This window comes from Myxocyprinus asiaticus, chromosome 44 (genome assembly GCF_019703515.2).
Source record: "Myxocyprinus asiaticus isolate MX2 ecotype Aquarium Trade chromosome 44, UBuf_Myxa_2, whole genome shotgun sequence".
Classification (NCBI taxonomy): Eukaryota; Metazoa; Chordata; class Actinopteri; order Cypriniformes; family Catostomidae; genus Myxocyprinus; species Myxocyprinus asiaticus.
Window position 1 is genome coordinate 22054124 of NC_059387.1, and position 288358 is coordinate 22342481.

A 288358-nucleotide genomic window follows, 5' to 3' on the forward strand; every position below is an offset into this window, starting at 1 on the left:
GGCAAAGGTGGAGATTTATAGTAAAACAGGATTTAAATATTCTATTTCTCACCCACATCTAACATATTTCTTCTGAAGACATGGATTTAACCACTGAAGTCGAATGGATTACTTTTATGCTGCCTTTATGTGCTTTTTGGATATTCAAAGTTCTGGCCACCATTCACTTGCATTGTATGGGCCTACAGAGTTGAGATATTCTTACAAGTCATACACATCATCTGGGATGGCATGAGGCTGAGTACATGATGAGAGAATTTTCATTTTTGGGTGAACTATTCCTTTAATAATAAATTTTGTGTATCGAGCTTTTCTATAATTGTAACTATAAATGTAAGTCGTCTGTTGCTGTTGTTGTTGTTGTTGTTGTTCCTTTTTTTCTTTTCTTTTTTTCTCGTGATCTGAGTCAGATCATCTGACTGACATCTCCAAACAAGTTACTGCTTGGTTGCGCACACGTTGCAAACACATCTTAAACTAACGTCGTGTTTCACCCTCCATGATAATTCGTTATACCGAACATCTCGTTTTTATTTAAGAACGAGGGCTTTAGTTTAATGATCCGAGAAAGGGTGTGCTTAATGGCAGGTAAGCTTGGTTAAAGCCAAAGACTGTCAACACTTTGGGGTTGTGTATGTGTGTGTGTGTGTGCCAATGGTCGTTGCTGTCACTGGCAGTGTCCATAGATCCTACTGTACGTAAAAGGAGTTAAATGGACCTGTTAATGTGTACATTTTAGAGGCCCCTACATGCACTTGTTAGTTTTGCAGTTATGGCAAGCCTGTTTAGCTGTAATTGTATTTACTAGTAATATCTCAATTAGAGAGCGCTACAATTTATTTTCTATTAGTAAGAATTCCAATTACGCTCTCTTGTTTTATTTTTTACAAGTAAGAATGCAACTGCAGAGCTCTACAATTGAATTACTGAGCTCTGCAATTGCATTTTTACAAGTAAAAACTCCAATTAAATTTACAGATGATTTTCCACTAGTATGAATTATAATTACAGAGCTCTGCAATTGCATTTTTTAATAGTAAAAAATAAAATATAGAGCTCTAAGTGGAATTATACCAGTAAAAATTCAACTATGAAGAGTAACGCGGGAACATTTAAAGATAATTTAGCCTTTCATATGCTGTGACATCCAGTCTCTACCTGGTTCCAAGACAACCATAACGTAGACAGATACGTTTATGTTGCCTTGGATAAGTGACAATCGATCCCGTCTCTCCTTCATGGGATGTTGATGAGATAATTTGGGCCCCTTACAAAGTAAAACTGGTGATAACTGTTTATTTTCAAGAACTTTCCCACGGCATCTATTTTTCTTCTCGGTTTAGTGTTGACTGAAAACTGGCCTTCTGTGCGAAGAAAAAAGTTACAGTCGCAGATTCTGCGATTCAGCTGTCTTTGCATTAGGCTATATCACAACTGCAGGTGTAGCACACAGTCGCAAACAGAAAATGTTTGCCAAGGGCATTGATTTTGAGCCTGGTCAGTTCTGTTCAATTATTGTCAAAACGTGGAGCAGTCGAAAGGAAACACCAACATAATCTACTGCCAGTTGTCAGCTTTGTGTAAACAGTGAAACCAATGGTGCAGCAGGGTCACATGGTCACGGTGGCACACCTATGAGGCCCTAGAACGGCGCCAGTCGCTCAGACTGCAGGTAGAGCAGAGGTCCTGATCAGAGGCAGGGCGCTGGCACATGTGTTCTTTTACGGCACGGTGTCCCCGGTCTGTGGCAATCATGAATCGGGAAGAGCATTATTACCCACCTAACCATCTGTACAAGGAGCCTTGTGCCTTCCAGAGACACCAGAACGAAGACTACAGCCAAAACCCTCCGCCTTGTCTGTATATGAGCAGACAGACTCAGTCTGTCTACGCGTCACCTTCTTTGGGCGCAGAGGACCAACCAAATCTTACCGACGTTACTTCTTATAGCATGTCCACCCGGGATGATCTGGCAGTGCCTCATCTCCACCTGCCCCAGACTCCACAGCCACTTCTACAGACAGTCGGTGGTTATGGAGAGTCTCTCGACCCGTGCGGGGATCGGAACAGATACCACCTCCCTTTCCCGTGGATGAAGTCAACTAAATCTCATACGCACTCATGGAAAGGACAGTGGACAGGTAACTCTCGTACTTTGGCCATAAATCAAGCTCACCTAATAACTTTTTATAAAAGCAGGCCCAAAACTCTAAAGTGCTTTCAGAATCCTCATGTGACAAGATCTCCATTTGGATTTATTAATTCAAAGATAATCGAATCTAGATTTTAAATAAGCAAGCTTTATTTTAGGAAAGAAAAAAAAAAAAAATGAAAAAAACCCGAAATGTTTTAATAGGTTTTCACTTTCGCTAATTCCAAACGTGGACAACGACAGCACCAAAATGTCAAACGAAACTTCAGGGCCAAAATTCTGACAGTCTGAAAATTTTTATTGTACTGAAAACAATTTTAGAAAAAGAAAATGATTTTGGGTAAACTATTTCCTTTCTTTGGCCCATCAGTTTCTCTAAAATTGAAAGACCAAGAGAATTGTATAGTCTATAATGTTTTGAATTTGAATCGTTTCTTACACATTACACAGTAGCATATGGTTAAAGTTGACGATTTCCGCTTTTAATTTATTTTTTATTATTATTTTTTATTATGTTGTTGATTTTTTTGTTCTTGATGATGTACATTTAGACGGGGCTAAACAGTGTAGACTGTAGAGAACAAAATTTGACCTTTTTATAAAAATGAATTAAATAGAAAAAAATAAAATTAAGTGACATTGACACAATAAAAACATTGAAAATTATTCCCATTCAGTATCTACATCCAATTATGTAAAATTATTCTCATAAAACACCAAATGGCTCTGAGAGAATCATTCAAATGTTGCTTGACAATAATTAAGGTCTCCCAGACCAAATGAGTAGAAAAACGGTTTTCAGAATTTTCAGAGTTTGGTTTTATTTTACTACAATAAATGCCCAGTTTAATTCCCAATAAATGTAATTCCAAAATGAGCATTTGGTATAACGAAAGATAAACGTTTGCGCGTAAAATATTTCTGGAGATCATGAGACACAGCTCCTCTGATGTAATAGGCTACAAACATTCTAGGATTGGGTTCACGTGAGATTTCCACAGATTATGGATTATCAATTCAAGTCATTTTTATTTGTCAATAAAATGTTATATGATCAAATGAGAATGATCCCTGAGAATAATTAGGCTATTTCACCTTATCTATAACATCACCTTCCCATGAGATTGTTTTGATGTTATAGGCTATTTTTGTTATGTTATTTCTTTAGAAACGAGTTTAATGATTTTACTTAAATAATATATATATATATATATATATATATATATATATATATATATATATATATATATATATATATATATATATATATCTTTTTTATAATAATTAAAAAAAATAAAACACTTATTTCAAATAATTCGTGTCACATCTATTCCATCATCATCTTGAAGCTTTTTCGTTTTAAGGCCTAATTTAGCAGCGACTAATGGACACACGACAATACTTCGTCCCCACACATGTTGAGGAAACCAGAAAGTGTCCAAAACATAATGAGCCTCTTTATTGACCATTAGTGGAAGACATGTTCATTAAAGTTTCCCCACATGTATTCTGTTGTTGGAATTCAAGTTCTCTGAGCACTCTCCCAAGTGTGCACTCAAAATTTCATCCAATTAAATGGAGTAATCTTTTAGAAAATTAAATTAATACAAATATAATTTAGTTAAAAATTGCTCAATTCAATATGATGGTATTTTGTTAGCCTATAAAATTGAAATGCGTAAATCTTAAAAATAGGCTAAAATATTTTTTGTGTGTAATATAGGCTACCTGGAAGGTGGGGGGGGGGGGTGTTTATTATGAGCTTACTACAATTTCCCGCATATGATTTTTGTTTTAGGCTCTTACATGGTAGAGGCCGAGGAAAACAAGCGCACGCGGACAGCTTACACCAGAGCGCAGCTGCTCGAGCTCGAGAAGGAGTTCCTCTTCAACAAGTACATCTCGCGCCCACGCCGCGTGGAGCTCGCGCTCACCCTCAGCCTCACCGAGAGACACATCAAAATCTGGTTCCAAAACCGACGCATGAAATGGAAAAAGGAGGAGGACAAGAGGAGAGCCAGAGGAGTGGATCCCGAACAAGACTCCTCGATCACATCCGGGGATCTGAAAGATGAGTCGTGTCTCGCCCCGGGAACTCTAGCGGGACCCCCCTCACCCCTTCACGCTCATGTACCTCCAGCTCCACGAGACTCTGCGTAAAACGCAACTGACCAAAAGAGACATCTGAGATTGTGCCATCAACACAATCTATTGGCTCCTGCAATATGAGTGGAACTACTTAAGTGTGCACATCAGTAAGATATTGTCCCATTCTCACAATGACAACAGGTGTGGTCACATCTTCTCTGTATACTTTAGACTGGCAGTAAAGAGCAATCCCAGTTTAAATGTTTAACATGCATTTTATTTGGATGTAAGAGAGGTTGGATGCAAGCTTCTGTGGAGTCAATTTCGTGGGAGGTGTTTTTGTGTAGGCCTAATCAAAACTCAGCACTTCATTTAGCTAAATATGAAAACACCAACCAGCTCTATGAGGACATTGCCCAAAAAAAAAAAAAAAAAAAAAAAATGATAATAATAATTTATTCATATTTATAGATAAGCAATGGATAGTTTTGTTCCTTAATTTTAGAATGTCATGCATTTTCACAAATCTATAAATGGGTAAATAATGTATATCTCCAGTAACATGCTTTCAATAACATTCAGAATATTTATGATACAACGGGGCTAAAAGGATACCTTTAGGAAAATATGCTTTTTTTCTGGTCACAATATGTATCAAGATTGATTTTTTATTATTATTATTATTATTAAATATTGATGGAGAATCATCATTTGTGTGATAAGAAATAATAACAGAAAGTTGTTTTGATTAAAATTCATTAAATTAAAAAGTTGCATGGCGAGGGGGCATTTTACCCCACACTTGGGATAAAAGGCCACCATGGGGTTTATAATGATAAATATAGGGGCAATAGTTATAGAGCAAAATTTGTCAACTTAGCAAATAGAGACAGCATGCTTTTTGGGGTAATAAATTAAGATCATTCTTATTCAATATACCTGTTCATTTCAGTCACATTTGGCATTTCATAACATCTTAAGTATTCTATAAACAAATGAATCTACATTGTGACTGGATCAGTCAATGCGACCCCACTTTGAACATTCTTCATAATAAATCTTTTCTCCCCACAAAAGGAATTAAACAACGTGTTTAATGGGGGCCTTCTTTAGCCCCTACTATAGGGGGGCTTTTTACCCCCAAAAAACATCCTTTCACTTATTGAACAGTTATTAAAAACGTACGATTTAATCACCTTTACTAAAACTGAAAATGACAAATAAGTATTTTGCTTCAAAAGAAATGTGATATTTTCAGGGATTCTCATTAGCTATTGGGGGTTGGGGGCTTTAGCCCCGTTGTACCCTATGCATAGAAATGAAATGGCGTCCTGTCATCTGTTTTTAATTTGTTGCATACAGGAAGACAAGTACAATTAAGTAACAAACAAAAATTAATAATTAATCATTTTACTGCTCCCATATGACCCAAAGTTTATTAGCCGACCCGACAAAACAAAACGTCTCCTTAAAGCACACTGTCATTTATTGGCCTGTTTCACTGACTGCAGTTTTAATACCTTTTAATGATATTTAGGGACACTGAGATTGTTATCACATTGTCAATTGTTGAATTATAAACTTGGTAGGCTATGCATGGTATAATGAATCATTTTATTTGAGTAGCCTACTTGTTTATTTGTGTTTACTTACTTTAAAACTGACACATTACAACAATATACAATCAAAAACAGTGGGGACGTTTGTTACTTGCACTCTTGTAACAGCTGGGGTTACAGTTTGGTTTGAATGTCAGAAAGGACAATATTGTGCAACCTGAGGCTACAGATTTTTTTAACCTCTTCGATGGCTTGTTCTCTCTCCAGTGCGCGCTCATTCTGGAGGCGGTCAGACAGCTGGCGCAGAATATCCGCTTTCTTGTTCATACGGGCGCAGATGACAAAAGGGAATCCAAAGCGCTCCTTGTACTGCGAGTTCAGACGATACATGCGCAGAATCTCCGCGGAATCCAGTGTGGTCAGTCCGGCCTGACTTTGCTCTTCTTGCGACTCGTGTGTTAACGTGCCGCTCTGGAGATCCCTGCCCGCTAAATCAGGATGACACCGCAAGATGCCCTCTTTACCTGCACACATTTGATGCAATGATAATGCACTGTTATTTATTTTTATTATTATTATTGAGGTTAAAACTTCAGGAGAACATTCCTATGTCAAAGTGTCAAAAGTCCATGATACATTTTAGTGTAAAGCAGCCAAATATGATATGGCTATATATACATTTAGGGATTATTGTCATATGTATGATTTGAGATTCCATAGACCTACATTGAAGAGCGTTTTTAAATTGAAGCACAATAGCATACCTGAGTCGGGTAGACTGTCAATGAATTCCGTTATGTGAGTCTCGATGTCCGCAAGGTCTTTGAATGGCCGATGTGACCATATTGCAGCCGAGATGAGCGGGCATTTCTCAACCACATTACCGAATATTTTCACGAAATCGTCGTATGTGAGAGCATTTACAACGCTTATGTCCATGACTCGAGCGTGTCCTTTACAAACTGTAGTGGAAACGGCAAAAGCCAATATTGGACAAGGTCAATGTCCTTTGGGGCAAGCCAGTCACCAAAAACTCTTCCCAGTTATAACCTACAGCGCAGCAGTCATGCACGTTTTCTGCTGTAATTATAAAGTGTCAAATAAAACCTTTTTACAATAGACTATTGTAGGATATTTTACGTGATGATAAACGTCTAAGCAGATTTGCTTCATCACATAAAACCACAAAGCTTATGAGGCCAGTTTTTTATCACACTGTTCAGAAGTCTGACACAGGGGCTCTATAGCGCCACCATCTGTGGGCCTGCGTTCTACAAATGTAATGAGCCATTGTCCTCACAGGGGTTTTCTGTAATTAACAATTTTATTAATTCATATATACACCACAAAGAAATACCCAACACATATACAACGAATCAACATTTGACATTCAAACCCCACTAATATCCCTCCCCATTCATCCTATACAATCTAGACTCACAGGGGTTTTCAAACTTTTTGGCGTCAAGGACCCCTAAATATGATGATTGCATTGCGAAGGACGCACTTTCTAAAATAGTAAACCAGCTATTCATTTAAATTTCCCCAATTTGTTACTGTGTGAGAAAATAGTAAACAGGTACTATAAACTCATGTTGTTTTGAAAATTAAATACTTGCTCTTAATATTGTTATTGTACTAAAGACAAAAATAAATTAGTAAAGTATAATCTTATTAAAATATCTATAACATTTGTATTAAGTTGACAGCGTATGTTTACACAATCTTAGAGTAAAGTTACATGTAAAAACCTGAAGAGAAACATTTTCAATTAAAATCAAATGCATTTTTATTGCAGTTTTCACAATAAATATTGTTTCAAATCAGCTTTACAGAAAACACTGCTTTACAACCTCCAGTAAGCAAGCTAAAGGTGACTAAAGGTACTAGTATAATCTATTCTCAAAAGCATGAATTATTATTATTATTATTATTATTATTATTATTATTTTACAAAAATACAAGTCTATTTGTTTTATTTATCAATGTTCAAATCTATGGCTGTCAAAAGAATAAAGTAATCATGTATAACCGTATGATTTTCGACCAGTCTTTAGAAAGCAGAAGGAACCATTAATTTGATCAAATGTTCTTTTTTTAAATAAATAATTTAAAAAAATGTTTTAATTATTATTTTAATTATTATTTTTTTAGAATTTTTGTTGCCCTATTTTTCCTTTAAAAATTTTACGGACTCCCTAGCACCCCCTTGAGGCCCCCTGGGGTCCCTGGACCCAGGTTGAAAACCCTATAACACTCTGAAATGACAAAGAATTATAACAATGAACTTGTTTTAACTTTTTATTTGGTTTTGGCATCTTTAGAGTTACCATTGTAATTGATAGGTTTGGAATGATAAAAAGGTTTGTGTGAGCCAATGCCCAAAAATCAAGGATTCATCAGATTTGTTTCAAGGAAAATCAGCCATTTATTACTTTGCCATCACTATTTTATTCCGTTATCAATTCATAGGCAGTGAACTGGAAAAAGTTAAGAATGTTTAATGTTAACAGCAGGCTAAGAGGGTGTGAACATTTTTCCTTTGCTGATTTTTGCAGTCGTACAATGTTAGAATGACAGAATGCACTGGATGTTATGGAACTCATCGTTGTGCAAATTAGCAATATTAAATTTCTGTTACAATCAAACTGTAGGCATAACAAAGCATACTATAAAAATATCCTTGTTGATAATTGATACATTGATATATAATGAGTCAGAAGTAATGATTTAACAATAAAGTCAAAGGACAATTGAATAAATACATTGAAAAATACACAGAGTAAAAAAGATAGCAACATCAAGCAATTTCATAATGCAAGACACAGCCAAACATCCATCTTTTAAAAACATATTCATATTGTCCAAACTCTTACTTTTAGAATTTACCAATTTCTAAAATATATATATTTTGTTTTTAATATTGGTTTAAGTTCATGAAGAAAGATCATTATCTCAGCACTTACAGGAAAGCAGTTTGATGCACAAAACTACATATAATTCTTTTTTTACTGATTAATTACAGCATTTACACTCACACACTTCTGAAGAGCTCACTGTACATACAAGTTAATAATTGAAAAACTTCAGAATACTTATTCATTATTAGTCCTAAAAACATCCACCTGAATTACTCATTGCAATACCAACAATAATGTATCTCAGATGTGAAATAAGTTGTTATTTATGGAAGCATGTGCTGAAAAAAACTTTTTTTTTCCCGGCGCCAGACTTAATTGCATACTCCTGGCCTGAACTCCTAATCTTCAAATGAGAGGTTCTGTTATTACCGATCCGAAATCCTCCATGGCTTTGCCTTCATCTGAATTCTCTGTGTTGGAGGATGAGTTCACCGGCGATGTCTGACAGACATCTCCTCTTTCTTCCAGCAATGTAGGGCCAGGGGTTACTGGTGCATTCTGATATATTAAGTCATTGTGGCAGTATCCTCCAGTATTGTAATAGAGCTGCAGACAGATATCACAGTAAATGTGCAATAGTAGGGTTTATTTACTATCATGCGGCAATGTTAAAACTTTTGTAATATTTTTCACATAATAAGTCACCCTCTCTTCAAAAGCAGCCAACTCCTTTTGCATGAAGGCCACAAGCTTGGAGAAACAGGGTCGGTCTACTGGATCTAGTGACCAGCAGTGACACATCACATTGTATCTAACAGTGAAACAAACAAAAGTCAAGTTGTTGTGAATGTATCATATAAACAGCAGAGCAAGTTCAAAATGTGCACAATTATAGCCAGAATAAAAAGGGTATATTTTAATCTTTTTATCAACAATAATGGCACTCACACAGATTCTAATGCATAATAGGGCTGCTCCATGTGATAACCACTTTCAATCATAGTGTAGAAAGTGTTATTTACAGTTATACCAGGATATGGGGTGACTCCTGAAAGAGATTAATATCAAGCGAGTACAAAATATCAAACAAAATGTATTTATGTGCTTTGATTTGTTGAATCAGGGATTTTCTGGGTTCAAAACAAGTCAAGCTCTGTCAACAGCATCTTGTAAAAGTTTTAGAAACATTTTTTTGTGAAAACAATGTGAAATTATGCTTATAGTATTGCACTTACGATGAAAGTCTATGTGTCAAGGCATTCCAGAGGGATTAAAAGCAGAAATAAGCAGGTTATGTTTTTCATAAAGCACTTTCATAAAGTAATTATTCTGTACAATTATTTTTATTTGAGCTGTTGTCTATATCATCATTTTAACAGTGTAACTACTGTTCTAAGCAGATATACCTATGTGTTATTTCAGGTATGTACATTTCTGGTATCCTTGTGTGTATCATGCAAAAGTTAAAGGGTTTACTGGCTTTACATTTTCATGTCAGGAGTTGAAATATTGGATATAACTTTGCACAGACAAGGTTAGTAAACAATTTTATCAAACATAGTTTTTTACTAACATGTCTAATGTTTAATTTTTTGACAATATTTTGGAAACAGCGTGCATTTTAACATTTCTCCTTGTGCTTTGCTCCATAGACTTCCTTTTTAAGTGCATTACTGGAATTGTAATTGTTTTTGTTGTTTTTTTACAAACTGAGGGACAAGATGTTGTCCACACACTTTAACCTGTCTTTAGACCCTTTAATTTAATGATTAACTTTAAAGATTGACGGATGAGAGAAAGTCAGAAAGATACCAAGAGAAAAGATTTCCCACAGTAGAATGCCATAGGCCCAGACATCACTTTGCATTGTGTACACCCCTTTGAAAATACTCTCAGGAGCCATCCACTTCACAGGCAAGCGCACCTGCAAAATGTAAACAATTACGAATAATGAACATCTTATGAAGGCCATACTTATTAGTCATATCAAGGCAATTCTATCACATACTGTATGCACACAAAAATACCTACATTTCCTTTTACAACATAGTTGGAGTCATTTTCAATGTCTCTTGCGAGGCCAAAATCACCGATCTTCACCTGTCTGCCATGTGTCACCAAAACATTTCTGGCTGCCAAGTCCCTATGGATACACTGTAGAAATTTGTTCACTGAAAGCATTTTTACATTGACCATATATGACACAATGGGAATGCACATCAAGAAATGACGCATGAGAAAAACATTCACAGTGTATATTTATCTTTAAATCTAAAACATTCTAAAAAATAAATAAATGTGTAGATAAGTGTAAAAAAAAAAGAGGGAAACGTGTTATTCTGGGTTGAAACGTGTTATTCTGGGTTGTGACATGCTCTAGATAGCATGATAAAATATAAAGGAAGCGTTTAAGAATAAGGCTGCTGCTTTTATCTAGTATTTTTATCTAGAAGTAGAAATTCTTTCATGATCAGAAAGAAAGACTTACATTTTTAGCAGAAAGAAAGTCCATGCCCTTTGCGACTTGAAAAGAGAAACTCAGCAGGTCATCATAGGTGAGACTCTGAAGTTCTTCTTCTTGAAGTTCATAATCACATTCAAGCATTTCTTCACAGACTAAAAACAAAAAAATTCAGTCCACTTACTAAGGACAAAGGGACGTTTCTATTTCACATGCAGTATTTTCCTTATGAAATTTTCAAATAAAAACATGAAAAATAATTTGATATATGAAATATATGGATGTTTTGTGGTCTAATACATGAAACCAAAATGAACCAAAAATTAAAATGAAGTCCCAGAATCCCAGAATCATCTCTATAGCCACGGCAACAATTCGTTTTTGTTTGAAAAATTATTTTCTGTTTCCTAACTTTATCGTTTTTCAAAGTATGTGGGACTAGAGAGTGTTTTCGAAAGTCTCCATTTTCGGTAGGGTAAAAAGCCGTTCCAGCAGACTGAACTGTGAATTCAGTAGGACTAAAGTTCTGCGGCTGAAATTTGTCTGTGTTTACCGAAATTCAAACTACTGCCCCCAGTGGCCGAAGTGTTTTTGAATGTATGGTCACAGGCGCGCCAAAAGTGAATTTTACAGTGAGCTGTATTTAGTTGTAAACGATGCAATCAGAGGTTGTGCTAGAAAAAATCTTTATCTGTCACTCTGATGGACTGAGTTGTAAAATTTCCATCATGGTCAATTTTTATCCTTCATACTCAGATTCATTTCAAGTACTTGGGCTACATTCAGGGTGAAAGTTCTACCTGTCAATCAACTGCTGCACTAAAACAAATGTAAAAAAGCACATACATACATATGCAAGTTCACTGAACTTTTTCATTGCGCCTGATATCAACATAAAGATGAGAAGCACACACATCTGTAGCTCAATAGAATTCTGCTCTAAAGATCATGTTTGTGCCTAGATTACTTGCAAGTATAATTGGCAGTTGGATGCACCACTGTTTTCGTGTTTTCTATATTTCCAGGGATGGCAGTGGTGTCTATCCACTAGTCGGGTCATCTGAGACGCATCTTTAATACCAGGCAATAAACAGGGCGCAAACACATAGCAGGTTAAAATGGTTTTCTCGTTTCTTTTTTATCTGTCAAAATGACAGACAGCATTTGGAATTATCCATCAATGCTTCAAAAAAATCTGTAAATGATATTTGGTATAGTCAACAAAAATGCATATTTTATTAACACTATGCCCTAACCCAAACCCTGAATGTAAACCTAACCACAAGTGGGGTAAAAATGTAATCATAGAGGGAAAATGGAACCTCCTTCTCAATTAGGAGAAAGTGAAGACTAATGCTCAGTAGGCTGTGTCTATTGCCTACATAGAAAATGTATCTGCCAGGGGGCACTACCAACATGGCCGGCGAGTTAACTGACTTGCGTTAAACGGTCTTTGGTTGCATTCTCTGTATATTCTACTTTCTCCACCTACCCTCAATAGTAGACACTGAGCTGACGCTAGATTGGAGCAGTGCCTCATTCTCCTGTCCTTTGAATACAGGAGTTGTGTTGTGCAGACACGGGTCGTCACTAGGTTCAACACACTCACTGTGTAGGTACATGAAGGAGAGAGGAACAGTCTTTAACAGTAACTGGATGACAGGTTATTAATTTGCTTACACCTTCAGAGTTACAGTTCCCTTTATGTACAATATATTAATTTCCCTCTGTTTCACATGGGTTTTTCTCTAAAAGGCCAGTAATAAATGTAATTCACTTCTTCCTGGACACTTATTCAAACCTGCAGTTTCTCTTCTGCTGAAAGTTGTGGTAGAGGCCTCTGAATCTGTCCCTGTTGAAAGCATCAGTCAGATATTTGTGAAAACACTCTCTGTTGCTTTTCAGGTAGTTCAGGAGATCTCCATTACAGCAGTACTGGAAGATCAGGTATATGGGACCTGTGAAATTTCAAAAAACAATGGAATACATTTTGAAATCATTATTATCCTGCCTTACATAATCTTCATGTAAGAAATTCAGATTTGGAATAACATGAGGGTGAGTAAATGTCGACCGAATTTTCATTTCTGTGTGAAATATCACTTTAAAAAAAGTGGCTTTGGCAAACAGAAATGATTCAGAAACCTGTGAGTTCTCTAAATCTTACCTGAGCCTGTGCAAGCTCCGAGCAAGTTGACAATGTTTTCATGCTGTCCAATATGAGTCAACATTTTCAGTTCAGACATCAGAGCCTCCTTATCCACTGCCTGGTGCTTCTCTGTTTGATTTGAACATTAATATTACAAAGCTCTCCGTTTACTATCATATTCCAAAATGCCAATGACATACACAATTGATTTAGTTATTTTAGAGAGCTATTCATAGTATTTATTTAATTACTTACCCTTTAACATTTTTACTGCTACCTGAATAGAAACTCCTGGCTTGCTGATTCCATACGCTGTCGCCTGCAAAACCATCCCAAAAGCGCCAGACCCCAGTTCTATTCCTTTGGGAACACAGGCATATAATTCATAACACCGAATAAGCTGTTTACAGCATGTTCGTAAAAAGTAAAAGAAGAAAAAAGTTCCTCGTGGTCTCTACCAAGCTCCAGATTCTCTCGTGGAAATTCCCATTTGGGGTCATACTTAAAGTCCCTGAAGTCGATGTATATGTAGTCATTGTTGTTGGGTCCGACCATCTGAATCATCTGGATTTGACTCTGGTACATAGGCTTTTGTGAAACAAACAAAGGAAAGTGTGAGTTTCAGGAGGTAAGGAATATGTGCATTCAACCTGACAGGCAGGCACAGGTTTACCTTTATTCTGATGAAGATGATTAAGGCAAAGATGACCACAAGTAGTACAACAATGAGCACAAAGCAAATTACATAATCAATGTAGGAGTCTGTAGGAAAACAGAGAGGCAATTTATGATTAACTGTACTGGTTAGTGTGCTAAACAGTCTAACTAGATAATTTTATAGCATATTGTATATTCTACGCTTGCATTTGGGAACAAAATGAGTTAAAATTATTCAACAGTTGCAACCATTTTTGAACATAAAATCAGGTTTCTTTAATGAGCTAACATTCACAGTGAAATGTATTTATTGCAAAGGCTTAAACATGCTCTTGAATCCTGAATTGGCTAATAATTGAAAACGCAGGGCTAGCTTTGTCACATGTGTCAAACGCTGGTCTGGATGGATTATTTCACCTATCTCTTTTCAAAGCAAGACTTGCTCAGTTGACGACATGCGCATTATTAGTGCTGCAACCAGTATTCACACAATTATGTTACTTTTTAAAAGTATTTTTATATACAGTAACAACTCCAGGATTGTTCATTTAGGGGGTTTAGACTTACTCGTTTGCAGTAGTATTGGGTCACTGCAGTGAGTCCCATCTATGTTAGTTATGCAGCATTTAATAAGATGGTCCTCTCTGTAAGAGCGTGGTCTGGCAAAGACAATCTTCTTTTGACAGAACTGATCAGAGTCTGGGAATTCAGTGGGGGCAACGGGCATCTCTTTCCAGTCTTCAGGATCAATACATCTGTGAAAATATATATAGAACTCGGCATCATCTGGTAACTGTGGCATCATCTACTGTATAAGCATGCAAAGATAAGATCATGCATTTCTTGTATAAACAAGATTATATCTTTGCCTTTGGCTAGCTTTTCACCTCAAAGTCAATCACTTACTTAGCATGTGATGGGCAGATTTTCCAAGATAGAGCCACAGGTGTGGAGCTTTGAGTCTTGCAAGTGGTGAAGCTCAGATCTTTAAGTATTTTAATTCTAGGAATGTCTGCAATGTAATAAATGTTTCTCGTTGTTAATCTCTGTTTATTGTTCTCTGGCATATTCATCTCTCCAATATCAAAATATTTTTATCACTCACCTGATATGCAAAGAGACATATTCCTTATGACACTATGTTCTTGAGTCTCTAGTTTAATTTGATATTGGCCTGATTTGGGATTACACAGCTTAAAAGTACTATAAAGAGAAAGAACAATGTAAGTAAACACAACAAATCACTCTATCGTTTGCAGTCAAAATGGATTGCAGGATGAAAATACCTGTTATGATGATGGTAATGAGTCTCTCTGCACTTGATTTTGGTTTGATTTGGTATAATCCAGTGGCACTGGGCTTTTGGGTAGGAGAACACCAGAGCCTGGAAGCAGAAGCTTGCCTTATTTTGTGCTAGAATGCTGTTGTTCGCATTCAGCTGCAATATGTCGATTTTGTCATTTTCTGTCAAGGGAGCATCGCCATCAAAACAGAGGGAAAAATATAACTTTAATTACTATTTCCACAAGAAATCATTGTCTCTATTTTGATGTTATGAACATGAACAAATATTCCTGTAACAAGATTCTTAGTTAGGGGAAAGGAGGAAGCGGGAGACGGCGAATGCCACTCAAACAGTATGTTTATTTTTAAATAAAAAAACCACGCTTTTCAGCAGCAACACTCAAAAACACGCTTTTCAGCGGACACAGTTCAGTACAATCCCTTTGGATTGTGCGTCATAACTCTCTCTCCCTTACTGGTGTCCGGCTCGCTCTAAATGCCCTTCTCCACTCTCACTGCAATGACAAACAGCTGTTAGAGACAATCATTGCCAGGTGATGATCCTAACTGTTCTCATCTCCTGATTTCGCTCTCCATTCACAAGTCACTTAACCACACCCCCACCACCACATACCCCCATCACCCGACTCAGGCCAGGGAGCCTTCTGGCCTGCCCAGTACTCCCCCGCCCCATTTCTAGAGAGAAAGTCCACAAAAGCCATCTGTGCCCCTGGCGTGTGGACCACCTCGAACTTAAAAGGTTGAAGAGCCAGATTCCAACGAGTGATCCGTGCGTTGGTATCCTTCATGCGATGGAGCCACAGGAGCGAGGCATGGTCCGAACAGAGGGTGAAAGCCAGTCCCAGGAGGTAGTACCAAAGGGTGAGGACCGCCCACTTGATGGCCAGACACTCCTTCTCAACGGTGCTGTACCTCGCCTCTCTTGTCGAAAGCTTCTGGCTGATGTACAGCACTGGGTGCTCCTCTCCCTCCACCACCTGAGACAACACGGCTCCCAACCCTCTGTCCGAAGCGTTGGTCTGTACAACAAAAGGGAGAGAAAATTCATGAGCATGTAACAATGGCCCACCACAAAGCGCAGCTTTCACCAGCATAAAAGCCTGTTGGCACGGCTTCAACCACTGGACCGGGTCTGGGGCTCCCTTTTTAGTGAGAATGGTCGGCGGGCTGGTGACAACCAAATAATTAGGCACAAACCTCCTATAATAGCCAGCAAGCCCCAGGAACTATCTCACCTCCTATTTGGTCTTGGATCTCAGGCAGGCTGCAATCGTTGTGGTCTTATCAATTTGGGGGTGCACCTTCCTGTGACAAAGTGGAACCCCAGATACCGTACCTCCACCAGTCCAGTTGTGCACTTCATGGGGTTTGCTGTGAGTCCCGCCCATTGCAGCGACCTCAGAATGCTGCATATGCTGCTGCCAATCATTACTGTACATAGGCAGCGGCATACGCAGAGTGCAGTCTGAGGTCATAAGGCGCTGAAATGTAGCCGGGGTCCCAAACAAACCAAACGGAGGGGTCACAAATTGGTGTAAGCCAAACGGTGTGAAGAAGGCCATTTTCTAACGGGACATTGGTGTTAAGGGGATCTGCCAATAACCCTTCGTTAAATCCAGTGTCGAATATAAGCATGCCACGCCCAACCGATCAAGCAGTTCATCAATACGAGGCATTGGATATGCATCAAATTTAGACACCGCATTGACCTTTCTATAATCCACACAGAACCGGACCGAGCCGTCGCTCTTCGGAACCAGCACCACCTGGCTCGCCCAGTCACTGTGGGATTCTTCTATTACCCCGATAATGAGCATGGCCTTTAATTCTTCTCAAACCACTTTTTTTTGTGCTCGGGTAATCGGTAGGGATGACTGCGTACCACTACCCCTAGGGTTGTTTCGATATGGTGTTTTATGAGGTTCGTACAACCAGAAAGGGGTGAGAACACATCTGAGAATTCTCTTTTCAACCGGGCCACATCCATGATTTGCGACAGTGAAAGATGGTCTCCGCAAGTGACCGGGGTGCCGCGACTGGCTTTTAAGTTCACCTCCGGCCAGAACTCCTCCCTCTCCGGTACCACCATCGCCAAAGCCACGGGGACCACCTCCCTCCACGGTTTTAAAAGGTTGAGGTGGTAAATCTGATGTGCTCCACCCCTATCCGTGCATTTAACCTCATAATCTACTTCTCCGACTCACCGTGTGATCTCAAAGGGCCCTTGCTACTTTGCGAGTAGTTTAGAGCTTGATGTGGGAGTAAAGGACTTTATCTCCCTGTGTAAATTCCCGTAGCCGAGCTCCCCTGTTATACAGCCGGGTCTGACGTTCTTGAACCTGTAGCAAATCCTCCTGTGAAAGTTGCCCCAATATGTGGAGTTTTGCTCTCAGGTCAAGAACATATTGAATTTTGTTTTTGCTGTTTGAAGGTCCTCACAATTTTCCCTCACGACATCTAAGACTCTGCGAGGCTTACGCCCATACAATAATTCAAATGGGGAGAACCCCGTGAAGGCTTGCGGGACCTCTCGAACTGTGAATAACTGGGGTTCAAGCCACTTATCACAATTCTGAGCATCTTTGTGTGCAAACTTATCAACCATGTTTTTCAGGGTTTTATTAAATCGTTCGACCAAGCCGTCTGTTTGTGGGTGGTACACGCTTGTCCTAATCGATTTAATACCAAATAATTCATACAGCTCACGTAGTGTATGTGACATAAAAGTAGTGCCTTGATCAGTGAGGATTTCTTTCAGAATCCCCACTCGAAAGATAATTCTGAAGAGTGCCTCCGCAACACTATGTGCTGAGATGCTACGCAAAGGCACTGCTTCGGGGTATCACATTGCGCAGTCCAGCAGAGCCAACAAAAAGCAATGACCGTGTGCCGTCCGCTCTAATGTCCCGACGAAGTCCATACCAATTCTTTCGAAGAGGACCTCAATCAAAGGAAGCGGGCGCAAAGGCGCTCTTGGGGTGGCTCGCGGATTCATGAGCGTGGACCAGTTCTGAACCAGGCATTGATGGATGGAGGTTTGGCTGCATTCCAAATCCACCAAGGCCTGGTATGTAACTCCCTTAATACTCACGGGTATGCGGTACATCCCAGCTCGATTGGGGGCAGCCTGTGGCGCGTCAGGGACCCGAACCAATGTCCCCACCTCCATTACTGGGCATTGGTCCCTGAAATGCCAGGGCTCCCTGCAGCTCCAACAGACCAGCCCAGGCTCCATGCCCACACCCGTGACATCAGGTCCACCACCCTGGGGGTGAGAGCGGAGAGGGGCAGGGGAACTGGCGGGTAGTGCAATCCCCCAAGCCAAGAAGCCAGTTTGGGAGGGGCTCCTCCCCGTTTCCGGGAGGAGGAACAGAACGGAAAGCAGGGGGAGGAGGGGAGACAAAAGAATGAGAGAGAGAAGGATCTCGGGGCTCACCGGCTCCTGAATATGCTGCCATGTGGTCCTCTGCCAGCTGGATGGACATTTGGAGCAACGTCAGGTGGTGACACTGGACCAACTCTGCCGTCCCTCTCGGAAGTCGAGCGATAAACTGCACCAGTACCACCAGATCGATGACAGCTCCGACGTCGTGTTGCTCAGCCAGCAACCACCTCCGGCAGGCGTCCCGGAGCTGTGGCAAACGGGTGGCCATGCTCGTCAATGATCATCGAGCAAAAGTGTTGGTGCTGCTGCTCGGATGTTCGGCTGACCCCTTGCAAGATGACTTTCCTCAAGTCGGCATACACCAGGAGGTTCTCCACTGGTAACTGCTATGCTGCAAGTTGGGTTTCCCTGGGCAACAGTGGAATTAACCGGACCGCCCACTGGGTGCTCGGCCATCTGCATGCCCCTACCGTCTGCTCAAAGAGGGTCCGGGGTCGTGGTAGCAGACTCTCCTGGTGTAGCAAGCTCTAAAGGTATGTACTCAAACGGTATGTTTATTTTAAACTCAAAAATCACGCTTTTCAGCGGCAACACTCAACAACATGCTTTTCAGCGGACACAGTTCAGCACTGTTTCTTCGGCTTGTGCGTCATAACTCTCTGTTCCTCACTGGCGTCCGGCTTGCTCTTAAAGCCCGTATCCACTCTCACTGCAATGACAAACTGCTGTTAGAGACAATCATTGCCAGGTGATGATCCTTTCCATTCTCATCTCCTGATCTTGCTCTCATTCACAAGCCGGTGCTCAACCACGCCCCCACCACCACAATTACACATTGGTAATTTTGGAGACATCCATGCAATTGCTTTAAATTCATTGCTCATTGTGTAGTTATGTGCGAGGTGTCTAGCACAGACATCTTTGCATGTAAAAAAATATTTTTAACAGAAAAGGCAATGGCTTTTCTTACCAAAGACCTTGACATAGGTGGACACAGTGTGGTTGTATTTAGATTTGCAGATGTACTCTCCACTATGCATCACATTAACTGATTCAACAGAGAGGAGCTCCATCCAATAATAATAATATAGCGAAGTGACTCCACTGACCTGAATCAAGGGCAGAAAATACAAACACAAACTAGCATTAATAAAAAAGTCAGGAATAATTAAAATAATTACTTACTGCTATTAAATGTCTTACCAAAGAGTTGTTGAAGTACCATCTCAATTCAGGACTTCTTCTTCTTGTTTCCAGTATGCATCGGAGTAGCAAAGACTGACCAGATTTCAGGAAAATTTGAGACTTTTGCCCATCCACCTTCGTCTCCAGATCTGCAACAGACATAATGCCCATTGATTTTTATACTAAAGAAAAACTTTTATCAATCCATTGCAATAACCTACATCCTACAGTACTTTTGCTACTTTTTTGGTTCCTGTAGGTTCAGGGTTAGGGTTAGGTGTGGGCATATGGGGGTCCCACTTGGTGTTTTTCATTGCCCATGAGGCCTGCTGTCGTTTTTAGCGTTCCCTTTTGGCCTGCTGTTGTGTGCCCCCTCTCACCCCGGGCCCTCCCTGTAGTTATGCCACTGGGTCAAAATATCCTTAATTATGTCATTATTGTAATAATAAATAAAAAAAAATAATTACATACCATAATGATAGACCTCAGAACATTCTTCCCCCAGCAAATTACTGGCACAGCACTTTGGACAATCAGGGCTACTAATCAAACTGCTCTCTGTCCTATTCCACCTATTTTCCCTGACTTCCTCTGGATTTCCGCTAATTGGAAACAAGCAATCAGATCACAGACAGTTATGACAGCAATTTATGCAAATAATTCACCACAACTATATGGTTATAAACTTATCCTATCTGAAGAAGTAACATAGTTTAGAAGACATATAATGGACTATAACTTTATATTACTTGTTGCCATTCCACTTGATGGTTGGTTTAGGATTCCCCTCAGAAATACAAACTATATCAGCAATATTTTTTTGTCCTGCTCTTGCAATAGCTTTGAGCACTGGGACTGATGGCCTCCCTAGAGATAACAAAGAAACTTAATGCAACAGAACTTTTGGAGGGTGAAATGATTGGTTAGGTCATATGTCTGTGTTATTTTCTGTGATTTTTAGCTACTAGACTCAGTTGAGATGTATTGCCTCCCTTTTATGAGAGGGGGTGTTTTGCTTACTTTGTGGTGACTGCACAACTGTAAGGCTGCGATTGCCACAGAGTAAAGTGTATGTTCCATTTTCAACTCTCTCAGAGTGCTGTAACAGATGCATAGTGGAATTTACCCTGTAGGCAGCACATAAAGCAATTCAAAGGTATCAGTTCCCATAGTAATCAATTATCAATTCAGAGATGTCAATTCAGATAATCAGTGTGTAAACTGCTCAATTAAAACATCAGTAACATCCTGAATATCAACTATAAGAAGATGTATTAGAGCATCTTTATTCATTTAACCATTAAACAATCATCATCCCTCCAACACGTATAATGGCCGTATAATGGCTGACCCTGCACTCTGGCCCCAGCTTAGCTGGGATATGTGAAAAAAAGAATTTCACTGTATATGTGCAAATGTATAATGTGTGAAAAATAAATATAATTATATTATAATTATTATTATTACACATAGACAAACCTTTGGTAGCAGAGACATTTAAACTGCTCTGAGCTGTTTTGTCGACATGCTGTGTAAATGTCCACTGTCTGTCCCTCATTGACACCCAGTTTAATAGGGTCAGAATTGAGCAGGTCTCTCTCTTGCAATGTGCATCTTACCTTCTGAAATACATGTGTGCAGAGTTTGTCAATTAAGGATTAGTACCTACAAACAAAGATCATGTCATAAACTTCAACAGTTTCATCAGATTCACCATTAATGCTGATAACTGAACAGAAAATAATTAGTCCAACAGTTCCGTAAAATTCAAAGTTCTGCTTCAGTTTCAGTAAAACCATTAGTTCTGCTTTTATTTATAGATGCCATTTTTAATGCTAAGTAATAAGTAATTACGAATAAATTGCACAGAAGACGAGCTGACACTGACATTTTATACAAAAACAAAATATTCCATTCAACTGAATGTAAGGTCAACTGGTTAAGTAGTTAAATGTGTTTTTGTAATATAATGTAAAGTAGAACACAATATGGACCACAATATATACTGTATGTCTAACCTCAGCCTTGCGTGGAGGTAAAATACAAGCTTGAAAAGAAACACTAGCCTACTGTCAAAAAGCTGCAGTGAGCTACTGAAGGGCTGATCAGAAGAGTATTTTACCGATCCATCAGTGACACAGTGGGGATGTGTGTCTGTTGCGCTGTCTCTCATTGCGCCGAGGCTTCGAGCGCTCCACTGCAGCAAGAGCAGCACTTCGGTGCAAAACAAAAATAGAAGTGTGTGAAAAGCCAACTAAACTGAAAGCCGATAAACTTAAAATAATGGAATAAATACATAACCTACCAATCAGATATATTAAAGCACTGTAACTACTTCCTCTACGCAATAAAATGGTAAACCAGGCTAAACAAAAACGACCAATAATGCGTTATAATAAATTAACTTCATCCTTAATTGTTGAATAATTAAATTACCGAATGTTTTTCTGACTTACCCACCAAAAGCCTTTTTCCTAAATGCATCGCTTGAATGCATAACAGTGTGTTCCTCGACCTTGTCTGATCATTTATTAGGATGGACAGTGAACAGACGCTCATAAACTTCCACAATGAATGACGCGACGCATCACTTCTTAATAAGGTGCATAAGACTTTCACTGCAACTCATGACACAAAACATCGCTTCTATTGACGTTCAACATCTTCTTCAAATGCATCAGGTTGGCCATCACCCTGTCAACAACATAAAGAAAGTACGCCTCTATTTCACATCCAACACATGAAAAGCGTTGGTGTGCACGGTAAACACTGAAAGTGTATTTGAGTTTAGAGTAGAAAAAAGTCAGGGGAAAAAATACAAGGTAACTATTAATTAATAAATAAATCAAAGTCTGAGTTTTTCTTTGTACTTTAAAACCATCACCAGTGAGGCAAACACTTGAAAAATCACAAACTGGTGCACACCAGTTATTGCACAGAAACATTTACATTTATTAACCGTGCTTCCAGTATTCTGATGACTGTTGGATTGCTAACATAAGGAGTTGATATCTTTCTTTAAACTTTTTGGATTTCTTTCTCATTGTCTTTTTGTAGGTTGGAACAAATATGGTGGTGTATATTGCTACATCCTACACTCAGCAAAACGGGCCTGCACATAGATCATTTTGAATTCTTGTTTTAATTTAATTAATTTTATGGATTTAATTCATTCCTTTCAGAAATATCTTTTTAATAACAGACACTAGAATTTTAAGTAACATTTAAAGGGATAGTTCACCCCAAAATGAAAAATCTCTCATAATTTACTCACCCTCATGCCATCCCAGATGTGTATGACTTTCTTTCTTCTGCAGAACACAAATGAAGATTTTTAGAAGAATATCTCATCTCTGTAGGTCCATACAATGCAACTGAATGGTGACAAAAACTTTTAAGCTCCAAACAGCACATAAATGCAGCATAAAAGTAATCAATATGACTCCAGTGGTTAAATGACTGTGAAAGTGAGAAAAAGTGAGAAACAGATCAATGTTTAAATTATGTTTGTTTGTTTTTTTACTATAAATCTTCACTTTCACATATAAAAATCACACGTGGCACCTGTTTAGTTTTTCTTTCAGATGTGAAAGTGGAGATTTAGATTAAGAAAGGACTTAAATATTGATCTGTTTCTCACCCACATCTATCATATCACTCCCGAAGACATAGATTTAACGACTAAAGTCTTATGGATTACTTTCATGCTGCCCTTATGTACTTTTTGGAGCTTCAAAGTTCTATTCTATTCACTTGCATAGAATGGACCAAACAGAGCTGGGGTATTCAGAACAAAAACAAATAATTTTAGATGCAGAAGAAAGGTATACACATCTGGGATGAGCAGTAGCGGTTTCAACCACCACGCAAACCATGCAATTGGGTGGGGCCCCGGTCGTTGAGAGGGCCCCCACCCCGGTAGGAAAGCTCAGCAAAAACCGCTTGAAGTGACATGTTGTTCTGTGTACACGCGCTCTCAGAGCGGTTCACGTTAGAAGCTGCCATGTTCAGGTCAGTAGGACTTTGGGTTTGTAATTTATGAAAAAATATATAGGCCTTCCGAACTTGTTTCACTCACACGCTCAGATACACTCGAACGGATGAGTTAGGGGCCGTTCACACCAAACGTGTTTTTGTGTGCGTCTTTTCTGTATTTCATTGTTTTCCTATGTAAACGCGCTGGACGAACGGCTGCTGCACCGCGTCTCGCTGTTTCTTCAGTATCTCACGCAGTGTCCGGTACATTTTTAGACACTGTTTGAAGTTAATAAGAACTTCAGGTTTCAAAAACACATGTCGAGACACTTGCGTTGCGCTGCGTCTAGACTGTTTTTAGGGCATGTGTCACAAAGATTTAACGTTCAGGTTGCAAAGAGGTGACTGTTACAATGTTTAACATTGCAAAGTTCCAGCTGTTGATAAACGGCAATGTTTTCCCCCTTCTCTAGTGTACTGAGGGGCCGCCGTGCTTGTGGGTTTACTGTTAATGTTATGAATGTTGCCTACGATGCTAACATAAAAAATACAGCCTTTTGCAACATGGTGAACAATACACTGCAGCGACAGAATATAAGCTCTAGGTGAAAGTAAATAAGACAGGAATATAATACTAATGTATAAATCCTCAAAGTAATAATAATAATACTGTATCATGTTATAATGACAACCTGGACAACAATAAATACTGTAATTGATGGGTTATAATATTAATAAATACCAACTAAATTCCAAAATGTTACTGGGTGAAGTAGTAGGTTTTTGCACACCCTGTTCACAAAGAAAAAAAAAAAGAGTTTTGTAAAAATATATGTAGGTAAATATTGCTTTTTTACCTGTGGAAAAACTGGAAAACATGCATTCATTACAGTTAACTAGATTTTTATTTCATTAAACATTTGGAAAGTACTTGGCTACAACAGCTGATAGGCTGAATTTAAAATTATGATTTAAAATCAATTTTGTGTAATTTTTTAAGCAAACATTTTCAAAATGGGGCTGGTCAGTTGCTTGGGGCCTCAGAAATCGTAAACCCGCCCCTGGGGATGAGGGTGAGTAAATGAGAGATTTTTCATTTTTGGGAGAACTATCCTTTTAATAATGGGTGTTTAATGTTTTTAATGCCTAGTGTATTTAACATTAATTATAAATTATTCTACATGCTGTTTATTAAAACGTTTGTAAAATAGTTTAAATGTACTTATTGCATTTATTTTTGTTTATCCAATAATAAAGGAGCTACCATGTTTACACATTTGTTTATGGTGTGGTTTATTTTACAACATTTTAAGTCTAAAACAATCTGACAGTACTAACCTACTTATGAGATCAAATTATCCCAGCATTCCTGTAAAAATGAACCAGCATTTGGGTTGAATAAATAACCCATTTGCTGGGTTAAAATGAACAACCCAACATGCTGGGTTAGTTTAGCCCAACGTGTGTTCTGTCCACTGATTGTATAGAGCGGTTATCTGTTGACTTTGTCAGTTCTAACCAGTCTGGCCCTTCTCTGTTGACCTCTCTCATCAACAAGGCATTTTTGTCCACAGAACTGCCACTCACTGGATGTTTTTTGTTTTTGACACCATTCAGAGTAAATTCTAGAGTCTGTTGTGCATGAAAATCCCAGGAGATCAGCAGTTACAGAAATACTCAAACCAGCCCATCTGGCACCAACAATCATGCCATGGTCCAAATCACTGAGATCACATTTTTTCCCCATTCTGATGGTTGATGTGAACATTAACTGAAGCTCCTGACCCGTATCTGCATGATTTTATGCACTGCACTGCTGCCGTATGATTGGCTGATTAGATAATTGCATGGATGATTGTTGATGCCAGACGGGCTAGTTTGAGTATTTCTGGAACTGCTGATCTCCTGGGATTTTCATGCACAACAGACTTTAAAATTTACTCCGAATGGTGCCAAAAACATCCAGTGAGTGGCAGTTCTGTGGACGGAAATGCAGAGAATAGTGAATGAAGAATATCCTCTCAGAATGCTATTCTGAGATGTGGGTTGGCACTGTTTTGGCAGCACGAGGGGGACCTACACAATATTAGGCAGGTGGTTTTAATGTTGTGGCTGATCAGTGTATTTCACTGACACTTTTGTCGACTTGGTTAACAAGTCCGCTAACTTTTGAGAAAACTTCACACATTAAATACTGAAATGAGTTGGGTTAAGTTCACTCTCTGTTTAGGCTAGTTTTAAGCATATTTTCTACTTCTATAGCTAATGGCTTTTTATGGTTTAATATTTAAAGTCTGGGTCTGGGAAAAGGTTAAAATACTAAAATCTTCCCATAAAAGACATTTGAAGGCATTTATTTATTATTATTATAATATAAGTCAGTTTTAATGTAGGCCTAACCATTGTTTTACAAAAAATAAGATGAAATCTCTCAATAATAATAATAATAATAATAATAAAAACCCTAGCACATACAATTGCTTGAAGATAAGGAAGCACCCATATAACTTCCAAGCAAACGAGAAGTCACCGTGCACAGACCAATGGCGTAGGCTAATATCATGCTTTATTTGTGCATAAATGTCTCTATATAGTTTCAACCATTGTAGCGATTACGCTTTAAATGAATTCCCTATCGACTCCACATGGGAACTGCAGCAGAGCTCGGGTCGTACCCAGCATGCACAGTAGAGCTATTAGCGCTTAGCTGAACAGAAGACAACAACAGCATGATCCATACTGACGGGATAGTAGGCCAGCTATGGACCCCGATAACAAGTATCAATGCGTGGCAACAAACGCGTGGATCTTGCTGACTTGATGAAGATACCGATTTTATTGCTAAACGTACAGTAAGGTGCTCACTGTTTCTCAAGTGCTTTGAAAAACACACCGCTGCTGAGTTCTCGACTCGAGAATCTCTATGTGCGAGCGTCTTCCGGCGGGAGCAGCAGAAGCAGAGGTGCCATGAACAGTGGACTCCCCGCTTCAGCTGCTCCGCTCGGGGGTGTCGGTATACCCGGTGTGAAGGTGAAATTCTGCCGCTACTATGCGAAAGACAAGACTTGTTTTTACGGAGATGAATGCCAGTTTCTGCACGAGGACCCGTCCATGGCGAGCCTTTCTCTACTCGGCGGTGGAGTTGGTGCTGGTGGAAGCCCCGTCTCTTTATCTCTGACCGGAGGAGCAATGACGGCGGCGGGTTACGCGCTCGGAGGCAGCGCGGCCAGCAGCTCTCCGGCGAACGTTCCCAAAAAGAGTGATTCTCTCGGTCCCGCAGGAACGGCTTTGGAGGGTCAGCTGTTGTCCAGTGAGTTTGCTCTGAGGCCTAACGCATCCTCTCTCCGGTTGCTGTTGTTGTCGAGTCGCACGGCGGCTTTTGTGTAAATCGAGGCCGTGGATTTAGCGCGGCCTATCTCTCGCCACCAAAACAACACGGGGAAGCAACATGTCACTCCATAGTAACAAAGAACGAAAATACTAGAACAATGTAAGGGAAAACGTCCAGTTAATACACTATTTGTTTTCTTAACGCGTTAAGTTTTTGAGCGCTAGAAATGACCTGTTATTGTTCAGTGTGGAAACGGAAACCTCATTGTAAACTAATATAATAGCAAACATCTCGTTAGCCAGTGTTTTGATGACGCTTTATTTGCTGTACATTATGAGTCTGAGTGCATTTGGAACATAGGTTGCGAAAATGGATCTAGTGTGTGCAACAATGCATCTAGAAATGTTACAAGGTACATTGTTACTCAGAATCGTTCTAAATACATTTATAAACATACGCCCACAAATATAGGCTAAAAATATGCATTTAATCACAATGTCAGTGCATCGCTTCAAAGGAACACTTTCAAAGATTGTCGCATTTAAATCGTGAAAGTGCGTTTAGCGCGTCGACTGACAAAATGTTGACGTCTTCCACACGCTGCTTTCTGATTGGCTGTTGAGTTATCAATCTGGCTCTCTGCTGCGTTCAGCTCCCAAGACCTTATTGGAGTTTTCAGGGGAAATTCTATGGAAAGCTTGTCACTTGCTTTCAGGAGAGCATATTAATCTTTTAAAACATACTACAACAGCCTTTTATCAGAGCAGTGCATTATTTTAATTATGATATGTTTAGTTAAAAAAGGACTTGCATAGGACTTAATATTTTGTAAACACAAAGTAGTTGTATGTTTGCTTGCTTTATTACAGTCCCTGGAATGGATGGAGGTGCTCTGACTGATACCAGTCTGACCAACTCGTACTTCAGCTGCACCTTTATTGGGGTAAATGGGTTTGGAGGTCCAGCAGAGTCCAAGTATTCAATGATGCAGGTAACTAACAGCATAAGTGTCCATGTATGCTGATACACTAGAAAAGAATGGGAGCAACTGGATCAGACCAAATGAGCACAGACAGTGACAGTTAATTTGTCCATGATAATGTTTGCTCATGTTTTCAGAGGATGACGAGCAGCAGCAGCTCTCCAAGTCTGCTAAACGATGGAGCCAAGAGCTATAGCCACGGCACTCATGGTGAGTTAAGAATTGTTTGAAAGTTTTTGTAGTAGCTATAAAACCATACTAGTAGGATGTAAAGACCTTCTGTTCTGTGACCTCCTGTTTAGATCCAGTCAATTCCCCAACGTCATCTCTCTTCAGTGATTTTGGTGCTTTGAGCATATCACAAAGGAGAAAGGTGAGTGACTTATACACTAATAGACCCTTTTTTGTCACTCACACCCTATTGTGGTAAGAAATTTGCTGGGTTTGTGGGGCCTGGGTAGCTTAGTGAGTATTGATGGTGATTACCACCCCTGGAGTCGCGAATTCGAATCTAGGGTGTGTTGAGTGACTCCAGCCAGGTCTCCTATGCAACCAAAATTGGCCCGGAGGGTAGAGTCACATGTGGTAACATCCTTGTGGTCACGATTAGTGGTTCTCATTCTCAATGGGGCGCATGGTAAGTTGTGCATGGATCGCAGAGAGTAGCATGAGCCTCCACATGGTGGGAGTCTCCGTGGTGTCATGCACAGAGAGCCACGTGATAAGATGCGTGGATTGACGGTCTCAGAAGCGGAGGCAACTGAGACTTGTCCTCCGCCACCCGGATTGAGGTGAGTAGCCGTGCCACCACGAGGACCTACTAAGCAGTGGGAATTGGGCATTCCAAATTGGGAAGAAAAGGGGATAAAAAAGAAATGGCTGGGTTTTTTGTTGACTGAGAAGGATTGCCTATATTTCTGACAGCTTTCAAAGAGACTTGAGGAAAAACAATCGTAATTTCATGCTGCTTAGTTTGCTTAGACTTTTTGAAGGTGAAGAGTAAAAGCTTTATTGTTCCATTTATGAGTGTGGCTGTCTTGTGGTTCATTTGCAGGCTCCTAACCCCGCAGCCAGTGAATTTGTCCCTAAAGGGGCTCCACGAATGGCCTCCATGTCTCAGACGACTGTGCCAACCTTCGCCTCCCCCATGTTCCCTCATCATGGTCTGGGCAACTCCACTGTGGCTGCTCTTGCACCTGGTCAGTGATTCACGGCAACAGAAAAAAATATCACCAAGGGATTTGCCATTTTATCTTTTTCTCTGTTTTTCTTGAACTCACTCTTAAAGTCCCTTTTAAGGCAAGTCCGATCACTCTGCGGCCTTCTTGGTAAAGCTCAACGATGTGATTTTTGATTGGGCTATAATATGCCTTTTTTTGGGATAGGTATGTCCCTCTCGGCTGGGTCATCTCCTCTCCATTCCCCCAAAATCACTCCTCACACTTCCCCAGCCCCGCGACGACGCAGCCACACGCCCAACCCTAACCCAGCCAATTACATGGTGCCCACCACTGTGTCTGACAAGGGGGGTGGAGCCCACATAATTCAGAAGGAGACTGTGGGCGGGACTACCTACTTCTATACTGATAACACCCCTGCTCCCTTGGCCGGAATGGTATGGTCCATATTAATCAGGGTTTACAATGAGTTGTTATTACCTTTACCTGATTAAAATGATTGATGTGCCGATCATCACATTTTCAGGTGTTCCCAACGTATCACATGTATCCCCAAACGGCACCTCATGTGGCGTACATGCAGCCGAAAGCCAATGCGCCATCTTTCTTTATGGCTGATGAACTCCGACAGGTGATCTACCATTTCCACCCCTCATCTGCCTGTATTGTGAGACAGTGTTTTGATTTTTCTAACAAAAAACCTATTTTTATGTGTGACACTCATTTATGTCTCTTTTTGTAGGAGCTGATTAACAGGCATTTGATAACAATGGCACAGATAGATCAGTCTGAGAACCCTGGTAAGGATGTGGTTTGTCTTGTGTCAGTGTGGTATGTCAACATTGTTCTTGTTGTTTTTATTGGACAATGTGGCTTCTAACTGTTCAGTTATAATGTCTTCTTTGTGGTCAGTGCATCTGGATTTACCTGGTGTCTGAAAAGAAAACCACATCCTTTGTCTCAGTCTTTTTTAATAGTTTTGAAGTGTGCATGGGCTAAAAAATTATTTGTATTGACATCCATGGATGTAATGCAACCACATTCTTTGTAAAATTCACATTCTTTGTAAAATTTCTTTGCATTGTGTTTTAAAAAAAAAAAAAAGTTTATTTTTTTATATGTGAATGTATTGCTGTTTGTGGAGACTATTTGTGTTTTAATTTTGGCACAAGTGTGTGAGAAAAGGTATGTTGTATGCTTGAGGTCAGGTGTTTTATATCTCCTCCAGGAGTGCCGTCTGAGGTAGACAGTTACCACAGCCTCTTTCCCCTGGAACCCCTCCCCCCACCCAACCGCCTTCAGAAAACCAGCAACTTCAGTTACATTACTTCCTGTTACAAGGCAGTCAACAGCAAAGATGACCTGCCTTACTGCCTCAGGAGGATACATGGTGAGGCGTGAAGTAATTGCATCTGCCGTAATTCCTGTGGACAAAGAAATTTTGCACACTTGCACTTTTTTCGAAATGTCATTTTATTCACATTCCATAGATTTTTTCCTCCCATAGAAATTGAGTAGAACATGCACCATTATTCTAAGGGGAAACAAAATTCCTTATAAAATATTTAAATTAGAGGCCAAAAATGAAAGGTGACAAGACATATTTGGGTTTTGTCCTTCATTAGTGTCAATTTAGAAATATGCCCATCAGAAGTAAATTGGGTCTTTGTGCATTTTTAGTTTTTTTATTTCTTATATTTATCACAAAATGTTTTAAAAATGACGCTAAAAAAGAGCTAAAATAAGAAATACAAATTAAGATCTTTATCTTGGCAGCACAAGGGACACCTTTTGTCTTGTGAAATCCAGTTCAGTTTACTAACCATATTTATAACTGTGGAAAAATGTGTGTGTGTTTACATGAGCAGGCTTCAGGTTGGTGAACACCAAGTGTATGATGCTGGTAGACATGTGGAAGAAGATTCAGCACTCCAATACTGTGACCCTTCGGGAGGTTTTCACCACCAAAGCTTTTGGAGACCACTGTAAGTATTGGTGTATTTTTGTGTGGACATGCACAAATTTTTGTCCAGCATAATTTTGTTCTACTTTGCTATGATGCATTTGGTTGTCGTTACTGTCTGCATGTATCAGTGTTCCCAGTGTCATGAAAAATTTCATAAATCGTAAATTCCAGGCCTGGAATGGTATCGGAATAAACAAAATCCAAAAAAAGTCATGCAGATCTCTAATAGTGACTCTCTTCTCTAAATATCTAAAAGTTTTTCAAGTTATGCTTCTCACTAAAATATTTCAGCGTTAGAAATTGCTGTTTGTGAGTGTGACGTCGGTTAGATGATTTTAAAAAAATAATTTTCCAGTAATCAAGAATGACTGGGGAAAGTCCGGAAAAAATCATGGAAACTTAATGGTCAAAATGTGTTGGAACCCTGAGAATGATCATGTCTTTCCAGCATTGGTATTCTCCTATGACTTCCATGCGGGGGCCGAGACAATGTTCAGCAGGCACTTCAACGATCCGTCAGCAGATTCTTACTTCACGAAAAGAAAGTGGGGTGAGTTGTTCTCTCTTGGCTCCAGTCGTTTGCATGAGTGCATGTGTGTAAAGATATAGGCGTTAGTTGCTAAGTGTGTGGTGGCAATTGCGTCTTGGTGACTGTGAAGCGAGGAAAGCGGAAGGAGTGGTTGGAACCGATCCTGCTTCAGGTGGGTTCAGTACATGCAAGCTCAGTACTTTCAGAGGAAGCAAAACCCAGGGGAGGCGTTTGGCTATAAATAGCTGCAGCACATACAACTGTGTTAACCACAGTGCAGCCCCAAACCATAAATTATTCTCTTAAGTAAGAGTTTGTTGTCAGGACATTTGAAAATAAAACATGTAAAAGTGTTTTAGGGCAGTGACATAAGCAATTTAACATGCTATACTCCAACCAAAACTATTTTGACAGCATTTTTCTTATTTATAGAGTCTCATTATATTAATGTAAATTACTGTGCATTCAGAAAGAATTCAGACCCCTTAATTTTTTTCACATATTGTTATGTTGCAGCCTTATGCTAAAATGCTTTAAATTATTTTTGTTTCACATCTATCTACACTCCGTACCCCATAATGACAAAGCAAAAACCAGATTTTTGATAACTTTGCAAATGTATTAAAAAGAAAAAACTGATATCACATTGACATAAGTATTCAGACCCTTAAACCAGTACTTAGTTGAAGATTAGATTTGGGGATATTCTGCCTTTCTTCTCTGCAGATCCTCTCAAGCTCTGTCAGGTTGGATGGGGACCGTCGGTGGACAGCCATTTTCAGGTCTCTCCAGAGATGTTCGATTGGGTTCAAGTCTGGGCTCTGGCTGGGCCACTCAAGGATGTTCACAGAATTGTCCCTAAGCCACTCTTGCGTTGTCTTGGCTGTGTGCTTATTGTCATTGTCCTGTTGAAAGGTGAACTGTCGGCCCAGTCTGTCCTGAGCGCTCTGGACCAGGTTTTCATTAAGAATATTAATGAAAATTATTAATTAAAAAATATAAATTTAGCTGCGTTCAGCTTTCCTTCAACCCTGACCAGTCCCCCTGTCCCTGCCGCTGAAAAACACCCCCATAGCATGATGCTACCACCACCATGCTTCACTGTTGGTGAGCGGTGCCTGGTTTCCTCCAGACATGACGCTTGGAATTGAGGCCAAACAGTTCAATCTTCATTTCGTCAGACCAGAGAATCTTTTTTTCTCACAGTCTGAGAGTCCTTTAGGTGTTCTTTTGCTAATTCCAAGCAGGCTTTCATGTGTCGTGCACTTAGGAGATGCTTCCGCCTGGCTACTCTGCCATAAAGCCCAGATCGGTGGAGGGCTGCAGTGATGGTTGTCCTTCTGCAAGTTTCTCCCACCTCCACACATGATCTCTGGAGCTCAAACAGAGTGATGATCGAGTTCTTGATCACCTCTCTTTCCAAGGCCCTTCTCCCCCAATTGCTCAGTTTGGACGGGCGGCCAGCACTAAGAGTCCTGGTTGTTCCAAACCTCTTCCATTTTAGAATTATGGAGGCCACTGTGCTCTTGGGAACCTTCAATGCAGCCAAAAAATGTTTGTAGCCTTCCCCAGATCTGTGCCTGGACACAATCCTGTCTCTGAGCTCTGCAGGCAGTTCCTTTGACCTCATGGCTTTGAGCTGATATAGACAGGTGTGTGCCTTTCCAAATCATGTCCAATCAATTGAATTTGCCACAGGTGGACTCCAATCAAAGTGTAGAAACATCTCAAAGATGATCCAGAGAAATGGGATGCACCTGAGCTAAATTTCAAGTGTCATAGAAGAGGGTCTGAATACTTATGCCAATGTGATATTTCAGTTTTTTCTTTTTAATACATATGCAAAGTTATCAAAAATCTGTTTTTTTCTTTGTCATTATGGGGTATGGAGTGTAGATTGATGTTAGAAAAATCAATAATTTAAAGCATTTTAACATAAGTATGCAACATAACAAAATGTGAAAAAAATGAAGGAATCTGAATACTTTCTGAATGCACGGTACATCGATTGATATATATATATATATATATATATTTATTAATTAATTGACTTATTAATTATGCCTCTTTATGGAAATGGGATATTTGTAAATTCATGCACACTGCAGGAGATTAAAGCAGTGATTAAAAAATGGTGGAAAAACTTGGTGGAAATGATGACCACATCCCATACAGCATCCAGAAATGTACATTTTCCATTATACATTAGGGCTGGACGATATGCAAATAATATGTTTACAATATTTATTTATTTTTTTCTCCCCAATTTGGAATGCCCAATTCCCAATGCTCTCTAAATCCTCATGGTGGCGTAGTGACTAGTCTCAATCCGGGTGGCGGAGGACGAATCTCAGTTGCCTCCGTGTCTGAGACCATCAATCCGTGCATCTTATCACATGGCTTGTTGAGCGCGTTACCGCGGAGACCTAGCACGTGTGGAGGCTTCACGCTGTTCTCCGTGGCATCCATGCACAACTCACCATGTGCCCCACCGAGAGCAAGAACCACATTATGCGACCACAAGGAGGTTAACCCACCCTAGCAACCAGGCCAATTGGTTGCTTAGGAAGCCTCACTGGAGTCATTCAGCATGCCCTGGATTCTAACTTGCAACTTCAAGTGTGGTAGTCAGCATCTTTACTTGCTGAGCTACCCAGGCCCCCCACGATATTTTTATTAAAAATATTGTAATATCTGATTAAATCGTCAACCCCCTGGCCGAGGGATCTGTGAATATTCTTGCTTTAAAACTTACATTTATTTATTGAAATATGAAAAACTTAAACCAAAGATATTTCTAAATTCAAATTACACAAAGCAATTAAAATAGCGAAGTGGTAAAAAAAAAATCATATATAACCACCCTACCGTTCGCCGTCTCACAAGTATCCGTCAACAACGGGTGGAAAATTACTAATACAAATTAAGATCTAAAGAAAATTATAAATGTAACCATGATGATGATGATGTTAATAATAAATGTATAAATCAATTTTAGGTTCAAGATGAACTTGTTTAGGTTGTATTCCCTCATACATTTACAGTATGTAGGCCTACATGTATATATCCATGTATAGGCTATAAAGTGAACCTGCAGAGTTGAGTTCACAATGCATATTAAGCACGAACCGCTCCATGGACATAAAGCTAAATAAACTGAGCACCTCCTGAGATGGTCTGCGGTCAGTTGCAGCATTCTCATAGACGACATTATTCTTGCAAACAGTTTTCAGATGACTGAAACAAAGAGTGAGAATTCTTTACATGCGTTTGTTTCACGAAACACGCTCCCGCTGCATGCCTCTAAACAAACAGCACTTCAGACACGTGTGTCGACAGCTTTTATGTCGTCTGTTCTTCAAAATATAATAAAGTGTGTTTCTTCAAGTGCGTATCTTTGTGTCTTACAGAATTTCTTGTCATGTGTCATTCTGAAACATCTTACAGTTAGCCCACTACAGTGCCAGATAGATGAGCGAAGTTACCCGCCTTGTGTATGATATAAGCTTCCTGCATTTGGCGGCTGCTAATTTCAGACCCTGTGCTGATATTTTATATGTTTGGTGACTTCCCAACTCCATGGTTTGTAATTTTCAGATATTGTCGATCATAGTGTGTCAATGAGTGTCGCCATTGGCATTGGGATATTTTACAGATATTGTCGATATCCGATTACATCGTCCTATTGCCCAGCCCTAATATATATATTCTTTTAGATTTTAACGTAAAATCTTGTTGTGAAAGAAAGTTAATGTCTGTGTTAATTGTTAACAATCCAAATGTATTTTAAGTAATTGACAGTAGACATTTTTTACATCGTGTTAATTTTTTGATTTGAGAAATCAGCCTCAGTGTTGTTCCATCAGGGCAGCATGAGCTCCCTCCTCCACGGCAACACGTGGGTCTGTTACCAGAGTCTCTGATCTGGGCCTACATCGTCCAGCTGAGCTCAGCACTGCGCACCATTCACACAGCTGGCCTGGCCTGCAGGGTCATGGACCCCAGCAAGATCCTCATCACTGGAAAAACACGGTACACAACACACTACACATCTAACACAAAGCTACATTCATGTTACTGCGTGAGTGGAAAACAATGGAATATCTGATAAATAATTAACAAATGGTTAAGCAGAGACTAGAATCATCTTGATGGCCATAGTTCAACAAACATGTCAAACAGAGATGGGACCGTGTTCTGTGAAGCCATTCAGAACAAGGCCAGTGATTATGTTCGCTAGCCAGAAATGGTGAATGTTTTTAGTTTGTTTTTATCTTCCTTTATTACACACACTTCCTGTTTATCTGTTCTTCTCAGCAGCATTTGGACAAAAAACTGCACATGCAAACAAAGACACTGCTAAATGTCTGTTGTTTTTTCATAGGTTACGAGTCAACTGTGTTGGAATGTTTGATGTCTTAACATTTGACAATAGTCAGACCAACCACCTGGCGCTTATGCCCCAGTACCAGGTACTGAACGTCTCCTTTACACCCAAACACAGTCCGTTACTGCTATCACATAAAGTATTATGTCTTGCATGTTTACACTTTCAGCATATCTGCATGTAATCATATTATACAGTTGAAGTCAGAAGTTTACATACACTTAGGTTCAAGTAATTAAAACCAATTTTTAACCACTCCACAGATTTAATACTGCAAACTATAGTTTTGGCAATTCGTTTAGGACATTTACTTTGTGCACGACACAAGTCATTTTTCCAACAGTTGTTTACAGACAGATTATTTCACTTTTAATTGACTATCACAATTCCAGTGGGTCACATAAACTAAGTTTATATAAACTAAGTTAACTGTGCCTTTTAAACAGCTTGGAAAATTCCAGAAAATGATGTCAAGCCTTTAGACATTTAGCCAATTATGTTCTGATAGGAGGTGCACCTGTGGATATATTAAGGCTTACAGTGCATCCGGAAAGTATTCACAGCGCTTCACTTTTTCCACATTTTGTTATGTTACAGCCTTATTCCAAAATGGATTAAATTCATTATTTTCCTCAAAATTCTACAAACAATACCCTATAATGACAATGTGAAAGAAGTTTGTTTGAAATCTTTGCAAGTTTATTAAAAATAAAAAATGAAAAAAATCACATGTACATAAGTATTCACAGCCTTTGCTCAATACTTTGTGGAAGCACCTTTGGCACCAATTACAGCCTCAAGTCTTTTTGAGTATGATGCTACAAGCTTGGCACACCTATTTTTGGGCAGTTTCTCCCATTCTTCTTTGCAGGACCTCTCAAGCTCCATCAGGTTGGATGGGGAACGTCGGTGCACAGCCATTTTCAGATCTCTCCAGAGATGTTCAGTCGGGTTCAAGTCTGGGCTCTGGCTGGGCCACTCAAGGATCAGTTGTCCTGGAGCCACTCCTTTGTTATCTTGGCTGTGTGCTTAGGGTCGTTGTCCTGTTGGAAGATGAACCTTCACCCCAGTCTGAGGTCCAGAGCGCTCTGGAGCAGGTTTTCATCAAGGATGTCTCTGTACATTGCTGCATTTATCTTTCCCTCGATCCTGACTAGTCTCCCAGTTCCTGCCGCTGAAAAGCATCCCCACAGCATGATGTTGCCACCACCATGCTTCACTGTAGGGATGGTATTGGCCAGGTGATGAGTGGTGCCTGGTTTCCTCCAGACATGACGCTTGCCATTCAGGCCAAAGAGTTCAATCTTTGTTTCTCATGGTCTGAGAGTCCTTCAGGTGCCTTTTGGCAAACTCCAGGCGGGCTGTCATGTGCCTTTTACTGAGGAGTGGCTTCCGTCTGGCCACTCTACCATACAGGCCTGATTGGTGGAGTGCTGCAGAGATGGTTGTTCTTCTGGAAGGTTCTCCTCTCTCCACAGAGAAATGCTGGAGCTCTGTCAGAGTGACCATTGGGTTCTTGGTCACCTCCCTGACTAAGGCCCTTCTCCCCCGATCGCTCAGTTTGGCCAGGCGGCCAGCTCTAGGAAGAGTCCTGGTGGTTCCAAACTTCTTCCATTTACGGATGATGGAGGCCATTGTGCTCATTGGGACCTTCAATGCTGCAGAAAGTTTTCTGTACCCTTCCCCAGATCTGTGCCTCGATACAATCCTGTCTCGGAGGTCTACAGACAATTCCTTGGACTTCATGGCTTGGTTTGTGCTCTGACATGCACTGTTAACTGTGGGACCTTATATAGACAGGTGTGTGCCTTTCCAAATCATGTCCAATCAACTGAATTTACCACAGGTGGACTCCAATCAAGTTGTAGAAACATCTCAAGGATGATCAGTGGAAACAGGATGCACCTGAGCTCAATTTTGAGTGTCATGACAAAGGCTGTGAATACTTATGTACTTATGTGATTTTTTTCGTTTTTATTTTTAATAAATTTGCAAAGATTTCAAACAAACTTCTTTCATGTTGTCATTATGGGTTATTGTTTGTAGAATTTTGAGGAAAATAATGAATATAATCCATTTTGGAATAAGGCTGTAACATAACAAAATGTGGAAAAAGTGAAGCGCTGTGAATACTTTCCAGATGCACTGTACCTTAAAACTCAGTGCCTCATTGCTTGCCATCATGGGAAAATCAAAAGAAATCAGCCAAGACCTCAGAAAATAATTGTGGACCTCCACAAGTCTGGTTCATCCTTGGTAGCAATTTCCAAACACCTGAAGGTACCACGTTCATTTGTACAAACAATAGTACGCAAGTATAAACACCTTGAGACCATGCAGCCATCATACAGCTCAGGAAGGAGACGCATTCTGTCTCATAGAGATGAATGTAGTTTGGTGTGAAAAGTGCAAATCAATCCCAGAACAACAGCAAAGGACCTTGTGAAGATGCTGGAGGAAACAGGTAGACAAGTATCTATTTCCACAGTAAAACGAGTCCTATATCAACATAACCTGAAAGGCTGCTCAGCAAGGAAGTAGCCAATGCTCCAAAACCGCCATAAAAAAAAAAACAGACTACAGTTTGTAAGTGCATATGGAGACAAAGATCTTACTTTTTGGAGAAATGTCCTCTAGTCTGATGAAACAAAAATTGAACTTTTTGGCCATAATGACCAACGTTATGTTTGGTGGAAAAAGGATGAGGCTTGCAAGCCGAAGAACACCATCCAAACCATGAAGCATGGGGCTGGCAGCATCATGTTGTGGGGGTGCTTTGCTGCAGGAGGAACTGGTGCACTTCACAAAATAGATGGCATCATAAGGAAGGAAAATTATGTGGATATTTTGAAGCAACATCAAGACATCAGCCATGAAGTTAAAGCTCGGTCACAAATGGGTCTTCCAAATGGACAATGACCCCAAGCATACCTCCAAAGTTGTGGCTAAATTGCTTGAGGACAACAAAGTCCAGGTAATGGAGTGGCCATCACAAAGCCCTGACCTCAGTCTGATAGAAAATTTGTGGGCAGAACTAAAAAAGGGTGTGCGAGCAAGGAGGCCTACAAACCTGACTCGGTTACACCAGTTCTGTCTGGAGGAATGGGCCAAAATACCAGCAACTTATTGTGAGATGCTTGTGGAAGGCTACCCAAAACGTTTGATCCAAGTTAAACAAAGGCAATGCTACCAAATACCATCAAATTGTATGTAAACTTCTTACCCAGTGGGAATGTGATGAAAGAAATATAAGCCGAAATAAATAATTCTCTCTACTATTATTCTGACATTTCACATTCTTAAAATAAAGTAGTGATCCTAACTGACATAAGACAGGGAATATTTTCTATGATTACATGTCAGGAATTGTGAAAAACTGAGTTTAAATGTATTTGGCCAAGGTGTATGTAAACTTCTGTCTTCAACTGTATGTTGTGGAATAGGGCTGTACAGTTCTGAGTTTTGTGATTGAGTAATCACTATATTGTGATTTAATCCTCTGAGATTGTGATCAAGGTGATGCACTACAAAAACTAGTCTAGTACTACATTTTATCACTGCTTCTTTTATATCTTGGAAAATAATATCTTTATACTGTTCCTGCCCACTTGCTCACATTTAATAATGCGTTGTGATGCATCATAAGACTGTATGTTATGTATTGTGAGACATACTACTACATGGCAACTGTGCACTTGTCAGTTTTATGTGACACGTTATATTGGATAGTGTTTATTTTACTTTTAAGTCATTTGCAGTCATTTTAGGAATTATGTTGAGAGTCATGATTTGTGTTGGTTGTTACACTTTGGGTCTAAATGCATTGGTTTCAGAAGATGTTTGTCTTTGTGTCTGCTCTCCATCAGCAAGCAGATCTTATCTCCTTGGGGAAGGTGGTGTTGGCTCTGGCGTGTAACTCTCTAGCTGGCATTCAGAGAGAGAATCTGCAGAAAGCCATGGAGCTGGTGTCCATCAACTACTCATCTGACCTCAAGAACCTCATACTGTGGGCAATTTATCTCTCTTTCACTTGCATACACATTTTTACAGCTTAAATGACCTCAAAGTTGTCAACCACAAATGGCAGATTGTGGTTCTGCATTTGCCTCAAGGCTGGTTAATGTGTGCATACAGTCATACAGTGGGGGAGGGGTTCAAAGCTCTGAGTTTGCACTGAAATTGTAGGATTCAAAAAGTTATTTAAAGCTTAAGTGTGTTTTTTCTGTGCTAAAACACTTTTTCGTAGTTCTGCTTAATGTATAGAGACAACTATAAGTAAATCATTTGTATGTTAATTTTCTCAAACTGTAAACACTGGCTATATAAAATCCACTCTGTTTGAGCAACCCGTCCAGTCCGACACAAGAACATTGACTTAACCAATGCCGTGAGTTTGGGGTTGGACCAGGGGTTGTGTTATCAAAAATTCTCCATTTACCGATTAAAAAAACAAAAAAAAAACATTGACTGCTAATTTCAAATGCTGTCCGTCATTTTGACTGAAAAAAACAAAACAAAAACTTTTTTTAACCAAGTGCAGCAGTTTTGACTGTACTGTCTCTCACACACACTCCAACTGTGTGTGTGTGTGTGTGTGTGTGTGTGTGTCCCTTGTTTATTGCCTGGTAGTATTAAGATTTGTTTTAACAGGCACCATCACCATTAACACCTGGTAATATGTGTCTCTTTTGACCGGTTGCGTTCGGATTTCAAAGAGAGGGTCTCTGAATTAATGACTGCATGCATCAGTCATTGTTAGTGTGTTAATGCATGATTAGTTTGTTAGTTTATTATCATAAAGCACAGAAAAGAACAATAATAAAATGGAAGTGCAAAAAAGAAAAAAGCGGTGCATCATTTCTGCCAATTACTTGCATTTAATCTAAGCACAAACATTACTTTTAGAGCAGAATTGTCCGTTATTTTAAAGGAGTACCTGTGTTAGAGCTTCAGAGATGTGTGTGCTTCTCATCTGTTACACTTTATTGTGATATCAGGCACACTGAAAAAGTTCTGTAAAATTGTTCACGTGTGTGTGCTCATTTTCATATATTCTGATCGGACGTTTATTTCCTTTTAAAAGCTGCATGCAACCAGTAAAGTTTTAAAATCTTGTTTTAGTGCAGCGATTGATTGACAGGTAGAACTTTCACCCAAGAACTCCTTGCTTTCACTAGACTTGTGCTTGGGGAATCAAAAAATATATCATTTAAGCCTATCCATTGTCATGTACAGTAAATGCCATTATAATATATGCTACACCCCTGAATGTAGGACGTATACAATTAAAACAGATAAAAATAGACCATGATGGAAATTTTACAACTCAGTCCGTCAGAGTGATGGGTAAAGATTTTTTTCTAGGGCAACCTCTGGGTGGGACTATCTTTTGGTTTGATCAAAAGCACACTGAGGACTTAATGTTCTGATGCAAAAATTAATTTGATCTGCATTATTTCTAGGTCAGTAATTTAATAAGCAAATTTGTGACATTGACCATGTGAACTACAGTACTTTTTACAAACGGTCAGATTTCCTTGCTTTCGTTAAAGCTCTTTGAAACATTCTTCAGTCATGCTGGGATAGCGTGGATTATCAGGTTCTGCACAAGCTTGTGGAGTCCATGCCAGCATGACTACATGCTGTCATTAAAGCAAAAGCATTTTTGCATTATAAAGCATGTCATTAAAGGAATTCTAAAACTCATCTCAAATTTCAATGCAACTTTTCACTGAAATTATAGTGATAATATCATTTGTAATGAAACATTTTTAAATTAGAAAAATACCAAATTTCCTGTAGTGGTCTCTGTTATGCTCATGTTTGTAGCCCCACTTCCACACTTATACACACATTTGCGCATTGTTTTTGTTTGTTGCCGATCCTCTTTCAGGTACCTGCTCTCAGAACAGAGCCGTCTGCGCAGCGTCAATGACATCATGCCCATGATTGGAGCACGGTTTTACACTCAACTTGATGCCTCGCAAATGAGGAATGATGTAATTGAGGAGGACTTGGCCAAGGTACTTCAGCGCATACACAACCTTGAGGACCCTGCTATGCGGTTAAAGGGATAATAAATGACAAAATTTTCATGTTGTTCCAACTCGTATGACTTCTGTGCATCACAAAAGGAAATGTCAGAGAATGTTAGCTTTAGTGATTCACTTTCATTGCATGGAAAATAGATGCAATGAAAGTGAATGATGACTGAGGCTAACATTCTGCTTAACGTCTTTTGTGTTCCATGGAAGAAATTCATACAGGTTTGGAGCAACATTAGGGGGAGTAAATTATGACAGAATTAAACTTTTGGTGAACTATCCTTAAGTTCAACAGTAATGACGATCAGTTGATAATTTGTCTTATTTTAGTGCACTTAAGTCAGCTAGAACGGTGGGGGAGGTGTGAATTTAGTAGATATTTTGTGGTTGTTTCCCCTGTTCTCTCTTCTGTTTCTTCCTTTTGACCTCACATCAGATGTGTGAGCCACTTCAGCACCACCCTCCTATATGAACAAACACATGTTTTTGCATCTAACTCCTGTGTTTCATCATGAGGACAGCCTAGAGCTCTTAAAACATAGCCATGTCTCTCTTATACCTGTGCCACATCAGATATAAAAGAGGTTTAAATATAACCTGGTTTCTTTTTAAGTTCCTCATTTCATAATCGGTGCAAAGGAGCCATATTTATGCAAACTTCAGTTACATTCAGTTTGTAACTTTGTGAATTTTCTCAGGTGGGCTTGGATATTAAAGACTCCATAAAATCAAAATCAGAGTTTTGTCAGTGTTAGTTTATGGGTGTTTGCTTAGAGGCCATCTAAATGCTAGTGTACTCCTAAAAGTTGGCAAAATATACATGGTCGGAGTTTAAATGAATGAGACTGTCACACTGAGCTGCACCCAGAGCTGCTCCTGAAGAGTTTCTTTTTGACATGCAAAGTGTTTCATTGCATCTTTACAGGAGGTTCAAAATGGGCGATTGTTTCGCATACTGGCAAAACTGGGAACCATTAATGAGAGACCAGAGTAAGTGTGATATTACAACGAAAATAGTGAGCTCCCCGGATATGACTTCTCTCAATTGATTCTGTACCTATTTATAGGACACTTTAAACCACTGACCTCTGCATTTTTTTTGTTTTGCTTCTTGTAGGTTCCAGAAGGACCCAACATGGTCTGAGACTGGTGATCGTTATCTGCTGAAGCTCTTCAGGGATCACCTGTTTCACCAGGTAACTGAGGCAGGCACGCCCTGGATCGACCTCAGCCACATTGTATCCTGTCTCAATAAGGTGAGCTTGGTTACCTTTACATAACTGTGTGTATATGTGCATTTATGTACGCATATCTATATGTGTATTAATTGCTAGGGCCTTGCTTGATGGTTGCTGTAAAAAAAAAAAAAAACACTCCCAAGTATGCATGTGACGGTATTCGGTTATACGTTATATCACGGTAAATAGCATGGATAATATTGTTATCGTGGGCACTTCAAAATACCGTAAATAATTCTAGATAACCTTTTGGCCAATTGTTTTGTCTTTTCTGATCGCACAGTTTTTTTTTTTTCCCATCAACGAATCAAGATTCACAACACTGCGTGTACGCGGCACAAATGACACATGCACACTCTCATGTAAACAAACCAGTGTGGAAGAGAAACGTGGCTAAAGGAGGAACGCTGCCGACCCTTTATCTACATTCTAATAGGGTTAAGTTGGTAGAGTGGAAGTATTTTGGGTTCCATAAAAATGCAGAGGGGATAGTTGTTTAGAGATGGTTTCCATTTGAGTAAAACTGTGGGAGAAAAGTGGCAGCGAAACTGCCAGGGATGGGACTGGGTATCACCAGCCACTTCACGATGCGATACGTATTGTGATACACGTCACGATTCGATATATTGCGATACATCACGATATCATTGTTCGATTTTGCTTTTAATTTCAGTTAATTTTAAATTAGTTACAGTATATAGTTCAGTTATAATATCCATTTGCATGCATACATGATGAAAGAAATTCTATTCATTATACATTCTAACTTGTTAAATATGTACATATAAATTTTACAAATTTTATTTTATCATTTGTTTTTCATCATTTTAGCTTTTTGTTTTAAATGTAGTTCATCAATAAATATGGTGTATTGAAATTGCATATATTTTATATATATATATACACACACAGTATATTGTTACATGTTTGTTGTTTTCATGCCTAATTTGTACTATTTACAATTATGTATTTGGATGTGTAGAACAAGTGCTAAAATGGTACTGTCTCTTTAAGACCTGTGGCAGGGACTTTGACAGTAGTGTTTGTTTGGTCGAATGACTTCTTTGCAGCATCCATGCTATGTGTGATTAGAATTAAATGTTTCTTTTGTTATTGATAAATAACTGACTGTAGAGAACAGAAAGGATATTAAAATAGATATTATTAAACAACAAATGGTTTGCTTGGATCTAGTCTTTGGAGTCCAAACCTTTACTCTCAGCACGCTGTTAAAAGATTTTGGGAGTGAAATCTCAAAATATTACCAGCCAGTGGCTAATCAGACATTTTTTGTAGCAAATGGGAAGTATTTACGCACATCTTATTGTTGGGGATTGCTGATAGAATGAGAGCGTTGTCTGCATTATAAGAATTGACATTGGAATTGTACAAATGAAGATTTAGAACAAATCAATATAAACTCAGCAAAAAAAGAAACATCCTCTCACTTTCAACTGCTTTTATTTTCAGCAAACTTAACGTGTAAATATTTGTATGAACATAAAAAGATTCAACAACTAAGACTGAGCAAGTTTCACAGACATGTGACTAACAGAAATGGAATAATGTGTCCCTGAACAAAGGAGGGGTCAAAATCAAAAATAACAGTCAGTATCTGGTGTGGCCACCAGCTGCATTAAGTACTGCAGTGCATCTCCTCCTCATGGACTGCACCAGATTTGCCAGTTCTTGCTGTGAGATGTTACCCCACTCTTCCACCAAGGCACTTGCAAGTTCCCGGACATTTCTGGGGGGAATGGCCCTAGCCCTCACCCTCCGATCCACCAGGTCCCAGACGTGCTCAATGGAATTGAGATCTGGGCTCTTTGCTGGCCATGGCAAAACACTGACATTCCTGTCTTGCAGGAAATCACGCACAGAATGAGCAGTATGTCAGGATGAGCCTGCAGGAAGGGTATCACATGAGGGAGGAGGATGTCTTCCCTGTAACACACAGCATTGAGATTGCCTGCAATGACAACAAGCTCAGTCCGATGATGCTGTGACACACCGCCCCAGACCATGACGGACCCTCCACCTCCAAGTCGATCCCGCTCCAGTGTACAGGCCTCAGTGTAACACTCATTAATTTGACGATAAACGCGAGTCCGACCATCACCCCATGTGAGACAAAACCGCTACTCATCAGTGAAGAGCACTTTTTGCCAGTCCTGTCTGGTCCAGCGATGGTGGGTTTGTGCCCATAGTCGACGTTGTTGCTGGTGATGTCTGATTAGGACCTGCCTTACAACAGGCCTACAAGCCCTCAGTCCAGCCTGTCTCAGCCTGTTGCGGACAGTCTGAGCACTGATGGAGGGATTGTGCATTCCTGGTGTAACTCGGGCAGTTGTTGTTGCCATCCTGTACCTGTCCCGCAGGTGTGATATTCAGATGTACCGATCCTGTGCAGGTGTTGTTACACGTGGTCTGCCACTGCGAGGACGATCAGCTGTCCTTCCTGTCTCCCCGTAGCGCTGTCTTAGGCGTCTCACAGTATGGACATTGCAATCTATTGCCCTGGCCACATCTGCAGCCCTCATGCCTCCATGCAGCATGCCTAAGGCATGTTCACGCAGATGAGCAGGGACCCTGGGCATCTTTCTTTTGGTGTTTTTCAGAGTCAGTAGTAAGGTCTCTTTAGTGTCCTATGTTTTTATAACTGTAACCTTAATTGCCCACTGTCTGTAAGCTGTTAGTGTCTTAACCATTCTACAGGTGCATGTTCATTAATTGTTTATGGTTCATTGAACAAGCATGGAAAACATTGATTAAATCTTTTACAATAAAGACCTGTAAAGTTATTTGGATTTTTACAAAATTATCTTTAAAATACAGTGTCCTGAAAAAGGGCCGTTTCTTTTTTTTTGCTGAGTTTATTTGCCCGACCCTAGATCCAAACGCGTGAGAGAGGTCCAGCATATCCGTGAAAGAAACCGTGATTCCTGCAGGATCAGTTTGTCTCCTTCATGCCTCATTATAACATATCTGACTGCAATGTAAATATCACGATATATCACGATACAAAGATCTAAGTATCGATACCTTTTCTCACGATATTGTATTGCAATATATCGATATTTGATTGTATCGACACAGCCCTAGCCGCTCATCCACGGGACAATCATTGCATTCAATTCAGCAAGATAAAGGTAAGTTGTGACAGTTCTGCTCGTTTTTCCAAACTGTTTTTGAAAACTGAGAGACAACACTCTAAGAGACAACTAGCTATGACAACTAAGATGAGAAAGTGAACACTTGTTGCCGTTTGCAGATAATGTGTAGCTTGCTTTCTAGTGACCAGAGAGTAGTTCGCTGAAACTCCGCTAGCTGCACAGTAACGTTTGCATCTCGTAGTAACAACTAAAATACAGTTGGAATCCAGATAATATTAAGTCCTGTAATTAATAATGGCAATGTGACACAACAATGATTTCAATATTAATTTCAAGTTGGAACGCCAGGCAATCGTACGTTGCCATACAGTAAGAGTGAACTTGCGGTTATTAAAGTTGTAGCTAGCACCCTGCTATATATTAGCAACTGGCTTGCTATGAAGGAAAAAAAAAAAAAAACATGCTTACTATTATTGTATCCTAATAGCTGGCTTGAAAAATGGTCTAGCCTCAACAAGACAAGGTCTATCCTGATCTGTAATGATCGGTGGCCCCGTGGCGTATTGTCCATTTAAATTTTAAGACATCAACTAAATGTTATATTTGGCTATGTATCTATAGTGTTGATGGTAGTTTTTTTTAAACATTCAGGGTTCTTTTCAAAGTTCTTCGTTATCTAGTAATTTAAAGGTCAGTTTGGTATTTAAATGTAATTAAACTTTTTATTAAGAGAACAACAATAAAGTTTGTTTATCGTTCAACCCGTTTTGTAATATAATTCACTACTGCGATAATACCATAGACCTTGATAAAAGCTTCAGCAATTATAGTGACATGAAAAGTTTATACTGTCTCATGCCTACTCCCAAGTCTCTATGATATTCTGGTCCCTAGATATGGTTTGAGTCCCTCTTTCAACGTAAGTCTGTGCGATGATATTTTTTTTCCCCCACCTGTTTTGCTGTCCGCCAGGGGAAAATTATAGGTCCGACCACTTAGAAAGGTAAATGCACACTTTCCTCAAGCCGCACAGTGAGGTGTCATTCATGTCCTTAGCACAAATGAAAGGGGAAGAGTTATGTGCTGAAATGTAATACTAAGGGGGTAGGAGTTTGTTCAAATGACCCCAAGTATGAGTTCTTGTAATAGCCATGTCTTATGCCATACTGTACTTCAGGACCTTCAGTCTCACCTTTACCTGTCTCACCTGTCTTTATTTTTCATCTTAGCTGGATGCTGGAGTACCAGAGAAGATCAGCCTGGTGTCACGGGATGAGAAGAGCGTGCTTGTGGTGACCTACTCAGACCTGAAGCGTTGCTTTGAGAGCACCTTTCAGGAACTGCTTGCCGCCGCTAACAGTCCGCTGTAGCAACCACCCGTCCCCACAGTAGTGGGCTGAAACTGCCTGAAACAGAGCACATTGCACTACAGCCTGGAACAATAGGTGCAGAATGATGATCTCACAACCAGGGCGGAGCCAGCTGGTTTCTCACCTTCAGTCAGATACACTGTTCTGTCCAGAGAAGTCTTTTTTTCTAAAGCATATTTTTTTAGTTTTCACAACACTGCAGCTGCAGAATTATGAACTGAACTGGAAGCTGTGATATTTTTTTTTAGACTCAGGAACAATGTCAGAAATAAGAGACTTCCTGCTTTTATTTTTAAAAAAATTATTTGGAGGATGCACAACATTTTTTAGGTTCCTTTTTAAGTGATTGTGTGTGCGTGTCCCACAGGGTGCATTGTGGACTGAGGCCTCACACATGAAAAGGAAGAACTAGAATTAAACTAGAAAAACAGATCTTCGTTTTTTTACACCATCTCCTCACCCATTTTTATCGAGGTTCTACTAGATGGAACAGACCACTGGTCGTTTGTGGGGTTCCTTGCCCAAATCACTTTTTGCCTCAATTCTCACTTAGATGGGACAAACCACTGGGCTTGTTAATGAGGGGTGGGCAAATCAATTATAGTGACAATTATAGTGACCACTTATGAATGTGTGGCATGAGTTGTAGTGTGCCCCCTTCCCTCCCCGTAATGACTGCCATCTCGGAGGTGGTGGGGGGGGCATTTAGGGTGGGGGGTGTAATTTCACATCATTTGCTGGCGCTGACAAAGGGGTGCTCTCTCCTCTTGCTATGTAAAATTATGGCATTAATTTCAGAGTTTTGCAACATCCTTATTCATTTTACAGATGCTTTTGAAATGTAATTCAAAATCGGAATTTGAGAGAGTGGATTTATTTTGTCTTTTTAGTCAGGCTCTCAAGATAGGAACCAAGTAACTGGACCATGCTAGCTTGAGAAACCAGTTCTGGTGCATTGTAGAATGTCCTCCTTATGCCTCTGTTGTGGAGCATCCAAACTTTCTGTCCATTTCTCCTTTGCACTCTTTCTTTTCCCCTGCCATGCTTACTCCTCTATTCTTTTCCATACCTCTGTCTCTACCGCCCCTCTCTGGGTCTTCACACTAGTGTTGGTTTGGATATAGTGAATCTCAGTAGAGCTCTCTCGTGTTGTTACTGTCATTCCATTTCTGCTCCAAACTGTTGTATAGAGATGCATGATGGGATGTTTGCGATCTCACCTCACTAGAGTGCTCTCTGTGGACCAATCTCATCAGGATGAAAGGGGGGTTGGGCTAGTTGGGATTGTATTTGGTTTTCTTTCTTTTCATTGTTTTTTTTTTTTTTTGTTTTTTTTTACAATTATTTGACCCACAAATTATGTGATGGAAATGTGCTTTAACTGAACCTGGTTCGCTTAGGATGATCCCTGAAAGGAAAAAGCCAATGACTGAATGTGTCTGACCTGTCATTGGTGACTTGCCCAGTCCTTGAGTCAAGCTGTGGTGGAACGGACAGAGAAGGGTACAGGATACAGCAGGCAGAGCTGCAGTGAGGTGCTGCGAGTTGAATAATGTACTATTGCTCCTTTTTTGTATCTTCTTTTTAGTATAAAGATCAGTCAGTAAGAAACTTGGTGAACATTGTGCCAAGCCCTTATTCCACTTGAAGTGACATTACAAACACAGACACGCATAAATACACATCAGTTACATTCAAAGCCAGCACTGGCAAATCTCATATCATGAACCCAGTTTCCTATGGAATGCACTCCTGTTATAGACACACACACGCATACAATGCACTCGTACATTAAGTCCTTCACCATCCCAGTACATTTTATGCCCTTGTGTTTATAGTCACATTTTTTGCAATATTTGTGTGTACAACAGTATTTTAATAAAGAGTAATAAAATATAACATTCATCTGTGTGTTTTTAATTCCTAGAATGACAGCATATGACAAACTACGGCAACAAAAACAAAGCTCACTGACAAGTATAAAGGACACTTTCACAAAAATACTGCCCCCCCAAATCACCGCAGCATTGTGTTTTTAATGTTAAAGAGTTCATGGTAGGGCAATTCAGAAACCGTACATATGGGCAGCTATTTTGTGGGAGACATTAGGTCAGATGATCTCTCTGCACATAATATCCAATGTATGTTAACCTGTGCATGGTGCAGGTGCAACCATGTGCAGGTGCAAATGCATGTTCAAGGGATAGTTCACCCCAAAATGATAAATCTAATTTCCTAATCCTGATGTCATCTCAAACTCGTATGATCATGAGAAACTCATTCACGCATGTGCTTGCATGTTCACGCGAGAACTGACACATGCCCAATACTACCGGAAGTTCTCGCATGAACTCATGAACGTTCAAAGGAGAGCTGGACAGAAGTGAAGCTTTTTGGTGATTATAGACTGTATTTTTGTTTTTTTCCCCTCACCCAAAACTATTCTATCACTTCAGAAGACATGGATTAAATCACTGAAGTAGTATGGATTACCTTTATGTCCTTTTTGGAGCTTGAAAGTTTTTGACTCCATTGACTATGGACAGAAACACCTCATACAATACATCTTTCAAAAAAATCGTTATTAAAGTCGTAGAGTTTGAGACAGCATGAGGGTGTCAAATAAGAGATAATTATCTTTTTTGGATGAACTGTTCCTTTAAGATTTTCCTGTATACACATTGCCAAACAACTTCGTTTCATCACTCAAACTTTTTATTCTGCAAGAATAGTGCAATACTTCTCTACACACAGAAGAATGTGCATTGCAGGAAGAATGTAAAAATATTTTTTAGGCATTTTGGCCTCTCCATTTGTGTTCTCCTTAGAATAAAAATGTTTCCTACAAAAAAAGCCAAGTCATTTTTATTTGTGTAGCGCATTTCACAACACGCATTGTTTCGAAGCAGCTTTAAAGAAAATCATGCTTTAACAGAAAATAAAACTGTAATATCTATAAAGTCTTAGAGTGATCATTGTGTAGTTTTATGAAAATATAATTGTAAATTGTGTATAAAAATAAATAATAATTGTATTTAGAATCCCTGTGAGCAAGCCGAAGGCGACTGTGGCAAGGAACACAAAACTCCATAAGATGTTGGTTAACGGAGCAAAATAACCTTGGGAGAAACCAGGCTCACTTTGGGGGCCAGTTCCCCTCTGGCTAAACAGCATGAATATAATGCCAATATTAATTGTCATGCAAATCATGGTTTAAAATTAGTAAACTAAGTAAGTGTTAAGGGCCAGTGTTTATACAAAGTTTGAACTGTACAATTAATGACTAATGTCTGAAGTCCATCCTGCATTAACAGCAGAAGTTTACATAGGTGCATTGTCCTTTGTTAGTTGGCTGAAAAAGTTTTTCTTGACATTGTAAAAAAAAAACTACTGTAATTTTGCTTTGCTCCTAAATCCAAGATTATACGAAACCAGTGATCTTAAAGTTTAATCAGCATTTAAATACACCATAGATACTGTAGTATTTTTTAAAGGTTATTTCTTAGTGTAAAAAATGTAAATAAATACAGTTTATGGTGAATTTCTCCAGCATATGGCTTTTGCAGCACAAAAACTGATGCTCTGCAGTTAAATATTTGGTACCTACAAGCAGTGATTGTAATAAATGCATTTCATTAGTTCATGAATAAATAGTTAGCTGTTCTCTGACTATTAAACTGAAATACCAAATTTAAGAGGTATAGATTATTTGTGGTTGCAGAGAGAATATATAGACATTAAAGTACAGGAATTTAACATTTTGAGATGAAATGCTGATCATTAATTAGAAGTGACGATAAAAAATGCTTTTTAAAAAGCAGACAAAGGTTCACATAAAAGTCAAGAGAGAGTGAAGAATAAAAGAATGCATTCAGAAATACTGGGTTGACAGGTCTTATCTAGCACAAGCAGCACCCAAAAGCAAAATGGTCCAGATAAGCTGTTAAGAATGGTATTGGATGTTAGATGGTGTTTACAGACAGGTTGGCTGATGTGGGTTTGCTAGAAACGGGTAAAGCAGAGCAGCTTCATAGTCTGGTGGTTGAGAGCAGTACCACTCTGAGTAACAGACATGAGGAAATGCATTAGAAACTACCACTTGTTGGACGTTTCTAATGGGGGTGATATTCATACAAGGCAGCATCCCATACTGGTTTTGATCTTTGGCGAAGAGCCTGCAACATAAATGCCAGTGAAATAATTTTAAGTAACAGCCCAAAAGATGTCACAAGGAAAACATAATGCTTGCAGTTCTTATTTTAATTTAAAGGCCAATCCAATGACACTTACTTGGTGATGGCACTGGTTTTGAAACTGTCCATCCATTTCACCTGAAATAACTCTTCAGATGGAAGAACCATTCCACTGTCAGACTGGTTGTCCTAAATTAGAATACCAAAGACATTATTATCCAGGTAATTTAAAGGAACAGCTCACCCAAAAATGAAAATTCTCTCATCATTTACTCACCCATATGCCATTCCAGATGTGTATGACTTTCTTCTGCTAAACACAATGAAGAATCTCAACAATGCAAGTGAATGGGTACCAAAAATTTGAAGCTCTAAAAGCACATAAAGGCATCATAAAAGTAATCCATGCAACTCCAGTGGTTAAATCCATATCTTCAGAAGTTATATGATAGGTGTGGGTGAGAAACAGATCAATATATAAGTCCTTTTTTTACTATAAATTCTCCACCCTGCCCAGTAGGTGGCGATATGCACAAAGAAGAATGTGAAAGTGGAAATTGATAGTAAAAAAGGATTTAAATATTGATCTGTTTCTCACCCACACCCATCATATCGCTTCTGAAGACACTGGAGCTGTATAGATTACTTTTATGCTACCTTTGTGAGATTTTGGAGCTTCACAATTTTGGTACCCTTTCACTTGCATTGTGAGGACAAACAGAGCTCTAAAATTCTTCTAAAAAATCTTTGTGTTCTGCAGAAGAAAGTCATACACATTTGGGATGGCATGAGAGTGCCTTTAAAAACTTACATCATAGATTTCTTTGTGTAGGCCCTCCTCAAAAGTGCTAATGGCTTTCATTTGCCCAGAGTTGAGGTAGCTGTAATATACAAGGAAATTAATATTATTCCCTCCATTTTCCCATTGATTGATCATGTTCTGTCAATATTTTGAAGATATGTGTACCTTGAAGTCCCAAGGGTTTTCTTGCTTTTGTTGCTTTTTCTTGCAAGAAAAGTGTTTAGTGGAATATATTCCTTCCCATCCTATTTAAAAAAAAATTAAAAAAAAAATTAAAAAGTATTCTAAAAAATCTCGAGTTTAGAAGTGCAGGTGATACAAAGAATTGCGTGAACAAAATTATCCCCAAAAGTGAGCTAAATCACAATCAGGGACATCCTTAATTGGAAAATCAAATCATAAGGTAAATACTGTTTTTCATTATTAGTTTATTTTAATTTTATTTTTGTTAGGTTTGGGTTACAGTTATTCTTTAGCATTTAGAATTACCTTTATATAAAAACAATAGAAGTATATGGCATATCCCAATTTGAAGGAGAGATGTAAGCCAACACAGTCTGATGCAAACCCACCTGTTGGACACATGTCTGCAGAAGGTCTCCCAGTATTTCCACTAGGGTGGTGAAAGAGGGTCTGTCCTCAGGGTTATTCTCCCAGCATGCCATCATGATGCTGTAACTGTCATACAAATACCACAATCTCAGTACTGCAATTTATATACACTACCGTTCAAAAGTTTAGGGTCACTTATTCTTTATTTATATATATATTTTTTTCTTTACATTTTAGAATAATAGTAAATTCATCACAACTATGGAATAATGGAAATGGAAATGCGGGAATTAAGTTTTAATCCAAAATAAATCAAAACTGTGTCATATTTTAGCATCTTCAGAGTAGTCACACTTTGCTTAGATTTTGCAGACATGTACTCTTGACATTTTCTCAACCAACTTCTTGAGGTATCACACTGGGATACTTTTTAAACAGTATTGAAGTTCCCATCTATATGCTGGGCAATTATTGGCTGCTTTTCTTAATTATTCGGTGCAAGTCATCCATTTAAAAAAAAAATTGTAAATGTTTTTTTTTAATAAAATTGTAGCTTTGTAATTAAATTAATATGGTGGCACAATTATATTTTTGACTACAAACCTAATTTCAAACATTTAAACATACGCCTTCAGATCAAAAGATTTTTAAGATCATGAGAAACATTTCAGTCAAGTGTTTCAGAACTTTTGACTGGTAGTGTATATATATATATATATATATATATATATAAATTAAGTTGCATTTAGCTATATTCTAGACATGATTCTATAATTCTAATTCCTAGGGTTAGGATGGAGATGAGATGGCCGGTGGACTTCAGGGCGCCCACTTGTTTGTGCGGGCACCCTGTATCACCCATGGCAAGATGCCGCCCATGCCTAAATCCACCCCGACACTGTTTACAGGGTTCGTACAAGGTCCTTAAAGTGCTTGAACTGGGGGCCTGGGTAGCTCAGCAAGCAAAGACGCTGACTACCATGCCTGGAGTTTGCGAGTTCGAATCCAGGGCGTGCCAAGTGTCTTTCAGCCAGGTCTCTTAAGCAACCAAATTGGCCCAGTTGCTAGGGAGGGTAGAGTCACATGGGGTAACCTCCTCCTGGTCGCTATAATGTGGTTCGCTCTCTGTGGGTTGCGTGGTGAGTTGTGCGTGGATGCTGCAGAAAATAGCGTGGGTCTCCGCGGTAACGCGCTCGACAAGCCACGTGATAATATGCGCAGTTTGACGGTTTCAGACACGAAGGCAACTGAGATTCGTCCTCCGCCACCCGGATTGAGGCTAGTCATTGCGCCACCACGAGGACTTAGAGTGCATTGGGAATTGGGCATTCCAAAAAGGGGAGGAAAATATGAATTTAACTCTTAGTAATTTAAGTACTGGAATACCTGGAAAATTGCAGTGTTTTGTTGAAAAGTGCTTAAGATTAAAACGAACCATTTCTTCCGTGTAATATGTGTCCGAAGATGAAATCCTGCACTCCACTTTCATTGAATAATGTGACTTTTAATATCCTTTCTGTTCTTTACAGGCAGTTAAAAAAGTACAAATAAATATTAGTTTTGATCACAAATAGCACGGATGCGCTACAAAACCGAGACTTCTCTCTCTAGTTAATAAATGAACTGCAACACCTGTGCAAGTCTGTGGGATGCGAGTTAAACTCTTAAAGTGACAGTACCATTTAGCGCTTGTGTAAACTTATTGTAAATGTAAACTTAATGTTATAACTTGTAATTTGTCCACATTATTTCAAACATTGACAGCTCATATCATTATTATATATACATTTTCAAGAAATAATATTCATTGATAGAAAGTAGAATTTTATATGTTAAAAAAGTTAAAATGACATTATAATAATCAAGACAAACAAATTATTAAAAAAATAAATGTACACATTCACAGACTTTTCAGGACAGGTTCTGTGCAGTTCTATTGCTTGTTTTGCACCTGATCAGCCTGAATGTAGTACACTATTTTTGAAGGCTTATTTGTTTGAGAGCTTTTCTTATAGTGAAAGGTATATAAGAAACTCTTATTAGTTAAACTTTGAAGATTTATATTGTGAATTAAAGAACTTTATTTTGATGAGAAATTATAATGTGCATTTTGTGGAAACATTTAAAAAAATAAACACAATTTTCTGCCATACTTTGTCATTTAAGTGTTCATATCATACTGAATCGAGAAAATATTGAATTGTAAACCTCATATTGTATATCGAACCGAATCGTGAGATAACCATATCGTCCCATCCCTACAAATGCCCCATGAACACTTTTAAATGATGGTTGTTCAGGTGTGACAACTTACATCTCAGGGGTGCTGTACTCAGGAGGACACATCCGTGTTCCCTGTTTCAGTCTGTGGCAAAACTCCTCATCAATGCTCAGTCCTGGGTATGGAGATGCTCCTGTTGACCACAAACCAAAAATATAACGTTCAGATTTGGGATACAGTTGGGTATAACTGTATGGTAGGTTCCATTAAATGCTGGTCTGTTCTCAGGTCATTTACAGAAAGGCTAGAGTGTAACATCACATTCTATTGTTTCTGTATTGTTTTTTGTTTTGTTGGGAAAATATATTCCATTCTTTATTAATAACAAAAACAGCCTCACAAAGAGAACTCCTTATAACATTTTTAAAAAGTGCATTAAACATTACATGAATGAAATAAACATTAAATCTAACAGCAATGACAGTGCATGGCCAAACGTTTATAATTCAAAACACTGAGACATCAAGTTCATTTTAAGTGCATAAAACAATAGCAACATTATGAACATTAATGACCATAAAAATGCAACAGCAATGACTTTGCTAGGTCAAAGCTTTCATCTAAAAACACTGAAACACTTTTAACACTTAAAGGTGCTTACTGATAGTCCATCACATATTCCAAAGCTGAGGTGCAAGATATTATCTTTTGAACAGCAAAACTATTCTAAAAAGAGCAGAATATTTTAAAACAGCAGAGTTCCACCGAGTCACAAAAGGAACAGTTGTGTCAAGTTTTATGTCAGATTTCGTACAATGGACTCAACTGCATCAGCAGCAACAGTAGTGCGATGGGCTTTGTTTTGAATCTCATGGGTTATGCACATTTTGCAAAATAACTGCACATTTTGCAGTTGAACTATTGTGTACCCTGTAGGCAGGACCCTTAGAGATGGCATCCACTAGATCCTTTGAAGCAATTATGTTCAATGTGTGAGCTGCACACCATTGGTGTAATTTCATTCCTAAAAAATGAAATTATCTCTAGAGATCCTGTGGTTTAATGCTGAGACAGACCGCTCCTTCTTCACCTGGCTGGCTAGTAGCGAGTATCAATTCTGAGTGCAATACAGACAACCCTCCCTTTCTCTTCCGAAAACACTCGAAGTCTTACCGAACGTATATCAGTGTTGTGCTGATTTAGAATGAAAAATGTAAAGACTGAAAAAAGAGAATGATTATGATGATCAATAAATTATTAACAATTTACTGCCATTGCCTTGTTAATATGTAATCTTGTAATATATAAAAAAGTAACTGTAGTCAGATTACGAGTATTTTACAATGTAATTTAATCTGATTACAAGTACTTAATTTTTTGTAATCCAGATGACATGTAATCCATTACTGCCCGACGCTGGATTTACGTTATGAAACAATGAAACATGCCATGTGACATGCTTGAAGTAGCTGATGTATGGAAAGAGTACTGACATTACCAAGTGAGAAGATCTCCCAGAGAAGAACTCCATATGACCACACGTCACTCTGAGTGGTGAAAACTTTATCAAAGATTGATTCAGGGGCCATCCATTTCAGTGGTAACCGTGCCTATATGGCAAGATACAACACGGCACATTAATTAAAAGGTCTTTTATGATTCATAATTTTTCATTATGCTGCTGACCATACCCGGGTTTATTAAGGGAAGCATAAATTACGCTTACATCTCCCTTGCGCACATAGTCAGGATTTTTGAAGACATCTCGGGCCAGGCCAAAATCACAGATCTTGACCACATTATTATTGGTCAGCAAGATGTTTCTGGCAGCAAGATCACGATGAATGCACTGCAAACAAGACACAACCAAATCCACAAATCAATCTCATAAACCAGCTACAAAGTTACAGCCACATAAAGAGGAAGCTACTTTACCTTGCGAGAGAAGAGAAACTCCATACCTCTGGCCACCTGAAAGCTGTAGGAAATCAGGTCTTCAAGGAGCAAAGGGCTGTTTGGTTCTGGAAGAGAACCTTGAACAGACAAAGTGTTCAAAAGTTCAAAAAAAGTTTATTCACCTTATTTTTGTATATTGTTCATTTCTGTACTCTTTGTTACTTTTTGTATTCTTTGGCAATATTGTAAATATTAACAAACATACCGATAAAGCTATGTTGACTCTGAATCTTTGAGTAAGACATAAATCTCTCTTGAAAGAACGGATCTAAAAATGTGCAATTTTAATATCAACATGTTATGTCTTTTTGCATCAGTGTTGATGGTTTATTCTTCATTTTTAGATTACTGGTGGAATTAAAGTTACAATCCTGACTCCTGTTCATCAAGTTTCATTATTTGCATAGTCAAACTTTAAGGGTGTTTTCACACTAGCATTTTTGATGTGTACCCGAGTTCAAATGACGTCAAAGTTCGGTTCGTTTGGGTGGAGTGAATGCAGTTTTCCAAACTCAGGTGCGCACTCGCAAACCGCACCTGAGTCCACTTGAAAAGGTGGTCTGGAGTGCGGTTCGCCGCTAATATGAATGCAATTGTACCAAATCGCGGAAGTGAACCGCTACTGATGACGTATGATTAGCGTCTCTGCAGGCTCCCGATCTCAATTACTATGGTTTAATGAATTTCTCATACCAGCTTGTGTCCAAATAAATCACCTTCAGAGAACAGCTCAAATGCTAATATTCATCACATCATTGCACATTCAATGCATCTGCGGGAGACAAACATAATTGTCATTTGTGCATGTAAAGTTTTGGTGGTAAATCCAAAGAGATGAAAACTTTAATAACACAGCAAAGCTGATGTCTTCTTGAGTTGTTGCCTAGTTACAGTGGTAGACAGCTGCTGCATGTACTCATGTTGATGCAAAATCGGACTGCGGTTCGGACCAAAAAAAACAGAGACCAGCAGGGGAAGGGGAAGGAAACAAACTCGGGTTTGGTCCAAGCAATCAAACCAAGTGTGAAAGCACCCTAAGTATAACATGTAGGCCTATGTGATGGTATCTTACCACTGTCCTCGTCTGAGCTCTCTCCTCTCTCCTCACTAAACCCTGAAATGGCGCTGCTCTGGCTGCTGGACACGCTGGGCAGTCGTCCCTTACATCCCTCCTTTATTCTTCCCTCCTCTTCTCTATTCATCTGCTTCAGATACAATGGACATGAGAAATAAGCAGCCATCCATATCAATACAGTGTGAGAAATAACCAGCTTTTACTGAAGTTGGGTGAAAATTGAAAACACATCTAGCGAATTATCCACATATCATCATGAGTCAAATACAAGGACTGCAATGACTGCATACTATTTCATCATCATCTTCAAATGTTAATATACAGTACATGTGACAGAGTGTTTAAAAACAAAAACGTTACAAAAAATGCCACAACACACTGTTGATTGTTAAGCTTCTGAAGAGGCCCCCCAATGAGGTAAGTAGCTTTAGAGATAAGGTCAAACAGAGGGAAGTAAGACATTGTTGTCTTGGTAAACACTGGTCTGTTCATTTCACAAGGAAACGAAAGAAGGGCATACATTTGACAGCGGACACATTTAGGTCACAATAACACAAACCACAAGTTTAAGCTTAACACAATGTGACACTCAGTAAATCTCTTTTTACAGCCATTCTGTAAAAATATATTTTAGACATTAGACAGGATTGACGATAGATAGATACGTACATACAGTACATTTGTTTGTTTTTTTGTGTAACTTTTATAACTTTTATGTTTAGGGCCAAAATGATCCCACACATTTTAAAATATGATTAATTACTCAAATGTTATTTGCTTTCATGTCATGACTGTCACCCTTCTGACCAATATTTTATACAACATATTAGGAGAAAACATTATTAGGAGAAAACAAAACATTTCTTATTTATAATGCATGTCTGGTCTGCATAGGAAAATCATTTATTACACCAGCAAAATCACAATTGCATTCAAAACTAACAAACAATACTTTCTGCTGTTTTTAGGCTCAGTGTTGCATTAAGTAATATTTGTTTTGTCCAAAGAATTCACTGTGTATTTAGGAAAATTATACCAGATAGACAGACAGACAGACAAACTAACCTTATTTAATAGGAAAACATCTCGTTTGCTCTTAAGGTATGCAGACAGGTTGCCGAACTTGCAGTATTCCACTATGACCAAGAGAGGCCCTAAAATTAGACAGCAGACAAAGTATAATACATAAATACATATAGAAAAATAGCCTTAATAGAATATTGTACTATTAGAATAGTACGTCCCTCTCTGAACTGTGAGTAATTCAGTTTAGTAACATTTACTTACATATTTTCTTATAGATTAATTCTGGCAAAAGACTTTGTTTTAACTAGATATTTAAGTTAAAATTGCCCCATTGAGCAATAATTAATGTGCAATACACAGCTTAGTCTATTTATATTTATCCAACATACCATACCTCTTCTGCCATTACATTCCCTTGCTTCTGTATATAACAGATTTGTATTTGTATATTGTACATACACACACACACACACACACACACACATATATATATATATATATATATATATATATATATATATATATATATATATATATATATATATTGTCCTATTGTGTATTTCTATATATACTTTATTTTCTATTCACATTTATTTTTATTCTATTTGTTTTTTTGTTTTTTTTTTTATATTATCTCTGTCTTATTGCTGTATTGTTTGTGCACTGGAAGCTCCTGTCACCAAGACAAATTCCTTGTATGTGTAAGCATACTTGGCAATAAAGCTCATTCTGATATTTACAACTGGCACATAAATACCCAAACATTGAGGTTTTCAGAGTGTAATGTAACAGAACGATGGTAACATGCACACACCTCCTGGTTTGGTGCATGCACCGAGAAGATTGACCACATTTAGGTGATGACCAATATGATTGAGGATCTTGAGTTCCATCATCAGAGCCTTGTGTTCACTGGGTGTAGCGCCATCTGCAGGGACAGACATAACACATAAGAGTGTGATCTTTCACCAGAGTGATGTATACTCACTAAATAACTTTCATAGGCTAATACTTGTATTTTTCAGCAAGCTAATTTATTTAACAGGTTTTAGAATATACCTTTAAGCATTTTGACTGCCACTGTGGTGGTGCAGCTGGCTGAATTGCGAATGCCGAAAGCTGAAGCCTGCATCACTCGCCCAAATGCCCCTCGCCCCAGGGGCTTTTCTGTAATGGGACAACAAGTCCAATATCAGTATACAGCACAGCAGCACCAATACGAAATTAACTTAAAAAGCACACAAACTAACAAAAATACATACAACAATTTACCCAGTTTAAGGTGGTCTCGAGGAAACTCCCATTGGGCGGGGTCATACTGTAACCTATTGCAGTGCTCAACCAGAGGCTCCACCCCTGGGTGCAGGATGATTGGCATGTACTCTGCTCTGCCTTGAATGTTTGGCTGAGAAGGACACACACAAAGGGTTAAAGATCTCTAGGTCTATATTTTTAAAAATAGCTTCAAATTTCTCATAAACACAAAACTATTGTAAAATGAGTGGGACGGTACGTTGAAGCATCATTACCACATCAATCATTCTTCCAAATCAAATAGAGAAGTTTTTATTGGTGTATATATTTTGGAAGGGACGTTTAGATTGGCTCTAACCTGTTTAAGTTTACGAATCAGCAGAGTGAGAAGCAACCAGAAGAGAGTGGCCACCACACAAGTACATGCCAGAGCTGGGATCTCCAGAGAAAGGGATTCAGATGAACCTATAGAATACACAAGTGTTGTCATCCATACTTACAGAATATACATATTTAAAGAGAGAACATGTCAGCATAAAAAGGTTGTTTAGGTTGCTCTAAATTTAGCTGTTAAGGCCTCTAGTCTATGGCTGTGTCTCGTTTCGAAGGCTGCGTGCTAGGTAGGACGTGTCCTTTGAAGGCTGCAGTATACCGAGTGTCCTCCTTTAAACAAGCCTCGTTTAAAGGAGATGGTCTTCGTAGGACAAACGGAAACGGAACGTAACATGGTTGCTATGACAGCACGCCACTCTTTAACAAGCACGAGCGCTTCGAGTGAGAAGTGAACAAAGTCCCTTTGGAAGGGAATGTATGAGGTACATTTTAGGAGAGTTATAATGATGTAAAGAGAAAAGAAAATAGATTTTACAGGTGTACTTTTAGTCTAATACTTTATTTGAATTATATATTAATATAATTATACATATTATATACTCTGCACCCATCTACTGAGGTACTTCAGCTTGGGAATTAACATTCCTTGCGTTTGAATGTCTTATTTACGGGCAAATTGTCGTCATTTTTTTTTTTTTTTTAGACATTTCCGTTGAAGCAAAGTAGTGTGGGTTGTGAGTGCCCACGAAGGATACACCTCATGCAACCTCCGAATTCCCGTGAAAGAAGGTCGCATTCGAAGGCTGCATTCGGAGTGTCCTACTCGCTTTTCTGAAAGGAGACAGCCTTGATGATGTATGCGGCCGACAAATGCGACCTCCGGAGGACGCAGCCTTCCAAACGAGACACAGCCTATATTGTTGTCTCCATCTAAGAGTCACACACCATGTCTGTAAGGAGCATATGGTCAAACTAGTCAAACACATACTAAAGGCGTCTTTACACAGCCGAGTTAATCCTGCTCTGTGCCTGCTTAAAATTCTGTGTAAAGACGCAATGCAGCATAAAAGCCAGTCTAAATTAAGCCTGCTCTAACCCAGCTCAGAGCAGCCTTAAACTTTGTTTTTGTCATGATAGAGCTTTTATTTCATAATTTAGTTTCATATTTAAGAGATCATTTCATATTTTCATTCATTTCATATTTCTGAATTCAAAATTATATTTTTAAAACATTAATCTCATATTATGTATTCAATTGTAATTTCTGTGTTTGACAGGTGGAGGGCGTGGCCGGGCCGTGAGGGTGCAGGCCTGGCGCTGAGTTGCCCTAATCAGAGGGAGAGAGAGATAAAGAGGAGCCGGGACGCCAGGGAGAGAGACATGCGGAGCTGTGTTTGTGTGTCAGTGGTCTGCTGAAAAGCGAAGTTTTATGTTGTGTTTAAGTTGAACGTTAAAGTCTACATGTATTGTTCAAGCTGGTCCCAGCTTCCTCCTTCCCACACAACAATGAACCTTGTTACACTGTGTAAATGCCTGCTCTGAGCAGCATTAAACAGTCTGTGTAAATGCATATAAATGCCTGTTTAATTTTAATTTAAATTTAATTTTATTCATTTATTTGTCAGGGACCATGCACAAAAAACATTAATCTCACAAGAGAAGAGATGCTTTGCACCAGATTTAGCTACTTGCTAATTTCCATCTGCAGTCCCTGATTTCCATTTGCAGTCCCTGCGCCACATTGGCAGTGTAAATATGGCTTAATTAATCTTTTTTCACACACACTCTGTCTCCTCCCCTTTGTTAATGCATAGAAATAGCTAAACATTTAAGGGTTGAAAACTAGAGGCCATCTGTGGGAAATGAAAAAGGGAGACAGTTTCCTTCCTGACCTATCGGAACAAAACAGCATGAACGTCTCCTCTCAACACTGAGTTTAGAAGCATCCGATCAGAGAGAATGACGGAGAAAGAGAAAAAGAGGTAGGGTGAGAAAAGAATAGAGAGGGGCACAGAGAGCTATTTCAACAACTGACAAATTAATATAAATAAATATTCCAGGTGAAATATACCTAAAGCACTATTAAGTAATTTTCCATTACTGTAAATGCATATTTGTTTTTTGCTTTTTTTTAAAAACTGAGGGACAATTCAAATAATTTTCTATGTAATCAACAGAATACCAAAGATGCTGCTTGAGAATTTTTATTTTTAACTGGGAGGTGAATAACCAATTAAGACAGACAGTTTTTCCAAATAAAATTTAACTCTCACTAAAAAGTGTGATATGAAAGAAAAACATTAATGTTAGAAATATACAGGTGCATCTCAATAAATTAGAATGTCGTGGAAAAGTTCATTTATTTCAGTAATTCAACTCAAATTGTGAAACTCGTGTATTAAATAAATTCAATGCACACAGACTGATGTAGTTAAGTCTTTGGTTCTTTTAATTGTGATGATTTTGGCTCACATTTAACAAAAACCCACCAATTCACTATCTCAACAGATTAGAATACATCATAAGACCAATAAAAAAAAAACATTTTTAGTGAATTGTTGGCCTTCTGGAAAGTATGTTCATTTACTGTATATGTACTCAATACTTGGTAAGGGCTCCTTTTGCTTTAATTACTGCCTCAATTCGGCGTGGCATGGAGGTGATCAGTTTGTGGCACTGCTGAGGTGGTATGGAAGCCCAGGTTTCTTTGACAGTGGCCTTCAGCTCATCTGCATTTTTTGGTCTCTTGTTTCTCATTTTCCTCTTGACAATACCCCACAGATTCTCTATGGGGTTCAGGTCTGGTGAGTTTGCTGGCCAGTCAAGCACACCAACACCATGGTCATTTAACCAACTTTTGGTGCTTTTGACAGTGTGGGCAGGTGCCAAATCCTGCTGGAAAATGAAATCAGCATCTTTAAAAAGCTGGTCAGCAGAAGGAAGCCTGAAGTGCTCCAACATTTCTTGGTAAACGGGTGCAGTGACTTTGGTTTTCAAAAAACACAATGGACCAACACCAGCAGATGACATTGCACCCCAAATCATCACAGACTGTGGAAACTTAACACTGGACTTCAAGCAACTTGGGCTATGAGCTTTTCCGCCCTTCCTCCAGACTCTAGGACCTTGGTTTCCAAATGAAATACAAAACTTGCTCTCATCTGAAAAGAGGACTTTGGACCACTGGGCAACAGTCCAGTTCTTCTTCTCCTTAGCCCAGGTAAGAGGCCTCTGACGTTGTCTGTGGATCAGGAGTGGCTTGACAAGAGGAATATGACAACTGTAGCCAAATTCCTTGACATGTCTGTGTGTGGTGGCTCTTGATGCCTTGACCCCAGCCTCAGTCCATTCCTTGTGAAGTTCACCCAAATTCTTGAATCGATTTTGCTTGACAATCATAAGGCTGCGGTTCTCTCGGTTGGTTGTGCATCTTTTTCTTCCACACTTTTTCCTTCCACTCAACTTTCTGTTAACATGCTTGGATACAGCACTCTGTGAACAGCCAGCTTCTTTGGCAATGAATGTTTGTGGCTCCTTGTGAAGGGTGTCAATGATTGTCTTCTGGACAACTGTCAGATCAGCAGTCTTCCCCATGATTGTTTAGCCTAGTGAACCAAACTGAGAGACCATTTTGAAGGCTCAGGAAACCTTTGCAGGTGTTTTGAGTTGATTAGCTGATTGGCATGTCACCATATTCAAATTTTTTGAGATAGTGTATTGGTGGGTTTTTGTTAAATGTGAGCCAAAATCATGACAATTAAAAGAACCAAAGACTTAAACTACTTCAGTCTGTGTGCATTGAATTTATTTAATACACGAGTTTCACAATTTGAGTTGAATTACTGAAATAAATGAACTTTTCCACAACATTCTAATTTATTGAGATGCACCTGTATATTTTTAATTTATCCTCATTACTGTTAAAGCAATAGTTCACCCAAAAATCTCATCATTTACTCACCCTCATGCTATCACAGATGTATATGACTATCTTTCTTCTGCAGAACACATACAATTATAAAAGTAAGCATAAAAGTAATTCATACGATTCCAGTGGTTTAATCCATGGCTTCAGAATTGATATGATAGGTGTGGGTGAGAAACTATTGAAGTCCTTTTTTTATTTTTTATTTTACTATAAAATCTCCACCTTTGACCAGTCCCAACCAGTAGGTGGCAATATGAATAAAGAATGCAAATCATCAAAAAAAAAAAAAAAAAAAAAAAAAAAAAAAAAAAAGAAGAATGTGGAAGTGAAAGTGGAGATTTAAGATAAAAAAAAGGACTTAAATATTGATCTGTTGCTCACCCACTCCTATTATATCACTTCTAAAGACATGGATTTAACCACTGGAGTCTTATAGATTACTTTCATGCTACCTTTATGTGCTTTTTGGATCTTCAAAGTTTTGGTCACCATTTGTTTGTGTTCTGCTGAAGAAAGTCATACACATCTGGGATGGCATGAGGGTGAGTAAATGATGAGAGAATTTTCATTTTTGGGTGAACTGTTCCTTTAAGGTTGCTTACTGCGAACCCAAATGTGGGCGGAGCTTTCCACAGATCCCCTCTCATTAGTGGCCTTGCAGGTGTAAAATCCCTCATCTTCAGATGTAATTCGGTCAATATGAAGAGTACCTTCCTCTGGGAATAGCATAATTCCTGTCGATAAAAAACGAAAACATATATATTTAATTCATAAACAGGACAGTTGTTCCTGCTCTTGCATATTATTCTGCTCAGAAATAATTTTGTTATCTTTTTACATGCAGTTTAAGTATATTTATGTTTCAACAGTGTTTTCAAACAACGAATAAGTAAAAAAAAAAAAAAAAAAAAAAAATTTGATTACACCTTAGAAAAAATGTGCTGAAAAGATGCTCACGAACAAAAGTCGTGTGAGGAGGTAACTATACAGTTTGCTACTGGAGCACTTTCCAGGGTCAGTATCGGACGGAGCATCGACCAAATTTAAGTACTTTCATTATGTATCACTTTATTATACATGTACACATCACAAAAACTTAAAGCTGCACTACGTAACTTTGTGCTCTCAAGCGACATCTGTGGTTGAAACTTAAAATTGCAAGCAATTTGCGGAAGAATACATTACGTCAGTCGTGTTCTGGCACTGCTCTTCTGGTGGATGAATCTCATGATTTAAGCTTACCTGGACAATGCCTGTGTACTATCATGACTGGAGCCGGAGTCATAAGTGCTATTTTCATGTTGATATTATGTAATACTATTAAACCTTTGAAACTGAAATATTACTTGCTTTGATGAAGACAAACTACACTCTTATTTACATATTTGAATGAATTTTACACTTGAATCGCTTTTCTGACACTACACTCAAACCACTTTTAAATAGAGAACAGAGGACTCTCCTCACCACCAGTGAATCTTAATATGATTATTCAAGTGTTTTATCTACTACTGATGTTTGAATTGTACTACAATTTTCAATTTAAGAGGTTAAACTTGTGATATGGCTGATACGAGTTCAATAGAAGACTATTGTTTTTATACTATTTTGTCCAGCCTCAATTATTACAATAGCATGTCTATGCAATGCACACAATAACACCTTAAACTAAAAACATAAAACGAGGATTCAATAATGATGGGGATAAAATATACTTTATTAAATGTAAAATATGCTTAAATATGCAATATACATCTGGAATGTACAAGAAGTCAATTTAAGAAGTCATGCATATTAAACATGTCACAGTAACTTCACCGGACAACATAGATACATTGCAATCGGTTAATACATTAGTAATGTTCGATTCATAAAAGCATGACAAACAATATAAGCTTCAACAATCTTACCAGAAAACATATCCAAGCATTACAGCAGGTAAACAACTTCGCCAAATGGGTAACAGATAAACATCTATCTAGACTGCAACGATGCTGTCCTGAACTATGTGAGTGTTACTAAACTGAGCTGAACAGCGTAGTTCGTTTCTCCATCCAGAACATGAAACAGCCGGCACTTCTTTCCTGTGTGTGCGGACATGACGTAATGACGCAAGGATGAACGTCATATACAGCGATTTCGTGCCAAATCGAACCCAACAGCTCAAAATACAAATCATTTTTATAGGCTTACCATAGGAAAGGACATTGTTTTGAACACTGACTGTTTATATACTCAATCAATAATGGCAATTTATTAACCAAAATGTCTTACATAGTGCAGCTTTAAGTGATATGTTTAAAGCGTATTTAATATCGATGACGGCTAGCTAATGGCGCTAGAGGTGCCAAAAGACAATTTGCGCGAGACAGATTGTGCCGCGAAAATCACTGACATAAACTCCTTTTAAAAGTCAACCCCTGAAAGTCACTGGGTAATTCGCACACTCATTATGGTTGCATTTTATTGAAATAAGTTCCCAAATACGTTGTGCAGACTGGCAGTCTTACCTGACACCTGGTGGAGCTTTCTTTGGTCTTTATACCACGTGATATGGGGATGTGGAACTCCCTGAGTGGGACAATGGAGAGTGACCGAGTTGCTAACGTTAACACTGTGATCACTCAGATTTTGTAGCAGCACTGGAGCCTGCAGATCTACAGAAGGAGACAAAGAGGCCTCAGGGCAAGGGTCAACAAATATTTTGTCACTTACATAAAATGACCATGGTATTTACATGATGTTTTGGAAATGGTACCATTGCAATACTTTGATTTATTTGTGCCATGGCAATACCATTTTCATGTACCTTGGTAATGGTATTTTTTAAAGTACTCGGAGTACAACGCAAATACCATGGTAAATGAATGTGTCGTGGTAATGATTTAGTATAGTATCAAAGTCACATGCCTTTACCTTTAGATACCATCCCTAATCATATCATAGTACCGTCACAGTACTTTTTGGCAAGGGGTTCCATGTCCACCAATTCAGTTAAATAAAAAAAATCTAAATCTCTTGGGAAACTGACGGAAACCAATAAACGTCACATGTGGCACTTAGCAATTTGAGTAACCGCCTTATAAAGTAACTGAGTGATTTATGAAGGACACATGTCCGCTATTGTTACAGAAGTGTGAATAGACTGCGAGTTGAATTTCTTTCACTACAGATTGAAGTCTGGAATGTTTGAAATGCAGCCATTGGATTTGTGCCATTCAGCAAATTCCTTCTGTTTTGTTTTAATGACACATTCAGCAACTCATGAACTTGACCAATATTTCCGGGTTAGCTGGCCAAGTATGCCTGCTATTGCTTTGGCAGTGGATAGGCTAGGCTTACACTTTTCAGAGATATACATATGCATAGTATCAGATCTGTAGAGATTAGTAGAAATTAACTTAATTTGCATAAATGTTTTTGCACTAAAAGTTTTGTATCGAGCTGACTTTTGCTTCAGATTTTTTCCACCTGAACACAATTGATTATTGTCTCTTTCCTTATTCTGTGACAGTGGCTGATTGGCTGATTGTTCTTTGGCCATGTGAAGCAGCCTTTAAATGTGGCATAGTGGGAAGTGCCATTGTGAACACTTCCTCCTTACTAGATCTCATTTCCACACAAAAGAGGTTCTGCTTAACACAGCCTTGGAGAAAGGGGCTGCAGGAAGCTCCAGGATCCAGTTCCCAAGGACCCATTTTGCTTTCAGTCTCTCTCTCTCTCTCTCTCTCTCTTTCCGCCTCTGTCTCTAAATGTGTGGGTGCCTGCAAGCACATTCTTACGTGACTCAAAGTCAGTATCTAAGAGAAGTCTGATGTTTTGCGTGTGTGGTATGCATCACTTTTTATAAGGAGAACTGTAAAAAAAAAAAAAAAGTCACAGTGATTGCTTTAGTGTCAATTATCTGGCCCGTATGCAAGTTTTGTATTTACACTGATAGTACAGTTGAAGTAACAGTTCACTCAAAAATAAAAATTATTTCATCTTTTCATAATTTACTCACCCTTACACAAAGCTATCATATGGCTTCAGAAGACTTGGATGCATGGATGTAACATATGAACTACATATATGGCAAATTTTTGTTATTTAAGGAGCTTGACAGATCCTGTTCCCAACTTCCCATTCACTTTTATTGTATGGAAAGGAGCAGCCAAGACATTCTGTTAAAAATCTAATTTTGTGCTTAAAGTAGGGTTGGGTATTGATACAGATTTCCTGATTTGATTTGATTTCGATTCACAAGTTCTCGATTTGATTACGATTAAATTCTGATTGATTTGGCTAGGCCTATATTTCAATTATAATGTCCATTTTGCTTACATATGAAATAACTTCTTTCTCAGCTAATGTTGTTTGTTATACAGGGGACCTTTAGCGTGGTACATTACATAAATATAAATTCTACAATTTTATCATTCGTTTTTCATAATTTTGGTCACATCTTTTTAAAAATGTACACAAATTTACACTGACTTGAAGAACAAGTGCTAAAACAGTTGCAGTTCACTGGGGTCTGCAGAAGTGTTTTGGTTGAGCGCATATTAACGAGTGAAGTCGCATGACTTCTAAAGGACATCTGTGCTATGTGTGATTAGAATTAAATGTTTTTATTTTTGTTGTTTTTAAACAGAAAGGATATTAAAAGAACAGAAAGGATATTAAAAGAGACATATTCAATGACAAATGGATTGCACAGATCTTGTCTTTGGACACACATTACACCAATCAAATCAAACCAAACCTTTTCTCTCAGCAAGCATTGAAAGGATCTTGGTGCTTTACTTCTTCACAGACATTTTTAGTTGCATAGCGCAAAATTTGGTCGCATATGCAAGTGCTTTACTCACACCATTCTTGGGATTTAAGAATCAATATGGGGATTGTTCAAATGAAAATCGCTATGCATGCATCCCTAGTTCAGTGGACGAAAGGAAGTCATACAGGTTTTAATTGAAGTTGAGTAAATGATGACAGACCTTACATTTATGGGTGCCCTGTGCCTTTAAGGAGAGCATGTGTGTGGGTGTATGTTTAGCACAATGACTCTTGGAGACACACCTGTTACCTCCACTTGTGTATCTAGATGTGTGCGTTCTCTTGTAAGCAGGTGTTTGGCAGCACAGCGGTATGTTCCTGAATCCTGTGAGGTCACATTCTTCAGTAGGAGGTGCAGGGTGAGGGAGAACTCCCCCTCCGTAAGCTCCCCTCCAAGAACTGAATTTCCTTCTGATGCTGTGGTGTGATTCGTCATTCTATACCACAACATATCTGAATAGAGGTGCTTATTTGCCATACAGACCAGGCGAAGGTCCCCGCCCTCTCTGGGCTCTTCCTCTAAAGATGCGATGAAGCCTCCTTTGACATCTGTGGTGGTGGACAAAAGAAGTTTCAGCTTTCAGTTCCTATGCAATCTATAAATGCCCTATACAGTGTGACAGAATGCATGCAGACATACTGGCAACAAGTAACCTTAGCTGAGGCCATTAAACTAAGAATAGTACAGAGAAACCACTTTGTGTTTTTGTGAGTGTTATTAACAAAATAACTAACTAAAATTATTTTCGTTGAAATTATTGGAAAAAACTAATACTAAACTAAAATACTTTTTCATAACTCCAAAACTAACTAAAATAAAATAAAAATGATCTCGAATTCATTTTAGTGTTAGTTTTTGACATAATATGGTGAATTTGGGCAAAGTGGGACAATTCTGGACATTTTTCTTTTCTTGACATGTTGAATTATGATCCAAACGACACATAACCTAATTGTACCTTTGAAGAAAGCTTAGGATGTCTTCTACCTTAGTCAAAAGCAAAAGTTAAGAAATATTCAATACTGGGAAGTAGAACCTTTGAAGATCCTCTTTTGACCAAATCCCAGATGTGTTTGACTTTCTGTCTTCAGCTGAATACAAACAAAGATTTTTAGAATAATATTTCAGCTCTGTAGGTCCATACAATGCAAGTGAATGGGGTCTATAACTTTGAAGCTCTAAAAAGCACATAAATGCAGCATACAAGTCATCCATAAGACTCCAGTGGTTTAATCCATGTCTTCTGAAGTGATCTAATCTGTTTTTGGTGAGAACAAATCAAAATGTAACTCCTTTTTCACTGTACATCTTGCAATTGCAGTCTACAGGAACGATCATGATTTCAAGCTCAATTACACTTCCTAGTACAGTTTGCAGAGTGCTAGATGTCGATGGGAAATATAATCAAGCTTGAAATCAAGATTGCCAAGGAGACTGCTGATGTCAAGATTTACAGTAAAAAGGGACTTAAATATTGATCTGTTTCTCACTCACTCCTATCATATTGCTTCAAAAGACATGGATTTAACCACTGGAGTTGTATGCATAACTTCAGTGCTGCCTTTATTGTTCTGGCCACCATTCACATTCACTATGGACCTACAGAGCTAAGATATACTTCTATAAATCTTCATTTGTGTTCAGCAGAAGAAAGTAAGTCATATACATCTGGGATGACATGAGGTTGAGTAAATGAGTAAATGATTAGAGAACTTTGATTTTTTTGGGTGAACTATCCCTTTAATTGTATACTCCCCATAGATAAATTTAGTAATGATTTATAATAATTTTATGAAATATATATGGATACAATGTGGATCAAGCTTAAATGTCTTTTCTCACCTTGCCCATATTCGCCCTATATTATAAATTTTGCAACATTAACAATCCACATTAAACATGAAAATACCACTAGTTAGATGTAACACAAGACTGCCCAGAGAAATGTAATGATGTTAGACTTTTTAAATTACACCAGTAAACACTTGGCAGCCATAAAAAATACTAAAACTAAAATAAAAACTAATAACCTGAAACTAAAAAACACTGAGAAAATGAAAACTAAACTAAAACTAACAGACAAACTGTGAAAACTAATGAAAACTGAACTCAGTTGTAATGACAAATTGAATCTAAAATAGAAATAAAAACGAAACTGAAAATCCAAAACTATAACACTGGACCGAGCAGCATTATTCTGTAACCTTTGATGACAATGTTTAAAAAGCCATTGTCAGTACAAGTAGCAATAAGAGTCTAGTGTAAAGGCTCCCTATTTACTTGAGCTATTTTAAATTTCCAGTGGAAACCGCTTAAGGGTTTCCTGATGGATGATAATGTTTATCTTTCTCGATCACTACCAGCGTTCTCCAAATAATGCGCCACATGAGGAGGCAGTTTGATAAGAGCCACAGGTTCCTGTTCACTTCTCCACCCTGTCACTATGACAACAGCCCCCTCCACCAAGATGGGCTGCATCCACTGTGTCCAAATTTAGCACTGCTTTAAAGCAAACCCTCGAAAACAAGGGGATGGAGGGAGGGAGGGATAAGGGGAAGAATGAGAAGGAGAGAGAGGTAGTGGGAGAATAGGAGAGAAGGACAGGATTGGAGATATTAACTTTTGGTGTTAGTAAGCAGTTCAGCCACTTAAATGCTAAAAATACCTGTGACATAGAAAAGAATGTCTAGTTCATCTCTGCCAATGAGGTTGGATGCAACACAGCGATAAATTCCAGATATCAATGCTTCAGCAACTGTCAGAACTCCTACAGTCTGTGGAAACACACACACACACACACACAAACACACACACACACACACACACACACATGTTGGTGCAGCTATCCTTATGAGGACTCTCCATAGACATAATGATTTTTATACTGTATGAACTATAGATTCTATCCCCTTACCCTACCCCTAAACCTAACCCTCACAAAAAACGTTCTGCATTTTTACATTTCCCAAAAAACATAATTTAGTTTGTTTTTTAAGCGATTTGAATTATGGGGACACTAGAAATGTCCTCATAAACCACATTTATAGCATTATACTCTTGTAATTACCAGTCTGTAACCTAAAAAATAGTCCTAGTAAATCACCCAAACCCGCCCACACACACATGTTGGGTTTTCATGTTTTATGAGGACTCTCCATAGACAAAATGATTTTTATACTGTAAAAACTTTATATTCTATCCCCTAACCATAACCCTACCCCTAAACCTAACCCTCACAGAAAACTTTCTACATTTTTACATTTTCAAAAAACAAAATTTAATATGATTTATAAGCTGTTTTCCTCATGGGGACTGACTGATTGTCCCCACAACGTAAAAAATGTCAGGCTTTACTGTCCTTGTGGGGACATTTGGTCCCCACAATGTAGGGAATGCCTGGTCACACACACACACACACATACACAAACCAATTGTTGCATGCAAGCGAAACAGAAAGTTTAACTTCCCTGAATATACACTCCCTCCCCGAGGGTAAGGACATGAGTGTAATACAAGTTCAATAAAATTTGCATAATGTGATTTACCCAAATGGAACAACATTTCCATCAGGTATAGCCCTAACCTACCCTGAAATCAGAGGAAAAAGATACACTATAAAATGTGGTAACATGTATAATCAATTTCTACTTGATCTAACCCTTAAAATTCCGACTGATCTCATTGTGAATTCGGTGGGTCGAAAGTTCTTCAGCGGAAATCTGTGCTTACTGGAATTCGAAGTGCTGCCCCAGTGGCGGAAGCTGGAAATGTTGTTGAACAAATGGTTATGTGTGAGCTCCAGTTTCCAGGTGAAATATGCACAGACTGGTTTGAAAAGCGAGTTGCTTTTAGTTTTAAATAATTTAATACAGTGAACAGGAATGCATATTTTATTAACCAAACACCCTAACCCAAACTGTTAATTGAGTAAAAATGTAATCTTAGAAGAAAAATGCAACCTACGTCTCGTGCTCATCAGTGATTATGAGAACACGATTACTTCCTGGTTTTCATGGGACTAGAGCCCATGTTTCTGAGGATGCTCATACAATGCTCTATCAGTATTGCCACAGGAAAAGATAAACACTTTTGCATTGATGCTTAGAGGTGACACAGTGATCAGGGCTGTCCCAAGCAAAGGAGGGGCCCATGGCGAGGTTGAATGTGGTGCCTCTCGCCGTCTGGGGGTCCCTCGATAGTGATCGCCTTCCAACGGGTGGTAGTGGTGGGGGAGTACACCACAAGGATGGCCCTGACTGTTGTCATATTGTTATATCATAAAATTACTTTTGTTGGTGTGACCTGATGTGCTCAGATTGAATTAGTTAAATAATATCATTTGTATTAAACCATAACCCCTAACCCAAGCCCAACCCCATTCCTAAAATCTGATTTGTTAATAGAAATGTTGAACAAAGACCCAGGAACATGGCATAAATTGTGTAGGATCAGATTGCTAACAAGGTTAAATAATTAGGTTAGGGTTTTTTCAGATCCCCAAGTATGAAGAATAATATTAGTGATGTTTTGCCTCATTTAATCATTTCATGTTATTCCAGTTATCAGACAGGATTCTCACTTGTCAAACCACTACAGGAATTTCTACAAAACTAAACTGGCACCTAATGTTATACTATAGACAATTTGGTAGACCACTTCAGAATTCTATTGAAATAGAACAGATAAACTTGTGTTGCTTAAGTGGATCCCAGGGAGTACTGCTTTTATATTCTCATGTACCCTCTTGCGTATTCATTTTATTTGTTGCCTATGAACAGTCCACCCACTAGAGCACTCACCTTATCCTTTCCTTGTAACACTTCCTGTCTGTAGCTGATGGTCAGAATGGGATTGTGGGTGGACGTGACTTCTGTCCTTTCGCTGACTATAGTCCAAGAGGAAGGAGAAGGCTTCTCACAACTTAGAGAGTAAGAGAGAGGAAGACAAAGGACAAGGGAAAGAGGAAGAGAAAATGACAGCGCTCTGAGTTCACAAGTGTTGATGTAGGCCTAGTGGTGTCACAAGACAAATATGTGGCGCAGCTGCGCTTCAAAGGGGAAGACTTCCGATCACTGGTCTCTTGGGAATTCATTTTTCACCATAGTCATTTTACGCAGAATCTCATGGAATTGTTTTCTTTGGAATTTCTTGTGGATTGTTTTTCCCTCAGTGCGTGGATGTGTCATCCCTATCAGGATACAGTGATACTTGTTGGAGTGTTCCATAATTAGCAGTGTAGGGCTTGGATGAGTTCCCTTTCCTGTCTCATCCCCACCATATTTCCAAAATTCTAACCTCTCATCCACTTTATATACTAAATTCTAAGCATTTATCCCAATATCTTATCCATGGCCATTCTTTAAGGTCCCTAATTTTTGGAGCATGGTTCTAGTGGCCTATCGTGATGGGTATTTTTCCGTGACTGTGTGCCCACCGCCCTGTACCCCTCCCTGGCTTAGGTGACTTTCTCTGATTGCTTTTCCTATTTGGCTGAGACAGTGTTCTGTCCTCGTACGTCCCACCCTGATCATGACAACAGCACTTCTCAAACACACACACACACACTCCATTCTCCCATGGCTCTCCGGGAAGAGTCGCTCGCTTTCTCTCACACACAAATGCACACGCACAAACACACACACACACACACACACACACACACACACACACACACACACACACACAAACACACACACACAGACACACACACACAAACACACACACACAGACACACACACACAGACACACACACACAGACTTCAAAGTCTTTTGTTTTACCACAGACATCCTTACAAAGACACGCTCATTCTTGATTCACACCAACACACACATTAACACACATCCATGTACCCTGTGTGCCTGCGTACATTATTACGAACTCATCATGTGAAAGGGACTTAGAGAACTGAAGTGGGTCATTATAAAATCTATGCTGTTCTGTTTTCTTGAAATCCATGCTTGTCGAAGTTGTCAATGAAGAAAATGTTTATTATAGACTGCCAATATTTCAACTACACCTTTGTGATCAGTGAGAACTTCACATTTACAATTTTGAGAACCAAACAGACCATACTGTACAAATGATTTTAAGCAAATTTTATGTAAAAACAAATACATTTGATATGAACACATACATTAGATATTACAAAATACATTTTATCAGTGTTCTTACACATTTTTACAAGTATTTAGATTTACCATAAGTAAGTTAGTTGTATAAAATTATTAAATATTAGAATCATATATTACTCATAGACAATCTGTTTAAAATGGGACAAATCACTTTGGGAAAGACCCGTAGAGTGGAAACCACACACAAAGTCAAATGACCATTCTCTCACACACACTCACACATGCACACACAAGCATACAAACAAGCAGGTTCTTTTCAGCTCAAAATAAAGCAACTGTAATACACAGCATTACCATGAAATGGAAGAGTTTGACATAAGATAGACATCATTTGACATAGGATGACACAGAACTGTTGTCATTTATTTCTGACCCATTGAAACTCCTACACAGCAGGCATTCTGGGCTGAGTCTAGTCTGCAAAAAATATTAGAATTCCAAATAGTGAGCCTTGGTTTCTCTGCCCTCCTTGGCTCACGTTGAGATGTAGATTAAGAATATTTAATCATGTACAATCTGAACTCACAGCTTTTGTGGATGTTAGAACTATAACATATGGTTTGGGATTGCAGATGGAGGCGTGGTTCATACATCCTTTATAGTACCACTCAAGAACACAAAAAGCAAAGCAGCACCAGGCAGTGTTAGTAGTGTATGGATGGGGATTGCACTCCTATTGCATAAAATGTGTGAAGGAACATTGAAGACAAAACATGATATCCAAATGAAGAAAGAGAAATAAATTAGAATGTAGTTCCAGGGGTATAGAGATATCAACCTCTCATTCCAGTGTGAGCTCAGCTGTTCTGGTTCCTAAGCCCCTGTGTGCTGGGGGTAGTGTACTAGCATGCGCTGCTGGGGGGTACAAGAGTTCACCTGCTTTTAGCCACGTCTGTGGGGTGGCTGCCATAGAAACCATCCTGGCTGGATAAGGAAGGAGGCACACGCCTTCTGAGGGGCACTGGCAGTTGTTGGGATGGGGAAAGGGTTGGTGGTTAATCCATAACAGGGAAGGGTGTCTACGAGGCAGGACAGATGAGTGGCTGGTTAAGGGATAGCGGGAATGGGGGGATTGGTAAAGTGGGGCGTAGGGTGGGTGGATCAGGGACTCTCAAGAATAGATCAAGCTCCTGAGGAAGCGGACTGTGCCACGTTTGAAGACGGAGGGACAATCACGCTGCTGGGAAGCTGTCTCGCGTCGGGGGGGAAGCCAAACAACGAGAGGAAAAGCGCTCTGATTTTTCGCACAGGAAGCCCATCTGCGCCTCCTGCCTGGCTGAGATAAGAGTGCTGCTGTTCCCATGGCCGAGCTCAAGCCCATCCAGCCGCTATCAGGCCGGCACGGCCCACAACTCCACTCTCCCTGGGCCTCCTCCACCACAGTGTCAGGCCAGCCGTGCTGGGCCACTATAAAGAATAAGGGCCTGAGTCAGGATCCAGCCAGTCAAGACCTCTCAACAGAACGTACATACAATACCTTTCAATTATGAAATCTTAAACAGTTCTTTATCTTTTAGATGATCTCTTACAGACTAGACTATTAAAATACTTTCATTGTTACAATGACGTGTGTCTAATCAATAGTACAAATGATCAGGGATATGTACTCCTTTATAACTTAATATAAATCATATAAAATGAAATGAAAATGAGATCAGATAGGACACCAAAGCATTTCTTAAGAAGGAATGCGTGATGGCTGGCACATTATTCCAGCTTATGAGACTTTTCCTCTGAGAGATATTTCATTTTCAGTTCTTTTAGGAAGTACATCTGTGTACTCCAAGAATGGGCCGAGCAAATGTCACCAACCTAACTTGTCATGATGGCAATACAATAAAGGGAAGTATGATCTAAAAATTTACATATTTTTAGTAGAAAAGAGGCTGTATCATACTGTGGCTTAAAACTTTGAATTTCATAAACTTTCATAAAAAAAAGAAATTGACCTGTATGTGTCTATGTCAGTGTGTATCTGTCTATGCATGAGTATGTTGGAGGAATGTATGTGAATGGGTGTTTCTTGGGATGTTCTCCTATGAGTAATGCTTGCTAAATTTTTCTCATGAGAACGGTGGATATGTGGTCTGTCAGACATTGAAGAAGGCATGGCAGGATGCGTCTGAGCAATCACAATAATAAACAGCCAGCATTCTGCACAGGAAATTCATTAAATCATAGTGTTTGATTTAGAAACGAACAAGTCGTGCTTGTAAGCACGGAACTGCCTTCTTTTGAAGTGCTTTTTTATGCACTTTCAACTCTGAGTTAAATTCAGTTCTGTGACTGTACCAGGCACACACTCACACAAATACAAATACATACACACAAGTGTCTGCATCCACACAAAAATGAATAGAGACACACATGAAAGGGATTCTCAAGCATCTGTTCTACAGGCTAAGAGGAAACTCTGTCTGAACACATGCTGAAATAGACAAAACAGGTCTCTATTCACAAACACACACACACACACACACACACACACACACACACACACACACACACACACACACACACACAGTCATACACACATACAGTACACAGACATGTATATGTGTGTATATATAGACACATGTCTCCAGTCATATGTACATTCATAAAAAAAAATAAAAAAAAACCCCACATCAAACGCTGTGACCAGGTACAGGACAGGTGTGAAATAGCTGTTTACGGTTGACATAAAAATGGTTTCAGGACATTATGCAATGATGGAGAGGATATCTAACTTGGGCTAGTGTGGGAAATCCAAACCTAGCAAAATTACATTGTCTCGCATTTGTTTTTTCACTTAGATCAACTTCTAAATTAAAAGCGAATGTATTTTTGGCCCTCACCCAGTATTCTTTAGTGTATCCCTTTCCACTGTGACTAAAGGGCTACGAGGACAAACCAATAATGAAGGAAACAATTTCAAATTTAGAAAGTTCACTGTAATGCTTTCACTTTTACAGTAAAACACGATGGAGGGAAATGAAACTATATTTTAGAGAGCTTGGAGAGGCCTGATTAAAACAAGGTAACGCTATAACCTTCCTAAAATAAGTTCTTTGTTGAGCATTACCATTTTTTATATGAAAGGCAACTTATATATTGCCTACTCGCTCCCTCTAATAAGATTATGCATTTGATCAGCACTTATTTGACTTTAGGTGAATGAGAAGTCCAAATATAAGAGTAACATAAACGGTAAGTATTATGATATATCCTTTCCATATGTACTGATCACAGCCTTTCTTCCTATGTGATAAGAATCGACTGTGTGCTTATGTCTGTATGATTAACTTACAGGCCTTTAGGAGGGCACGGATGCCAGAGCCATTGTATTTGAGGTGGTGGAACACCATGAGAGGTGCAGTGCAGGGCTTGTCTGCTGCCTCGCTGGACAGTCCCAGGCTGCTTTGAGGACACTGTCTTCTCTCCAATCTGTGGCTTCACTGTGAACAGAGACAAGCACTGAGTCTACAGGTCTCATTGTCACACTATCACTCAGTTATTGGGTTACATTTAAAAATATGCTTTAATAACACTTTTTAATCTCACCATTTACCACCAATGTGACTGTGAGGTTCTGGAAAAGTCCATACTGCTGGATACCAGTGAGGATGGTGTAGATTCCTGCATCCTCTTCAGCAACATCCCGAATGACCAGAGAAAATCCGTCAACATGGTAACGAGAACAACGCTCGGCCGCTACCATGTCATCCTTGAACCTAAGCAATGGATTCAGGTGTTGAAGTTATGTTGAAGCAACATGATCACATGGGCTGGTTAAAGAGGTGTGTGTTCACTTAAGGGCAGATATGTTGTTTCTGTTCATGGTATTTACTTGAGCTTTTGCAAACATCAGATTACATCTCTCAAGTAATCTAATTATCTAATCATCTGAAATCTTACCAGGTGATTTCAGGTGCAGGGAAAGCCCTTAGTTTTGGTGTGAGGCGGAAAGATTTTTGTCCTGCAAAAGCCTGAACCACAGGACCATCTCTGTTCTTGAGTCGAATGAAAGGTTGATCTGCAAAAAGGACCATCAGAAACATACATGTGGAGTACTGAGAGATACACCTATGTACAGCTACAAGCTGTTAAACAGAGGTGAACAGAATCCATTAGAAGTGGAAAAAAGGAATTCTAACTGGGGAAAACAGACAAACATGGGGACAGTTTTATATGGTCTGTAAAGTATGAAATATATATCTGAAATTACCTCTGTGGGAAACCATGAGAAACACCAAGAACTGTCTCAAAAACTCACCATAGACAATAACTGTGGTATTAGTCTCTCGCTTGGATGGACCACTTGTCACATGACATTTGTAGAGTCCTTTGTCTGCTTTGCTTAGTCTGGGGATGGTGAGAACACTATAAAACAGCACATTGGTTCTGCTTCTTGATATGCGTCTGCTGATAGTAGCAGAGCCATTAGCCTGCAGTAAAAACAAGCAGAGCAAATTGTCACAATCATCCATTTTGTTAAGTCGAGAAAAATATAAACAATGCATTTTTCCCAAGAAAATAAGGGCTAGAGAATTGCAATCCACATCAGAAATGCACCATCATTCATTGCAATTTTAAAGACTTAAAAAAAAAAAGAATAAAAGCTCATTTTTATAAAGCAATGCCTTCTTATCGCACAAACTGGTGTATCTTTAAAAAACTGGAGAAAAACTGTGCTGGCTATGTGTATTTGTTGCGGAGCTAATAAATTAATAGTATTGCACCAAAGGACTTTTTTTCACCTGCTTTGTACCTACAGAAATATATTGTTCATGTGTTGGGCTCATGTTACTATAATTCTTAGTACAAAAAGAGCATAGGTTCCGATTACAACAACTGGACAATCTCGTTTTTCAATTTAACAGCATAATACCAATAATTTATGAACCACAAATCTGTATTGGGTTATCAAATCCATACCTTTCCTGGGTAGGCCCAGCTAATGGACACCCTGGAGTTCCATTCGGCTGTAACAGTACAATTCAGTGCTAACATCTCCCCCTGTAATGTGTGGACCAAATCCGTGCTGTTCAAATACACACTCAGGATCTTATTCACTGTGAAAAGAGGAAAATTGATACAACATTTGATCAATCCAAGAAGATCCATAGTAAACTTCACAAGGACCCAACTCATGATCCACCTATTACAGTGGTGGCCAAAAATATTGGCACCCTTGGTAAATATGAGCAAAGAAGTCTGTGAAAAATATGTCTTTATTGTTTATCCTTTTGATATTTCATTTAAAATATTCACAAAAATATATCCTCTAACGGATATCAAACAACTGCAAACTTATTATCAAAAAACAAATATTTTTGTCAAATATATGTGTGGCACAGTTATTGGCACCTTTTTATTCAATACTTTGTGCAACCTCCCTTTGCCGAGATAACAACTCTGAGTCTTCTCCTATAATGCATAATGAGGTTGGAGAACACCTGGCAAGGGATCTGAGACCATTCCTCCATACAGAATCTCTCCAGATCCTTCAACTTCTGAGGTCCACATGGTGGACTCTCCTCTTCAGTTAATCCCACAGGTTTTCTATGGGGTTCAGGTCAGGAGACTGGGATGGCCATGGCAGAACCTTGATTTTGGGGTCAGTGAACCATTTTTGTGTTGATTTTGATGTGTGTTTTGGATCATTGTCTTGCCGGAAGATCCAACCAAGGCCCATTTTAAGCTTTCTGGCTGAGGCAGTCAGGTTTTGATTTTTTTATCTGTTGGCATTTGTAAGAGTCCATGATGTCATGTATCCGAACATTGCATCCTTTGGCATAAAAACAGCCCCACAACATTAAAGATCCACCACCATATTAAACCGTGGCCATGAGGTACTTTTCCATATGGCTACCTCTCTGTGTGCGCCAAACCCATCTCTGGTGTTTGCTGCCAAAAAGCTCTATTTTTGTTTTATCTGACCATAGAACCCAGTCCCATTTGAAGTTCTATCAGGACCACTCGCAGAATTGAGTTAAATTTAAGATGACATTTATTTGATGAATATAAAACAGAAATGTAATGTTTCTCTTTGGCGTAAGCCCCGTCTGGCGGTCTGAAGAAATTGTACTCGGAACCGTCATATCCTGCCGGAGATAGGAGGCAGGGGTGAGGAGCCTACCCCCGTGCAGGACGGGACTCAACTGGTGGTGGTGGGGTGGTGGAGGTTGCCGTGTTAGCACACTGAAACAGCAATGTGATAGATTGTGAGCAGACTTATAAAGCAATGGCTTACTTGTGATTGGCTAGGAGTTACCTAGCTAATAGTGCGATGATGTACAGCTGCTAGTCTTCCCGCTAGAACTATGCTGCGCTTACATTTCCAGTAATGTCTGGCAAACTGAAGATGCTTGAATTTGGTGTCGTATGAGAGCAGAGGCTTTTTTCTTGAAACCCTCCTAAACAAATTGTTGTGATGTAGGTGATGTCTGATTGAAGTTTTGGAGACTTTCTGACCCTACTAATTTTTGCAATTCCCCAGCTGTGATCCTTGGAGAATTTTTGGCCACTCGAACCATCCTCCTCACTGTGCTTGGAGACAATATAGACACGCGTCCTCTTCCAGGTCAGTTCTTTTTTTTTCTTTTTTTATATAAATATTTTTCAATAATCAAAATATTGATTCAAATAGTTGATAAAGAAAAACAAAACAAATATACAGGTGCATCTCAATAAATTAGAATGTCGTGGAAAAGTTCATTTATTTCAGTAATTCAACTCAAATTGTGAAACTCGTGTATTAAATAAATTCAATGCACACAGACTGAAGTAGTTTAAGTCTTTGGTTCTTTTAATTGTCATGATTTTGGCTCACATTTAACAAAAACCCACCAATTCACTATCTCAACAAATTAGAATACATCATAAGACCAATAAAAAAAAACATTTTTAGTGAATTGTTGGCCTTCTGGAAAGTATGTTCATTTACTGTATATGTACTCAATACTTGGTAGGGGCTCCTTTTGCTTTAATTACTGCCTCAATTCGGCGTGGCATGGAGGTGATCAGTTTGTGGCACTGCTGAGGTGGTATGGAAGCCCAGGTTTCTTTGACAGTGGCCTTCAGCTCATCTGCATTTTTTGGTCTCTTGTTTCTCATTTTCCTCTTGACAATACCCCACAGATTCTTTATGGGGTTCAGGTCTGGTGAGTTTGCTGGCCAGTCAAGCACACCAACACCATGGTCATTTAACCAACTTTTGGTGCTTTTGGCAGTGTGGGCAGGTGCCAAATCCTGCTGGAAAATGAAATCAGCATCTTTAAAAAGCTGGTCAGCAGAAGGAAGCATGAAGTGCTCCAAAATTTCTTGGTAAACGGGTGCAGTGACTTTGGTTTTCAAAAAACACAATGGACCAACACCAGCAGATGACATTGCACCCCAAATCATCACAGACTGTGGAAACTTAACACTGGACTTCAAGCAACTTAGGCTATGAGCTTTTCCGCCCTTCCTCCAGACTCTAGGACCTTGGTTTCCAAATGAAATACAAAACTTGCTCTCATCTGAAAAGAGGACTTTGGACCACTGGGCAACAGTCCAGTTCTTCTTCTCCTTAGCCCAGGTAAGACGCCTCTGACATTGTCTGTGGTTCAGGAGTGGCTTAACAAGAGGAATATGACAACTGTAGCCAAATTCCTTGACACGTCTGTGTGTGGTGGCTCTTGATGCCTTGACCCCAGCCTCAGTCCATTCCTTGTGAAGTTCACCCAAATTCTTGAATCAATTTTGCTTGAAAATCCTCATAAGGCTGCGGTTCTCTCAGTTGGTTGTGCATCTTTTTCTTCCACACTTTTTCCTTCCACTCAACTTTCTGTTAACATGCTTGGATACAGCACTCTGTGAACAGCCAGCTTCTTTGGCAATGAATGTTTGTGGCTTACCCTCCTTGTGAAGGGTGTCAATGATTGTCTTCTGGACAACTGTCAGATCAGCAGTCTTCCCCATGATTGTGTAGCCTAGTGAACCAAACTGAGAGACCATTCTGAAGGCTCAGGAAACCTTTGCAGGTGTTTTGAGTTGATTAGCTGATTGGCATGTCACCATATTCTAATTTGTTGAGATAGTGAATTGGTGGGTTTTTGTTAAATGTGAGCCAAAATCATGACAATTAAAAGAACCAAAGACTTAAACTACTTCAGTCTGTGTGCATTGAATTTATTTAATACACGAGTTTCACAATTTGAGTTGAATTACTGAAATAAATGAACTTTTCCACGACATTCTAATTTATTGAGATGCACCTGTACATTGAAATATACATTAACATTTAACTCCCTCTTTCCAGGTCGATTCTTAACATCTTAATTTTTGCCCTGATGGTAGAAATGGGTATTTTCAATGCTTTAGCTATTTTCTCATAGTAATTTTCCATTTTGTGAAGCTCAACAACCTTTTGCCGCACATCACAACTTTATTCTTTGGTCTTACCCATTGTGATAGATGACTAAGGGAATTTGGCTTGTGTGTTACTTCATATTTATACCCCTCTGAAACAGGAAGTCATGGCTGAACAATTTCATGTTCCTAGTCACCCAGGTGTACTAAAAAAAGGTAAAATATGAATGGGAATATACTTCAGATATATTTTACTCACAGGGTTGGGGAGTAACTAAATACATGTAATGGGAATACATATTTAAAATACAAAATATAAGTAACTGTATTCCACTACAGTTACAATATAAATAATTGGTATTTAGAATACAGTTACATTCAAAAAGTGTTTTGATTACTGAAGAGATTGTTTTGCATTTTATTGTCATTTGTTTCATTTAATATTTAGTTCTTCATCTTTACGCTAAGCTAAAATGCTATTTCTAGCAATTTTACATGCACGTTACCAGACATGATCATATTTTTTTATCAAGAAAATTCACGTTGGATCATAATTAATTTTTTTCTAGTAAGACCTTTGATATTAGGGCAAAAGTCATATTCTTGATAATAATTTTTGTATTGTTTTCCTGTAAAAATATCTAAAAATCCTTAAAACAAGATTAATTTGATTTATCTTGTTTAAGTAACAACACTGCATAATATATTTAGGTTTTTCAGAGAATGTATTTTTAACATGTGTATTTTGTCATACTGTACTGGCAGAGTTTTTATAGTCAAAACAAGTGAAAAAATCTACCAGTGCTGAAGAAGTAATCCAAAGTATTTAGAATATGTTACTGACTTTGAGTAATCTAATGGAATACGTTACAAATGACATTTTACAGCATGTATTCTGTAATATGTAGTGGAATACATTTCAAAAGTAACCCTCCCAACCCTGACTACACAAAAGAATTTCTAGGGGTGCCAATAATTGTGCCACACATATATTTGACAAAAATATTTGTTTTTTGATAAAACTTGTGTTGCGTTTGCAATTGCTTGATATCCATTACAGGATATATTTTTGTGAATGAAAGATAAAAAGGATAAACAATAAAGACATATTTTTCCACAGTCTTCTTTGCTCATATTTACCAAGGGTGCCAATATTTTTGGCCACCACAGTAACTAATCAATGAAATTAACCTTAAGGACTTACCTGGCCTGTGAGTCAAGAAATTGTTGGTGTATTTGACTCCATTGACGATAGTCTCACAGAAGAAAAGTCCGATGTAGAAGAATGTAGGGCTACGGATAATGAAACCTTGCCTACTGTTCCAGATGATGTTCCTATGATCAGGCGCTAACCGGTGGTCAGGAAACTGAACAGAATCAGAAGAAAAATGATTATTAAACAAAACTGCACAGCTACAGGATTAGCTATTGCATACTTTTAGGTAGGATAGAGGGTGATACAGAGATTTTTGCTTTCACTTCATGAAGCTCTAAAAGATTTGTATTGGTGTGGATTTTAAAAACAAGCATGAACTTTCAGTTTAAACCTGATTTGGCCGGCACGCAATCTTGGATAATGGGTTCAATAGTGCACCATCTTTCAGAAATTCTTGGAGAGCTCCGTTATGATTTTGCATACCTCCATGTTCAATGGAGGAAATGTTTACAGACTTAGATGTGACACTGTGGAAGTGTCCTGCCCTTCCTCAGGGGATCAGGTGAACGCTTTCCTCCCAGTGTGAGCTGGTCAACTCTCCTTGTTCCTTGAAAGCACTACTTCATTAGGTAAGCCCTTTAGCTGGGGGCGTAGCAACCATAAAAACTGTACTTTTAGAAATGTCTACGTTCATACTCCCCATGTTTTAGGAGATGATTATTATATTCTAAGAGTTTAGTTTGGCTTAGCTACAGTGTAAAGAAAAAATTGGTTGTTGGATGCGTAAAACGATAAACTTTAGACCAAGCAGCTAGTGTTTGTAGTGGACTAAACGAACACACAAGCTGTAAGTGATAATCCTACTATGGCAAGCAACTACACACTACATACATACATACATAATGTCTAGGCCTAAGCAAATCTGATAAGTTTTATATTGTGTTCCCCCACTTTTAACATCGTTCCTACGCCCCACCACCTAAACCCATCCAAGTCTTATGTAGTCATCCTCTCCAAAGCTAACATCTTTCATTCTTAAGATGGCAGCCCTCCCTCTGTACAGAGCCTAAGAGGATGTGGGAACCTGACTTCAGTCCATCCCCTCACATCCTGTTACTACAGGATATAGACATTGCGGCTAGGCCCTCAGGTCAGCTTCTGGAAGGGCCCCACTGGCTACTTTCACAGCTTTAGTGAGAGCACGGCCGCCTGGGTATTGTTCCCTATGCGAGAGGTGCAAGATTAAAGATACACAGCCAAGTGCAAAATCCTCTCAGGGAAAAAACACTCTACCACTGTGTGACAGTTCAACTTTGAGTAGGGTGGAGGGAGTTTGTATTTTTAGAATGATTACCTTTTTTATCTCTGTGCACAGGGTTGGACAGGACATAAACAAAGCAAACAGAAATTAAATGTGGTGCTTTTTTGAGCTGGAGGGAGGATAGGGATGTCATATCACTAGCATATCCTAAAACAGTTTCCATCCTGCATGCGAGGAGCCAAAGGCAGTGCGAAGGAAACTGGTCAACTTGTTCTTTTCCGTTTCCCTGTCTCATCTGAAATTCATCCTGAAATGCTTCAGGCCATTTTTAAACTCTCTTGAGAGAGTTGTTACCATATTTGAACCAAACCTATTTCTCCAGAGGATTTGTTGTGTATTTTCTTATTTTATAAAACATACAGCATGGTGCAGTGTATAGTGCTAAGTGCTTATGACATGTAAGAGCTGTTGGCTCATGGAAACCTAGGTTCAAGTCTGGCTTGGGTCATGTCCCAATCCTATTCACCTTCTCTCTCTTAGCTTTTTTCTTGACTGTGTCCATGCCACCAGCTGTGGAAGACATTAGCCAGTGTGAGGTGGTGGGGGCACTTTGGACCCGGCATGATCTCCTGGCATGCATGCAGTGCCAACAGTACAAAGGAAGCTGGGGGCGCCGCTCACTCTGAGTATCGGCTTACACTATCTATGTCATGCTGAGCCAGAAAGACATTTGTACACCCCTGCCCCATGCACACACAAACACACACGCATCCGAACTGGCACAAAATGATGCATGCCCTTATAACCTGGAGTGATGGTAAGATAAGGAAAGGGGGAGGACTAATTTGTAAATGAGATTTCAACTAGAAGATAAACTCCTTGTATGGTAAAGGAAGCTGCAATTGTTTCAGTAGCTTGACTGGCATTATACAGCATGGTGCAAGTAAAGCCAAGAACTTGGGTTCGACTCCCAGGGGTATGTATGGACTGATAAAATGTACTTTATAGGTTGAATTTACTGTAAAGCACTACAAGTCACTTTGTGTGAAAGCGAATGCGAAATGTGTAAATGTAATGTAAATGGGTGCTGTGAGAAAGTCATGAGAAATCTGTGATTATGTACTACGAGATGTCTGATTGGAAAATGTTGAGAAGATAAAATTAGATCTGAGAAAGCCATTGTAATGAAACACATGTAATGATTATGACAGGTATGGTAATGTTTAATGTTGTAAATTATGCTGCTATTGTTTTATGGTGTGAGAAACCTCTACAAATGATTCAGACTCTGCAGAAGGCAAATAACTGATTTCAAGTGAATCATGAACCAATTCATTTGCGAAGCAGTCATCGCTATAGTTTTGATTCTGAACAGGTGACAGAAAAGATTTTAAAAAGATTTTTGTCAGTCAACTATCCGTCTTTATGAAATAACATCTTACTGAGTGACAATAACCAACATTTACTCAATAACTTCCACTCCAGTTCCACTCAAAAAAGTTTCAAACAGAAAACATTCGGGGCTATACTAAAATCGTTCTTGAGAATTTTGCCCTTGCGACGGCCATGGTGAAAAATTTGATGTTTAGTTTAAGTTTTCCCAGATTGCACTGTGCAGTGTTTATTCTTGTGTTCATAGAGTGTAAGGTAGAGAAACCAATATACAGTACAAAGGTAAGGCTGATGTGTCTAATGAAACACTGAGCGACTGAAGTCTGTTTGATTTACAGCTGGGACACTCACCTTGACCAATGAGACTTTGGCATTAGGATTTGTGACCCTGCAGGGGAAGATCAAGGGCTTTCTTTCCTTCATGTACACCACATCTGGGGTCTTAGACTGCAGCTTCACAAACGGCCGCTGGCTATCTGAAACACCAATACTGAGGTCAGGAACAAACAGACACACACATGCACAGCAAAACAGTAAACATGAACAACAGTCTAGAGTCAGTAACAAATGATTGCTATCAAACAATCTCTCTCTCTCTCTTTCTCTTGTTTTCCAGCTTGATTGCACTTTTGCTGTAGTTGCAATATTCTTGTGGCAATGAAAGACTTTGGGTGTTGCTCACCCCATTGTTTGGTGCTCTGGTGTTATTAAAGGAAAGGAAAAAACTCTCTGAACATTTTAACAGAAGTACCCCAAGGACTCCTGTATGCTTCCTTGTCGTGCTTTGATTCAATATAAAGGACGAAGGGTGAGGCTAAATGGACATGGCCACAGGAGTGATTGATGGTCCTCAGGGGCCTTGTTGGCTAACCGGGGGCTGCACCTAGTGACCTGGGGCACCTCTGTTCCATGTCTAGACTTCCTCAATGCAGGCACTGACCAGGGAGGAGCCCACCAGTCAAAGAGCCTCTTCTGTCTGTTCATGCCCTCAGGGTGCCCACTCCCATGCATAGACACGTATTCCAACAAACATACATACACCCCTTCTGCCAAGAAGACACTGCATCCTCTATCCTTGTCTCCAAGTTGCCCCTCCCCCCAAGAGCAGCACAGGATGCAGACAGCCAGGCTGAGGGAGATAGATAAGGCCGGGTACCCTGGGAAAGGCTGCCCAAGAGCTGAGCCTTTCAACATCTGGTGCTATTTCTGTCCCCTTGAGGTAGCACGTAAATGAAAGTTATAGTCAGACTACTATGCAAGCAAAAACAAAAAAATGCCAATGTGCAGCTGTGCCAAACACTCACTTAGTGGGATATGTGGCTCAAAAGAAAATGGTGTTTAGATATTATTGGCTTTCCAAGACTTCCTGTTTAGCTTTAAGAAACAGAAATGGTCAGTGTGATGGTCAGCTACTGAATGGAGGACAGAGGAAGAGGGTTTAAGGGTTTGCATGATTGAGTGAATGAGTGTTCACCTGAAGCTTCTTACCTGTGATGTAGACGTACACAGAGGCTTGTTTGCGCTGCTTTTGGCGGTACCTGCAGCGGTAGGAGCCAGTGTGTTGAGCTAAAGCAGGACTGAGTGTCAGGCGGCTACAGTACTGGTTATTTTTCTTGCCACATTGAGACTCCTCTATTTGGGTGCCATGGAAGACTTTTGGAACGCCAGATGGCATAATCCACTGGAGCTCCCACCGTCCCCTGAAATATCACAAGTTTGGATTATACAAAGAAATAGTTACATATTTCCACCTTGCTCCCCTAAAAACATTACCTCATTGATGCTTTTAAATGGCATACATTTCCATCTTTCACGCATGCAACTTTACAATCTCAAATATCAACATATGGCTTTTAGTCCAAAATCCCAGATCACATTAATTTTACTGAAGTGTTGTACAAAATCCAAGCTTTTTGGTTAATCAAAACACAGAGTTTCTGTAAAATCTATTTGATCTGGGATCTTGGACTAAAAGCCTCATGTTTTTTTTTTTTTTTTGTCATTTGACTAGGTGTGTGGATTCCTTTTGTGTCTGATTTATTCATTTTGAATCAACACACCAATCTAAAATTATATTTTTTTGGTGCAGAACAAAATACTTTCACTTTTACAATCACTCTAATCTTTCACTCAGTATTGCCTATCTTTTACATTCCTGCTAACCAAAATCATATATCACCCCTGTTAATCATAAAGCATTCTAAAAAATCGCTCTAAACCACTTCCTCCCCCTTAACCCCGAACTTGTGTGAAAATGTGGATCACTCACATGCAGTTTAGCTGAAGAGTCTGGTTTTTCTCTATAATAAGCTGCTTCTCAGTAACATCCAACACAGGAGAACTGAACCTTCCTTTTGTGTCTGTGTCTTTCAGATAAAAAAAAAAAAAACATGTTAGAGACTGCTGAAATAGATGTCACATACAGCTTCAAAGAGTAATATTATTAACAACATGTGGGTGATAAGAGTGATATTTGTCTATTTGTCATTAACAATTTTTATTGATTCCATATTCAAATTAACACAAACAGTACATGAAAACACAGAATCAACATTTATCAATATTTGTTCCCCCCCCCCATTTAAAACTATAAGTCCCTCTCCACTGCCCCTCCCTGAGAGCTCTCCAAAAAGGACAAATATTTGCCCCACTTTTTATCAAACAACCCCCGGTTGCCTAGCCTTATATACGATACCTCCTCAAATGCCGCCACCCTGCCGATCTCTGTGCACCACTCCTGAAATGAGGGTGCTCCAGCCGACTTAACACTGGCTAGGACCCAATTTTTTATGAACTTATTCCCTATATTAATGAGCAAAATTTTATTTTAGTGCCCAATACATCACACATAAAACTCTGAACCCTCAACCAAAATTCTTGGATCTTAACTCACCACCAAAAAACTTGGGTTGTGTCCCCATCTTCTGATTGGCATCACCGGCAGGTGGGTGTGACTTTAAGACCAAGCCTATACAATCTAGAGGGGGTCCAGTAGAATCAATTTAAAATCTTGAATTGCATAAGGCGCACCCTTGCATCTCTAGATGCAGACTTGATGTTTTTTAGAATCCTAGCCCACACTCCCTCCTCCAATACCAAGTTTAAATCTTTCTCCCATAATCTCTTGAGAGAAGCTGAAGTTCCGTTCCCTAGACTCTGAATTATAGAGTAATACACTGATGCCTCATGACCTGATGCCTCATGACCTTTTCCAAAAGCAGTAATCACCACTCCCAGAATATCTGCCGTTTTAGGGGGGTGTATGCTACTCCCAAAAATAGTACAAAGCAGGTGGCGCAGCTGTAAATACCTAAAGAACTGAGATCTGGGTATCCGAAAATGTTGAACCATATTTTCAACGGATCTCAACACTCCACTCTCATATAGGTCACCGAGCGTACTAACCTCCCTCACAATCCAATCTGTCCAGCAGAAAGAGGACTTATTAATACATAATTTTGGGTTCAGCCATATGCTCGAAGCAACATTTAAATAAATGTCTGAATTAAACACTCTGGACACTTTTTCATCTATTTAAAACTCACATAACTAAGGGCCTTGATCACATCAAAATGGCAAACAAAAATCAGTTACTCTAAACTACAAAACTGAAGTTTGTTTTGAACATAGCATTTATAGAATTTTGCCTGAACTTTATTTTTGAATTTCAGTATTTTCTGTTTATAAAGCTATACTATAATTCTTCGATATGCCTAAGGAGCCCTGCATATATATATATAAGACGGATATATATTACTGTAAACATGCTTTGTCAGGTAACCTAAACATTTTTCTTTATGTGGTAACCTTAAGGTAACAAATGCATGTTAAAACTTTTATAGTGTATTGTGCTAGGTAAATCCCTAGCGATATGCTGTTTATCAGGCCTAGTATGCCTGCTAATACTGATTTAGAAAAAAAAAAAAAATGCTATTTCAATACTTCTGAACATAGGCCACTATTTTTTTTCAAGGGTATTATACAGTATTGTTTAGGGGTTCTTGAGGACCTTTGCAAGGGAAGGTTCATGCATCTAATAAACGAGTTTAATAGAATAAATGTGCGAATGAATAAGTAATAAGTGAAGTTTAGAATTTATATTCATTTAGAAAATAATTCCTGTGGTGCAACTAAAGCATTGCTGTAAAAAAAAAAAAAGTCAAATAACCTAAAAAAAAAAAAAGAAAAAAGAAAAATTAATTGGTTTTATTCAGAAATATTATTAAATATGTCTGAACCAATTCGAATACATTAGGTTACACAAGAAAAGTGAATTTTAAGGGTCAAGTCAGCTAGATATGGCTTTTTAAGGGGATCAGTTGTACATATCTGCTTTTTAAGTGAATACATCAGTCCTGTGTAAAAAATCTATAACAATCCAACTCATAATATTTAAAGCTAACATGAAGTTTAAACATTGACTATTTAATGTTTTATTTTATTTGACATAAAACGTAAATGTAGATTTTGTTCAAAATATCATCAAAATAATTTCAGCATTTTACTTATAGTTTGCCATGGATAGGCTACAATGCTGTATCTTTGATCTTAAACATTTTTTAACTATATAAAGTTTTTCTTTTTTTTTTTTTTTTATTTACTCATGTTTTTTCCACTTTGATTACAGATGCTGAAACATGAGACAAAATATTAGTGTCTTATTTTTAGAAATATGAGACTAATTCTGAGCAAGTGCATCCTACCTGGTTAATATATATATATTAATATATTAGTTATAATATAGTTAATATAGTCATGACCTGCGGCCTATGGAATGACTAAAAGGTTGTGTATTTATTTAGTAATTGTACAGGCATGTTGTAGCTACACTAGTTGCTGTGTTTAAAATTGACGATAACCACGTGATGCTATGACATTAATAGCCTACATAATTTGCAGATCGCACTGCTATCACATTTATTACCCCTCTGTCCTAAATTTACTGCATTCACTATATGTAAAATTATTGTTTGCATGGTTTCTCTTAAAAACAGCATCTTATGTCAGCATCTCGTCCGATTTCACGTCTCAGTGCAGACGGTTCCTTTACAATGCGGGACGCTCTCAGCCTCTCACTATTGTTTATTGTTTCTTAAATGTTATAGCATAATTTCCTTTCCATCATTCACACGTTATGCGCTGGCCATGCGCTGTCTTTATAAAATGGTATTGTGGTAAGGCCAATAAAAAAGGAAGTGGTGTCAAGCACTTTTCCCCACACCGAGTCCCGCAAGGGATCTAAACAGGCTCGTTATCAGCCTGTCCACACGCTATGGTTCCGTTTCAGAAACCCAGACAAACATGAGCCTTTGGCACTAATTACAGGGTTCAAATCCTGCCAATTCCAACAAAACCTTTCACTTTATATTCGATGAAACGCTAACGACCCAGTGTAAATAAATTTGAGATAATAAGACTGTGTGTGTAAATGTAAAGATACAGCATACATGAAAGTAATACATAAAATGCGTCATAAAAAACGCTGCGTGGATTTTGCATGGACTTCAATTATTATTATTATTATTATTATTATTATTATTATTATTATTTTAATTTAGTGGAAACCACATCTTAATGCTAACCAGCGATAGTCTTTTTTTATTATTTATTTATTTATTTTTTTACAACAACCCCTTTGCTACTCTTGCTCTCACACAAATTATAATTATTTATATACTTATTTTATATTTTTTTTGTGGTGGAGCACTAAAAAAGGAGTAACAATTAAAAAACAGTTTTTGTAAAATTGCAGCCAATTGAAACTCATAAATCATTTTCAAATATTGCATTCAATGTCTCTTCTATTGTAGATGGTTTTAAAGAAGGAGAATAAGCTAAACGAAAATATCTTTTTAGAATGATAAATGATAACCTATCACTGCATTTATTTTTATGACAATTTTACAAGTGAATTCGTTTGTAGTCATTTTATTAAAGATTTTTCTTTATGAATGAATTAACTATTTTGGGAATTAACTATATTTGCAATATCCAATTTAATAACCATTTTACTAATGCTTGATTTTTATTTTCAGCCATACGGCCTGTCTGTATGCTTTTCTGCACGCAAATGGGAAAACCGCTTGAAACACGTTTTGCCATTAATCAAGTTCAATCTTCCATCCTGTGATGTGAGTGGTGATTTGTTGGCCAATAAAAACAGCTAATAATCACGCACTGTGGACAGTACATCGGTTCACCCCCTGCTTCCACCCCGCGGGTCTGTTTTAGCTATAATACACTGATTAGCGCCGATTCCTGCCTGCTCGAAACTTTCCTCACGGTGGTCATGACCCCGAAGTCATTTATATTAGAACTTCCATTTCACCAAGTCATCAGGCTCAGCACAGGATATAACGCCCTCTCTGATTCAACCGGGACCAAGTAAGAGCAGAGAGGTCTCCGCTATCAAACACGAACCCTAGCAACGAACACGTATCAGTTAGTGCTTCTTTATTGTGCATTGCCAATTGTGCAAGCATGCAAAAACGCGATAAATTTGTCAGTGTAAGGTATATGCGTTCACCAGAGCGCGAGGCGACGCATCTTCTCTTCAAGCATCATCAGCAAACAGAAATGATGCTCAGTGATTCAACAGACACTCGCTTCCTCGCGCATGTCCAAAATGTTTTGCATCCTTTCCATTTCAGTTAGTTTCAACAAAACTTTATGGCACACATCTGAATAAGAATAAGAATGGAATGGACAGACCTTTAATAATTAAGTTATAGTGACAATGTGCATACCACTTACCTTTTGCCAGAACTCGCCCTGACAGTCCAAATATCATCACAAATAACAGGCCTATATCGCACATTCTCTTGGTCTTGCTTGAGGTCCCTTGCTTGGAGATGAACACCTATAATGGCAAACCTTGCACATCCAATAGACTACTCCAGAGAAACAATTCCCCTTACAACACCAGACTCCTCAAACCCCGGTTTCACATGGACTACAGTCAACTTCAGCGTTGTCCACAGAATACAAACTCTTGATGCACTGGATCACGCTTGAATTCCACAGTTAAACTCGTGCTCATTATGACCGTGGGCTGGGATTTATTCATTTCCCACGGCCACCGGAGCTTCAGTGACGCTCATTGACACACCCATTCCGCGCGACAGACTTGACCTGCAAAGGCCCAATGTGCTCCACTGCTCCAGTGTCTCTGCTGTAGTTTCTCAGTCATATAATGAATAAATCAGCTTACTGCAATGTATCCAGCAGTGTGTGAAGATATCTCCCCCTTGCAATCCTTACAAGAGGAGAGTAAATCCCTAAGGAGCAACACTGAGGTTTCTTTTGGTTAGGTTATAGTGGGGAAGAACAATGGAAATTATGATCATGCATCTTAAATACGCCCACTAACAATGCAAAATATAAGATCAATCCTACCATACAGGCTATAAATAAAAAGGTAACACTTTGCAATAAGGCTGTATTTGTTAAAATTTGTTAGTTAAAACGAGTTGACAAAGAACAGCAGGTTTTCATCACTTAATTATGGTTAATGTAAATTTCAACATACAATAAAACATTTTTAAAAATAAAAGTTGCATATAACATTAGTTAATGCAACTAACATGAACTAACACTGAACAATTGTTTAATCGTATCTTTAAAACCTTTAAAATCTTATTAACCAAGCTGAATAAATGCTGTAAAAATATGTTGTTCATTGATAGTTCATAATACCTTTCAAAATAATGGAAATATATAATAGCAAGTAGCCTAATTAATAGAAAAGAAATAACTACAAACATTTAGAAAATTAAATGCTTTTAAGGTAACACTTTACAATAAGGTTCCAATTTTTAACATTAGTTAACTACATTTGTTAACATGAACTATAACAATGAACAATAATTTTACAACATTTGTTAATCTTGGTTAATGTTAACTGCAACAGTTACTAATACAATTTTAAAATTAAAAGTTGTATATGTTACCATTAGTTAATGCACTAATGAACTGACATCAGCTAACAATGAACAATTGTGTTTTTATCAATTAATATGAAAATGATTAATAAATGCTTTATATATATATATTGTACATTAACTAATGTTAACAAATTGAACCTTACTGTAAAGTGTTACCACTTTTAAAAGGGGGCAAACAATTAAAAAGGTTTTCATACATCGTAATACACATTGTCGCCTATATTAATAACCATTAGGTTGGCAGGACATCAGAAAGTAAAAGGTTCTTTAGTACTGACACTGAAGACAAAAGCAATTAATTGCACCAATAAAACGAATGGAAGTATAAAAATCACAAAGTGAAAGTAATGTAGCACCTCTTTTTAATATAGTTCTAATTTTCAGACGTCTAATATAAAGTATCAACATTTTCTCACATTTTTACATTTACATCTTGTTGTCGGGAATACAGATATAACGTTTGCATAACTATGGACTACTGAGAAAGATGTAGTGTCATATCACGACCAGTAGAAGGAGTCTTAGGGGGCTGGCATTGCTTTTTCCTTCTGAGTGAAAGTGCTCCATGGCCATCAAGCATTTGTGAACAAACAACACCAATTATAATAATAATAATAATAATAATAATAATAATAATAATAGCAATAGTAATAAAAATACAAGGACTAAAATTCATGTTTGTCATATTTTTGGACATGCAATCAATTTCACAGTTGGACAAATCTGACATGCACAATGTGGTACATAAAGTATAGGGTTTAATTAATCCTAAAACCTTAATAAAACATCAAAATCATTCCATTAATATGAATAAATGAATGAAAGCTAATATTTAGTCACTCAAGTCACTGTATGCAAATAATACAAATAATCTCACCGAGATAACTCTTTCCACGGCAAATAATGAAAGACGTGTACCTCTTCAACTGGCTTGTGAAAATCTCTACTAAAGTAGTCCACCTTAGAGTTGGTCTGTGGGTGGCAGAACTCAAGTTTTGGTGAACAAAGCAACACAGAGGGAAGTGAAGTTGCTGGTAGCCCGTGGGCGGAGGTTCAAATGCTGAGCAACAGGATTTGACGGAAAACTGCTCCCAATGCAAAAGCGTTGAATTTTGCTGTGTATGTGCGCACCATGAAAGCTGGACTGGTGCCACTTGGTCACACGCAACTGAGAGTGGGCAAATTATGATGTTACCGATTCTCTGGTGTATATCTGTGCGGGTGTGCACACGTGTCACACCTGGCCTTTCGTCTGCTGTTGAATCCAGTCTGTGAACTTAATGACACGTGTGTAAACTCCAGGCCGGTTCTGCCGAGCGCAGCCCTCACCCCAACTCACGACGCCTGCTAGAAACCACTTCCGCCCACGTTCCAGACACACCAGGGGTCCCCCAGAGTCTCCCTATATGAACACAGATGTCAATAAATAAACAAGTCACATGCAGGCACATATACAAACATACAGAAACGGTGATCACATCCACACTCACTTGACAAGCATCCACTCCTCCCTGAATGTTCCCGGCGCAAAGCATTCTGGGAGTGACTGCATCGTCGTACATTTTATTGCAAGTGTTGTGACTGATGATGTTAACTGTGGCCTCCTGCAGCAACGTGGCCAACTCACCTGAAATCAGAACTCTGAAGGATTCAGTCGAAAACAGCAAAGCATTTAAAATCAACGTGAAATGGCATTCACAACAGATCTAGGTTAAAGGAACAGTTCGCCCAAAAATGAAAATTCTCTCATCATTTACTCACCCATATGCCATCCCAGATGTGTATGGCTTTCTTTCATCTGCTGAACTCAAATGAAGATTTTTAGAAGAATATCTCAGCTCTTTTGGTTAATTAAATGCAAGTGAATGGGTGCCAAAATTTTGAAGCTCTAAAAATCACACAAGTCAGCATAAAAGCAATAAGACTCCGGTGGTTAAATCAATGTCTTCAGAAGCAATATGATAGATGTGGGTGAGAAATAGATCACTTTCACATTCTTCTTCTTGGGTTTATGGTGATTCACATTCTCATGCATACCACCCCCTACTGAGCAGGGAGAAGAATTACTAGCAAAAAAGGACTTAAATATTGATTTGTTTCTCACCCACACCTATCATAAAACATCTGAAAATATGGATTAAAACACTGGAGTCATATGGATTACTTTTATGATGCCTTTATTTGCTTTTTTGGGGCGTCAACATTTTGGCATCCATTCACTTGCATTGAATGGACCTACAGAGCTGAAATATTCTTTTAAAAATCATAATTTGTGTTCTGTAGAAGAAAGAAAGTCAAACACATCCTGAATGGCATGAGGGTGAGTAAATGATGAGAGAATTTTCATTTTTTGGTGAACTATCCCTTTACATTTTTTTCTCTTTGAATATCCTGATTCACTCAGCAGTTAATTAGAGTGGTACTTGATTTTACAGTATCTACTGGGAATTGATTGGATTGTGAAAAGTGGGTGTTACATACCAAATCAAGCCAGGTGGATGGGTAGAAAAATAAGAGGGATTGATGTCAACCAAAAAGCACAATAGTTTCAGAGGTGGAGAAATTGATTACATTTTGATGCAACATTAGACAAAATTGCACCGATGCATTGCGCACAATAAGACCATAAATGTGTATAAAGAAAGTAAATAGGATCAGTTTTGATTTCATGTTGTCATTTACATTTCAAGCTGATTTCTGCTTCTAAATTTGCTCTTACTACCCTTTAATGTTTACTAATATTTCTACAAGAAATTCTAGAATTCTAAAACAGCAGCCACAGAGGTCTCTGTTCATGGATAGCACTCTGTGTACTTTCCACTTGTATTTTAGAATTATTTCCACTTGTATTTTAGAATTTTAGACATTACTTACTACTGGGTAAGACCACCATGGCAAATTTTAAAACCAGCCAAACACAGATAGCATTAACAGGTAGTATTTCTACAGTAATGTGTGACTTTCCCATTCTGATAGGGATGCTGGGGGATTTTCCAGTGGATGTGCAAACATTTGTCTAGCTACTTCAGAATGCATTTGTTTTGTCTTGAGTCAGCTTATGATTCATCTTTTGCAAAAGAAAGTGCGTGATGGTGTCTTTTTTCAGTTGCTAAGGAACAATAACCTCTTGTTTGTTATGAACATACATACTGTATTTTAACAGTGTTTCTGTGGAAGTAAGTAAGCAGGGACCTTACCCTCCTCTGTCAGGACTCCCCATCCCGTGACAAAGCAGCTGGTTCCGGAAGTAAAGGCATGAGAGGGAGCAGGCACACAGACTGGCTGTACCAACTCATTGAAAAAGACAGGGGCACTCAGTTCTAGAAGAGCGATGTCATAGTCGGAGGTGAATTGGTCATACTGAGAGTGCAAGACGATACGGCGGATCTGTCTGGTGGCTGCTGCGTTGCTGACTGAGTTCATTACCCGCATACCCATGTACGCCCTCCATGATCGTGCATCAGAATACCTGCCAATACGTGGGCAAACACTTTATACCTGGAGCGTCAGATATTTTGGAATCACTGTGACAAACACATACATACATACAAACATAGATTACTTACAAATGTCACTTGGTTTTGTTTTCTAATGTAATGATAATCGTGCATTTGTAAGTGTGGCTTAAACAGTCAAATACTGTACTTTTTGGGGCCACTGTATGTACAAGGTAGAAACCCTCACTTGATTGCATCTGAGTCCTGGAAGCAGTGAGCTGCAGAGACGAGCCAACGGCTGCCCACCAGAGAAGCCCCACACACATGGCCATAGCGCTCCATTTGAAGGCTGACCTGCCATGGCCATGAGCCGGCCTGGGCATCTGTTCCACCCACAATCTTCGCCCTCTTTCTGGGTCTTGTGCCACAACCTAGCATGATGTTTATATGACTTTTGCATGTTAATGCAAGTTGAAATTTAAATAATTTAATTCCTTTTGTTTTCATTTTTTGCTTTCATAATCTTAATAATTTCTAAAAAAAAAAAAAAAACGAATTTAACTGATTATAAAAAATGTTCTAAAGGAACTGCAAAAATAACTTTGTTTTCAAAATAGCTTTCTGAATACGCCTCCAGTATACAGCTGGTCAAACAAAGAGATAGCCCCACCCCAAGCTAACGGCATTGGTTGAGTATTATTGTTGGGGCGGGTCTAAGCGGGTCACTCAAAACAAACAGAGACATTTTCAATGCGCCACAGAAAGACGGTGCTTACAGTTTTCGAGAAAATGTACCAATGAATGGTTTACTAATACTTGTCTCTGCATATTAAGCTTGCAAAATGAGAAAGTATTTTAACACAGAAAAAGTTACATACATCAGCTTAAAGTTTAAAATGTGAATTGTAGCATTTCCTTAGTGAAACAAAATTTCCTGAGAAGGGTTTGCTGCAGACATGTAATTTCATTTCTCAGGCATCTTATGCACTCTCTGCTAAGGGGTCAGAAATTTGTTGATTTATCCTTGTTTTTATTTATAAGAAATAATTTTTCTTATAAATAAAATACTTATTACTATGTTTAACAAAAATAATTTTTTATTGATGTCTGTGTAGAATTTCAATCTATGACATTTATTTTGTGAACGTTATGCTGTTACATTTTTGATGTCACAGAGAGCCGAGTACATGTCTGCATTTTAATGCATTTTATGAGTGCACTCACCACAGCGCAACTCATCCGAACCATCTTTGCAGTCTTTGATGCCATCACACTCCGGATTGATTTTACTCAAGCATTTTCCATTGGCACATTTGAAGGAGGTGGAAGAGCATCCTTTCTGCACTACAAAATACCAGACATACAGAGTAATCAAAATCATTAATATAATACCATGTGATGAAATACAAGTTATTGTTTCAGTCCAAATGATCATAAAAACTTGAGGATTTGAGACACGATTTAACAGTCTTTGCAATTGTGCCATCACCGTATATGTTTATTTGTCATGACCTTAGCAAATTGAAACTATTTGCCACGTTCCCTAGGAGTAACATGTTACAATATAGGTAAAGTCTAAAGCTGCAAGAAATGGAGGAATGTATGCCTTATAAGGCAGCTATTCTAACATATTCATACATTGGTTGTTTAGAAAACTGACATAAAAAATATTTGGACAGTTCACATGATGTGTCTCAACACAAAATGTAAAAAAAAAAAAAAAAAGTATTTTTAGCATAATGTTTTTGAAATATATGTATTATATTTGAATTGAGAGACTACTTTTAAAAATTCATTTTATCATACAGAATTATTTAAGTGAGTTAGAAACTGTATGATCATTGGTTACAGCATCTAAACTATACACTCTCCCTTTTACAATCATATACATTTTAATCTAAAATTATGATGTTGAGTTTATATCATATCCATGTCATTTGTCAACTACCAATTTGCATGGAAAGTTGGGCATAAAAACAGCAGGCAAAGAGGTTTTTACTCACATGCTCTTGTACAATTGAGTTCATCACTGCGGTCTTTGCAGTCCAAAATTCCATCACATACTGAGGCTTTGGGGAGGCAGATTTTGTTTGGGCACATGTGGTAGCATTTACCCCCTAACAGATAAATAAAATTAGCTTATCAAAACTCACAGGTGTACACACACACACACACTCACACACCAGAACATAGGCAGATCTTACAACAAACTCTATCCACACATCTGTGTCAATGAAACACAGATGAGGTAAACAGGCATCTCTGATTATGTGTGGACGAGGAAAAAGAGCAATTATCCTGCATTGGTATAAAGTCTTCATAAACCGTCATAGGATAAAAGCACACACTTACCACAGTTAGTTTCTTCACTACTGTCACTACATAGGAACTGGGTGTTACACTGTCTGTGTGGTCTGCACTGGCCATTACAATACACTTCTCCTGGCTTACATGTGTCTGAGTGAAAGAGCAAAGGGTTTTAAAAGACACACAATGGATGGCTGGAAAGAATATAAAGTGCATGCAACCACTTACTGCATTTTGCCTCATCTCGTCCATCAGAACAGTCTTTGTCTCCATCACACACCTTCCTCAGAGGAATACACTTGCCATCTCCACATCGGAACTGCCTCGGACAGGCTGATATAGGAGAACAAGCATGCTCAGTACTGACTATCTGTGTAAATATTAGCTCTGACAATGATTCAAGAGATTCATATTCTTTACTGAATGATGCAATGCAACATGGAAAATGAAATGTGGTCATTATTTGGTGTGTCGACTGATGTCAAAAATTCAAAAGAGGCAGACACAACTTGCTTTCTACGGCTCTTTTGTCCAGATTTTATTTTCATTCCAAAATTGTAACAAACAAGACAATCTAAATTTTATTAAAAAAAAAAATAAAAAAATAAAAACAAACTGTATTGGTGTTTAGCAATGAAATGATACATTAATACTGATATGAAATAATAATATAAAATCTTAATTTTAAATAATAATATTAAAAAATAAGACTCATTTAATATTCAAATTAAATAATGAGACAAAAAATAATATTTTACAAAGGCTCTAACATTTGGTTTATTATGATTTTGTGGAACCATAACATAATTTCTTAAAAATATATGCTAAAGACACAAATCGAACACTCCTGAGCAAAGTACATTCACGATCTGGACTTCATTCTGTAATTTTTTATGAAAATAGCTAATTTGGCTTTTTTTTTTTTTTTTTTGGATAAGAAATTAATGTGTAATACCTGGGCATTATTATAGTAATTCTAATCAATTTTGTAATTCTGCAATCAGTGCATTGAATTTTCATTGTCAGTTCATGATCCATAAATGCATTTACACACCCCTACTACTGACAAAACATTCACATGATCTGCTGTTTCACAAAACAATTGCATGTGTTTTTTCTTTTAACGGCCCAGAAACATCCCAAAGTACTAGATAAAAATAGGCACAGATGCATTAAAACACAAACCACACTAATCAAAACCACTCAACAGGGACTTAGATGTACTGTACTTTTCTTGAGACTGCACAAAGGACTCACCACTTTCAGGAGAGAAGGCTTTGTAGATCAGGTAAAAGCCTTCATGAGTCAAAGACTCATCCGAGTGAAAGTGTAACAGGACAGGAGAAGAGTAAATTCTTTTTCTACTACTGTCACCAATCGGATTACAAAGTCTGTGGAGGGGCAAGACATACACACACAGGCACGTACACACAAATCATATGCACATACAGACATGTACACAAATATATCTGTGGTCTAGCAGAAAACTCGAATGACAGTAATCTGGGACACTTTTTGCACTTTCGACATAGGCAATTTACAATGACTGTCACTCTAACACTTCCGACCAATAAATTACTTCATCATATCCTGTCCCAATCAATAGAAAACCTAGAATATGGTCATAATAACAAACTTTCTTGTGACAGAGCAAGAAACATAAACACCTAAACTTAGGTGTCCCACAATACTGAAAGTCCTGAATCATCCTAATTCACCTTATGTTTCTCATATGACAGCTCTTTCACAGTAGTGTAAGCAAACTGCTTTCACTAGTAATCAGCAAGTGAAAGATGTTACACTCACTTGACGCCACCAATTTCCAGCCAGTCTTTTTCACAGGTGCTAGATGAAGGCGAATCCTGAATGTCCAGCATCACAATGGTCACAGAGAGAAGGTATCCCGGCAACGGAGCCTACGAGTGAAACCAGACTCTCAAAGGAAGCATTCTTGCACAAAGCCGTGGCCCACCCTGCAGACCCTAGCTCAAAGAAGCAGCATCCCAGGCCTCTGAATGAGGTTCACAGGGCATGCATGCTAACACTGGAGAGGAGACTCATGGGAAAGCCTTTAGCTTCAACTCACCCTGATTTTCCAGTTACAGTCCAAATTTGGAGGGTAGTAGGCGGGGTAGTAAGGCGAGGTCACTGTGCCGTTCCATGCAGAAAGGAAACCGCCACATTCTGTAGAAACACAGTGACATGGAAACAAAGAATTCCTAACATTTGAGCGGAATAGTGACTGAAAGGATTTATGTCTTATGCTGACCACTAATCCACACACCTGTTTTGGGTATAGCCTGGAAATAGGCTTTGAAGAAGGCCCCTTGCCTCTGTCGACTGAAAGAAAAAGTGACAAGCATGACGTTTCCAGATGATGTCAGTTTCATTACAGGTGATGTTCCTGATTCAGGCAGACCACACCATCTGGGAAGATGAGAGATGATATTTTATGTTAATATCATTGCTTACTATGACTATGAACACCAAAAATATTGTAGCATTACAAATGAATATGTAGGATAACATGTTGCATTTTATTCCAACTCTTTAGTTCCCACTTTTTTTAACCAATGAATTTCCAATACTTCTCAATGACCTTTACAGTCATCTTTGATCTAGATAACAATTTTTTTTTTAAATAATTCAACTTCAGACTATTCACTAAGGAATCATTCAGACCAATTTGTAAAACGTTTCAAACAATTAATTGAAAAGATCAACTCAAAATAACAATTCACTCTCGTCACTATGGTTTGCTGGCAAGTTTTATTCTATACACAAAAGCAACATCTAGCTAATGAAATATTTTAGAGCAAAGCATAACTTGAAAGATGTATATTCAATATAGAAAATTCCAAGAATTCTATGATTTTTTTTCATTTCCATTACTTTTCAGGGAAAACACAATTGAAAAATGTCCCATGTTTTCCAAGATCTTTGGAACCCTGTTTAAAATATTTTACTATTGGTGAAAAACAGCATAAAGTATATTTGTACACTTAAACATTACAGTTCCATTTATAACACCAAACTCAGACAAGGGAACTAATGCAACATGTTCAACACATGCTAACATTTTACTTTAATGCATTAGGTATCATTAACTAACAAAGTACATACAAAGCTTAATTCTAAAAATAAATTAATCTGTGAATATGTTCATTGTTATTTCATAATGCATAAACTAATGTTACATTTCAAAACCTTTAATGTTAAAGGAATGTTCTGGGATCAATACAAGATAAGCTCAATGGAAAGCATTTGTGGTGCAACATTGATTACCACAAAAATAATTTACACTTGCCGCTCGTTTTCTTAAAAAAAAAAAAAAACCTGGGTTATAGTGAGGCACTTACAATGGAAATTAATGTGGCCAATCCGCAAACATTAAAATACTCAAAAGTATAGGCACAAGACATAAAGGATATGCATGTAAACATGATTTTAGAGTGATAAAATCACGTACTAACCTTTTCTGTAAAGTTATAGCCAATTTTACAACTTCGTTATCATGATGATGTAATGTCAGCAAACCCTAAAACACTCAAACATTTTAAACAATTTAAACAACTTTACAGCTCAAATAATACACAAGTTTTAACAGAAGAATTAATGCAAGTGCTTTTATAAAATTATAAGCTTCACATTTCTGTGTTTAAACCCTCCAAAAAAATTTTCCATTGACTTCCATTGCAAGTGCCTCACTGTAACCTTGATTTTTACTTTTTTTTAAAGAAAAGCGGGGAGAGTCGAAATGAGTTTTTGTGGAGATCAACATTATGCCACAAATGCTGTCGATTGAGCTTAACTTGTATTGAATCCGGAACATTCCTTTAAAACGCATGGGTATATGTAGATTTATTAACATTAACAAAAATTGATAAATGCTATGAAAGTATAGTTCATTGTTAGCTGTTGTTAACTATTGCGTCAATTAATGTTAACAAATACAACCTTACTGTAAAGTATTACCGAACACATAAAAAAAACCACCACTAAAAGACTTTGCAGTGTGACACAACCAACCAATCAAATGCACAACTTGCTTTTCTGCAAGTGCCATCGCACTTACCTGGCAATGATCTTGTTCTGAAGCGGCAGTAAGAAGTCATAAGCAGACAGTTTGTTGGCAGAACAGCTACCTGGTGTCGCCCCTTGAAGTGTGAGGATGACGAGTCGAACGACATGGCCGGATGGCACTCGAAGCCTCCACTGATAATACGGCTTCTTTGGACTCACAAGACTGAGTGTGCGATTATTCCCGTACTTAGCATACAGGTCAAAAGACATGGCTGTTAGGCAGATGGGAGTAGTGTATAATCAGAATTAATGCATAAATCAAGAAAACAATCACAATAATGATTGTAGAGTAGTTGTCATGGAAGAAGGATGTATTGTAATGATAGTACACTGCAAAACCTGCTTGGCTGAGTGACTTGCATGCAGAGTTTACTCAGAGGATTAATGGGACATGGTTGCATCTGAATTGCCTTACCCACTCATGGCCCATTTGTGCTTTCGTCACTCATAGTAGAAGATGTGTCATAGGAGATGCATTAGAACTTAGTTGAATCAAAGTTTGGCAAATCAAATGAGTCACTGTTCATAAACCATTTGAGTAAACCCAACAGGCTTTACAGTGTATTATGATTGTACCCTGCAGCCCCAACTGCCACTTGCCACTCTGCAGTGAGTTAGGATTCTTTGTCTTTTCCGTCTTGTCATCAGAATCTTCATCGTCATCATCATCAGTATCACCACCGTCATCTGGATTCAAACCTGAAGATACAGAGACATGCATTGCTCAATTGAAGACCTTTTTTCTTACTTCCCTGCTGAAAGGTCCATAAATTTCCATGCTGGTCTATGTGAATTTACGCTGGTTTTGGTGCTGGTCTAGCTGGTCTAGACAAGATAACAACTTAGCTAGACAAGAAAACAACTTAGCTATTGAAAATGGTTGACCAGCGTGATCTTTATGGTGCTATCAGTTGACCAAGGAAGTCTCCAGGATCTCGTGCTGGAGACCAGCACTGAAAAACGCAACATATGCTGGATACCAGTCATGCAGCATATGGCAGGGTTAAGAACAAAACAGAGGATGACAGGACATATTCTTTACCCAGCAGACGCAGTGTGTCCTCATCCTTCTCCATGTAGTAGCGTTCCTCGTTCTTGCTAAAGAGGACCTTGTTGGTACCTGGCAGTCGCCGCTGCATTCGGGCCAGGTTCACTCTCTGGAGTTGCTCAGCAATAGCGGGAGGAGCAGAGAACTTACTCCAGTAGTACACACAAAGACCTTCCACTCCTTCACTGTCATCAGGACACATGACAGTTAACAAGATGGCAAAGCCTAGAACTCATTTAGAAATGTAATCATGCAACAGAGTTGATGAGTTTTGAGGGAATATTTTCAATTATGTGCCAGTGGGGCAAATGCATGAACTAATAGATGCTGAATGTACGTTGTATTTTGACATGGAAACACCCCACAAAGAGTAAGATATTTAAGGCTTATGTACTTTTATAATAAGTTGTCAGATTGTTTTAAACCCGGTTTGCACAGCTGTGCAATGAGGTGCACTATTAACAAACAGGGTCAAACGAGTTGAACAATGCTTGATCAAATCATCTTTAAACAGGCCTTCATTTAAAGCTACAAGAATGCAGCACGGTTCTCTGCCCTGTGCGGTTAGCTAACCATGTTGAACAATCCAGGCTGGGAACGGAATGCTACTGGAACTGTCGGAACAGTGGAAATGCAGCTAATGATTGTTGCATTTTTCCATCTGTTTATACATACATTAAGTCCCATTAAGTCCCAAACACAAATAAATCAATGTATCCATTGTGTACACAAATGCCATTGGTATTAAAAAAATGTAATACTGTGGTATGTGTTCTTTATGTACAGACTCACCTGAATGCAATAATTCCTGAGTGCCGATAATATGAGCTCCATGGTGAAGAATCATACAACTCTGAGAACTTAGATCCATGGCAACAGCATGCAAACCGAGAGGAAAGAGATGGCAAAAGTAACATGAAATAATGGATGGGCTCTTCCCACAGACCATGATGACGTATTTCTGCCTTAATTTAGCAGTGTAAATCTAGCAACCTCTTTTAAATTTTAATTTGTCTTTGTTATTATTATTTGGTACATTTCTAATAATACTTTTTGTGTTATATTACACTGTTAATTATCAATAATAAAAAAAAACACTCAACACTGTTGCGATGGGGGCTTTCAATACAGTGAAAGTAAATTTGGCATCTTTCTCTATTCTACTGCTGTAATCCCTATTTTTTTCCTCTTTTGGAAAGTCGTGGAAATATAATATTGGTTTTTTCCTTTGCTGTTGGAGCAAAAATGGCAGAAATAATATTTTCTATGGTCTCTGATACCTCTGCTATAGTTTACTTTGGCGTTCCAAACACTGAAATGGGAAAAAGATCCATTATAGTGACAAAAATCAGATAGCATTCTATTTCTGTTCAGTTCACTATTCTATTTCTGCACTCTGTAAACAAACCAGTGATAACATCTACAAAGGTCATGAAGTTTCCGCCTGTTCTTTTCTTGTTGTATACAGTATTTTAAGACATCCCAGTGACATCAGTTCCACTAAAGGCATGACATCACTGAAGAAGGTGAGACATCAGTGGCCCAGGTGAGACCTGCAGTCTTAGCACAAAAGTGCTGTTCTTGTACGATTGGCTTTGAGCAACAAGAGATTTGGGCAACAACAGCGCCATTGTCTTAGGCTCAATGTCATACTGAAGTGCTGGATGGAAGGGTCAGGCAGAGGGTTTAGACTAACTTTTAGGAGCAAGGGAACACAGTTGCAGCACATCGCTTCTTTCTTTCACTCACTATTACACAGGATTACAGGTACAGCACAGGTTGTGTTTAGGCTAATTAGATCATCGTGTTTAATGAAAAGCTATGCTTGGCTAGTTCTGATCCCAAAACACGGCCTCTATTCTACCCTGCAAATGCAAAATGCTGTAACTACGACAGCAACACTGAAACAGAGAAATGGCTTTAAAGTTTTTTGTTTGTCCAGTCAAATGTGTTGTACATTCACACGATTATGATATGTACATCAAATTATTTTTGTGCCTTAAAACCATGACTGATGATTTCATGCATGACCCCAAAAATTCAGATACTTCTATATTACTTACATTTTCACACTCTGTTGTCTCTGAATCTGAGCATAGCAGAGCTGAATCCATCTGTCACAGGACAGATCATAGTCTAAGAGACCATACTTTGACAAAAGCTGCTGCATTTTGACTCTGCACCTAATGCTACGCCTAATGCTGACACAAATGCCAACCATTCCCCTAATACTGGCACACACTGCCCCTTTTGGTCCGAGTTTCTCTTAACTCTCTCTCACTCTCTCTCTCTTTCTCTCCCTTTTGGTGCCCTAAATCCTTACCTTCTCACTCACCTGGCCTACTCTGTCCCCTGGTCTACCTTTCTTCTCTCTTCTGGCAGCAGCCTCTCAGCAAAAGAGGTACAGAGCATCTGATTGTGTGCGAGAAAGCCCTTAGACAATGTTTTTATTGAAGGACTGCTCTTCCTCTCACTCAGCCTGCCTGGGCCCTATCCCTCTCACAAACACCGTTCTTGTCCTCGGCCCTGAAAAGCTGCGTTCCTCTGGGAGCCAGTCTCACTGCACTGCCTCCCAGCCGGGCTCCAGTTACAGGTGGCTTTAAATTTAAGAGGGCCACGGAGCGGCCGGAGGCTCAATGGGGCCGTGCTTAGAGCCTGCTTTACATTTAAAAGGGTGACAATGAGGGACAAGCACATCACTGGAGCTGCAGCTCTGGCAGACTCTATGTTTGAAAGTGCCAGGGGCAAGCATCGTCCTCGAGTGGTCTCTGGAGATCAGCCGCATTCCTTAGAGATCACGGAGAAACCGGCTTTGTTGCCGGGCGGCACAGAAAGACTCTTATGTATGTTTATGCTTACGTAATGGCTTAGCGCCTGAGACTGGAGGCGGAACTGTGTAGACGACGGGTCTGCCAGGTCTGGGGAGAAGCTGAGGTTGGAGAACTCTATGCTTCCTCCAAGGTAGAACACTGAGGAAGATGGAGAGGCTGCAGGAACCAGAACACATGAAGAGATTATTCAGAGATAATATGCATTCAAATACCACACAGAACATATCAATTATTTAAGAATTCTTTAAAAAGTTTCAAATGTTGATTATCTCAAAATACAGTGGCCCCAAAAAGTACTTGTGCACTTAAAGGAATATTCCAGGTTCTATTCAAGTTAAGCTAAATCGACAGCATGAATTTCGACTCGTCCCTCCTTGTATTGAATTGACTTGTATTGAAACTGGAATATTCATTTCTGAATGTCTTTGTGTAATGATAGCTAGCTGGTACGTTATAGCTGTGCGGTATGTTTAAACCTCACTCCCCCGGCCTCAAGAGGCTCATTAGCGACTGACACTAGAGGCTGTAGCCTTTAGCCTCCTCATTAGCAAGCCCATCTCCCATGCTGGCTGACGCCGGTTCGAATCATGGAACGAGCAGGATCGGTTACATTTGCATTCCAACAAAATATTATACCAAGAGGCAATTATTTAAAGAAATATGGCACAAACACTTTTTTCAAACAAAACATTTTTACAAAAAGAAGTCTGTTGGTTTAAAATGATAAAACAATATATTTATTTTTCAGAATTAATTATTTGGACACTTTCTGTTTGTTGTTAGGACACCTGTGTGAACTTGAAGGGAACTACATCCAATAAGAATATCACCTTGGGATCAGTTCATGAATTTATTTCTGAGAAAAGGTGCCACTTTGTTTGGTCATTTGTATCTAATGCAGTGACATTCAGACATTTTTTCATTTTTAAGTGACTTAAGTGTGCAAAAGTATCCTTTTACTGCTGTACAGTATATCATGTTGATAAAAACAAAATCCTCAGCAGCTTAGTTTACAGCATATATCAAGCATAACAAAATAAGAACATCTACAGACTCTCCCTGAAGAGTCTCCTATGACGACCAAAGGATGAGAGGCTTGACTAGCTACAGTATACTGGAATATACCAGATCATAATCTCAGCAGTCCTCCACAGCAGCAGAGGGTCTTAACTTACATGCAAGGAAATGGAGCATCAGTGCAATGGCAGCCGAGAGGGGTAGGAGGGGGGAGGCTCGCAGTGCCCACTTACTCCAAGCCCCGCAATTTGTTGTTTTAGTCCCTGCGCTCTTGATGTCAGACCCAGCCTGGGACTTGCTGTTAGTTGGGCTTGAAGTCTGGATGGTCTTTGTCACACCCAAGTCCTGCTAGACACAAGTCCATAAACCTTCCCTTAATCCTTTCCATCCAATGTCACTTGCTGTAATCTTTTTAAATAAAAGAACGCAACAAACAAACACTACTTAAGCAAAAAATAAATAAATAAATAAATAATAATAATAATAATAAATAAACAATTGAATTATCATTCAATTACGATTTCAATTTTAGAGTAGTAATTAATTAGTAATTTTTAATGGATTACTTTTTATTTTATTTTTTTAGTAATTTACCCAACACTGCAAATTAATTTATTGTAGTTTTAAAATTAAATATATTTATGTTAACATAAATAAAATAATCAGCTAGATATCATAAACAGACCAGGGGCGAATTGTACCCCACCATATTATTGTCCACCCTGACCCACATAAACATAGGTTACATTTTTTAGCTTGACCTGTATGACTTATAAAATCTTTGACATGTCCCTTTAATAATGTAATATAAAGATACTTCTAAAAGGAGAAAAGGCAGCGAATTCAGGAATGACCCTATTGCTACCTTTCTATCATCATACAACAACCTATGTGTCGCCTTTAATTGGCTTCCGCCACATAATTCTAAACATCTTTCCTTTAGGAGAAAGGGGTCTCGGAACTAGGATATCCTGGTGGGATTCCCCTGTAGAGTCGCACAAAGCGTAATTTGAGGGTCCGCTTTCCCACGGCCCCTCACAGCGGTGTCAGCACTCCATCAGGAGCCGCACTTTGACGAGCACATTCATGAGACGATCAACACCGACATTTCTACACAGGCATCCCGCTCGTATAACTATAAAGTTTAAGTTGATTGTCGTATAGCCTTAAATGCATTACGCTGATTAATGTAGGCTACACAATAGTATTGTGTTTAGCTAACGAGGATTTAAAAAAAAATAGTTACAATCCAACTTAAATATATATATATATATATATATATATATATATATATATATATATATATATAATATAAAAAGCCCTGGATTTGCTCAAAAGCGTCCTCGCTGTCATAAACTCGCCGCGTCCGATGTGCCTGAGCGCGCGGTGCTGATGGAAGTCTCTCCTACCTGTGCAGGTGAACCAGCGGGCGCGCTGGCTCCTAAACCAGAGACGCTGTAAACTTCGCAACTTCTGTTTTTGGGGAAAGTCCTCATGGCCCGGTCTCTTATGGCTCCGTTGCAGCGATACAGAACAATACCTTGGGCAGAGAAATTAGCCCGGAAAACGAGCGCGATCCCTCCTCTGTTACCCGGAGAAACCCGACCTTAGCGGGTCTGAAGCTGCGTGTATTCACTCTCTGTATCCCACCGTGAACTGGGGCTGCACGGGACCCAGCATGCACCGCGGTACAAAGGGAGCACTATGAGTAGGTACAATCCACACAGCCATCCGTGCGACAGAAATTGTGGGCAAACTTCTCCCGTGCGCGTGTACCATGGTGGCCAACAATGGGCAGTCTGATATTCCATGATTAGCGGCATCATTTAATTAATCGCGGAGAAGAATGTATCATTGCACCGCTTCACCTACTGTGGATTAAAAACATCGCCGCATAGCTCAAATATTTGTTTAACCAAGAGTCAGTGTGGATTAAATATTTCTCCGTTGTTTCCCTCCCGTGTCTCACGTTACGAGCCAGCGAGGCATGCAGCCTGGGAACAAAAGTGGACCCAATATCCCCGTGCGCTCCGCAATGTATTTATTACTCACCGATTCCTGGTGCAAACTGGGAAATGTTTTCTCATTATGAGAGTATTGAATGAGTGAGATGTGCTGGACGTGGAGTAGCCTGCTTTATCTGTTATCATACTTGATGTGGGTGGTATTGCTTTTATTGTTAAACTATAGTATAAAATAGGATACTGCTGTAACTACAGTAGGCCTACTGTGCAAAAGTCTTAGGCACATATGATATTTCACAAAAGCATTTGTCTTAAGATGGTTATTTATATCTTCAGCTTTAGTGTGTCAATAGGAAATATAATTGTTAGACTCCCAAATATTACTTTTGCAAATAGAAAAGATTAGAATAGAAGAACAGGGAGCCCTGCAACAGATGTCATAGCACCCAAAAGCCCCCCCAAAGCCATCCTGTCAGTTTGAGATTACACGAAGAGACAGAAGCAATTGAGACAGCCTAAACAGATATAAGAACTGTGGTGAATTCTCCAAGAAGCTTGGAACATCCTATCTGCCAACAACCAAGAAAAACTGTGTCTAAGGCAAAGGTGGTCACACCGAATATTGATTTAGCTTTTTTATGTTTACTGGACTTTGTATGACATTAAGTGATAAATGAAAATTATTTATGTCATTATTTTTGAAGACATCCTCACTATGCAACATTTTTCACAAGTGCCTAAAACTTTTGCACAGACTGTATGTTAAGATAATAATAATAATAATAATAATAATAATAATAATAATAAATCTTACTACATTTTAGAAAGTAGATAACAGTATGTAATGTAACTATTAAATGTAGTAAATATTAATATCATTATGTAATATTTTATTATAATGATATATATAATGTGCTGTATAATCATATATTATATTTCTATGATTATAATGATTTTTTAAGCAATATCACAAGTAAGATATCACAAGTGACATTTCAGCTTTGAATTTTGTAAAATGAAACATACTTTTATAATAAGTATCTTTATGTTTCATCATTAAAGGATAATGTAGTTATAGGCCTAATGATCAAGCTAAATGACTTGGACAATAACGGGGCGGACATTTAGTGGATAAATTTGCCACTACATGGTCTGTGAATGAATGACATCCAGATAACATATTTGTAAACTTATACTGATGATTTTATTTCTTTTAACAAAAATTTCTTACAATTATTACATTACATTAATTTCCCCTATATTCTCCCATAACGGGCTGGACATGTCATGCTTGACCACATATGACTAACATCCCAAAATAAAACAAAAGAGTTATGTACTTTGAATAACTCAAAATAATTTTGAGTTAAAGCTCTATGGTCATGAGTAAATTACACTGGGGTTAAAATTTGACTTTTGGGCCCACACCAGTGCGTAACATTATAAGTAGCCTTTTATTTTTTCTTTTATTTATTTGTTTATTTTTACCAAGCCTATTACAATTATAATCAGGTGAAAATAAATCATATAAAATACTGTAGGAATTGTAGGAATAAACCTGTCACATATATCAGCACAGCTCTGTTTACAAAATAATTTGTTAAAAAATCAGTGTTTTTGAATGAATCTTTTGAACAAATTAATTAGTTCTCATCATTTCCATTGTTTCAGTGGCAAAGGACTCTGTTTTTAACTAATCAGTTGAGTAAATGATTGAATGACTCACTCATAATATAAAAGACGTTTCCACCTACTGGAGTAAATATGTAATCTCCAGAGATGGTCATTGAACAAATTCTTAATGAACGATGAATTAAAATACCCATCTCTATTTGGAAAACCTTCAACACAGAGAAGCGGAATGATACAAATAGTGGAGCGTTCCCGTGCTGATGGACTGTATATCAGCACTCTTGACACTCCATGTCCAATCAGATTCGAGGACCGGAACTAACTGTTAAAATAATAATATTATAATATATTTCATAATATTATGAATTCTTGTAATATTAATATTATACCAAGTATAAATATTATCTCTAGTATATTGTCTTTTATATTTCAGAAAATAAATGCAGTTTCTGACTTAACAAGAAAACACCCAAAACAACTTTGTTTTTCAAAAGAAATGTATTAAAATGTTGATATCTGGATTAACAGATCATTAAATAACACAAGAAAGTTGTTTTGGAACAGCTGTTCAGGAGACAATAACCTTGCTTGCTTTGAGTTAACAAAACTGCAATTTATTATAAAGTGGATTTGCTTGGCTGTGCATTTCACTATTGTTCATTTTGAATATGTCTTTGGATCCAGTCTATGAACTTAGCCACTCTGGTGTAAACTCCGGGAAGGTTGGGTCTGCCACAGCCAGAACCCCAACTGACTATGCCCGTCAGAAACCAGCGACTGCCCGTGTGAGCTTGACAGGACAGAGGGCCACCTGAGTCCCCCTGCAATCAAAAATTGGTAATGTAAGAATCCAAAGAGACAGTTCTCTTTAAACAATAAAAAGGTGAGTCCCTTAATAATGCTCTAAAAACCAGAGACTAAGCTTATGTTTGGTCCATAAAGCAGGACTCAGTCCAATGCCTGTTATCTTCTCTCACCCGGCAGGCATCCTGCTCTCCTGAAGGTATGCCAGCACACAGCATGTGAGGTGATATGGGGCCATAGCTTCTCTTACATTCACTCTGGCTAAAAATGTTTACTTCTGCCTTCTGCAGGACTGTGGGCAGCATCTTATCTGAATATACAAAGAAAACAGGTTATCTCTGTTAGTGTTAGACCAAAGCTGTGTTCCAAATGACACACTAAGCACTATGCACTTACAATTCACACTATACACTCAGCCATGTATGAATTTTCAAAGTGTAGTATTGTCCCAAATGGAACACTAACATTTTGTACTACACTGAAGCATTCAAAGTTTTTCAGATGCCGTTTCAAACGCATGTGATGTGTTGCCACTAGCTTTAGCTTGTAAGCCAAACTCAGTTCAAATCTTATAACTCGAATAACGTACATATTCACACAGCGTGGGTTAATGGTAAAATGTTCAACTCAAATTGGTAAGGTGCCATCTTCACAGAAGTTTCACTAGTTGCCACATTCACCATTAATAGCAATTGTTTTGTCAGGCCAGCATTGCGGCCAGGCAACTACGCCCCTCCTGCTACATAGGGCAAGCCACGACCGTTGAGTGCATGAAGTGTTCAACATTCCACAGCTTTTACATTTTTCTTAGTTGAACAAGTACATCCGGGTACTCGAAGTCCACTTCGTTTTATTGCATTGTCAGTGTAAACATCCTACTCGCCCTGCTTACACTATAAAATGCCGTAGAATAGTGCAGAAACCTGACTGATATTTGGCCCTTTGAGATTATACTGAGTTCCTTAACATCTTAATTAAAAGATAATAAACTATTTCTATTTTTTTTAAAAATTATATATATAAATAATAAAAAGTTGAATTTCAATGTACAGAATGTGTTCATTTCTATTGCTATAATTAAATTGTATTACTGTATCTAAGCCATTAGTCCTCACCCTGTTCAGAACGGTAACCCCAACCGGTGACCCAGCAGTGGTGCCCCTCAGTGAAGGTCTGGGAAGGAGCAGGCAAGCAGATGGGTTGGATATACTGTCCAAGGCTGCTGGGCCAGGGCTTTCTCAGCTGTAGCAGGGCAATGTCATAGTCAAAAATTCGTGCATTGTAGTACTCATGCACCACAATGCGTTGGATCTCGGCCACATGCTTGGCACTGCCCTGATTAAGCATGCCTAGATGAGCCATCCATTGACGTGGATCTGACAACCTGAAAACATCAAAGATCGCACATGCCCAAATTGCAGTAAGACCTACAATTTTAAGGGATAATAATAATTCTGTTATCATTTGCTCACCCTTATGTTGTTCCAAACGCATATGAGGTTCTTTCCTCCACATAACATGAGATGTTAGGCAGAATGACAGCCTCAGTCACCATTTACTTACATTGTATACTTTGCAATGCAAGTGAATGCTGACTGAGACTAACATACTGTCTAACATGTTCCACGGAAGATAGAAAATCATACAGTTTTGGAACAACATGATGTTGAGTAAATGATGACAGATTAAAATTTTTTGGGTGAGTTATCCTTAAATTGCTGTTATTGAAAAGGGTATTAAACTTTGAAATTCAAGAGTTGTTGCATGATGTGGTATGATGATGACACTATTGTTGATAATGCATATGTCTGCCTGACAGTCCTCACCTCTCTTTGCTGAAACAGTGTGCTGCAGAAATGAGCCACTCATCAGAGAGGACTGATGCCCCACAATATAGCTGACCAGCAAAATGTAAGCTGACCTGCCATGGCCACTCTCCCTCCACTGCATTGTTTCCACCCACAATTCGCTGCTGAAGGGAGGCATTGTCGAATACACTCTTAAAAGGGGTAGGATAGCCACAGGCTGCAAATCATATAGAAACAAATCAGATCAAAGCTGATTAAATATCTGTATGTTGGTATACGAGCATCTAAAATGAATGACATGCTACATATGTAGGAGTGTAAAAAATGCCTATGTACACTTGTACAGGTCTGCATGTGTTTGGGTGCATAAACTGCTCAGTCATGGTGCTGACATGTAGTGAGTGTGATGAGCCAAAGACATTAAAATCAGTTCAGACAGATAATGAACCGTGATCAAAGCTCAGCTTGTCTCCTGTAATTTCCCTCTGATCCAACTCCAGCACACATACCAATTACCAAACAAGGCTTCTAGACAACCATTAAACAAGGTCAATAGATTATAATAATAACAGCAATATCATTGTGGGAACATGGAGGCTATTTTGGGTTGAGTGGCTAGTCAATCAAACATGAAGAATGGTGGTCATAAATGGCCATTTAATTTTGCAGTCTATTAGGATGAGTAACTTGCCTTACACTGAAATACTCTGTCTAAATTTGAACTTATCATCCTGTTGGCTCAGTGTGCTAGGCTCATAGAACATGTTCTGGACTTCAGGTAATGGTGGAGTTTAAAGAATAAACTAAATGAGTATGAAAATAATAATGCTGCCTACACATGCTGTCAGAATTATCGTAAATATGAGTTTCCACTAGGAAGTTGCACATGAACGACCCCTCAAATCGTAATTATGGCTGGGAAACTCAGGTTAATTTTGATACCCGAGTTTCTGAGTTGGGAGGTGATGTAAACTTTCAATATGGTGGAGGAGAGTACAGTTTCTGTAGTGAATGACAGGTTTTATTAATTTATCTAAATACTGCTAATTTAATATTGCTGTTAGTGCTTGCTGTTTCTGTTTCTGCCATTTCACACTGTGAAAATAGCTCGTATTTGTCCTAAATTCCATTATTGTCAGCAAGCTAACTGAGTAATTTGTATTATGATGTAAAAATAAAAGTTATAGCACGAACAAACCGGGTGTCAAACCATGTTTCCTGTTCTTTCCGACAACAAAGCACTTGAATGCGATGTCCTCTTGATTACCACATCAGAAGTAGGAAGTAGGATAATTCCGATAGCATATAAAGGCAGCACGTCAACATTAATCCATTTAAGTTTGAAAACTGTTTTCAGTTTCCTGACATCATTGATTTTAAAAGTATGCATTTAAGTAGAGCGTTTTCAAAAGTCTCCATTTTCAGTGTGGATTAGAGCCAGAAAGTAGTAATGAAATTAATGTGTTTTAAAACGAAAACATATTAGTGTAATGCATTGATTTCGCTATGTTTATGCCTCTCATCCATACTGGAATGCCATTTTCCTCCACCAAAAACACTCTCCATTACCGCATAGTTTTGAAAACGATTAAATTAGGAAACTGAAAACGAAGTTTTCAAATGAAAATGGATTGCCACATCCACACTATTTGTTTTTGTTTCAAAACTTAGTAAAACAACTGCTCCAAAGAATGCAATAATGAAGAGTGAATTGAAATGCTCCATTTTCGGTGGAGACTAAATGAAAACTAGTGTGGACGAGAGGCATAAATGTAGTGAAATGAATGCATTTTAGAACTTAAACAGTTTAGAGGTCACGTCCACACTAATCGGTTTTCATTTTCATTTTCCAAATGTCAACATTTTCCATATTAAGTGGTAATTAACATTTTGATTCCCATGTTTGCACCTCCTATCTGCATTGGAACAATGATTTCTTCCACCAAAAACGTTCTCTAGTACCGCATACTTTGCAAAACGATAACGTTAGGAAACTGATATCAGTTTATCAAACAAAAATGTATTAGTTTGGACATGAACTAAAAAACCAAGGGGCTATTCAAACCGAATGTGTTCTTGTGTTTAAAAAAGCTAGATGTAGTGCAACTGTAAGGCTGGCACCAGAATGTCTACAACCAAAAGGTGCCATTTCCGGTAAAAGTCAAAGAACTCTGCGAGAATCAACGTCATAGAACTCTCTCACAAAAGCTGAAATCTACACCTGAATATCACCACAGTGTGATAAATTGCAAATCACCTTGCTGCCCCCCTTCTCTCCTTCAACAGCTCTGGACCAACACAAAGACATAAGATTTAAAATGTAACGAATGTAAAAAATATAACAAATACAATGAAAACAAAGAATGCAACTGTATGTGTTTGATATCATTTAAGAGGTCTCTGTGCGACTGGTATAGTGGTCTCTTTCCCATGTTGATAAAACTAATGGTAACAAAGTTATAAGGTCTTTGCCAAATACTGCATAATTCTGGAGGTGGCTCCCCCTCCTTGACCTACAATTGAAATTATCTCCTGTATGTTAACAAGGTTAAACCCCAGGAAGTCAAGAACCCATTCACCCCCAAATCCTCATTGTTCAAAGGATAATACCATTTGGTACACAATGTTTATTCTGTCTAGATATTTAAGGAAAGTTGGCACGAAGTTCTGGGAATCTGTATACAGATCTCCCATGCTGTACCGCTGCATGTAGTTTTGTCAGGTATGTTTCTTTGACTTGTCTTTTATTTTTAGTAATGCTTGTTTATTCTGATCATGTGAAATTGGCTTTGATTTGAATTTCTGCAACAATGTTTTATATCCTACCTGACAAATAAATTGTTATTATTTGATTTATTCTGAATTCCTCTGAAATCATTACTGGAACTTTAATATAGGAGGAAGCCATTTAAAGACTCTCAGTTTGAATTTAAACCACTCAGGACAACCAGGTAGGACAACCACCTAGGACAGCCGGGTAGGATTTGAATTTCAATAGACCAGGGTAGACCATACTGGAGCTTTAATATAGGAGAAACCACTCAGGACAACCGGGTAGGAGAAAGCCATTTAAAGACTCTGTCACTGCTCACCGCCCGTCTTAGCAAGTTGTATGTACGTGACTAAGCGGCAATATCGTCTGGTTATGAGAAAAGCCAAACCAGATGATATTAGTTAACCCTACAACCGCTGACTAAGAACGGAACTGGCTATCCATTTTCGGGAGGTTTACGTAATTTAATAACGGCCGGCGTAAGTCTCCAAAGATCAAAAGGACAATGAATAGAAGAGGATTTAGAGTAATCAGTAACCTAAAAATGTTAAATTAAAAGAATGATCAGAAATTAATTAGAGCTTAAATATAAATTAGAGGTCAACTTAAAATTGGAGTCAGATTAATATAAAATTGGAGTCAGATAAAATGAATAACGGAATTAAATGTGTGAATTAACAATAACTGATTTACTTCAGCGCTCAGAAAAGACAGAACAACGCAGAGACCTTCAAGGGCAATTTATTGAAGTTCTGCTCTGGAACGGATATGAAAATTATTATCCAGATTCCACTCATCTTCTTTTTTTACACAACAAATGGAATAGAATGCAGTTGTCTTTAAGACACTTTTTTAGTAGTTGTTTTTATTTGACACAGCTTCTTACAAACATGGTGCTCCTGTGCGAATGCTGAAAAAAAAGCAAGACATGGCGTAACGGACAAAGATGTTCATCGAGGGCATGTTTACAGAAGCACCATGAAAAACTCATTTGGTTTGAACCATAAAACAAACACATATGGTATTTAGACTAGGCCAAATCTGAATAGTTAGCCTCTTTATAAGGGTTCAGGTCTGGATTTCCTCCAGTCTATTATAACACATTGATTGACATTCAGTTGAGATATCAAAAAGTAAAACTCACCACAGTTCTTCTCATCACTGTGATCAAAGCAGTCAGGTGTGCCATCACATTTAGCATTTTTCTTTAAAATGCAGGCTCCATTGCCACAGCGATAGCTGACCCCAGAACAGCTAGTCTCTGCACAACCAACATTCATCATTGCATATGCAACTTTTTGAGCTCAAATGTATGAATGTGAAATGGATTTGCCGTTACCCTGAGTACAGTTGGTCTCATCTTTACCACTGGAACAGTCCATCTCTCCATTACAAATGTACAGTGGGTGCAGAGGGGTCGAACCTCCACAAATTTTGGGAGGTTTAGCTGTTGGATGGGTATAATCTCTTACTGATAACATAAGGAAAATCCACTCAATTCTGGCCATAGAAACATATCATTGTATACTACTCTTAAACACAAAATTATATTTCCAATACATTTCGTATTTAGTGCTAAAATAAACTAATCTGTTTAAATATATCATAATGTAGTGGTTCTCATCTCAGTTGGTGGATTGTGACTCAAACATGGGTCGCAGGTCTGTTCTCATTGGGTCACAGATGGCACAGACAACACAATTCTAAATGCAATAATAAAATGCAACTAACCATATCATCATACCCAATAAGGAAAGCAAAAACAGGCTTTACATCTTCTAAAAGAGAGAACTACTGGAATAGTATATATAATTAGAATGAGACACTACTTAATGTTAATCTCACCAGTTTTAATATACCTGTACATTTTTGATTAATCATGATTTTGTGGTAGTTAACATACAACAGAAAACCTCATCACTTTCGTCCTGGCAGTCATCCAGTCCATCACAGCGCCGGGCCTTCTCTACACACAGACCTGTGGAGCACAGGAAGTGGCCCTCTGGACATGCTTGGAGAAAAAGAGAGAGACAAATTAGATTGTAGGGCCAGTGTAAGGCTGATGTCTAAAAGGAGCCATTGGGTGCCATTACTCATTTTATTCATGTAACATATTATTCCTTTGCTCATAAGTCAGAATGTACTGCTAATGAGAAATGACCATTGAAAACGGTTCTTCATTTCCTCTGTTTCAGTAGCATTGTTCTTACGCTGGCTGATGTTGTAACTGCTGTAAATGGCACTGAAGGGTTGGTCAGCATTTCGTGAGCTGCAGCGGAAAACCACTTCAGGGTTTTGCGCAGGAATACGGAAGACAGTTGAGTGGTCAATGTAATTTCCACAGTATCTGTAAATGAATCACAGTTACATCTAAACAATTTCAAAACATTTCCGCTCAATCTTTAACTTTATAACTATAGTTTACTGTGAGTATTAAGAAATGTATGACATCAGTCATGCCAAAAGTAGACACTTAAAGAATAGTTCACCCAAAAATGAAAATTCTCTCATCATTTCCTCATCCTTATGTAATCAAAGATGTGCATGACTTCCTTTCTTCTGCTGAACACAAAGAAAGATTTTTAGAAAAATTTCTCAGCTCTGTTGGTCCTCACAATGCAAGTCAACAGTTTTTTCAACAAAATTTTGAAGCTCCAAAAGCACATAAAGTCACCATAACAGTAATCCATAAGACTCCAGTGGTTAAATCAATATCATCAAAAGCAATATGATGGGTGTGGGTGAGAAACAGATCAATATTTAAGTCCTTTTTTACTATAAATCTCCACTTTCACTAACACATTCTTTTTCTACATTCTTTTTGTTTTTGGTGATTTGCATTCTTTGTGCATATCGCCACCTATTGGGCAGGGAGGAAACATGGTATTAAAAAATGACTTAAATATTGATCTGTTTCTCACCCACACTGCTCTGTACTGTAGGTTGAATGGACCTACAGTACAGAGCTGAAATATTCTTCTAAAAATCTTAATTTGTGTTCTGCAGAATAAAGAAAGTCATACACATCTGGGAGGCAGTGGTATATAATAAGAGAATTTTAATTTTTGGGTGAACTATCCCTTTAAGTCACAAATTAAAATGTCAGTGTGTCATCTGCAAACAGATACTATGTTCTCAGAATTTTTTTTTTAAGAAAGCCTTTCTTATCCATTTTTGCAATTGCTTTAAACCTACTGGTCTCAAGGTGATTTTTAGTGTATGAAGTCAGTTCCTCTCAAGTACACAAAATTGTCCTAGCAGAGTTATCACAGGTGTAGTTCATCACATCAACATGTTCCACTAATGTCTGACAACCAGAAAGTGTCAAAATAATTTTTTTGGACACTTAATAAATATGTTTGTGTCATAATAATTTGAAACTTAAACTTCTTTTTGTAAAATGTTTTGCTTGAAAATGTGTGTTTTATTTTTCTTTAAAATAACACGGTTTATATTTTGTTATATACCGAAAAGACATTCATACAATTTTAAGTCTGGCTAAATGTCCAAATGGGGTCACTGTAAATACACATGTTAATTTTTACTTTACAGGAGCTTAAAGATAATTGTAACCTCAAAGCAATTTACAGCTGAAATAAGACTTACATAATCTCATTGACCTTCCACCAGCCGTGTTCACAATTTTGTGAGTCTTTCAATTTCAGTATGTAGTTCTGGAACCTCAGAGCCACACCCAGAGCAGTGCTGGGCATCTGAAACACCAACACCCAACAATGAAGATACTGTGGATAATATCTAATATCAATTAATATTTCAAAAAAAAAAAAAAAGCATGCACTGTTGATTTCAGACTCATCTAATGTGTGCAGTAAGAGCAGCACCTGAAACATCCAGGTACAGGAGCACCGACGGGGTAACAAATTGGGATAGAATGGACTGGTTATCACTCCAGCATCACCCGGGCCAGCTGATAACTCTATTAAATTCATGCACTCTGTGTAGGAAAGACAAAGGGGCTCAGGCTTACAGTCACAAAGCACACATCCAACCATGCGCGCACACACTAAACCACACAAAACTCACGTTCTTCCATGAGAGCCTGGAAAAGTCCTCTGAAGCTCTTGTGGCCCTGTGTGAGTCTGAAGGAGAGCAGCATGACATTGGAGGTGGAGACCAGTGAGATTGGGACAGACACTGATTCACAAAACCTTGAAAGAAAACATCAAGATGAAACAGAATTTCTTTGGTAAAGCAACTTTACATGCATTCAACATTTTTCTCCATCTTTCATTTGACCAACACCATTTCATCTAGAGTATCTGAAATTGAGTGGTAAACAATTAAATGAAAGATGTTCTGAAATTAACTGTATATTATTATAACAGACAGATTCAAATATTTCACTTCATTTTATCACAAACCTGTACAGAATCATTCCTCTCATAGGAAGTAGAGCATCATACACAGTGAGCGCATCATAGACACAGTCACTGGGCTCAATATGCAAGCTTTTCACAGTGAGTCGGATGACAGAACCTGGAACGCTTGTCAATTTGATATAGCAGCTCAATCCACCCCATGAAGAGAACACATTGAGGGGAACACTCACATCAGGAACACCTGCATACAGCTTATCCACACACTGAGAGCCTGAATAGACAAGTACAAGATAACAACAACCATCATTCACAGAATATTTGTAATACAACCACATTCAACGGTGATGTAAAAAAAAAAAAAAAGATACTGTTAATAAATATACACATTCTAAAAAACTTAGCATTTTTGTAGTTTGTTGCAGAGTTAGGTAAAATTCAGAATTTAAGAATTGGCTACCTTTCAATTCATAAGTTGGAATTGAATTGGCAATACAGTCATGGAACAGTGGGATTTAATTAGTCCAACACAAGTTTTGTGACAAAACATAAATACTTACATCATTTATTTTTACTGATTATGCCTATTATTTTACCCTGACATACTGTATAGAATAACATACTGTATATATGTTAAAAAAGAGTTCACCCAAAAACGAAAATTCTCTCATCATCTACTCACCCTTATGCCATCCCACATGTGTATGACTTTCTTTCATCTGCTGAACTCAAATGATCAAGATTTTTAGAAGAATATCTCAGCTCTTTTGGCCCATACAATGCAAGTGAATGAGTGCCAAAAGTTTGAAGCTCCAAAAATCACACAAGTCAGCATAAAAGTAATCCATAAGACTCTAGTGGTTAAATCAATATCTTCAGAAGCGGTATGATAGGTGTGTGTGAGAAACAGATCACTTTTGCCCATTGTACAAAGGTGCCTCAGTTTGTTCCTGGGAGGCAGCAGATGTCCTAACCCCGCCCTAATCCTAACCATATGGAGCCTGTAAGTCTGAGTTGCAAGCCAGGAACAACGCATGGCACCTTTCACCTTTCACCCATCACAATCACTTTTACATTCTTCTTCTTGTGTTTTTGGTGATTCACATGCTTCATGCATACCGCCCCTACTGGGCAGGGAGAAGAATTTAGCAAAAAGAGATATAAATATTGATCTGTTTCTCACCCACTCCTATCATATCGCTTCAGAAGATATGGATTAAAACACTGGAGTTGTATGGATTACTTTTATGATGCCTTTATGTGCTTTTTAGAGCATCAACATTTTGGCACTCATTAACTTGCATTGTATGGACCAACAAAGCTGAAATATTCTTCCAAAAGTCTTCATTTGTGTTCAGCAGAAGATAAAAAGTCATACACATCTGGGATGGCTTGAGGGAAAGTAAATGAGAGAATTTTCATTTTTGGGTGAAATATCCCTTTAACTATTTATTTTTTCCTCAATTGACTGGACATAATTCTCTAAGTTCAATGCTGTCAAAAAAATGAATACGACATTCAAAGCAGATTTTAATTTTGCCATACAGCACCACAAAATACAGGCGGAATTTCAAAAATATATTAATATTATACAAAAATTCTGAAAATAAACCATATGTTGTCTGTATGACACTTATTTATGGTTAATTCATACTGAAAAATTTCATGTTTTATTGAAAACTACACTACAGAATTTCTCTGAATTTCATTCCATTTGAATTACAGTTCTGGATTCTGTTTGCTACTTCAGTTCAAATTCAGGAACTGAATTGGAATTTGAGGAATTAAACAAGCATTTTCAATTAAATTTTGAATGGTTTGTTGTAAATATTAGTTTCCATATTGGAAATGCTTTGACTGACTTACCCATAGCTGTTGATGTGTAATCAGAGCGTAAAGCAACTGGGAAGACAAGAAAACAGATATTGGCTAGAATAATCCCTCTGAAGCTTAGCAATAGACCTTTTTCACAGACTATGAACTTAAAGGCACATTTCCACCATATTTAGTGATGAAAATCTAGCAAACTTTTATATATTTTACTTTTTCTTTTTCTTTTTGTATATTAATAACATTATGCTTTGTGTTATATTACCCTGAAATTATTATTATAATTCCTTTTGCTGTTGGAGCAAATGGGTAAGCATGAAAAATTATTGCCTGCAATCATTTACTTCTGTGTATCAAAACTTGGAAATGTGAAAAAGGTCTACAGTATTATTCACAAATTTTTATTTTTATTTCACATAAAACACGTGCATGATATCATGTGAAGTAACCACCAAGTAGGTTGGCAGTTTTTGGCTTAGATTACCATTTACAAGAATGGTGTCAATGTCAACCGGTAGGCCCTGCAGGAAGCCCACCGAGGACCTGTTCTTCAGACTCGTGAGCACAGAGTCTCTGAGGATGGCACTTACACACTCCTCACACACTGCTGGAGTCTTCAAGTGCGGCACCACAAAGATCATCCAGAAATGCACCAGCACGCCCCCTTTGTTATTGTTACTGATGGAGTGATAGATGATGGATTACAGGCTGCATGCAGAAACCGGTAACAACATGACATCTCAATACATTTTATCTAGTAATTATTTACAGTTAGGATCACTGAGCCAATGATCAGATTCCAATTCTTCTGAACTGAATATACTGAATGAGCTTTTCAATTAAATAGTCAATTGAGACTCTCAATGGATCATTTACTGGCTTTATAGACTTCCTACTGGATCATTGCACCATTGTAAACAGTACAGTCATGCAAAGCTTAGATCAATGTTTCCCAACCTTTATATATATATATATATATATATATATATATATATATATATATATATATATATATATATATATAAGTAATATATATTCATGTGTTCATGTGTTACTATTAACTCATATTATACTGGATATCATTTAGCATTACCATTAATATTATTAAAGTTATTATTATCTAAAAAAAAAAAAAAATCTGTCTATTCTGGGTGGTAAAAAAGATTTACCACATACTGTATATTCTGCAATGAGTGTCATTAATACAAAATGTATAAAACTTGCACACATTATTAAGTTTTCTTTCCTTAAAAGGAACTGGAAAAAAATCATGAGATTAACCACAATTTTATTATTTTATAATCTACAATATCTGTTTCTGTTTTATCAGTTTAACAAAGCAAAACCAAAATCTTTCAATGTACCCCCTGGATCCTGATTAAAAACCCTCCTGTGGTACACATACCCCTGGTTGGGAATAACTGGCTTAGACAGATTCAAGGCCAAATGAGAAATAGAGGGAGTCAGTTAATCCACTTAACAGAGTAATACTGAACCAAGTGTACCTCAGATCAGAGATGATGGTGGTTTTATAGAGTCTGGACACTGATGACATTCGGTATACGCTGGTTATCTTAATGGAATACAGATATGTAAAGGCCTCTTATTATTATTATTATTATGCTGTATTTATGCTGTGAGTGTGTTTAACTGCTTTACTCACCACATGCTGTATGCGGTTTGCCATGGATACAAACTCACTCGAGTCAGTATGCCGGAACTCTGGTATAAACTCAACATTGGCAACTCGGAACATACCAGCAAAATACACACCGTTGTTGCTCTCTCGCCGAACTACAAAAAACATAGCATGCATTTTTATTTCACCTTTTACCAACTCAAAAAAATTTATATATCGTATGCATGTGTGTGTTTTGCTTACATATAAAAACCCACAAAAGTGACCACATTATCACCACTATGACAAACACCACCACTGTGATGAGGATGGCCAGATTCTGTAAATTCCATAGCGAGTTTGTCTTCTTTGGCTTTTTTGCTTTTCTCCTCCTGCGTCTGTTGTATCTTCTGCATAGTTTATGAAGAGTTGCATCCACCGTAGCTACTTCCACGGACACATCAGCTACCTGAAACCACAGGTATGTATCACATTCTGACCTGATGTAACAAACACACACTCATACAATGAAAGAAAACTACTGCTAAAGGAAAATCAAAGATGTGATGACCTTGAATACAGTGCAAGAGCATCATCATAACAACATAAGTCATAAAGTCTCAGGTTTTAAAGCAACTGTCTTAAAAGTTATGCGAACAATGCACTGATATCATTTCAGGTTAAATGTGTGTGACAGAGTATCTGCATTCATAGAGCTTCCAATTGTCAAACAATCCATGATGTACATGTCTTTTTTGTTTATTATGGACAGTCAAATCTATTTATACCAAATTTAAAGGCACCAAAGCAGAACAATGCAGGAAATCGGAGGCTTCAGTTTAGGAATTAAGAAGTGTTGTGGCCCTGTGTGGTTATCAGCAACATATTATTGCCGTGAGGGGATTGAGTTACATGGTAAAGCCAATCAGTAATTCTGAGAGAGATCCAACTGGGTCACAATGACCCAATTGTTGAAGTCATTTCCCCCAAAATAAATTATTACAACCATTTACCGCAATCTCTATCTATTGTCCATCAGCCTGATGCATTTAGAGCCCAGGTTTCCAAGGTTCTTGAGTGTAAAACATACGAATGTAGATTTTATATCCATGCCATGGACATGCACAAGGCTGTAACCACCATGACTGTCATATAGGTATTACCATGCTGATGTAAGTAGCATGGTTTTTTTTTTTTTGTAATCTGATCCCATCATTGTACCATGGCACCACCACCACACTAATCTTTTTGTAAGGGAAATTTTACACATTATGATTATAAAGTATAGAGTATAACAGATAAATACTTGAAGGAATAATGCGGGCTCAATAAAAAATAAAATCAATTGACAGCATTTGTGGCATAATGTTGATGACCACAAAAATGTATTTTGATTTGTGCCTCCTTTTCTGAAAATAAAATAAGATAAAATAATCTGGTTACAGTGAGGCAATTATAATGGAAGTGAATGGGGCCAATCCGTAAACATTAAAATACACACTGTTTAAAAAGTATAGCCACAAGACACAAACAATACATGTTTTAAAAAAAATCGCGTACTAACCATTTTTTTTATTTTTATATTTTGTAAAGTTATAACCAATTTTACAACTTTGTTGCCATGATGACGTAACGCCATAAACCCTAAAATGACGATTCAAACAACTTTACAGCTCAAATAATACACAAGTTTAATAGAAGAATTAATGTAAGAGTTTTTATAAAATTATAAGTTTCACATTTTTGTCTTTAAAGCCTCCAAAAATTGGCCCCATTCACTTCCATTGTAAGTGCCTCACTGTAACCTCACACCAGAAGACATGATGCAGACGGCATTGGCCGTTTCAGCGCAGTCACCATTACCACGACTCTTCACTCCCATTGTGTTTCTCTGCTCATGCATTATTCACACGATGTCATCCCATCTCGCATGCTGTATTTAATTTACGAATTACGTGTTTTTCAAAGACAGTCACGAATACATTTTATTTTGAGTGCATATGGCACGATAGCGTTTTATTTTAACTCAATTTCATGTTCCTTAACAATTTAGTTAATTCTGTATTTCAATTGTTTTCTTATGTAAACATGCGCCAGAGACGGCCGTCTTTGACCATTGCGTCGCGTCTCCTTGTTTTTTCAGCGCGTCATGCAGGGGCCTCGCGTTTTTTAGACGCTGCCTAAAAAAGCTTCTCGAGACACACGCATTCTGTTGCGCTGCATTTAGCGCAAGGACGCGTTCGGTTTGAACAGCCCCTTAATCTAGTTAAAAAATGTACAACCCCTTATAGAAATTGCATTGGTAACTACATTTCCCCCCGCCAAAATACTATAGTTACTACAATGATAATTACAATAACATTGTTGTAACTTGGTTATAATCAAAAACACAATTACAAGTAGCCTACAATCACTGTAGCAGCCTAATTATGGTATTGTAGCTGAAACTGCTGTTACCAATTTTATTTTATTATTTTTTTTATGTTCATTTAGAAGCGCAAGTTACTTACACTTGTAGCATCTTCTTGGGCCGCATCATCCTCGCTCCCCTGACCAACTTTTTCTCCTCGCACTGTTTCCATGGTACAACATCATTCATTTGGACCGGTCAGGTCAGTTACTTGGACACAGTTCTGCATTGCCAGATTTGTTTGACCAAATATCTGTCTGCAAGCACGATGTGAACGTGCACCGCGGAATGAAGCCAAAGGACACCAGGCGCTTTCCATTTACCAGAGTGTAACTGTATCCAGTCAGGTGTGCAACAGTGCGCCTTGTGTTCAGTTATCCTATAGATTCATTCAACCTCTTTGCATAATAGAGAATATAAAACACATGCAACTCTAAACAAATTAAGCCATTCGTTGATTTATGCTGTATTTGAATACTTTGATGTAGGCACAGACTGTATACAATTGTATACACAAGTTTATTTACAAAACATAATAAATGTTGTAGTGTATTTGCTCTTAACTCGAATAAGATCTAACATAAAAAGGCACCAGCCTCAGGCAACAGAAATATAATTATATAGAAAAAAAGCAGACTAGAAAGCTGAAAATTAATAACTCATTGTCATTTCTGACAGATTGGGGTGAGGTGTTAAACTAGGACAGGACAAACTCACAACAGTAGATTCTTGACCATAACAGACAGGACAGCTAACACTTTAAACACCAAGACTAAAACCATTTCTCTCCATTCCCAAACAAACTCACACACATTCTGACATGCATACTTTTATACACAAAAGGTTTGTTTAGGCTAAATAATGAGCCTTTATACTCAGGCACATATGTCTTCACACACTTGCTTATATGAATATAAATATACATATTGTGCATGTATTTGAGTAAAGCATAACAACAGACATATAGTCCAGTAGTGTGACATCATTTATGGATATCCACATCAAACATCTGTAAAAACAGGCATGTGGTGTAAGTCTCTTTTCTGTCCTTTCTTGAAGAGGGTGCTGCGTGCGATTGAGTGCCAAAGGTGAGAAGGTTTCTTCTTTGGCTCTGCTAAAGAGAAGACCTGTTGCTGGGGGATGCTGGTTGGCACAGTCACATGTCGCTGATGGAGAGGATGTAGCGACTGATGGTGGGGAGACACTGGATGACCTGAATAATTCATTTCTGGAAGTGCACAGACACAAAATGTGAGTTCCATTGATGCCACAGAGACAGAAAGAGAGAAAAAGCATGATAGTTTCAAACAATGGTTCACAACAAAATTCATTGGCATTCGTTGGAAAAAACAATGCTAAATGCAAATAATAAAATGTACCTAATCATATAATCGTGCATAGTTAGGATGGCAAAGAAATAAGCTTCATAAATAGGCAATCAACTTATAACGAATTGGACAATGCTTCCCATACCTTTTGTTGTAGAGTAGAAATCAAAGGCAATGCATCTAATACATTTTTTTTACAAACAGTATTTTGCCACAAATTCATCTGTCACTTGGTAATATGTCTAATACTAATACAGTATTTGGCCCAGTGTTTATTCCACGTGTTAGCCTGGTAAATCACATGTTGGCTGTTATTAAAGCATTACAAAAACAGTAAAAAAATGTATTCATCCAGTCCTGTTAAAGGAATATTCCGGGGTCAAATACAAGTTAAGCTTAATCAGCAGCATTTGTGGCATAATGCTGATAACCACAAAAATTAATTCTGACTTGTCCCTACTTTTCTTTAACAAAAGCAAAAATCTGGGTTACAATGAGGCACTTACAAATAGAAGTGAATGGGGCAAATCAAAAAACGTAAAAAAGGAGCAAATTATTAAAGGAATATTCCTTTACATGTGCAACTAATTTTGCATACTGTTATTTGTTTGTTTGTTTTTTGTTATTTTTGAATGATGAACAATTTCGGTATTGTAGGTCACCACTTGATGTCCAACAGAGAAATCTGTGTCCTGAAGCAAAACCAGGTGAGAACCGACAATTTAAAAGGCTGGACCTACTTTTCATTTTGCCTCGTTTTGATTTCCTTGCGTTCTGAATTGCTTGCTTTCTCTGGGCCTCAGTTATCTCCATTCCTGATTAGAGACAAAGGAAAAGCTTGTTGTACATTATTGAACCTTATACTTTGAAATAAATCATGCCAGTCTAGAGACATATTCTTATCCCTTAACTATCCAATACTTTCAGCTTTAAGACTCACCCATCTCTTGGTCCTCCTGCACTCTTCTGCGCTCTCGAGCAAATGCTTGCAGCCATCGCTGCTTGTCCTGGCTCTTTCTGCAGCACAGTACGCAGAGTACCTCCAGATTCTCTAAATGCCGCAGAAGGAAGGCATTTTTCAGGAAGCCCAGCTCAGGGTGCCGTCCATCGTGCAGGTCGATTGGCTCAAGGTGGTCTGAGTCCAGACGGCCCTGGTAGTGTAGCAGGTCTCTCCGCAGGACGTCTTTCTTACAGAACACCAGCTGGTGGTCAAACAGGAAGTAGCTGCGTTGCTGTGTCTTACCGGGCCGTACTATCCGTGTCAGCTCGCCTGAGTGGATGAGCTCCGAGCTCCGTGTTAACAGATCATCACCCTATAGGTCAAGTGTTGATAAAGGTTGCTTCGGCGACTTTGGAGAAAATACAAATTTTTCCAAGCGCAAGTTTCAAAAACTGAAGTCTACAATATAATTTTTCTATGTTTTTTCCCTTGTGGCAGTTTGAAAAGAAATTTAAGTGCGGCAAGATACAAAGCAAAGTCCCAGCTAAGCCTGTGAATGACCCAGTGTATTAATCAATAAGTAATCTAATTAACGGATCAACATGGTATCCAATTAATATCTTATTGCATTACGCTCAGACACACGCAAGCATGTCTGCCCATCCAGTTACATTTCTTCACATAATAATCAAAGAGACAGTGGATGTCACATTGTATAATTCCAAAACTGAGTTTGTATAATGCTGAAACCAGTGTTATTATCGTCAACTAAAATAAAACTAAATTAAAACTCATTAGACAAAGTAAACTTACAAACTTAAATATACAACCCTAATTCCAAAAAAGTTGAGACAGTATAGAAAATACTAATAAATACAAAAAGGAGTGATTTGTAAATTCTATTCACCCTGTGCTATATTGAAAGCACTACAACAACACATTATTTGATGTTTTACCTTGTGAATTTAATAGTTTTTTTTAATGTACTCTTATTTCCAATCAGATGATTGCAACATGCTCCTAAAAAGTTGGGACAGTCTTATCCCGCAGGAAATCACTTCTGTATGCGCATGATCTCCAATCCCTCTTAAAAACAGTTATGCGTCTGTAATAGATATCATGACATGGGTTCTGGAATACTTCAGTAAACCTTTCAGTCAACACCATTTGCCACTGCATCCACAGATGCAAGTTAAAGGGATAGTTCATTCAAAAATGAAAATTCTCTCATTATTTACTCACCCTCATAATATCCCAGGTGTGTATGACTTTCTTTCTTCACCTGAACACATTTGAAGAAAAATACAAAAATATCTTAGCTCAGTAGGTCCTTCAAATGCAAGAGGATGGCGATTTCTCTTTTGAAGCTCCAAAAATCACAGACAGTCAGCATAAACTTCATCCATACGACTCCAGCTGTTTAATTAATCTTCTAACAAGACCCGGTCGCTTTTAATGCGAAAAAGATACATTTTTAAGTACTTTTATAAACTCTAAATCATGCTTCCTGTCAGCAGCGGTAAGCGCGTGTGATGTCATTGCACTGGCATTTGAAACACGTGAGAACTGACACACAAGTCACAGTCGGAAGAGCAGCGCTGTTTACAAGTGAGGAGGAGGAACGCTGTACATTAGCTTGGTTGGTTTTGGTTTAGATCTGTATTTATCTGTTTCTTTACTCACAATGGTATGTTTGGGTGCTTATCCTTGATGTCTCAACCGAGTGGAGAACATGAGATTACATCTGTATCATGGCAACACAAATACTTGCTGCTTGACTTCACCCTCTCCTGAAGCTTGCCGGATGTGTTTGATTATAGTTAAAAAGTGCCAAAAGTGATCGTATCACTTTAGAAGACATTCGTTTAACCGCTGGAGTCGTATCGATGACGTTTATGCTGTCTGTGATTTTTGGAACTTCAAAAGAGAAATCGCCATTCACTTACATTTTAAGGACCTATTGAGCTAAGATATTTTTCAATTTTTCTTCAAATATCATGAGGGTGTGTAAATAATGAGAGGATTTTCATTTCTTGGTGAACTATCCCTTTAAGGCTTTACTATGCAAAGCAGAAGCCATATACAGGTGCATCTCAATAAATTAGAATGTCGTGGAAAAGTTCATTTATTTCAGTAATTCAACTCAAATTGTGAAACTTGTGTATTAAATAAATTCAATGCACACAGACTGAAGTAGTTTAAGTCTTTGGTTCTTTTAATTGTGATGATTTTGGCTCACATTTAACAAAAACCCACCAATTCACTATCTCAAAAAATTAGAATACATCATAAGACCAATAAAAAAAACATTTTTAGTGAATTGTTGGCCTTCTGGAAAGTATGTTAATTTACTGTATATGTACTCAATACTTGGTAGGAGCTCCTTTTGCTTTAATTAATGCCTCAATTCGGCGTGGCATGGAGGTGATCAGTTTGTGGCACTGCTGAGGTGGTATGGAAGCCCTGGTTTCTTTGACAGTGGCCTTCAGCTCATCTGCATTTTTTGGTCTCTTGGTTCTCATTTTCCTCTTGACAATACCCCATAGATTCTCTATGGGGTTCAGGTCTGGTGAGTTTGCTGGCCAGTCAAGCACACCGACACCATGGTCATTTAACCAACTTTTGGTGCTTTTGGAAGTGTGGGCAGGTGCCAAATCCTGCTGGAAAATGAAATCAGCATCTTTAAAAAGCTGGTCAGCAGAAGGAAGCATGAAGTGCTCCAAAATTTCTTGGTAAACGGGTGCAGTGACTTTGGTTTTCAAAAAACACAATGGACCAACACCAGCAGATGACATTGCACCCCAAATCATCACAGACTGTGGAAACTTAACACTGGACTTCAAGCAACTTGGGCTATGAGCTTCTCCACCCTTCCTCCAGACTCTAGGACCTTGGTTTCCAAATGAAATACAAAACTTGCTCTCATCTGAAAAGAGGACTTTGGACCACTGGGCAACAGTCCAGTTCTTCTTCTCCTTAGCCCAGGTAAGACGCCTCTAACGTTGTCTGTGGTTCAGGAGTGGCTTAACAAGAGGAATACGACAACTGTAGCCAAATTCCTTGACACGTCTGTGTGTGGTGGCTCTTGATGCCTTGACCCCAGCCTCAGTCCATTCCTTGTGAAGTTCACCCAAATTCTTGAATCGATTTTGCTTGACAATCCTCATAAGGCTGCGGTTCTCTCAGTTGGTTGTGCATCTTTTTCTTCCACACTTTTTCCTTCCACTCAACTTTCTGTTAACATGCTTGGATACAGCAATCTGTGAACAGCCAGCTTCTTTGTCAATGAATGTTTGTGGCTCCTTGTGAAGGGTGTCAATGATTGTCTTCTGGACAACTGTCAGATCAGCAGTCTTCCCCATGATTGTGTAGCCTAGTGAACCAAACTGAGAGACCATTTTGAAGGCTCAGGAAACCTTTGCAGGTGTTTTGAGTTGATTAGCTGATTGGCATGTCACCATATTCTAATTTCTTGAGATAGTGAATTGGTGGGTTTTTGTTAAATGTGAGCCAAAAATCATCACAATTAAAAGAACCAAAGACTTAAACTACTTCAGTCTGTGTGCATTGAATTTATTTAATACACAAGTTTAACAATTTGAGTTGAATTACTGAAATAAATGAACTTTTCCACGACATTCTAATTTATTGAGATGCACCTGTATCAACACTGTCTGGAAGCGCTGCCGACTTCTCTGGGCTCGGTCTCATTTGTAATTGAAAGCAGAACCGTGGAATCATGTTTTGTGGTCCAATGAGTCCAGACGTCATGTTTTCCAGGCCAAAGAGGACAAGGACCATCTAAGCTGTTATCAGCATCAGGTCCAAAAGCCAGTGTTTGTCATGGTAAGGGTTTGCCATCCAGACGCCATCTTTGCTAGGGACGTCCCTGCATTTCTAGCAGGACAACGTCAAACCACATACTGCCCGGATTACAAGTGCATGGCTGTGTAAGCAGGGAGTGTGGGTGCTAGATTCGCCTGCCTGCAGTCCTGAACTGTCTCCAATTGAGAACGCATGGCACATTATTAAGCGCAACATATGTCAACGAAGGCCCTGTACAATTGCGCAGCTGAAAACCTGCATAATGTATGAATGGGGGAAAATTCCACTTGCTAAACTTAACAAACTTGTGTCTTCAGTGCCCAAACGCTTAATGTGTTATTAGAAGAAATGGTGATGTTTCACAGTGGTAAACACTTGACTGTCCAAACTTTTTGGAGGGTGTTGCAATCATGTGATTTGAAATGAGTGTATATTTAAAAAAAACAAAAAAGAAAAAACATTTTTTCATAAGGTAAATACATTCATAAGGTAAAACGTCAAATAATGTGTTGTAGTTCTTTCAATATACAGTGCATCCGGAAAGTATTCACAGTGCTTCACTTTTTGACAACGTGAAAGAAGTTTGTTTGAAATCTTTGCAAATGTTTTAAAAAAAAAAAAAAAAAAAAAAAAATCACATGTACATAAGTATTCACAGCCTTTGCTCAATACTTTGTTGAAGCACCTTTGGCACCAATTACAGCCTCAAGTCTTTTTGAGTATGATGCTACAAGCTTGGCACACCTATTTTTGCTCAGTTTCTCCCATTCTTCTTTGCAGGACCTCTCAAGCTCCATCACGTTGTATGGGGAGCGTCGGTGCACAGCCATTTTCAGATCTCTCCAGAGATGTTCAATCGGGTTCAAGTCTGGGTTCTGGCTGGGCCACTCAAGGACATTCACAGAGTTGTCCCGGAGCCACTCCTTTGTTATCTTGGCTGTGTGCTTAGGGTCGTTGTCCTGTTGGAAGATGAACCTTCACCCCAGTCTGAGGTCCAGAGCGCTCTGGAGCAGGTTTTCATCAAGGATGTCTCTGTACATTGCTGCATTCATCTTTCCCTCGATCCTGACTAGTCTCCCAGTTCCTGCCGCTGAAAAACATCCCCACAGCATGATGCTGCCACCACCATGCTTCACTGTAGGGATGGTACTGGCCAGGTGATGAGCGGTGCCTGGTTTCCTCCAGACATGACGCTTGCCATTCAGGACAAAGAGTTCAATCTTTGTTTCTCATGGTCTGAGAGTCCTTCAGGTGCCTTTTGGCAAACACCAGGTGGGCTGTCATGTGCCTTTTACTGAGGAGTGGCTTCCGTCTGGCCACCCTACCATACAGGCCTGATTGGTGGAGTGCTGCAGAGATGGTTGTTCTTCTGGAAGGTTCTCCTCTCTCCACAGAGGAATGCTGGAGCTCTGTCAGAGTAACCATCGGGTTCTTGGTCACCTCCCTGACTAAGGCCCTTCTCCCCGATCACTCAGTTTGGCCAGGCGGCCAGCTCTAGGAAGAGTCCTGGTGGTTCCAAACTTCTTCCATTTACGGATGATGGAGGCCACTGTACTCACTGGGACCTACAATGCTGCAGAAATTTTTCTGTACCCTTCTCCAGATCTGTGCCTCATTACAATCCTGTCTCGGAGGTCTACAGACAATTCCTTGGACTTCATGGCTTGGTTTGTGCTCTGATATGCACTGTTAACTGTGGGACCTTATATAGACAGGTGTGTGCCTTTCCAAATCATGTCCATTCAACTGAATTTACCACAGGTGGACTCCAATCAAGTTGTAGAAACATCTCAAGGATGATCAGTGGAAACAGGATGCACCTGAGCTCAATTTTGAGTGTCATGGCAAAGGCTGTGAATACTTATGTACATGTGATTATTTTCGTTTTTTATTTTGAATAAATTTGCAAAGATTTCAAACAAACTTCTTTCACGTTGTCATTATGGGGTATTGTTTGTAGAATTTTGAGGAAAATAATGAATTTAATCCATTTTGGAATAAGGCCGTAACATAACAAAATGTGGAAAAAGTGAAGCGCTGTGAATACTTTCCGGATGCACTGTAGCACATGGTGAATAGAATTCACAAATCACTCCTTTTTGCTTTTATTAACATTTTCCATACTATCCCAATGTTTTTAGAATTGGGGTTGTATTTATATTATAAAAATGAGTACAAATTAATTTTAGTTTTAGATACACTGTATATTATAAAATTTGAAACCTTTTATGACCCTAGAAGCACTAGATAGTGTTAACACTAGACAACACTATATAACTATAATAACCCTATCTGAAACAGTGTTGATTGGAGTTGAGATGTCACTGACCGCCCAATGGAGGATGGCCACCTGCCAGTGAGCAATGGTGTCAATGCTCTCCAGTCGTCTCTTCCTCTCGTTTATCAGACTTGCCACATTCTTCATCGCTTTGTGTGCGTCACACACTCCTGCATGATCACTGAGGGGAAAAACATACTCTGTTAGTGAAAAGGAGCTGTTGCATTTGAATGACTATTTTATTTCTATTTCAGAGATTTGTGAGTGTTTCCAGAGCAGTTATCATATTATGATCCTTTTGATACTAATGTACTTTATTCTATGAAGTGTCTATAAAAAGGGGGTATGCAGAGGAATGAGCTACCTGTGGTCTTTGGGTGTGTATTTCAACAGCTCTCCCAGCTGAAGAGGGTATTTACAGATCTTCTGTACAGGTGTGAGTAAGAAGCCAGCAATAGAGATATCAATCATCTGCTGTAGAAGACGACATGCCTCAAAAAAGTGTTTGTATCGCCCTTGTTTCATTAATCGATGTAATTCAGCACACGCAGATGGGTGTGTGTTACAGTACTCGGAGTATATAGAGAAACCTTCCCCCTGAGGTAGGAGAGAAATAAAGAAATTTCAGCAAATTCAAAACATTGGAACAGGATTTAAATTTTCTTCGATTTTATGTAAACATACCTGTTGAAGAAAGCAGAAGCCAATCTCACTTAGATGAGGGTTTTCGGCATTGTATTTCTTTTCAAGGTCCTTGAGAAACTTCCTCTGGAACTTGTAGATGTCTTCAATGTTGCTGAAGATTGTCTTTAGCTGTGCATCAGTAAACATGCCAGGATGTTTCCTACATTGACGGATATAGCCCTACAACACCAAATGATGATGAAATTGCAAAATTAACATTATTTTATGAGCAAATTTAATTTAGACCTTCTAAAATACACAGAGATTATAGCATTGCTTTAGAAAGTTATATTTTGCAATGCTACAGTGCCATTTTTTATTTTAAAGGATTTGACCAGCAGAGGTCAGCAATGAGAAAGATGTAGATAAGCATACTTCATACTACTCGTACTACTTCTGCAGTATATAGCATGTATATACTGTATGTATATATATATATATGTATATATATGTATACATACATACATACATATATATGGAACATATGGAACATAACATAACTTGCTAACTATAGTGATAACTTGAGCATTGTCTCTTTGAATGTAGACCTAATGTTGTTAGCAATTACCTTGAAAGAAGACAAATATGTGTTTCTTTTTATCTTAATCTCATGTTTAAATTATGGTGTAATAGAATCTTCAAGACTGATTACCATTCAGACTAAAATAAAGATAAGGGCTGTTATGTAATAAGGAGTGTATGTAGGCCGGAAAACAAGACAACAGACTGTAGTTGCAGCTGGGATGGAGGCTCACCTCGCAGATATCTTTGAGATGCTTGATGTAAACACGTTCGGTGTCCATGATTTCTTTGACCACATTTGCTCTCATCTGCTCTCTGTGCTCTGAGCTTTGTTTGTGCGTCTCAGAGGGGACGGACTCTTCCGTATCCAGTGCGCTCTCCACACTCTCACTGCTTGAGTCCTCCTGATTCACCCGAACCTTGCCAATCAACATGTCATTATAGTTAATCCCCTAGAATCACATTACTAAATGGAACAATAAGCAGGTAATTATGATTACGGACAATTTTAAGACAATAATAAACTGTATAATACAGGCTTTTAACTGATTCAGACAACTTGTTAATTCTCTTCTACAAGAAGACTTGATCAAATCACTTAAAGGCTCTTTGTGTGTGATTGACTCATCTTGTTGAATCTTAAGATAAAACCGAGCCACACATTTTACAATGGGATGCATTGAGAGAAAAAAAAAAAAAAAACACACACCTCATTCACTACATCCTCTAATTCTTTCCAAACCGGTCAATCAGCATGTGCAACTATAATGACACATCTAATAGGGATGTGCAAAACTACATATTTAAAAATTGACTAGTAAGAGGGGTGCCTGAATGACTGGTCGGCTAAACGTCGATTTGGTTTCTGGTTAACCTGACACTCGTAGGATGATTTCCCCGAAAAGTGTAAACACAGGTGCTTTCAAACAATGATCTGTTTGAGCATCCAACCAGCCTGATACAGCGACATTGGCTTGACCAGTGATGGGAGTTTGGGGCGGGACTATCTGTTTGCTTGACTAATGGAAGACGGAGGGTTTATTAGGAAATCAGTTTGAAAACATGCAACTACGTTTGTTGTTCCGTTTTACTTGTTGGTTGTTGGATGACTAGTTAACCATCGTGACCCATCCCTAAGATCTACCATTTCCTTTGGGTCACCCAGAGCAACCGTGCAGGCTGTGTTACTATTTTCAAGTGTTCCTCCCAAGTGGAATGTGTTTAAACTGGCTTTTTGTTTCACATTCATTACTCCGAGAGGGTGACAGTGCAACTCACCCGCACAAAGCTGGAGGGAAACCAAGCCTCGCGGTCTCCCACCATCCCCCACCACCAGTCCTTCTCCTGAACATCCAGAACACGGATCACCTCACCGGCTTTGAAGGCCAACTCCTGCTCTTCCATCGTCACATGATCCCACAGGGCCTCAGCGTATACAGCATGGCCCGAGTTTATGTACTGGAGATGGAGAAAGATAGAGATAGAGATTACAGTCAGGCTGAACATATAGAGGCTATAGGTCCGATTAAAAAAAAAAAAAAAAAAAGAGTGATAAGTGAAATACAGGCTTGACAATTACAAGAACACATGCATACACTTAAACAGCTCTACACACAAACACCTGATTTAACTGATAAGACACACAGTGAATTATGACATAGACTCTATAACACAGCTTATAAGTGAAAACAACAGTATACCAACAACATTTTAAAGGCTTGTGTACATGTGCTAAAAGTAGACATCTTGTGTAATATTAAAGGTGCACTAAGTAACTTTGTAACTTTGCATTGTAAAAAAAGTTTTACACAGAGAAATGAATTGTACTTTTGACAAATATGTTTACATTGATGAACACTTACATGAGACGAAGATTTATTCATATCAGTGGCATAGAAAAAGCTGGTTTATTCTACATATAAACCACGTTTATTTTTTTGTCAAGGTGAATCCCACAGAATCACAAAACACTAATGGTTTTAGTATAGATACATCCATATGTATGCAAGAAAACACATAACCCCCCATATAGACACAAGAACACACAGCAAACCTGATTCAGGGTAAAAAGGTCGACTTCTGATTGGAGATATGGTGTTCCTTCAGTCAATTCTTCAAAACTGCCATCCTCCTCACTCACACTGTCATCCAGCATTGGATCAGAGTTACCATCTTCTGGAAAATACAACCACACACAGAGTGAGTTTAGAAACTATGCAGAGATGAATCAATATTCCCTCTCCAAGCAACCACCAAAACAATCTCACTATAGAGCCTCTCATCTTTTTAGATCAAGTGCTTATGCACACGTATATAAACAAAAACCACTGACCACTGAGCACTCTGCGACCTTTGCGTCGGCCCATTCTATCCAGACCGGTAGGTGTGCTTTGGGAGAAAACGTAGGGTCTCAGACGGGTGGATACCGCCCGATATGGAGGCACTCTATGAGAAGGAACTGGAGGCCGAGAAACAGGCTGAAACAAAGCACAGATTAAACTTTAATCACCAGCCTTAAAAGGGGCCCACTAACCAGCAGGCCTTATGTTCAGATGCAGAGTTCAGTGTTCAGAGCAGGACAATGACCTGTCAGATTCTTACTCACTGTCATTTTAGGTCATCTTTTTTGAACACATAACATTGACATGACATAAGCACAGCACTGCAAGTTAGCGGGAATCTCACAATGTCACAGTCACATTTCACCCCAAAATCCAAAAAATGTGAAATTATAATTTGCATAAAGAAAATTATGTCTTTTTTTGGACAATTAAGATTTTTGCATTGTGACATTACTTTGTACCCCCCAGCCTGGGTACAAAAATGTTAACATAAAAACCAGGAAAATTGAATTCAGTACAATAAATACTACCATGGTGTATAAATATTTTACAATTTAAATAATATATTATTCATTTATTTTGCGAGATTTTTTTCATAATACAAAACAAAGAATTGGGGGCAGTGTGCGTGCTTGTCAGAAAAAAATAAAAAAAATAAAAAAAATAAAATCACAAAGCAAAAAAATATTAACAGTCCTAAAAATAGGGTTCATGTTATTTATGCATAATATACTTTCTTATAATGTCTTTTTATTTTGGGGTGAAATAGGAGCTGGAGATGCTCTTGACAGCTTTTATGAGATTCACCCTTTAAAGAGAACAATTAATTGATGCAAGGAAATTAAGTAGTGGAATGTCTATAAAGTCTTTCTAAAGAACACACACACACACACACACACACACACACACACACACACACACACACACACACGAGATCAAGTTTTTGCTGTGGGACCAATGTAGTTACAGAAAAGACATTTTGTAATTACATTAAGAAAAAATTATTTAAAAACCACCTGACCTATTATGTTATAAACCCAAAATGCTACAGCCTAAGGGAGAGATCTAATGGGACCGTAACAATGTTTACATCAAACCATGTGTGTTTTTTTAAGGGTTAAGCTTCGGAGATACTCCTAAAGGAGCCTTGCAAATCATTTTCAAAAGCCAACACTGCTGAATGCTCACTAAATACAAAAATAAACTTTATGTAAAGCTATAATTTGTCTCAGTTCTTAGATGCATAAAGGTTACCAAATTTGATGCACTTTAATTTTTTATTTTTTTTTATATGAAAGCATCTACTAAGAAAATAAATGTCAATGTACTACAAGCAGGTTGCAAAGTGTACAAGCTGTGATAAAGTAGGTAATGCACAGCACATGCTCATGACGCATAAAGATCTGTTGTGCTCATGGGACACAGGTTTAAATCCTGCCTGCATCATGTTGCGAACCCATTCACCCCTCTCGTTTCTTCTATTTTCCAGTCTGGTCCCAACTGCACTACATTAAAAGACAAAAAGCTCATTTAAACTACTGTAAGCGAATACCACACATAAGACATCCCTTCAGCCCCTGTGACAGCCCTAAAAAAAACTAAAATCCCTGACCCATGCACATTAGCCATGCGGCCCATATGCATTAGCCAATCAGAAAATGTAGACAGCTGTCAGCCAATTTTAAGTGTTTGGGAAATATGTTCTGAAACATTTCTGCAATTCAGTTTAATGGCACTGATGGCGCAGAAATCAGCACCCCTAATAAAATTAACCAAAAAAAAAAACAACAACAAAAAAACAGCCTTACAGAAGGTAAACTTTCAGTGTCGTCCTTCTGCTCAGCAGCTGGGGATGAAAACAGATTCACTCCTCCAATAACAGAGATGGGACGTCTCTTTCTGCCCTCGGTTTGAGTACAGACATGACCATTCTCTTGTCTGCTGCTCTCTATGTAGCTGCCTTTGCCAATGTAGTCCTTTTGGGAAGTGTAGTCCATATTCTCAGACTCCCTGTCCTCCTCTGATATGCAGTACTTTGTACTGCCCAGCTGGCCATAGTCAGAGAATGGCCGAGGCCTGGATTGACCTGCCTTCCACCTGGGCACTACAAAAGTGGGCGAGTTACAGGAAGAGGCTGGTGAATTTGGTGATATTGGAGTTGTTGACAAGGGCGATTCAGCAGCACAAGTGGTTGTGACAGCTGAAGCTGTAGTTGCAGAGATCTCATCGCTTGTTTTCAAAACAGATTTTGTGACCAGGTCATCTGATGAAGACTAGAAGAGAAGTCAAATATCTGCAATCAGACTTGATCTTAAAAGGCCTATAACATTAAACAAATAATAAAATATTATGTTATAGATGTAAATGTGATCAAGATTCAGTGATTAAAAGGAATATTCCAGGTTCAATACAAGTTAAGCTCAATCGACAGCTTTTGTGGCATAATGTTGATTACCACAAAAAATAATTACGACCCACCCCTCTGTAAAAAACATTAAAGAAAAAAAAAAGAAAATATTGTATTACAGTGAGGCATTTACAATGGAAGTGAATGGGGCCAATCTATAAACATGAAAATTATGTTAACACATAATGTTTATGTCTTGCGGCTATACTTTTGAAACAGTGTGTAGTTTTGCATATATGGACTGGCCCCATTCACTTCCATTGTAAGCGTCTTACTGTAACTATTTTATTTTCTTTTTTTAAAATACACTGGTGGCCAAAAGTTTGGAATAATGTACAGATTATTTTGCTCTTATGGAAAGAAATTGGTACTTTTATTCACCAAAGTGGCATTCAACTGATCACAATGTATAGTCAGGACAATAATAACATGAAAAATTACTATTACAATTTGAAAAAAGGTTCAGAACTTCTTAAACTACTTCAAAGAGTTCACATAAAAAAATCCTCCACATGCAGCAATGACAGCTTTGCAGATCCTTGACATTCTAGCTGTCAGTTTGTCTAGATACTCAGGTGACATTTCACCCCACACTTCCTGTAGCACTTGCCATAGGTGTGGCTGTCTTGTCGGTCATTTCTCATGCACCTTACAGTCTAGCTGATCCCACAAAAGCTCAATGGGGTTAAGATCCATAACACTCCTTTTCAATTATCTGTTGTCCAATGTCTGTGTTTCTTTGTCCACTCTAACCTTTTCTTTTTGTTTTTCTGTTTCAAAAGTGGCTTTTTCTTTGCAATTCTTCCCATAAGGCCTGCACCCCTGAGTCTTCTCTTTGCTTTTGTACATGAAACTGGTGTTGAGCGGGTAGAATTCAATGAAGCTGTCAGCTGAGGACATGTGAGGCGTCTATTTCTCAAACTAGAGACTCTGATGTACTTATCCTCTTGTTTAGTTGTACATCTGGCCTTCCACAAAGACTACATGTCTTTGAAGACTGTAGTGTACACCTTTGTATGAAATCTTCAGTTTTTTGGCAATTTCAAGCATTGTATAACCTTCATTTCTCAAAACAATGATTGACTGATGAGAAAGCAGTTTCTTTTTTGCCATTTTTTTACCTAATATTGACCTTAAGACATGCCAGTCTATTGCATACTGTGGCAACTCAAAAATACAACAGACATTGTTAAGCTTCATTTAACAAACTAAATAGCTTTCAACTGTGTTTGATATAATGGCAAGTGATTTTCTAGTACCAAATTAGCAATTTAGCATGATTACTCAAGGATAAGGTGTTGGAGTGATGGCTGGTGGAAATGGGGCTTGTCTAGATTTGATCAAAAATGACATTTTTCAAATAGTGATGGTGCTGTTTTTTACATCAGTAATGTGCTGACTACACTTTGTGATCAGTTGAATGCCACTTTGGTGAGTCAAAGTAACAATTTCCTTCCGAAACAGCAAAATCTGTACATTATTCCAAACTTTTGGCAGCCAGTGCGTGTGTGTATGTATGTTTGTGTGTGTGTATATATATATATATATATATATATATATATATATATATATATATATATATATATATATATATATATATATATATATATATATATATATTAGGGATGCACCGATACCCCTTTTTCTCTTCCGACCCGATGCTGGAAATCTCAGTATCGGCCGATACCGAGCAGATACCAGTGTTATTTTCCAAGTATCCCAAGCAGATACCAGTGTTATTTTCTGGCATAATCAGTTTAGAATATCTTTACATTATTGTGTGGAACTAATTGGGAGTACTCGCAAAGAAACACAAACCTCTAACTACACATTATTTCAATAGAAATGTATAGCTTATTAAGAAACACTTTATTATTAACTAGTATACTGGATAATGTAGCAGCAAAATTAACAGTAATTCCGGTCTTCAAGTCTTCAGTAGAAAAGAAACCAGTGTTTTATTTTTGGCTTTTTTTCCCCCAAAAAATGTTTTAACTTGCATCTGGACTTTGTTCAATTTAGTTGTAAGACATCAGTCCACTTTTCATTCACACAGTTATTTTGGATTATATGGATTTATTATATGGAACCTATTCAACTTAAATATTGTTATAAATTGTAAACAAATACTAATGATGACAATAATAATAATTTGTTATTAATATTATTATTATTATTATTATTGACTTTAATTTTAATTTTAAATACAATAGTAATATATTTAAATTGTGCACTTTTTAAACCCTCATGCTTTTATTTTGACACTCTAAACTCTCCAGGAAGTCCTGTATATGTCTGTTTGTAGGCAAGTTAACAGTAGTTTAATTCACTTGTTCAAATTCTGGTAAAATGCAACTCCGGTGCTGTTCTAAATGCATATTATAAGTGACCCGAACTATTCAGCATCTACATCTGAGATGCTGTTCTTGAGTAGCGCTAACACACAGTATCGGATTTGGATCGGGCTCGTCGGACCGATACCCGATCCGTCTAAAAGCTTCAGTATCGGAGCCGATACCGATCCAGGTATCGGATCGGTGCATCCCTCATATATACAGTTGTGCTCAAAAGATTGCATACCCTTGCAGAAATTGTGAAATTTTGGCATTGATTTTGAAAATATGACTGATCATGCAAAAAAACTGCCTTTTATTTAAGGATAGTGATCATATGAAGCCATTTATTATCATAAAGTTGTTTGGCTCCTTTTAAATCATAATGATAACAGAAAACACCCAAATGGCCCTGATCAAAAGTTTACATACTCTTGAATGTTGGGCCTTGTTACAGACACACAAGGTGACACACACAGGTTTAAATGGCAATTAAAGGTTAATTTCCCACACCTGTGTCTTTTTAAATTGCAATTAGTGCCGGTGTATAAATAGTCAATGAGTTTGTTAGCTCTCACGTGGATGCACTGAGCAGGCTAGATACTGAGCCATGGGGAGCAGAAAAGAACTGTCAAAAGACCCGCGTAACAAGGTAATGGAACTTTATAAAGATGGAAAAGGATATAAAAAGATAACCAAAGCCTTGAAAATGCCAGTCAGTACTGTTCAATCACTTATTAAGAAGTGGAAAATTCTTGATACCAAGCCAAGGTCAGGTAGACCAAGAAAGATTTCAGCCACAACTGCCAGAAGAATTGTTCGGGATACAAAGAATAACCCACAGGTAACCTCAGGAGAAATACAGGCAGCTCTGGAAAAAGACGGTGTGCACTGCAACATAACTGCAGTGCAACAGTAAACTGTCTGGTATAGTTCGGTAGTATGTAGCTCTGTGTGTGATTCAGTATGCTATGTTAGCTGATAAGTAGTTTTAGTTTAGTCTGAAAGTTTGTAGTAAAACAATCATAACTGTGTAATTTTAATTAAGCTACCTCATCTGTCAGCATGATGCCGGTGAATCACATTCAGTCTCTTTGTACCTTACGTCATAGTTTTGGCAATGGAGTGTGTGCACAAGCGCGAGCACGAGCAACAGGTAGCTGACTGCAGTTCACTTAATGGCCACAGGTGTCATTAATAACAAGGGTTTCTGAATCTTACATACTGCACCTTTAAATGAAAAAACTCTGTCTCAAGCTGTTTCCAAAATGACACACTAAGCACTATGCACTTCGCCATGTAGCGTATGAATTTTAAAATGGTAGTACTGTGCCAAACAGGATACTAATGGTTTTTACAACCTGAAGCATTGCTGTTTTTAAGCTGATGGAAGTTACATTTCAAACAAGATGTGTTGGCACTAGTTTTATCATGTTAGCCAAACTTCAATACTTGTATCTCAAATAATGTACATATTCACAAGGTGTGGGGTTACGGTAAATTACATTAATTACAACTGATCTGTCAGTCCAGCATCGCGGCCAGGTAACTCTGCCCCTTGACCTTTGAGTGCATGAGGTGTCCAACCTTGCACACTTCGTTTTTTCAGTAGAAGTACACCTGCGTACTCTTAGTACACTTCTTTTTGTTGCATTTTCAGTGTAAATATACTACTTGCACTAATACACTCCAAAATGGAATAGAAAAGTGCAGACGTGTGCGATTTGGGACACCCATAAATGTATAATACAATATACTAAGGGCTCCAATTCAAACAAATGTATTGCACACTATATAGTGCGTGTATTATATATATACATATATATATATATATATATATATATATATGTCTTAATTTTCCCCCAGGGAACGAGTAAAATACTGTACTGTACTACACTATCCTATTCTACTAACTCACACCCTAAACCCAACCCTAATCCTAAAATATCCAAACATGATTAAGAAATATAATATAAAATCATGAACATTTCATTTGACTACCAATTCAAAGAAAATTTGATTTTAGAAGAAAAAGATTCTAACTTCTCAAAAAACTTCTAACAATATGTAACTTTTTCAAATTTTTCAAATCTGTTTACGTTACATCTACACAACAGACTGCAATGACGAATGATTGCATTTACAAGATTTATTTAGCAAGACTGAGATTTGTACTGACATTTTACTATTAGCCACCAATATCAACAGTTATCAAAACAACTTTAAGTATGAGAGAAAATCATCTGTCAAAAAACAAATCTCATCTATCTGTACAACATGGCTAATTAAATTTAAGAAAATTTACAGAAAAAAATCTTACCTCTAAACCATCAGTCTCCCTTTCTGCAGGCTTCCATATACACTGAAAAGGCATACATTGAACCAGCACCATGGTGAGAAAGGTACCTTAAGCACATACAGTATATATACATCCACACACAAATACAAACACACAAAGCAAAGTTTTGCTTGGCTCACTGTGGCTAATCTGCTTCATGCATATAAATTCTCCTATTGGCTTGTCTGTCCATTTGAGCCTACACTGGCTCAGTTTGATTTCTGGACTTTGGCCCTTGGGTTGTTCTCTTTGGGAGGAGACATTTTGTCCTGGTTGATATGTGTCCAGTCTCAGGTCTGGGAATTGAGTTTAAGCAATCCCGCTAGTCATAAACATCAGCTAATCATTAACTTTACCTGCTCCCTCTATCGAGTGCCACACAGCTGAGTGGCCATGTGACACTGTAGAAACAAGATTTATCACTTTAGAGTGACAGTAGAATGACAAAGTCATTCAAAGTTGGGTGGGTTGATCGACCAAATTGAGCCAGAGTAATTAAGTGAATTGCTCCAAATGAAATGTCTAATCTCAACGTTCCTTTAGCAGAGTTTGTCCTGATCTGCTAAAAAGCCATTTGAAGATTAAAGCTGTGGTGATATTGTCAGATACAGGCGTCACTTGTGCGACTAACATATGACGCAAGCCAAATAAGTCCATGCTTCAACAAAAATCAGTTTTTACTGTAATTTATGACTTCCTATGTCAAAAGTCAAGGTCACCCAACTTACTCCATGACCTAGTTTATTAATGTTTACATTAAGAATGATGAGCAAGGAGATTTTGGGCAGAATGTTGGGCCTCAGTCACAATTTACTTTCATTGCACATTTTTTTCCCCATACAATGAGTATGGATGGTGACTGAGGCTAACATTCTGCCTAAAATCTAATTTTGACTTCCACAGAGTAAGAAAGCCATTTTGGAACAACATGAGGAAATAATGGCAGCATTTTTATTTTTTGGTGAACTATCCCTTTAAGAGATATCAGATTAGGCCTGGAAAAAAAGTGCTTGTCTAGTCCTGCTGCTTATAATCAGACAGATTTAATTTAAACAACAAACAGAAAATCAATATCGTCTGAGGGAGAGACAAACAAGTTACATATAAGAACTACAGAGTTTCATGCTTTTATAGTTAAAGTAATGTTTCAGGTGAAATAAAAGTTAAACTCTGGATGGCATCTGTGACATGCTGTTGATTACCACAGACAATAACTTGGTAACAAACAACAAAAATGTGTTGACAGAAATACATTTACAATGGACATCTATGGCTTCCGTTGTGTGCGTGTCAGTGCGTTTTTGTTAATTGTCAGCATATCACAGATGCTGTCAATAGAGATGAATTTTTATTTAACTCGAAACTTTCCATTAAGTTCCTTTATGCAGTCATATTTGAATCTGAAACACATTTCAAGCCAGAAAATGCATGTTCAATTTCAAATAAATACTTAAAAATACTTACATTACAGTTTAAAGCTGAAGTGTGTATATTTTGCCAAATACTTTCACCTATCCCAGTTAAATATGCAGAGACAACTATAAGTAAGCCACTGGTAGGCTGATTTTCCCCTGAAAAGTGTAAACTGCACTCCTATGTCTGAGCTGAGCATTCGTTTTTGCGATATTGTCACGCATTCAAGTCGGAAACAAAATAAAGAACACACACACACACACACACACACACACACACACACACACACAAATTTACAATAAACAACAGCAAAAGCTAATTTTTCTGTTGTAACAGAATACACCAGCAACACTTTTACTCAAACTTTATGGATTAATAATGGCATATCTCAAACAAATTATTAATTAAATAATATAAAACAAAACAACGAAGGGTGAATTGTTGGCTTTACATTAGAAGACTATATGATCTTTCATACATAACAAAATTAATGTTATTGAAATAAAGCACTGAAATTGAAATAATTGCTTGAAATTATTACTTTTAAATCATCTTTCATGATGACACGCCTCTTCCAACATGACAACTCGGGTATCATCTAGAATTCCAAATTTTGTCCATTGGTAAACACAATCAACGTCCCTCTCAAGGCAAGTCAGTTAACACGGCCTCCTTCTTTGGAATGCTCCCGGGCAGGCTGGCTAACCATTTTCTATGTAAACAAGTGGCATAAAAGCACAGCTCCTATCTACTTGAAAAGGGAAAGACCGAAATCTCCAAAACAGTTGGTCAAAATTACAATCAAAGAATATATTTAAAATCAGCAGTAAAATCTGACAACACTGATCTATAATTTGTGCTTCTTTAGCTCAGATCAAGGTTCAGCTAATGCACATGCACGTTCTCGAGTTGACTAACAGGCAATGTCTGTATCTAAAGCAGATTGGCTCTTTTACCTGTAAGGCAGGACTTCCTTTTCTACATCCGTTGGGCATTCCAATTTCTCCCATTTATTTTAATACCAGTGGCCCATTTTGGGTTAAATAGTCTCTCATACGACTTTGCTTGGTCATTTGTGCTCGGAACTCGTAATTACGATATTTCCGACTCCACTTGAAGGCCGCACTATCAAAATATTTGTCCATATTGTTGAGCATTGGCTCAAACAATGGTGTGAGTTTGGGGTGGGACTACATGTTTGCATGACCAATGATGTATGAGGGGGTGTTCAGCAAACATACAGCAATCATTATTTTCACATTTCTGTTTGGTGACACTTGTGGCACAGAAATTACACACTTCCCCTTTAAAGCAGAGTTTTTAAAAGTATCTTACCTCCAAGTTAATGTTAATGCCATTGACTGTCTTCTTTTGACAAGGGCTTGAGCATTGCTTGAACATTTGAGAGAAATGATCATTTATTCCAGTTTGATGGCACTCCATAGGTTCAGAGTTCCTTTCCAGCAAACAGACTGGAATTTCTGAATGTAAATCTGTTGAGGAAACAGCCACCTGCCCAGAGTCACTTATGAGGGCTGTTGATTTGCTAGGAGGCTGAAGAGAGTTATTGGGGGTGGAGCAAAAGAAGGTGGGAGCAGAGTGTAAAGTTGGGATATGTTGGTGAGCATTGACCTGTGTTTCCAGCTGGGCTTTGGTGGGTGTGGGTGAAGGCCTCCGTTGACGCCCACTTGTGCGAACACAGGATGTTCTGCGGGAGTAGTCATCATGGAGTTGACTAAGAGGTGACAGTGGTACTCTAGGGGTGGGGCCTGGGGTGTTTTTACGTTTGACAGACAGGTCCGTTAAGCTGCCAACAAACTTTTTCATGGGGCTTTGACGTCTACCTGAACCATGATCCTGCAAGTCAATAGATGAGGAGCTGATGGCTCTCTGAAGAATTGTAGTGCTGGGGCATTCTGGGTTCTGTGGCTCAGCTGAGGTGACTTTGCGTCTAAAATGACTCTTGAGGACATGGATATTTTCAGCACTTTTGCTCAGTCTGCTCAAAACCTTGACATTTTCTTGAATCTCAAGGGTCTTGCAAGGTTCAATGGACTCTACAGTGCTGCAGGGATGACTTTGGGAGCCAGGTTCAGTCATTGACGGGCTCTCCGGCTGACTCTGCACTGTGTCAAGCAATGGGATGCGTCCTGCACCATACGCCTTACGGATACTTTGAGAGAAGTGGGAATTCCTCTGAAACTCAGCTTCTTCATCACAATCTTCATCCTCGTCCGAAAGCAAAGATATTTTACCAGTATGAGACGACCCATTTGACACTTTGTCAGTTTCTGTACATGTGCTCTGATTGGCGGCAACAGTCCGTTTGGTTACTAAAAAACCATTGTCATCCTCATTAAACACTGACGAAAGATTTCTCTCTTGACTGGCTGCCATTGCATTGCTCCTGTTCTGGATTCCTTGGAGCACAGAAGACCGCAGTTTTTTGAAAGAACCCATGACGCGGAGACCGGCTAGTCCAGACCAGGCCTGAGGTGGACCTCTGTGAGGGGTACTGTCCTCACATTTTGTCTGGGTGGAAAACAGACGTACAACCCGGGAAGGGTACACCTTGGCCTGGCCATCAACGATCACAGGAATGGACTGGGCCTGAGAATGGAATTTGTTAAGTTTGTTCACCTCATAGCAGGGCTCGGAAAGGACAGGCTGTACCTGGACCCTACAACTAGACTTGAGACCTGGATTCATCTGCTGCTCCTCTGTGAAAGGGTCATTCTGAGGTTCATTGCTGAGAGTTGAGCCCTTTGGGTAAGAGGAAGGTGCCTGCAGAACCAGATTAAGAAGTTTGCATACTAAGGTTACTGAACAGTGTACACTATCAGGCAAACAAGCTTATTGTCAGATGTCTTTGAATAAAAACACAAAGCATTTTCCACAAAGTTAGACAACAAAACAACCCACTGTTTTGTCTGAAGAAGACTTTTACTTCACACTTCAATGAAACAATACAACACCTGGGTGAAAACAAGACATTCTTTGTACATGCATCACATTAATACCTTGATAAGTTATGTTATGAGAGAACTTTAAACTATGTCCTTATACTAATTGGCCTTGACCTATGAAATACTAAATCCCAGCACGGCTGAATAATTCATAGCTTACTTCTGCATCCACAGAAGGTGGATTCACCTTCCACGTCTGTGTGATCTGTGTGCATAATATAGTCTTCTGCACTTTCCTGTTGAGGAATAATGACTAGAGTGCCTTTACCTGGCAAATGGGACAGTGTCAGTGAATAGCACAAGTGCTTACTGCTAGTAGGCTGCACTAAGGGCAAGGTGTGCTGTAAAAGATCTGGGTTATACTTCTTTACGCCTGAGCAAGAGAGGCCCCTCATCAAGGTCGTGGAAGTCGTAGCCTGGTGCGATGTTAGCGTTGATGAGAGGCTTTGGTGAGCATGACTAAGCAATAAAAAAGCGCTAATCCATGGTGATTAATGCAACAAATTGCTTAGTTTTTTTCCAGATTTATTCTTGAGTTAGGGGAGAAGGGTCCCCCTGTGGAAGTTGAGTGGTTTTAAACCCTTTGGAAAAGATCATGGCTTCACTACAAGCTCAATCAACAGCATTTGTGGCATAATGTTGATTATGAAAAAAAATAATTTAAACTCGCCATTCATGTGTGTGTCTGTGTGTGTGTGTGTGTGTATATATATATATATATATATACAGGTGCATCTCAATAAATTAGAATGTCATGGAAAAGTTCATTTATTTCAGTAATTCAACTCAAATTGTGAAACTCGTGTATTAAATAAATTCAGTGCACACAGACTGAAGTAGTTTAAGTCTTTGGTTCTTTTAATTGTGATGATTTTGGCTCACATTTAACAAAAACCCACCAATTCACTATTTCAAAAAATTAGAATATGGTGACATGCCAATCAGCTAATCAACTCAAAACACCTGCAAAGGTTTCCTGAACCTTCAAAATGGTCTGTCAGTTTGGTTCACTAGGCTACACAATCATGGGGAAGACTGCTGATCTGACAGTTGTCCAGAAGACAATCATTGACACCCTTCACAAGGAGGGTAAGCCACAAACATTCATTGCCAAAGAAGCTGGCTGTTCACAGAGTGCTTTATCCAAGCATGTTAACAGAAAGTTGAGTGGAAGGAAAAAGTGTGGAAGAAAAAGATGCACAACCAACCAAGAGAACTGCAGCCTTATGAGGATTGTCAAGCAAAATCGATTCGAGAATTTGGGTGAACTTCACAAGGAATGGACTGAGGCTGGGGTCAAGGCATCAAGAGCCACCACACACAGACGTGTCAAGGAATTTGGCTACAGTTGTCATATTCCTCTTGTTAAGCCACTCCTGAACCACAGACAACGTCAGAGGCGTCTTACCTGGGCTAAGGAGAAGAAGAACTGGACTGTTGCCCAGTGGTCCAAAGTCCTCTTTTCAGATGAGAGCAAGTTTTGTATTTCATTTGGAAACCAAGGTCCTAGAGTCTGGAGGAAGGATGGAGAAGCTCATAGCCCAAGTTGCTTGAAGTCCAGTGTTAAGTTTCCACAGTCTGTGATGATTTGGGGTGCAATGTCATCTGCTGGTGTTGACCAGCTTTTTAAAGATGCTGATTTCATTTTCCAGCAGGATTTGGCACCTGCCCACACTGCCAAAAGCACCAAAAGTTGGTTAAATGACCATGGTGTTGGTGTGCTTGACTGGCCAGCAAACTCACCAGACCTGAACCCCATAGAGAATATATGGGGTATTGTCAAGAGGAAAATGAGAAACAAGAGACCAAAAAATGCAGATGAGCTGAAGGCCACTGTCAAAGAAACCTGGGCTTCCATACCACCTCAGCAGTGCCACAAACTGATCACCTCCATGCCACGCCGAATTGAGGCAGTAATTAAAGCAAAAGGAGCCCCTACCAAGTATTGAGTACATATACAGTAAATGAACATACTTTCCAGAAGGCCAACAATTCACTAAAAATGTTTTTTTTTATTGGTCTTATGATGTATTCTAATTTTTTGAGATAGTGAATTTGTGGGTTTTTGTTAAATGTGAGCCAAAATCATCACAATTAAAAGAACCAAAGACTTAAACTACAAACAAACAAACAACAAATATATATATAAAAAACCACTGAGGTCACATTAGGACACTAAGAATGGAAGTGAATGGGGCCAGTCCATAGATGCTAAAATTCACACAGTTTCAAAAGCATAGCCACAAGATGTATACATTATACACGTAAACATGATTTTAGTGTAATAAAATTGCTTACTAACCTTATCTGTGTAAGTTATTTTCAATACCAGGATTACAGTATTGGATACAACTACAGTTAATAAGCTATTTTATCACACTAAAAGCATGTTCATACATATAATTATTATGCTTTGTTGCTATACTTTGGAAACCATGTATGGTTTAGCATTTATGAACTGGCCCCTTTCACTTCCATTGTGAGTGCCTTACTGTAACTGCGATTTTTGCAGGAGGGCTGAGTTTTTTTTTTGGGGTGGAAATCAACATTATGCCACAAATGCTGTTAATTGAGCTTAACTTGTTAACTTGAAGTGGAATTTCTTTTCATTAAATAAAACATTAAACCAAATGGCATCTGCAAACAAAGGATGCTGGACCATTTCTCAGCACTAGCTTTACTAGTCTCATTGTTTACATTACTCTCAATAAACTGGTCCCAAAAAAATTATTAGTGGATGTATAAAGTCAATTCCCCACATGTTCACACAGGTGTCCTAGCAGAGTAACCATAGGTGTAGTTTATCACATTATATGAACATGTTTCACAAGTTTGACTACAAAAAGTGTCCAAATACTTTGTCTAAATTGTAATATATCTATTGTTATATCATTTATATATCATCTATTTTTGTGAAATATGTTATTTGAAAAGCATATGCTATCTTTCTTTAAATAAATGCCAGTTGGCTTGATATTTTGTATCTAATACAATAACATTCATACATTTAAAGGAATAGTTCACCCAAAAATGATAATTCTCTCACATTTACTCACCCGAATGCGTCAAGCACGAGAACGTGTAATAGAGCTTCAAATCATGATTGTACCAAGGTGATTGCAGGTTTCAAGATTCATGGTGAAATAGGAGTTACATTTTGGTCTTTTTCTCACCCAAAACCGATCATATAGATTCAGAAGACATGGATTAAACCACTCAACATATGGATTACCTTTTTGCTGCCTTTATGTCCTTTTTGAAGCTTGAAAGATTGGTCACCATTCACTTGCATTTTAAGGATATATTCACATCATTCTCCATCAAAATAAAAAATGTTGTGTTCCACAGAGGAAAGAAAGTAATAAGAGTTGGAGATGGTATAAGGGTGAGTAAATGATGAGAGAACTATTTTTCGGTGAACTATTCCTTTAAGTGTGGCTTAGGTGTCAATTTACAGTATGTCAATGCCACTAGATTAACCACATATGTACCTTTTGACCTGTTGTCTTGCTCTGCGAGCATTAATTAATTCTAGCTCAATTTTCAACTCAAATGATGATCTCTAACACATCAAGTCCAGCCAACCTTAAACACTTAGCTCCATTGAGGCATGAGGAAGAAGCTGCCATCTGACCTTTTTGTTTAACCAGAGCTCTGAAAGAAAGCAATTAACTCAAAGTATCCCTCCAAGTATCCCATCTGTCTACTCACATGTGCATTGTCCAACATCTCTGAGCCTACAGTTAAACTCCTCTCCTACTCTTCCTCCTCTGTATCACCAGTTCTTTGTTACAGTATCAGAATTAATTAAGAGCCAAAATGCAAGCCTCCCCGCTCAGCTACCAGCTGGAGCCAGGCTCAAACTAAACTCCCTAAACAAAAACACAGACGCACATAAACACACACCTACGGAAGATCCACTAATACAGCCAAACACACCTACAACGAATATGCACCACTGATGCATGCATATTAAACTCTGACTGTACATTCTTAAAGACACACACCTATATGATGGAAGCAAACAGCAGTTAAATGTTTTTTTTTGTTTTTTTTTTAATGTTCCATTCTAGTCAGAGGACAATGCAGAGTTCACACTAATGGATTGACTTCCTGGTGCCAGAAATATCAAAGCCTTATGTAAGCGGTGTAAAGACAAGCAAGGATCCCTCACACCATACTTCCCACTTTCCACTTCAGTATGTTCATCCAAAGGCAATCTCATAGATTAATCAGTGCCTTAAAATTAAAGGGATAGTTCACAAAAAATGAAAATTCTGTCATCATTTACTCGTCATTATGTTGTTTCAAACTCGTATGACTTATTTCCGCAGAACATAAAGAGATGCAAGGCAGAATGTTAGCCTCAGTCAAAGTTTGTCTTTTTGTTGTCCATATGGGTTCAGAAAGAATGAGCAAGGTGAGTAAATGACATTTTTGGGTGAACTTACCCTTTAAGTTGATTTAAAAGATTCTCTATACTAAGTAAATGCTCATTGCAAATAATGATTATGCTTTGTACAGACTAAACACTTAGACTAAGTCCAAAATTATGCTTCCTGACTAAGGAATTTCTTAACAATAACCTACCACACCAGTTCTGATTATCTACCAATCAAGATAAGCAAGTCTTGCCATGCTGTCACACCACTTAGGAATGATGCTGCCAATGCTATCTTTATGAACAAGTAAAATTACAATTACCAGAATCATAATTGTGACGGAAGTACAAACCTTTTTTAAAAGCTCTTCTATATTTTCAGCTTGCAAATGCTACACCGCCCTTTAGCATTCCAGACATTCTTAAAGCATTTCAGGCTTTATGTTTTATCTATATAAATTATCTGATAGTTCTGCTCAATGTTCAAAATAAAATCAAAAAGATCTTATTTGCATTTAACTCACCTTTTAATGACCCTTCCACTGGCAAATTACAAGCAGAGATTTAAAGTGAAAACGTTAAAGGACACTAGCATTCTTCATTTCTCTGGTTAACATTCTTCTCGCTCAAACCCACTTGATAACGTGTGTAGCACCCCTCTTCCCACCCTAATCTGATTAAAAGGCTTTATCGGTCTGGACTAGCATCTATATATCTGTATACAGTCAAACACACCCACAGACATGGGTGAGAGAAATTCTTCACAGAAGCAATAACCTCTTCTAAAGTCAGTCTAACAGATTTGGTGCGTAAGAAAGACAACAGATGTACACTAAATAGAAGAGTGATTTATTACTTTTGTTTGGTTACTGATACCACCTACCCTATTATGACCCAATTCTCCTTTTTGCCAGTGAGAAAAGGAAGCCTATGGTGGACACGCCCTGCCCGCTTCAGGCATGGGAAGTATCATGTAATGCAACCTCTGACACCCCATTCATCTCACCGGTTTCTGACCTGCATTAGTCTACTCTAAATTCACTGCTGGAAAATGCATGTCAATGTACTTTCAGAGAACTGTAAAATGTTTTATGGGAAGTGATGAAAATATGTGCATACATGTCATATTTCACCATGAAATCTTAGACAAAAAAGATATAACACTTTGCATAATGAAAATTAGCTCTATTTTTAGGAGCATTAAAGGAATGTTCCAGTTTAATACAAGTTAAGCTCAATCAACAGCATTTGTGGCAATGTCAATTACCATATATATGAGGCCAACCCATAAACATTAAAATATACAAAGTTTTAAAAGTATAGCCACAAGACGTAAACATTATACATGTTAACATGATATTAGTATAATAATATCACTCACTAACCTTAACGGTGTAAAGTTATATCCAATATTAGATTACAGGGTTATGTCGTTATGACAATGACGTTGTAATATTGGATATAACTTTACACAGATAAGGTTAGTAAGTATTTTTATCACACTAAAATCATGTTAACATGTATAAAATGTATGTCTCATGGCTACACTTTCGAAACGGTGTCTATTTTAGCATTCATTTTAGTGCCCTATTCACTTTTATTGTAAGTGCCTCACAGTAACCTTGATTTTTGCTTTTCTTAAATAAGAGGAACGAGTCAGAATTACTTCTTGTGGAAATCAACATTATGCCACAAATGCTTTTAATTGAGTTTAACTTGTTGATCCTGAAACATTCCTTTAATATTTGTTGCATTTTAATATTACTTATGACAATTAAGCAAATTTCCCCAAATTCTCATTACCGCAATGGGTCCGTTTGAACTTTTTTCCTTTTGTATTTATTTATTTACTTATTTTTGTAATGTCCATTATTCTAAATGGTGATTTTCATTACATTCTCAGTAAATTACTGTATTATAAGGATTTTTTATTTTATTTATTTTAATCAACATAAATTAAAAGCAATATAACATACTACCATGATGTATAAATACTTTACTATTTAAATAGTATAGTAGTACAATGCTATTGTAGTGATAAAAAAATTAATCAATTTTTTTATTTAAACTGTTCAATTAGGACTTTAAGACATTACAGACAATACAGCATCATTTTCTGTCACAGCACAATTTTGTTGTGTTGTGAAAAATCGCTATACAAATAACAATGACTTGACAATACAAAAAAGCTTGGTACTAAAACAAGGCTTAATTTTAAGAATTTCTTGTTTCTTTCTTTTGGTTTTGGGGTGAAATATATGACCCAGGCGTGTTCTTGACAGGTTTCGTGAGATTCACCCATGGAAATGTCAAAACTTTCACTATGCATGACTGTGGAGCCAAAAAGGTCTTGAATAATACATTTCACATTTGATTATTCTATCACAAAATACTCCCTTTAAACACTTAGCTGCTCCATGAATGCATTTGTGTAGTATCAGGGTGTATGATCGTTGGTCAGAGGGTGAGAAGTGAGATTTAGCATGAATTTATGGTCCCCTGGCTCAGGAGGCACACAGCAAGGCATTAGTTCCTTGTGCGTGTCTCGTGATAACGCAAACCCTCTGATTATGTGTATGGAGGAGTGCATTCCATTGCCTGCGCCCTTTGTGTTGAAGTCTAGCAGGGCAATTGTTTAAAGTAGAGAAAGTGCTGGGCTTAGTACTTTTAACTAGCTAACCACTAGTATTGTGCATGGCAAATGAAGATTGCAGTGACATTTTCTGGCATGCACAATTATCTATGATATGACTTATGATGTCAATAACAGCACATGGTTGCATATGACCAACATATGCCAGACTTTAGACATTTCTAAGCATTACAAAGATTCAGGTTAGTGTTTACCTTAAAGGGCTAGTTCACCCCAAAATTAAAAATCTCCATCTCAGATGTGTATGACTTTCTTCTGTGGAACACAAACAAAGATTTTTAGAAGAATATCTCAGCTCTGTAGCTCTGTAGGTCCATACAATGTAAGTCAACAGGGTCCAAAACTTTGAAGCTCCAAAAAGCATATAAAGGGAGCATAAAAGTAATCCATATGACTCTACTAATGAAATCCATGTCTTCAGAAGATATATGATTGTGTGCTTTTTTATTATAAATCTCTAATTTCAAACAGCCTTCCTCAGCGATCTTTTCTCCTAAGAGATCTTCTTTTCTTACTTTTGCTTTAGGCATATCGCCACCTATTGGTCAGGGAGGATAATTTATAGTAAAAAGGGACTGAAAATACTGATCTGTTTCTCACCCACACCTATCATATTGCTTTTGAAGACATAGATTTGACCACTGGAGTTGTATGGATTACTTTTATGCTGCCATTATATGCTTTTGGGAGAATCAAAGTTTTGGACCGTGTTGACTTCCATTGTATGGACCTACAGTGCCGAGATATTCATCTTAAATTTTTTGTTTGTGTTCCACAGAAGAAGAAAAAAGTAATTTCCATCTAGGATGGCATGAGGGTGAGTAAATGATGACAGAATATTATTTTTGGCTAAACTGTTCCTTTAAGCTTTTTCAAGAATATCCTAAATGCATTTATACAACTGCACAACACCAAGTTTTTTATTTTATTTTATTCTTTTTTTTTTTTTTTTTTTTTTTTTTTGCATGGTCTGAAAATATCATTTGGTCATATCACAAAGAAACCTTTCAAGAAAGAGAGATCAAGACAAATATTTCAGGTTTAAGAGCGAGTGGGTGGTATGTGTGAAGGCGATTACGGAGTTGTACTCAACTGGGTTCTCTTCCAAAGAAGAAAAATCTCTCATTTATTTGCGAGTTTAATTAACTCGGTCTCCTTGTAAAGCGCTTTAGGAGCACCTCGCCAACCCAAGCAACTCCCTCCTATTCCATCCCCCAACCCACATCTTCCTTCTCAGCAACAAGTTTAGGGGACGTTCACACCGAAAGCGTTTTGTAAACAGGCGCTAGCTAGACGGACGTGTTTGAACTTTGTGCCGTGTCAAGTTAAAGAGAACTGTTAAAAGCGTGTCTCGAGACACCTGCGTTCTGCTCTATTCATAGCACTGCGTCTAGCTTTTTTTTTTAGCGAAATGACGTGTTCGGTATGAACTGCCCCTCACGTGCTCTAACACCACCCACATCACTATGACAACCAGCGGGATAGTAACGCACACACAATGTCCCCCTCCTCCCTCTCCCAGCGTCTTTTTGAATCCAACGGTTTTTAAAACCTCATCGAAACTTTTGAACCCAAATATTTAATTCATTCGTCATTACATATCGATTCTCCTTTAAATTAAACGTTTCAACATGCCGCGTCTAAATAAATGTGGAAATGGTTTGCTATTCTTACCTTTATCATAGTTCTTGAGTGGCGTCTTGGCCCGGTGTCACAACAGTTGTTCGGCTTCTATCGACTTGTCAGTCGCTACTAACTCCTCCGAAAGTCCAAGGTCCGGTGAATTACGCATAGTAACACATCGGAAATCGTTAGACAGCCTGACGATGTATGCGAAAGTAAATAACCAGCCAAGATTTCTTAGGGAGTCCAAATGCACAAGCTCAAATATCCCGTGGTCAAAGATCTATCGAGACGGAAAACTTTCCATGAAGTGTGTGACCCGAGGACTCCCTTGGGCGATTTAATGGCACATGATAGAAGTTAACAGGACACGAGGAAGCTTTGTGGGTTGAAAGAGACTGGGTTAAAGAGTTGAAAGTTGGTTCATTGCGGTAGAAACGCTTAGCCAGAGAGATCCACAGCCCTGCGCACGCGACGCGATGTTATTGGACAGCATCCGTGCACTTGTTGCGCTGATTGCATCGGGGCGGAGAAACGAGTCGCCTGTGATACACGCTCCGTACTCTGCCCACAGGACGCCAGCCTGCGATATGTACATGCTTATACGCGCCTAAATACACCTATGCTTATTTTGTATGGCGAGCGCCTATTTGGCATAGACTACATTAGGAAAACATTCAACCCGAGATATGCTTCGACTGACACTGAATGAAGGAGCACAGACCGAGGAGTTTCAGCCATCAGACATAAAAAAAAAACATGAATTATGTTTTGTATTTTGTCCAATAAATACACTGTAAAAGGTGAAAAAAAAAAAAAAAAAAAAAAAAATTACCTTAAAGGAACATTCCGGGTTCAATACAAGTTAAGATCAATAGACAGCATTTGTGGCATAATGTTGATTACCACAAAAATTAGTTTCTACTTGTCCCAACTTAAATAAATAAATAAATAAATAAATAAATAAAAAAAAAAGGAAAAATCGATGTTACAGTGAGGCAATTACAATGGAAGTCAATGGGACCAATCCATAAACGTTATAAACTGTTTCAAAAGTATAGCAGCAAGACATGAACGATATGCGTATTAACGTGATTTTAGTGTGATAAAATCGCTTACTATTCTTTTCTGTGTACAGTTAGGCTATATTCAATTTTCCAACTTTGCTGCAATGGTGACTTCAGGCCCTAAAGCCCTAAAATGACAGTAAAACAATTATTTAAAAAAACTATACAGCTCAAATAACACACAAGTTTAAACGGAAGACTCAATATAATTGCTTTTATAAAAATTAGACGCTTCACATTTCTGCCTTTAAACCCTCCAGAAATTGGCCCCATTTACTTTCATTGTAGCCTAAGTGCCTTGCTGTAACCTCGATTTTTGCTTCTTCTTTGTTTTTTGTTTTTTTGTTTTGTTTTTTTTTAAAGAAAAGTATGGATGAGGAGAAATACATTTTTGTGGTAATCAACATTCTGCTACAAACTGTCGATTGAGCTTAATTTGTATTGAACCCAGAATATTCCTTTAAGGAGCTTTTTATGATCTCACTAAAAGATTTGGGTACAACAGGGCTAAAAGTCCCCCATGGTCAAAGCCACTTTGGATTTTATTTTCTCCCAAAACACAAATTGGATCAAACTATCTCTGCAATTTCTTTAACACTTTTTGTCACTATGCACTGCAAAATTTTGATTTTGAAGTAATTTGATCTAACATTTAACAGCTTTTAAAATGTTGCAAATGTATATAGCTAATGAGAATCCCTGAAATGATCACAGTTATTTATCACAATTATTTGTCATTTTCTGTTTTATTTAAAGGGATGGTTCACCCAAAAATGAAAATTCTCTCATGATTTATTCACCCTCCTGGCATCCCAGATGTCAATGACTTTCTTTCTTCTGCAGAACACAAATGAAGATTTTTTTTAAACAATATTTCAGCTCTGTAGGTACTCACAATGGAAGTGAATTGGTGCCAAAATTTTGAAGCTCCAAAATCCACATGAAGGCAGCATAAAAATAATCCATATGACTCTAGTGGTTAAATCCATTTCTTCAGACATGATATGGTAAGTGTGGGTGAGAACAGATACATTTGTAAGTAATTTTTTATTTTTTTTATCATAAATTCTCCTCCCTGCCCAGTAGGGTGCAATATGCACAAAGAATGTGAATCACCAAATACAGAAGTAGAAGAATGGGAAAGTGAAAGTGAATTGGAGATTGACTGAGCAGAGAGGAGAATTTATAGTAAAAAAAAAAAAAATGACTTAAATATTATTCTGTTTCTCACCCACAAGTGTCATCTGGAGGACTTTTATGTTGCCCTTATGTGGATTTTGGAGCTTCAAAATTTTGGCACCCATTCAATTATTTTAAAAATCTTCATTTGTGTTCTGCAGAAGAAAGAAAGTCATACACATCTGGGATGGTATAAGGGTGAGTAAATGATGAGAGCATTTTCATTTTTGAGTAAACTAACCCTTTAAGGTGATTAAATCAATGTTTTTCAATAACTGTCCAATAAGTGAAAGGCATATTTGCATAAGTTGACAAATTTTGCACCATAACTATTGCCCCTATATCTAACACTATACCACTATAACCCCCTAGTGGCCTTTTACCCTAAGTGTGGGCTAAAAAGCCCCTTCGCCAACTTAAAAAAAAAAAAAAATCTATAAATATCTATAAATATAATCAAAGCAACCTTCTGTTATCATTTCTTTTCACACAAATGGTGTTGCTCCTTCAATATTCAGTGAACAACAATGTCATTTTTCAATCTCTATACACTTTGCTCTAGCCCCATTATACCCTAATTTTGGTGTAACCACCTAAGTCAGGTTGGTCCTGTCTTTATTGAATTTTAAATTAAAAATATAAATTCATATTTATATAATTAAATATATATTTTTTTTTGACAAAACCATTCAGTTTAATTTAGACGTTACCATATAAAGCACACTTTGAGATTATCTGGAGAAAAAAATAGAAATGCATGGAAATTATTCTTAATAGACGAGTCTTCAATGCACAAATAAGGTTTATCTTGTGAGTTTTATTAAAATTTTGATGATGTTATAGAAAATCTGTCAAAAGAAGAAAATCAACTCAAAACAAGTATTGTGTGTGAGACCATTTAGTGAATTTAAAATAATTTATTTCAGAATACATGTGCACATGCTATCCAACACCAGTTGAACAAAAGGCTCTTCAGAGTGGATACGTTAGGTTGCAAAGAGGAGAAATCCAGAAAAAACAGTGTCGTCATCTTCATCTGCATACAGCCCATTCAATAACTCTCCATCAACCACTTGCAGCCACACCTTGTCTCCCACCTCCAGGTCTAGGACTGCTCCCCCTGCTGCCTGGTCCTCACCCCTTTGGTAGTTGTCCATGGTGTGGATCATTCGCTGACCATTCTTTATCAGGGCCACTTTAACATTGCGAGAGTAGACAGTGATATGATAGGTGAAAAAATAGGCTCCGCTGACGGCACAGGTGAAGCGACCGGTCTGAGGGTTATAGTGACCCTGGCGGTTATAGAGGATTTTATCAAAAAAAACTGGTGTGTTAGCAGGAGGTATTTTGGAGGTTTCACTCAGTCCAGCTGAGAAAGCACTTTTTGGTATCTCAGGCATGTTACCCTTTGGGGCTTGTACTCCAATGTTGCCTTTTGACCCTTTTTCACCACGCAAACCAATCCTGCCCTTGATACCTTGATTGCCAAGATCACCCTTTGGGCCTGGTTGTCCTAGAGGTCCCAAAGTGCCCTGTAAACCCTTATCTCCTTTAAAGCCAATATCTCCTTTTGGTCCTACAGGGCCTTCAGGGCCTACCTCCCCTTTGATGCCCTGCGGTCCTGGCAGACCTATTTCTCCCTTCTGGCCTTTCAAACCTAGTGGCCCTGGGAAACCTTGGGGCCCCATTTTGCCAGGTGGGCCCCTGTCGCCATTATCTCCACGCCGGCCCTTTATACCACCTTGAGCAGCTATACCTGCAAAAGCACCAACCATCCCCCTGTTATAATAGCAATAGCCATTTGAAATTTTAAAATGTACAAGAAAACAAAACAAAACAAACAAAAACAAACCTAATGTATTCTACTAGAGTGAATTCTATCCATACTCCAAGAAACACAAGGGTTGAAAAATACCAGATCAAATAAGTTAAGGATTTGGAAAAGGAAACAAAGAAAGCAAAATTTTACCAGGTTCTCTTTTATCTCCTTTTGGTCCATCTTTACCAGCATCTCCGCAAGTACCTATGTCCCCTTAGAAAGCAACAAAGCTGTTGAAACCCTTCTACTGCATTCTGTGCAATATATGTGTTGACTGAAATTCTGATTTTGCATGCAAGTTACAAGACAAGTAATCTAATAATCTATGCAATGTCTTAAATATGGCCTTGGACTTTAACATCTAATATCCAGTGACGTTGCAAACACAGCTCCACAATTGTTCAGTACACATTTTTTCACTCTCTGACCTTACTTACTTAGCTCAAAGGTGACTGATTTACTGGAGTCAAAACGTGTTTGCTTTTTTCTTACCTCTGTCCCCTCTGTCCCCTTTGGTCCCATCTCTGCCATCACGACCTGGCATTCCATTGTGTCCTGGGTCTCCTGGAATTCTGGGGTGACCACACATACAGTCGTTTTCTTTTCAGAAACTTCTTGCTCTGCAGCACTGACCAACATAGCAAGAAAAAGCACGAAAATCTGTCTGGGAAAGAGCGTGGTCCTCTCAACCATCTCTGCAGCACACAAATGTGCAATAAACTGTGTTTAAAAACTGTGCTGGGTCCAAGGAGGCTTAATGTGCACAAAGATTTGAAGATTTTTCCGATTTTGTCATACCAATGACATCATTGTTCAAAACTGTTAATGCATTGGTCAGAAAGTCATTGTCGAGATTATTTATTTTACCCAACTTCGTTACACATCAGCTGTGTCCTCTATTGTAATGCCTCTTTGTGTTTTAGTTTAGATAAAAATCAACCTGGAACCTGGTATTGCACAAACCATATTAGCAAAGAGTTTTACAAATGAGGCAGGCAAAAGCCATTTATTCGTAACTCCTGCATTGTGGAATGAAGCTAATATTATATTGAAAATGTCAATCTATCACTTCCATATGGGCTTTAGGATGTTTGGTGACCAGTAAAGCGAGAATAACACTGAGCATCTAGTGTTTTAATTTACCCTAACTGATTTTGTTGCTTTAGAAATATCCTTGTGCAGTCATAAAGTCAGTCTAAAGAGCATTGTGTAATTAATTGCTGTACATACACATGGTCCCAGTTACTTTATCTTGATTAATTTTCCACTTCAGTGACATTGCACATGCAATTCAATGCATCTCAATGCTTGACCTTATAATGCTCCTCCATTTGGCTTTATACTTCTGAATATTTAAATTCACTGTGCAAGAATACCTCGCTCCCTCTCAATTAAGAATGTTTCAATTAAGAGTCAAAAGGGTTCTTCAGCTTAATGCCATTGTAGAACATTTTTATGTTCCAGAAAGAACTTTCTGTTTAGTTCTTTAGAAAACCAAGTATGTACTGGTGCTTTATAGCCAACTCTAGAGCCATATACAGCAAGATAATATATACATTTTCTAAGTGTAGTTTTAAATTTTTAAGAGTGTAGTTATGATTAATTTTGCACACTATAGTTTAAGTTTAGAACTTAAACATTATAATTTTTATTTAATTTGTATTTTTACTTGAATGAAAACACCACTTACTGTTAATTTATTCAATTCATTTAAGATTTATTAAACACTTCCACCATACGTGAACACCAAAACAACACCAAGCTTATGAAGAAACTCATTTCTCAACAGAAACACACTATGGGCAACACAAACACATATGACATACAGTATTAATCTGCATACAGTACATTTGTTAGTATGTGCACTGCCATCCTTTATTTATGCTATAAAAACAGCATAAAAGTTGATCACAGTTACCCAGCAATAACAACAGGTGCAATACAGTATCAGCAAAGTGCAATATTTTAGGTTTGAAAACTTTTTGCCATTACTGTACATTCAAACACTGTGTAAAGTAGTAAGAAGTTGCAATTGTTTTCTGTCCGTTATTTGTTTTTTTAACATACTGTTTTCTCGTCGAGAGTAAGACAGTTGTTTGGACTTTAGTTAATTGGCTTGATATGTTTATAAGAATTACTACCTCTATTAGCATACATTTACAAATAAATAAACTTATCCTTTTATAAGTTAAGTTAACCAAAAATAAAATAGATATATCTAGCATGCTTATACCTTATATCATTTTAAAATGGGATGAAATAACATTCTTATAACCGCTATACTTCGGTTTCCAATGTTACTAAGACTGCCCTTCTTCATCAAATAGACTTCACCATCAAGGACTGAGAAGGAGCACTGCTCGGTTTGGGCTGGGGTTAGGGGGGTTTAAGGTCTTCTGGGTGTTTTAGGCAAGTTTTGGGAAGTAGTATCGTTTTACATAATCTGCCGATGCATGCCATAACCAGTCATGCCAGATTGAGATGCCCCACGGTTACTGCCCATCTGCAAGCCAATCAGATTCTGACCATGGCGCAACTGCTCCTCAGAAAACTCTCGCCGGTTGCTTTGAGACTTTCTGTCACACAAGATCAAAATGGATTCAGAGCTCACATGGCACTGAGACACAACAAAGTTAATTCACAAGTCCAACCAGAAAGCACTTAACACTGCACTATGAATTGGTCTGACAGCACTCATTGTCTTGCTCACCTGTGAAACCAGTCTCGGTTACCTCGGTAATGCCCATCGTCTCTGGTGAGAGCAACGCTACCCAGGGCCATTAGAGTTCTCTGGACAGCAGCCATATCTTTTCCTTAAACCAAGGGAACCAACAAACACTGAATGATTTTGGCTACACACCAAGAAATGTAACTTGCATACTACATCATTCTAGAAATTATAAAAGCATTGCAAGACCTGGCTTATTATGCATAAACAGTATATGATAAAATAGCAATACATGCAAACACTTGCTATCTGTTATATTAATTTGCTAGTTCGACCAATGAATTTCTATGACTTTTCCAGTTGTTAACTGGAAAGTTACTGGATTACTAGATAAGAATTAATAATAATAATAATAATAAATAAATTATATATATATATATATATATATATATATATATATATATGACCAGTTTTACAATGCAGTGCATGCAATTATTAGGCCCATCTTCTTCCACTAATCACAAAGAGACACTGTAATATGCGGTGCAACAAAGCACCATAAAAACCTCACTGTGCTGTTGTTACTGTACCTTCCCATAAGTCCACTGTCTGAAAAATGTCTGTGGTGATTACTCCATATGCTTCAGCTGCCTGAAGGAACTGGGAGATCTTTTCCATCTGCTTAAAGGCCATCTGAGTCTCTGGGATCTTGTTAATAGGCTCCTTACCACGCGGATACAAACTATTAATGAGTCTACAGAGAATCTGCAGACATAGATGATAAAGGAATGGAAAGTAGAGAGACAAATAATAATTCATGATTCATCAACAGAAGGAAAGATGTTGGTGTGATATTGTCAAATTGGTATTTAGAGAGAAGTGGAACTCTGTTAGATGTGGTAACTCACAGTGCCATCCATGAGCCAGTTTTGAAAGTTTTGTTTCCCTGGCTGTGGTCTCTCTATGTTTCCTCCACACTGTGTGATGATCCAGTCTACCAGCCGAGACTCCAACTCTGGGTCATACTTTTGATCTATCTTCTCCTGCACCTCACGGCTCAGTCCATAACTGGGTCCTCTGTTTGCCATGGTCAGTTAAATGTAATATTACTAGATCTTTTCCCAGTGGACCTATTTCTAAAGACAGAAAATAATTTTCATCTATCAGCTGAAGCTGCACTAAAGAGGAGCAACAATCACCTTTTTTTTTTTGTTTTTTTTTATTAGGAATGTCTTTTTTTATATATATATATATATATATATATATATATATATATATATATATATATATATATATATATTTTATTTTAGGTCACAGTAATAAAGTAATCGTAATGTTTTGAATGCCCTCCTTGTGCCTTATTTTTTTTTTTTTTTTTTTTTTTGACAAATGTACTGACCGGGGTGTGGTCCAGTTCAGTTCCAATATGACTTTAAAACAAAAAGCCCAAATGCGTTTCCATCAGAACGTGTTGCCGAGATTAGGCTATAATAACTGACTAGATCATCGCAGTATCGGGTAAATAAGAGCATTCTACATGTTTTGAAGAGTTTAGATTAAGAAGGGCATGCAGACGCAGAAAGAGAAAAAAAAAAAAAATTGAAAAAAGCTTTTGCAGATTTGTTTTCAACTATTATATTTAAACTGATCATTATTTAATTCTACTTGCGATAGAATATTTTTTTTTAATTATTAAAATCCAAGAGTGAAATTCACAGTCCACTTACCGCAAAGATATGTGCGTCTTGTCCTCCTCTGACAATGCGGGGTCACTGCTCAGAGATGCTGGACTGAAACGTCCATGCAGCTGGTGATGGGGCGTGGCTTTCAGCGCACTGTTCGGTGAGGCGTGGCTCATGAATTTTAATTAGGCTACGTAGCTGGACGTTCGATGATAAGAAACCTTGGCGTGGCTTAATTAATATTCATAAGCTGCGTCCTGTCATCGTACGCAATCGGTTAGATGGCCAGCATCACAGAGATGGTCTCAAGAGATTATAAATACAAATGTGACACTATTGCACAGAATCAGACTACATTGCAATATGTGGGGCTTGAATGATTTCTCTCGAGTACGCATTTTGTCATATAATTAAAATATGATCCTAGAGAAGATTTTGAATATTTATACCTCTCAACACCTTTCAAACACATCCTTCTTAAATATAGTATTATGGATACGCATGTAAAAACAGTTTCAAAACTGCCAGGAAGAACAACAAAAAAGGTCTCATTTGCTCTTCACCTCTCAGTTGAAGGAGCAATATATAACATTGACATCAAGCGTTTAAAATGGGTACTGCAGTCCAAATTCCAAATATTGGAGAGACATGTCTCCCCCGCCCCCTATTCCCCAGACTTGAAGCTCACGCGGGTTGCCAGGTTAAAGGAACGAGCAACAGGAACAGGAACGAGCAAACTGATAATGGCAAGCGACAAACTGTAAGTTGGTCAGCTAATGTATATGTTTGCAATGTATTTATTGTTTGCTAGGTATTAACCAGCTCATGTGGATTTTTTATAACTCTGTCAATGTTAACTAGATGTATTGCTGGCTTCCATGGCCGCAGAGCGTCCCAATAGTGTGTTTGCCCGCTAACTTGTTTCAAATCTGGCAACCTGGGGTGTCGAAATACTATTGGGAAATGGGCAGTGGGCGGGATCACACAGGCCAAAACACAAACAGAAATTCCGGCCTGGAACGGACATTTCAAAGTAGAATATACTGGCTGTAGCATTGTTCCCTTATGACTCAGTCCACTTCACATTGCATAGTTATGCATATGGGGAGTGCCTTCATACACAACCTGTTTGAAACCTCTCTACAATAACGCCATTATTCTAATATTGGCTATGGTGTTTGAGCCCCGCCTGTTTTGGCGCGAAACTGACCGCTATAAAAACAGGTGTACAGACACCATTTCCTCAGAATTTCTTCCTTCAAGACAGCGATTATCTCCTGTCTAGAAGCCTTCTACCTTCGCCGTTGATATACACGAGTCAGCGGGCGGAATCTTTGCGGGAAAGCTTTCCGCTCCCCTGCAGTGTTCTGGCGAACATCACACTGCCTCACCGACTAATGCTTCGCTGGTGAACGGGCCTCAGCATCCTGATTCCCCGCAGTGCTTCGGCAGGGTTTGTGTATCCTTACAAAGCAATTGTATATTGTGTATTTAATAATGTGTGATATAAATATAAATATATATTGATTTATATATTTATATATCTAAAAGAGTCACTTACGTGTTCACGTCTTTTTAAAGATGTCGTTCCGTAGGTGTTCCTTGTGCAAGTAGCACATCCCGCCGTCAGATCAGCATGAGAGCTGCGTTTACTGTCTGGGCTGCGCCCATGCAGAGTCAGCTCTCATGGAGACAGACTGCCCAAACTGTGAGAGCATGAGTCTCAAGACGCTTCGCTCGTGAATCACCCTCCTTCTGAGGGATGATTCAGCCTCACAAGCCCTCCCACCTGCCTCTTCTGTGATACCCATGGATTCACACGAGGAGGCACAGTGCACGCGAGGTCGAGCAGGATGACTTTGAGATGGTCCTTGTGGCGGCACACGCCCCGCAAGCCCCTTAACCTCTCCGAAGTGCATGTTTTCTGATACGCTATGTGCGAGACGAGCTCCGGCCTTCTGAAAGAGTGGGCAGCCTTGTCTCGTGCAGCGGTTCTGATGCTGGGGATAATAATGACGATGTCGGCGAGGGCGAGGAGTGTGCATGCACCACTGACAGGGAGATGCTCCACGTCCTTACTAGGGCGGTCAAAGAGCTTCACCTTGAGTGGTCTCCCCCAGAGGAACCTGAACAGTCTCGCCTCGAAGAATGGTTCCAGCAGTCTGGACAGCATCATACGGGAGCGTCCCGCAAATCTGCCCCATTCTTCCCCGAAGTTCATAACGAACTATCCAAGTCAACCTTATACGGCGTGCTCGCGCAGTGACGCCATCCTCTTTAATGTGGATCACGGGGAAGAAAACGTTTATTAAAGTGGCACACCTCTGCCCAGCGTGTAACAGGGCGTGGAAAGCACGCCCCATACATCCTTCCAAACCGTGTCGACAAACGTCCACACTGGTGGGGAGAGCTTACTCGGCAGCAGAACAAGCTGGATCAGCACTCCTCACAATGGCGGTGCTCCAGGAATTTCAAGCCAAGCAGGTAAATGGATGAGCACGGCTTTGATCCAGAGATATTCAAAGAGCAATGCACCACTACAGATTTAGCGCTGCATACCACGAAAGTCACTGCGCAGGCCATCGGCAAGTCCATGGTCAACCTGGCAGTTCTGGATTAACGTATATCGCTGACCCTCACAGAAATGAGTGATAAGGAAAAATCCACTCTTTTGGATGCTCTATTGTCTCCAGCCGGCCTCTTTGGCGGCTCTGTGAATAAGTTTGGTGAGCGTTACGTCACGATTCAGCAGCAGTCTCAGGCTATGAGACACTTTATGCCCAAACGGAGTATATCACAGCCGGTTCGCCCTTGCTTTGTTTCAAGCCAGCACCCGATTAAAAGCCCCATACTTGCTGCCTCACTGGCACCTGCGTATCAGCATGCGCAGCAAAAGCACTCCTGACGGGCACAAACCTTGGAAGCGGAAAGTAGGAGCCATGGTTCCCTCCAGGTCTGCTCCAAAAAAGGCTCGATTGGAGACACAAAACACTGTTCCCCATCTCCCCACTATTGTTTGTCGGGAAAGGAATATTGTTGTTCACAATATTGTTCAAAATGTTGTTTCTGTGTCTTGCACTCAAATAAATGCAATAAAAAATGCAATAAGTGCAAAAAAGAATACAGCATTCGTTGCAAATGCACGAGATGCTCACACATTCTCAATAAAGATAAAATTGCCCTCTGTCCTATTACGCGGATGCATGGCGAGCCATAACAGGTATTTCAGAATGGGTGCAAAAACGATCGAACATAGTTATACGATCCAATTTGCACGCTGGCCACCCCATTTCTACGGCGTTCTGTCTTCCACGGTTTCGTCCGAAGTTATGAAAGTTTGCCCGTGTTACGATCAAAAAGGTTTTTACAGCCGTAATATTCTTGTTCCAAAGAAAGATGGCAGACTTCGGCCAATCCTGGATCTGAGACATTTAAATCGCGCACTTATAAAGCGCCCCACTCAAAATGATTACTCTGAAACGGATCTTATCGCATGTACACCCACACGATTGGTTTGCGTCGATAGATCTGAAGGAAGCGTACTTTCATATACAAATTGTACGACATCACAGGATGTTTTTGAGATTCGTGTTCAAGGGTACAGCGTATCAATTCAAAGTCCTGCCCATCAGACTGTCTCTGGCTGCTCGCACATTCACAAAGTTCATTGATGCGGTTCTCGCCCCTCTGAGACTGAGTGGCGTACGCATCTTGAACTACCTCGATGATTGGCTGTTACTGGCACAATCAGAGGCTTTGTAATGTCAGCACAGACTTACTGCTTCAGCCATTCCACAGTGTCTGTCTTAGTTCAAACTGGGGAGAACACTTCCACTGAAACTGTTTCAGAAAGCATTGGGATTTATGGTGGCGGCATCCGTCATTCTGTTAGGTCTCTTATACATGAGACCTCTTCAGTGCTGGCTGAAGCGCCGTGTGCCACGACATGCTTGGTGCCAAGGGCGCATACGCATCACTATATCCCGCTGCTGTATAGCTGCTTTAGCACCATGGACAGCTCCTGCATTTTACCAGCAAGGTGTCGCGCTGGGGCAAGTTGTCACGCAGCACCTAAAGCTATCAGCGGTATTTCTAGCTTTAAAGGCTTTTCAGTCAGAAATAGCAAACTGTCATGTCCTGGTTCACTCAGACAACATGACAGTTGTGGCATATATAAACTGCCAAGGCAGAATTCAGGAGACTTCACCCTCAAACTGTATTGAGGATTTGGGAAATATCTGGCAAAGCAGAAATTGATCTATTTGCCTCAGTGGAGAATACCCACTGTCTCCTTTGGTACTCGGAAGTCCCAAGTTGTCAGGCGGAAATTGGTGACCACGGATGCTTCCAACCCAGATTGGGGGGCGGTGTGCAATGGACGCCCGATCTCTCCCTGAGAGCGACATATGTCTCCTCTCTCAGGCACAAGGCACAATCTGGCATCCTCAGCCCCAGCTGTGGAATCTGCATGTGTGGCCCCTGAACGAGGTGCACTACATGCATCAGAACTGACGCGTTCAATCATGAACACCATTTTACAGGCCAGAGCACCGTCCTCGAGATGCCTCTATGCACTAAAATGGAAGGTGTTCACTGATTGGTGTCTCTCACATAGCCCTGTAAACTGCCCCATACATGAAATTCTAATATTTCTTAAAGAGCGATTAGACGCAGGACTCACCCCATTAACGCTCAAAGTGTATGTGGCAACTATATCTGCGTATCATGCTTATGAAACCGGTGCCTCTATAGGCAAGCATGATTTAATCATAAAGTTCCTTAAAGGAGCAAGGCGATTAAACCCACCTCGGCCAGCTACAGTCCCGACTTGGGACATAACTTTAGTCCTAAAAGCTCTCGCAGGGCCCCCCTTCGAGCCTTTGGCCTCTGTTGATTTGTGCATGCTCTCCGTTAAGACCGCACTACTGCTGGCTCTGGCCTCAGTAAAATGGGTCTGTGACCTGCATGCACTATCATTCGACAATTCATGTCTGGAGTTTGGCCCCGGTCTTTCAAGAGCCACTGTCAAACCCAGGAAAGGCTATGTACCCAAGGTCCTGACCACACCCTTCAAAGTGCAGGTGGTTCACCTTCAGGCCTTCTTCCCTCCTCCATTTAATTCAGATGAGGATCAATCATTGCGTTGCATTTGTTATGCCCTGTGTGGGCGCTACAAGCATACGTTGAGCGTACTTGCCAGTCCAGGCTGTCTGATCAGCTCTTTATATGCTATGGAGGACGCACAAAAGGAATGTCTGTCTCCAAGCGAAGACTTTCTCACTGGATTGTCGATGCAATTAACCTGGCTTATGAGTCGCAGGGTCAGACTTGCCCAGTTGGTGTTAAAGCACACTCAGTGAGAGGCATTGCCTCCTCATGGGCATGGACGAATGGTGTGTCCTTACAAGACATATGTTTTGCAGCAGGATGGTCCTCTCAAAACACATTCGCAAGGTTTTACAACCTAGGCGTAATGTCTCTTTCTTCACATGTCCTCTCTGTTTAGAGCACTTGCTATTCATTGACCATATATATATACTTATGCCCTTCCCTTTAAGTACGGGCTCCCCATCATTTACACATCCGCCTGCATTCAGGCTGTTATAATTTACCATAAAGTCACAAGCACTTTCATTATAAATAAACTCCCTTCCCGACTGGGTTCATAAGGAGTTCAATCATACTATATGACTATAGTTCATATATTCATTATGAGTGCTCTCCTCCTGGCCATCACGAGGATCACTCACTGTGGCATGCTCATGTCGGTCGCCGTCCCACGAGACTGCGCCACCATGTTTCCTCTCTGGGAGGTTATGTCGTGTAGTGCGGCGTGATGGGATTCTGTTCCCCATATACGTAACTACGCAATGTCAACTTCTCGGTTACGTATGTAACTTCTGTTCCCTGAGACGAAGGGAACGAGACATTGCAAATGCTAGCCGCACTACAAGACTCAGAGTTCTTGAGGCACGAGCGATGCGCTCCTTGTTCTCAGTCAGAAATTCTGAGGAAATGGTGTCTGTGCACCTGTTTTTATAGTGGCTAGTTTTGTGCCAAAACAGTCGGGGCTCAAACACCATAGCCAATATTAGAATATTGGCGTTGTTGTAGAGAGGTTTCAAATAGGTTGTGTATGAAGGCACTCCCCATATGCGTAACTACGCGATGTCTCGTTCCTTTCGTCTCAGGGAACCGAGGTTATGTACGTAACCGAGACGTTTTCGGAGAAGCCAGTATTTCAACTTAGCTTGTTTCCTAAATCTCTGATAACATATTATGATAATTTTATGCTTTAGTACAGTTAATATATTACATATTGCACCTTTAAGATCCATTAGTAATGCATGTAAACTCAGCAGAGGACAATTGTGGTTGAACATTTGTGATGTACATGAAAAACAAGTCATTTACTTCTGTTAATTGAAAGCTTTAAGCATTGACTGCTAAAGAAACCTGTATAAGCTTCCTTTAATAGGCCTAAGTGCACAAAAAGTGAGGAATTTCAAGAAACTCCATCTTTAATGTATAATATTTAGCTTTTAATAACAATATACCTAAAGTATATTTACCACTGTATGGTAGACAACTGCATATTATTAGATTGTACTTACAAGATATCTTTATACATGGTTTGTACTTAAACATTGTTGTAAACGCAAGTATACAGTATGCTAGCAATGTTTTTTTTAACGCTTCTATTATAAAGGGATAATTCATATGACTGCAGTGGTTAAATCCATGTCTTCTGAAGCGATCTAAACAGTTTTGTGTGAAAACAGAACAAAATGTAACTCCTTTTTCAGTGTACTTCTTGCCATTGCAGTCTCTAGGCACGATTATGATTTCAAGCTCGATTACACTTCCTAGTGCCTGATGTGTGTGCAGAGCGCTAGATGGCGCTATAGGAAAAGTAATCGAGCTTGAAATCATGATCGTCAAGCAGACTACTGATGTCAAGATTTATAGTGAAAAAAAGTTATATTTTGGTCTGTTCTCTCCCAAAACCGATTAGATAGCTTCAGAAGACTTGGATTAAACCACCTGGAGTCATATGGATTACTTTTATGTGCTTTTTGGAGCTTCAAAGTTTTGGTCACCATTCACTTGCATTGTATGGACCCAAAAAGCGGAGATAATCTTGTAAAAATCTTCATTTGTGTTTTGCAGAACAAAGAGACTCACATCTGGTGTGGCATAAGGGTGAGTGAATGATTCGATTTTTGGATAATTGGCACCTGAATGGTGGAAGACCACAACATTACTTTGACATTCATAAGTTTGGCCATGTTTCATTTTGATACGCTTATGTATGCGTACACTACATTGTGCTATTTCAATTTAGAGTTGTCTGACAAAGTACCCAGATGGCACGTTCATTTCTGAGATGTCTTTTTACGAGCGATTCATATGGAAAGCATTGCATTCTAATTAACATCTGATAAACATCTGAGAAAAAAAAAAAAAGAGTAGATTTACATACATTCTAAATCATAAATGTCTCAAAGACACCTGCTGAATGTCTTTTTGAAATCCAAGAGGAAATGTATTGCAGATGAGTAAACAATTAAAAAAAAATTTTCCAGGTGAAAACACACACATCAAATAGATGTTTGGGCGATGTACATGTGCTATCAAGGTAGGGGCATTGGCTGTCATGGAAAGGTCAGTCTGGTTGTTAAATATGAGCTCATCGGTTGGGTATAAAGGGTTGAAAAGCCTTGGCCCATTGAACACAGTCCAACACTAATCACGCGTGTTAATCAACAACCAAGCAATTCCTTGAGCAGTGGTCCAATACTTACTCCAAACAAACAGGGAGTGCAGTGGGCAGACAGAACTAAAAGGTCAGCTTTGATATAATGCTCTCAGTACTGTGCTCTTTTGGATGTTCAGGTGGGCTAATTAAATAGTACACACACCATTAACTCATTATAAAATACTGGCCTTATGGAACAGTGTTTAATCACAGATATGTGTTTCATACACTGTGTATTGATATACTAAGGATTTATTTTCATAAAACAGTGTGAAAAAAAAAAAAGGCACAGGAGATCTACAGACTCCAGAACTGGCAGTAACCATTCTGCTAGACAAGAAGCAGCTTTCCAAAAGGGTTGAATGGCACAGGGTTGCACTGAGTAAACATGCAAAAGACATGTAAAATAAAGCATAAGAGAATAAGGTTTTAGGGTTTGTCCCTTTTTTTCCCTGCAACAGTTCACAACAAAATGGTAAGAGGGTGTTTGGCAAAATAAAGTAAGAGAGGATCTTAAGGTAGGTTGTTTGGTAACCCCATCCTAAATTGTGGATCACACCATAGTGGTAAGCTTGTCTATGAGGTCATCGATGGTGTGGACAATAAGTTTGATGTCATCTTTCTCAGCCATGTGGTGCTCACCATGGCAGCGTACAATGATGTCTACGTCGGGGCTTAGAACACGCTCTGCAACTTGCATGGAGATGTGCCAGGGCACGTCCTCATCTTTTAGATCATGAATGAGACGAACAGGGCAGGTGATAAGGACGGGGTTCTGCAGGATGCATTGGTTCTCCGCCTCACGCAGGAAGTCCATACTCGCAGTGTACATTCCCTCCTCGTTGCTCTTTGTGGGGATTGTCCATGCACCCTTGTCCTCACAATCTTTTCTCACTTGAATAACACATGTAAACTCTCTGACTGATCTTTAAATATTAATACAGTGGTTAGTGGGACAAAAGGCCACTATGCTATTGTCCAACTCTAGGACCCATTTCAAACATTTTTGGACATTCATCATTATTGTGATTATTTGATGTGACTGATTTGATCTGAAAACAGATTATCCAAGTTGCATCTCACCTCTATAGGAAGTGTTTTAAAGGCTGTAACAAAATAATCTGCTGCTGTGGATATGCCCACCAATGCTTTTGTCTTTACTGGGTCGAGCAACAGCGGCCAAGAGCATCAGCCGTCCACCCATACTGGAGCCAACGAGAATCTATAACAAATGTTTGGACACAAGCTACTCACAGTCTCTAATACAGCATTTACAGTCATCCCCATTGAGCCCAAATTAAATTACTCTTACAAGCAGTGTTCAATGCCAAAATTAGAAATATTAGTGACCTCTAGTGGTTACACTATTGAAAGTCTAAACAAGACTTTAGTATTAAAGGAATGATTCACCGAAACATAATTCTCTCATCACTTACCCTTAGACCATTTCAAACTCATCTGACTTTTTTACTTATGCAGAACACAAACAAAGATATTTTTGATTGTATATGGAGTAAAATGTATCTGTTCAATGCAAGTCAATGGGGACCAACACTTCCAAGCTCCAAAAAGGACATAAAGGCAGCATAAAGGTAACCCATACTACTGAAGCGGTTTAATACATGCACTCATCGCACGTGTTAAGGGCGAGGGAGTGTAATCAAGCTTTAAATCATGATAACACCTAGGAGACTGCAGAGGGCGAGATTTATAGTGAAAAAGGAGTGAGTAAATGATGAGAGAATTATAGTTTGTGGGTGAACCATTCCTTTAAGGCAAAACACTGAACAGGATCATTTTATGATGTGATAGTAATAGCACAAGTATTTGAGAGTATAGAACAGTTTTAAGAAGAAATGTTCTACAAAAGATGCTAACACAAAAGCTGATCCTGATTATTGACTCAAGTCTGTACTGATATGCAAAATCTTATGATAGTCTTATGAGACCATTTAAAGGGTTAGTTCACCCAAAAATGAAAATTCTCTTTTACACACCCTCATGCCATCCCAGGTGTATATGACTTTCTTTCTTCAGCAGAACACATTTGAAGAAAAATATTTTACCTCAGCAGGTCCTTAAAATGCAAGTGGGTGGTGATCAGACCTTTGAAGCGCCAAAAAGAACAGACAGTCAGCATAAACATCATCGATACGACTCCAGCAGTTAAATGAATGTCTTCTAAAGCGATACGATTGCTTTTGGTGTGAAAAATATCAATATGTAAGTACTTTTTAACTATAAAGCATTGCTTCCGGTCAGCAGCAGTATGCGGGTGTGACATAATCACGTTGGCATGTTCACACGAGAACTGCAACACACACAGAAGAGCAGCAGTATTTACAGCTGAGTAGGAGGAACGCTGTACAGAAGCTTCGTTGGTTTTGGTTTAGATCTGTATTTATCTGTTTCTTTACTCACAATGGTGCGTTTGTGTGCTTATCCTGGATTTCTCAGCTGAGACAAGTGAGATTATGTCCGTAACATGGCTACGCGAACACGTCACACGAGAGACCGCATAAACTCCACAGTCATGTGAAGCGATGGTTTATAATTAAAAAGTATTTAAATATTTATCTTTTTTGCATCAGAAGTGACTGTATCGCTTTAGAAGACATTAAATTAACCGCTGGAGTCATATGGATGATGTTTATTCTAACTGTCTGTGATTTTTGGAGCTTCAAAAGTCTGATCAGCATCCACTTGCATTTTTAAAAACCTACAAAATGGAGATATTCCTCTAAAAATCTTCATGTTCAGCAGAAGAAGGAAATTCATACACATCTGGGATGGCATGAGGGTGAGTAATTGATGAGAGAATTTTTATTTTTGGGTGAAATATCCCTTTTAACAAAACAGCTCTGTTTAAAGTGTTCTTAAACCATCTGTTAAAAGGGAATTCTGAGATGTTTATTCTGAGATGAACATTACAAATAAGGCTATTATTAGTCTGTTAGGTTAGTCTGCTAATTGAGATGCAGATAGGCATATTTATTTTTTGTTTATACTGTACATCTGTCTGTAACAAATGACCGAGAATTGAAGGCACAAAATAATAAAAGCATTTTGAAAAATTTATAAAAAATACAAATAAAAATAAAATAGAGGGACATATAATGTATATGCTGATAAATATATGTTGTGCACTAAAACATATTTAAAAGACATGCATACATTTGTCATTTTATGGTCAGTCTGGCCCAGGTAGTGTGACTATGTATTTTAAAGTTTAACATTAACGGCATACAGACTTCATTTTAGGCCCATTCTACCATCTTTTCTAAATTTCTATGAATGTTTGTTCTATTTAATAATTATGCAGAAACTGACAAAGGGAAATCCTCAGTTTGGCTGAACTGAAAAGTAGTTAAAAAAAAAAAAATTTTCTACAAGCCAATTTATGAGCATTCTGAAACACAATGCAGATATAACTGATAAACCTATCCATTAAGTGCTCTTTAGGACAGGTATGTTGGTAGTTGGTGGAATAAGTTTAAAATGCAGCTGAGGTCAAATCCTCATACCTTGATCACCAACTTCAGTGAAACCTTTCAGAGGAGATCAAGGTGTACAAGACTTAGAAAGTTAGAGTGTGTACGTCTCTTACTTTAAAGTCTTTTTAAGATACTTTTTTGTTGATCTTTAATAACATACATCTCTCCCGATATATTTGATCATATATTGCATTCTACATTGCAAACAAACTATGGTCAGTTATTGCTCCTAATGACAAAACAGGTAGATGGGGACAGTGACATAATTCAGTTATGCCTGGATAAAAATAAATAAATACAAGCACTTCCAGAAAAGAAAATAATTTAAAAAATCCAATGTCCACAAGACCAATGTCTTAATTATAGTTCTTTTCTCTGAAGGTGTCTCTCCTGCAGTAAACTTGAAATTTTGAGAGGAAATAAGAATATTAAATAGGTAAAGTGCATACAGGTATATGTAATGGCAGTAGGCAATACAGTATATTGTGAAAATTAAACAGACAGAACTGTTCAAATAAAAGCAGACATCACACATAAACACTCGTTTAACTGTAGTGCTGGATGTTGCTTTGGCAGGAATCACATACTGTCGGCACATCCCAGAATACTCAACACTGGCTTCTCATGGTCTCATCAAAGTGTCTCCTTCCATCCAGGTAAAGCATAGACTCTATAGATGACCACATGATGTAAGATTATTGTCAATAATGATGTCAGTAATATAAGAATTTATAGCAATAACACTAAAAAAAGGACCAAATTTAACAATATTCATAAGAAATCTGACCTCCATAACTCTGTGGCACAACAGCTGGGACATCCTTCTCTACACGGAATGTGAAGTGAAACACATTGGTGGTGCTGTGCTGCCGGGTCAAAGGGTCGAGCACTTCTGTGTGAACTCTGACCTGGATGTGCATCCCTTCTGTGTAACAAACCTGACAACAATGTATTGTCAGTCATATCAGTCTGAAGAGCAAAAGCTTGCCTACAAAATTATCGTTAGTGCTAATTATATTTAAATAAGTTTGAAAAGCATAGAAAGCAATGGTTAATAACCTGTCAGGACAGCAATAGCAAGGAACCAATTTCAACTGGTTTCCGAAACAAGATGTCATCTACAGCCACCAGGGTTGGTCTGCAGCCACTGAAAAGTAGAAATACAGCCATGTGATTTGAAATGATTGACTTGTTCACAGGAAATATTAAACAGAATAACAAAGGGGATTCTCTTACGCAAATGCACAGGCATTGGCCCAACCAAGTTCGTAGGCCTTTCTCATCAGAAAGCCACCGAATATTCGGTTGAATATATTTCTTTCCTGTATGATGCACAGTCCAAATCAAATACAAACACATAATCACATTGCACAATCCAACTGTGTGTGACACCAAATGTTGCAAGTGTGTACAAGTAGATACTGCACATTGAAGTGTTACAGATTACTGCAATGCATCAACAAAGAACTATACACAGATTCCTAATTGATTTCTCTTATTGTCCCCCTAGTGTCCTCACATGAAAATCACTTTAAAAAAAATAATAAATCGCAATATGCAGCACTCCAGAGCAGCATCATTTTTATTAATATGCCTGCTTGCAAATTTTACTTTTGCCTATGTTTCAGTAATTCACAAGAACAATCTTCCAACCTTGTGCTTTGCCTTAACCTCTTCTCACCTGTGGGTGACAAATCTCGAGCCCTTTCATTTTGGCATCTTCCATCCAAACTGAGTTAGGTGGTAGAATCCGACTTCGAAAACTCACAGTTCTAAAGAGAGGGTATATATTTTCTTAAAGGAATGTTCCGGATTCAATACAAGTTAAGCTCAATCAACAGCATTTGTGGCATAATATTGATACCACAAAAATGTATTTCAACTCGTCCCTCCTTTTCTTAAAAAAAAAAAAAATATTGTGGTTACAGTGAGACACTTACAATGGAAGTGAATGGGGAACCATTAAACGTGAATGTGGCCAATTTTTGGAAGGTTTAAACACAGAAATGTGAAGCTTATAATTTTTTTAAACCACTTTCATTAATTTTTCTGTTCAAACTTGTGTATTATTTGAGCTGTAGTCACTTTAGGGTTTGTTGACATTACATCGTCATGGTAACGAAGTTGTAAAATTGGCTATAACTTTACACCGAAAAAGTAAGTGATTTTATCACAAAAAAATTATTTTTACACGTATGTCCTTTATGTCTTGAGGCTATACATTTGAAACAGTGAGTATTTTAATGTTTGCGGATTGGCCCCATACACTTCCATTATAAGTGCCTTACTGTAATCTCGATTTTTTTTTTTTTTTTTAAGGAAGGACGAGTCAAAATCATTTTTTGTGTTAATCAATATTATACCACAAATGCTGTCAATTGAGCTTAACTTGTATTGAACCTGAAACATTCCTTTAAGAAATGTATATCTGTATGATGCTGATGAGTAAATCTTACCTTGGGTCTAGAGTGTTGAGGAACAGGTTGTGAATACAAGTCCTTTCCTCAGCTGTTGGGGCCACTTTAAGAAGGGAGGCTGTGCTCAGCTCCACCCGCCTCTTCTTGTTAACTAACAATGAAAATTTGGTATAGCATTAAGTACCTTTATCAGCATGAAATTCAGATTAATCACAAAGCAAAACAACTGTAAAGTATATTTTACATCACTGTTAATGGTGCATGTTGACATTTATTCAAGGAGTTTAAAATAGTAAAATTTTCAAATGTGTATATGTTTCACATTTTCTAGTGGCAGTCTTTCTGCTTACTCTCCCCCTGTTGAAAAATAGCTTGTTCCTCTGGCCCCTCTAGTTTCAGTGGGTTTACAAAAGCTGCCCTGATGAAACAATGAAAAACCCAATGCATCAGCATTTACAGAAATAAATAGCACATCATTCATGGACATATCTATCATACCAACCTTTTGTTTTCAGCATCTCGAGCCACCATTACAAATGTGGCATCTAATACATCGGTGTATGCTCCATCATGACACTGAAAAAACAGGTCATCTTAGCTTTATAACATTCTAATGTGCAAAATAACATACATGCTTCATTAAAAGTAAAAAATAAAGATTACCTGAGTCATGTGCATTTTAGCTTCTATTGAGGTTTTGCCAACCCATGTGACATGACCTGTGAACTTGATATCACAGTCTGGGTAGATTATGTTTTTTCTCATGTCTGTTAAACAATAAAAGTCGAATTTGAATAACTGATAAAACTATAAACCATTCTTAATACAATGTATTTCACAATCAATTTAATTTAATTTGGCTGAGGATTTTATTGGTGATAAAGCATCTAACTATCCATAACTGTTTTATAAATTATTCTATGCAAGGCAAGTATGAGGAATACCAATCTTGTCCACTAGGGCAGTGACAATAGACAGTGGCGATCTTTTCAGCTCCTTATTCCATGTGTGAGAATAACAGATGAGCACTAAGGAGACAAGGATAAAAAGCGGATGAGATAAGACAAGGGGCTTTGAGAGGTTTTGCCACTGTACTTATCATGTGGTTATTGCAGCTATTATCAGTTATTATGGTGCATCTGTAGCGCCTGCTAAACTGTCCAAATCCTCCATAATCCGGCCAAACCTGTGAAAAAAAAAAAAAGGGGAAAAAAAAAGGATTTAAGCAAAAGAACAAAATGTGTTTGGTGATTAGAATGGTAAAACACATGGTTGATGTGTTTTAAAGTACCTGAATGCAACTAATTCTGTAGCACACAAGCAACCAGGAATTCACCATCATAGTGCAGGTGAGGATTAGCAGTAGTATTTGGTACCTGACACTGTTGTGATAGTTGAGATATTTCTCTCTCAGAGCAGGCTGAGAACCCAGAGGGAGGTGAACCTCAATTACACTGTCCTTCATTGTCCTTGCAGGCAGTTCATCTTGACTTTGAGCAAGATACTGGCTTAGTGATGCACGCTCAACCATTGCTTGCTGATGGTTGCTATACAGTGAAATGGAGACAACACATAATTTTGTGAGTTGCAGATCATCTGCATATGTGTACTGTGCAAAGAGGTCACAAATAACAGGGACTGTCATTTTGCAAAAATAAGAACATATGGAGTGTTGCTATTAAAGTAACATACTTCCAGTTGGTGGATGCCCCAACTATCTCCCTCAGCCTGTTGCGAACTGTAAAAAATGAGGAAAAATATTAAGCTTGAAAAACTTGCCACCTCTGAGACATCACACATTTATAGAAGGGTGGTGGATTTAGCAAAGAGAGGATTAGCATGGCCTGGTCTACATCGTTCCAAAATAAAATATGAAGACAAAGAAAAAACAGACAGCAGGAAGGGCTCTATGGAGACAAGACTAGACTGCATGAACAGGCTGCTCACAGAGTAAAGGCATTTGAAAAAGGAAAAACAATAAAGGTCAAAGCACATGTACCATGAGATACAGTAAGTTTATTAAGCCACATACAGAAAGACAGTCTAAGCATAACCCTTAAAAGCTAATATGAGCATCCAGACCGAATTTAAAGGGATAGTTTACCAAAAAATGTACTCACCCTCATGCCATCCCAGATGTGTTTGACTTTCTTTCTTCAGCAGAACACAAATGAAGATTTTTAGAAGAATATTTCAGCTCTGTAGATCCATTCAATGCAAGTGAATGATAGTCAGAACTCTGAAGCTCCAAAAAGAATATAAAGGCAGCATTAAAGCATCCAGTGGTTAAATCCATGTCTTTAGAAGCAATATAATAGGTGTGGGTGAGTAACAGATCAAGTCCTTTTACTATAAATCTCTACATTCTTCTTCTTTTATTTTTTGGCGATTCATATTGTAAGTGCATATCGCCACCTACTGGTTGGGGCTGGTCAAAGGTGGAAATTTTTAGGAAAAAGGACTTTCTGATGTTTCTCAACATCAAATTGCTTCAGAAGTCATGGTTTTTACCTCTGGATTACTTTTGTGCCCCCTTTATGTGCTTTTTGGAGCTTCAAAGTTCTGGCCACCATTCACTTGCATTGTATGGACCTACAGAGCTGAGATATTCTTTCAAAAATCTTTATTTGTGTTCAGCAGATGAGAAAAAGTCATACACATCTGGGGTGGCATGATGCTTAGTAAATAATGAGAGAATTTTCATTTTTGGGTGAACTATCCCTTTAAAGGAAAACTAGACAGGGAAATAAAATTTTCTTCCATTTTACCATTGCTCACAAGAAAATACGAGTTTCCTGTGGGGATATAAAATTGAGTCAGGGCTTGGCACACTGGTTACATTATGCATAATTCATATATTTGTATCTTAATTTATTAAAATGATTACAGTGGACTTCATTTACTTTCCTAACTCAAACATTAATTCCAGTGAAATGAATACACTATTATTTTACATCACATTATAGCCAGACTAATAGCATTCTGAGATGATATTCTTCTCACCACAATTGTACAGAGCAGTTATCTGAATTACCGTAGAATTTGTCAGTTCGAACCAATCTGTCCATTCTCAGTTGACCTCTCTCATCAAAAAGGCATTTCCATACACATAATTGCTGCTCACTGGATGTTTTTTTTTTTGTTGTTGTTTCTTTTTAACACCATTCAGAGTAAATTCAAGAGACTGTTGTGTGTGAAAATCCCAGGAGATCAGCAGTTACAGAAATACTCAAACCAGCCCATTTGGCACCAACCAATCATGCCTGAGAGAGGACAACAGAGAATGTCCAGACTGGTTCGAACTGACAAAGTCTACGGTAACTCAGATAACCGCTCTGTACAATTGTGGTGAGAAGAACAGCATCTCAAAATGCTATTCTGAGATGTGGGTTGGCGCTATTTACACAATATTAGGCAGCTGGTTTTAATGTTGTGGCTAATTGGTGTATGTAAAGGCAAATGAGGGGATAAACAATACTCTCTGCAAACCAACAGTGGATAATTGACCAGGATTGTTAAATGTTAATCTATTTCGGTACAATTACCTTCTGACATAGTAGCCATTACTTGTCTGGACATTTGACCCATGGAAAATCTTCTGCACACTAAAGATGATGCAGAATTAAGGATCCTATAAAAAGGAGTGAGTTTACATGAAAAGGCATGAAGAAACGTTCATTTAAAAAGTTAATTTATACTTTTAAAAAAACTACAATAGGTAAAGCCACGTATTAACAAAATATACAAAACACTTTGCAGATAGCAACTATGTAAAACATTCAGGCAGGGCTGGTCTGGTGTGACTCATGTGCTGTCTTGCAGAGTAAACAAGAGACGAAAAACATGTAACACTCACCGCGGAGAGAACATCTTTCTTGTTTTTCGCTCAATACTTTATTGTATAACAGCAGTGAATGTCTTCAGTCATACAATAACAGTTCAGTCTATGTAGAGATGACAGCTTTCTCTCATGACAGCATTTTTACCCCCCACCCAGGTCCCGCCTCCTGCGTTCGGATTGGCCACTAAGAGCTACTGACAAGCGGTCTGCGATTGGCCAGTTGAGAAGTCGTTCATATCGCCTTAGTAACATAAACAGATGGACATCATATCGTATAAGTTGCAGAAAAACAAACAGCCACTAAATTCTGAAGTTCAGTGCAAATTTTAAATGGTTTACATTAGACAAGACAAAATTATCACATGCATTTAAATAGGATGTTTAAAGCTTTGTCGATTAATATTATAATGGGGACGATGTCATATCGCAGCTTCCGGTGTATGAACGTGCGTGTTTTTACTCTTTTCTGTCCTATACAACTGATAGATCTATTTACTATACGGTATATTCCATACAGCTCAATATAAAATATGTAACATAATTTGTCACTTCTTTTCTATAAGTTCAGAATAGAAGTGGTTTAATGAAGAGATATGATAGATGTGGGTGAGAAACAGATCAATATTTAAGTCCTTTTTAATAAAGTGAAAGTCAGTGTTTAGATTTATAGTAGAACTTAAAGGACTTAACTATTTATCTAGGAATATGGTAAGAAATAACTGAAGTTTTTATATTTCTATATTTCTTGGCTTACAGGAAAGTGAGAAATACACTGTCAACTGTGAATTAAAAATGTTGTTTTCCAACCTTGCTGCCTTATAATTATAATAATGCACCTGCACCATATATTATTCAATCAATTCAAGTTCTGCTTTAAACTGAATGAAATTACCTTGAAATATTTTCAGTTCCAAGGGTGGCTATGTACTTACCATCAATTGCTATGTGCATATCTGATCAATTTCTTTCCCACAGCATTCTCAGAAAAGTCTGAAATAGTTAATAAATAAAATAAATAAATAAATAAATAAAAACATATTCTCTCATGGGAAGTGATGGTTTCCTTGATATTTTTTATATTCTTATATTTGGCATACAGTGAAACCATAAATGTGGGAGCCAGGCAAAATCGGTTTCATATTACTCATTATTGTTCAGGACAAAGTGGTCACATATAATTAATTATTTTCTTTCCAGTACAGTTACTATAAATAAAAATAAAAACACAAACAGTTTTTTTACTGTCGGAACGGCAAAGTGTCAGAAGTTTTAGAATTGCCTATGCCTTATATTGAAGGTGGATAAGACAACCATCCAATCAAAACGCGTCGTCAAGCTGGTGACGTATAGACAACTTTCGTCCAATCATTTGACGCCTAATATATCAATAGCGGGAGATGCTGGAATACGGGAGGAGGAAAAAAATAACGCTTCATGACAGTGATATTAACTTCCTGGGACGTAGGCGTGGCTAAACCACCGTAAAAATTGTTACAAATGCGCAAATTTCCTCAAAAAGGGTCCAACTTCTACCGTAATTACGGCCGTTATTTTTTTGGACATTAAAGTAGTAAACAGGCAATAAAAGTGCTGAAAACCGTTCTGAAACCTAACATTTGGCATGAAGTTGCATTGTTTAAGTTTATTGTGGAAGAATTTCCCTCCAAGGTAATATCGTTTTCACTTCAAAATATACATTCTTGTTCTTTTTTGATCCCAGCCAAAATATATGAACCAAGCATGACTTAAAGGAATAGTTTACTCAAAAATTAAACAGTTCTCTCATACTATCCCAGATGTGTAAGACTTTCTTCTGCAGAGCACAAATTAATGTTTTTAGGAGAATATCCCAGCTCTGTAGGTCCATACAATGCAAGTGAATGGTGACCAGAACTTTACAGCTTTAAAAAGCTCATAAAAGCAGCAGAAAAGTAATCCATACGACTTCAGTGATTTAATTAATGTCTTCTGAAGCAATATAATCAGTTTTGAGTGAAAACAGGCCAAAATGTAACTCCTTTTTCATTACAAATTGACCTTATTCACGCTCGCGTCATCTTTGATTTTTAATGGGAAAGACAATGAGGCTGTGAGGGATAGATTTACCATCTCTTCAATGGCACGAACAGTATAAAGCTGTAAAACGCTCCTTGAGCCTATCTGATTTTCCACAACTGGAGTTCTTTGTATACTGAATTATCTTAAAAAGATATTTTTCAATGTTTTGTCTGCAGAACGATCCAAAATCACTTTAAACTGCAGTACAGTCCATTGAAGAGACCGTACATCCCTTACAGCCTGATTGTCATTCCCATTAAAAATCAAAATTGGTGCTAGCTTGAATAAGGTCTATTGTATTCTCTAGGCACAATCATGATTTAAAGATCAACACTTCCTTGTGCTTGACACATGCGCAGACAGAGATTATTTTAATTACTTAGATACAGGCCTGGCTCCAGCTCTAAGATGTAAGGTGGGCCATAGGACCCACCGGGTAGGCCAAATAGTTGGAGGGGTGGGTGTAGGTGTAGTTCTCAAAGTGGGCCAAGTTCATGATTGGGTGGGCCAGGCCCATCCAGGCCTGCTTAGATAACAAACTCCATGGTTCTATCATAGGAGAGAGCGTAACGGTCAACCAGTGTGTTACGACAGTTAAAGCTAGGGTGTGTAATCCAGAGAGGCTAGCAGTTAGCAAGCTAGCTTTGATAGAGCCCGCCCACACTTCAGAGGTGTCTCCAAAGCCACATCTCCTCTGTCACACATGAACACACACACACAGAGCAGAGTCTAAGCATTGTAGAAGTTTATAACACAGTCTTTCTTTTCTTGTTTCCTTTTACTGGTGGTTCAGGAGGAACATAAGGTAGCTGCGGTTTGCCTTCCATTCTCGCGCTTGCTCTGCACAGTGTCAAGGAACCTGCTGGATTGCTTAGTGTTCATTAAGTGATGAGCCGTTTCCTCACAAAAGCAGTTTATTCAGCACACTGAAGCATCTCCTCCATAGACATCCATTAAAAAAAACAGCCTCTTGTTTCCTCACCAGTGTACAGCTCAAAGAATGTCTATGGGTCTGCCATGCTATGCTATTATATGCTAGTTTATAGGCTCCCTGTACTTGAAGGGTTCTGGCGCAGAGCACTAGATGGTGCTAGGAAGTGTAATCGAGCTTGAGATCACGATCGCCAAGGAGACTGCTGATGTCAAGATTTAAGTGAAAAAAGAGGTTTACTTTGGTCTGTTCTCACCCAAACTCGGCTGGGTTGCTTCAGAAGACACGGATTAAACCACTGGGGTCATATGGGTTACTTCTTTGCTGCCTTTATGTGCTTTCTGGAGTTCAAAGTTTTGGTCACAATTCACTTGCATTTTATTGAGCTTCAAAACTGAGATATTCTTTAAAAAGCTTTGTGTTCTGCAGAAGAAAGAAAATTATACACATCTGGAATGGCATGAGGGTGAGTAAATGATGAAAGAATTTCAATTTTTGGGCGAACTATTCCTTTAAGAATAACGGTGCCCGATGACGTACTGTATTGACAAACGCTATTGGTCAGAAACGGGAGACATGTATTATTATGGTAACCAAGCCCCTCCCCCACCGGTGAATATATGCCCGAGTTGATAAACAAAGAACATTTACTTACTAAAGCCAGGTGAAAACACCCGGGTCAGCTGCTGCATGCGAGTCCCATACAGGAGAACCCCAGACTGACAGCGGAGGGTAATATTCTGGGACGCGAATGAAGAAACACCTTTTGCTTCACTTCACGTATAGAGGACTAGTAAGAAAAGGGAAAAAGAGTAAGAGAAGAAAATGGCCAATTTTAATTTGCGTAAAGCGGAGCCCAAAGACGTGCCTGACATATTGCGACTCATAAAGGTATATAAGTTTAACACTGGTTGAAATGCACACGTATTTAATCACTGCTTCGGGTGCCAAAGAATGCAGTCGAAACTTTTGAACTGTGCACAAATCTGCCTTAAAAAGCATCTCGTTGGGATGCTGACTCAAGTAGGCTATTTATTAAACACTAAGTGATTGTCAAAACATATCATGACATTATTGGAGTATCCAAGTGTGACGCTGGGGTCCTCTGTTGTTTGTGTTCTTTGCATGAAAACAAGCCCTAGGCCCACCCCGTTCACAACTCTCTTCACTCTTGCAAGTTGTCGACATAAAGCATCTTTTTTTAACTCCACATTTTTGTTTCTTAGGAACTTGCTAAGTATGAGGACATGGAAGACCAAGTAATATTAACTGAGAAAGGTGAGTTGGTCGGTACCACTTATACGTCAAGTGTACAATCTGATCAATAGTTGCACAACAGAGACAATAAGAGGATTTTGTGTTTAGATCTGCTCGAGGACGGATTTGGAGACCACCCATTCTACCACTGCATGGTCGCGGAGGTGCCAGCTGAGCATCGTAAAGTCGAGGGTAAAACATCAAAACCATATAATTTTGGGGTGCTGATCTTTTACTATCGATTCTCTCGAAGGTCACCACACTATAGTGAAAAGGTTACTAAGAGAGAACTTAGTAGTAGAGAACTCCAACCTGTTGAATAGCTGAACAGACTGTTTTCAGTTAGAACAGAAGTGGAAAAAATGTGTCAAAATGTCAACTAGATTTTAACACTTTAGCACATTCAAGTAGAGAAATTGTATGAGACGCCAGTGTTCATTTTTAGGTTATGCTGTGATTGGATTTGCCATGTACTACTTCACCTACGACCCTTGGATTGGCAAGCTGCTATACCTTGAAGATTTTTATGTGATGAAAGAGTACAGAGGTAGGGGCCTGAGGGTGTCTCTAAGGTGTCCCTTATGAAAGTATGCATTCCTTGAATTCCCTTGACTAGTTTCATACTTCTGTTAGGTTTTGGAATTGGGTCAGAAATCCTGAAAACACTCAGTGATGTAAGTATACGCCACTTACTCATCATCTGTTTACATGTTAACGTTTGCATCATTAAAGGTGTGATAACAGATACAGTAATACAAAACTCAACCATTCAACCAGTTTTTGTTTTCAATCATAAAAGCGACCACAGCAATGTTAGAGAGTTTTGTATTGTATTCAGGTGGTTGTTGTCGCAGCGCTCTGCATGGCTTGCCAGCCAAACACAGTTATGCATTACACGTCTAGATACAATAAATAGCATTAAACAGTTCCGTTTCCTTCTACAGACGGCAGTGAAGAGTCGTTGCAGCAGCATGCATTTCATTGTGGCCGAGTCCAACAAGGCGTCCATCGACTTTTACAAGCGTCGCGGGGCTTCCGATCTCTCGCTGCAGGAGGGATGGCGACTTTTCAGGATTGATAAGGAGAATCTCCTGAAAATGTCTGCTGAAGAGTGAGCTGGCCCAAAGCTCCTGTGTTCTAGGATGGACTTTGGAGAGTTCACACCCATTTGTCAGTTCAAATATGTTTCAATCACTTGAAATATTTTAGGATAGTCTGTGGGCATTAAGCATGTAAACGGGCAACCACTTAGTCTATTTGAGATGAAGCTAAAGCATTCATTACTGATTGAGTAAAGTTGTTGATTTTATTCTTGCTTCTCAGTAGTCTATTTGTATTCAATTTTGTGCATTAAAAATCTACAAACAAAAGTTAGTGTTTTGTATAAAAAATAAAAAATAAATAAAAATCTTATTATATAAGAAAGACCTGGACATCATAGTGTGGTGAAGGGATATGAAGGGCCACAAACTGCCCTTCCTTGCAAGTTATACGTTATTCAAGTCTGACAGCAGTCGCAGAACACTGCCCATCAGATGATCCCAACCAATTAGACCAGTGCCTGCTCTGCTTGAAATATACTATAAATGAGAACGGACGGATTAAATAACTGTCATGGAGGGTGCAGTACTTTGCAGAATGCCCCTTTGTGTATGTCCAGGCTAGGCCAAGTTCATGTTACATGGGAAAGACTCTTATCAATGTGATTTGTGAAATAGTTAGTGTGATGATTATAAAGGCTTGTGTAAGTTTGAAATTTGATCTTTGTTTGGCAATACTGGAATGCTCTAGATAAAACAAAGCCAGCACTTGTGCAGAAAACTCTGGAAATGCAATCAGACCCATATGTGAGACCAAAGTCCTAAAAGTCACAGATTTGCTAAGAAATGTTGTTTGGAAAATAAGGTAAATGAAACAGTTAATTTCAGATAGTGGCATTCAGGTAGTTGGTCGTCTTTTCAGGTTGGTCCAAATTATTTAAAACACAACTGCAGGAGAAATGGGTATTGTACACAACATTAAATAGAAGTAAATTTACATAGTGCACATACTACATAAACAAAAAGAAGACTGCATTAGTGGCAAACATTAAGTCAAAAATAATAAAGGTAAATATGCTTAGCACTGTGCTATAGCAAATACCGACGAGCTGATCAGTACATTGATAAGTGAATAGAACCAGGTTCAAAGCAAGGACTCCTTACTGCTTTGTCTTAACTTGCCTTTTGGCAATCTGTTGTCTGAGCATTCTCGACCTGCAAAGAAAGAATGATGGGGTAAAAAAATTACATAATAGCAAAGCCTTTATTGCACAAATTCTGGGTGCTCTTATCCTCCTCCTATCGTTCACCCAAAAATGAAAATTCTCATAATTTACTCACCCTCATGCCATCTCAGATGTGTATGACTGACTTTCTTCAGCAGAACACAAATGACGATTTTTGGAAGAATTTCTCAGCTATTTTGGTCCATACTATGCAAGTGAATGGGGGCCAAAATTGTAATGCTCCAAAAAGCACATAAAGGCAGCATAAAATGTATCCATGACTTCAGTATTTTCAATCCAATCCATTTAATCCAATAAATGTTTTGTGCAGAATTTATAGAAAATCTGTAGTAAAAATTTACTTGATATTGTTCTGTTTCTCACCGACAAAAATAATCAGGTCTCGCTTCCTTGACTTTGGACTGACTAAATAATTGGAATATTTCTGTGAAAGTTTCCTCATAAAATGTGTTATAATATTTTAGTCAACTGGACTTTTTCCATTTAAAATGATAGGACGAAAGTCTTTGGACCGAAAATATGCGCAGTGTCAGATTTCTCCTCACTTACCTTTTCCATGGGTGATGACTGCCCTCTCAGTAGCTCCTCCAAAACAACTCATTCTTCTGAACCCCAGGAATGGATGTAGTCTTTTGTGAACTGTTCAATACAAACAAAAACACCCATGTTAAAATCATACAGTTCCTACAATATATGACCCATAAGTTGTCTACATTTTGAAACTTAAATATGAAACTCCTTTATGGAGTTTATTTAATTTACTTGTTTGCTTGGATTTTCAAGTGAGATAGGGAGTAGTCTATTATTCACTTTAATTGGAGTTTATCCATGGAAAAATTCTCAAAATATCCTACTTGAAAGTTTTACACTTAAGGGCAGCTGCACAGGAAGAAAAGAGGATGGAACACTGGCAATCTGAACACACAATTCACAGACTGAATTTCCTCTAGGTGACTGATGTTCATATCCCAGGACACAGTAAAGTAGGTAGTTGATAGTAGTGATAGTCTGGTTGCCACACTCTTAAAAATGGTCATTTGTTGTTATTTGCATTGGAAGGCCTGCCAAGAAACAGCAACAGACTCTGCCCATCTGAACAGAAAGAACAGTAAACTTGCAACAGAGGCAGCATACTGTGGGTAAAGCATGGAGGAACTCAGAGCCATTAGCCCAATGGGGATGATCAGCCTCCTCACTGCGCTGCCTGTTGAGCAATAAAAACACAAGAAGAACCAAATCAACTGTTAATCATAACAACATCGAACAGATGCAATAGATCAAAGGTCTTTATGTGATCAACTCAAACCCAAAAAAGAAAAATCAGGAATGGAATGAATGATAAAAAGGTACGAATAGGAATTGTACCTTTTGCAAGAAAGAGTCCCAGGATTCCAGAGAAACCTACAACACTTGGGTAGAACTCAGATGGGGGGGTCTTTCAAAAACTCATGTATATCTGTGAATCGAAGAGATTCATTAGTTTTTTGTACAACCACACAAACACTAGTATAGACAAGTGTATGTGTGTGTGTGTGTGTGTGTGTGTGTGTCCTTACCCCGTACAATCTTTTGGGTTGTATTCACACCAGGCTCAACAGTCTTGTAGTTAGATTTTGATTAAAGGAGAAAATTTTAGCAATAGGACAGGAGATAACTGATGAATTCAGAAATAATTAGTCACAACCATAACTTAAAGTACGAGCATAGTGTCCTCTTGAAATAGCTAAAAATGAATAACAAAACTTACCTGTACTTTCTCCATAGCAAATTGTGTCTTTTCCTGGAGGTTAAGAAGATAATACTGTAACAAAGTAAACAAATATAAAACTGAGATACACAGATATTAATATCCGTTTTATTGAGCCAATATGCATTGTGATATGCAAGCAGTCTCTTGAATTAATTTTCCTGTTTCTCCCCTTTCCCTAGAAGTCAAGCAGCATTGGAGGGTGACTATACCTGACACCATGACAAATAAGGTTCTGCTGTCTTCCTCAGAGATGTCACACCCTGCTCAACATGGCCAACCACAGGATTCTCATACTTTTTTTTTTTTTTTTTTTTTAAATCCACTTTTCTCCCCAATTTGAAATGCCCAATTCCTACTACTTAGTAGGTCCTTGTGGTGGCGCGGTTACTCACCTCAATCTGCATGGCGGAGGACAAGTCCCAGTTGCCTCCGTTTCTGAGACCGTCAATCCGTGCATCTTATCACGTGGCTTGCTGTGCATGACACCACAGAGACTCACAGCATGTGGAGGCTCATGCTATTCTCCGCGATCCACGCACAACTTACCACGCACCCCAATTGCGACCACGAGGAGGTTACCCCATGTGACTCTACCTTCCCTAGCAACCGGGCCAATTTGGTTGCTTAGGAGACCTGGCTGGAGTCACTCAGCACACCCTGGATTCAAACTTGCAACTCCAGGGGTGGTAGTCAGTGTCAATACTCGCTGAGCTACACAGGCCCCGGGATTCTCATACTTAAGATGAGACTCGGGTGTGTTATAGAGTGCGAGCTGAAAAATAATAAGGTTTTGCATAATCCTCAATGTCAGGGTACTACAGCTGTGTCATTATATCCCACACCACCCCAAAACATCACTGTAGTGCACAGGAAGTACCTCATCAGTCATTAGTGTGGTGTTATGTTGTTTGGCCTGGCTTGCAGAAAAAACTGTAGCAGACATTAGGCCAAGGGCTCCATGCACTGCCACGGGCACATTAAATATGAGATTTAGATACAGTATGTCATGATTACGCCAAGAGCACTGTACATTATGTAAATATTTACATATATTTAAAAATATTTATAAATCAGCTTTGCAGTGATGAGAGACTTAATAGACACTACAGGCATGTAGTTTCCCGGTAGGGGGAAATCGTTCTAAGCCTGCCTGTTTCTTCTATCCAAAACATAAAAGGAGTTTGCCTATTTGGGGAAACACATGATTCAGGATGAGAAACATGACTGTCAGAAGGGACTTTGCTAGCAATTCCATTCCAACTATAACATAGTCCATGAAAAACGAAACAAAGCCACAGTATTATGCAATAGTTGTAGATAAAATATTTGGGACACCCTCTGTCGACATAAAGACGTTTAAATATAAACATCGCATTACAAAACCACTGGGCAAACAAGCTACCGTTAGCTTAGCTCACTGCACCACTTTGAGCATCCTAAAAGCTATCCTAAAACTAAACGCTTTTCATTATCTAAAAAAATAATAATAGGAGAAATAAAACAGTAATGCCAAAAATGGCTTGACTTCATGAAATGAAATATATATATATATATATATATATATATATATATGAAGAATTATTCTCACCTTGGCTATTTTCCCAACATTTTACGTGCAGATTCTTGAGAATTGCAGTCTGGTACGGCAAGTCTGTGAGGACAAACGGCTCAGCGACTTTTAAACGTTTTAAAATTATTTTGGCGTACTCTCTCTCTCTCTCTCTCTCTCTCTCAATACTTTTTCAATTCAAAGTGTTTTATTGGCATGCCAAAATTATTAAAACATAACAGAAAAAAAAAAAAACAGATACTGAACACGAAATAGAACACGAAGCAGCAGTGGGTCAATGCGCGAACTCTGTGATTTTTGTATCCCAACAGTCTGGTTCCGGAAGTTAAAATCCCATTCATTTTTTTCCATAGACAAACTGATTTATAGATCAGTGGCTGAACTTTACAGAATGGTTAGGGGCCGTTCACACCAAACACGTTTCGGCGTCCATCCGCGCTGTTTTCCCAATTGTTTTTGATAAAACAGCACATTAATGAAACTGAGTGGAGTTGGCTTTGTTGTAGTAGATGAAGGTAGATTAAATTAGTTGCGGATGTAATCCTGTTGACTGACTTTGGATGGCAGTGTTGCATTTATATCCTATTGTCTCACTTTTCAAGGACCATGTACTAACGACTTATTATTATATTATTAACAAATTATCAGTTAATATGATAGACCAAAATATTGGCCAGAATGATTAATTGCTGGTATTTGGCCAGTAGCTGATAACAGAAGTGGTCTACTCACTGCTTAGTCAACAGATAATGCAAATTTATGTGTGTGCAAATGTTGTCAATGAGTGAATTAAAGTTTTATTATATACAATCGTATTACGTAATTTATATATATATATATATATATATATATATATATATATATATATATATATATATATATATATATATATATATATATATATATATATACACAGTACCCCAAAAAGTATTTGGACACTGAAGCCCCACACTTAAAAATGTATCAATGTCATGGCATTAGACATGATCATGTTGAACCAAGTGGTGTTTACTGTATATATATATATATATATATATATATATAGAGAGAGAGAGAGAGAGAGAGAGAGAGAGAGAGAGAGAGAGAGAGAGAGAGAGAGAGAGATACTCCCAGAAGACTGCAAGGGGTGCAAGAGGATCTGCAGAAAATGTCAGAGAAAAGGGATGTAAAAAAAATTAATAATTATTTACCACATTTGATATTATTACTGTTTCATTCTGCTTTCTAAAGACTACAAATGAATTGAAAATGTTTCTCTTAATATTTGTGCACAGTTTGTTAAATCATTCTAATAGTGCATAGAAAAGTCAGTATTTTCCAGATATTTTAATAATTTCATAAATTTTTATTTAAAGCCAATTATTTAATTTTTAATAGCTATATATATATATATATATATATATATATATATATATATATATATATATATATATATATATATATATATATATATAATTTTTATTTTTATTTTTTATCATAGTTACTTAATCTTTCAAACACTGTAAATGGATCTATATACATTAAAAAATATAGCTGCCTTTATATTTTAGGAAGGGGTTCCCTCTCTAGGGGATCAACATATTTGGGGGTCCTTGGCATCAAAAAGTTTGAAAACACCTTGTCTAATGGAATGACTTTCAAAATCAGTAACACTTAAAAATAAGGTTACATTTGTCAGCATTAGTGAACAACATTAGTTAACATGAACTAACAATGAACAATAATATTACAGCATTTTTCTTTTATTTATTTTTTTAAAATCTTGGTTAATGTTAATTTCAACATATTGTAATACATTTAAAAAATCTAAAGTTGGATATGTTGCTAACATTAGTTAATGCACTATGAACTTACATTAACTAACAATGAACAATTAACAAAGATTTATAAGTACTGTAAAAAAAATATATTTTTCATGATATCCAGTGCTTTTACTTATGTTAACAAATGTTATCTTATTATAAAGTGCAACCCATACTGTACATCTTAAGTGTTTACATAGATTTTGGGGCAGCATATTGGCTTGAAAGTAGGTGTGCCATCAGTCATGCTGCTCTCCAGATATATCAGTATCTGCCATTAAAAAATCAGTAAAGAGATGATAGTTAAAATTCATTCAAAGTAAACTAACTGGTGTGGAAAAAGTGTAGTGCCAACTGTCCTACTGTTTCCATGTCCATCCATCATGAGTGCTTTGAAACATGCCTGTGGGATACTTACAGAGGACCATGAAGGTGGTGCAGCCCAGATTACTTTTGACACATTTCAGAATCTGTACACATAACTGGCCCATCTGGATAGAGAAATTCCCAATGAACAGACTGACTGCTTCCTGCCACACACACACATAAACTTGTTTTTATATCATTGTGAGGACTCTCCATAGACTTCCATGCATTTTATACAGATCTAACGATCATTTCTATCCCCTAATCCTACCCCTAAACCTAACCCTCACAGAAGCATTTTTACATTAAAAAAACAAACAAACATCGTTTATTATGTTTACTAAGCCATTTCCCTCGTGCGGTCTGCTGGCTGGGACCCACAAGGTAGGTGATCTCAGGTTTTACTATGGTTGTAGGGACATTTGGACACACGCACGCACGTACTCACACACGCACACCATTTATAGCAACCTTAAAACACATTTAAAACCACAAGTATTTGTTTCAATCAGTAAAATGTTAATAATGTTTTAGGTATTCTCAGGAAAAAACAATGTTATTATCAAGGCTTACAATTTTTGCAGGCACAAAAAATATGCTCAATCATTCTGACAGCACACAGTTTGTGACAAGCTGAGGAATGAGAATGAACTAAATAAATGTTTTGAGTGTAAAGAATTTTGTTTCCATTTAATTTCTGTTGCTAGAAAGGTCTTGAGGATGAGTGCTAAGGAATTAAATTGACAACGAGGCTTGAGGCTCTTTTAATTCTTATTAACATAAAGCCACAAGGCAAAGTAGATTTCAAATGGCATAGAACAGCTGGAGAAATCTGTATTTTAAACAGCTGGTGTAGTATGTGGGACACAGTTTTCAATCAATAGTCTATACTGTGTATTGCATCCCATTAACGATGTCCCACATTACTGTGTATTTAAATGCTGTCTTTATGACCCCACATGGTAAATATCAACCTCTTTATAAATATTTAAATTTTTAAGTCAAACACTTTTGTTTCATCTGTTTAATTACCACCCAGACAATACATCACTTTGCAGTTCTGCTTTGAAAGATTGAATAAAAGTAACTAATTGACCCTTTTGTAATCAAGCTGTTATTATAACATCATTTGCAAGATATGTCTTTATGCAAACTTCATCAAATTTCATTCTACCTCACATTCTAAACCATGCCGCAAAATTATATATCACAGTTCTTACAGTGCATTAGATATTTGTTGTTGTAAAATGACTAAAGTGCCCATAATGTAATTTGGTAATTGTTAATTATAAAGATGTAAACTCTTTAGCAAGTGGAAATTTGAGAGAAACAGGATGTTAGTATGCAAATAATAAGTGGGAACAACAAACAAATTATCTGATGAGTTCTATTTCACAAGATCCAACAGAGTGCACCTGGATGCAGGACTCTCTTGTCTTGATGAGAAAACATGATTACACATGACATTTATGTAAATTTTATTGGCTACTTTGTTTTTCCTGCTTTCAGAGAACGCCAAGGTGGAATGGTGCAACCTTCACATTTTACAGGACTCTGCAGCCCTTAGAAATGCAGAACAGATGGTCCTTACGTATATGTTCACTTAACGTTCTTGTAGATGCCTACAAACACTGCAAAACACTCTATATTGATCAGGGTTACTGTGTTTGTTCTCTTTATTGTGAAGCAAATTGGATAATTGAACCTAAATAAATCTTTAAAATCTGAGATGCCTGGAATTATAAACAAGGCCAATACTATATTATGTTTTTTCATATGAGTTTGATTTCCACTATGAGCTTGTTTTTCTTTTAGTTTTGATAGTGACTCACTGATTTCCCACTACTACAATGTGTTTGGGTTTTTCAAAACTAAGCCATTGACCACTGTTTTCACATGCGTCTCCACACCAAAATCTGTTGTGAAAAACATTTATGCTCATACTCATACCATGTCAAACACATTCACAAAGGCTTATTGGGGACTTTCCATGGACTTTATTTATACAGAGATAATGATATTTTCTATCCCCTAACCCTACCACTAAACCTAACCATCATATGCAGAAACCTTTTTGCATTTTTACATTTATATTAAGACATTTTTTAGTATGTTAATTTAGTCATTTTCCAAGGTCCCAACAATGTAAGAGATTTCTGGTTTAACTGATCTTGTGGGGACATTTGTAGGCAAAACAACACACACAAATTTGCACATATACTCTGTTTACATCGAAAACAGTGACAGGAAATAAATCATATTAGTGTCTTGTTTTGTACCACATGTTTGTTTTGCAAGACACCAAATTCTGTTGTGACCAGGTTTATTCCTTAAATCAGTGGTTCCCAACCCTGTCCCTAGAGGCCCCCCAGCACTACACATTTTGGATATCTCTCTGATTCAACTCATCAGCTAGTTAGTGGAGACTCCAAGACCTGAACTGGGTGTGTCAGAAAAGGGAGATATACAAATGTGCAGTGTTAGGGGCCTCCAGGAACAGGGTTTGGAACCACTGCCTTAAATTATGCCTCTCATTTTCACCTTGCACCCACGAAAACGTGCACATGTCTGTTCACAGAAAACAGTGATAGGAACCAAATCACATTATGTTCCTTGTTTTGTACCAGACATTTGTTTTGCAGTTTGGAGAAGCAGTGGCACATCAATAGGCAACAGTCATACAGTTGGTCTGATTAAAAACATTTTAGAGGAATGGTAAGAGGCTATGGGCTAATTTGGAACCAAAAGGAGGTACACTTACAGGCCTGTTAATCAGGGTCATTGTCCATATTTTCTCTATTGAATTAACTGATTGACCCCTTATTAATCAAGTGTCAAATAGCCTTTTCAGAAAATGATGATAAAGTATTGTAAATATATTTTGCACATATGGGCATTGCACAGTCTAAAATTCTGTTTTAAATTTGCAGCAGATTCAAAAATTGTGGCATGACACTCAAACAACATCCTCACTGGACAGTGAGTATCAAAGCTTGCTGGCCTAATATGATTGACAGAGGCTCCCAGAAGAACTTTTACTCAGCATGGAGCTCTCCTCTCTTGATTGGCTCTCTAAGGATTTATCAACCTAAGCAGCCCAGAGTGCTGAGCTAATGTAATTGTCTAAGCCAAAGTAACCAAGGAGCAACATGGCTTCTGCATTTTCAGAGAGTCTTCACACTCAAAGTGACTCCAAGTCTGTTCCCTTTACTATACTAACAACTTACACCAACTAATGAGCCTGGGTCTTATAAGATAAAATAACCCTCAGGATGACCCCTTAAGCTATAAAGCCAAAGTCAAAAAAGCCCTCCCCTGGTCTATAATATTCTGGTCTACATACAGTAGATATGGCTTGGGTCCCTCCATCAATGTACTTCAATGGGATTTTGTTGTTGTTGCCTGTTTTATTGTAATATAGTTATACAGACTTTACAATGGGCCATATGGAATGTGATTCTGTCTGAATGCCATTGTAGTAAAACGACAGTCACACCCTTTACATAATGACTTGTTTTTGGCAGCACATTTAACTTATTTTGAAATATAACTGTGGCTCCTCAAAGACAGATGGTTGAACACAAGCACACAAAATGCTGTGGATTACTGTGCTGTATGTTTGAGTGAAAAGATCACAGCTGCAAGTGAAGGGAATGGAGTCCAAGCTCCCAGCTGTTCAGGGCTAAAATGACACACTAATTAGCCGCAGCAGTTATGACACTTATCTTAGAACTCTAAAGGAAATGGGAGTGTTAGTATTGTGGAAGATGCTTGAGCTTGTTATAGAGGACACGCATTCGCCCATAATGTGTTATTAAAAAAGGTATTGGTGAGAATTTGTGTTTATGCCCGTAACTTCCCTAAAATAGGCGAGAAGAGCTACATTTTAATTTTTTTTTTTTATTTTTTTTTTTTTTAAGTATATGACAGGTAAACAGAATGGAAAACCACAGTGGCATTACTTTTGCCTAAGACCAAGTCTAGGAACCTTTTTTCTGGTGGTTCTAATTGTAAAAATGCAGAAGTTGAAAAGGTAGTCTCATAACAACTTGTAATATTTCATAAGAGATGGCAGAATCGAAAAATATCACATGACTGTACCAAAATGTAGGCTACAACTTGTAGGCTAATAAAAAGAATTTAAAATCGATAAAATACAGGCATCAAATTTTAACTAGCCTTTTATTCAACACTTTGGTTTATAAAAGGAAACAAATGTGAAGAAGTCTGGTTACTCAATCTATATTTATTTAGGCTGAAATAGAAATTAATGCTGTATGTCAACGAAGCGTCACTCCAAATCCAATGTTTTCTTTGTTACGTGAAATACAAAAGGTATTTTCCTATTAAAATTGTCAGGTTTAGGGTTTGGGTAAGGAGTTAGACTTTATGGTTAGGTTTAGGTTTGGGGTTAAAAAATCTTAATAACGCTCATTCAAAACAACAATATTTCCCCAGACAGCACACGTACATTTCTGAGATGTCTGTTTAAAAGTGTTTCATCTGGAAAGCATCTAATTACCATCTGCTAAACATCATAAAAAGATCTGATTAACAAACATTCTAAATCATAAACATCTCAAACACATCTGCTGAATGTCTTTTTGACATCAGAGAGGAAACATCTTATAGATGTATTGCAGATAAGCAAACAACTTAAAAATACGTCTTCCAAGATGTAAACACATCATATAGACATCTGGGTGATGTAGTGTGCTATCAGGATCTCTTTCTTCCATGGAACACAACAGTGATTGTCCTAATAAAATAATGGTTAGGTTTCGGGTTTGGGTTTAGGTAAATGGTTCATTTTTCTCAATTAGAGTAAATGTTGTACGTTTTTGTACGAGCAAGCTTGTATAATATCTTACGATTTTGCCATCACGTAGGGTACAACGGGGCTAAGGGCACACCATTCTGGTAACAAAATTATCAAGATTGAAAAGAAAATTATTTCTTCTTATTGAATATTGATGGAGCAACAAATTTGTTTGAATATAATTATACAGTTGAAGTCAGAGGTTTACATACTCCTTAGCCAAATACATTTAAACTCAGTTTTTAAAATTCCTGACATTTAATCATAGAAAACTTTCCCTGTCTTAGGTCAGTTAGGATCACTATTTTATTTTAAGAATGTGAAATGTCAGAATAATCGTAGAGAGAATAATTTCAGCTTTTATTTCCTTCATCACAGTCCCAGTGGGTCAGAAATTTACATACACTTTGTTAGTATTTGGTAGCATTGCATTTAAATTGTTGAACTTGGGTCAAACGCTTTGGGTAGCCTTCCACAAGCTTCTCACAATAAGTTGCTGGATTTTTGGCCCATTCCTCCAGACAGAACTGGTGTAACTGAGTCAGGTTTTTAGGCCTCCTTGCTCGCACACACTTTTTCAGTTCTGCCCACAAATTTTCTATTGGATTGAGGTCAGGGCTTTGTGATGGTCACTCCAATTCCTTGACTTTGTTGTCCTTAAGCCATTTTGCCACAAATTTGGAGGTACGCTTATGGACATTGTCCATTTGGAAGACCCATTTGTGACTGAGCATTAACTTCCTGGCTGATGTCTTGAGATGTTGCTTCAATATATCCACATCATTTTCCTTCCTCATGATGCCATCTATTTTGTGAAGTGCACCAGTCCCTCCTGCAGCAAAGTACCCCCACAACATGATGCTGCCACCCCCATGCTTCACGGTTGGGATGGTGCTCTTCGGCTTGCAAGCCTCACCCTTTTTCCTCCAAACATAACGGTGGTCATTATGACAAAACAGTTAAATTTTTTTTCATCACACCAGAGGACATTTCTCCAAAAAGTATGATCTTTGTCCCGATGAGCACTTGCAAACTGTAGTCTGGCTTTTTTATGGCAGTTTTGGAGCAGTGGCTTCTTCCTTGCTGAGCAGCCTTTCAGGTTATGTCAATATAGGACTCGTTTTACTGTGGATATAGATACTTGTCTACCTGTTTCCTGCAGCATCTTCACAAGGTCCTTTGCTGTTGTTCTGGGATTGATTTGCGCTTTTCGCACCAAACTACATTCATCTCTAGGAGACAAAATGTGTCTCCTTCCTGAGTGGTATGATGGCTGTGTGGCCCCATGGGGTTTATACTTGTGTACTATTTTTGTACAGATGAACGTGGTACCATCAGGCATTTGGAGATTGCCCCAAGGATGAACCAGACTTGTGGAGGTACACAGTTTTTTTTCTGAGGTCTTGGCTGATTTCTTTTGATTTTCCCATGATGTCAAGAAAAGAGGCACTGAGTTTGAAGGTAGGCCTAAAAATACATCCACAGGTATACCTCCAATTCAGTACACCTCCTATTAGAAGCTAATTGTCTAAACTAAAGGCTTGAGCACCAAACTGCTTAAAGACACAGTTAACTTAGTGTATGTAAACTTCTGACCCACTGGAATTGTGATATAGTCAATTAAAAGTTAAACAATCTGTCTGTAAACATTTGTTGGAAAAATTACTTGTGTCATGCACAAAGTAGATGTCCTAAACGACTTGCCAAAAATAATTTGCTAATATTGAATCTGCGGAGTGGTTAAAAAATTAGTTTTAATGACTTCAACCTAAGTGTAAACTTCTGACTTCAACTGTATATATACAGTTGTGCTCAAAAGTTTGCATACCCTGGCAGAAATTGTGACATTTTGGCATTGATTTTGAAAATATGACTGATCATGAAAAAAAAAACCTGTCTTTTATTTAAGGATAGTGATCATATGAAGCCATTTATTATCACATAGTTGTTTGGCTCCTTTTTAAATTATAATGGTAACAGAAATCACCCAAATGGTCCTGATCAAAAGTTTACATATCCTTGAATGTTTGGCCTTGTTACAGACAAACAAGGTGACACACACAGGTTTAAATGTCAACTAAAGGTTAATTTCCCACACCTGCGGCTTTTTAAATTTCGATTAGTGTCTGTGTATAAATAGTCAATGAGTTTGTTAACTCTCACGTGGATGCACTGAGCAGGCTAGATACTGAGCCATGGGAAGCAGAAAAGAACTGTCAAAAGACCTGCATAACAAGGTAATGGAACTTTATAAAGATGGAAAAGGATATAAAAATATATCCAAAGCCTTGAAAATGCCAGTCAGTACTGTTCAATCACTTATTAATAAGTGGAAAATTCGAGGATCTCTTGATATCAGGTAGACCAAGAAAGATTTCAGCCACAACTGCCAGAAGAATTGTTCAGGATACAAAGAAAAACCTCAGGGGAAATACAGGGTGCTCTGGAAAAAGACGGTGTGGTTGTTTCAAGGAGCACAATACGACGATACTTGAACAAAAATTAGCTGCATGGTCGAGTTGCCAGAAAGAAGCCTTTACTGTGCAAATGCCACAATAAAGCCCAGTAACAATATGCCCGACAACACCTTGACATGCCTCACAGCTTCTGGCACACTGTAATTTGGAGTGACGAGACCAAAATAGAGCTTTATGGTCACAACCATAAGCGCTATGTTTGGAGAGGGGTCAACAAGTATTGTGCTCCTTGAAACAACCACACCGTCTTTTTCCAGAGCAGCCTGTATTTCTCCTGAGGTTACCTGTGGGTTTTTCTTTGTATCCTGAACAATTCTTCTGGCAGTTGTGGCTGAAATCTTTCTTGGTCTACCTGACCTTGGCTTGGTATCAAGAGATCCCCGAATTTTCCACTTCTTAATAAGTGATTGAACAGTATTGACTGGCATTTTCAGTATTTCATATTTTCAAAATCAATGGCAAAATTTCACAATTTCTGCCAGGGTATGCAAACTTTTGAGCACAACTGTATATATATATATATATATATATATATATATATATATATATATATATATATATATATATATATATATATATATTGTAGCAAAGTGGAGACATTTCTTGTAAATTGGACGTGGCCCCTTTAAGAACCCGAGTTTTGCGACACCCGTTTTCCGGCACGCTTGTGTAAGAGACATAAGAAGATATGTTGTGCAAGAGAGTGCCCGGTTTTGTTCCTCGTTTGATAATTCTTTGGGTAAATATCAAATTTGTTACAAAATGCTTGTAAATTGCATTAAATGTGTGTTCAGAAGAGTTGTACGTTAAAATTGAATGTTTGTTGTGGGTTGTTTTTGAAGGTTGTATATGGAATGCATGTGTGGAGTTTGACCACGTTTTGCATATCTTATTTAATGATTTTAGCCCAGAGTGTTTTCCAGTTTAGTGAATAAGTGTAATAAGTGTTATATATGAAAATATGTGTAATGATAATTTTATGGTTTAAATGCATGTACTTAAAGTCTGGTTAGAAATGCATAAAATGCTTTGAGTGATTTAAGCATGTGTTAAATGGTTTGAGCAAGTACTTAAATGCATAAAATGCTGGTAATGTTATAAGCTTGTATTAAGGTGATGTAGGCTGAAGTATATGGGTAGGCTAATGCCCTGTTTGTATTTTCTTTTGACATTAGCCTCTACAGTATTTCATTGAACTATATTTTATTACTGTATTTCATTTACGTATTTCATTTTCGCATTGCAGTTTTTGTATCTCTTAATTCTTTATTTATTTATTTTTAAACACAATATGACCACTGTTTGTTATGTTTATTTTTAACAGTCATCAGATAAAACCCCCAAAATATAGTTTTGTGTCCTGTGTGGTTATTTACTACCCACCGGCTACGATATTAACAAAAGTTTTTTTTTTAAATAAAGGAGGGGGGAAAGGTCCCAAGAGAGTCCAGATGGTGAAACAACCAAGGGAGACCTATTGGTCACCCTAAGAGAGAATCTATTGCCCATCCTAAAGGTCACATCCTCCCATCCCTGTTCTGAAGACCTCAATACTAACACATGTGAGAATGTAATCTCAAGGTCTTTGTGTTGGAAACATTTGTAAATGACTCTCTGAAGTAGTCACAGGGCATCCCCTGCCACAGTCACTGAGCAGAGAAAAAAAACCTTGATGATAAACAAAACTTTTTATTTCCCAGAAATAACGGCTTGTGGGAACTAATTTACAGAGCACTCACTGTGACAAAATTAAACATTGAAGGAGTGGGGTGGGGAGAGAGAGAAGAGAGAGAGAGAGAGAGAGAGAGAGAGAGAGAGAGAGAGAGAGAGAGCATATAATCGGATTATGGGGCGAGTTTTGTAGCACACGTGTCTATTTCTCGTTTATCTTCAGGGATTGTCCAGCGCTTCTCCACTCAGTGTTGTTTGTTGGGATAGTGCCGATAACAGAAAAGTTTCTCCCGCGAAGAATTTGCGACAGTCTGGAGATTGTTGAAATTCACATTTCATGGAACTGCAAGTACTTATTCTAGGGAGATATCTGTGTACGAATTTCTGATTGTCTTCGGGTGTTGCTGCTGGAACACTAGATTTGCATTCTCAAACGAGTTATAGAAGGTATACATTATGTTTATTAGAAATTACGGTGAATTATTGAGGAATAACAATGCATATGAGACGAAATGCCTTTGACACCGAGGATACGTCAAAGAACATTTGAACCTAAATTTGGAGAGTAATGAAGTATAATATACTTAACGTTATGAAGTATCTATGCTTTTAACCTGTATAAATGCAGCCAAAGGCGACCGGGAGTGTCAGATCCGCATGACTTGAGGATTTTATCCTTCAGGGGTTAAATGGTTCTGATAACGGACAGTAGAGATGGTGGAGGCTCATCTCCAGGAAAAGTTAAACACTCTAAAAGTGTTGGCAATGTCGCCCAAATATATCCCACTATCGTGGAGGAAGCGCCTGATCGCGCGAACGACGACGATTATTATGATGAATATCTCGGCTTGTGCGAGTCGAATGATGATGAAGACTTCGAGGAGTTGGAGGACTTCTCAGAACTGCCGGATACCAGGAGTATCGTCTCGGATGACTCCTTTTATCCACCGAACGATGACTTCGCAGACTCCGAGAGGACACCCTCACCGGGGAGCCCAGCGCCGCTGTCGTTTTATCAAGCGTGTTGCAATAACAACGCGCTAATAGTGAAACTCATGATTAGACAAGGTGTAACGGAGGAGGAAGTTCACGAAACGGACAAAAACAAGAGGGTATGTAGCATAGGTAGGCTATCTGTATCCCAAACATAAATTGAATAAATTGTATCCAACATTAAAGGGACAGTTCAGCCAAAAATGAAAATCCCCTCATTCACTCACCCTCATGCCATCCCAGATGTGTATGACTTTCTTTCTTCTGCAGAACACAAAGATTTTTAGAAGAATATTTCAGCTCTGTAGGGCCTTACAATGGAAGTCAATGGTGGCAAGAACTTTGAAGGTACAAAAAGCACATAAAGGCAGCATAGAAGCAGCCTAATCCATACAACTCCAGTGGTTAAATCCATGTCTACAGAAGCCATATGATAGAAACAGATCAATATTTAAGTCCTTTTTCTTTTTCTTTACTATAAATCTCCATTTTTATAATCTTCTTTTGTTTATGGCAATTCACATTCTTCATGCATATCACCACCTATATTGATCTGTTTCTCACCCACACCTATCATATGGCTTTTGATGACATGGATTTAACAACTGGAGTCATATGGATTTATTTATGCTGCCTTTATGTGTTTTTTGGAGCTTCAAAGTTCTGGCCATCATTCACTTGCATTGAATGGGCCAACAGAGCAGAGACATTCTTCTAAAAATCTTAATTTGTGTTCTGCAGAAGAAAGAAAGTCATACACATCTGGGATGTGTAAATGCTGAGAGAATTTACAATTTTGGGTGATCCCTTTAACCCAGCTGGTAACCTTTAAAGGAATACAAGTTATGCTCAATCGTCAGCATTTGTGGCAAAATGTTGACTAGCACAAAAATTATTTCACTTGTCCCTCCTTTTCTTAAAAAAAAAAAAAAAAGTGATTGAGGCTAGTTTGTGGAGGGTTTAAAAGCAGAAATGTAAAGCATTTAATTTTATAAAAGCACTTAAATTTTTTCTTCTGTTAAAACTTGTGTATAATTTGAGCTGTAAACTAGTTTAAATCATCATTTAGCGGGATTACATGGCAACAAAGTTGTAAAATTAGATAGAACTTTACACTGAAAAGGTTAGTAAGCAATTTTATCACACTAAAATCATGTTAACACACGTATTGTTTACATCTTGTGGCTATAATTGTAAAACTATGTATTTCGAACATTTATGGATTGGCTCCATTGAATTCTATTGTAAGGGCCTCACTGTGACCCAGATTTTTTGCTCTTTTTTTTTTTTAAACAAAAGGAGGAACAAGTCAAAAAATTTTTTTGTGGTTATCAACATTAGTCCATTAGCAGTCATATCACCCTGTAGCTCTAGACTGGTTGCCCACTGAAGCTAAGCAGGGTTGAGCCTGGCTAGTCCCTGGATGGGAGACCTCCTGGGGAAAAACTATGATTGCTCCTGGAAGAGGTATTAGGGAGGCCAGCAGTGGATTCTCACCCTGCGTTCTGTGTGGGTTCTAACACTCCAATATAGTGACAGGGACACTAGACTATAAAGAAGCACCATCCTTTGGATGAAATGTTAAACAGAGTTCCTGATTCTCTGTGGCATTAAAAAGAGAAAGGGTGTAACCCTGGTGTCCTAGCCAAATTTCCACCATGGGCCATTATAGATTAAGGCCTCCTAATAATCCTCATCCATGAATTGGCTCTATCACTCTACTCTTTCCTCTCCACCAACAGCTGGTGTGTGGTGAGCATACTGGTGCACAATGGCGGCCTTCGCATTATCCATGTGGATGCTGCACACTGGTGGTGGTTGAGGAGAGTCCCCTGTTCACAGTGTAAAGCGCTTTGAGTGCAGTGTCAGAAAAGTGCTAAATAAATATAACATTCATCATTCATTCATTCATTCATTATGCCACAAATGCTGTCAGTTGAGTTTAACTTGTACTGAACCTAGAATATTCCTTTACAGTGCCAATATTATATGTTTCATGCTACTATAGCTTTAAAAAAGTTTTTTTGAAGTCTCCCGTCTTTCGTTGATCGAAGAAACAGATAGTCCCGCACCAAATTCACCTAATTGGTTGAGCAAATACTGATATTTCAGGCTGGTCAGGATGCTGAAGCAAACAAAGCAATGTTGTGATAGCACCGCAGAGTCTCTCAGTATTAGGAGCCGTTCAGACCGAACCCAAGGCATGAGCGGTGTCCCAAGACATGCTTTTAAAAGTTTACGTTCTTTTTTACAAGATAAAGCATCTAAAATACTTGCCGTTCCAGCTGATGAGACGCTGAAAAATACAGCTGGAAAAAACCTGTGCAACAGTTAAAGACATCTGACTAGCACATGTTTACATAGTAAAACAAAAGAGAAAGAGTGCAGATGGACACAAAAATGATTCAGTGTGAACAGCCCTTTACTCAGTAGGCAGATACACTAATACTAACGTGTGACCATATAGACTTTGTTAAAGAATTAGAAATCAAATTCTCTCTACAGTAGTTCCTCAGTTAAGGAGGAAGGGAGCTCTCCTGTTATTAACATAGTACAATGGAAATTACATATGAAGTAAGTGAAATGAAAACGGAAGAGAAGTGAGTAATGCAAAAGTCCCCAATGTTTATTTGAAATCTCAGGGCTCTTTAGACTGCCAAACCATTAGCAAACATTTTTATTATGTTCAAGATACCCCTTAAACGTATTCCATTATGGAATTTTATGTATAACTTACAAGAAATTTAGCAGTTAGACACTCAATTTTGCTTGTACACTAAACACATTTCATTTCAGATTAGATTCTAGCAGATTACTGTGACCTCTAAGGCATCTGTACTGGGTTAATTACAGCATATAAATAGTGAATGCAAACCAGATGTTATGCACAGTGCAAGCATGTAATGCACAAACAATTTGTAGGCCTTGGGGTTTAATAACACAGAGTTGCACAGTGACATGAGAACAAGCCTCTTACCTCTTCACTTTTCAGCCCAATCCTAGCAATTCCTCACAAAAACGAGTCCCTGAGTGACATCACCTCCCAGAGCTTGAGGCCTCAACAGCTCAGAATGTATTACATTACAACTTACAAGCTCTGATTCGACAGAATGTCTCAAAAACTTCAAATCAATAACTTCATAAGCTCGATAAAGAGGAGCTATAATATGATGGAATTGTGGCTGATCTACTCCTATTATTCTGTATTGACTGATAATGAGACTTAAGAGAATGTGGCTTCAGTGCTGTGGAATGCTTTTGAGGTGTATCTCAAGAGTTTCTTTTTACACAGCCTCATCTCTTATCTCACCTCTCATCACTCATCTGCATAGACAGTCCAGTGCAACAGTCACAGGTTTTCTCCACTAACTGTTCCAGCATGTGCTCTGTTCATTTGAGACCATCGCCGCATGGTGTAATGCTGTGAATAAGGTCATTAGCAAATAAGTCAGTGTGCATAACACCCATTCCTGGGCCGAATGTCATGACAAAACTAGTAAAAAAACAAAGAACAAACTTGTATGACTTTCTTCTGTGGAACACAAAATTAGTTGTTATGCAGAATGTTAGGGACTTACAGCATCAGGGAAAAAAAGGTGCAATGAAAGTGAATGGTGACTGAGACTATCATGCTGCCATTCTAAAGGCCTATGAATTTTGAATGAACTGTTAATTTCATTACTGGAGACATGGCATCTGTATTTTTGAAAAATGAAACCCCATCTGCATTTTCCATTACTTACATACATGTGCATGACCTCTAACATCCTGTTTATCATACAACTGAAGTTACTAAAGGAGCACAATCTTTTGTGACTGAAAATCTGTGACTGTCAATGTTTGTCTGTTGAAAAAAAAAAAAAAAGATCAATGCTAAGCTACCCCCAGATAGAACAGACCTAGCAAGGAAGTAAATTCAGCCAGATTTACTGACAACTACTCTGGCAGATACCAGACCTTTCATTTACACACTGCTGTGCAGGTGGGGCTTTCCAGCTGATGAATGCGTCTGGATCAGTTTGTGCTAGGCACTGATGCAATATCAAGTCATTGACAGCACATCTGTGGATGGATGGACCGTTACCCACTGACCTGTTTTCTGTGATGCCAATGTTTCACAGCCAGATTGACATGATATTATCAAATCCAGGCCAGCTTGCTCCTGTCCTGTCCTGTCCTATTTCAAAAGGCTTTGTCTTACCAGTCTGTCATATACAAGTTCTAATTCTTCATCCCAAGACTAACAGATTAGGTGAAGACTATTGAGCTTTTATTAGCAAAACTTCTAAACACACCGAGGAACATTAAGTAAGGCAATGTTGTAAGTAAAGGTAATACTTAAATACTAAAAATAGTGCTTAATATAGTACAGCAATTTAAATTATACTTATTTCACTCTCTCAAATGTGATATGCAAGGTGAGCAATCTTGTTCTTTTATTAGAAGTATCATGGAGGCAGTATATTCTGAAGCAGAGGACAAATCCTGTAACTCCTCTTTCAGTCAATGGCTCACAAGGCTAATCTTTTCTATTTTAAGAAACAACCAGGCCACAGATTACCCCAACATGTCTCTTCATTTGAATTAAAACCAAGTATATGCTGAATAAGAGAGGTTAGTGTCCTAAATTAAATTTTAATGTCTGATAAGTCCATCTCTGAATATAGTTTACATAATATCCATTGCATGAAAACAGCACAGTTGACCCTTATAAATGATTTTCATCAGTGTTAACTTTAGTTAGGTTAATTCAGTTATTATATCTCATATTTCTGACTTGAATAATACAGGTTACTTTAGACGTTACCTGACAAAACATTTTTGATTGTGTAATTATTATATACTTGTAACACTTAACAATAAGGTCAAATTCGTTAACTACATTAGTTTACATGGACCAACAGTGAACGAAATTTTGACAGCATTTATTTATCTTGGGTAATGTTAATGTAAACATATACTAATGCATTTTTAAAATGAGAAGTTGTATTAGCTAACATTAGTTGATGTAATATGAACTATCAATGAACAATTGTAATTTCAAAAATGAACATTAACAAAGGTTAATAAATACTGTAAAAATAATGTTCTTTGTTAGTTCATGATTACTTAATGCATTTACTAATGTTAACAAATAGAACCTTACTGTAAAGTGTTACTGATTTTTGTTTGTGCTTGTTTTATTTAATTAATTTTGCATGGTTAAATCTTAGGTAAATCCTGCTTGTCCCTCCTCAAAGTTTCTTGAATTAAAGTCCAGATTGATTAAATACAAGATGTACTGAAGTAAAAAAGAAATAAAACACTTATGCAATGGCATAGTTATTCATATATTAAGAATTAAGCATACTATTATTACAAAAAAACCTGTGGACCTTGCTCCTTAACACTCCACGTCTACCACTGATTAGCAAATAGTCCCGCTTCAAACTCACATCATTGGTTGGGCCATTGTTGCGGTGTTGGGCTGGTTTGGAATTTTCATCAAACAGAGCAATGTTTAGATAGAACCACAGAGCCAGTGTTTACTTTTTTCTGTGACATCGGCCTACGAATGGCTTACTTATAGCTGTCTCTGTATATTAAGCTGGGACATCAGAAAGTATTTTTACACTTCACCTTTAAACACACAAACACACACCTTTGCCAACATCTGATGTGCAGCAACTGGAAGAGTCTGTCCCTTATTATCATGACTGTGTAAATTAAACTTGTCCATGGTTTATTTTTAGTCTGTTGCCTCCAGCTGTATGTCAGAGAGATGAGAGGCTGCTGACACACTGCTCCACACTGCTACTGTTCACACTTAAATAGGGCACACTGACTGTGTAAAGTTCAGCAGACATATTAGAGGCCTCAACTGTAAAAACAGAATAGCAAAAATCCTTTTCAGTCATCATGCAAATCCCACTGTGTAATTATACTTAATTGCAATTCTGCAGATTAGGGCCACTAGGAACTCAAAATTCACACGCAACGCTCAGCACTTAGGCAGGTTTAAACCTACCTAGATAAATACAGCAGTAAAAAACAATGTCTTTATGTCTTTGACCTAACAAATGTGTAAAAAAATTTTTTTTTTAAGCAGAATCTATAATAATAAATAATTTATTAATATATACTAATCTGTCTCCTGAGTGGAATGTCTTACTTTATTTTACCCCCTTTACACAGAGTGTGCACGAGAAGCTACCCATTCAAAGAGTATTTTGATGGTACCATGGTAGAGCAATGATATTAGATTGCAATACCATGGTGCGTTTTGTTTTGGTATCATTTCAGCCAATATATCAGTTACCACAGTTTCAGTACAGTTGCATAAAAAAAACCATAATTGATTGATATAGCAGAATATATATATATATATATATATATATATATATATATATATATATATATATATATATATATTAGTATATAATGTATTTATTAATTTATATTTATTAATAAAAAATATATTAATTATAGTGATGCTTGTACAAAGTTAGCCTAGTTTTATTTTAGTAACAGCGACAACAGGAAATGTAGTAGCAATAGTATTTTGGACTCAGAAAAAACATCACTTGTTTGCAGCATACAGAGGCAACTGAACAGTTTTCCTTTCGCATAGTAAATTTAGTTCAAGGAAACATACACATCCAACTCTAATTAAACTAAGACACATAAGACTTCATAATGAATAAAAATAATTCAAAAGCTTCATTCTCCAGTTTAGACCAGTGTAATTTCCTCTGTATTTTAAGACCCTATCTGGATTTCTCCTCTGTGATGTGCTGTCTCTGAAAGTTTGCTTCGCTCTCGCTGCTCTGAATGAGTTTTTTGGCTGTCAAGGTTTGTTTATTTTGGCTGAAGAGTACATAAATATGGGAAATATTGTGACTACCTTAGTTTAAAAATTGTAATTGACGTTCAGACCAAAGCTTTTCCTAGGTCAGGATTATTTACTATTTTCAGTTATCTAATTGAGCCTGTTTTTCCTCACATTCACCAGCTACCTCGTCCACTAAATGTTCTTGCCCAGGTGGAAAATTTTTGACAGTAATGCCTTGTGTGTATGTGTTGACTCTGCAGACTGGACTAATAGTGGCGTGTTACCAAGGGTACGTTGACGTGGTGATTGCGCTCTCCCAGTGTCCTCACCTGGATGTGAACTGGCAGGACAACGAGGGCAATACAGCCCTCATCACCGCCTCACAGGCAGGTAAGCATCAGTACTTTCTCACCTTACTACCAGAGGGACAAACAGCCTTAGTCCAAACCAACACCCCCAGAAAGCCTTTTATAGTGATTTGAGAACTGGTAAGCAACACTTTCTCAGATGCCCTACAGCAGGGCTTTTCAACTACTTTCTTGCAGGGGCCAGGTTAACCAGATGGAAACCAAGGGTTTGAAGGGGGCCAAAAATGTTTTCATCGCATGTAACATGTTACTTACAAAACACCCTTAATACTGTGCATTTATTCATATTAAAATAGTCACAAGGTATACTGTAATTAATTATAATTTTTTTTAAGGTCAGGCAATAAATTCCCCTGTAAAATCTGTCTGAAGAACAAACATGACTTATACACTTAACTAACAAATAATTTTTGATTAAATTCACTATGAAAAAATCAATAATTGTAACATTTTAGGGCTATTTATGAAAACTGAGGAGAAACATTTAGATCTGCTAAAGCCCTCTCACAATATCAACCCACGTATGGAAACAATGGTCATATAGAATTGTCATGTTTACTCAGGAACGCATTTAAATGTAATTTTTTTTTGGAGAATACATTTCTATTCTTCCATTTTCTCTATAAAGTATCCTATTCAGTGATGGGGGAAAAAAAATAGTCCTGCAAATATTGTGAATTTGCATGCAATAGCCAGTGTAGGAGCCAGATTTTTGTGCAGTTAATCATTGGCAAAAGAAAAACAAGCTGAGTTGATGCTGTTTGTGATTGAGAGGGCTGACTCACAGCTGTATATAGAACCAAGTATAAACAGGATATTTGCAGGTTCAGTTTCACGTTATCACTTTTTTTTACAAGCCCTACAGACCCTGAACAGATGAGACATGCCCGTTTGACACTTAAAGAATAGTGAATAAAAGCAAACTTTTTCAGCGCATTTTCTTTGAACGTTCGGTTTTCATAATCGATTTCTCTTTTGTTGGTTAAGAACATTTCTGTAACAACTGCGGTGATAATTGTTTTTACATCTGCAGATTTGACCGCACTCCACACAAGCAATTTACATAAATACATTTCATTGAAAAAGTAGCGATCAAATGCTCACCTAAATGGTGCAACCCATGTTTAGCAAAACAATGTAACTAAACTATCACCATAAAAGCTTAAACACACGCTCCAGTCTGACAACTAATGACAGCTGAATGCTGTTGTATGCGCCATTGAGCGTTGTTAAACTCACCGCTGATTGCATTTCAGATGGCGAGCCAATTTGTTAAAAAAAATCAGTCGGAGGGTCAGACAAAGATGATTGGCGGGCCAGATTTGGCCCATGGGCCACCAGTTGACTAGCCCTGCCCTACACCCTCATTTATAAAGACCTTCGTAAAATTATCTTAGATTTGAACGTACGACAATTTTCTAAATGTTCCTACGAATGACTTATAAAATGTCCGCACACACAAAGAAATATTCCTAAAGGAATCCCACTACATAAATCTATAAAATGAGATCAAGTTTTTGCAATTAGTTCACTATATGTATGTAAAGTGAGCTTTTAAATTTGGGTGTGAAAAATTGCAGGCAGCAGCCAAAAAACAAAACAAAAAACAATGTACCTAAACAGAGTTTAAGGGGTTAATCCTAAGAGACCTGCGTATCAGATTTGCAGTTTGTATACAAATTGTTTTATATTAAAAATGGCAACAAAAAAAAAAAAAACTTAATAAGGGCTGTAGCCCAGAGGCCTATAACTCCCATGGGGCCCCTATCCATGTTCACAGGAGGAACGCTTTCAGTGACAGTGCGCAGCTGTTAAAGGCATCCATGAACTGTATCACAACAGTTTTTGGTGGAAAAAAATTGCATATTGAATGTCACAACTGGCTAAAGTCCCACAAAAGTCATTTCAAAGCAGAATGTGCTTAAAAATCAAGATTATACATATATTTAATAATCAGTGTCTTCATTAAAAATACATGAATCTCTATGCCTGGGTATCTGAGGCTTAAGGATGTTTAGATATTTTTACTAGAAGACAAAAAAACTTAAGAATTAGATTTTTGCAGTGAAGAGATAATGTAAGTTATAAAACAGCAGAAAAACACACCTGAAAAGTAACAGTTTGTCTGTGATGAAATGTATGTGAATGAAATGTAATGATAAAGTTCAACTAACCAGTACCTCTAAATTCTGAGTAAATGGTTAACTGAGTTGCGAAAACATGAACATTTTAACTGCCCTCAAGAAAAGTTGTTATTCAACAATGACTGCATTTCCATAATTCACCTGAACAATTGCAGGTCACATCACAATCTCTAACTACCTACTCAACTACTTTCCTGGGCTTGACATTGAGAAGAGGAACTGCCATGGTTTCACTGCTCTGATGAAAGCTGCTATGCAGGGTCGAGTGGAATGTGTCAAAGCCCTGATGCTGGCAGGTACTCAAGTCTCAGATCTCTCTATACAACAGACTGCAGGTCTAAACCTGTATAACGAAACAACACATACAGAGATGATCATACCACAGCGTGTTTAAAATCTACACTGTGGATTTTAAAGGAATAGTTCACCCAGAAATTAAAAGTGTGATTGTATACCCACCCATATGGCGTTCAGAACCTGTATGTGGTTATTTTTTCTGTGGAACATGTTAGAATTTTTGAAGGATCATTACGCAGCTCTTGCCATATAATAGCAGTCCATAGTGGTCAGGGGCTGTCAAGCTTTAAAAAATAATAATAAAAAAAGTTACCATGAATGTATCATTAAAGTAGCAGACTGATTAAACTGTGAATTCTGTGAATAGTAGGTCAAAAGTTCTTCTGCTAAAATTTGTCTGTGCTTATCGAAATTTGAAGCAGTGCCCCCAGTGGCTGAAGCTGGAAGTGCTGTTGAACATCATCAGTATTTCCACAAGAAAAAGTAAATGTATATGTATTTGAATTGATGCAAACATGTCTGATTATAGATGCCGCTTGGTCAGAATGGGGTTGATTTAACGGTTGCAACATGACGATTTTCTGTGTGGTCATGTTGAATGTTGTCCATACAACTTGTGCATTTACAGCTGGGCTTGTGGCAAGAGTCTTAAAAGTATTCATTTTCGGTGTTCCACAGACAAAATAACAGCGTACAGACATGAAACAGTGTAGGGGCAAGTAAATAATGACAGAATTTTCAGTTTTTGGGTCAACAATTGCTTTAACATTATTTTTTAAGATATTATAAATGTTGAGTTAGGTTATGACAGAGACTTTTTAGCAGAGACAGGCCACTTCTATTTAAATTAATGGGAGAAATTGGAACGCCCAACCAAGATCTCTAGCACCCAATGGTCAACAGATGTTGAAAGGATGTCCCGCCTTACAGGTAAAAGAGCCAATCACCTTTAAGATACAGACATCGGCTATCAATCAACTCGCTAACGCGCATGCGCATTAGCTATACAAGCCAGGAAAATTGCGTGTTTTAGCATAATATGTGGTAAAGAAGCACAATTTATGATTCCAATATTATCACATTTTATAGCTGATTTGAAATATGTTCTTTGATCGTAATCTTGACCAACCGTTTTTGAGATTTCAGTGTTCCCCATTCAAGTAGATAGGAGCTGCATGGAATGACTGGAAATAGCCTCCCGAGAGCGTTCCAAATTTGGCTGCCAATGGACTGACTTGATAGAAAGACTTTGATATGATCAAAAGCTGAGGACCTAGACAGATTCACAGTGTGTGTTTGCTTTCTTCTTCAGGAGCTGATCTAGAGGCCAGAGACAATGGAAGGAAGTTCACCGCACGAGAGTGGGCCATCTTTACAAGCCGCTATGAGACTGCTTTTGTCATCATGCGGTTGATGCAGCAGCCATGTCCTGAGCAGTTCTGCGACAACTATCGGCCTGAGTGGCCCCTTCTACCTGCGCTGGTGGCCAAAACCCAGTCACCTAAAGGCTGCATTCAGAGGATTTCAGAGACACTACGCAACTTCTTTGACATCAGTAATGTCACTGAAGCTTCAGAAGATGGGGTTCTGGATCACATGGTGCGCATGACAACTGCACTGGGGAGTCCGTTCGTCGCAACGGCATGTCAGACCGTGTGTCCTGGCAGCCCGCCCTGTGTCGGAAAACGGCGTTATGCTGTTCAGGAGATACTAAAAAAGCAGCGAGCCGAGCACCTGAAAGTCCTGGGACCCGAGCGGCTCGAGAACTACAAACGTCTTTTCCAGAACTCTTGTGTCTTGCTGGTGCCCAAACCCAAAGACCGACGAGCTAGTCTGCAGCCCCAGGCCTTCTCAGATGGCTCCTCCTCCTCCCTTGCCCTCCGTAGGGGCAGTCTGCTTCCCTTACACTTGCTGAGGAGGAGCAGCGTAAGACCAGGTCTGGTGGTGCCCAAGGTGAGAATTTCCAAAGCACCTATGCCCACTTACGTGCTGGAGAAAGTGCGGCGGAAAAGCAGTTGTATAGATGGCCAGTTCCTCCAGATTCCCAAGTGGAGATATAAAGAACTGAAGGAAGAGCGAAAGAAAGCAGAGGAGGCAGAGAGGAAAAGACTGGAGGCCATAACAAAAAGACAGCTCTCTACTGGCAATAGGAAATAGCTGGGACTATACTTGAAATGCAATTTTGAGAATGGATGTTGCAAATTTATTTTCATATTTATTGTCGTCAAAAAAGATGACTGCTTTTTTGTAACGTTGAATGCTTCCATCCAAAAGATTAAGCTTTTTTAAATGGGGTAAAGCAAATGGTTTGAAGTGAACAGCTCTTAAAAACCTTTAATCCCCATGTAGGGGACTGCGCATCAGCAGACTAGCCAGTCACAAAGCTGTCAGATGAGCTAAAATGGGTACACTACTAAAATGTGATATTACTGTATTTGTTTACATTCGATAAAATAGGGTTGCTGATGCCAACATTGCAGACAGAGAGCATTTAGAGGGTTGTTCAAGGCTAGCATTTTCTCAGATTTATCAGTAGCATCACGAATGTATTTTAAAGCTATAAATATACTGTACCTCATTTTTTTAAACTATTTTTCTGAACACTGTAGAAGTTGGATGGTGTTTTGAGAGTAGCAATACCTGCATTTGCAGTTATTAGAGACCAATGAGAGAGCTACAGACAATCACCATAAACAATGAAAAAGAAAACAAAACAGAGGAAATTAGATCAAGAACACAGAGGAACTGATTTTGTTGGATATTTTGTATCCATATATTTTAATAGGTATGTATGCAGCTAAAGCACTCAGAGCATTCAAGCTCATGACTTGGATGTCTATGTTTGGAAACTCTAGTCTTCAAGAAAAGTATAATTCATCTTTTACCCAGATGTTGCTTTTGCTGCCACTACAGATGTACAGTACCAATATAATAACTACACATACATATATATATATATATACACACATACATATATATATATATATATATATATATATATATATATATATATATATATATATATATTTATTAACTACAGATACAATGTCCGATAACTGCTATGCAGAACCAATTTGTATTGTAAAAAAAACAAACATAATCATTAGAAAGCAGTACGCATTATGAATATCCAGGCTAGTAGTAGTAAAAATAACAATTATTATTCTTACTATTATTATTATTAAATTTGTTTATTATTATAACTATAATATATAATAGTTTATTTATTATAATAATAATAATAACTAATATTATTATACAAAAGGTGTAACGGTTAAGCTTAAAGGGATAGTTCACCCAAAAATGAAAATGCTCTTATCATTTACTTACCGTCATGCCATCCCAGATGTGTATGACTTTCTTTCTTCAGCAAACACAAAGATTTTTGGGAACATTTCTCTGCTCTGTAGGTCAGTACAATGAAGTGAATGGTGTTCAGACCTTTGTAGCTCCAAAAATCACATAATGGAAACATAAAAGTAAACCATATGACTCCAATATTTAAATCCATATCTTCAGAATATAATAGGTGGGGGGGAGAAACAGATCAACATTTAAGTCCTTTTTCACTCTAAATCTCCACTTTAACTTTCAGATGTGAAAGTGAAACTAAACAGGCACCACATGTGACTTTCGGGTGTAAAAGTGAAAGTGAAGATTTAGAGTTAAAAAAGGACTTACATTTTGATCTGTTTCTCACCACACCTATTATATTGGGTAACACTTTACAATAAGGTTCCATTTTCTAACATTAGTTAATAACATTAGTTAACATGAACTAACAATGAACAATACTTTTACAGCATTTACAGTTAATGTTAATTTCAGCATATCCTAATACATTTTTTTAATTAAACTTTGCAATTGTTAACATTAGTTAATGCAATATGAACTAACAATGAACAATTATATTTTTATTAACTAACATTAACAGATTAATAAATGCAGTAAAAAATATTTTGTTAATTGTTTATGATACCTAATGCATTATCTAATGTTAATGAATAGAACCTTACTATAAACTGTTACCTTTTATTGCTTTTGGAAATATGGATTTAACCACTGGAGTCTTATGGATTAATAATTTGTTTCCTTTGTGCTTTTTGGAGCTACAAAGTTCTGGTCACCATTCACTTCATTGTATGGACCTACAGAGCTTTCTAAAAATTCTACGTTTCTCACTTGAGCGTGAATGGCAGCATTTATTGGTAGACCCAACATTAAAGAACAAATGATCGATTAAGTGTTAATTTCTGTAAAAATAAAAAAAAATATAGGTCTATCTGTAACTACCACACAGTATGATTTCTGGAAGTCATTGGAGTGAGGACAGTAATGCAATAACAAATCAGCAAATCTCAGGAATAATAACACTATGGACAGTTATGTATGCAGGATAATGAGAAGACTTTTAATTAAAGAATGTACAGTGATATCTGTTTGAAACGTCTTCTCACTGATCATCATATTTCATAGCACCACTGTGCCTCTGTGTCCCTCAAAATACACAAACACACACATTCTGGACAGCTGATTTTATATAAAGGTCATGACCAATGCTGACCAAAAGTCAGGTCACCCTCTTATATTAAACTAATTTAAATGTCTGTTTTACGTACACTACTTTTGATTTGTATTAAGTAACACACCAAAGATGATGAACAAAAATGCATGGACCTCATTATATCTTTGGAATAAAACAGCTTTATAATACTGTGTGGTGACTATAATTGTGACTCTGCATTTGTTGAAATTTCTTGTGGAGTAATTGTATAACTAAAGATAAAGGATGGTACTCATTAAGCTCTTAGGAATGTAGAGGTCACTGGTTCTGACTGACAGACTTTGAGGGACTTTAACGGTCTTGCAAGGTCAGCATTTCTCTCAGGACAATACAAAGCTGCATTAAGGGCAATATATCGCCATCTACTGGAAAACTGTCTCTGGAAATCTTTTGCTGGGTTGATATCCTATCAAAGACAAGTTGACAGAGGGCTTGAATGTCAGACAGACCCCCGGGCTTGGGTCACTCTGAACCAGCTTCAAAGTTGGATACCAGGTACCATGGTGTGGAAAAGTACAACCTTGACCTAAAAAACAGCATTTCGTAAGTTTAACTGCCACTCAAGCTTTTGAGGTTCGCCTTTTCCGAGGGGGAACAGCAGGTGTGCTAATGGCATGTATGGCCTGGAAATGCAGAAGTCTTGCTCCTTGGGGCCCTGAATGTGTCATGGGAACAACCTGAAGCCTGTGGCAGCTCCTAACAACACATGAGTGCAACACAAAGTGAACAGACAGGGAAACAGAGGAGGCAAGGGAGATAGGAAGTGAACTAGAGAAGGACAGATAAAGAAAGCGGAAAGAGAGAGAGAGAGAGGGGCAAATTCTGAATGGCATTATGCTTGGTGGCTCAAGAGCTGCATGGGCTAAGACAGTAGAGTTAGGGAGCAGAGGAGGGGAAGCTGACAAGCTTTGCCACCCTATAACTCCACAGAGCAAGAAAACTAGACCATGGGCTTACACATAAACATTTCCCGTTGAGCTGAGTGAACAAAGTGATAGACTTACGCATGGGTAAATGTTAAAATGCACACCATTTTGAAAGTAGTGCCACAAAATGTCACCATTATACATGTTAACGTGACTAATGTTATAAAATTGCTTGCTAACTTTGTCTAATATATATATATATATATATATATATATATATATATATATATATATATATTACATACACACTGATCAGCCACAACATTAAAACCACCTGCCTAATATTGGATAGGTCCCCCATCTTGCAACTTACAGGACTTAAAGGATCATCTGCTAACGTCTTGGTGCCAGGTACCACAGGGCACCTTTAGAGGTCTTGTGGAGTCCATGCCTCAAGGGGTCAGAGCTGTTTTGGTGGCACGAGTGGGACCTACCTGATATAAGGCAGGTGGTTTTAATGTTGTGGCTGATCGGTGTATATGGCACCAAGACGTTAGCAGCAGATCCTTTAAGTCCTGTAAGTTGCGAGGTGGGGCCTCCATGGATCGGACTTGTTGGTCCAACACATCTCATGGATGCTCAATCGGATTGAGATCTGGGGAATTTGGAGGCCAAGTCAACACCTTGAACTCTTTTTCATGTTCCTCAAACCATTCCTGAACAATTTTTGCAGTGTGGCAGGGCGCATTATCCTGCTAAAAGGTCACTGCCATCAGGGAATACCGTTGCCAAGAAGGGGTGTACGTGGTCTGCAACAATCTTTAGGCAGGTGGTACGTATCAAAGTAACATCCACATGAATACCAGGACTCAAGGTTTCCCAGCAGAACATTGCCCAGTGCATCACACTGCCTCCACGGGCCTGCCTTCCTCCCATAGTGCATCCTGCTGCCATCTCTTCCCCAGGTAAATGACGCACATGCACCCGGCTGTCCACATGATCTAAAAGATTCATCAGACCAGGCCACCTTCTTCCATTGCTCCATGGTCCAGTTCTGATGCTCACGTGCCCATTGTAGGCGTTTTTGGCGGTGGACAGGGGTCAGCGGCTACGCAGCCCTATACGTAGCAAGCTGCAATGCACTGTGTGTTCTGACACCTTTCTATCATGGCCAGCAATAAGTTTTTCAGCACTTTGTGCTACAGTAGCTTTTCTATGGGATCGGACCAGACGGGCTAGCCTTTGCTCCCCACGAGCATCAATGAGCCAATGACCCTGTTGCTGGTTCACCAGTTGTCCTTCCTTGGACCACTTTTGGTAGGTACTAACCACTGCGTAACGGGAAGACCCCACAAGACCTGCCGTTTTGGAGACGCTCTAACCCAGTCGTCTAGCCATCACAATTTAACCCTTGTCAAAGTCGCTCAGATCCTTATGGCTGCCCATTTTTCCTGCTTCCAACACATGAAATTCAAGAACTGACTGTTCACTTGCTGCTTAATGTATCCCACCCCTTGACAGGTGCCATTGTAACCAGACAATCAATGTTATTCACTTCAACTGTCAGTGGTTTTAATGTTGTGGCTGATCAGTGTACATATACAGTGTGTGTACATATACAGTGTGTGTGTGTATATATATATATATATATATATATATATATATATATATATATATATATATACATATATATATATATACATACAGGTGCATCTCAATAAATTAGAATGTCGTGGAAAAGTTCATTTATTTCAGTAATTCAACTCAAATTGTGAAACTCGTGTATTAAATAAATTCAATGCACACAGACTGAAGTAGTTTAAGTCTTTGGTTCTTTTAATTGTGATGATTTTGGCTCACATTTAACAAAAACCCACCAATTCACTATCTCAAAAAATTAGAATATGGTGACATGCCAATCAGCTAATCAACTCAAAACACCTGCAAAGGTTTCCTGAGCCTTCAAAATGGTCTCTCAGTTTGGTTCACTAGGCTACACAATCATGGGGAAGACTGCTGATCTGACAGTTGTCCAGAAGACAATCACTGACACCCTTCACAAGGAGGGTAAGCCACAAACATTCATTGCCAAAGAAGCTGGCTGTTCACAGAGTGCTGTATCCAAGCATGTTAACAGAAAGTTGAGTGGAAGGAAAAAGTGTGGAAGAAAAAGATGCACAACCAACCGAGAGAACCGCAGCCTTATGATTGTCAAGCAAAACTGATTCAAGAATTTGGGTGAACTTCACAAGGAATGGACTGAGGCTGGGGTCAAGCCACCACACACAGACATGTCAAGGAATTTGGCTACAGTTGTCGTATTCCTCTTGTTAAGCCACTCCTGAACCACAGACAACGTCAGAGGCATCTTACCTGGGCTAAGGAGAAGAAGAACTGGACTGTTGCCCAGTGTTCCAAAGTCCTCTTTTCAGATGAGAGCAAGTTTTGTATTTCATTTGGAAACCAAGGTCCTAGAGTCTGGAGGAAGGGTGGAGAAGCTCATAGCCCAAGTTGCTTGAAGTCCAGTGTTAAGTTTCCACAGTCTGTGATGATTTGGGGTGCAATGTCATTTGCTGGTGTTGGTCCATTGTGTTTTTTGAAAACCAAAGTCACTGCACCTGTTTACCAAGAAATTTTGGAGCACTTCATGCTTCCTTCTGCTGACCAGCTTTTTAAAGATGCTGATTTCATTTTCCAGCAGGATTTGGCACCTGCCCACACTGCCAAAAGCACCAAAAGTTGGTTAAATGACCATGGTGTTGGTGTGCTTGACTGGCCAGCAAACTCACCAGACCTGAACCCCATAGAGAATCTATGGGGTATTGTCAAGAGGAAAATGAGAAACAAGAGACCAAAAAATGCAGATGAGCTGAAGGCCACTGTCAAAGAAACCTGGGCTTCCATACCACATCAGCAGTGCCACAAACTGATCACCTCCATGCCACGCCGAATTGAGGCAGTAATTAAAGCAAAAGGAGCCCCTACCAAGTATTGAGTACATATACAGTAAATGAACATACTTTCCAGAAGGCCAACAATTCACTAAAAATGTTTTTTTTATTGGTCTTATGATGTATTCTAATTTTTTGAGATAGTGAATTGGTGGGTTTTTGTTAAATGTGAGCCAAAATCATCACAATTAAAAGAACCAAAGACTTAAACTACTTCAGTCTGTGTGCACTGAATTTATTTAATACACGAGTTTCACAATTTGAGTTGAATTACTGAAATAAATGAACTTTTCCATGACATTCTAATTTATTGAGATGCACCTGTACATACATACATACATACATACACACCCAAACACAGAGCTCTGGAAAAAATTAAGAGACCACTGCAAAATTATCAGTTTCTCTGGATTTACTAATTATAGGTATATGTTTGAGTAAAATTAAATGTTTTTGTTTTATTCTATAAAGTACAGACAACATTTCTTCCAAATTCCAAATAAAAATATTGTCATTTAGAGCATTTATTTGCAGAAAATGACAACTGGTCAAAATAACAAAAAAGATGCAGTGTTTTCAGACCTTGAATAATGCAAAGAAAACAAGTTCATATTCATTTTTAAACAACACAATACCAATGCTTTAACTTAAGGAATATTTGGTGGAATAACCCTGATTTTCAATCACAGCTTTTATGCATCTTGGCATGCTCTCTACCAGTCTTTCACATTGCTGTTGGATGACTTTATGCCACTCCTGCTGCAAAAATTCAAGTAGCTTGGCTTTGTTTGATGGCTTGTGGCCATCCATCTTCCTCTTAATCACATTCCAGAGGTTATCAATGGGGTTCAGGTCTGGAGACTGGGCTGGCCATGACAGGGTCTTGATCCAGTGGTCCTCCATCCACACCTTGGTTGACCTGGCTGTGTGGCATGGAGCATTGTCCTGTTGGAAAAACTGTTGGGGAACATAGTCAGAGCAGAAGGAAGCAAGTATTCTTCCAGGATAACCTTGTACACGGCTCAATTCATGTGTCCTTCACAAAGACCCGATTCCAGCCTTGCTGAAGCACCCCCAGATCATCACTGAGCCAAATTTCAGTTTCTGCGATTAATCGTAATTCAATATTTTAATCGAATGACAGTGTTAGTTTTTACTTTTTACAATCAGTGCAACAGGTTGAAATTATTTTCTGTAGTAATTAACAGCACACCACAAATGCTGCTGTTTGAGTTGAACATGCTTTGAACCTGAACACTACTTTAAAAGGGTCTTGACATGAGGAATAAAATGTTCTTTTGCCATATCAGTAATCACTGTACTATAAAAACATACTGTAAGTTTCAGAACTCAAAACTTCTTCCTCACTGCAAAAAGAGCATTTTTTTAAACCAAGCTGCCAAAATGACTCTACTTCCTCCACATTGTGATGTCACACTGTGGTATACATTTGCATCTGATCGCCTCTACAACACCACATAAATGCCTATTTAGCGTTATTACTTCCATAGCTCCGCCCAGTAGCGGTGAACAGTGAGATGGGCAAGAAGAGAGCAGGTCAGGCACAATGAAAAAAAAAAAAAATATTTGTTGGTTTTGCGTAATTCAATTATGGACATCGGTTCCACATAATGAAAATGAGTTTCTTTATTATGAAATGAAAATGTAGGCTCTACTTAAATGTTTTGTTGCATAAACCCAAAGGAATTAAGTTAATTTCACTTAAATTAGATCTGTCCAAATCGCTCAATTTAACAGCTTGATGCTGGCTAGCAATAATAAACATTAGCATATTATAGATATCTTTTTGTTCAGTATGACATGTATGGTGCTGAGGGTCTATCGATCTTCCATCTGTATGCTGATGTTTCTTCAGCCTTTGCTTCATGACAAAAGTACTGTTTTAGTATATTCAATAGAGCTGCTTTCCATTTTTTTTTTTTCAGTGCAAGAGTAGAGAGCCAATCAAACAGTGGGTGTTTACTGTCAAGTCTTAAAGGAGAAGCAGCACCAAAACAGAGTGAATCTGACAAAGGGTCAGAATGAGGTTGGGAAATTATCCTGTTTTACAAATATATGACTGCTTTTTGTGCATAAAAAAGTGAACCTCAAAGAACATTTCAAATTCATTAAACTAGGCATGTCATGACCCCTTTATAGGATAGCAATCACAACTGGCAAATATTATGGCAAAAAATATTTTTGTTCTCAAAAATATACTCAAGAAAAAAACCATACATAATTTAATATTAACTCTTTATTCAGATAGCCACACCTAGTACCTACTACCTAATATACAACATTCACTGACTTCAAAAACATTATTTATACAATTTACATCAAGAATTATTCATGTAAAACAAAATTAAAATAAAATAAAATATAGCTCCACTCATCCCTCTTGAAATGAACCCATAGAATTAACATGTTGATTAGTGATTTGCAATGGAGCACTCAAATTTAGTGTTGGAATGATGTACAGGAACGGAATGGAGAAAAGGATTGTCACGATATTGGTCGAAACAGGACATTTGCAGGCACAGACTGGAAGGGTGTGGGGTTACGGAATGCTTCACGGCAAGAGATGCCTGGCAACCTGAGCAGGTTTTGGGGGGTGGTGTGGTCCTGGCCCCGTGCGGTGTTCCGGTGGTGGTCTGGAGCACGGTGGTGGCTCACTTGCGGGGCTGGTGGATGTGCTGGTTGATGTGGTGGGCAGAAGGCAGCTTCTGCACCGAGGGCACTGGTTTCTGATGGGCCACCTGGGCAGCAGCAGGTGTGAAGTCTTTATCACCCTGAGAAGAGCAACCAATCAGTACACAGATAATTAAAATATATGTGCATAAAACATCCGTGAAATGGCAGTTTGTTCTAATCCAGTATTATTTTGTTTTTTCCATGAAACACCAAAAAAAAAAAAAAAAAAAAAAGTCAAACTTGGTTTGATGCATCTAAAGGTGTCATACTGGAACTGAAAACAAGTATGAATGAGATTTCAGAATTCCAGACGGGAAGATTATCAATGAACAATGGCTTACATTTCGGTCTGTTCCTCACACAAAGTTAATGTATGGCTTCAGATGACCTGAAATATACCACAGGTGTTGTTTAGTCAACTTATGTTACTTTTATGATGCTTTTTTGTCATTTTTGGAGCTTGGGAACATCATCCATCCTGCCTAACATCTCATTTTTAGAATATATTATGGGGTCAGAACATTAAGTTGAGTCACTTGAAATATTTCTTTAATGACAACAAAGTTGGCTGCAATTTTATTCTGGTTGCCATCGAGAGTAATTAACCAACTGTAACCTAATTAGAAAGCTAAACTACATATTTTATGAGAATAACATCTAACAAGGAGCTGTTTGGTATCCATTTATTAACAGAAAAGGAAAGTGCCCATGCAGAAACGGTCTGAAAAGAGGCCAACTGATGCCCAGTAAAAGATCTGATATTCCAAGAAAGCAGCCGCCTCAGACATTCTTCAACATCCATTTAATGTATGAGAGCCTTTTACAGCAAATATGTGAATGCTTTTGAATGAGATTACAGGATGGACAGTCCAAGACAGTGTAAGGAGTCAAGACTGAACATAAGCTTATATTTGCCTGTTTCCAGTCTATTTACAAAACACTTACATCTCACAGATTTGATGGAGCACAAATATGTCTCAGATGTGAGCATTTAGAGAGGAATTATTGCATAAATTGTGTCACTGAAATGAGAGGGAGAGGTAAAGACACTCTTGAGCACCAGAGAACGTTTAGAGCACTTTAAGTAAAAAGCCTTTGCCTCAGCGCAAGGACTGCATGTGCATGTGCATCCTCTCTCTCTCTCTCTCTCTCTCTCGTGCAGGAATGGAAAATGCATAATTATGGGCAACATTTAAAAAAAAGAAATGTCAATGTCAGCACACTTATTATTGCTCTGAATTTTATTCAACAAATGTGACATTCTACAAACATGACACCTCTTAGGTCTTCATCAGGCCAGGGGTTAAAATGTAATGCCTGCTGAATAAAATTGTATTAAAGAAACAGCAAACTCCTCCTAGCACTGCATGATCATCCTTGTAAGCATGCACAGATGGATGTATTATGTCACAGTCTCCATCAAATCAGCATTTTAAATTCTGAGACATGACCAATCCCGTAGTGGCAGAGCGGATTAAGGTCAGACCGGGCTGGAAACGCGCAGAGTGGGGTCTGTGTGACGAGCCCTTACACAAACCCCATTCTAAGCACATCAGACTACTGATATAATCTCAATAAGTGAAACCTGACAAACAAATTTTGCTCACTTATATCGGCAAACTCTCCAAACTCTCTGTTCAAGCCTCAGGCAATGGCTTCCCAAAGCCCAGGGCAGTTGATTGGGAAAATGGTTTAAGATGAAAATTGCACTGCTTTTGAATGGATAAGACAGAAGTGGTTGCCCCAGGCTGGTTTAAGTCTGTAGGAAGGTTAATAGGACAACTGGTACACACCAGCAAAGAGATATTATTCCAGTTCAAAATGTTAGTTGTGCAAAATAGTGTCACTTTGTTTTTTGGATGTGTCCACAGATCATTCCTTGACTTCAGACAGTTCTCTCTATGTATTCACATTGTACCTGGACTTTGGTCCACTTTAGCTGTAATTGTGTCTCAGCCCACTTTCAACTCAGGAACCCAGTGCACTTGGAACATGATATCATTGAAATAAATTTAATTGAATGTGCTCGTCTGGTGGATATATCAACTGGACCTGGCACACAGCCTATGTATTAAATGATTGTCAAGGGAGATGAATAACATGACTCTTAACATTAACAACCTGGCCTTTGATTACGATATTATAGTCTAGTAAATTTACATAGGGACCTACCTTAGTGACAACACCTGAGACCACAACGTGCAGCTTCGGTGGGCTAGAGATGAGAGATAGAGAGAAAAAGAAAAAAAACCCAGTTACCAACAGAAGGCAATGTGTTTAAAAAACAAACACTTTCAAATATAAGTGCCAGTTAATTAATCAAGAGTCAAATTGATGTCATCAGTGCAAAGTGATCCTGAAGCAAACTATTCTAGTTTAATGTCAAACAGAAATCGATTGAAAATAAGCTTGCATTTTAATCAGTCTTCGATTTTTTTTAGGATAATTAATTTTCCCACAGGGAATGTGAAGGAGAACACAAACAACTCTGCATTCTGATAATGAAACACCACTCATATTTCAGTGAAAAAAGAAAAGAAAAAGCCTTCTGTGGGTTTGAGCCAAATTTGGCTCAATACTGCTACCTTGTGTTCGCCCAAAAACACCTTTTAACTGAGTTTATTGAAGGTGAAGGCCAAAATTTAACCAGATAACTTTTCTGCTTGCCGTTTAGGGAATGGAAGAGATAGGATGAGGTTTCCAAACATATTTATCAATTAAAAGCAAAGTGTTCTTAAAGGCTTTAATATGGATGTGAATGTAGACATCTGATTGGTGAATGGATTTCAAGAAACCTGTTTAGAAAAGGTCATATTTCATCACAAAAGAAAGAACTAATAAATGATATATTACTTAAAGACAAACAAGCCATTTCTAGGACCAGTATGATTGTGCCTAAAAAAATAAAAATAGGCTTTATTGTCTTTATTTAAAATGTACTTGTTGACATTTATGTTAGATACAAGGTATCTGTGAATGCACAAATGCTTGGATAAGAATCAGTTCATTTAATACCAGTATAGCAACACAAATCACAGACATTTATTTTAGGATAAACAGACAGGACTATACATCACCATCTGCATGATACAAATGCAAATGTAATTATTTTATCTATGCCGAGCTGACAGTACCTTGTCGAGTGGCATGAAATCAAAGTATGAGGGCCACGCTGATTAGCTGAAGGTCAACAGGCAGCATCATTATGAGCGCAGGACCTCAGAGTGAAAACTCAATCACAGATCTGATGTAGCTGTCAGCACATGCCCTCTGTTCCACATCACTGCTTTGAAGTGCCTTCTACATCCACACACACAGCTAATGGGATGCATGGACGGAATGCCAGTGCAGGGAATTAGCTTCAAACATCAGCAAACAGACTTCACATTCAGCACATGTGAGCAGCATTCAGTGGACCACCACAGAAAAACAGGATTATCAGAATAGGATCCTTATTCTACATGTTGCTCACAAAGGTATAAAATCACATGAATGAAACAAGATAATCCATGTTTTGCAAGGCAATGTATGGGAACCGCAAGATATGATTTAGGGGTGGGTAAAAATATTGTTTTTCCGATTAATCGTGATCTTCATTTGAACGATATCGATTCTTAAATCCCAAGATCGATCTTTCACTCAATGCGCAATCCTCTGCTATGAGAGGAAATCACTCGCATTTTCAACCAAATTTCGTGCTATGCTACCAGCAACTGGCTGGTAAATGTTTACATTTCACTCACTTGTTATTGTGTAGTTTAGTTGTGAAGTGTTCAGCAGCGAGATCCTTTCACAGCGCGTTGAGAGTAAAAGTTGTTCCATGTAATGTGTGTCCAAGACAAGATACACGCAAAACATTTGTCATTGAATACGGTCTCTTTAAATACCCTTCTGTTCTTTTTTTTTTCTTTTTCACCCAATTTGGAATGCCCAATTCCCAGAGCGCTTTTTAAGTCCTCACGGTTGCGTAGTGATTCGCCTCAATCCGGGTGGCGGAGGATGAATCCCAGTTGCCTCTGCTTCCGAGACCATCAACCTACGCATCTTATCACGTGGCTTGTTGAGCGCGTTGCCAAGGAGACATGGCGCGCGTGGAGGCTTCAAGCCATCCACCCTCAACTCACCACGCGCCCCACCGAGAACGAACCACATTATAGCGACCACGAGGAGGTTACCCCATGTGAAAGGAGACCTGGCTGGTCAGGGACAGGGTTAACATTATATTAGTAATATTGAAAAGGGAATATGATGGGGTCATTGTTTATTAACTTTCCAGTATGTATTTCTAACAAACTAGTTAGCAACTTACAGTGAAGAAACACAGCTGATCTCCGCCCTGTCTACAGAGCCATCTTCAGTTCAGAGTTAGCTCTGTATACAATGGAGTCGAAGCGCGCTCTGCTGGACAAACTATGACACCAATTCTAAAGCATTGTCTTCTGCATTATATGTTCTGAAAAAAAGTTTTCATATGGGCGCATATCGGTAAGCATATACAGCGATAGCGATATATCATTGAAAGTCTAGTATCGGCCGACCGATATATCGGTCAGGCACTAATTTGTCATTGTCAATTTTGTTCAAGGAGATTTTATCAAAAATAAATTCAATAATTGTCCAATAAGTGAAAGGATAGTATTTGGGGTAAAAAGCCCCCCTGTTGCAGGGGTTAAAGGCCCCTATTAAACACATTGTTTTTCTTAAGTGGGGTGAATAGATTCATTATGAAAAATGTTCATAGTTGGGCTCACATTGACTGATCCAATCACAATGGAGATTAATTTGTAAATAGAATACTTGAGATGTTATGAAATGCCAAATGTGTTTGAAATTAACAAGAAATTATGCACCCTTTTCTGAAGTGGTTATTTTGAATAAACAATTTTAATTTGTTTCTCAAAAAAGCATCTTGCTGTCTCAAAATATTTGCATTAGTTGACATTGTGCACGATAACTGTTGTCCCGGTATCTACACGGTATCACTATAAACCCCTTGGGAGCCTTTTACCCCAAGTGAGGGATACCTCTTTTAAAAAACTAATAATTTTTGAGCAGGTTGTTTTTAGTTGTGCTGGCTTTAAGAAACTGAAGAGGAATTCAGCCCTCTACATTGCGAATAAATAATTAGCATATGCGAGTAAATTTAGTGCTATGTGACTAAAATATGTCTGTTATTAGCCACTGGTGAGTAAATATTAACATTTCACTCACCAGTGATTGAGTTGTGTAGTGTTGAAGCACTGAGATCATTTTACTGAATAAAAAGCAGGTGATTAAGATGGATTCAGCCTCGTCTTTCCCTGCATGCGGTCTCATGAGCGCGCAGGAAAAAGCATTTGTCTCTCATTCAGTTCAACTCTGAGCATCTCATGGAACCGCACCGCAGACGTCAAGTTGCTCTCTTGAGAGCGCATGAAGATGAATCACGTCTGAAGTGCTCTGATGTGCGTGCTGTCTACAGAGGCTTGAGTCAAACTCCCGTGAAAATATAAATGAGGTATAAACTTCTTGATTAAATAGTGAATGCAAAGTGCTTCAGTTTCACTTTAAATTAATGACCGTGTAATGGCAAATGTCCGTGGTCATTGTCGGTTCATTCACGTAATGTTAATGACACACAGTGACACAGAGGAGATGCCCACAACTCTGTGGAGATGATAAAATGCAAGAAACAGAATTTCTTCCTTCATGAGAAATAAGGGCTCGAGGGTAAATAGGAGAGCCTTAAAATAAAGTGTGAAAGTGAAAAATTTAAAGCAGAAATATTTTACTATTACATAATATAATTTAATTGCTATACAGCTTGGCTGGGTTACAAAACAAACAAAAGAAAATAAAACTGTGTGAAAAACAGGGCTGCCATTATAGAATTTTTTGATAATCGATTAATCGGAAATATTCTGACGATTAATCGGAAAAATTATTTAACTCCGATTGGGCAAAGCTGTCGAGGTGAAGTCACCTTTGGCTAAAATGCATTCATTAGCCTAAGTTTTGATGTATTTTACGATTGAATAACAACAAAACAATAGTGCAAGTAATATCTAAAGCCAACAAACACCCAAAGCAGATCTATTAAATAAAAAGATGTATATTCAAGCTGACAGAGATTAGCTTCTCCAGATGTTCCCAACTTTTTTTTAAATGCAAAATCTACTTTTTTCTTTAACTAGTTCAACAACATGATCTAACCATTTTAGTTTAGAACTCAAATATGGGAAAAAGGCCATGGAAATAAAATATTTGATCTTCACAGAAACAATTTCTGCCCATCAATCTAGTTTATTGAGGATAAGTTATATGTAGTTAAACTATTTTACAGAGATATAAAAGCCATTGTTTTTTAACTATCACTTGAATGCAAAACGGAATACAATATTAACAGTATTCATGTGAGATCATTTCTTTCACTCATGTGGTGCGCTGCAGCAGTTGCGGGCATTGTTGTGTGTGTGATCCATGCAGATCACGAAAGCAGACTCACATTGAGCTTTGACTGACAGCATACAGACAGACCTGCGGTGTTATTCAGTAAATAAAAGTTCTCTGGATTCCCACACTGAGTTTTACCTGTAATAATGACCATAAACTATAAAATATTTATTGGAAGTGGTGCATTGCAATCTATTTTTTAAACAATCATCACGAAATCTAATTTACATGAGGAGAAAGATTGCATTTCATTCAAATGGTAATTAATTTACACAGAACAGAACTCAAACGATAATTGGCTAAAAACAGCCTTCTTAGACTGTCTGGATTCGGTTGGATTTATTGAACAGAATATGTTTGTGCATCCATCACTGCGTGTGTAACTTTAATCAAGTCTAACGGATGTCTTTATAATGACATTATTTCATGTTGCTTCATAAAAGCCTATATTGCAAAAAGATTGTGTAGATAAATAGGTTTAGAGTGCATTCCAACGTGTTTTTTGCTGAGTTTGGCGTGTCCTACGCAGCGATGAAAGGCTCAACTTCTCTCACGCATCTGGACACACAGCACTGCAATCGCATGCAGATGAGCTTACCGCGTGTGAGTGTCTGGCGGGTTTGTGAAAACTTTTCAAGTGCTGCTGCATTGCTGAAGTGATGTTTTTTTTTTAGGTCCTGCATTGTTTATCAAATCTAAAATGAATCTCTGTCACACAGCTGACACCTCTTGTCCTTATGTGTTTGCACCCTCATCCGTGGACTGCGTCACTTCCGCCTTATTTCCGATTTGTCGATTCGCAATTTTGAAATCGAGAATTGTTTTTAATCGAGTAATCAATTTAAATCAAGTAATCGTGACAGCCCTAGTGAAAATGTCAAATGTGTATGAAATTTCAAACAGTGACAACAGCTTGTATCATTATTAAAAATAAAATTTCATCACATCATATAAATTGATAGAATGTGAAATTAAAATGCTAAAATGTGATTAAAATGATAAGGTGAAATTTAAACATAAGATGTACAATATGCTATATTGCGTGAAGTCATATATATGAAGAGGCCTCCTTTCTTGGTTTGCCTAATATCTTTTTCAGTTGCATTACACTTACATACCATCAAAAGTCTGGCGAGTAAAAACTAAAATTTACTAGCCAATGGCTATTCTTTCTCCAACATGACCGGAGAGGGTTGGGAATGCATATTTTATAAACTGTACCACCCCACCCAAACCACAAACCTAGACATTTAGGTTTTTAATTTAAACCTAAATGTTATGTTAGAGGGAAAAATGCAACTTCACAATCGTGCTCGTCATTGATTATATACAGTTGAAGTCAGAAGTTAGACCGTAGCCAAATACATTTAAACTCTGTTTTTAAAATTCCTTACATTTAATCATAGAAAACATTCCCTGTCTTAGGTCAGTTAGGATCACTAATTTATTTTATGAATGTGAAATGTAAGAAAAATAGTAGAGAGACTTATTTATTTCAGCTTTTATTTCTTTCATCACATTCTCAGTGGGCCATAAGTTTACATACACTTAGTATTTGGTAGCATTAACTTTAAATTGTTTAACTTGGGTCAAACTTTTGGGTAGCCTTCCACAAGCTTCTCACAATAAGTTGCTGGAATTTTGGCCCATTCCTCTAGACAGAACTGGTGAAACAGAGTCAGGTTTGTAGGCCTCCTTGCTCGCACACGCCTTTTCAGTTCTGCCCACAAATTTTCAATCAGATTGAGGTCAGGGCTTTGTGATGTCCACTCAAATACCTTGACTTTGTTGTCCTTAAGCCATTTTGCCACAACTCTGGAGGTACGCTTGGGGTCATTGTCCAGTTGGAAGGCCCATTTGCGACTGAGCTTAACTTCATGGCTGATGTCTTGAGATGTTGCTTCAATATATGCACATAAATTTCCTTCCTTATGATGCCATCTATTTTGTGTACTGCACTAGTCCCTCCTGCAGCAATGCACACCCACAACATGATGCTGCCCCCAACCCCCCACCCCCCTTGATTTGCACTTTTTGCTCCAAACTATGTTCATCTCTATGAGACAGAATGAGTCTTCTTCCTGAGCGGTATGATGGCTGCGTGGTCCCATGATGTTTATACTTGCGTATTATTGTTTGTACAGATGAACGTGGTACCTTCAGGCATTTGGAAATTGCTCCCAAGGATGAACCAGACTTGTGGAGGTTCACAATTTTTTTTTTTCTGAGGTCTTAGCTGACTTCTTTTGATTTTCCCATGATGCCAAGCAGAGGCACGGAGTTTGAAGGTAGGCCTTAAAATACATCCACAGGTACACCTCCAATTAACTCCAATTAGCCTATCAGAAGCTAATTGGCTAATTGCCTAAAGGCTTGACATCATTTTCTGCAATTTTACATGCTGCTTAAAGGCACAATTAACTTAATGTATGATATAGTCAATTAAAAGTGAAACAATCTGTCTGCACACAATTGTTGGAAAAATTGCTCGTTTCATGCACAAAGTACATGTCCTAAATGACTTGTCAAAAACTATAGTTTTCTAATATGAAATCTGTGGAGTGGTTAAAATTTTTTATTTTAATGACTTCAGCCTAAGTGTATGTAAACTTCTGACTTCAACTGTACTTTAAAAATAATTCCATCTGAAAAAAAAAAGGTAAGAATTGAGAAGTGTAACCCCCCGTGAGATTTAGGCAAGACTGTTATACATTTTCAGATGTTTTAGTAAATTTTACCCCCAGAACCCTCCAAGTGTCAAAAGTCCCCAGTAAACACACACATGACAAGGCGAACATGAATAACCCATCTATTATGATTCTAGCGTTGTTTTAAGCTCCACCGATATGCATAAATATGGACCCAGCATTATAGGCTCGTGGGCACGAGCACAACAGCACCACTGCTGAAATAAATCCTAGGGGAAACACTGCCGGGTCTCCGACGCAGCTGACACAACGCACATCTGATCATGTCACGAGGAAAGGTAAACACACTGGAGCAGATGCAAACATGTCTGATAAGAGATCACCGCTTGTCGGTGAGTTGGCATAATCATAATCAGAATTGTGGCCGATCCTAGTATACGGAACTCTCGAAAACAACATGCCGACTTCCTGCGTGATCATGTTGTCATATCAGAATGGAGCAAGACCTGAATGCCAGTTTGAGGACTACTCCCCTCTAAAAACACTCCCAGCTCCCAATGATATAATCTATCATTAATAATGCAACCATTTTTATTTGAATGTGAACAGGCATTAAATTACTGCGTTAACGAAGAGTTTAGAAAGGCTGCGTTACCTAGAAAAGTAGCCTACAACAATGCCTATTTAGCTACTGGTTAACATTAACCAATCAGCCTAGGTCATATCAGCAAAAAAGGAAAGTTATAAAATTGCGATGAAACATTACAAAGACAAACATTTTCTTCTTTTTAATAATGTGCGTGAAAAATATCAACACAGGACAGAAAACTGTGCCTGTCAAACATTTCATGTAGTCTTTAAGAAGGTAAATGGGGCCAATTTTGATTTCATGTTGAGTTTAAATTCCGGTCACAGTGGCTCGAGGACTAAGCAGACATGCATATGTGAAACTAGAGGGAGTAAAGCAGGGGTCTGATGTAAAACCAGGTGCTCCCGGCCTACAAAAATTCCTCTGGGACAGGGAATTTACCACCACTATCTGAGCAGAGCAGAAATATTGCTTGAGGTCTGAACAAGCCGTCAGTTCCAGAAATGACTCTCATTTATTTTCCAAAGCCAAGCGCTTCCCTTAAAGCATCTGCCAGAAGAGAAGGTCAAGAGTGATAATTGACCTTGACAAGAAAAATGGTCCTTGTCTCAGTTGAAAACAGAACTATAATGCGTGTCAAAGAGAAAGTTCTGAAGACTCATGTTTGAGTGGCTGTGTTCCACAAACCTCTTCTAAAACAATACAGTGTCTGTGGTGCATTACACCACTGCTCTCACAGTACAGGAAACAAGAGCTATAAAAGGAGACAATTAAATTGTTATCACAGCACAGATTTCAGGGCAAGCTGAAATGTAAGGGACTTTTTCTGTAATGCTGTGAAATCCAGAATATGTCAGAAGTTTGTGGCTCTCATCTCACTGCGAGAGGGCAGGGAAACTCCAAAGATAGCTGAGAGAGAGAGAGAGACACAGAGAGAGAGAGAGAGAGAGAGAGAGAGAGAGAGAGAGAGAGAGAGAGAGAGAGAGAGAGAGAGAGAGAGACTTGCCTAATCTCCCCCTTGAAGCATAACAGTGCTGCTCAACTGATAGAGCCTGGTCTCACATCCTTGTATCTTTTTAAAGAGACAGCTGTGTCATCTCAAATTAAACATACACTTCTTTTAAAGGGCAACATCCTGCTTTCACTGTTTCATTGCACATGAAAGAACCTAAGGGCGTTTTCACACCTGGCTCCTTTGGAGCATTTGTTTCAGAACCTGGCATGTTTTCTCCCTTGGTTCGGTGCATTTAGGCATATATGAACACGGCAATCACACTCGGATCTGCACCAAAACAATCAAACGAACGCTGGAGCGGTTCGCTTGTGGTGACAATGCAAACTGACCCAACAAACCAAACAATATCTCTATAAAAACCATGAACATAACTGAGGGATCTTTGGAGAAGACATCTGTAGATCAACACTTCTCTGTAATTCATCAACAAAACATGGATATAGCCTTTTGGCAACTATATTAGATACAATTGCATGTTTAAAATAGGAGCTGTTTTATAATTCCTGAGGTAATTGTAGTACAATCGTTTCTCTCCTTTGGATAGCAGCAGAACACGGGTAGGATGGCATTAGCAACTTTTTGACAAATAAAAAACATTTTTACGTGGCTTTACTCTGCTGTTTGTGTGTGTGCGTGCATGTACGTGCGAGAGAGGGAGAGATCTGTGAGAACAGGCACGTTTCAATGGAGAAATAATGCAAAAGCAACTACTGATGGATAAAAATAACCATGACGTAAACTTCACAACTCATATCCATCCGAGTGATGGATAATTTGTGTTTGGAGCACAACCTCTAACTGGCGACGCTCGGAAATTCTCTAAACTTACTAACTTACACTTACAGTACATTTACACCAGCACGTATAATCCACATTAAGTAGAACTGAAACTGGAGCTGGCAGGTCCAAAGATGCTAAAATAACACTGAACTTCTAACTTATCCCCAGAAGTTGTTGGCTCATTATTCGTTTGACATTCGGTTTCTCCTACCCACGCTCTCTGGCGTCGACAAGGATATCATTAGCACAATTAGGTTGAAGAATATATGACTATATCATACAGGCATAAAACATTTAACTCAAACGGTCAATGCTTGTTGTAGCTGGAGAATTATGCCTAAATGTGCTTCTATGGGCTTTCATTAAGAAGCGCTTGTAAGGGATCGTCTGCAAATTCCACCTACAGCACTAAAACGTCGGAGGTGTCCAAGTATTCATTCATTCAATTAAAGTGTAAGTTATGCATACAATTTACAATCTTTAGAATGTGTAAATGTTTTTTTAATAAGTGTTTAAGACAGAACATGCAAGGCAGTTGCATTGAACACTTGGCCACCAGTGACGTTTTAGCTCAGTGTGGGCTTTTCAGACAATCTCTTATGAACCATAAGCAAATATTTAATAAACATTGAACTTTAAACTTTACCCCACTAAATATCATTATGCAGTCATAATGCACTGATGTTTTGTTTAAATACAATTTGTTTGGTCTATTTATTTTGATGTGGGGTCACTGAACTCAGTGGGATGGAAAATTAGATTACCACTCTTACCATTCTACAATCCAATTTAGGGGGGCCAGGCCTATTGACACGGGGGCACTATCCAAATCCCAAAGTCCAATTCTACTTAATGACACCACTAAAACTGGATCGACTTCCACCCTCAACACAATACAATGAAATTATGTTTTCCCCTTTTGCAACAATGGCCAACTTCCAGTTGGTCTCCAAAACATGAAACCTACACTGGGTACACTGAGGGAATATTCCGGGTTCAATACAAATGAAGCTCGATTGACAGCATATGTGACATAATGATTACCACCAAAAATGAATTTAGACTCATCCCTCCTTTACTTAGAAAAAAGAAAAAGAAAGAGTTTACAGTGAGGCACTTAAAATGGAAGTGAATGTGGCCCATATTTGGAGGGTCTAAAAAGGCAGAAATGTGAACCTATAACTTTTTAAAAGAACTTACATTAATTCTCTTTTAAAACTTGTGCATTATTTAAACTGTAAAGTTGTTTTTAATTGTTGTTTTTTTTGGGATTACAGGGTTTACGGCATTACATCGACATGGCAACTAAATTGTAAATGGATATAACTTTACACAAGAAAGGTCATTGTGATAAAAAATGTACATCCTAAAATCATGTTAACATGCATATTGTTTAAGTCTTGTTGCTAAACTTCTAAAACAGTGAGTATTGTAACGTTTACGAATTGGCCCCATTCACGTCCATTGTAAGTGCCTTGCAACCAGATTTGACAGATTTTTCAGAAAATGAGGGACAAGTCAAAATAAATTGTGATAATCAACAGTATGCCACAAATGTTGTCGAATGAGCTTAACTTGTATTGAACCCATAAGACTTATTTTAAACATAGCCTGCTCAGGTTTACAGTTAAAATCGTACTTAATTTGTCAGTCGAATAAACACAATATTATTTTATTTTCAGGAAAGAGGGACAGGAGTTCCAAATGATAAAAACATTAATCCCATATGATATGCCAGGTGTGCACAATACAGATACAACAGTGCTGTGATAAATGGCTTACAGTAATCACTATCATCAGGTTACAAAATCCCTTCCCCAGTAAAATTAATTAACAAAAGCATAAAATAATATATGCATCTGTTCCTCAATCACAGAGTTTGCACTGTTGTGAGACTAACCCGTGGGGTTTTTTCTGAATTATAAAATCATATTCTATCAGTTACCTTGATTGTGAAAATGAATGTTCAAAGAAGATAAGGCACTAAACAATACTGAGTGTGTTATCAAATTAAATTTAAGGCTTTTATTTACAAATAGATTTAATCATGTTCTAAAGAAAAGCGATGGTGCTTCAGTTCTTGAGGTTCTTGCCTGTGCAAAACTCACCACCAAGGGTTTTGTGGGTGGGTGTTGTCGGGACTTTGCTTTGTAGTTAATAAGGTGTTCTGAGTGGTTGATTAAGCATTGCTAGGCACTTTCTAAGTTGTTTTAGTGCTTTCGTAATAGCCCACTTGAAAATAGCCCAAACTTAAGTCTATAAGATACTCTTGCCCTAGACATGGCTTGGGTACCTCCTTCAATGTAAATCTATAAGATTTTGTTTGCCCATTTTATCATCCTCCAGGTGAAAATTCCTCCTTTGATTTCTTAGGAAAGTAAAAGCACTCTTCTCAACTAGCAAATGATGCAGGATGAATCAGAGTCACACCAAAGTTTAATACTTAAGGTTAGGGGTTTGTTCAAATAGATTGTTTGAACAATACTTTTAGTAATGTTTGCCTTAAAATATCAGATTTTAAGATCCAAATATGCAGAAATCTACATAATGCACAAGGAAGTCATAATCTTTTTCATCAAAACTGTGACAGGGATGCGGAAGTCAGATTTGGACTCTAGTTTGTTTGACTGACTGGCAGAACATTTGGAAAGTAACTTTTGTGGTAATGAGATAACATATTTAAGACAGAAATTCTTCCGACACAGCAGTGCGGCAAATTTAAGCAGATAAACTGAAACAACACTCCAAGAGCCAATTCTTGCAACAGCATCAGCACACTTCGCTAAACAGCACATAGAGGGAAACTAGCATGGAAATAATTGTCATCAATCTGCCAGTTTTTCTTCGCTTTTTCCCCCCCAATAGGTTTCTCCATAAAAGCTAGCATACCATCCCAATTTTCACCACAGCTTCATCCGTAGTAGAATGGAGGCAGGGGGACACTGCAAAAAAATTAAGTGGCAACCATTTTTACTGCAGTATGTGAATAGAGTTACAAGGCAGCCTATAAGCTTCTACTGAAACAGCTCCTGCTCCAGGGTGCAACTAATGACTTGTTTCTGCTTACCAGTCACTAGCAGTCACACTCCATGTGTTACACACAAACAGTCTGCTTACAACATCTCAACTGCTGACATACTGAGGTGCCCTGATATTCTGAGGTAAACTAATTATTGTACTGGAAACAATCAAAAATCCAGAAATTGTCACAAAATTAGAAATATTTGACACAAAATTAGCATATGTTTTCTCTGGCTCATTCCCAACCTCATTGTGCATCTGGATACATGTGCGGTTATAATGCTCATTATTACTGATTGAAATACTGCTGCCATGATCAAAGGAAAATGTCCACAAACATCTTTAAAATAAAACAAATATGTTTTCGGTTGCTTTGTCTGTGCGGTAATAGTGGCAAAGTTAACTGCGACAGGTAAAAAGCACAATCTATAAATTAGACTAATTTACAAAGGAGGCATGTTTGCGTTGAAAAGAATTTCAATGAGCGCATTTACACGCACATTCTTACACCAATTATGCTTAGTAAACCTTAGTAAACGTTTACAGACATGTAAACAACTTAAACTGTTTTCCTTCATCGGGGTAAGGTCATAAATGGTTCAAGCTGAAACCAATCGGCACATAATATTACCCCAATTTCACATTGCATTTAAACACCTTTACCAGCACTCTTACCGGCTTATCCAATATGCACTACATTTTTAGTAAATTGACTCCCAAGTTTTATATCTTGGGCTCCAAATAGTAAGAAAGCCCAAACAATCATTGTCAGTTATCGGATCAGTTGCCTAGGGTCAGACTGCTGAGACTGTGACTTGTACTGGGGTAGAACAGGGAGTTTATTGCGTCACAAACAGGTGTATACAACGAAGAGTGACCTCACCAACACAGCACATTGCATTAGCGTCTCAGAGCCATTTCATTTTGACCTCCGATCTGTCTGAGAAGACCAAATTACATTTGACAGGTGATACCCAGACAGTCCCACTTGACTTGCTACGACAAATGCAGTTTTTCCATCAGAAGCCACCTGCTTACAGCTTCAATGCAGGCCATCTCTCAGCAAGCAAAGAGAAGAGGGAGTGAGAGTGAGAGAGAGAGACAGACAGGGAGAGAGTGTGTGCATCTGGCACAGCTACTGGATTTCATAATGTATTAATATCTGTAATAAAGAACAAAATAAGAGTCAGGCCTTTAGAAAAGCTTAAATCATTCTGGAATTCTGTAGTATGAATCCTAAATTTTGTGTAGTGGGAAATTGCACCGTTCTTCAAATTGAAAAACACCCAGTCCTTTATATGATGGAGTTCACTCTGCAATCCTCACTTCAGAGCTGCCCATAAAAGTGCAATGATCTGTGGCCATGGAAGGCATTTGACTTCATCCTGATTCTAGTGAAAGCATTTCTAGTAAAGTAAATTTGTTTGTATGTGAGCAATGTGAAGGAACAGTGTTTGCTTAGGACATCCCAAAGGTTTCTCCAAACAGAAAGCAAGCCAGATGAAGGAAACAAGGGGAAAGATGCGCATTCAGGCATTTTTTTCTTCCATTGTTTAGTTTTGGCACTTATACCATGCATCTTGTGCACTGCCTTGGAAACATGCAGCCCAGCCCAAATATCAGCTTTTTGGCAGATGTCCAGATTCAATTGTGCAGCATTTCTGAAGGATGTATTTTTGAGGCATTTAGGAACTATCTTGTGAAGTGTTGTCTTGTGAAACTATTCCTGTTGCTAAGCTTCAAATTGCATGGCTAATTTTATTTCTTTAGATACATTAAATGCTTGTCAAACCTATTAGACATTATTGGGACATTTAATAAAGTGCCAGATGCTAAAATTCCATTTATTTTCTCCATAAGGGAATTTTTAATGATAACATATTAGCCTTTAAAGACAGACCTACCGTTATCTCAGAGGCTGTTAATTGTTGGTATTTGCTTCTGTTGATGCCATCAGTCAGAGTTATTTTATCTTATTTTATCAAAAATCATATTTTATTAAATGTTTAATAGTGGAATTTCTGGTGAAAAACAGTCTCAAACTACATATGTATTTGCATATATTTTACTATTTTGTAATATATTAATACTATTTACTAATTAAAAAATATTGTTTATATACTTGAAATCAAAATGTTAAATCAAGAGTTTATGTATATTTTTTAATCTTTTTTAATTCAATTAAGTCATCACAATGCTTCATGGGATTGCAGTTCATTCTATCATTAAAGATGTCAAGTACTGTCTTGTACCATTGTCTTTTTGCCCAATTTTCAAATACTTATTTTTACTTCAAATCAAAGTTTGTAACATTGGGGGTCACATTGAAGTTGGTTGGTTTGGTTCATGTTTGGTCCAAGAAGAATTTCATGAAAACCATATTAAAACATTTATGGAAAAAATACTACCGAAACCAAGACGGTTGAAAAAGTGGCCAGGCACTGTTACACTCTATACCAAAACACCAAATATCAACAAATTAATCCTTTAAACCATTCTGGTACTACTTTTCCATGAATCAGCAATATGCATTTCCAATTACTCCACCCCAGAGGTGCACTACGTCAAGAAATAAGAGTCATAATGTTATAAGTTTATAATGTTACAGTGACATACCGAATAGCTAAACCAACACAAACTCAGACAGAATAAATGAACTGATTATACTAACCATCCACGGAGTCTCAGCCTCAATTGTGTCAACAACCAAAATAAACTTTTTCAAAACATCTGAACACAAAGAGACTACACAGGAAAATGCAGAGTTTCCTTTTGGTTTGCCAAACCTAATAATGCAGGTGGAGGTGGAGCACATTTTAACATTAGAGTGCATTTCTTTAGCTTTGAAACCAGCTTTACTCTCTTCTCTGATGTCCACTCTAGGACTGGTGCCATGTTTCTGAAGGAATGCCAAACAGATATTAAGGGATAATTCACAACCCCTCCCCCCCAAAAAAACAGTCATAATTTACTCATCCCCATGTAGTTCCAAACCCATATATGACATTCTTTTCTCCTTGGAACACAAAAGGAGATGTTATGCAGAAAGTTAGGCTCAGTCACCATTCACTTTCCTTGTACTGGCAGTGAATGGTGATTGAGGCTAACATCCTGCCTAACTTCTTTTTGTGTTCTATTGAAAAAAGAAAGTTATAAGGGTTTGGAACAACACAAGGGTGAGTAAATGAAGACCAGAGTTTAATTTTTTGGGTGAACTATCCCGTTAAAAGCAGCTTTAAGCTTGTTAAGTATTGATACACCTCTTAGGATTTCCTGCAGCAGGTTGAGTAAGCAGATAAGGGCAAACCTGCAGAGACACTGTAACGAAGTGGGCGATCAGACATCAGGCAATGGGGTGCTGGGGACTCAGTGCTGGAAGGGCACAACTAACAGAGCTATAAAGCCTACCAGAGGCAGTAATCAAACCCTGTGGACACACCTCTGCACCGTTGAAACCAAGTCAGCACAACACGAGAGTGAAAGAGGAAAGTTTCAAAGCCACAAAAACGTTTGCATTGCTGAGATGCAATGCATAACATAGTGGAGCTAATGCGACTTTCAGCTAGACATCTACCTAGCAACAAGCGGATCATTCAATGAACAAGGCATTTCACTTACACTCCTTTTTGAACCACAATGAAGAAAAAGAAAAAAGGCATGAGGTGAAATCCAACTGTTGCCAAACGCTCCTTGCTGACACACCATAGAGTGTGTTACGTGAAGTGTGCAACCAAAAATTATTATCATGTGCTAATCAAGAACAAAAAAAATTCAGCCTCCATTTTATGGTGCTGAAGGTTTTGTGAAGATGATAGCGAGCTGCTCACACATTCTCCTTCACTCTTACATAGAGAGGGGCAGATGGGCCCTAAGAGTGACATCATTACAAATGTTCTAGCTTAATTTGGACCACATTAGGACTGATAACAACTAATAGATAAAAACGAAAAAAATTAGATAAATCAATAATTAACATCAAATCCTTTAATTAGTTGGATCTGTGCTCTTTTGTTGGAACTTTTGCATTTTTAACCCTGTAAAGCCTGAAATGAAATTTGATTTATATTAAACTGTTTTTAGTACCATTAGAAAAAATAAATTTACAAGTTTTTTTTATATATATCATATTTGATACATTAGGCTCTAAAGGTCATTGTCCTCCTGAGGCCCAACAATTCATTTTTGTGTAGGACTTTTGTTATTTAAGTTTTTCTTAGCCCACATATGCTACAGTGGTAAATCATCTGGTATTATCTGAGGACTCCCTGGGCTTTTCAGAGATACCAAATGTTTGAGAGTTTGGCCATAACAACTTCCTCTCCTTGGTCTAAAAATATGGATTGAAATGTATCTCAGTTCAATTCAGCACATATTTTCAATACATTTTTTTTATCATATGTATTTTATGCACCAAACACTATACTGACATTTAAAAAAGGGAAATTGTAAAACATTTTTCACTGGGTCTCAGGAACGTATGGTATCATAACAGCATGTAAAATAATGAGATCTTTATAAATGACAGAGCAGGCTGCATATATTGAAATACACAGAAACAGCTGTAGTTATCTATGTATATGTCAGAATTTTTAAAGCTCTGTGATTTAAAAATTTTTTTTATATAGTGGGCATGAATGCAATGTAACGGTGATTGAAAGATGTACCTTAAAAGCCCATTGTATCATTTTTGATACATGTAATTTCAACATGCTTTTTCAATAAAATAATATACAAAATTTTAACCAAGCACAAGTTGCCTATATTAAGCAAATACTCATTTTAAAATATCAGTAACAATATAATCATTACTGTCACTTTTACTTTATTAAAATAAGCTGTCACTTTTCCCAATATAAGAGTCATTTTTTGCAGAAGTCCACCACCATTTTAAATAGATTGATATAAACATTGAAACGACTTTTCACAAATAACCACTAGATGGTGCCAAAAACATGTGAAACTTACATACCATAGGTTTTTTTTGTGTTTCAGCTTGAACAGAGAGTGAGACAGGAGTCGTCAAACGTTGTGTATCACATTTGATACATACGGCGTTATAGGTTTAACATTTTTCTGCACAATGTACACTGCAAAAAACCCAACTTCAATTTTGTCAGACAATCTCAATTTTAAAAGTTGATTGCACTAATGTAGAAAAAGTTGAGATTACATTTTCTTTAAAAGAATCTGGATTTCTGGATTTACAATTTATTTCACATTGCTGCCTTTTTTGCCTTTGCATTTAATCTTACGTGAGTTCTCGTTTTTTTCCTAATATATATTACAGCATCTCTGACTTTATATCACCAACCTTTTTAATAAACATCTTTGATCTTAGAATATTTATAATATACAATTGCTGTGACTGCCTGCACACTATACAAATGTCTTTGTATCAAAATGCCTTTGTATACCAAAAATGTGGTGGTGTCCCCCCTCTCCACAAAAGTATGTAATCTATATAGCTGTGCTCCTCGTTTACAGCCATTTGACAGCAGTTAAGTTTTTAAGTATCTAATAATGGGTCAGACTGAAGATGGGTTTTGTTGGTTAGGAATTTTGTTTTATTGTGTGCATTATTTAGACTATATTAGACTATAGCCTTTAAATCTAGTCACATTTAAGGGTTTTGAACAAAAGTATAACACAAATAGATGTACATGGCAATTAAACAGATACAATTAAACATTTGTTTTAACTAGAGCCCGACCGATATGGGATTTTTGAGACCGATACCGATTTTAGGGGGGGGAATTCACCGATTACCAGTATCGTGGCCGATATAGTTTATTTTTGAGCTGGAATGAAAACAGACCTTTTCTATGTGGATTGTGCAACGATTTTGCCGATACGACTATGCAAAATTACTCAGAAGACTGCTTTCTTAAACAAATATTTTTATCAAAGAATATTTGACATTATTATTATACATTGTCAACAAATTCTAGAAATGAACACTGAGAAAATAAAGCTTAAAATAAATAAATAGCTTAAAAAACATCAGTACTGTATGTTCAGTATCAGACCGTTGCTGACCATTTAAATAAAGAATAAATTCAAATAAAATAAATGGCTAAATAAACATCAGTACTGTTTAGTATCAGTCAAATGCTGACCATTAAAATAAAGAATAAATAAAAATAAAATAAACAGCTAAATAAACATCAGTAGTACTGTTTAGTATCAGTCAAATGCTGACTATTTTAATACTGCCAGTTAATTATTGGCAGGTTGTAAAACAAGAAGCACTTACACCTGCCGAGATAAACAGCGGCAGTGGTGTTACACCGTATTCTGCTATACAAGTTCAGGGGAAACTTTCAACGGTGGAAAACCAGACTTTTAAATATTACATTTTATAAATGCAATGACTGGAATTGTTCGGTTGAAGGGGGTACCAAACTGTGAATCCTGAACAAAACAGTTTGGTGAATACATGTTTACACATTAGCTTCCATTCAGCTGACCAGCAATGAAAGTAGCTACGTGGTTAGCTAGTTAGCTATAAGCTTGTTGTCACGGAGAGTAAAAGATGGACCAGCATTGCGTCTCACCAACTAGGTAACAACGTAGCATGAAATCAACACTCAACAGACACAATCCACCACCGCTCCGTTGTCTGCTGAGCTGCAGAAAGATGCTCTGGTGTTTACCTTTCAATCTGCTACATTAGGCTACTAAATGCACTGACAAAATTTAGCTGGCTAACAGCAAACAGACATGAGTGACATGGTTGTCAGGGACAGGGTTAACATTAGTTATATTGAAAAGGGAAAATGATCGGGTCATTGTTTAATAACTTTCCAGTATGTATTTTAGAAACTAGTTAGCAATTTACCGAGAAGACACCCGCTCAACTCCGCCCTGTCTGCAGAGCCCCCGTCAGCTCAGAGTCAGCTCTGTAAACAATGTTGGAGCATGCTCTGCTGGACAAACTATGTAATGACACCAATTCTAAAGCATTGTTTTCTGCATTATATGTTCTGAAAAAAGTTTTCATATCTGCGCATATCGTTAAACATATTCGCCGATACATCGGTGAATGGCTAATATCGCTAGTTTTAACAGTCATTTTTAGTGACTTTGCAGTGATTTTAAACAAATGCAGTTAACACAAGTATATATGCATGCCAGTGGCGTATAATCACTCTTGTTCCAAATGATAACATGTTTTAACCGTTAATATAAAAAATGTTTTACACTATTTTTTCTAATCACCCCTCACACTGTGTGCACATGATAATACCGTAAGTCAGCTTGTCCAGCAGGTGAACTGAAATAGTTTGTGAAAGTGTCTTAAATGTTTTCTCTCTCATTGAGAAAATCATAAACTTTTTATCACTGCTGCAGCTTGTAGAGAAATCTGTTTTCTTTTTTCCCCCAATCTGCTCGCTAGAGAACTCCTTTTTTTAAACTTGGTGTCCTTCTCATCCGTGATGGGCTGACGGCAGATCAGCTAACCTACCGTACCGGGGTAAAATTGCTTGTCGATTAGCGCCACCTATAGTAAAAGACGTGGATGTGCTTTCTATGTGAAAGGGCCATTTGTCTGCAATTCACCTCTCATAATCGTGTCGCCTTTAGTGTGCAAAGGCCTTAAGGTTGAGTAAACTGATAAATGCTTTGCAGCTGGTTGCATTAGTTTACATAAAAAAAAATAATAAATTAAGTGTAGCATAGTTACATTTTTGGAAAAATATTGAATATAGAAAATGTTATAATCCGATTAATCAACTAATCAAACCAATAATCGATAGATTTATTCATTATCAAAAGAGTTGTTTGTAGCACTAGATCACATAACTAACACAGACTAAAGGGAATTTGAACTGATAGAGTAATAAGACAGGGCCTCTGATAAGCTGAGAGGTCTGCTTAAAACCCTTCACTTGATCTAAGTCATGTGCTCTCAGCGATGTGGGAACCACACATCTGTGTCACTGACTCAATGCAGAGCAATGACTTCACTGCTTTATAGAATTATTTCTAAAGTCATTTAGTCACTTCAACCTCTTTTGAATTTTTTTTAAATATTTTGGCATGCTATAGACAGGCACAAAAAAAAAAAATAAATAAAAAAAAATAAAAAAAGAGTAAATCTATAATTGTCAATTAGGCAAAAAGTACTAGCTGTGTCCCAAATTATGTTCACAAGTCTTTCACCTGAAGTCAGAGTCAATTCTGGAGTCTTTAACACTGCAGTACGAGACAAGTCTCGAGTCTTTCATCGTGAGTCGAGTCTCAAGTCACTAAATGTTACATCTTTTGTGCGTGTGTTTAAATTCTCTACTTAAAAATGATAAAATGTATGATCTCTGAAAAATCTGGGATGCTAATAGAATTCTACCTTAACTTGTAAAATTTTACTTCATATTATTTTATGATTTCACAGACTAAATTAACTAAACCTGTACTGTTTTTGTAATAAAGGTGCCACAGTTTTTCTAACAGTCAGTTCAACAAGGCTCAGAACACACACACAAGCAATGCAATATGACTTACGCAATGTAATGCGATATCATTAGGTATAATTTTTATAAAAACTAGCCAGCTGTTAAGTCCACAAAAAAAAAAAAAACAGTAGACATGCTGATTGCAAGATGCTAAAATACAGGACAAATCTCCCTCTCTGTCTCTCTCTACTCTGCCCAGTGTTTGCGACAGTAAACTTAGCTAGTTTTGTGTGTTAATTAATGTGACTAATCTTTGAGAATGTGTTGTTCCTGAAGTTTCTGCTTCTGAGGGCACATCCAAATGTCAGCACAAATGGCACGATGGATGCCATCATGTTTCATGGGACTCTTAGCACATATCGGAGTTTACAGGGAAATACAGTGATCTCATTTATTTCACATTGTGTAATGTTGCAGCCTTATGCTAAAATGCTTGATTTTATTTTTTCACATCAATCTACACTCTATACCCCACAATGACAAAGCAAAAAACAGATTTTTGATAACTTAGCAAATTTATTAAAAATAAAAAATTTAAATATCACACTGACATAAGTATTCAGACCCTTAACTTAGCACTTAGTTGAGGCACCTTTGGCAGTGATTACCACCTCAAGACTTTTTTGGGTATGATGTGACAAGCTTTGCACACCTGGATTTGGGGGTTTTCTTCCATTCTTCTCTGTAGATCCTCTCAAGCTCTCAGGTTGAATGGGAACCGTTGGTGGACAGCCATTTTCAGGTCTCTCCAGATATGTTCAATTGGGTTCAAGTCCGGGCTCTGGCTGGGCCATTCAAGTACATTCACAGAGTTGTCCCTAAGCCTCTCTTGCATTGTCTTGGCTGTGTTCTTAGGGTCATTGTCCTGTTGGAAGGTGAAACTTCGGCCCAATCTGAGGTCCTGAGCGCTCTGGACCAGGTTTTCATTAAGGATATTTCTGTATTTTATTGCGTTCAGCTTTCCTTCAACCCTGACCAGTCTCCCAGTCCCTGCCACTGAAAAACACCCCCACAGCATGACGCTACCACCACCATGCTTCATCGTTTGTTATGGTATTGCATAGGTGATGAGCGGTGCCTGGTTTCCTCCAGACATGATGCTTGGAATTGAGGCCAGACATTTCAAGCTTTGTTTCATCAGACCAGAGAATCTTGTTTCTCACAGTCTGAGAGTCCTTTAGGTGCTTTTTTGCAAATTCCAAGCAGGCTTTCATGTGTCTTGCACTGAGGAGAGGCTTCTGTCTAGCCACTCTGCCATAAACCCCAGATCGGTGGAGTGTTGCAGTTATGGTTGTCTTTCTGCAAGTTTCTCCCATCTCCACAAATGATCTCTGGAGCTCAATTAGAGTGACCATCAGGTTCTTGGTCACCTCTCTTACCAAGGCCCTTCTCTCCCGGCTGCTCAGTTTGGACGGGCGGCCAGCTCTAGGAAGAGTCCCGGTTGTTCCAAACTTCTTCCATTTAAGAATTATGGAGGCCACTGTGCTCTTGGGAACCTCCAATACAGCCGATTTTTTTTTTTTTTTTTTTTGTAGCCTTTCCCAGATCTGTACCTTGCATAATCCTGTCTCTGAGCTCTGCAGGCAGTTCCATTGACCTCACGGCTTGGTTTTTGCTCTGATATGCATTTTCAGCTGTGAGATCTTATATAGACAGGTGTGTGCCTTTCCAAATCATGCTCAATCAATTGAGTTTTCCACAGGTGGACTCCAATCAAAGCATAGAAACATCTCAAAGATGATCCAGAGAAATGGGATGCACCTGAGCTAAATTTCAAGTGTCATAGCAAAGGGTCTGAATACTTATGTCAATGTGATATTTCAGTTTTTTCTTTTTAATACATTTGCAAAGTTATCAAAAATCTGGTTTTTGCTTTGTCATTATGGGGTATGGATTGTAGATTGATGAGAAAAAAATAAAAATCATGACACATGGGGAAATTTGACGCAGATGTAATAAAACCATACATATAAAACACAAATTCCTTTAAGATATCAATAGTTAAGTTTAAAAGACTCAAGTCATTTCTGAAATATTCACGAGTCCTTCGAGTCAAGTCTGAAGTCATTTTAGGTCAAGTCTGATGTCTATTAAAATGCAACTCGACTGCGAGTCAAGTCTCTAACTCAAGTCCCCATGTCTGATATTTTCATCCCAATTGGAACACTACCGTTTTAACTTCACGGAAGCATTCGCCGTTTAAGCAGCTGACAGAGGTATCGTTTCAACCGCACAGGATGTGTTGCTGCTAGCTTTAGCTTGTTAGCCAAACTCAGTTCAAAACTTATTTCTCAAACAACTAATATTCACACAACATGGGTTGATGGTGGATTCACTAACTGCCACATTCTCCATTATTTATAACTGTTTTGTCAGACCAGCAACACAGCCAGGTAACTCCTCACCTTCCGCTACGTACCGCAAGCACAGAGTGCAGGAAGTGTCCAACATTCCACATTACATTTTGAAGTTTGAAGTAGTATCTCATTTGGCTACTCATAGTACACTTTTTTTTCTGTTGCATTTTCAGTGTGAACATACTACTCTCATTAAAAAAAATGGTGTAGAAATGTGCAGAAGTGTGCGGTTTGGGACACACCAGCTGTTTTGCTGGAGAAGTGGCAGGTTTTGGAATATTTTAACAGAAGAAGCCTTGTGAGTGCAAGTACTTCAGTAAACAAGCACACAAGTGTAGATACCTGAGGGGTTATGAAGTGTTAAATGAAACCTATTTGTGGCCCTTATTCTTTAGTAGGCTATAAAGAAAATGTTCTACAATCAAACTAAGCCTAGATTCTCTTCTGGTGTACTTTCTAACTAAAACAGAGATTGAGTATTATTCCAGGAAAAAACTGATTCTGCTGCTCAATATATATAGTCTATCTTGTACATTACTAGAAGAAAAATAGCCTGTCAGAGCAGACGAGTGTGGTGTAGAGCTTCAAGTGAGTTGGGATTTAAATGCATGCTACAGAAATGTGAAGGTCAGCATTCTTACCTCTCTGTCTCGTATTCTTTACTGTCTTTGTCATCTTTCTTGTCTGGCACATCATTTGCAGTCTGGTGCTTCTGAACTATCCGCATGCCTCCTGCTTTCACTGTCACAATATGACAAACACCAGAGTTTATTCGTCAGAATACATTGAGCATATGTGAAATCCTTTCTTATTTAAATCACAAGCAGTTTTTCAGTGTGCAGCCTTGTGCTATCTTTTCCCTTGGCCTACTTTTAGGACCATTCCTCACATGTTGTTATCTGACTGCTTGTGTACTTTACACCGCACTGACAGATATGGTGACGAAGTGAAACACATTAAACGTGGTATCACACGTTTACATCATGTGAAATGACCCATTAGCAGAACGAAACAGACAAGAGAGTAAAATAGCTGCATCACGTCACATATTCACTGCAGTTCACTGAACAAGATTAATTCAATGAAAATATACAGTCTGAAAAGAAATAAATGAGTTCTTGAGGCATGCAACTAACAAGCAGAGATTCCTGCAAAAGATTTTACAGCAGAAAAACAACTGCACGAGAACATTACCAGCTGGCAGATGCCCAGCTTTGGTCTCGCTTTTCTCTTTTGGCGGCGATGACATGACTGTTATTGGCTGCAGTCAAGCGCTTCTTCCAAAGAGTTGTTTCGTCTAGTTGAAAATAACAATCCTCCTGTTTCCTGGCTGAAAAATAACACACACTACTGACGACTTCGTCAACGTGGCTTTTTCTCGCTCATTGTTTGGCAACGGTACGCGATGACGTCATTGGTCGTCTGCAACCAATAGGAGCGTTCCATGAGAAAGGACGTTCATCCTCTCTACTATGGAAAGTCTATTGCAACAAATCAGGCGTATGAGAAAAATCAAACCTGCATGCATCTGTAAAAGGGCTGTAGTAGACTTTATTAATAATTCATACGACCCCACAGACCGCCTATTTTTAGAAACAGGTGACGAAGGGAGAGAAGAATATTTAAGAAACGAAGGGGGAAAAACAGAAAGAATTACAAATAGACCTCAGAAGAAGCATAAATGTGGTCCATGTACTGTAAATGTATTTTTCTTTCTTTCTTTCTTTCTTTCTTTTGCTGAATACAAATTAAGATTTTTAAAAGAATATCTCAGCTCTGTTGGTCCAAATTCACGTCTTCAGAAAGGATATGATAGGCGTGGTTGAGAAACAGATCAATATTTATGTCCTTTTTTTTTTTTTTTTTTTTTTTACGTCTTCTTTTGGACCCTGTTGATTTGCATTGTATGGACCTACAGAGCTGAGATATTCTTTTAAAAATCTTCGTTTGTATTCAGCAAGAAAGTCATACACATCAGGGATGGCATAAGGATGTGTAAATGATGAGATAATTTTCATTTTTGGGTGAACTATCCCTTTAAACAGCTGAAGAATTTTTACTCATCTGCTCCAGAAAGATGCAGAAGGCTACTTAAAATTCGTTTGTGAAAAATGTGTCTGGAAAACTCTAGCAAACATAGAATATAGGATGGTGGGTATATCTGACAAACAAGCCTTTTTCAGCAAAAACAAAAAAACATGTGACGTTATGCATCAACACCATTTGCACTACTTTGAGTGAAAGGGAATAATGTCAGTCTTGTGTAAGAACCATGATCCATGTTGATCCTTATTATGGAGCTTTGCAATTCATCTTAAGTTAAAACTGAGACAATTTCCAACAACTCAGTGAGGTCCCCAACCCCCCAGTAAAAGTCAAGGGACTCACAGTCCTCATTGTGTTTAATAGTGATCTCCGAGTTATTGTGTGCAAAATCATATTGATAATACACTGAATGGTCGGTTAAGCTGACACCCCTGGCCATATGAGTCATAGTCAGTGATGCAAACAGAATTGATCAAAATATTTCTCAGCATTGTTTCTCAAAGTCAAGTCGTGATCTTTACAAACACCTAAAGCAGTTGCTCTTCAATAAATGAGTCTCAGATACTCTATTACACTTTTGGAGCTGGGCTTATGGTAACAGGCAGATGTTGAATAGGTGTGGATGAGTTTACGCCAAAGTGATTCATGACCACTAGAGGGGAGACTAATGCTTTAATAAGCACTTGTGCATGCATATGACAGTGGTGTTGATTTTGAAGTTATACAGGAACTGGCAATACACATCGTTATATCCAGATTGTAAAATATTTCCCAATGCTAAAAGTCCTAACTGCAGTCTTATTGACAGTAATAAACGGTGTTAAATGTGTATAAGTTTGCATCTCCATTCACAGACACACGCTGCTTGATTTTATGTATCTACAAGTAAGTGTAGCTGAAAAAGCCAAACATGTTAATTCGAAGGGGTTGTCCACACATTTTTGGCCATGTAGTGTTTCTAAAACAAAGGTCATTGATGGAAACTTCATGCAAACGTCAGCTTGCATGCTTTAACAACTTATGCTGCCTTCATGTGCTATCTGAATCATCCTACTTCCACTTCTGAAGTGGTAATTATGAGTATGTCGTGTTCTCATGCTTTGTTGATGGAAAGAACGGGAAACATGGATGACGCCAGGTTCATTCATACATATTTCTTGAGGAACTTTTATTTTGACACCATAATACATATCACTCAGTTAGCTTGCTGACGATAATGGAATTTTGGTCAAATACAAGCTATGTTCACAGTGTTAAAATGTTCAACATGCATAGAATGGTTGCTGATATACATAAATGAATTTGACCAAAACACCAAGCACTAACAATTAGCTGTATTTAGAAAAATGAACAAGACCTGTCATTCACTACAGAAACTGTACTCTCCTCCTCCTCCATGTTGAAAGTTTAGAACTCCTCCCATCTCGGAAACTCGGGTATCAAAATTATCTCAGAGTTTCCAGGTCGTAATTATGACTTGAGGGGTCATTCATCATGTGCAACTTCCGAGTGGGAAACTCGTATTTACGATAATTCTGATAGCACGTGAAGGCAGCATTACAGGACAGGTAATGTTTTGATTATCATGAAGAACTTTATGAAATTGCACTGTTCTAACAATAACCTGTGTAGATGAAAAGGAAAAAGAAACTCCTGGCAGTGCAAGTCAAATAAAAATGTTACTGACCTAATCAGGTGTGGCACAAAAATGTAATATCTGACATTCACAGATGCCTATTAAACTAACAACTCTGCCCCAATGACTTCACAATGAATCCTCATGACAATTCATTCTCCATTAATAATTTTGTCTACAGTGGGATGATGATTCTTTTGTTTAACTTTTAAACAGAAATTTATTTTGTGCCAAACCTGCATTTTTGGTCTCTAAATCACGGAATGTGTCAACAGTATGAAAAAAAGATGTTTGGAGTTATTGCCGTATTTGCACTGATGTAAAATGAATCACATTGTTGAATTGAAGACCTACTTTATTTTCATGCCACATTAGATTATAAACCCACAGTGTGAGGTGGCACAGACTAAAAATGGAACTTTGATACATATTGACATATTGAGCACTTAATCATCATAAGCATTCAGTGGAAATAGAGCGATTTTGCACACCCTCTGAATTTAATTTTACAACTTCACAGAGCCAAGAGGATGAGACAGCGAGGGTCTGACACTGATTCTCGCTTGCAATATTTCAACCTGTGATTCAGAAATATTAACAAGGTACTATGGCTGAGACAAGTATGCTACAATTGCCAACGTGCAGACTATAATATATTCCAGAATTTAAGTCCACAAAAAACAGAGGTTAATGTAACACACTGAAGTTATTGAATGTATAATGCTGCACGTCTAGACTCACAAATCCAATCATGTTATTGAGGAAGTGCCTGTAAGACTAGGACCCAAGATGAGGAAACATCCAGTATATGGTAGATGGGAGAAAATGGTACTTTGCTTGTCAGGGTGCGTGCTGAAAATAGGGACATACATCACACAATACACAATATTACAAGTCATCTGCTGTCATGATAATACTCTATATGAGTGCAAAGATTATATAGAAATTTGTAAAGACCAGACCTCTTCACACATTTTTATTTTTCACCATGAAGTTTGTGTGTGCATGTACTGAATATGTACTGTATATGAGCTTTTTAAATTTTTCAGATTGGACTGTTTTTTCCTTTTAAAGCCGCATGTAAACGGCAAAGTTTATAACTCTTGTTTAAAGGAATAGTTTATGACAAAATCACAATTCTCTCATCATTTACTCACCTTTATGCCATCCCAGACTTGCATGACTGTTAACACAAGCAAAGATATTTGTTGAAGCGGGTTTTGCCCAGGGTGCCATACAAGCTAGAACCGCTACTGTTTATATGCATACAATGCAAGTCAAAGGACAAAGTCAATCTGTACAGTGCTCAGCAGACATGGATTGCCTTTATGTCCTTTTTGGAGCTTGGAAGTTTTGGACCCCTTTGATTTGTATTGTACAGATAAAAAAAAAAAAAATCCCAACTCATAAATCTATGAAAATATCTTCTTTTGTGTTGAGAAGAAAGTCATATGAGTTTAAGATGGCATAAGGGTGAGTGAGAGAATTATAATTTTGTGTTGTAGATGACTGACAGGTGAGTAAGCAGTTCTTCACTGCTGTCCGAATGCATTTGAATTGATGAGCGTTTACCCGACGTTTCAACTACAAGCCCAATGTGGTCATGTGTTTTTAACCACTCTAAATGTGGTTGAAGCAGAAACATCTCCAAATGTTTTGGACCCCAAACCTGTTTACACGTCTTTAGTGTCGTCCTGTTTCAAATAGATCGCCCAAAACTGGTGTCGACAGGGTCTGTGATGAATTTCCATGACTTAGCCATTTGCTCATGATTACCGGAAAACGATTTTGTTTTAACTATAATTATACAGAGACTGCAGGGGAAGATTACCATTTGTAGCCTTTCAGCTAGCCTAAAAATCTTTTGAATCCATATATAAGCAATTATACTTATAAGTGCAGAAATGTCTCTAGAATGACCCTGATTCGATTGACTTATGAAGAAGACAAGTTTTACTCCATGGATCTGTGCCAAAACCTAATAAGCTACCTTGCTGTCTCCTAACTTCAAAGGCAGCTGACTTCTATAGTAGCATCCTAACTCAAATGGAGCCACATAATAGACAGATTTGGAACATTCTACATTGGCGGCAACTCCTCGTAACTGACAATGCTTCCTTAAAATTTGGCCAAAAAGAGATATCTTATGAAGCAGCATAATTAAGGTTCCAAACTTTTGGAACAGCCTTCGCGGCGGGAGCATATGATTCCTTAAAATGCTGCCTCCAGAGGCAGCTCACTATGTTTTTAGAACAGACTCTCCGTCACCCGCCCAAAGAGAGGAGTAATACGTTAACAATATCCTCACAGACAGGAAATGCCCGTCAGATAGAGCCTGTCTCAAAAGGCTACATTTAAGATGCCTGTAACATAATCCCCATAATGCTTCATCAGGCATGAGCTGTCACATTATCCTCCACTGAGCGTGCTTTTTTGTGGACACTTTCATGTTGCTGTCATAATATAACACAACATGTGTTGACAAAATCCCATCTCAAGCTATGAGTAATAACAGTAACAGGTTCCCCCTTCATGACTGTGCCCATGTGTGAATAGGTTTCCTAAATCGGAGCAAGAGACCCCTGTTGTACATCATGCAAAGCCTGCTGCGGATGTAATACTCTGAAACGGTGCTCTCTGCTGAGCTATGGATTATGGGAGCGATTCAAGCTGGCATCTCTTGCTTTTGTTTTCCTGTTTCTTGGGAAACACTCCATAGTATCTTCAATCATGGTGATAGAGAATTTGGATGGCTGTGTCTTTAACAATACTGCACCCAGCTTGTTGTAATTGTATTTGTTCAAGCTCCAAACGTTTAAGATCTGACTAAAAAATGATGCATGCAATTATATTATAAATATAAAAACACATTAAAAATGCCATTAACATGCAATGAAAAAAACAAAACAAAAAAAACAGCTCTAAATCACAAAGAGTAATTTATTGTCCTGGCATCAGAACATCATCCAAATCCAGCGTGATTATCTCTATGTAGCTTGGTAACAACACAACTGAAACCAGGTCAACATTTTCAAGTTTCATTTTCTTTTCTCTGTTGGAATCAGAACATGGAAGTCTTTTCTGGTTTGTTGCTTTCAGTGACACTGACATCTGCACATAAAAATTATATAGATCTATATTTATATTCATATTTATATATTTATCATTCTCTATTAACATTTCAGTGTTGCAGTTCAATACCAAATCAAACAGCAGAAGCCACCTGTTAGAAACAAAGGCTTTTGTATCAAACACTGATCGACATACAGCACACACTCAACTAACATTGAGAGACAGGATGTTTTACATCTTTGGAGGGAATTAAGCTTGCAAAGGTTTTGCCCTCCTGGTAGTTTTCCAGTGTTTTCTAGATGTAGCTTAATTCCAATAAAATACACGTAGGAACCAAAAAGCAGCTACAAATTGGAGAAATAACAAGTAATAGTGACATAAAAACGTAAAAATGTCTCCAGAGCTGATTTTAGAGATTTAAAAATTTTGGCACTATATCAGTTATAGTTTCATTAAGTTAGCACAGAAAACTGAGATAAAGTTCTAAAACATACAGTTTATATGGATGATAAATAGCCTCATTTATTTTTTTCACAACAAGTCATCAAGAAAAAGAGAGAGAAAAAAAACTGATTTAAGAGAAAACTGAAAAATAAATCTAAAAAATCTTTTTTTATAGGCAGTGAGAAAGCACTTCATTGACAAGGAGAGTGGAATGGTACTCAAGTAACTGTCTTCAACTGCTTTTTTTTTAGTTGCCACAGACATATTCACATTATCAGAAGGAACAATACTGGCATATACATCCTTGCTCTTTGAACGTGTTTGTATTGTGGGAAAGGGGACACTGATGATCAATACATCTCTCCGAGGACTTTTTTTTTTGTCTTTTTCTTTGAACTGTAAAACAATATGCATATCCACGGTATGAGCGGTCTATGTAATATACACAATGCACTTGTGTAATGCATCTCTTTAATTTACACCAAATACTTCACATCAACAAATTAAAAAAAGATCCAATAAAAAAAGATTAAAAAATGGGGAAAAACGGTGGAAAAAACCTTCCAACATAGAGGACATTCTTTAATATTCAAGATGAAGCTTTGATCCACCATGACGTCAAATAAATGAAAAGAAATTTTCGAAAAAGGTGAAAAGCCGTTCCCATAGCTCAAGTTACAATCTCAATTTTCTTATGCTTACATACCTTGCCTTCCCTTGCTTGACATGTGCAGTCTCCTTTTTCTACCTTCACTTTTCAAATACTTTTCAATAAAAACCCACTCTCTACTCCAAAGCTCCCTGTTGTCTCTTACACATTCTTTCTTACTTTTTCTCTTTCTCAAGGCCCTCTTTTCTACGTCTCTCTCGCTCATTCCTCACCATGGAACCAGCTTAGATGAACGAAACTTAATGAAAAATGTTTTGTGATATGCATGCACATGCAGTTTCCCAGCCTCTCTACATGCCCCAATTCCGTTGCCTGCCCGCAAGGCCCTGGGGTCATGAAGTTCTAAACCCAAGAGTCAGGAGAGGCAGGGTAGTGACTTGTTTCGTAATTGAGTTCACTATAGGGGCGGGCGGCAGAGTAGAAGTCCACATAATTCCCAGTGGACTTGAGTCCCAGGTGCATATTGAGATCGGTGGCGGGAGGGGGGCGATGGACTTGATCCTCGAAAAATGGCTCCTCAAAGTTCCTAGTGGAGTTTTGATAGATGGGATATGCCTCATAGTCTTTGCATGGGGGCTCCTGTGGTGCGGGTGGTGGCGGGACCTGAGACAAAAAGTATTTGTAAGTGAAAGGCAACGATCAACACATCTCTCCTGAATGCGAGAAAGAACAGTCAGCTTGCAAATGGAATATGGCCCCATTGTAAAAATGAAAAGATACTCGAGGCGCATTAGGGTTTTCTCAGCTGCCACACCAGCAGAACCCTTAGGAGATCATCCAGACACCCTTTAAAGGAGCCTCAAATATCCCATTTATGTTCTATTATATATATTAAATAATGTATGTATATATATATATATATATATATATATATATATATATATATATATATATAGTAGATATATTTCAAGAGCCTCAAAGCCTTTCCCTTATAATGGGGTTACAGAAGGAAACGTTGACAGTACTTATGAGTTCTTGCAGAAACTAAGAGTAAGTTTATTAGAAAAAGGGTGCACGGAGGATCTCCAGAGGGTTCCGCTGGCATGGCAGCTGAGAAACCCCAAATGGTGCCTCAATAATCTTTCAATTTTTACAGTGCATGAGGCTCTGGGTGTCCAGCCTCATCAGAGACCCGTTTTTGCCTGGGAGTAAACAAATAAGATCTTCTAATACCTTGTACTGTCATTTTTACTTTACATTCCATAACTGCTTTGAACTTTTACTCTATTTCTCATAATTGAGACTTTATATAAAATTATGTGTGAAAAATAAGAATTTCATGTTTAGTTACTTGTAAATGCAAATTGTCAAGAGTCTGATAAACTCAAATCGATGTAGATCTGCAGTATCTTAATTGCACAAATTCAAGCAACAGTACTCGGAATGTTACATAAATACGTGGCTGTACTCTCCATGCTTGCACATATATTATATACACATATAGGCTACATTAAGAAGCAAATTTCAGCAAATTCAGCAAACTCCAAAAACATGGTTGAGAACTTGCCAAAATGTAAAATTTTTGTGGCATCATATCTTTTAAAGATATTTAAGAACTTTGTTTGAGGCAGATAGTTGCAAGTAAACGAGATATCCCCTAAATGTTTGCCGAATTATTAATCTTTTTTTTAAGTAATAGCAGAACTACCACTTTTGATGCACGGTATGCAGGTGTAAATACACACCCCGAACAGTCACACAAATATGTTTGCAGGTTGATTTTCCCTGAGGAGTGTACACACTGTGGCACTTTCAACATTGCTCTGTTTGTTGGTGTGAGTCTACCCGCTAGAGCCAATAATGGCAGATGTGGGGAAACCTAAGTTTAGGAAACCAATTTGAAAACAGTCATTATTTTTGCAATTTGGTACCAGCTCAGAAACGACAAACTGCACTTTTATAACCCTGCAAGAGTTAAATGCACTTTACTCCATCCATTCAGAGCTGCTTCATATAACAGAATGATTTGAAGCAGAAAACGAGATGTTGCTAATTGAAAAAGATTCAGAGCTGAATGCTCTCCAGCTACAGAAAGGAAATATCCATGTGGAAGCCAGGCTTATCAGTGCCCAGCCTCCTCGCATCTGCTCGTCTGGGAAACCATTTCTGTCGACTGAGTCAACATACGGTGTGGATTGGAAGTGTGCCAGAGACATCTGGCAAACATTCTCAATAAGAAATCTGAAAATCTATAGTTAGAGAGTAAAGTAATACCATTATAAGCCTTGTCAAGTTGAAATAACAGATATTCTACACGGTCAAATTCGCCAAAAATACTTCAGTATTTGGAAGCATGTAGTTGCTATTCATTAGCATAGGCTGATAGCATACAAAGTCACATAAACAACATCTGACAGGTCTTTGGAAGCACCATTAGATCTGCAGCATTTTGTTTGCCAACACACAGAACTGCTAGATAGACAGCTGTCTTGAACAAATGACTTCTACAGTAGGAGACACATACGGATTCAGAGTTGCAGTCCCGGTTTGACCCTAGTTAGTTGAGTCGGCTCAGGCTGACTCTGCCGCTCACCTGGTTGTGTTTGATCTCTTCATTTGAAGTCTCGTACGAGTTCCGGAACAATGTGGATGTTCCACAGGAGGTTTGAACTGTGGGATGAAAGCGAGAGTGTGAATGTGCAGAGAATTATTATTTTTGTTTTTAAATAAATTAAACATGAAAAGACCACAAAACGCCCTGTAAATTGTGCTTTGTGTTGCCAGTGAAACAAAGCCATCCTATTACAAAGAGAGTTTATATATGGAGTCAACATGCATTGGAACCCATTTTACTTCTGTAATGTCATGCATTTCCGAGTAAACCAGGGTAAACAAGAATTGATTGGATTGTGAAAAGATATATCTATATGAGAGGTGTCTGGAGAGAAGGGGTTAAAAAAAATTATCTCAGCTAATGCTGTTAATTATACAGGGGACCTTCTATCATGGTACATTACGTATATATATTCATTTTTAAAAATAGTGGCGGTTTAGTGAGTGCCTCATAGAAGTGCTTTAGTTGAGCGCACATTAACGAGAGTGGAGTTGCACATTCTTTACCCCATCTGTGCGTATACTCGACATTACACTGAACAAGTCAAACCAAACTTTTTCTCTCAACACGTAGAAAAAGGATTTTGGTGCAGAACATCTTCGCCACTATACTACTCAATCACTAGTGAGTGAAATACAAAAAGTTAGTCAGCCAGTGGGTAATCACAGGCATTTTAAGTCACATAGCATTAAATTTGGTCACATATGTGAGTTATTTACTTGAATTGTAGAAGGTTGCACATAGAGTAAAAGATCGACCTTGGAATTTACAAATCAATATAGAGGTCATTCAAATGATGTTTGAGACTAAGTGGAAAAATTGATACCAAGACTTTTCACTAAAGCTCTACACAATATTTGATCAAACACAATATTTATGCATTCTGTAATGTCTTGTAAACATTAGGTAAACACAAGCCTATCATCCTCTAATAGGGTAAGTATCATTCTGAGGTCTTCAGTCTTTTCTTTCTCTCATCCTCCTCTTCCTCAAGTTAGGCCTACCTGCCATTGTGTCTTTTCTAGAAGTGTGATCTCCTTTGTTTCCTTGGTAACTGGCATTGGTTCCAGTCGAATCGTAGTCACTCTTCCTCTCCTTGAGGCTGATCATCTCTCTGGGTGAGGCGGGGGCACTGGCTGCAATTCAAATCATCACACACACATTCTTACTGAGCATCTGGATACACACTGGCCTGATTTCACACATTGTGGCTTTTTTGGCTGCCTTTCTGGTTGGTTTGCCTATCCTCATGTTGGTATATCTGATTTAGAGTTTTTATATCTCTGTTTTCTCTCCACTCCTTCAGTCTGTTTTGTCTGGTTCTCTCTCCTGTTTAATACTGTCTTTGTTCATTGTTCCTGCCCGCTCAAGGCATGAATCATTATTCACCATTAGCTGTTTAGCATGTCAGCATGGAGGAAATTTCCAACAGGTCATGGAACAGGCAGCTCCAATTTACGCAGCTCTCCCAAGTCATATGAAACAGCTTACATGAGCAATAAATCACACAAAAATACCATATTCATCCTAGAAATGCCATTCTTTAAACGACACAACATGACACAAAAGTATGAATTCTCCATATTTATGTACCACAGTGCCACTTCTATGGATTCCTGGGTGAATAAAATATATATATATATATATATATATATTTCATTTAAATGTTTTTTTTTAATTTTTTTTACTAGTTTTACTAGTGCTTGCCTGTGCAAAATTGTTGCCATAATGCGAAGGTGTTTTTGGTGGTTGCCAGGGCATTGTTAAAAAGTTGCTAGGGAGTTCTGGGTGGTTACTAGGGTGCTGCTACATGGTCAAAAGATCCCATCCTCAAGTCTCTATAGCATTCTGGTTTATAGATATGGCTATTTCAAGTCTGATTGCTTGTGTTGGGGCTTCGCTCAGGAGCAGGTTTGGTTATTAGCAATAATGAATAATTATCAAAGATAATTATTAATTATTAGAATCAACAGAACATTGATTAGAATCAATATTAGCTTATTAATCCTTCAAATCAACAATCATCAAAGATAACTATCAATTATCAAAATCAATAGAATATTAATAAGTATAAATATTGCCAGGGCACCACCCTGGAATCAGGGACTAATAACCAGACAGTATAGCAGTCTCAATATAGGATTGTTCTCTTAGGAATGTCGACATCCGGAGATCATCGACATTCAAAGGGGAACAATGAAGGCTTGAATCCGAGCACTGACATCCTCTGCCAGCCCTTGGCACAGGTGCATGCAGAACAAAACCAAAACACTTGTATAACAAAGTTTATTGATGCAGTAATATCAATTCATAATCAGTACAATGCAGTCGATAAACTTCTGACTTCCAACTACAAACTAAACAGTAACATGATTAGATATGGTAACAGATAAGTCTATAATACATGAGAGGAGGGTAGAGGTGTGTGTGTGAAAGGGGTTATGTTTGTGTGTGTGTGCAGGAGACGAGGAGTACACAAAATGTCGGGCGTGGCTCTCGTGGAGAGTGTGTCACACAAGGTTTCCGACCAGAGAATGTGGCTGCGAATGTGGACGGAGAGACTGGTTGGCATCTGCCCGTTTAACATGTGTCTCCGCTGCTACGATAACTTAGGGACAAAGCTGGGCTCTATCGCCAAGTTATCTGTTCGCCAAATGTGTGTGCAGGTATGTTTGTGAGGGGTCGTGTGTGTGTGCATTTAGTACGAGAGAGAGAGAACAGGGTGACGGCACCGAGGCCGGTTTAGCGATCGTGGGAGAGACGGCAACCATTAGTTTTATCACTCAGAGATGCGGTGAACGGTTCGTAATCCGTCTGCCGTGGTCGTTAGTTCTTAAATGGATAAACTCAGTGTGCCGGTCTCACCTGCGATGGAGGAAATGCACAAACAGCCCAACATGGTTGGACGACAACACAGCAAATCTCATTCGTGGTAACAGCAAGTCACAGTAACACCCTGAGTATTATTAGCAGCAATGAGCGGACTCGGCGGTCCGTAAACTGTACAAGCAATAACCTTGATACAAAAGAATAACACACTATGATAATCTATCTTTGCCCATACATAAACCTCTTATTTGAATCACGTGAGGACGTGGGTAGAATATGTGTTCGTCCATCATTTGACTCAGACTCAGTTCCTCGAAACTCGGGTGATGACGGGAGGCCGTTTCCTCGCTCTGTTGGTGGGCGGTATGGCGGCTGATTCTCGGCGGGTTGGTGGAGAAATCAGCAAAGTTGACTCGGTTGAAGAAGGAAGAGAAATCTTCTTTCTTCACTTCTGCAGGCAAATGGGTGAAACGCAGATTGCTCAGCGATCTCCTTCGGATCCGTTAATGTGCTCAGTGGAACACGAAGAATCTCGGCTCGTCCAGTGAGAGGGAGACTGTATGGCCAAAGTTCAGGTACTTACGTTACTTCCTTGGGTAGCGAGGCTACACCTGGGAGCAGCAGGGCTGCAACTAGATGCAGCGAATACTGTCGTTGGAAGCAAGGCTTAGGAGGAATCTCCGGGGTTTTATACTCTCTATAACATCATGGTTGAGGGACGCGTTTTGTCATGCGTTTCATCCAATAGGAGTTGAGAGTTCAATCCTTACGAATTTCACACCTAGGTGTAAAGTGAGCAAGGCTTGATGGGATCTGGTGTCTGTTTGGACTCCCTTTGATTTTGGCAGCTGATTCTGTGTTAACAGGCTTTGAATGCTCCTACAGGCCTCAGTCAGGCTTTATGACTGTGTGTAGGCCTGCCTTTGTCTCCTATCTGAGCACATGAGGCCCAACAGTTGGAAAAGTTATAGAACAACTCTTCTCAACAAGCCGCACAAATTGCGGTATCATTCACGTCTGTAGCACAATCAGTGCAGGATTTTGAAATGTATGTGAAATAGAACAACTCTCCTCAACAAGCCGTACAAATTGCCGTATCATTCATGTCTGTAGCACAATCAGTGCAGGATTTTGAAATGTATGTGAAATAGTAAGTGATGTTTGGCTTCACAAACAGCACAACCACAATATAAGTTCTCCTCTAGAACTATTATGAGAGCAGTGTTCTTCTATTATTTGATTTATATTTGATTATTTGTTTTCAAGCAGTTTGACCTGATTTCTGCCTGTGTCTTAGAGTCACTGTGCTCAGAGCTCTGTGTTTTGTCCCAGGCACTGTGAAGGTCACAGAGATCAAGAATTAGTCTTTCCACTGTGCCTAAAAATCTGCTTCCAGCCTCAATGCTCTAACCAGATCCACGCCACTCCCCCTCCAGCCCTCCTACAGCCTGGTCCGATAGAGCCTGGATCTCTGGATAGTGGGCAGCAGCACTATCTCTAAAGCACACGGCTGCCCGAGGGTTCACAGGCATGGAAGACCTCTTTCTCTGGCACAGAAGGATTTAGACACACCCACATACAATCAGGCGCATGCACACACACACACACACCATTATTACAGATAGCTCTGTGATCAGCCTTAACCATGACACAACAGTGGGTTGTCTGAATGACTAGTCAACTAATTGGTCTTAAGGAGGTCCTGTACAATTACCTGACCCCAGCTGAATGCGTTTCTTAGAGCGCAATTACATAAACACAACAGAATGGTACAGAGGTGTCAAGAGGTGTTTTTTAAAAGCAGGGATAATTTTAGCTTGACGTGCCATCTTAAAAATATAACACTGTTAATTCTCAGAGAAGGTTTTATCATACAAACTACACACTACACACACACACACACACACACACACACACACACACACACACACACATACACACTCCAATTTTCATTAAAACACATATTAACTTAGAACAATACTCTACCTACAACGGCAAATAGAAACATTAGCATGCTAATTATTTAAAACCCATAATAAGATTATTACTGCAAGCACTTTACCCTCCTCTAAACTGCCTTGATATGACACAAAATCTAATCACTGTTTTTCAACAATGAATAATTTTGCAAAATTATGCTCATAACAGATTATCAGTCTTAAGTAATGAGCAGCTCTGGCTGTTATTACTCACTTGAGTCAACAAGAGAATTGCAAAGGATCATTTGATATGTTCCCATAAATCTCACAAATGGTGATTCTCAGAAACACACAAAGCAGTTTCCGAGAAAATCAGTATTGATGCATTTGATTCAGTACAGTTTTGATTTGATTATCTTCAGGTGAAGCTATACATTTACTGAATGGATGATGACTTCAACTGTAGAAAATGAAAACAGTATGTTTCTGTAGACAAACAATAGATATTATGTTGTGGATCTGGAGAGATGTGGTATACAGCAGATCTTTGTGATTTAGCTGGCTTTGTGCTGGAGAAAGGGCTTTTGTGTCAGAGCTCCACTGGATTCAGGAGAGGAAAACCGTCTACTGCAATACTTATATATCCCCTTGTCTGTGGCACTAATAGGCCTACTTTGTGTGAGTTACAAAATAATTAAGTCCTGATATACCAGCTACATTTCACTATAGCAGAAAAGCGGCTCATCATTAACTGTCCGCTTGGCACGTTTGCAAAATCAACCATAAGTGTCAATAAATCACACTTTTCATGCTGTAAAAAATAATTTAAATACAAGTCTTGAATGAAAGTAATGAATTTTTATGAGACCATGCAATAAATAAAAAAATTCTGTTGTTGACAAAAACATTTTTTGTTCAGTTTTAACTTTAAAGATTCCCTGCAATCAAAATTGGAGTTTTGTGGCTTTTAATCCATGTCTATTAGCTTTGATGTCATCTACATGCTAGTGTTCTTCTAAAAGTTGACAAAACTATAACTTATAGTAGAAACATGCATTTTAAATATAAAGTGCTCCTCTTTTGTGAAAATTGACCAAAAATATAGATGACTTATCTTGCACTACACTGATTCATCTCCAATCAAATGCTCTCTAGAATGAGAATGTCCCTCGCCATAATCAGGGGGAACTTCTTTTAGATTTCTGTATTTTTTCTGTCATTATGCTGACAATGTAAAACACCTTCATATAACTTGTGATGGATTTTTTTTTCTTATGACTTTATACTAATTTTGATTAAACACCTTCAGTTTCATTCCAAATTCTTGCTATGACACCAGCATGGAAAGTCCAAGCTGGTCTTTTCAGCAGGGTAGATAAGACAGTGACTATTTGACCAGGAATTCAATGCAAAGTTCAATGCAAAATTTGCTGAGGAAGAAAGAACTTAATTCCCAGCTCCCCCTTCTTCTACAGCTCAACCTCCTTTGCCAATCGTCCTCAAAAGCTGACTATGGGAAAAAATACTTTTCTGCTTCAGCGAGATGCTAAGTCCACTGGAAAACACATTACAGCCACAGTCAGCCAGCCATGAATCCACTAACCCCAATAGTAATGTGGATCGTTAACCCTGAGTCCCAGAATGCATTGACGAATCCCTATCAGTTTAACTGGAATCTATCAGTTCTATCAGGGTTAAAGAGAGAACACAGCAGGGGCTTTTGCCTCATTAAGTTTTGTTATCGTTTTAAAATAGAGAAGGAATACATAGAATTGTTAAAAAAAAAAAAACCAAACAACAGGGAAAGTTCAGGACCATGGACAGTGCATTACGTGCATTCAGCACTACAGAAATATGTTGTTTTTCATTAAGAGATAAAGTGTTTCTTTAGACAGACAGCACAAATCTGATTCTTTGGTGCAACCATTTAGTTTTTTTGATAACACTTAAAAAATATATATTTTAAATTAGTTAATACATTAGACGACAAAATAATTTTACAGCATTTATTATTCTTGGTTAATGTTATTTATTTTAGTTATTTATGTTCATTGTTTGTTACTGTTTGTTCATAGGAGTATATGTAGAAATTAACACTAACCAATATTGATAAAAGTATTGTTCATTTTCAGTACATGTTAACTTTTGTGTTAACTAATGTAAACAAATATAACCTTTTTTTAAACCACATGAAATTCAGTTTTCAAAATCTAATTTACTGCAATGTGCCAGTCTGAACAGTCAGATCATTACAGATGCAATGTGTATCTAACGTCTTACAAACGTCACAATATTGTCTGGGGCTGTGTCGTAATACACTCATTTTCGCTCACTCTTTCCTCATATAGTGAAATATGCAACATTCACTATGTAGCAAATATTAAATGACTGAACGAGTTTGTGATTTTGAGCACACATACTGTATGCATGAATGCGTAAAATGCCTTGTCACTCATTCTCTCATGTGTCTCTTTAGTTCAGCACTAAGACGACACGTCATAATAGACATGAGCAGAGGCTAAATTTCGAGTTATCCATTCTCTCTTTTCACAATGAGAGCTACTCTTAGTTGTTGTATGAGGAAGTCTCTGGGCATTGTAACACATCACCACTATAGCAACTGTTGTAGACACACCAGCTATTGACTATACTGTCTGAACAACCAGATCAGATTTCATCACTTGCAAAATGACAGTGTGTGGACCGTGAGATCGAATTTGTGTGCAGTGTGAACAAGACCAAAGAGAAGGGCATGTAAGTAAGGGGAAACATATACAGTACTCACCTGATCTGTTGTTGGGGGAGGTCCGCACCGGGGATATTGACGGAGTACGTGAGGATGAATATGGTCTCTGTCTATCTCTCTCTATTGTGGAGGCAGAGCCAACGAAGTGATACTGTGAGTAGCCATCCTTGAGGGGTAAAGAGAGAAAGAGACAGACAAAGACAGGTTATGAATTAAAATGGTAAAAATATATTCTTTGAAAGAGAAACATGTTTACACTGTTGGGACCAGTTGCCTCAGGTTGAATGTTAACAAAAACACAGAAAAAGGTATTTCTCACCAAGAAAACTCCACTAAATAAGGACAAAAAGGATAAAAATTAAACGCAGGAACTATAACTAGTTCTCGGTTGTATTTTATGCAGAGTATTTGGTCAGGGCAGAAGCTTGAGGACTTCTAGCATTTTAAAGCAAAAGCTGGACATTTCATCACAAATTTGTTTTACAGATTAGAATTAATTCAACAACCATGATTTGATTTTAAATAAAACCTGCTATTACAATTAGAGATGCCCAAAGACCATACAATAAATCACTAACTGACAGAAAGGTGAATAGTCAAAGAGTGATAGAATAGGAAGGGACCACAGGGATTTTTCCCCTTTTTCTCCCAATTTGGAATGCCCAATTCCCAATGTGCTTTTTAAGTCCTCGTGGTCGCATACTGATTCGCCTCAGTCCGGGTGGCGGAGGATGAATCCTCTGCGTCTGAGACCATCAACCCGCGCATCTTATCACGTGGCTTGTTGAGTGCATTGCCACGGAGACATAGCGCGTGTGGAGGCTTCACGCAACCACGCTCAACTCATCACACGCCCCACAGAGAACGAACCACATTATAGCGACCACGAGGAGGTTACCCCATGTGACTCTACCCTCCCTAGCAACCGGGCCAATTTGGTTGCTTAAGAGACCTGGCTGGAGTCACTCAGCACACCCTGGGATTCGGGGACCACGGTTCTTACAAATATTGCTATTTGAAATCATGAAAGTTCTGTTTCCGCTGTAAAGTTACATCAGGACAATGTGGACATGATAGACTGCAAAAATTCACTATACAAAGATCAGCATGTCATCTAGACATGATAATTATATTCCTCAGATAATAATCAGGGTCTCAAAACTGAACCTTGTTCAACAAGGAAAGGTAATGGTGTAGGGTAGACTATATATACAGTATATATATGTATATATATATATATATATATATATATATATATATATATATATATATATATATATATATATATATAGTCCTCATGGTGGCATAGTGACTCGCCTCAATCCGGGTGACGGAGGACGAATCTCAGTTGCCTCCGCATCTGAGACTGTCAATCCGTGCATCTGTTCACGTGGCTTGTTGAGCGCGTTAACGTGGAGACCTAGCGCATGTGGAGGCTTCACGCTATTCTCCGTGGCATCCACGCCCAACTCACAACATTCCCCACTGAGAGCGAGAACCACATTATGAAGACCACGAGGAGGTTAACCCAACGAGACTCTACCCACCCTAGCAACTGGGCCAGTTGGTTGCTTAGGAAACCTGACTGGAGTCACTCAGCATGCCCCAGATTCGAACTTGCAACTCCAGGTGTGGTAGTCAGCATCTTTACTTGCTGAGCTACCCAGGCCCCCTCCTATATATACAGTATAAAAAACAGAGTGTCTATTTACACTAAGTGCAAACAGCCCATCTTGTTGGCAAAGGCTATTTACACTAACTCTGCCCACCATTTCTGAGACCAAGCTCAAGAAACCACAACAAATTTCTTAGGGGTCAACTGCTGGTCAAATGAAGGCAGGCATATTAGAATTTTTCGCAATCGGGCACAGATGTTGAACTAGTTAACGGAGACCTTTAGTGGGTTAAGAGAACGGAGTGAACATTTGCACTCCAATAGTCTGATAGAGAGACACACGAGTTTATGACAAATTGCGCACCACGTGTCAATGTAGTAGCTCAGAGTGTTACGACTGTGTGAAAATGCTTTGTCATACTGATGATCCAAGTTCGAATTCCACCTTTTGTCATACTTTTTTCCCATGTCTCCACTCTTAATATTTCCTATAATACTACTAATGATAATAAATAAAAGTGATTCCTCGCAGTGATTTGGTCACAGTGAAGGTCAGGGAGATGAGAGAAGTGTTTGATCTGGATAAAATAGCATCCATCACTTAGTGCAAATAGCCTCAGCCATGAAAAAAAAAAAAGTGCAAAATCCTCTCATTTTAAATACCCTTCAGAAAAGTTAATTCCAAAGTTGTATGAAGTATTTGGTCTGTAATAATGCATACATTCATGCAATTTCTCCATGTGATGCAAACTAATTAGGACAAGTGTCACGTAAGTTTGGATATCCACATTTGATTATCTAAAACTGATATAAAACCTCTGTGTCTGGATAGTCTATGGAGGGTGCGCAACACAATGTGCTTTCTTTGAGATCTATATACGCTACGTTAGCCCGCTGTCAGTTTAGTTTAAGGCCTCCTAGTGTGGAGTCATTACAGAAATCAATCAATGAAGGAATGATCTGGAGTCAGTGGCTGTGGAGGGAGCCTGTTTGATGTGTGAATGAGACGGCCTAAAAAGCTGACGGAGGAGATAACTAAAGCCATTGGCCACTGGCCCTGTAACACGTCACCCTAAACATGAATCAATAGGTCTGCTGAGAGTACTAAAAACAGTGAGCTGTGGCGAGGGTGAGAGAAATAGAATTAGTGAAGTTTTACATTAAAAGTTAAACTAAGAAAATCTCTGTAATCACCCATCTACCACATCTGTCAGCCACTAAAGTCTTTATGTTCCATTCACTGCCATTCATTTGCAGGTAAACATAGGAGAGTTGGTATGCAAGCATATGCAAAGAATTTTCGTCTTCGCTGCATAACATATTATAAAGATTGAAAAACTCTAACTAGAGAATTCGCATAGCGAAAGGACGTTAGAACAACAGAGGATCTAAACGTCACAGATAGACCTCTTGGCTGAAAATAAAATCTGAAAGATTTTCTTTTATTTTTATTGATAAATAATAATATTTATTATATTATACTTTTGCCTATATTCGTTCTGCGGTCTGAAATAATTTTGCTTAAAATATAGTGTGACTGCCCCTTTGGGGTTGTCATTATCTTATATGATGGATGCTTAACTCTTTATTAAAACGACTGAGTGGTTTCTATTAGCAGTAAAAGATTCATGACACAATATTGTTAGTGTGTATCAGATTATGAGGGAGTTCACTCTCACCGAATAAAAAGTCAAACCATTCATAAGGTTGATTCATCTGGACAAGTACGCTAAAGCAGAACCTAGCATCAGCATAAAACCACAAAACAAAGTGAAGATAAGCAACGAGAAAACAAGTCTTACAAGGTCTCAGAATGCGTCGATGGACGAGTTGAAGGTTTCTATTGACACATTCTATGCTTACAGACTACAGAACAAGGAGAATGTCCACATGTTCTTATATTCAACTATGGCAAAGACAAAGAACACTACCCTTGACATCCCATTTGCCACTCTGTGACATATCTTTTGTTGGAGGGGTGAAGAAATGATCAAAGGGTTGGTTCCCTCAAACTCTGTGAAGTTCAAAGCTGCCCCACTTTCCTGACACGGTAGAACTCTGCCAGAAACCACCGCTGGTCTCCAACTGTTGTGCCTGTTGCAAATAATGACATTGGACAGGTATTTGAAAGCTCCAAGGGGCGTGAAGAGAGGCAAAGAATGGTAAAAACTACACTTGTCACCTGTCGGCTAAAGGCCTCTTCAGTAGGGTACTTTGTCATATCCTTTTACTTGTGCCATTTTAAGTGTTACATTAACTTTCAGGTTTCCAAGAGAGAGAGGAATGAAGACTTTTACCTTTATGCTTTATAATGATGGGCATTTGGGCTGGCTGTGTGACAAAAGAAGCTTTGGGTAAGTGTGCACATCCAAACCAAAGTTGGGTAGAGGTGCAGGACAAAATGTTACAAATGCAGAAAAAGGAAATAGATGTTTGAACACTGATATTGAAGGTCCAAAATTTTATTTGAAAAAAAGCAATATTTCGACAGATTTATTATTTTTAAATATAAATAAATGCAATATACAATTATATAATAATAATATACATAAAAATATAAAGTTATATATAGACAAAAATACATTTTATATAAATAATATATGTATATATTATATATAAATAACAAATATATGTATATATAATAAAATATAATAATAATAATAATTATTATTATTACTTGCATTATAGTTAAACATTATATTTTTAATAATTAAAAATATTATTTTCAATATTATACAATATCATGTAAATAATAAATTAAAATATAATACGACCCCAATTCCGAAAAAGTTGGGACAGTATGAAAAATTCTAATAAAAACAAAAAGGAGTGATTTGTAAATTATATTCACCCTTTGCTATATTGAAAGCACAACAACTACACATTATATGATGTTTTTCCTTGTGAATTTCATTGTTTTTTGAAAATGTACAGTAATTTCAAATCAGATATTTTCAGCACGCTCCAAAAAAGTTGAGACGGGGCAATTTAAGACTAATAACAATTTGACGAGTTGTAATAACAAGGCGATGTGAAACAGGAGATGTTAAACAGGTGAGGCAATCGAGTCATTGTATATAGGGAGCCTCCAAAAACAGCCTAGTACTTCAAGAGCAAGGATTGTTCAAGACTTGTCAATTTGCCAACAGATGCTTCAGCAAATAATCCAGCACACTGAGAACAATGTTCCCCAAAGACAAACTGGAAGGATTTGGGCCTTTCAAAAGATTCAAGAAATCTGGTCAAATCTCGGTGCATAAGGGGCAAGATGAAAACCACTTCTGAATGCGTGTGACCTCCGATCCCTCAGACTTCACTGTCTTAAAAAACATCATTCATCTGTAATGGATATCATGAACATGGGCTTGGGATTACTTTAGTAAATTTTGTTAGTCAACACCACTTGCAGCTGTATCCACAGATGCAAGTTAAGATTTTGCTTTGCAAAGCAGAAGCCATACATCAACACTGTCCAGAAGTGCTGCCGACTTCTCTGGGCTTGGTCTCATCTTTGATGGAAAGTAGAACAGTGGTTTTGGTCCAAAGAGTCCACATTTCAAAAAGCTTTTGAAAAACACAGCCGTCGTATTATCCAGGCCAAAGAGGAAAAGGACCATTCAAGCTGTTATTAGTGTCAGGTCCAAAAGCCAGTGTCTGTATGGGCCAGGGGTGTGTCAGTGCCCATGGCATGGGTAATTCGCACATCTGTGAGAACACCATGAATGCAGACAGATATGTACAAATTTTGGAGCAACATATATTGCCATCCAGCACTGTCTTTTCAAGGGACGTCCCGGCATTTTTCAGCAGGACAACTTCAAACCACATACTGCCCAGATTACAAGTGCATACCTGTGTTAGCAGAGTGTGGGTGCTAGACTGGCCTGCCTGCAGTCCTGAGCTGTCTCCAATTGAGAATGTGTGGCGCATTATGAAGCGCATTAGATGACAGTGAAAACTCTGTACAATTGTGCAGCTAAAGACCTACATAATGGATGAATGGGGGAAATTCCACTTTCTAAACTTAAACTTGTGTCTTCAGTGCCCAAATGCTTAATAAGTGTTATTAGAAGAAATGGTGATGTTTCACAGTGGTAAACACACGACTGTCCCAACTTTTTTGGAGTATGTTGCAATTATCTGATTTGAAATTACTGTACATTTAAAAAAATAAATAAATGAAATTCACAAGGTAAAACATTGTATATTGTGTAATTGTAGTGCTTTCAATATAGCAAAGGGTGAATATAATTTCCAAATCACTCCTTTTTGTTTTTATTAGCATTTTTCATACTGTTCCACCTTTTTCGGATTTGGGGTTGTATAACATATATAATAAAATATATTACAATATCTGAATATTAATATAAATAATAAAATAAATAATGATGTATAGATATTAATAAATGATAAAAATATATAACAATATAATACAAATATTGAAATTATTACTGTTATTATAATAACTACATATACACTTTTTTAATAATTAAAATATTATTTTCATATCATGTGATTTCCTGTTGGCAGGTTATCATTTCCGTGTACAGTATGTGTGGGGACATCTATTCGGACATCTATTTTCTTTTTCTATTTCTGAGAAAAGAAACCTGTTAGAATGGATACTGCCTTTGATGCCAGGCATTCTACAGATGGCTCCACCATTGGAAAACAATACTTTCAGGGAAGAGTGAGTTTCAATGTGATTAAAGACTCTAATTGCAAGTGCAAGTGCAAGTGTTCATTACGTCCCATAACTCCTTCCTTCCTTTATCAGGACTGATAGAATAATGTGCCGTAGACTGATGGACTTTCAGGTGATATGCTAAAGTAACTGTTCTTCAGGTCTATGATGGGTGAACAGTAAATTAACTTGAAATAAAATGGTGCATCTTTTCCATTAATAGTGTATGAGCTCTTGGGCTGGAAGATCTCCATTTTTTTTGTGTTAATTCTAACTGAATGCATGAAACATCGCTACGGGACTAATTCTGACTTTGAGAAGATACTGCAAAGACCAAGCAGACCATGTGAAGATGAGTCATTTATGGTAACCTGCTTGCCTGTGATTCCTCATTAATGCTGCTTAGCAAAAAAAAAAAAAAAAACCCTCTGGTGTGGAAATTTGCGCTGAAGCAAGCCAATGGCAAGCACTGATTATTATACTCCCAGATGCGAATGGAGCCAGGAGCATTGCTCTTGCTACGTTGGCTCCCTTGGGTCGCTGAGGCAATTGACTACCCCGATACTTCCTCTTAGAGAGTGTTGGCGAGGCATGACTGTTGAATTGCCCCTAAGGAGGCTGCCAGGCTGAATGTAACACCTCTCAGCACAACATGAGTGAGGCTCCAGGCTTAAGATCAATGGCAGAAGCAACTTCTCTCTTCTTTCAGGCTACAACTTCTCACTTTTCTTAGTCAGACTCTACGTCATACTGACTAAATCAAGCCAAACCCTTCTGGGTTTGAACACACTGTATAAGCAAAAGTTGGAAGGTCAAAGTATTTTAAAGTCTCCAAGCAGTTTGCATTCTATAACTTTATATTAATTAAATGCATTTAATGGGTTGAAAATTATATGCATTTATACATTATTAAAGGCAAAATACTTTAGAACAACACAAGGATATTCAGAAGTACATTTTCAGTACATATTAATTTACATTTGAGCCTTCATGGCACATAAATACAATGTATATATTGAAACACGAGCAGAACGAATTTCTGTGCAAATCATTCATAAATAATGCTTCTGAAACTTAGAGCATTCAATGTAATGTGAACATTTACATAAGGATGATGTAGCATATTCGGTGCAGATGAACGAACAATTGCTATGCAAAATGACCTGAATCAAGGAAAACCCCACCTTTTAACCCTGGAATTCCTCAACGGCATAAATTAAAAGATTCTGCTCTGCTAGGTGCCAAGGAGTCTAGTTGAGGCCTGCCTTTGGATGATAAAATGGTCAAACGAACAAAAGAGACTTGTCCAGAGAACACACTCCCTGGAAACCCCAGGAAACGCTAAGACACAATCCTTTTGTCCTTCAATATAAACAAATTCGCTACACCTAAACTAAACTGATCAGGAGATCCCGAGACATCTAATCCTTATCCTGCAAACAGCAGCTAAAAAAGAAGTCCCTTTGTTTCATTAATTTAGTAACACCTGAACATATAAAAATGAGACATTTCCTATATCACATGACCATCGTCATTGTTCAAGACACATTGTTCAGAGATTGAACAGACTGGATCTGAGAACTTCTCTTTAGCAGGACAAACTAATGCTACAAGTGTATGGTTATGTAATTCAATTGGTATGTAATTGATTGTCTCTTAAATTCCAGAATGATGGTGTGAAGTATTTTCGGGTTATTTGCAGTTGTAGTTTTCTTATGAAATGAATGATTGGCTTAGAGCCTCTTTGGGGTGTGAACAAACTGAATGTGTTAAAAGACCAGTCTGGACAACCCCCTTGAATTCTTCTCTTGCTCCGTGCTTCCACTTCCTCTTCAGCTCCTCATCCTCCACGCTCTGACCCTTGTGGCTTGCAGCCTTGCCCCGGCGCACCTCAAGTTCTGTGCAATGTAGAAGTCCAGGAAGGCACGGAGTAAAGCTCTGAGGAAGCCCTTCTCTTCTCTGCGCTACGACACACACATGTAACTGGAGTCATGAGTCTCCCTCGCGGAAGGCCTCGCTTCAAAGCCCCGCCTCATCATCCCAGCAACAGACATCCATGATCTTAACAGAGGTCCAAAACATCGACGGAACACCCAAACTTTCTAAAAAGAGCCAAAGAACAAAGCAACGCAAAGAAACGCAAGTACATCTCCAGACTTTGCTGAAAGAGCAATATAATTCGAGTTACCCGATTGTAAATCAAGTTAGACTGAATTATGTATCAATGATTCTCAAGGCATTGTCTACAGACTCCATACAGTTTATGTTCTCTGTATAGATCATTTTCATTCACCTTCTGTTACAATTCACTCACAACCTGTTTCCATGTTTGTATGTGTTTGATTAGTTTTATGTTCAGATTAGCAAAAAAGTCTTGTTTGTATTCAAAGATAATTTGACTGTGGTATATTTTGACAAATAATCTCGTCATTTGATTTTTTCAAAGATCTGGCCCTAAAGCTATACCTAAAATATGATGATATTATTTTCATATATATAATTCATATATATTACTCCAATAAGTGAATTAATCATAATTCCCTTATTAAAGCTAATTCCTTTCAATAGAAATTGTGAGCGGATACAATGAGACATATTACGATTTTATTGGTGGAGAATTTTATTCAGAATTTGTCTTTTATCTTTCTTATAATGGTTGTCGAACGTAACTAATTCCATTATACTGTTACCTACATAATGATAAAAGTACGCGGGCACTTTAATCCGTGTTAATCGTGTAGAAATGCGGACAGTTTAATTTAATTCCTAACACACATACTGTTCCTACAATGAATATGAACAACGTATACAGAAATGCATATCTTATTAATGAGACCCAATTAATTTATGACATATGTAAATAATCCAGAGCTTTTATGTGTTTCAAATAGCCACAAGAGTTAACAATACAGATAAAACTCTAGAATGTATAAGCCTCCAATAGTGGTTAACAGCATTAAAGCTAAAATTGATTACAGATGCTTCCTGGGCACAAGGCCATTGCTCATCGCTCAGGGAGATGTCTGGCAGCGCAAACTGCTCCTTGTCTTCTACTCCTTTTTTATTTTCCCTCTTCTCTCCCTTCTGTCATACAACCCCAAAAAAGAAGAATCATGCCTCAGGTGGCCAGACTCATCCAATTGACACCTTTCATATCAACAGTGGGAGAAAGAAACACGTCCACATGGAGCGACTGTCATTATGCACTCATGAGATGAGGGACAGTGGCTCTAAAAATGTTAATAATAGCAATCTCTTTCTTGCTGCCCTTTGCTTAGTACCATCCCTTGTGACATTTCCAGGGCTCAGTTGGGCCAGTTGAGGAAGCAGGTTAGTTTGAGGGGTATTAAAGAATCTTAACAAACCCAGACGGGAGCGGGTGGACTGTCTATACTATACTTCAGAAATTAGGGAGTTAGGGAAGGGGAAAGAGAGAGACAGAAAGGAGATAGTAGCTTGGTTCCAAAATCTAGTCTCGCTGCCTGATTCCATAGATAGGCAACTGCCTTCTTAAGGGTGCCGTTTACACCACTGACACCATCTGTGCAGTTTTTCAATAGTTTTTTTTTCCATGTGAATATACACTAGATGGATATCTTTGGCTGCTGTGTGTACAGTATGTTACAGCTGTTTTTTCAGCTTCTCCTGCAGGAACTATGTGTTTTTCAGATGGCATGTCAGGTTAGAAAGTTAACCTTTTTTTAAAGTGAACTTTTTAACTGCTCAAAACAGACCGCAACTGCACACTAAGTAAATAGCCTTTCAGATGCTATACTCAACTCGCAATTGATTTCAACAGAGTTAGATGTTAGCATATTGCTAAGCTATCGGCACAATACTCTAATAAGCGTAAAAATGCACAACAAACACAAATATTGGGTATAATAATTAGGGCTGTCTATAAAAAAGTTACATAATTTATCATGTCCCCAGACCATAATAAGGAATATTCCTACCATTGTAGCAATTCAATCTTGAAGTACCACCTGTTTTCAGCAGGGGGCAGTAAGTGAAACTCCTGCTGTTTAGGCAACATGTAGCTGTGCAGACAACAAACCACACTCAGATATTCAAAGACAGCTAGTGGAGAGTGGATCTCGAGATGTGTTTATGTTATAAGCTAGGGTGACCATACATCCTCTTTTTCCCGGACATGTCCTCTTTTTCGACCTTAAAAAAGCGTCCGGCAGGGATTTCTAAATTGCGAAAATGTCCGGGATTTGGCTTTAGTTGCATTATGATGTGCATCTGGTCTAATACTTTTGTGTGTGCCTACATATATGCATTGCTTTAACCCCTCATTGTAAGTCCTGCCTTCTCGCACACCAATTGGTCGATTATAAGAGGATTGCAGCAACTATTGGCCAAATTCCTGCCTGTCAATCTCTCCGTGAACGCGCGAAGCGCTGTTGTGTTTGGCATCAAACAGTTGCTTGACAGTAGCAGCAAATGACAGCTGAGTGGAAACAATTCCCAAACGAAAGTGCAAATTTACAGAAGATTTGCACAAAAAATTCCCATGCTTTCGTCCAGGTCGAGATCCGTGGGAAGCAGAATATATGACATGTAAAGCTGGCACTTATGTGTCAGTTCCTAATAAAGGTGCAAGTGATTTAGAAGCACACATTAGCTCTGTGAAGCATAAAGGGTCAGCAAAAGGTGAAAGTTCATCAGGTAAATTAACGGACTACTTTTTGTGACCAGGTAAAATTGTTATCACATTGATTCATTTTCCATGACTCATGGCATCAAATATTGTATTTTAGTACATGGACATTCAAAAGAATGTTATTTTTTTTATATTTATGTTATGCTAATAGAGTGGCTTTTTCACTGTATTAAAGTTTTCATTCATAGTAACACTGTTTTGAACCCTATTATTCCACCCCACCCCAACCCCCCCTTTTTGGAAAACCAGAATATGGTCACCCTATATAAGCCTATCATTGTGTAAATAAACAATATATTGCCTTCAAAAGCTAATTTTTGTATTGTAATTATCTGAATTATTATATTTATAAAATATATTATATTAGTAATCATTTAAATAACTATAATTATTTAATAATTATATATTGAAATATTGTTAAGGGCCTTTCTCAAGAAATATTTATATATCCAACTTAATTGCGAATAACTCAATTAATTAATCGGCATATCACGTAATTAATTAATTCTTATTAAGGTTAAGTTCTTATTACACTGAACTATTTTTTATTGATACTTATCTGTATTATATGAAATTAAACAACGTGCCATGAATAGAGCATAACACAGGTCTGTCGAAAGTTATTGTTCTTTTTAACGTGACATGGCTTCCAAATAAATCAGTGCTCTGGCGCAAGATGCTGAAAAACCAGTGAGACGCAGCACAATGGTGAAAGCATCATGGATGCAGATGGATTCAGAAACATGTTCAGTGTGAACAGCTCCTTAGAATTTGGCCAAAAGAGTAGTAATACTTCTGTACAACAGAATAATAATAAATATGCTACCTAACTTTTGGATCAGCTTGTGCATCATAAGCGTGCCTAGTTGCCGTAAAATACTGTCTCTTTAGGCTGCTTACTAGGTTTTGTAACAGAGCGCATGAGGGAGTGATTTAGAGAGCTCTATCCCATAACAAAATCAATGTGTGCACTGTATATAATAAGCAAAACTGTGGACTTAATGACTTCAGCCTCTCTGATGATGATGCATTTGAAACTCAGGCTGTCCTCCATGCCCTTGACCTTGTCACTTTATCTGTGTCAGCTAAAGCGTGTGTGCAGCTGTTCGATAACCAGCCTCAAGGCGGCATGCGAACACTACACAGCCATTCAATTTCTTCCTGAACCTGTGAGTGCTATGGACTTTTATTCAATATTATTTATAGATATTTAGACAGCTAGCATAATGAGGATTGCTATTCTATATAATTATTCTCTTTCATTATAATCATTGTACATTACCTTCATTTTGTCTAATGCTCTTAATATATAAAAAGACAGAGAGGGCAATTAATACTATGTGCACATGAAATTAGAGTTTGTAATAACATTGGTTTTGATAGCAACAAGCTCAGCAGGGTAAACTTTTAAACATCTATAATTACATATCGTAAGACAAATTTTCCAACTCTGCATCAAGCAGGCATTGTGAATCCAGAGTGCGGCGAGTTCTCACCAGCACAGTTCAGAGAAAGGACATGTCCATCTGGAGATTGTGAAGGCATTTATGTAGACACACTTCTGAACTCATCTCAGCAGTGAAGCCAGTCGGCTCGTGGCCTTTTCTCATCTCTAAAGGTCAACGTAGCATCCATTGCCATCTCCACAGGCTGTAATTCTGCAGTGCTGCTTTTTGGAGAGCAGTGTGGTCAAAGCGTCACAATACAGGTCTGGGACGTTTCTACCCACCCACTATCATATCTGTCAGGGTGGAGATTGCTCACTGAAACGGAACGGTGTGTTCGCAGAGTCTGGGGGATTTCAGTGCTTGTTGGGGGATAGTGGTCTGTCACCAGGCAGCACAGTTGTATTTGCATCTCCACACAAATTAGGGCTTGCACGACTACTCATTTTAACTTGTCGACAAGTTGTCCAGAAAAGTAGGTGACTTTCTGCACAAAACTGATGTCACACAGCTACACGGGGTCACAGACTGCATACAGAGGAATATTCTTCCTACTATCACCAAGTACAGTTTAGAATAAGCAGAACTTGTGTTGTGTGAAAAGAGTCTAGTCGACTAGTGGCAGAACTAATCGATTAGTTAACACAGCCTCTAAAACACAGACACACTTACCACATACAACCCTGTAATTTCCTTTCCCATCCTCTTCTCACTTTTTAATAGCTCATTTGGGAACATTTGTCTTTTTTGTGTTAGTCCTTTTAACAATGTCGGTCTGACCTCATTAAGGTTTAAGAGGTCTTAGTCATTACTTTGGCTATTTGTTGCCATTTCAAGCTCTATTTAAACATAACCAGAGCAGTCTAGCTATATGTAAATAGGTTAATTCCCATTTTCTAATTTTAATTTCCATGTGCACACAGTATATTTAATAGTCCCAAAGGTTAGCTAAAAAAGGTTGATAATTAAAAATAAGTTTGTTTGGTAAGTCAACTTTTAATTGCTACTCTACAGGAATATGGGAACATTTATACAAGGTCTCTTCACATCAGTCTATTTGTAATGTTAAGTACGTACAATGTGTTCCTCTGAATGAAGTCAGCACTAGCCAAGGCCAGAGTTTGCCTGAATAATCTGTGAGTGAGTCGTGAAAAAAAGCTGAATAGAGATGCACAATAGTGAGTGCACAAGGTGCAACAAACACTTATTAAATGGAAATATCTCTACAGCCTGGCCGTTATTGCTCAATAGAGCATTCTTTGCAAGTCACAGTGGATTAACGTTCACAGTCGGCTGCAAGGTGTCATGCTGAATAAACAGTAGACCACAGCAATGATTGTTTAGGTACAAAAATACTTCCCACCATTTTTCATTCCAAATATTTTGTCTAAAGTTAAAACACAAATATTGTGGGAAGGATAGCTGTGTGAGAACAGTAAGGATGCTAATTTGACTCCTCAAGTTGGGACGGATGAAGCGGGACACAGCCGTCATGAGCGAAAGCAAGTCTCCTACCTTCTTATAAAGGCTCCGGAGATCTCTGTACTGCCACATGCTACTGAGAACCTGAGATGCTGCCTTTACCACTTTAGGTGAGTGTCTGTTTGAGAGAGAGAGAGAAGAGAAAACAGATGTAGAGTCTCAGAAAGAGATTCAGTTCAATAAAGGGGCATTCATTTCAACATTAATCATACATTTTGAATTCATTTTAGTCATTCATTACAACATACGCAAATGTATCTAAAGTCTTTTGAAAGGATGTAGTATTCAAAACGATAAAAGCACTTATCAGGAAAAAATGCACGACACTAATAAGAAAACATGCAGTGAAAAAGGGTTTAGACATGCTTTTTCTTTAGTAAACACACACATACTTTTGATGTTTGATGCTTGATGGATGACAATCAT

General features: G+C 38.2%; 15 protein-coding genes and 1 pseudogene across 31 annotated transcripts in view; 4 read left to right on the forward strand and 12 right to left on the reverse strand.

Annotated features, from left to right (window-relative positions):
• Window positions 1–334: 334 nt before the first annotated feature.
• Window positions 335–5370, forward strand: LOC127434570 (pancreas/duodenum homeobox protein 1-like). Its single transcript, XM_051687383.1, has 2 exons — window positions 335–2141; window positions 3951–5370. Exons 1-2 carry the CDS (start codon window positions 1712–1714, stop codon window positions 4310–4312), a joined length of 792 nt encoding a protein of 263 aa, XP_051543343.1. The 5' UTR covers window positions 335–1711; the 3' UTR covers window positions 4313–5370.
• Window positions 5371–5631: 261 nt separating this feature from the next.
• urad (ureidoimidazoline (2-oxo-4-hydroxy-4-carboxy-5-) decarboxylase) lies at window positions 5632–6893 on the reverse strand. The gene is made up of 2 exons (XM_051687384.1): window positions 6564–6893; window positions 5632–6323 (listed from the first exon to the last, which is right to left on the reverse strand). Exons 1-2 carry the CDS (start codon window positions 6736–6738, stop codon window positions 5974–5976), a joined length of 525 nt encoding a protein of 174 aa, XP_051543344.1. The 5' UTR covers window positions 6739–6893; the 3' UTR covers window positions 5632–5973.
• A 933-nt stretch (window positions 6894–7826) lies between these two features.
• Window positions 7827–22475, reverse strand: LOC127434569 (receptor-type tyrosine-protein kinase FLT3-like). 4 transcript variants are annotated; one of them, XM_051687381.1, is made up of 24 exons: window positions 22263–22470; window positions 21925–22016; window positions 21282–21424; window positions 20823–20929; window positions 20552–20669; window positions 20274–20404; window positions 19821–19951; window positions 19588–19726; window positions 15214–15391; window positions 15033–15130; window positions 14834–14939; window positions 14495–14682; window positions 13944–14032; window positions 13729–13858; window positions 13526–13630; window positions 13289–13399; window positions 12923–13079; window positions 12614–12729; window positions 11149–11276; window positions 10692–10814; window positions 10473–10584; window positions 9609–9708; window positions 9366–9471; window positions 7827–9266 (listed from the first exon to the last, which is right to left on the reverse strand). In XM_051687381.1, the coding sequence occupies exons 1-24, from the start codon at window positions 22297–22299 to the stop codon at window positions 9066–9068; spliced, it is 2946 nt and encodes a 981-aa protein (XP_051543341.1). In that variant the 5' UTR covers window positions 22300–22470; the 3' UTR covers window positions 7827–9065. The 4 variants fall into 4 exon arrangements, 3 of the variants coding, with proteins under 3 accessions (XP_051543341.1, XP_051543340.1, XP_051543342.1); XM_051687380.1 differs by having other exon boundaries at window positions 22259–22470; XM_051687382.1 differs by having other exon boundaries at window positions 21873–22016; window positions 22259–22469.
• Window positions 22476–26465: 3990 nt separating this feature from the next.
• On the forward strand, window positions 26466–49814 carry pan3 (poly(A) specific ribonuclease subunit PAN3). 4 transcript variants are annotated; one of them, XM_051687729.1, is made up of 18 exons: window positions 26466–27087; window positions 27978–28099; window positions 28228–28300; window positions 28393–28463; window positions 29145–29289; window positions 29476–29705; window positions 29795–29899; window positions 30011–30068; window positions 30497–30658; window positions 31137–31253; window positions 31683–31784; window positions 35630–35795; window positions 36148–36235; window positions 40017–40156; window positions 42044–42173; window positions 43120–43184; window positions 43312–43450; window positions 47775–49814. In XM_051687729.1, exons 1-18 carry the CDS (start codon window positions 26745–26747, stop codon window positions 47913–47915), a joined length of 2397 nt encoding a protein of 798 aa, XP_051543689.1. In that variant the 5' UTR covers window positions 26466–26744; the 3' UTR covers window positions 47916–49814. The 4 variants fall into 4 exon arrangements, with proteins under 4 accessions (XP_051543689.1, XP_051543692.1, XP_051543690.1 ...); XM_051687732.1 differs by having other exon boundaries at window positions 26493–26629; XM_051687730.1 differs by having other exon boundaries at window positions 26951–27087; window positions 27952–28099.
• LOC127434762 (vascular endothelial growth factor receptor 1-like) lies at window positions 49216–96045 on the reverse strand. 3 transcript variants are annotated; one of them, XM_051687713.1, is made up of 30 exons: window positions 95103–96045; window positions 90619–90715; window positions 89838–90049; window positions 88701–88825; window positions 85745–85907; window positions 81124–81260; window positions 80462–80633; window positions 80104–80221; window positions 79750–79919; window positions 79496–79643; window positions 74874–74994; window positions 72740–72848; window positions 70317–70622; window positions 67766–67912; window positions 65858–65989; window positions 61353–61459; window positions 61013–61145; window positions 60800–60907; window positions 60555–60668; window positions 59780–59868; window positions 58712–58844; window positions 57619–57716; window positions 57410–57532; window positions 57182–57293; window positions 55777–55876; window positions 53483–53588; window positions 53076–53155; window positions 52920–52989; window positions 52206–52297; window positions 49216–52090 (listed from the first exon to the last, which is right to left on the reverse strand). In XM_051687713.1, exons 1-30 carry the CDS (start codon window positions 95164–95166, stop codon window positions 51889–51891), a joined length of 3888 nt encoding a protein of 1295 aa, XP_051543673.1. In that variant the 5' UTR covers window positions 95167–96045; the 3' UTR covers window positions 49216–51888. The 3 variants fall into 3 exon arrangements, with proteins under 3 accessions (XP_051543673.1, XP_051543674.1, XP_051543675.1); XM_051687714.1 differs by lacking the exon at window positions 95103–96045 and adding an exon at window positions 91243–92047; XM_051687715.1 differs by lacking the exon at window positions 95103–96045 and adding an exon at window positions 91045–91217.
• Window positions 96046–96651: 606 nt separating this feature from the next.
• LOC127434766 (suppressor of tumorigenicity 14 protein homolog) lies at window positions 96652–112645 on the reverse strand. Of its 2 annotated transcripts, none has more exons than XM_051687727.1 (19): window positions 112425–112645; window positions 111174–111360; window positions 110027–110154; window positions 107960–108027; window positions 107162–107352; window positions 106696–106818; window positions 106112–106331; window positions 104321–104463; window positions 104123–104220; window positions 103843–103952; window positions 103294–103427; window positions 102265–102369; window positions 102082–102186; window positions 101733–101846; window positions 100954–101073; window positions 99977–100160; window positions 99490–99761; window positions 97783–97919; window positions 96652–97694 (listed from the first exon to the last, which is right to left on the reverse strand). In XM_051687727.1, exons 1-19 carry the CDS (start codon window positions 112509–112511, stop codon window positions 97527–97529), a joined length of 2694 nt encoding a protein of 897 aa, XP_051543687.1. In that variant the 5' UTR covers window positions 112512–112645; the 3' UTR covers window positions 96652–97526. The 2 variants fall into 2 exon arrangements, with proteins under 2 accessions (XP_051543687.1, XP_051543686.1); XM_051687726.1 differs by having other exon boundaries at window positions 111174–111363.
• A 2243-nt stretch (window positions 112646–114888) lies between these two features.
• On the reverse strand, window positions 114889–130451 carry LOC127434767 (transmembrane protease serine 7-like). The gene is made up of 18 exons (XM_051687728.1): window positions 130292–130451; window positions 128046–128250; window positions 127827–127957; window positions 127669–127736; window positions 126648–126841; window positions 126200–126235; window positions 124379–124607; window positions 124041–124165; window positions 123839–123951; window positions 123603–123709; window positions 122207–122343; window positions 121900–122007; window positions 121336–121443; window positions 121141–121257; window positions 117242–117440; window positions 116531–116799; window positions 115589–115725; window positions 114889–115432 (listed from the first exon to the last, which is right to left on the reverse strand). Exons 1-18 carry the CDS (start codon window positions 130361–130363, stop codon window positions 115262–115264), a joined length of 2526 nt encoding a protein of 841 aa, XP_051543688.1. The 5' UTR covers window positions 130364–130451; the 3' UTR covers window positions 114889–115261.
• Window positions 130452–130643: 192 nt separating this feature from the next.
• Window positions 130644–162710, reverse strand: spata13 (spermatogenesis associated 13). Of its 5 annotated transcripts, none has more exons than XM_051687717.1 (14): window positions 162276–162710; window positions 151937–153385; window positions 149171–149212; window positions 143919–144383; window positions 142101–142245; window positions 141822–141943; window positions 141047–141226; window positions 140002–140187; window positions 139247–139426; window positions 138927–139159; window positions 138614–138743; window positions 132460–132832; window positions 132260–132334; window positions 130644–131419 (listed from the first exon to the last, which is right to left on the reverse strand). In XM_051687717.1, the coding sequence occupies exons 1-14, from the start codon at window positions 162282–162284 to the stop codon at window positions 131193–131195; spliced, it is 3816 nt and encodes a 1271-aa protein (XP_051543677.1). In that variant the 5' UTR covers window positions 162285–162710; the 3' UTR covers window positions 130644–131192. The 5 variants fall into 5 exon arrangements, with proteins under 5 accessions (XP_051543677.1, XP_051543679.1, XP_051543676.1 ...); XM_051687719.1 differs by lacking the exon at window positions 162276–162710 and adding an exon at window positions 158473–158608; XM_051687716.1 differs by lacking the exon at window positions 162276–162710 and adding an exon at window positions 157279–157417.
• Window positions 162711–165456: 2746 nt separating this feature from the next.
• Window positions 165457–166982, reverse strand: LOC127434517 (complement C1q and tumor necrosis factor-related protein 9-like; annotated as a pseudogene).
• A 1027-nt stretch (window positions 166983–168009) lies between these two features.
• On the reverse strand, window positions 168010–170725 carry LOC127434773 (transgelin-3-like). Its single transcript, XM_051687739.1, has 5 exons — window positions 170685–170725; window positions 169866–170093; window positions 169548–169722; window positions 169000–169102; window positions 168010–168865 (listed from the first exon to the last, which is right to left on the reverse strand). Exons 2-5 carry the CDS (start codon window positions 170043–170045, stop codon window positions 168724–168726), a joined length of 600 nt encoding a protein of 199 aa, XP_051543699.1. The 5' UTR covers window positions 170046–170093; window positions 170685–170725; the 3' UTR covers window positions 168010–168723.
• Window positions 170726–178632: 7907 nt separating this feature from the next.
• LOC127434776 (palmitoyl-protein thioesterase ABHD10, mitochondrial-like) lies at window positions 178633–179314 on the reverse strand. Its single transcript, XM_051687744.1, has one exon. It carries the CDS (start codon window positions 179228–179230, stop codon window positions 178952–178954), a length of 279 nt encoding a protein of 92 aa, XP_051543704.1. The 5' UTR covers window positions 179231–179314; the 3' UTR covers window positions 178633–178951.
• Window positions 179315–181290: 1976 nt separating this feature from the next.
• On the reverse strand, window positions 181291–198073 carry LOC127434771 (acyl-coenzyme A thioesterase 9, mitochondrial-like). Its single transcript, XM_051687734.1, has 23 exons — window positions 198022–198073; window positions 196431–196484; window positions 196240–196282; window positions 196049–196139; window positions 195818–195887; window positions 195233–195322; window positions 189083–189140; window positions 188166–188391; window positions 187855–187940; window positions 187078–187104; window positions 186002–186047; window positions 185686–185856; window positions 185458–185495; window positions 185254–185337; window positions 184973–185076; window positions 184812–184885; window positions 184660–184727; window positions 184349–184460; window positions 183574–183664; window positions 183129–183214; window positions 182952–183039; window positions 182680–182830; window positions 181291–182562 (listed from the first exon to the last, which is right to left on the reverse strand). The coding sequence occupies exons 8-21, from the start codon at window positions 188177–188179 to the stop codon at window positions 182955–182957; spliced, it is 1086 nt and encodes a 361-aa protein (XP_051543694.1). The 5' UTR covers window positions 188180–188391; window positions 189083–189140; window positions 195233–195322; window positions 195818–195887; window positions 196049–196139; window positions 196240–196282; window positions 196431–196484; window positions 198022–198073; the 3' UTR covers window positions 181291–182562; window positions 182680–182830; window positions 182952–182954.
• Window positions 191731–193705, forward strand: LOC127434774 (diamine acetyltransferase 1-like). Of its 2 annotated transcripts, XM_051687740.1 has the most exons (6): window positions 191733–192030; window positions 192366–192417; window positions 192505–192588; window positions 192842–192943; window positions 193030–193070; window positions 193341–193705. In XM_051687740.1, the coding sequence occupies exons 1-6, from the start codon at window positions 191965–191967 to the stop codon at window positions 193509–193511; spliced, it is 516 nt and encodes a 171-aa protein (XP_051543700.1). In that variant the 5' UTR covers window positions 191733–191964; the 3' UTR covers window positions 193512–193705. The 2 variants fall into 2 exon arrangements, with proteins under 2 accessions (XP_051543701.1, XP_051543700.1); XM_051687741.1 differs by lacking the exon at window positions 192842–192943 and having other exon boundaries at window positions 191731–192030.
• Window positions 198074–209412: 11339 nt separating the features above from the next.
• On the forward strand, window positions 209413–224469 carry LOC127434770 (ankyrin repeat domain-containing protein 33B-like). Its single transcript, XM_051687733.1, has 4 exons — window positions 209413–210250; window positions 217203–217332; window positions 219610–219750; window positions 221064–224469. The coding sequence occupies exons 1-4, from the start codon at window positions 209828–209830 to the stop codon at window positions 221906–221908; spliced, it is 1539 nt and encodes a 512-aa protein (XP_051543693.1). The 5' UTR covers window positions 209413–209827; the 3' UTR covers window positions 221909–224469.
• A 5905-nt stretch (window positions 224470–230374) lies between these two features.
• Window positions 230375–257529, reverse strand: LOC127434775 (death-associated protein 1-like). The gene is made up of 4 exons (XM_051687743.1): window positions 257316–257529; window positions 256763–256862; window positions 232999–233041; window positions 230375–230924 (listed from the first exon to the last, which is right to left on the reverse strand). Exons 1-4 carry the CDS (start codon window positions 257368–257370, stop codon window positions 230805–230807), a joined length of 318 nt encoding a protein of 105 aa, XP_051543703.1. The 5' UTR covers window positions 257371–257529; the 3' UTR covers window positions 230375–230804.
• A 5228-nt stretch (window positions 257530–262757) lies between these two features.
• The window catches only part of LOC127434765 (catenin delta-2-like), a 426842-nt gene continuing 401241 nt past the window's right edge, over window positions 262758–288358 (reverse strand). For all 3 annotated transcript variants that reach the window (XM_051687724.1, XM_051687723.1, XM_051687725.1), the window contains 5 exons: window positions 287966–288050; window positions 274077–274203; window positions 267548–267679; window positions 266523–266599; window positions 262758–264592 (listed from right to left, as the gene is read on the reverse strand). In XM_051687724.1, coding sequence (XP_051543684.1) covers window positions 264332–264592; window positions 266523–266599; window positions 267548–267679; window positions 274077–274203; window positions 287966–288050 — 682 coding nt within the window. In that variant the 3' untranslated portion in view covers window positions 262758–264331. The remainder of the gene's footprint in view (window positions 264593–266522; window positions 266600–267547; window positions 267680–274076; window positions 274204–287965; window positions 288051–288358) is intronic.

Bases quoted from the DNA above. Each gene is read 5' to 3' on its own strand.
- LOC127434570 (XM_051687383.1), top strand. From the start codon at position 1,712: ATGTGTTCTTTTACGGCACGGTGTCCCCGGTCTGTGGCAATCATGAAT. The intron at 2,142-3,950 runs GTAACTCTCGTA...TTTTTGTTTTAG, and splicing joins ATGGAAAGGACAGTGGACAG to GCTCTTACATGGTAGAGGCC.
- urad (XM_051687384.1), bottom strand. From the start codon at position 6,738: ATGGACATAAGCGTTGTAAATGCTCTCACATACGACGATTTCGTGAAA. The intron at 6,324-6,563 runs GTATGCTATTGT...AAATGTGTGCAG, and splicing joins TGACAGTCTACCCGACTCAG to GTAAAGAGGGCATCTTGCGG.
- LOC127434569 (XM_051687380.1), bottom strand. From the start codon at position 22,361: ATGAGCGTCTGTTCACTGTCCATCCTAATAAATGATCAGACAAGGTCG. The intron at 19,952-20,273 runs GTATGTAATTAT...TGTCTGTTGCAG, and splicing joins TTCTGAGGTCTATCATTATG to ATCTGGAGACGAAGGTGGAT. The intron at 11,277-12,613 runs GTAGGTGGAGAA...TTTTGTTTTTAG, and splicing joins CTCAGTGTCTACTATTGAGG to TCTGTGAAGAAATGCTTGAA.
- pan3 (XM_051687729.1), top strand. From the start codon at position 26,745: ATGAACAGTGGACTCCCCGCTTCAGCTGCTCCGCTCGGGGGTGTCGGT. The intron at 29,290-29,475 runs GTCAGTGATTCA...TTTTTGGGATAG, and splicing joins TGTGGCTGCTCTTGCACCTG to GTATGTCCCTCTCGGCTGGG. The intron at 35,796-36,147 runs GTACACAACACA...GTTTTTTCATAG, and splicing joins CTCATCACTGGAAAAACACG to GTTACGAGTCAACTGTGTTG.
- LOC127434762 (XM_051687713.1), bottom strand. From the start codon at position 95,166: ATGTGCGATATAGGCCTGTTATTTGTGATGATATTTGGACTGTCAGGG. The intron at 53,589-55,776 runs GTAAGTTGTCAC...TTTGTATGACAG, and splicing joins GAGTACAGCACCCCTGAGAT to TTACAGCATCATGATGGCAT. The intron at 52,091-52,205 runs GTAAGTGTCATT...TTTATGTTGCAG, and splicing joins AAAACCAGTGCCATCACCAA to GCTCTTCGCCAAAGATCAAA.
- LOC127434766 (XM_051687726.1), bottom strand. From the start codon at position 112,511: ATGAGGACTTTCCCCAAAAACAGAAGTTGCGAAGTTTACAGCGTCTCT. The intron at 108,028-110,026 runs GTAAGCATAAAC...CATGGATCTAAG, and splicing joins CTCAGGCGCTAAGCCATTAC to TTCTCAGAGTTGTATGATTC. The intron at 107,353-107,959 runs GTGAGTCTGTAC...TCCTGATGACAG, and splicing joins TCAGGAATTATTGCATTCAG to TGAAGGAGTGGAAGGTCTTT.
- LOC127434767 (XM_051687728.1), bottom strand. From the start codon at position 130,363: ATGGAAACAGTGCGAGGAGAAAAAGTTGGTCAGGGGAGCGAGGATGAT. The intron at 124,608-126,199 runs GTAAGTCAGTCA...TTGTCTATTCAG, and splicing joins TTACACATCAACAGCTATGG to GCTCTCAGTGTGTGGATAAG. The intron at 123,952-124,040 runs GTGAGTTTTGTG...TTTCCTACACAG, and splicing joins CCAGGCTCTCATGGAAGAAC to AGTGCATGAATTTAATAGAG.
- spata13 (XM_051687716.1), bottom strand. The intron at 141,227-141,821 runs GTTTGCTGTGTG...CTCCATCTCCAG, and splicing joins ACCTTTTTACCCTGAATCAG to TACATAAACTCGGGCCATGC. The intron at 139,160-139,246 runs GTATGTTTACAT...CTCCTACCTCAG, and splicing joins GCTTCTGCTTTCTTCAACAG to GGGGAAGGTTTCTCTATATA.
- LOC127434773 (XM_051687739.1), bottom strand. From the start codon at position 170,045: ATGGCAAACAGAGGACCCAGTTATGGACTGAGCCGTGAGGTGCAGGAG. The intron at 169,723-169,865 runs GTGAGTTACCAC...CTATGTCTGCAG, and splicing joins ACTGGCTCATGGATGGCACT to ATTCTCTGTAGACTCATTAA. The intron at 169,103-169,547 runs GTACAGTAACAA...CCTTGGTTTAAG, and splicing joins GACAGTGGACTTATGGGAAG to GAAAAGATATGGCTGCTGTC.
- LOC127434776 (XM_051687744.1), bottom strand. From the start codon at position 179,230: ATGTACACTGCGAGTATGGACTTCCTGCGTGAGGCGGAGAACCAATGC.
- LOC127434771 (XM_051687734.1), bottom strand. The intron at 184,461-184,659 runs GTAAGCAGAAAG...TTTCATTGTTAG, and splicing joins TATTTTTCAACAGGGGGAGA to TTAACAAGAAGAGGCGGGTG. The intron at 183,215-183,573 runs GTGAGAAGAGGT...TGCATCATACAG, and splicing joins TCGAGATTTGTCACCCACAG to GAAAGAAATATATTCAACCG.
- LOC127434774 (XM_051687740.1), top strand. From the start codon at position 191,965: ATGGCCAATTTTAATTTGCGTAAAGCGGAGCCCAAAGACGTGCCTGAC. The intron at 192,418-192,504 runs GTGAGTTGGTCG...TTTTGTGTTTAG, and splicing joins AGTAATATTAACTGAGAAAG to ATCTGCTCGAGGACGGATTT. The intron at 192,944-193,029 runs GTAGGGGCCTGA...TACTTCTGTTAG, and splicing joins TGTGATGAAAGAGTACAGAG to GTTTTGGAATTGGGTCAGAA.
- LOC127434770 (XM_051687733.1), top strand. From the start codon at position 209,828: ATGGTTCTGATAACGGACAGTAGAGATGGTGGAGGCTCATCTCCAGGA. The intron at 217,333-219,609 runs GTAAGCATCAGT...GAACAATTGCAG, and splicing joins CATCACCGCCTCACAGGCAG to GTCACATCACAATCTCTAAC. The intron at 219,751-221,063 runs GTACTCAAGTCT...TTTCTTCTTCAG, and splicing joins CAAAGCCCTGATGCTGGCAG to GAGCTGATCTAGAGGCCAGA.
- LOC127434775 (XM_051687743.1), bottom strand. From the start codon at position 257,370: ATGTCATCGCCGCCAAAAGAGAAAAGCGAGACCAAAGCTGGGCATCTG. The intron at 256,863-257,315 runs GTAATGTTCTCG...ATATTGTGACAG, and splicing joins AGCTGGGCATCTGCCAGCTG to TGAAAGCAGGAGGCATGCGG. The intron at 233,042-256,762 runs GTAAGAATGCTG...TCTCATCTCTAG, and splicing joins AAAGAATACGAGACAGAGAG to CCCACCGAAGCTGCACGTTG.